At 40.1% G+C, this 258,381-nt stretch overlaps 1 protein-coding gene across 9 annotated transcripts; it reads right to left on the bottom strand.

Moving 5' to 3' along the window:
• Positions 1-33,550: 33,550 nt before the first annotated feature.
• Positions 33,551-253,878, bottom strand: HECW2 (HECT, C2 and WW domain containing E3 ubiquitin protein ligase 2). 9 transcript variants are annotated; one of them, XM_089519531.1, is made up of 29 exons: positions 253,682-253,874; positions 178,967-179,300; positions 137,641-137,748; positions 128,404-128,498; positions 125,448-125,520; positions 120,339-120,508; positions 115,919-116,061; positions 111,367-111,467; positions 108,637-109,998; positions 107,068-107,163; positions 105,796-105,949; positions 104,042-104,145; positions 100,928-101,052; positions 98,548-98,733; positions 85,447-85,581; positions 81,415-81,517; positions 78,268-78,364; positions 75,421-75,504; positions 73,742-73,851; positions 67,051-67,171; positions 65,985-66,098; positions 52,199-52,351; positions 49,221-49,319; positions 47,196-47,325; positions 45,022-45,168; positions 43,760-43,874; positions 41,604-41,689; positions 40,360-40,472; positions 33,551-33,979 (listed from the first exon to the last, which is right to left on the bottom strand). In XM_089519531.1, the coding sequence occupies exons 2-29, from the start codon at positions 179,256-179,258 to the stop codon at positions 33,868-33,870; spliced, it is 4,728 nt and encodes a 1,575-aa protein (XP_089375657.1). In that variant the 5' UTR covers positions 179,259-179,300; positions 253,682-253,874; the 3' UTR covers positions 33,551-33,867. The 9 variants fall into 9 exon arrangements, with proteins under 9 accessions (XP_089375657.1, XP_089375658.1, XP_089375660.1 ...); XM_089519532.1 differs by lacking the exon at positions 253,682-253,874 and adding an exon at positions 215,128-215,180; XM_089519534.1 differs by lacking the exon at positions 253,682-253,874 and adding an exon at positions 187,460-187,474.
• Positions 253,879-258,381: the final 4,503 nt, after the last annotated feature.

Raw genomic sequence — 258,381 nt, 5'->3', positions numbered from 1 at the left:
GAAAATGGTTGTGAGGGAAAAAGAAATGTTTCTGTCAGGAAGGGCAGAGCTTAGAAAAGTTACTTTTTAGGACCACAGTGCCAGAGGCAGGAGGGGCTTGTACCTTTTCAGTCCCCCTTTGGGAGTTGTAGTCCAAAAAAGTAACTTTTCTAAGGTTTACATAAGAGAAACAGTCCCATTTCTCTCACAGCCCCCTTCCACCATCCTTTATTTGTGTCAGGGTGACTAATAAGGTTGCATCCACGCTGGAGAAATAATCCGGTTTGGCACCGCTTTAACTCTTATCTGGCTCAACAAACTCCAACTCCCAGAATTCCATAGCCTTGAGCCAAATTTAAAGCGGTGCCAAACCGGGTTATTTCTCCAGTGTGGATGCAGCAGCCTCACTCGCTCATCCAAAATATGGGCAGGTGCAAAGTCCACACAACAACACAACACGACAGTATGAAGCACCTTGCAAGGGAGAGGCCACAGGTTTAAATAAAAGGCCTCTTTAATACCACAGGACAGTTTTGTTTTGGTCGTAATAAACCTGTTGTTGGGCGCCTTCAAGTCTTTCCTCAATTATGGCGACCCTAAGGGGCCTTCTTGTCCAAATTTGCTCAAAGGAGGTTTGGCATTGCCTAAGTCTTCCCCTGAGGAGGCTGAGAGAGTGTGACTCTCACCCAGTGGGTTTCCACCAGGACCTTATTAGTCTGCCATATACACGGCCTAAGAGTTACTCAAAGGAGGTGGCTGGCCTGACAGGAAAGTTGACACAATTATTCCACCCATCCAGGACTTGATGGAATAAAACCCAAGAGCCAGGACAGTGTCATCATGGGTTTGAGTATTGGATTATGGTCCTAAACACACTACAGAAATAATCCGGTTTGACACCACTTTAACTGGCCTGGCTCAATGATAGGGAATCCTGGGAAGTGTAGTTTTGGGAGCCATGTCAGAGATAGCTCTGGTGCCACAAGGAACTACAATTCCCATGACTCCCTAGCAGGGCAGTTAAAACGGTCTCGAACTGGGTTATTTCTGCAATGTGTTTGGGACCTCTGGCTCTGGAGACCAGGGTTCAGTTCCTAGGTCAGCCATAGAAACCCACTGGGTGATCTTGGTCAAGTCACACTCTCTCAGCCTCAGGGGAAGGAAATGGCAAACCCCTCTGAAGAAACTTACCAAGAAAACCCCATGATAGCATCACCTTAGGGTCATCATAAGTCAAAAACCACTTCAAGGCAGGGTAACTAGAGGTTCTCCTGTTCCAGGCCCTGTTTTCCATTTCAACTTTCAGCCCAGGAGGAATTCCAAAATGTCCTTCATTCTGAGCAGGACTAAAGAAGTGTGAATTCATATCAATGTCTTTAGGTCACCCAGTGGGTTTCATCATAACCTTGTTAGCACACCATGCACATGTGGAGTCGAAGGCTTTCATGGCTGGCATCCATAGTTTTATGTGGGTTTTTGGGGCTATGTGGCCATGTTCTAGAAGAGTTTCTTCCTGACGTTTCACCAGCATCTGTGGCTGGCATCTTCAGAGAATGCTTGCCTGGAAAGGAGTTGGCTATGTTAGTTTTAAGTTTAATTGTATTATTTTTATTGATGTAGTTTATATGTATTTTATTATTGATGTATGGGTTTTTTTAACAGACTGTAATCCCGCCTCGATCCATGTGGGAGAGGCGGGAAAATATATTATTATTATTATTATTATTATTATTATTATTATTATTATTCTGTGTGACCCTGGGAAGGCAGGAGTGATTTGCATGTTTCTTGTTTTGTTGCTAATGGCAGGCCACAGGGTGGGAGGGTCTGCAAAAGAGGATGAGTGTCTGCTTGAATTAGTGCTCATTGTCTGCTGGGAGATTTCTCATTTGTATTTGTTGAGTCTTTATCTTGCTCTCTTTCAGGACTAGTAGTCAAACCTTGTTTACTTTAAGGGTTTCTTCTTTCCGGCTGAAATTGTCCAGGTGTTTGTGGATTTCAGTGGCTTCCCTATGCATCCTGACATGGTAGCGGTTGACATGGTCCAGAACTTTGGTGTTTTCAAACAGTATTTTATGCCCAGGATGGTCTGTGGCATGTTCTGCTGATGATGATTTTTCTGGCTGGCCCAGTCTCCAGTGTCTCTCGTGTTCCTTGATTCTTGTCTGCACGCTGCGTTTGGTGGTCCCTATGGAGACTTGTCCGCAGCTGCATGGTATGCGCTAAGCTCTTCCTGTGGCTGTGAGAGGGTCTCTCTGGTCTTTGGCTGAGCGAAGCATTTGCTGGATTTTCTTTGTCGGTTTGTAAATCATTTGAAGGTTGGCAGTGTTCCTTCCTTTTCTCTTTCCATAGTGAATTGGATGTTGGGGTGCATGTTGTTCAGATGGTTCAGGAATACAACTAGGTCTTCTTCTCCATGGCTCCAAATGGTGAAAGTGTCATCCACGTATAGGAACCAAGCTGTGGGCTTTTTCCATGCTGTTTCCAGGGCTTGCTTTTCAAAGTGTTCCATGTAAAAGTTGGAACAGGGCTGTGATGTCTTCTGGAAAAATTTGTCGGATGAGTGTCATGGCATCCATTATGGACAGGGGGAGGGTGACCAGTGGCCCTCCTTTTCCAGGACATGACCTACATTTCAACCTTCTGTCCAGGAGGAATTCCAAAACATCCTCCATTTTGAACATGATGAATTATATATTTACATTTATATGATTGTTTTTAGCTTTTATTTAGTCATATCCCACTTTTTTTTCTTGAATGTCCTTCATTTTGCAGTGCCAGGTCATCCTTCGTGGTCAGGACATCTGGTCACCCTGGTCAGAGGAGGCAGCCACCTCACAGGAAAATTGACATGATTATTCCACTAGTTAAGGACTTGGTAAAATAAAACCCAAGGGCCAGGCATGGTGTCATGATTTGAGTGTTAGACTATGACTGGAGACCAAGGTCTGAGGCCCTGCTCAGCCACAAAACCCACTGGGTGACCTTGGGCAAGTCACACTCTCTCATCCTCAGGAGAAGGCAATGGCAAAGGCACGCTGAACAAATTCTGCCAAGAAAACCCCGTAATAGGTTTGCCTTAGGGTTGCCATAAGTCAGAAGCACACAGCAACAACAGAACAGCTGATACATTGTGTGGAGCTAAGAGATGCATGCTCTTGCTTAGTATTTGTGGCTGTCATTGTGACTTCCCATTTTTTCTTTGGTCAAAGTCCCTTTCCCTCCCTGTATGAGCACTGAACCCATATCCTAGGAAAGATGGAGTCTACAATGCAAATTCATTCGGAACCCCTTTTTGGGTATGGGGTGTTTTATCTTAGGTCTATTCACATCGGTTATTCAAAACTTTGCATATCTTTTAAAACACTCAGTGAGAAACCCGATATCAATTATCCCGGATTAAGTGAGTTTTTGGCAGAACCTCACCCCAAACTTAATCAGATGTATTTGGGATGTATGTGAACAATTGAGATTTAACCTGGATTCATTCTGGATTATTTTAGTGTGAATAACCACTAAGTCTTTCGAGCTGTCGTTGGTTGAATCCATGGATGCTGACTGTAGGTACTTTTGAAGGATGGAGGGAGAAGAGGGAGTGGTAGTTCCAGGGCTCATTCTTCCGATTCTCTTCCTACCTCTATTGGGAGAGAATTAGGACACTGCAGTGACTGGGCTCATATGCTTCCTGTTGCTCCCTAGAAAATTGTAGAGTACCAGGAGTTTTTAAGGGGTGTGGCTGTGTGCCTGCCATTCTTCAGAATATCTGTACACAACTGATGCATCTGGGTGTGACCTGTGAAGCGACAAAGCAAAAGTGTGCTTATGTGCTTGGCCAGCAGTGGCAATCTTCCAAAAAGTAGGGCAGCTTAGGTCTGGGTGGAGATGAGTGCCTTCCTTGAGACTGAGTGGAGAAAACACTTCCCTACTTTTGGAGATGCAGGTGGTAGAAAGTTGGTAACAGCAACAACAGAGACATAGCAATAGCAAGTATATTTCTATACTGCTCTTCAGTGCACTTCAGCACTTCATAAGCGGTTTAAAATGTGTTGCCCCCAACAAATTGGGTACTCATTTTAGTGACCTCAGAAGAATGCCAGGCTGAGTCGACCCTGAGCCCCTAGCTGAGATTGAACTCACAACTTTGTAGTTGGTGAGTGAATGGCTGCAGTACAGGTATTTAACCATTGCACCACCAGGGCTTTCTAGAGATGATATTATAATCACAGGTGACAAAGGTGCTCATTGGCACAAGGGCATCTTTTTAAATCTCATCTGGGAGAGAAATTTTCTCTATTTAAGCCCGCACACATCTCCTTAGACATCCCAACCTGCCACAGCGGCTGACTCCAGGATCCAAAGCCAACCCATTATTGCCCATCCAAATGAAAAGGGGGCAGAGCACCCCTAACCCTGTTACCACCGCTGCTCAATTGCTCCTTGGCCACCACATACTAAAACAACCCATTGCCACTGTCTGGCCAGGTTGCAACGCAGCCTAGCCCAAGATGGATGCAGCAGTATATCTATCATACTCTTCATTTGGCAGGGACAGTCCCAGTGAGTCATCTGTTATGTACCATTTATACCATATACTTTGTATACCATACAAATCTCACTTTTTCAGCTGTTTTTAAAATGTCCCACTTTTTCTCTCCTCCTTCCTCTTTCTCCCTTTATGCTCAGCTTACTTTTGTTGCTGCAAAGAGATTTTAAGTTGAAAAGTAGTAGTATCAGTGGGGAAAGGAGAGGAAGGGATGCAGTCTTACCATCCCTGTAGGCTCAGGCAAAGCAAACTGTGGCCACCTCTCCAAGGCTGCATCTGCACTGCAGAAGTTATCTGGTTTGACACCACTTTAACTGTCATGGCTCAATGCTATGGAATTCTGGGAACTGTAGTTTGTTGTGTCAACTTGTAGTTTGTTGTGGCAAACAACAAACAATAGGCTTGAGCATTTGCTGTATCTCCCTTACGTGGGGAGGGGGGGGGGTCTGGAACGGATTCCCTGCGTAAGGGAAGGGCCCACTGTACTACTACTTGAAGCCACCTTAAATTGGGACAGATTACCTCCTAGCATCTTGTTTGTTTGTTGTTTGCAATAGTGTAAGTGAGACCAGATCTGAAGAGCCCTCCCTTCCGTTTTGGCTTCCCATACACATTCATAAATATATATTTGTCTAAAATAGTCTATAAATGTATATTTGGTGACAGAAATAAAGTGGAACAAGGAAGAACGTCTCCCTCCAAATCACTGCTTAGAAAATGTAAATTCCATCTGCCAATAAATCAATAACCTAACTGACAGGCACTGCCTTCCCTGACACACTTGTGCCTTGTGGTGTCTGTGTGTAATCCATGGTATCTCAAGGGGCTGTAGTTCTGACCCTCTGTTCAGTTGCTCTTTCCTACTTTTCTTTAAGTAAACGTGGAGAGAAAAATCAATAGCTAAGCCACATTTTTAAAATCAATATCTTTGTACAATGATGATCTGTCAACTTTATGGGCTAGTTAACTTAAAATATCCCTTGTTTAAATGTTTAATATTAATTGTGACTATGGCCCCATACAGACTGCCAAAATAAAGCTGCTTTGGGTCACTTTGGACTTGGTATGCTGTTTAAATGATGCATGCATCCTAAGAGTCCAGAAGCTGCACCAAAGCTGTGCTCCAGTCCTTAGGGCTGGATCTTGGCTTTGGCGCAGCTTCCGGACTCTTGGGACGCACGCATCATTGAAACAGCATACCAAGTCCAAAGTGACCCGAAGCAGCTTTATTTTGGCCTGTCTGTATGGGGCCCTATATGTGCAGTTTATTCCTGTTACGATGCATTAATTTTCATTTCAAAGTACAGAAACAGCTATCTAGTTCCACCTTGCTTTTGATAACATATAAATATTCTTTTTACCATTCCTATGTATAAATGGTATATTTTCTATGCCTTCTTCTAACTAACCTGCTGTTTAATATTAAGCTAGCCTAAATACCCTAAAGGTACCAGATCCCAAGTGATCTTGAAAGCTAGGTATAATCAGCCCTGGTTAGTACTTGGATGGGAGACCACCAATGAATACCAACCAAGTGTTGTAGGCTATATTTCAGAGGGAAGAACTGGCAGAAAACCCAACAAAACCCTCTGGGCTTTCCTTGCTTTGCCTACCATTTTGAATTTTCCTGTGTGCTCAAGGAACTTCTGGGAACTGTGAAATGGTGGTTGGGTGTCAAATCCATGTGAGAGGAGAGCAGAGCTTGGAAGTAATACATCACAGTTAACAACATTAATTGTATAAATTTTGGAGAGACCCATGGTATAACATTGAGGGCAGGATGACCAGATGTCCTTCTTTTCCAGGACCTGTCCTACATTTCAGCATTCTGACCGGGAGGAATTCCACAATGCCCCCCATTTTGAGCATATCTAAGAAGCATGAATTTATATTTATATGAGAGTCTTTAGCTTTTGTTCTGTAATGAGTGTCCTTGAGTGCCCTACATTTTGTGGTGCCTTGACCTCCTTTGCGGTTAGGACATCTGGCCACCCTGACTGAGGGGGTGTTGTTGTTTTTGCAAAATGACTTAATGCCTTTTCTGAATACCAAATAATATTTATTCATTACTTCCCACATATTAGCAGGGAGGTCCTCTGGGGAGATTTTTGTTATTTTTAATATTTTAATATTTTAAAAAATATATAACCAAGAAGTAAAATGTTACTATGTCACCAGTTACAAAGGAGCAATGAGTTCCTTTTTAAGTCAACAAGAACAGCAACATTTCAAGTTTCAGCTAAGGATCAAAGTCAGATACTTGTCCCAAGTGTTATTGACATCTCCATAAGGGCGGATAGGACTGGGCTGCCAAATTAGGCTGACAAGACTTTCATGTGCTTGGCCTAGCATTGTAAAATACAGAAGCAACCAAATTACCCAGGATACCAGTACACAGACTAATGTTGAACTTTAATATGTAAAAAGTGTAAAATAAATGAGCCATTATCACTGTCGGAGACTACTGTTTCTGCAATGACATTACTGCTGGGAAAGTCATACGTGAAGATTTATTCTGTCCAAATATAACATTAATAGGGCTGCTACTCCGATTAAACCAATTGTGAAGCCAGTGACTGTATATGCTTGGTTGTTTTGTTTGCAGTTGTCTTTGGCCTAAGCAATAAACGATTATGTTATCTTATGTATACGCCTTGTTGTTTTAAACAAGATAATCATCTGTATGACAGTTCAAAAGTAAAAGCTGTCCTTGTTCTATGAGTCCTACAGTACTTCCAGATTCATAGGATGTTTTAATGAAATCCGGATACATTTAAATATTAAAAAATAACTATTGATGATCCTGCAATACACGCCAACTTGTCTCTGTGAAACGTATGAAAGTTACCTCCTCATGGTTTATATAATTATTTAGGCCAAAATCCACCTGTTAATTCCAACTTTAGACCCACTGATTAAATGGGGATTTGGTGAGTCATGTAAATTCTGTTGATTCAGTAAGTCTACTCTAGCTGGGAGTAACTATTGGATTTAGGATTTACACAGTACATTGGCTAGTCCAAATGACTGGGAGCACAGCTTAATCACATAAAGATTTTTTAAAATGTATTAATCTACTTGGTTACTAGTTTAAAATTTACAGTCCTAATTGGACAGTGATACCATTGAAAATTGGAAAGAGGAACATCAACACTTTAAGCTATGCAGACGACACCATACAATTAGCAGGAAACAGCAAGGACTTGGAACAATTACTGAAGAAAGTCAAGGAAGAGCAGCAAAGGACAGTCTTCAGCCGAACATTAAGCAAACAAAAATAATGACCACAGATGACCTGCATAACTTTAAAGCAGATGATGAAGGCACTGAAATAGTTCAATATTTTCCACACCGTGGTTCAATCATTAATGAGAATGGAGACTGCAGACCAGGAATCAGAAGAAAATTAAGACTTGCCAGGGTACCTATGAAAGAAGATACTGAAGTGTAAGGATATATCATTGAACACTAAAGTTAGGATTGCCCATGCACTTATATTTCCCTTTTCTATGTACGGACAGTGAAGAAAGCAGATAGGAACAAAATCAAATCATTTCAGATGTGGTGCTGGAAAAGATACCACAGATACCATGGAGTGCTAAAACGACAAACAAATGGGTCCTTGAGCAAATCAAGCCTGAAACCTCCCTAGAAGTCAAGATAACTAAACTGACACTGTCATTCTTTGGTCACATCAACAGAAAACACTAGAAAAGACAGTAGTGCTTGGTATGGTAGAAGGCAGTAGGAGAAGAGGGAGACCATATTCCAGATGGAGAGATTCAATCCAAGAAAGCCATGGTTCTGTGTCTGCAAGACCTGAAAAGGGCTGTTGAGGATAGGGTGACTTGGAGGTCTCTCGTTCATAGGGTCACCATAGGTTGAAGTCGGCTGTACTTAACAACAACAACACAACCTTGTTACAGTTATTCAACCTCTGGGTAACAGGTGGGTGGATCATTATTTGGATTACTGGAACATGTTATACATAGGGCTGGCTTTGAAAACAGTCTTTCAAGTTCAGCTAGCCCAAAATAGGGCATCGAGACTACCAACTGAGCTTGGTTGTTCTGATCATATTACACCAGTAATTGTCATCTGTCCTGGATGCCAGTATGTTTACAGCATAGCTCCGAATGTCATTCTAAAGTGCCAATGCATTACAGATACTTTATAGAAAGGGGACACATTACCCATTAATTTACAATTATTTTATTTTTATATATAATTTATCTTAAAAAAAAACAATAACTGAAGAACAAGATAGAATTGCCCCAAAAGAATTGCCCAAAACCCCACAAAATAAACCCTCAAAAACTATACTTTGAGAATAATAAGTTACTCCTACCCATTAGTCCTCCCCTGTCGCATTATCTTTATCAAGTGAGAAGAAAGTGTTATTGCTCACACTCAAAAGTAACATGTCATAAGTAATGTGGTTACTTCTAGCACATTATGTCCAAGTTCTGGTTTCTGAATTCAGAGTTCTGTTTTTGATATTCCAAGGGGCCATTCAGACTACCTTTTACCCCGGTTCAGAAACCGGATTAAAAGGAGGAAGTTCATATTGGCGCTGGTTCTTTTATGCTCGAATATGAGCTTTGTACACCCGTTCAGGGGCAAATCCCCCTTGGCATGAGTCTTTTCAAAGCGGAGTTTTTCCTGTCTCTTTTGAGAAAAACCAGGTGCCGGCAAATGTCAACTCAAGATAGAATGCTTGTGCTCCATTTCCCTTTCGTTTGCTTGCTGCCAGCAGGGCAGGTCACTTTGCAAGTGGCATTTTTCAAAAATTATTTTGTGTGTGTATGTGTGTGTGTGTGTGACAGAATATGTGAATGCTTGTGTTTCCTTTTTAATTTGGTGAATTGATACAATGTATGAATGCTTTTGCTACATATGTGTATGTGTATGTAAGGCATTCTGGGGTGGCAATCGGAGGGAAAGCAAAGAAAGAGGATGCAGAGATGGCATTCTGAGGTGAGGGACGAGGTTCCAAAGAGGAGGAAATGCTGGGCTGGAAGCAAAGGGGAAGCTAGAGGCTGGTATTCAGAGGGAAGGCTGTGGAAACCCATGACTTTGGGGGAGTCACACTCTCTCTGCCTCAGGGGAAAGGCAATGGCAAATCTCCTCGGAACCAATCTTGCCAAGAAAACTTCAGGATGGGGTCGTTTTTAGGGTTGCCATAATCTGTAATGACCGAAATACACACAACACACACACACTTGGAGATTTTTAAATTTGACAAGTTGACAGAATATGTGCACACTGCCGCCAGTTTTTTTTAAAAGGCGGGGGGAAAGCACCCATTCGGTTGGCCAGTGGCTGTAGGATATGTCACCTTTGACGAAAGCGGAAGTGAATTTGACTGACAACAAAGGAGGCTCCATTTTAAAATGGTACTGCAAATGTGGACTTGAGAGGGGCAAATTGCCCCGATCGAGGTCAAGGGTAGTGGGCACTTGTAACGGCTGATTCGATATGGGGGCAACCGGATCTACCTAGTTCCATCTAGAGCAAATGGGCAAGTGAGAATGGGGCCCTAGTCTTAAATGGTTTGGGTCCAGGTTATCTGGACCCACTTCCTCCCATACTTAACTATGTCAATCCTAAAGTTATGAGTTATATTGGCTCTTCTCAGGGTGCCCCCACCAAGTGACATATGGTGGGTGGCTGCCACAAAAGGACATCTTCTACCAGTGCCACCTTGTATGAAATAACCACTTTAAATAGGCTCACCTGAATTACCTTGTGGAATTGTTGGCATCAGATGAAAACGTTATTCTCCCAGACTTGCTTAGATCACTTAAAGCGCTTCAAGGTTTTTAGTTTTGCTGTGTTAACACTGCCCTGCTCTATAAAGGTTGCCAGTTTGGTTTTATGGATTTTGCATGTATTTTGGTTTTATTATGTGTTGATTGTTTTATGTTATTTGGTTTTTTAAAAAATGTTCATTTGTTAACTACCTAAAGGGCATTGTTAACTGAGAGGTGTATAAATGAGGGGAAAAGATCCTCAGGATAAAAGATGCAGGACTACATTTTGTCTTATGCAACACATACAACTAGGAATAAAAGAGACTTTTATTTCAGTTTACTTTTGTTAAGAATTTACCAGAATGTACACATTTCTTCGTATTCCGGATTTTAAAAAAACACCCTCAGATTTTATTTTTTAAAAACCTGAACATGAGAGAAATCAAAAACTGGTTTGTACATCCAAAACTAGGGCTTGGAACGCTTCAGTTTGCAATCCATGAATTAGAGTTGCCACCTTTTTTTCCTAAGGCTCCTCAGCTATATGGCAGGGAAGTACAACATAGGTCTCTCCATGCTGGAAATAGTTGTACTGATTTAGCTGGTCAGGTGCCAAATGAAGGAGAATTTTGTTTCAGTACAATATTTATATTTGAGCAGGACTCGATATTTTAAAAATCCAAAGCAAGAAAAAGCAAAACTGCCATCCCGCCTCCCATCCTTCTCTAGAGCTCTATGGCAAGAGATTCACCTCCCAAAATATTGTCCCCTTTCTGTTGCCTTCATACGGTTACAGCCACTCTCCAGTTTCATACAACTGTCCCCCTTAACTGTATGATGGCAAACCGTGTGTGCTTTTCACTATCACTGTCTAGGATCTGTAGCAGAGATTCCTGTCAAAAGAGAGCTCAGGCACCTGTTTTATTATAACCCCATGTCACTCTGCCAAACAAAACAGAAGCACGCTATGTTGGAGCCTCACTGGCTTAAGACTCAGAGCCCATCCAGCATGGTATGAAGGGGAAGGGGGGGAAGCACAGCATTCCTAGCATACCAGATATTAGCCAGGATGAAAATTAAAAGATGGCTGCAATTAAGATGCTTTGCATGGTTCTGAGACACTGTGCCAACACACAGACTGACAGCACTTGTGTGTCTCCTCAGCTTATTATGTCTCCTCGCAGATCCTTTTTGGAGCCAGAAGCGCTTCACTCTGTAGTGATTGGAAAGACGTATAAACAAACACACTTAAGAAGTGGAGAGCCCTGGGAATATTATTGGAATATTTATTATTTATGCAGTACTTTTTGGCACGCATCATGCTTTATAGGAGAATTTAGCTGACAGAACACAGCCCCTGAGGACCTCAGAATTTAAATGATATGGAAAAAGAGAGCCAGAGAAGTCAGAGGCTGGATGTAATGCTGTGAGAAGAAGGTAAGGGTTATAGCAATAGAAGATTATGAAGTCCAATATTATTAGGTTTGCCATATTGCAGCCTCTCAAATCTGACATTTAGTTTATTATAATTATGCATCATATTAATTAGCGTTCTAGTTGCGCAAATTCAGCACATTAATAGTTGGTTTTTTTCTATCACTACACACCCTTCTGAATGGATGAGTACAGAGTAATGTTTGAAGCGTTGGAACTGGAACACAGAAACCCAAGTTTAAATCTCTACTTAGTCCTAGAATTGGGGCTTTTCAGCAAATCTAAATTACAGGGTTGTTGGGATTAATAGCAAGACTAGAACCATGTCAAGTGGCTGTGTACATTGGTAGTTTGGTGATGATGACAACCACTATATTTTGTCATGCCCAGGCACTTTAATCACTATTTTCATCAGATAGTATAGTATAGTATAGTACTATAGCAGAAGAAAGTAAGAGCAAACCACACAACTTTCCCTTGCAATTTGCCTTCTCTTCTGCCTACTTCTCTTGCTCCTTGAACCCTTCCCACATCTCATCCACTCTCCCTTTTTCCCTCTGTCTTGCTTTACCTTGTGTTATCACAATGTGTTCCTTTGCAGCTGCACATCTCTCCCTCAGTTTACCCCATTTCTTGCTTCTTGTACAACTTTTACCCCCCTCTCCCTCCATCATCTCATCTTGTGCCAGCACTCTGCTTTCTCTTGTACTTTCTATCATCTTAGGCCTACTTACCCCTTGGACCCTGCCACTTTCTACCCTCTCTTCCCTTCCCTTCTCCTACTTTGCACCTTCACCATGACTGCCTCCCTTACTTCTTGCACCCACTACTTGCATGTCCTACCTTTCCTTCTCTTCTTCACTTCTCTTTCATTTTACCTCATGCTGCCACACTTCCCTTCTGTACCTTTCACTCACCTGCTGCATCAACTATCCCCTTCCCTTACTCCAGCTTTATGGGGGATGGTTCCCTTCTTCTCACATCACACAGTTGGAAAACTCTAACTACCCTTCACAAAACTGAACTTGATTTTTTCCTGAATATTTAATAGAAATTTATAATTTTCCTGTATCAAGATAGTCATGAGCAACAACAGACTCCATGGATTCTTAAGCAAATTATGGTATTGCAGATTTGACCCTGTTTTGTTGTATCCCTCACCATTCACTCCAAGGTCTCTGTTGCTTTCTGTGCAATCTTTGCAAGGAGCTCTACTAAACAGACTTCATTCAGGCTTTCCTCCAAAAGCTAGTCTTTCCTGCAGAACTGATACATTGATCCAAAGAACTGGAAACTGGAACTGAGAGAAGATGGGTTACAAATGTCAGTGACAGAGGTGAGACTTCATTCATTGGCTGAACAAACTCAAAGTCAGGAGCAACCTTATTTCTCACAAAATAATTGGACAGAATAACGACTGCAGATTCCCCCTATTACTCTTAATCCTACAAGGTTTGGAGACTTGCTTTTGGGTTAATTTGCTTGGAATCTGGGCTTGGGTTGACTTGCTTGGACATCCAGGTCAAATGATAGGTCCAAACACACTGTGGAAACTGAGTAAAATCTGCCCAACTGGATAACATGAGAACCCCAAATATCACAGTCTAGAAAAGGTTTTGCTGCCTGAGGTGATGAACAAGATGGTATCACCTTCCCTATCCATAAGCAAAGGCTGACTGGAGCCATGATTTAAATACTTCTTACTTGAATTCTGAGAGGTGCATAGTGTCCTGTACTACATCTGAAGCAGCAGACTAACTTTGGACCCCTGGGCAGGTCATGTGCCATGCACAGCTATGACTTCCTGAAGCAGCAAAGAGTTGGAGAATTAAAGCCAGGAGGTTTCCATGACTGCCATCCCCCAGCTTTTGCTGTCTGAAGCAATCACTTCACTCTGATAAAGGATAGGGTTGGTCATAACAAAATCCATAATTTTGGCCACAAAATCTGCCCTTGACTTATACATGGTGTCAGTTTATAGACGAGTATATACGCTATGTTGTTGTTGTTTTTAAACTTGCCCTAAACCACAGTGTGAGATAGCAAAAAGAGATTATGCACTGATGCAGGAAATGCTCAGATTAGTATTATAAACTAAACAGACAATGAGAAGATGGCAGGTTGCACATGCTGACCAGGTGCTAAAACACCATGTCTTATATAACCCAGTAATACTATCTAGAAACAAAGTCGGATACCAGAGGATGACCAAATCACATATACATCCAGTTCTCCCATCATTAATCTAGTTTGCTTGGTCTGTCACACCATGTCATCAAGTAATTTAGCAGAGGCAGATGTCTCATGCTCATAATTAGGCAATCTACGTCAGAGGAACTATGTTAGATCAAACCAAAGGCCCGTTCAGTCCAACATTTTGTTCCCATAGTGGCCAACTGGAGGCCTATGAGAAACCCACAAGAAGGATGTGAGCACAGTAACACCCTTCTGAACATTTTTGATGTAATCAGGACATGTCCTTACCATTAGTAGACAAAAAGACAATTGTCTCAGGTGACAAACACTGGGAGTAGGAGTGGCAGTCTCCTGATTCTTCCTCTTCTAATGGAAGGAGGGATAATGTATTGTATGATCAGATGAAAATGTATGATGAAATGTTATGTGGCAGGTGTAGTGATAGAAAATTTGATATGCATGTTTTTTTAAAAAGATAATGTATCTGATAATGTGTTTGATAATGCTGGTAATACTGTTCATGATGTTTGATGTAACGTATTGATAATATTTTATTTATATCCTGCCTCTCCGGTTGGATCAAGGCAGCTTACAGCATAGGTAAAAATACAATGCAGAATAAAATCCATTATTCCTCCCTCCCACACAACACTTAAAATTCCTAAATTGTAATATTTTAATATTAAATACATTTTAATATTAAATAAAGGGATATATTTTAAAAACATAAAATGCTATACTTTCATCAGTACTAAAGTAAGACGCAACTGGCTTTCCAATCACCTTCTCTGTGTGGAATGGGGGAAGGTGCCATCTTGTTGGCTTTGAATTTATTTATCTTATTGCTACCATTCTTTAATTATTTTAAAAGATATATATCCCAGCAAACATGGCAGTCAAGCAATCAATATAATTTGAGACTCATCCTATATTTTAGCTCCTTCACACAGTCAAATCACACTGGGGAAAATAAAACATTTTAGCACTTGTTGCCATTGATTTCTTCAATACCAACTTCAGGAGTGACTGCTATTTTTAACCACTGTATCAAACCTTCCTTCTTCTTTTTTACTTTTAATTCCCCCCCTCCACTCTTTTTTAAAGTTTCAAAAAGATTGCCATAAAGCCAAGAGCCAGTATGAAAGAAACAACTGCAAGATAACAGAAAAGTACATTCCCAAGAAATTATTATCCCAAAGCCACAACAATGATTTCATACACAACAGCACAAGGGCCATTCTGTTCATTTCAATGGGAGTTGGACCAGCAGGGCTGACAAAAGTGGGTTTTGCTGTTGCTGTACTGATCTGGCCAAATTAAAATGGGTCCCAAACACACTGCAGAAGTAATCCAGTTTGAGACTACTTTAACTGCTCTGGCTCAATGCTAGGGAATTCTGGGAACTGTAGTTTTGTAAGACATTTAGCCTTCTTTGTCAAAGAGCTCTGGTGCCACAAGAAACCACAGTTCCCAGGATTCTCTAGCACTGGTCCAAGGCAGTTAAAGTGATCTCAAACTGAGTTATTTCTGAAGTGTGTTTCTGGACATGGTTGCCCCCACTTCATTCTCAGTGTCATATTTTACACGAAGTAGTACAATGGCAGCACAATAAATGCCTAAGGGAGCAACCCTGTGATCCCAGAAGGCTGCTGGTTCCTGTTTTGATTTGTTTTGTAAGATCTGAATATTTATTTTCATCTTTAATACCAGTCATTTCTAAAAATCCTCATCTGTTCATCCCTGCCAGTGCCCCCCTTAGACAGTGAAGAAGACCAGGAGGCTGGTTAATGGTATCCCTTGGAAAATGGGCAATATTGCCAGCCACAACTTTCAGCAGAGTGAGGCAATTCTATCTGGCACTTCAGATAGTTGCACAGTTTTTGCTTCTGTTTCATAAGATGACATGTCTGGGTCTAGATTTACTTAGGAAAAACAATTTTATGGTAAGGTATGGCATACGTCGACAGGAAACTTGAAGGCGCAGACATAGATACACAGAGACACTGTTTTTAAATCAAGCCATAAAGTGAAATAAATCGTATGCAGTAAATTACGTTTCATTTCAACACAATTTGAATATGTTGCTTGGGAGGTTAGAAAGCCTTGGAGCAGCCAGCAATTTTAATACATTTCTTGGCCACGGGGCAAAAGGCAACGTCACTCACAGAATTCAATCTTCACATTTCATTATCTGCTCCATCTGCCTTGGAGAAAACCAACTCTTATGCAATGCAGCATTATGAGGCGACAACATCATACATCATCATTGTGCTTGAAACACTTTCTTGCCTCTCCTTCCAGTTTGTATTGTTTTTAATGGGATAAAATCAGCGATGAAAGACAAATTAGTGCTTCTGGAGAGAAGGCAAAAGTTATTGGGCAGCAATGCCATCTTCTTTCCTTTATGAATGTTCTCTGATAAGAAAGAAAGACGGAATAAGTAATGGAGAAACGTGGGTTACTAATGAAAAACAATGTCTTCTGGGTCACCTATAGAATTCAAGATTACCTAAATGAGATGGGATGACCAATATATGAAGGAACCCAATAAATCAAGATGAAATACAGGACAAATTAATGGCATCTAAAGGGAGTTAGGCAGGTTCATGACAGGATTATAAACAAAACTATCGGTCATGATAGTGTAATATACCACAGAAAGGCATTATTCATCTTATTATCCTAGTGATCCTCTACAATAATAATAATAATAAAATAATTTTTTTATTTGTATCCCACCCCTCTGAGAATAATCGGAGCGGCTAACAAAGTTAAAACACAGGCTACATTAGAATTTTTTTGTCTTACCTGGTGTTGAATGTTTCCCTAATGAAGACAACTACAATGGGAATTGCCTATTAATAATTTCTTGCAGTTGGATGTAGCAATTTCTTCTTTAAATAACAACAAGCACAAGAGAGGAACCAGGTGGGAAATACCTGTTAACCTCTCTTTCCACCCTCCCCTACTTGCTATTCATAACTCCCACTGATGCCAATACGAACCATCCTTGCATTGCAAATAACAGGTACAGGAGGCGCCGATTCTATCTGGGAATGCAGTCCGCACCAGGACCACCACCCAGCCACACTGTGAGCCTAGATTTCCCCCCACGTGATGTCCCAAACTTGCTTTTAGATAAGAAAATGAGAAATACAACTATGTTAGGTCAAATGGCATGACAAAGACTATGTACAGTTTGGCATTTGTTTGCCTTGCACTGTGTATCCATTCTGTTCTGGTCCTTTCCTTTCTTTGGTCTTTACTACATGAGTAGAGGCCTCTGAATGTTGAAAGACTCTCATAAAATTAACAATAATATTGTTCTCACTATTTAAAAAAATCCAGTGAGTCTCTTGTTGCCCTGTTTAGGTTAACAAGATAACAGTCTGGATAAGAGAGAGTCAGAGATCAATGTTCCTCGGCACAGAGTCAGGAGAGTCATGGAGTGGCAGTGCCTGCCTACTCCACCTGCTTCAGAACAGAGAGAATTGTGAGATAGTGAAACTGACTATATCATTTCAGAAGTAAGGTTACGGATCTATGGGGGATTGGTCCCGCATTATAACACAAAGCCAAAGAAAAAGAGGAAACCACAATCTAGCAAACATACTAAAAACGAACACCTCAAAATTTCTGACTTAGTTCTTGCTATAATAATTGTTTTCTTTTGTGTTGTTCATGGCTGGCCCTTAGGCTGTGTAAAGCAGCTACCTCAGGCAGCAGACTCTGAGTGTCATGAAAGAACAGCAAATTGGCAGTGATCTGTCATTATTCTGTATTTATTGCTGGTGCTAGGGAGATGTTCTTTATCTATGTTTTTGTGATATTATTCCTAATCTAAGTTTTGTGGTTTATGCATCTGTGGTCGAGACCATGCCCTACTGTATTTGCTTGTGGTACAATATCTGAGCCCACAAATGGTCAGTGCTTCACATTTTATCCAAATACATTCACTAGAATTTTTCGCTACATTAGGTCTTCAACACAAGGACTAACCGCTACAGTTGTTATGATTTGGATTTTTCTACCAACATGTCCTTGAGTTAGAGAACAGCCAGACCATTGTGCCAAGTTGGAGAAAATAGTAATAGAAAAAGAGGCAAAAGACAATGGACAGTCAGAATAATTCAAAATAATGTTAAATAACAAAATCTAGATATGGGAACAGAACAGACCGTGACCACTATGGACACAAGTACGTAGTCCCGGTCATATCATTCTTTCTCTGTCTGCCTTGTGACACAGCTAGCCAAATACAGGCTACCAGCCACATTAAGTTTATCCAGTCCCTGGAAGGTCACAATGTGTGGCTCATGGGCAGCTACATTGGGATTGTTGAGTCACAAACTGCACTGGCCTTTTTTTAGCTGATCCCTACACAAGCAAATCCCTCAGAATGCTTTGCTTTGCATTTTAGCATCTAGAACCATTTTGGCAGAACATCAGACTAATGGGTTTTTTATTCCTTAAGTAGAAAGTAATCAGAATTTGTCACCTATTACAAACCAGTTTGGAACCCAAACACTATCAAATAATTAGACATGACTGTAGCTACAGATATTCACACAATTGCCTTGGCCAGGGTATGACTAATGGCAAAGACATCTTATACACAAATCAGCCTACATAACTACAACTGTTACTGGGACAGGAATAGACAGTACCTGATCTAATGGTGCCATCATTGGCTCTTTCCAGATATGGCGTACTTAAGGCTTCCTTGAAATCAATGGGATTTCCTCAATAACCTCCGGGCCTCTATGAGATTTTCAGTTAGGCTGATCACCTACACATTGCTCAAAATGAGGTGACATGTAATAAAAAAAACTCGAGATATGTGCATAAATTTTACATATGCTCATTTTTATGTCTTAAATCACCAATTAAGAAATAATTGCTATTATTTAAGCAGAAATACAGTGCATCTGTAGACATAACTTTGACCAGGGATATCTGTTTGGTTCCCACTTGAATTTAAATTTGCCAGATTTTGGAGACAGCATGTACCAACTGGTATTCAGCTATCTTTCAAAACGGTTACTTCTCTGAACTTTGCAGTGGAGTTCTTGGGCAAGAATAAAAATAAAAATAGCCCATTTTTCAAAACCAAAATTGGCCTTCCAGCTGTTTCTGGGGCTTTGTTGTTGTTTGGGGTTTTTTTTGTCAGTTTGCATAGTCCCCGAAAGATCCTTGCCCACCCCAGACACAAATGATCCATTGTTCAATTATATGTGAATTCCAATCCAACCTGTATGTATATAATGGGAACAGAACTACAGCTATCTGAATAAGGTGGATTAAGAAGTATGGGTGAATTTTGTTAATAATAATAATAATAATATAAATTATTTGTATCCCGCCCAATCACGGAGAATCCGGGCGGCTGTTAGTGGAGTCATATTTTTAAATCCTCAAATATAAGTTGCCATCTGAAAATATGGACTTAAATGCATTAGTGAAATAATTATTTTGTCAAGAAGCACCTCCAGGAAATAAGTGAAACTCTAAATACAGATGAAGTAGCAGATTAAAATATAAACTCTTTTCTCTCCTTACTTATAAGTCTCTCATATGAGAAAGAGGGTGGGCAAACAAAAGTACTCCCAAATTTTGGCATCTCAGTTTCTATCAAAGTCTAAGCCATGAAAAGTTTTAGCACATCTTGGTGAATGTTCTTAATGAACCTTAGATAACAAAATGGAGCCTCCGTGTTCATCAGTAACATACCTCTGAACAGCCTATTATTATTATTATTATTATTATTATTATTATTAGTGTATATCCCACATTTTTCCCAATTCAGGTCTCAAGGCAGCTTATAACAGTTAAACACAGGTAAAAAATTAACAGAATACAGCAGATCTTGTGAAAACAACAGGACAAGATCTAAAAGTTTGTGGAGAAAACAGGCAGCTTAGAATCTTGGGAGCAGGCAATGGGAGTGAAGCTAGAATAGATGGGGGCTGCTCCCAGGAGCGGGTATAAACAGAGAGGCAGAGCTGTGTGTTAGAGGATTGTGTCAAGCCTGCGGAAGCAGGGGTTGTTTTTAAGACTGCCAGAAGGTGCAGCTGGGGGGAAAAGGGGTTCAATCTGGATGAGATTCAGACTCTCAGAACAGGGAACTGAGTATAAAAGGGACACAGAAGTTCAGTGTTAAGGAATGTGTCATAGAACTCTGAGCGGGTTGGCAGCCAAAGGAGACTGCTGTGAGGTGCACTTAGAAGGGGTTTAGTTACCCAAGTTAGGGACTAAGGGAGTCCGGAATTAAAGTGTATATGTTAATATCACTAGGAGGTGGTGGAGATTATTATTATATAAAGAACATATGAAATAAAATCTTTGGAAACTGAGGAAGTTCATTCATAGTGGTCCTCAAACTGTGTTCTTTGGACTTCAGCTCCCAGAAGCCTCAACCATGTTGGCCAATAGTCTGGGATTCATGGAGCTGAAGTCCAACATCCCTTGAAGAGCGCAATTTTGGTACCATTAACCAGAAGGGGTAAGAAATACAGAGGCTAGATAGAAGTTCTGTGGAAACTGAGATTAGAAGGAAACGTTCATGAAGTGAAGAAACTATTAAACCTTGTAACTACTAAAGCCTTTTATACACCATATAAGCTTGAATAACATCCTACAAGAAAGATGCTGTGTTCAACATTGCTTGTAAATAAAACTTGTTTCAACAAGTAGTTGTCTGAAGTGGTTAAAGAAACATATTCAAAACACTACCAAAAGAGAGAAGACCTTTATTAACTGGGACATATCAGAAAGTGGATATATAGTTATCGATTAACAATTGGTGTCAGGCTGTAGTGGGATTTTGAAGACCCAGAGGGCTGGCATCTGAAGAGAATTCTAGTGTAAAAGACACTGGGGGAGAGGTCTGAGTTCAAGTGTCCCCGTCACATAATTGGTGGCAGCGGTGGGATATAAAAGACCCATTGTGCTGCCATCTGAGAAAAGTAGTTGGGTGGGTGAGACTCACCATGCCAATGACATTACTTTTTGAGTAAGAATTCCAGGTTTTTTGAGTTGCGATGACTTGTTCTCATTAATTTTATTTGATTATGTTTTTAAAAATATGTTATTCCTAATTGACTGGTTTGATTCTAATGTGTTACCACCAACACTAACATTTCCAAAGTTCTGGATGAGCAAGATTATTTTTATGGTCTTATGTTGAATTTAAATATTTGCTTCAAATATTCACTTCTCAGCCTTTCGGCTAAAATCGAGTGTAGTATATTTGCTTGAAAGGAGCTATTTTAAAATCTTCTGTCAGAGTGCATACCTTGATTGAATGATGGTATAAAACAGACTTCCTAATATACAATTTGAGTAATTTAATTGCGCCTCCTGCTCTCTTCCTCTGAAGTCATGTTTCAGCTGACTACTTTGCTTGAGGGGTATCACCACATGGCTCAGACCATATTCCCACGGCATTTTTTCACAGCATGGATCTACCGTGAGTCTTCAAGCAGTAGCCATTCAACAGCTCCATTTATTCTCCTGGACCAGCAGATTTCTTCAGTTAGGTCACGAACCTTGACATTGGCTGGTAATGCAAGCAGAAAGCTGGCTGAGCCAAACCAGTCAATCAAGTGACACTTTCCAAGCGACACCAGCCAGAGGAGGAGTTGGAGATTACAGGACAGTCCTTCTCTACCTCACACTGGAAATCATATAGGATCATTGTGCAAAGAAGTTTAATCGCTGAGTAACAGAGTGCTACCAAGCAATTAAAATTCCAAAGCAGGAAATGGAGACAAGGAGGAATGCAAGAATCCCAACCGGTCCTACAGGATGGGAAAGAAGTTACTCTCAAAGTATTACAAGGACACACTGATCTCTCTCTCTCTCTTTCTGAGGAGGAGCAAATAGTTTAGTTCAGACTGGAAAGTCATGATTTCTCCCCTTTCCCTTTTGCCACTGATAAAGATAAAGAAGAAAAGGTCAGCTACCTTGAACAGACTATAATTTGGTCAACCTTTGTCTGATTAATATGTTTTTTTCTTGGTTTTTTGGGCTATGTGGCCATGTTCTAGAATAGTTTATTCCTGACGTTTCGCCAGCATCTTTTCTGAAGATGCCAGCCACAGATGCTGGCGAAATGTCAGGAATAAACTTTTCTAGAACATGGCCACATAGCCCAAAAACCCACAAAAAACTATGGAGGCCGGCCACGGAAGCCTTCGACTTCACAATATATGTTTGTTTATCAAATCAGCTTTCCAGTTGCATTAAGTCCCTCCCGTCATGCAAATGCAAACACATAGATTAACAAAATGTTTACGATAAGTATGACATTCTTCAGATGTAGCCTTTCCCAGCTTTGGGTGCCCAGATGTGTATCATTTATTTATTTTAAACATTTGTTTGTTGCCCTTGAAGGCTAGACAGCCCGGCCAAGGCCGCTTGGAGGCTAATGCAATTCACAATAAAATCGTATCAACACAATCATAAAAACAATACAAAATTGATATAAGTAATCACCAAAATATATATCGTATTTTTGAAAACCAACAGTGAGACAATAAAAGCAGCCACAGTTTGAAACGTTTGACATCAAACGCCTGAGCCCATTTCAAATTAAATTGGTAAAAGTGAATGTGAACCCTTTTGAAACACAAAGAAACAGACAGTAAAGAAGCCAGACCAGTTTCCCATGGTAGAGAATCTCACAGTGTTGCATCCATTGCTGCAGATAAAAGAAAGATTGATGGGACTTGCCAGTGTGTCCTAAAACAGGGCCTCAGAAGCTTATCTGAATGGTCAGGAATATTCCGATGGCACAGGCTGTCTTTTTAAAAACATGGTCCCAACCGAGCAGCTTAGGTGTTTAAAAAGAAAACGCCCAGTACATTGACCAATGTGCCAATCTTGGCACACTGATAATTGTCAGGCTTTTGCCTTCTGTTGGGTCCAGCCCTAATGGATAATTTCTTGACTGCTAAGCAGAAAGAAGCAGACCAGTGTGTGCCCGATACTTGTTACTCCACTTCAGCTATTGTCTCACAGCCTGCCTTGCGCTTATTTCATTTACCAGTAGTAACTTTTTCAGATGTAAAGTAAGACCATTGTTTATTGTTTAGACCTGGTCAGTGTTTCCATACAAGTAATTTCAAAAGCATCCCTTAAAGCTTCCACTCCTACTTTAATAATGAGCAAAACACCATTCATTTTTAACATTTAGTTTAAATCGATGATAACATGAATCATGATCAGTTTCCTAAAAGAATGTTTATATTGCTTAGTACTCAACGGGAGGAAACCCAAGGCCTGTCGTTTCCAGAAATTCAACATGCGCACGGCACATGAGGATACTCCCAGTACAGAATAAGGAGCCTTTTAAAAATCTACTGCAACACTTCACATATTTGGAAAACATCTGCGATCAATAATCCACAGCTTTACCAACAGCTGCACTTAACACTTCAATGTCAAAGCGTAAGCAAGCAGACCCAACTCGCAATGCTGAAAACTCAAGCTTTTTTTGGGTTTCTGGAAGCGTCGAAAACCACAAAACTTTCTTCATTCCCGCAACTTTAAAAAGGTCTACAAAATGCCAACCCATGGTTCTCTGCCAATTTTTTTTTATCCTGCCAATGACTTTCTTTCAGAAGCTTTGCCAGGCAGCTACTGCCTGGATTTCCAACTTCCTTTGAAGATTATATGTTGTGTGTGTTCACGATATATCCAGTGAACTGGGAGAGACAACTTTATCACGGAGCTTATTTTCCTGCACAGGCTGGACTTTTGATCAGGGTTCAATTTCACCTTAGATGGCCTCTGAAATCTAATTCAGAGTGATATGATTGTTCATTTCAGGCTTCTGATTTGTGAGTAATAGAATTAATTCGTTCCACACGATGGAGGATTTTTTAAAAATCACGTGAACGATGTGAAGCATCCAAAAACAGGGAGGGAGAAACATACTGTTTTACTGAACAAATGTTGTATCGCTATAAAATTTGTAACAGCTTGTAAATACACATTTTATATAGGATTCTTCCAGAAGAGAATTATCTGGCAGTCACTCATCCTCATTGACAGTATCACATGGGGCTGAGATAATATCATCGTCCGCTAGTATCCTCATCATGTTTTCCTACCACTTCTTCCATCTCTTCTCTTTCCACAAAAAAATTGTCAAGGAGAAAAAGATGGAACAGCTAAAGAAAGCAGGGTGTTTTTTAAAAACCGGTAGCACTAAGAGCCCTCTGCTTGGAAGCATCTGTCTACACATTTATTTGCAAACTAGAAAGAAAAAGATGTCTCTGAAGTTGCTTGGCTCCAGCACCAACATCTTAGATGTGAAGCTACATTATGCCTATAACTTCTGTAGATGGGAGAGTAAAGTATGAAATTATTTTACAAGTCATTCTAAAACATTCAAACCAGGGTTGAAGCCAAATGGCATCACTATAATAATGGATACAGCTAATGGCCATGTCTCTTCAAAGAAAGACTCATACAGCTCTGCCTCCTGGCTAGTTCTACCCATCAAATACTCATAGTTCACTCAGTGACACAGATACATTCCTAATGGACAGAGATACTGTTGTGGGGTCAAAAAGAAAGGAAATCAAGGCAACCTACAGGCCTTTGCTTTACTGTATTAAGGATTGGGGAGTATGATGGATACCTCTACATTTTAGATGCTGCCACTTCACAGAAGAAAACCTGCAACTTTGTAGTACTCATATATCCCTCCCATTGAATCTGGTAGTCTTATCTCCAGAGGGATTTAAAGCAAGCCAGCATAGTGTAATGGTTTAGGTGGTAGACCAGGACACTGGAGACTGGGGTTCAAATCCTTGTTCAGCCATGGAAACCCACTAGGATGTGGCGGTCAGGAGCGCTTGTTATCAGCTTCGGCTGATACGCCAGCTGCGCCCCTACCTGGACCGGAGGAACCTTGAAACCGTAGTACATGCTCTGGTAACCTCTTGACTGGATTTCTGCAATGCGCTCTACATGGGGCAACCCTTGTACCAAACCCGGAAGCTACAGCTAGTGCAAAATATGGCAGTGAGATTCCAGGTCAGACCACATAACACCTATTTTGAAATACCTTCATTGGCTGCCTATTTGCTTCCAGGCTCAATACAAGGTGTTGGTTATCACCTATAAAGCCCTAAATGGCTTGGGCCCAGGGTACTTGGAGGCCCGCCTCTCCCCATATAATCCGCCCCGCACTCTCAGGTCAGCAGGGAAGAATCTGCTAGAGGTCCCAAATGCACGTTATGCAAGGACCTCACTACAGGCCTTTTCCATCTCGGCCCCAAGACTATGGAATAATCTTCCAGATGAGCTCCGCTCCACCACATCTTTAGATACTTTTAAAAAGAACCTGAAGACCTTTTTCTTTTCTCAAGCCTTCCCCCCATGAGATGTTAGTTTAAGTTCCACCCCCTCGGTTTGACGACCTTGTGATGTCTATGGATTTCCACATTCAGCTGAACCTGTTGTTTTTATTGTTACTGTGATTGTTTTTAGATACTGTTTTAATTGTTTTTATCTTGATGTATTTTTTACAATCAAAAATTGGAAAAGCGGGATATAAATAAACTATTTATTATTATTATTAGGTGACCCTGGGCAAGTCATACTCTCTCAGCTTCAGAGACAGGCAATGGCAAAATCCAATCTGGCTGAGAAAACCCTGTGATAGGATTGCCTTAGGGTTGCTGTAAGTCAAAAACAATGTGAAGTCACAGAAAAATAATACCGTACTTGATGATCCGAGTAATCCAAAATGTCTCTCCCTTCCCCGCAAATGTTTGTCTATTGCAGGGAATTTACTCAACTATAATCTTTCCTTTCATATTTGTGGCATTCATTACAGTTCAAAGGGGTGAGGAGAGTGACTATGTAAATGTTGCAGACACCAGTCAGCTGGTACTTTGATAGAAAGGAACATTATTCTTCCCATGCTTTTAAAAATTATTTCCTAGATTGCAATTTCAGTAACTCAATTCTAGCCCGCTTCCCTTCTAGACCCAGCTTAACAATTAAAATGATTTTATTTTATGCCATTGCTATTTGGACAAGTTCCGAGAAACCTGCCTTCACATACTACACAACTGGAACAAGGTATGAACAAGCAAAGCAATAAGTTTCTGGGTAATAAGAAACTTGGAATGATTGTTATGTAGCCTGAACCCTTCTCAAGATTGTGATAAAGCTACCAGATTAAATGTGAGGGATATATGAGCATTGCAGAGACACAGATTTTCTTCTGTAGAGTGGCAGCATCCAAAGAGAGGTATCCATCATATTGTACAGCAGTGGTTCTCAAATTTTGGTCCTCCAGACGTTTGAATCTTCAGCTCACAAAATTCCTGAATATTGGTCATGGGAGGTGAAGTGCAAAACATCCAGACAACCATTGTTCTGAGGAAGTCCGGCCAGAGAGAGGAGAAGGAGAGGAGCTGCTTGGCAGCCATTTTGAGACCGTGTGCTTGAGACCGTGTGCTCGTTGCTGAAGGGGAGGAGCTTCTGTGAGTCACATCTGTGAGTCACAAGGGGGCGGAGCTAGCAGACTAGCTTTATATACCAACTTCCAGAATTTTAGTTTTCTTAACTCAACAACTCTGCTCAAGTGGCATCAGGTTAGAATCGGATATTGAAACAGAACCTTCCCTTTAAGTGTAAGATAGCAGCCAGTACATTCCTTTAAAGAAGTATTCCCAGTAGATTGACTGTTATATTTATTACTAAAGACTTTGCAGTATGGACAACGAGGGATCTGCTGCAGTCACCTGCAACTCTTGTGGGATGTTTCTCTTCTTGCCTACAGAAGTGGAGAACTTCACATGCACCAAGTGCAAGTTGGTAGCACTCTTGGAGGACAAAGTGCAGCAGCTGGAGTCCAGAGTAGCTACACTTCAGCATATTAGGGAACAAGAGGATTTCCTGGACACAATAGAACTAACCATCTTAGATGAGTACCACACAGAGGAAGATGCTAGGGTGGAAGAGGTCACTTGCCAAACAGAGGAGGCAGACAGCTGGAGGAATGTCACAAAGAGAAGTAAGCCAAGAAGGAATTGTTCGGGGAGCTTGCAGCTAGAGAATCGATTCGAAGCTCTTTCCCTTATCAAGGAGGATGAAGAAGAGCAGAATGGACAGACTTCAGGGACGGAGCAGGGGAGCCTGAAAGTCCCACCCGAGGGAACAGTCGCTGCTAAGCCTCGGAGGAGGCGTGTGGTCGTAGTAGGGGACTCCTTGCTGAGGGGTACAGAAGCAGTGATTTGTAGGCCTGACAAGATGTCTCGAGAGGTGTGTTGTCTTCCAGGTGCAAAGATCTGTGATGTGACAGAGAGGCTGACTAGACTGGTCAAGCCTACTGACCAATACCCCTTCCTTTTGGTCCACGTGGGAACTAATGATACTGCAAGACACAGCATTCAGAACATCAAAAGGGATTACGAGGCACTTGGTAGGAAGCTGAAAGGAATGGATGTACAGGTTGTCATCTCGTCTCTTCTGCCAGTTGAAGGGCATGGTCCAGGAAGGGAGAGGAAAATAGCAGATGTGAACAACTGGCTTCTCAGATGGTGCCGCCGAGAAGGATTTGGATTCTTCGATCATGGGCTGCGGTTCCATGAGGAGGGACTTCTTGCAACAGACGGGTTGCATCTCACGCCAGTTGGAAGAAATGTTTTTGCCAACAGTCTCAAGAACTTGATCAGGAGAGCTTTAAACTGAGTTCCGAGGGGAAGGGAGACAATATTAAGGAAGGCGAAAGGGATGGCGAAAATAGTCAAACTGACACAGAGGAAACAAGGCAAACAGTGCAAGGACCCAACAGTGGGAGGCAAAAAAACTTGCACAGGCAGCAAGTAAAAGGGAACCATGGTCTGCGATGTCTCTACACTAATGCACAGAGCATGGGAAATAAGCAGGATGAACTCGAACTCCTAGTACAACAAAGCAAATATGATATAATAGGCATCACTGAAACCTGGTGGGATGAGTCTCATGATTGGAATGTGGAAATAGAGGGGTATAACCTTTTTAAGAGAAATAGGCCAAACAAGAAAGGAGGAGGAATAGCACTATATGTCAGAGATATTTACACCAGTGAAGAGATCCTGGACATCAATCATGGAAGCCAGGTGGAGAGCATCTGGATAAGAATCAAAGGGGAGGGAAACAACAAGGATGTTACGGTGGGAGTCTACTACAGACCCCCAAGTCAGACTGAGGAATTGGATGATGCCTTTGTAGAACAGATGACCACACACTCAGAAAGGAGAGATGTAGTGATGGGCGACTTCAACTACCCTGATATTTGCTGGAAGTCAAACTCAGCAAAATCCTCAAGGTCTAGCAAATTCCTCACTTGCCTGGAAGACAATTTCATGGTCCAAAAGGTGGAAGAGGCAACAAGGGGGTCAGCTATTTTAGATCTGATCCTAACCAACAAGGATGACTTGGTTAATGGGGTGCAAGTGGTGGGATCATTAGGTGGAAGTGACCATGTTCTCCTGGAGTTTGTAATACAGTGGAAAGGAGAAGCCAGGCATAGTCAGACACGCATCCTAGACTTTAGGAGAGCGAATTTCAGTAAACTTAGAGAAGTATTGAGGGCAATTCCATGGTCAGAAATACTAAAAGATAAAGGAGTTCAGGATGGATGGGAGTTTCTCAAAAGAGAGATACTGAAGGTACAATTTCAAACAGTTCCAGTGAGAAAGAAAAACGGGAGGTGTCTCAAGAAACCAGGATGGATGACTAAGGAACTTTCAACTGAGCTAAGTTTGAAACGGAACATGTATAAGAAATGGAAAAAGGGGGAAATCACAAAAAAGGAATTCAAAGAAATAGCAGGCATGTGTAGGGGTAAAGTCAGAAAAGCTAAAGCGCAGAATGAACTCAGGCTTGCTAGAGAGGTTAAGAACAATAAAAAGGGCTTTTTTGGATATGTCCGCAGCAAAAGGAAGAAGAAGGAAACGGTAGGGTCACTGCGTGGAGAAGATGGCAAAATGCTAACAGAAGACAGAGAAAAGGCAGAATTACTCAACACCTTCTTTGCCTCAGTCTTCTCAGAAAAGGCAAAGGGTGCTCAACCTGAAGATAATGGAGCAGAGGACAGAATAGGGGAATTTCAGCACAGAATAAGTAAAGAGATAGTAGAGGAACACCTTATTAATCTAAATGAATTTAAGTCTCCGGGACCAGATGAACTCCATCCAAGGGTATTAAAAGAACTGGCAAAAGTAATATCGGAGCCATTGGCAATAATCTTTGAAAACTCCTGGAGAACAGGAGAGATCCCAGCTGACTGGAGGAGGGCAAACGTTGTCCCCATCTTCAAAAAGGGGAAAAAAGAGGATCCCAACAATTATCGTCCAGTTAGTCTGACATCAGTTCTAGGAAAGATTCTGGAGCAGATCATTAAACAGAGAGTCTGTGAACATCTAGAAGGCAATGCCATAATCACAAAAAGTCAACATGGGTTTCAGAGAAACAAGTCATGCCAGACAAATCTAATCTCTTTCTTTGACAAAATTACCAGCTTGGTAGATGAAGGGAATGCTGTGGATATAGTATATCTTGATTTCAGTAAGGCCTTTGACAAGGTTTCCCATGACATTCTTGCAAACAAGCTTGTAAAATGTGGGCTAGACAAAGGAACTGTTAAATGGATCTGTAATTGGTTGACCGGCCGAAGCCAAAGGGTGCTCAACAATGGCTCCTTTTCATCCTGGAGAGAAGTGACCAGTGGGGTCCCACAGGGCTCTGTCCTGGGCCCAGTGCTATTCAACATCTTTATCAATGACCTGGATGACAGAATTGGGAGCATACTTATCAAATTTGCAGATGACACCAAATTAGGGGGAATAGCTAATACCCCAGAGGACAGGATCAAGATTCAAAATGACCTGAATAGACTAGAAAGCTGGGCCAAAGCTAACAAAATGAAATTCAACACAGAGAAATGTAAGGTATTGCACTTAGGGCGGAAAAATAAAATGCACAGATATAGGATGGGTGACACCTGGCTGAATGAAACTACGTGTGAAAGGGATCTAGGAGTCCAAGTAGACCACAAGTTGAACATGAGTGAACAGTGTGATGCGGCAGCTAAAAAGGCCAATGCTATTTTAGGCTGCATCAATAGAAGTATAGTGTCTAGATCAAGAGAAGTAATAGTGCCACTGTATTCTGCTTTGGTCAGGCCCCACCTAGAATATTGTGTCCAGTTCTGGGCGCCACAATTTAAAAAGGACATTGAGAAACTGGAGCGTGTCCAAAGGAGGGCGACAAAAATGGTGAAGGGTCTGGAAACCATGCCCTATGAGGAACGACTTAGGGAGCTGGGGATGTTTAGCCTGGAGAAAAGAAGGTTAAGAGGTGATATGATAGCCCTGTTTAAATATTTGAAAGGATGTCATATTGAGGAGGGAGCAAGCTTGTTTTCTGCTGCTCCAGAGAACAGGACCCGGAACAATGGATGCAAGCTACAGGAAAAGAGATTCCACCTGAACATTAGGAGGAACTTCCTGACAGTAAGGGCTGTTCGACAGTGGAATGCACTCCCTCGGAGGGTGATAGAGTCTCCTTCCTTGGAGGTTTTTAAACAGCGGCTGGATGGCCATCTGTCAGGGATGCTTTGAATTGGATTTCCTGCATGGCAGGGGGTTGGACTGGATGGCCCTAGTGGTCTCTTCCAACTCTATGATTCTATGATTCTATGATTCTATGAATTGTAGTCTGCTAGAAGTATAGCACTTTAAATAAGCGTTATTTCAGCCCGAACAGACAGGCCAAAATAAAGCTGCTTCAGGTCACCTTGGAGGTATGCTGTTTAAATGCTGCATGCGTTCTAAGAGGCCGGAAGCCACATTCCAATCCTAAAGACTGGAACGCAGCTTTGGCGCAGCTTTGGGCCTCTGAAGATGTGTGTGTCATTTAAACAGCATACCTCTAAAGTGACCCGAAGCAGCTTTATTTTGGCCTGTCTGTTCAGGGCCATTTATCAACAGCATCCTTTGAGTCCTTTCATACTATACAATTATATCACTGTAACTCCACTTTAAGTGCCATGGCTCCATCCTATGGAATCCTATGGAGGTCTGGGGGGGGCATTTAGGATCCTCAGCCAGAGAGCTCTTCTGATGCCTATGATCCAATAATAAATTCCAAGGTTCTTTAGTCATGGAAATTAAAATGGAATCATAGAACTATAACTGTGCTAAGCCCAAGATGACAGAACATAACAGTGGATTTCTAAGAATTCTATTTAGGATCCACTAAAATTAGAAGTTTCCTCCCATTTTAAACCTGTGTTAAATCTGTTGATTTTCAGGTCAAACCTGAAAAGTGAAACTGTGAGCAAAACCCGAATAGCTGAAATACCATCTGAGGATAGTGTAATCTCCTAGTTCAAGCACAGGGCTATCCTGCTTGTTTTCCAGATTATACCATAATTTCCATTCTAAATTTTCTTTAGTACCAACATGATATAACAATGTTATAAAAACCGAAGTCCACATTCCTTTTTCAAGCAATGTTAGCATCTCATCCCAAATAATTTAAAAAAATGATCTCATTGAACACGACCTACTCTGAGGACAGGTATTCTGTTCATCCCCAGTTCTCTGATAAGATGCAGTCAATTTAAATTTTTTAAAGATCTGGACTAGTTCAACAAATATATTTGTTCAGCAAATACAGAAGAAAAAGTAAAAGGAGAAGAATTCTATTTGTGAAAGAAGATGTTACTTGATTGTGGTTTAAAGCTGACCTCTGTTTCTCCATCCACTGCCTCCACCCCAATAGAATGTAATTCTAACTAGGGAAGGTGTAAACTATCTACATTTTAGGCCATGACTATAGTTGACCCAAGCTTCACAGGCGAGTGACAAGATGTTCTCACAGTAATGGCTGGTTTGAAGAACATGTATACAATACCCGTCAAAATCTCCTGAAGGGTGAAAGCTCCCCATTTCTCCCTAACTCTTTCAGTCCCTGGGCCTGTAATGGCATAGGTGATGCCAGGATACAATCTAGGTGGGCAACCGTGAGACTCCAAATGTTTTGGGATTGCAGTTCCTGTAATTCCATATTATTGGTTATGCTGTCTTGAGCTAACAAAAGGTATAGGGCAAAAAATAAATCTGGAGGAATACAGTTGCTCACCCCTCATCTTAGTAGTGTGTTTGGGCTGGATGTGTCAATTCTCAACAGATCATAGGAATAAAAAACACAAGACTCCATGTTCACTCACCCCTGCAACACATGAAACGGCCTTCAGCATGGGAGATCTTGCAAAGATTTTCAACCCTTTAATGTTTCCAAAATTAAAAGCTTATATGACATGGTGGATTCATGCTTTCAGATATACAATAGAAAAAGTACTTCATTTTTTAATAAACATTGATAAGAAAACTATTTAGTGAAAACACAGGCTTTAAAAAGACACTACAAACAGTTTGCATCTTGGAGATGGTTCACTGCTGAATATGGGAGTGGTGAAGTTATTTTTCAGGTGAAGGCTCATCCTCCTGGGTGGTAGCCATCTTGCTTTTTTGTAGTGCTTTTAACAGTGCTGTACACATACACACACAATGTTGCAGGGAAAATATGAAATATCTGTATTCAGCTCTATACCATAAAGTCAGTCGAGGGATGAAAAAACAAAGTAAATATATTTGAAACAAATGCATTACACATTATGACATGTTGTGAGCCTTAGAAAATTATTACTTAAGTGTGCACAGTCCTGATATGATCTACAGACTATTTCTACTTCCTACAGATTTGTACAAGTGATGCAGTTTTCTGCCAGTCAGATAATAATGTCCTTTTGACTTTGGTAGATTCAGTGCAAAAAATAGTTTCAGGAATATCTTACCTTTATAAAAATAAAAGGCATATATATATATATAGATATGTGTGTGTGTGTATGTGTGTGTGTGTATATATATATTTATATACACACACATACACACACACATTTTTCCCTTGAGAGTGTTTAAAGAATCAAACACAATAATTAAGCATGGAAAGGTGAAAAGAACAAAGAAGGTACTTTGTCATCTAGTTTCATATTTACACTCTTAACAAACGCAATATAATGAAACTATAAAAATAAACAAAAATCACCGTGTAAGAGTTCTGTTCCTGATGTGCTGTGATAAAGTCTAGTTGTTGTTTTTTTTAAAAAAACACTCTTTACATGCAATATAAAGCATAAAATCAATAATTATCCTCTTATATTAGCTCATCTTATGCCAAATACACTATCTGCATATTACATTTGTACAAGCCACCTAATTGCAAGTCGCGGTCAGGCCATATGTTGTTGCCTTATTTTTCTTCATGTTCTTGTTAAGCCCAAGAAGACTGATGTTTATACTGTATCTTTGAAACGCAATTGATGTCATGCAGGCACTCATATTCTTAGGTATAGCATGTATAGCATATTCTAGTATTGTACTGTATATGGGATATAGTTGGGAAGTAACATCTAACAGGCTTTTTAAAAAAACAAATAATAATAAGTGTTTTCACCTGACCGCCTACAATTGCCAGTGGAGTAATAGGCATCCTGTTTTCACCTCGAACTCCCAGTATTTGGGCAAAATCCATTTTTGAGATGTGAAAGTAGTAGTCATGATATTGCCAATCACTTGTTACATCTCTTTATTTTGAAATCAAATATTTAAAATATTTAATACCAAATATTAAATTTGTGGCCAGAAGGAGGAAATAGTCAACAGTGGGTTGTTGGTGTTCCCTAGAGACCACATTGCTTGCTCTGGAGTAACTGTGTAGCTAAATTGAAGCTTGTTAGGGCTCCCCAAACTAGTTTTGCTCATTCACGAAGTCCTTTTATTCAAATTGAATTGAAAAACATCTCAGTAACACAATAGCTGCATTGCTGTATCCTTTCGAGGGATGGTCCACAGAAGGTCCAAGAGGCTGGGCACTATGGTTTGTGTTTCACTCAAGTCCAAATGTGCTTGTCTCTTCAACCGCTGTCAGCAGTTTCTCATACAGCATGGAGAATGATGGGTAAGGAGGAAGATCAAGGCGGTTGAAACAAGTGTGAGCTCTAGAAGAAAAGATGTTGGAGAACTCAGAGTGACTTTAGAAATTTAGATAAGCAGAGCAAACAGCAAGATCACATCCTGGTTTCAAAGTGAGTTTATCCCTAAGTTAAAACATGAACTTTGCAGTAAATTTATTTTTCTTTCTCTGCCTCTATTGCCAAACTCTGAGGTCCTTGATTTCTATTTCCTCACCTTTGAGAATTGAATGATGACATACTGCAGTCATTTCTGAAGATGCAATATTAAAATCTCTACCATTACTCTGTCTCAAAACTGCTGGGGGAAATAAGACTTTTAAAGGGGTTAAAAGTTCACTTCTTAGGTAAGAGTTCACCAAGAAAATGTTTCTTGGGAGAGATACCTTTCTTTTTAAAAGATCATCTAACAAATTTAACCATGCCTTCAAAAGGTGGGGGAAGATGGGCAACCTGAAAGCCACTTTTCTTCTTTCCACTTGGTGCAGATCCAAGAAATTCTAAGGGCTGCTTTTAACAATATCTTCTTAGAGAGAAAACTTGTAAGATCAGGCCTATAATCCAGGGTGGCTCCGCTCCCTACCCTTAGGCTACTATCTGTCTAGCAGCAAATAAACTCAGAGGCAGAGTGACCACCATTTCAAGCACTTTCTGTCTCCAGCCTTCTGAAGGGGAGATAATTGATGCAGTAAGGAAGCAAAAAGAGCAGAACCTAGGCAACAGAGTACTGCTAGCTAATAAAACTAGATACCTCTTGAAATACACTAAGGAGATTATCACATATGGGGAAATTGGGGGGGGGGGGAGAGATCAGGGGTTTAAACTGTCATTATCCCAGAAAAGTTGAGCAATCGAGGGAAGATTTTCACACACATCGCAACTAAAGAGGCCTTATACCAGCAATAACCCAGGTAAGTTCACGGGATTTCCCCATGAATGATTTGCTGCTGGTTATTACTGGTTATTGCCAGGATAAGTCCTCTTTAATTGCAACGTCGTGTGAAAATCTTCAGTGTGATTGAGCAACTTTCACGGGATAATGACAGTTTAAACCCCTGCTTTTCCCCATGTGATAAAGTCCTAAAATATCTTAACTAGACATCAAAGAGGAGACAAATGTAGACTTACAAGGCATTTTGTTTAATAAAAATAATAGCAGTACCAAAATGGTATCATTTAAAAAAAAAATCAAAAAGTGAAAACAACCTTGTTCAATAGAATTCATGTCCAACTATTTTACTTATTCTATAAAACAACACTAAATCTTCTTGACAATATTAGCTCTCCATCCACTCTGGTGTTATGGGCTTAGGTGTTACGGAGAGATTGTATTTAAGGCAACAATACTTTCCTAGAGCACATCATGTTTATATGTGACTTTCATTTTCCTAGTAATGGCAACATATTACCTTAGCTAATCGAGACTGCAAGACCAGTGCTACTCAAAGTGGTGTTTCATGGACCAGTGTCAGTTCCTGAGCCATTGGTTGTCATGAGAGTTTCCTGGAGAGTTTCCAGGAAGGAAAGAGACAACCAAAGACAACCATAGCTAATCAGAACAAATATGGTATCAACAAATATCAGTTCTCCACATCAGATAGCTTGGGAAGCACTGCGCTTAGGGTTGCCATAATGGAGGACCTCCAAACCGGGACAAATGTAGGACAAGGTTTGAAAATGTAGGACATTTTTTAAAAAAATTTCCTGGCTAGGAAATTAAAAAAAAAAAGTCCTAGATTTTTAAACCTTGTCCTCCTCCTCTTCCTCCCCGGCTTAGGAGGAAGCCTGGGCCTGGCTCCCAGGCCAGGAAGGAGGCGGGGGCCGCCCCTCATCGCAGCGATTGCCGCGAGGGGAAGTGGCCTCCTCCTCCTCCCGGCCTGGGAAGAAGCCTCGGTCGGCTCCCAGGCCGGGAAGGAGGCAGGGGCCGCCCCTCATCGCGGCGATTGCCGCGGTGGGAAGCGGCCTCCTCCTCCTCCCGGCCTGGGAAGAAGCCTCGGTCGGCTCCCAGGCCGGGAAGGAGGCGGGGGCCGCCCCTCATTGCAGCGATTGCCACGGTGGGAAGCGGCCTCCTCCTCCTCCCTGGCCTCGCGCAGGCCTTGGAGGACCCTGCGGCCAGAGCTCCAACCGCGGAGCCGCCTCGAAGGCCTCGCTGGGGCCCGGGAGGGAGCGTCTCCACGGCTGGAGCTCCAACCAGGGAGAGCCTTCCCAGGCCTCAGCAAGGCCTTGGAGCCGCCGCGGGGGCTGAGGTGGCCGCGGTGGGCGGGCCCGTCCCGGTTTGGGCGCCAAACCGGACCGGGACCGGGTTGGCACCGCCCAAACCGGGATTGTCCCGCCCCCCGGCAGGATATGGCAACCCTAACTGCACTAGACTTTATACACTTTCCTTTTCAGCAGCATTCATGCATAATTCCAGCGTGCCAGCTATAGCAATAACATTTACATTTCTATACCACTTAATAGAGAATTCAGCTCTCCCTAAATGATTTACAATCTGTAAGCCAATTGCCCCCAACAAGCTTGGTACCCATTTTAACAACGTATGAAAGATGGAAGACTGAGTTAACCTTGGAGACCTGGGATCGAACTCACAATATTATGGCTCCAGTACCGGCATTTAACCACTGTGCCATCAGGGCTCCTTTAGCTAGGCTATTCCAAAACCAAGGTACTCAAGACACTGAACAAAAACCAAACCAGAAATGACAAGACACCCACATTTCTTGGTCTTATGCCCCTGGAAGAGATGTAGACATCTACTTTTACAACCAAAGGTGTATGTGGATGAAGGAAGCTCAATCTCTATTTATTATTATTATTATTAAGCTTTATTTATATAGCGCTGTAAATTTACACAGCACTGTACATATAATCTTTTGATTAGACGGTTCTCTGCCCTCAGGCTTACAATCTAAGAAGACAAAACATAAAAGGAGAAGGGAATGGTTGTGGGGAAGGGGATCAGGTTCTGGAGATCATCTTTCCCTCTGAGGCCTGGACCAAGGCAGATGGACTGGAGGGAAGGCTCTATATCTTAAGGATAGGCCCGATGGCGTTGGGCCTGCCATTTCACTCCCTCCAGGCGGGATAGCTTCACCTTCCCCATCTTTGGATGATGGTGGATGAAGGGGTGGGATCCTCTTTCAGGGAAGGCCGGATGGAGCTGGATTCCCCTTCCCCCTCTGGATGATGGTGGATGGAGGGGTGGGATCCTCTTTCAGGGAAGGCCCAATGGAACTGGATTCCCCTTCTCCCTCTCTGGATGATGGTGGATGGAGGGGTGGGATCCTCTTTCAGGGAAGGCTGATGGAGCTGGCTTCCCCTGCCCCTGCCCCCTACAGTTTTACTGCAGTCAGTACTGCGACACTGGGCTGGGGAGAAATGTGACTGAAGTGTTAGAATACAGGGAGGTAAAAAAGCTCTGCATTGAGGAGCCAGGGAACTTATGGGGAAATGCTTTCTTTCTGCTTACTACTGTGGTAGAAATATTCACTTGATCCCTGGGGATCAAAGGAAAATTTCTTTAAAGTTTTGTGGTGGAAGGAAGGGTTGTCACCCCATGCTTTCTTTAAACAAAGCCTTATATACTCTCAAGTACCTCAAAATCACACCAAGGTTCTGACTTAGAATGACCAAAGAGAAAATGAAGAATAAAATAACTAATTTACCTTTAGGAAACCTCTCATGACCTCGGGAGGGGGATGCTAAATCAACTTAGCCACACTGCACATACTGTAGGTATGGTTCTGTTTTCTCATGCATTCTCACAGCAAGCATGTGATCTCCTTAGTTCTCATTTTACTGACAGAAAGCTCAGTTTGAGTCATAATGCAATAATTTCAAACTGGTTCTTTTCAAACAAAGCATACTGATCACAGTGTGTTGGTTCAGACAACACATCAAGCTGTGGTTAAGCAAAAATGGGAGTGAAAGGGCTTTTGTTTTGTTTTTTGCAATGATGTGAGTATGGATGGGATGAGGAGCATATGTGCCACAGGCTTTGTGCCACTTGTTTTCATCATGCTGAAATTTGTTCTACATACTACAGGGAAAGGCAATACTCATCCTATGTACAGCCCCCCACCTGCATCCATTTATGGGCCACCACAACCCAGGTTCTTGCTATCACAGTAGTCACTGCTACAAAAATCAGTGATTCCACTGGAAAACACGATAGTGACTCAGTGCATACCTTGTTTTCCAGAAGATGCAAATCCCCAGTGGGCTGGTAGGAACAGAATTGTACTTGGATACACAGTATGCATTCCCTATACACCATGTTTCCAAATCGATCATGGTTATTTCATTAGTGGTGATATCTTCCAACAAAAGCCGCAATGTGGCCCCCATTGGATTCTTGAAAGGAAACACACCCCACCAATCCAGAGAAGTTGTCAAGCTGTTTTTAATGTGATGTTCAAACATGAAGAATTGTTTACTTGTGGCTGCCTGTTGTCAATATACTGAGGACATTGATAGCACATCACATTATGAGAAATGGGCTCACTGCCCCTTTCCACTCATGCACACATTAGTGTGCAGCAGAAATTAGAAGACTCTGTGAGCCATACCCAGTACATCCTGGCCAAACCATTTTTTTCTAGTCCATTAAGACTTCTAACATTGGCTCAAAGATTCCATTTGAAACTTTGCTTGACTATTTAGGAAAACAACATGAATCTGGTTTCTAACTCAATGCAAAAGAAGCCAAAAACAAGAAAGAGAGGGAAAGTTAACAACAGATTGCTATACTAACCATAGCTGTACTGTTTCAACACTTAATAACTTAAATGGAAAAGAGATTTACAACAGTGCATCAAAAAAGCAAACCATGCTGGGATTTCTGACTCACTTTTGCAAGATCTCCACAGCCTTGGAATAAATCAAACAAGCATATACAGTGATGAATCAGCACTGCTATTAACTGATTAAAGTGGTGTAATTTCTAGCGATATCCAATGACACTGCTTTTTAAAAAAATCTCTTCCCATTAGCAAAATGTAAAACAAGTTTTTTTTCTTCAAAAGAGAAACAACCCACTCTCTGACAAACAAGAAAAACATTCTTTCAAAAAATAATAATAATGTAAACTTATATTCAAAAGAATGGCTGCTCTGAATATAATTAAATATTATACATTATTCAGCATGAGCTTCAATTTGCCAATTTCCACAGTTCATGATAGGACCATCTCCAATGTAAATGATTATGTTCCATGAGCAAAGTAGAACTGTAGCTAAGCTGAATTTTTGCCCATTTTAATATCTGTATTGCTTTCAAAGTAATCATTTTAAACATGCTTATATTAGTGGAATCAGTGTGTATGTAATGAATGTAGACAGCTGCTGAATGAGGGACTTACTTTTTGAGACTTAAAAAAGAACAGCTAGTACAGCTCTAAGCAAAATTAAAGACAAAAAATTCAGAAAGTTTATATTCAGTGTGTTAATAAAAGGCAACAAGGTGCAATCAGGTTCTCCCATTGACAGAACTGCTTCTGCTATTGAAGCAGGAAGAAGGAAATTCCCCTTCACCACAGAAACTCTCAAATATGTTCTGCTGTGGTGGAGGGACGCAGAAGAAGAAGAACAAGTCCTGCTTCACAAACTGATTTCCAAAAACATGGTATTATATTTTACCCTTCTTTCTCCTAAAACTTCATCAAGGAAATCACTGAGCATAGTATTTGCTCAGACAAGCTTATGTTCTTCAGTGTTCACTGGATTTATATTAAAGACATTGGCTGGCATCCTGGTAATGATATAACAGATGAAAGCATAAGTTTCATCTGTACAAGTAGAATGTTTTTTTGTTTTTGTGGACAATGTACAATGGTTGTATCCAGTTGACTGAGGTGTAGAGTTGTGCATGTGGTAACATGTATATTATAGTATACATAATAGTGTGGAAAGACAAATTGCTTCTATGTATTGACTTGGGCATTGCACATTGCATTGCATGTTGTAATTGCCAGCCATGCGCATTGATCATTGATCCATGTATACTGCAATATGTTGGTACAGTTTGAGTCTCCCTTATCCAGAATTCCAAAATCTGAAATACTCCTAAATCAGTCACAAGAGTGGCTGAGATAGTGATACCTTTGCTTTCTGATAGTTCAATGTACACAAACTTTCTTTCGTGCAAAATTAAAATACTGTGCATAAAACTACTTTCAGGCTATGGTGTAAGGTGTATATTATATGAAATGCATTTTATGTTAAAATGTTGGTCTCATTTCCAAGATATCTCATTGTGTGTATGCAAATATTCCAAAATCCAAAAAACCCTCCAAAATTCAAAACATTTTGTGTAATTGGTACGGGGCTGCATAACATAACTTTGTCAGCACATGTTTATACAATGCTGAAGCTATGTATCTCAGCCAAGGCTAATGAGTATTACTTTACCTAGGCAGAGCAGTGATCTTCCCCCATTTTTCCACACAGAATCTTCTTGGTCCATTGCTACCTCTTAGAGAAGCAAAACCTTCATAAGGTATACTTGAGGTGCCTGTCACAAACTGCAAAATTGAAAGCAAAACACCAAAAAAGAGCATTACAGAAAAGAGGTGTATATTTGGGGCTGCTCATCATGCTACATTTTTAAAAAACACCCTGTTAGTACCTATGTATGATTTACAACAGAATCTGAAGAAAGGTAAATTCTGCACTGATTGATGCACTAGCATTCATCTCAGTGAAGATAGTGCCCACACCAGATATCAGGTAAATTGTAACCCTTGGGTAGGTACTGTTACATGGATGCCCTGGGCTGGACTCTAATGCACTACTTCTAAATATAGGGCTATCACTTCTACTTCTAAATATAGGGCTATCAGATTCTTTGGAAGCATCCCTTCTGGAAATGGTCTGGCATAAAAAGCATTTTGACTAAAAGGGGACATTTTGCTTTTTCCGATGGAGGTCAGCATCCAGACAATCTCACAATCAGTTCTAGCCAGCAGTGGCAAAGCTCAGTGGCTCAGAAGCAAGTAGTAGAAATGGGGCCCCACTGCTGTCAGCACACTGTTCCATTCCAGTAGGGTCATCTCTTTTTCTAAAAGAAGCTGGTGGCATAAACACCTTATAAGTGAGCACATATTAATTCACACACACTTCTATACTCTCATCATTATGGAAAGAAGAGGAAGTAAAGACAGTGGTGGCACCAGTGTTTTCTCTTAGCATGCAAAGACTCTAGAGCTGTTATTTTCCTTGTTCCTTCCTCCTTCCACCGCAGGGATGGGAGGGGAGCAGTGCAGGTTGCTTCTGACAGCCCTGAATGGCTGGTGACTGAGGAGTTTGGCCTTCCTCAGTACAATCTAACTAGGTGCCCAGTTCAAAGACATACAATACTTACTAAAACTCTGTGGGGCAAGGCATGCTGGAGGGATAGAGACTGAAACTTCTTCCGCTTTCCTTAACTAAGCAAAAAGAGTCTGCCTTTGAGAGCTCTGAGGAGAAAATGCAACAATACACACGCCGCCAATGTGCTTCAAAATATCATTTTCATTTATAATGGCAAGTGTCTAGCATTAGTCTTCAAGACATTCATCTGTTTTTGAAACTCTACATTTTCTTAATTTTGCCAGTCTAAATTGGACAGTTCAAAATAAGAGAAAATGTTTTACACATATCAACTGATCACTCACCTGCAATAGTCTTAGTCGCTGTTCATTGTTGAACCTTTCTACAGCAGCCCAAAACCATCGGATTACGATATGATTGTCGTGGTACCCTGTTTGGTCACAATTAAAACCATGTTATTTGGGAGTATTCTGCCACAAAAAGGATATAGGAATGTGAAATAAAATCATCAGGATTTATCCATCTCAATAAAAGTGATTACAGGTTTTTTCCCCCTTTCTCTTTCTTAATGTCTTCACAACACTGGTCGATATTAGTGTTTTTAAGAACTGCTTGAAAAAAGGCTTTCCTGCTGTTTATTTAGTGAGATTGCAGCCACTGTACACTCAAAATCCTGATCACTGTAGCGCAGGGACAGTTTCTCTATTCCTGTGTACTCTTATATAGATTTTTTTTAAAAGACATGCCACTGTGATCACGACCAAAGGGCATGCTTTTGTAAAATGAGATGGAATGTTTGAAATGTGTGACAATGGGAAATGGAAAATAATTTCTAAACCATTTAAAGGAGACACTTTCCAAAATTTCATATACATATCCTTCAGGTAAGAGTCATGCCCATTTTGCATTTGAACATGTGCACAGGAGTACAAAACATAAAGTACAGATAGATTCCTGATGGATACGTTGGGGCATCTGGACAATAAAAGGTTAGGAAAAGACGGATAGAGAAAGCAGGGATAAGAAATGTGATCATAGTCCTCTATGGAGTTGCAAGAGAGGAAACTTAGCACAAGAGGAAGCAGAAAGTAAATTCCTGATACAGTATAGGAAAGACACATTAGAAAGGTGTTATAATGCCAGAAAAGACTGGCAGAACAGGAGGCATAACAAGAGTGGGAAACAAGGAAATTTGAAATGTGCAACTGTTCTTATCCTATGGCATTAAAAAGAACAAATATTTTTCCTGCTGAAACTCAAGCTACAATGGGTTAGGGTTTATTCATTGATTCCAGTGTGTGTATCAAATAAAGGCCTGGCAGAAATGTTTCTGAACATGGATTAGAATTAGCTGACTAATTTTACTGAGAGGTTTTGCCATTTCTATGTTGACTGAAAGATCAGGTTAAATGAGTGATATATTGAACTGCAGAGAATGACCAAAAAAAGAAGGAGAAATATAGGGCCCAACAGCAGTGTGAGTGTGTGAGAGGGAATAATAAATTATTTTCAGACAGAAAAGGCCATGTAAATGTCTGACAGGATGGGCATTTTGTACCATGGTTAGTATCAAATAATTCTTTTTATAAACTTTACAAGTCGTTCTTTTTCTAAGAGCTGGCTTGAGAGGGTAATACCTTTTAAGAGTGGAATAGGCAATGAGACATGGACGCTATTATTACAATCATAAATACCTATGTTACAATTTAAATCTACAAACAGTCCACATACAATCTAAACATCTATGTTATCATTAAATGTGTTATGATAGGATTCCAAGTACTGTACTGTATGCCCAAAGTGATTCTGGACTTTTGCTTTCTGGACAGCCTTGGAATGAACACGCACACACACTACTGCCTTTTACAAATAAATGTCTCTATGTTTCAGTATCTTTATTTCCTTTTGTCTTCTATAAATCAGTGCACAAGTGTTCAGTTGTGTACCCTGATGTTTCAAATGAATCTTAGCAAGGGCCTGATCCGATCGGTTCATTTAACATATTATGAAATATTTCTAAAACATCTAAAAATGAATTCCAAATGTCAATTAGTTTAAAGATAACTGTCATAGAAAAATCTCTGAGGATGGAGGCTTCTCATCTTTCACTGGAGAACCTAACCTCTTCCATCTCTAGCCATCTTTACCATCTGCTACAAATTAAGCCTGAGTGTACCTTTATATCTCAGATTAACCTACTTGGTCTCACATATTACTAGCTGTGCTGTTTTAGATTTTAGCCCTTTTATCAAATGAAATGCTCACCCCATTCCAAAAGCTAAGTGAAAATGTCCAAGCCTTCTGGAATAGAGCTTAAAACGTGAGCACAGGCTTTCTAAAATTACATTGCAAGAGATTAATTTCTAAAATTAGAATAGTTTACTAGATTTCTCTAAAAATCAGAAAAAAACACTCCCCTTTCTTCTTGTTTAATTCAAACTGTCACCACCACAACTAGCTGTGACCAAAATGTATGTATGTATAGTTTTGAAAATGTCACCTCCTCTGTATTCAGTATTGTTTCTCCAGTCACTTAAGTCAATTTCTGCAGTGCCAGCAATAACCAACTCCAGTTCTCTTGCATCAAATACAGATACCAGCCTTGCATCAACAACCTAGGAAGGAAAAAAGATATATATACATACTGTTTTATCTAGATGATTTTAATTGTTCTAAATGTTTTATTGTACAGTCTTTAAAAATGTTTTTATCTTGTGATCTGCCTTGGGTCCCTTTCTGGGAGAAAGGTGGCACAGAAATGAAATGAAATAAATAATAAATAAAAATAATAAATAAATAAACAGACATATCCAACATATATGATCTGCAGTTTCTTTTTTAAATCTGCCAATTACTAAATAGTATATATTGGTTGGAGATTCTTTATATAATATACTAGCAATAATAAGAGGATCACCTAACAAATAATAATAAAATATATCTAGCATAAGGAATATATCAGCTTATAGTGCTAGATGTTCCAGCAAGATTTGCTCTACAGATATTAAGCCAGCACCCAGGAATTATTGTTGATAGTATGACAATATAAGTGGTGCTTCCATTTAACTCATGCTGCATATATTTTTTTTAAAAAATCATTATTAGCACAGATTTCACAGAGTGGCAAGTCAATAGAGACTGGGGAAATGCTTCAGTTTTGGTCTCCAAGAAAGGCTACTGTTAGCACTATGCCAAATGTAATTCTAATCCCAACAGACGTAGGGCCATTGAATGAACTGCTAAATGGTAGATTAACACTAATATAAATTCCACTGATTCAGTGAATCTAACCCAACTGGTATTGACAATAATGCCGGAGAGGTGCTACTGCTCCTTTTTGTAGCAATAACCATCTTGTAAAACTGGCGTCACCTACCAGAGATCAGGCACCTCTTCCCAATCTCTGACTCAAGAAGATACTGAGCAAACAGTTTGAGAGCAAACAGAGAAAGTCTTAACTAATTGTAACAGGGTGGGAGGCAATAGTAAATTGAACAGCATCAAAATGTTGCCCTCAGACTGGCCATAAGCATTACATTTTCAACCTTGGGACCTGACTCAGTGATGTTATTTATGAATTCCACACACAACGGTATCAAAGACAACACAATATTTCTCAGTAAAATTTAGCTGGTTTGCAGGACAAGAATTAATTGTAGATCATAAATGTGTTAAATGGCATAAGTGTGGGGATATTAAATATATTGTAATATGTTTGGAACAAACTAAGAGTGCTATTGTTTGGGGTTTGTTTTTTTTTACCTCATAGAAGCCTCGTACTAGACTCTCTGTTTGCTGCACAACACCTCTCTCAATTCGCCATTTCACCATTCTCTCTATATATTCCTTCTTGTTCTTCTCTGTGACTGGGATGTTGGCACCCCCAGGCTTTAGTTCTCGTTCAGTAATCTTAAAGGCAAACAACCACCAAAATGTCACATGAAGATCTATTGCAAACATAACTTTTTATATATAAAGCAGTCTGTGATAATTCCCTCAAATGTCTGATTAAAGTGCTTCTGCTGGATCTTGGGCCGCTCAAAAGGATAGTGAGCCAACACTATCAAGGGCAAGGCAAGAAATTTCTAAGGTGGGAGATACAAAGAAGCCTTTAAATTCTGCATAACAAGATTCTGCAGATTTTAAATGAAGCTTCCTAACATACACCATTGCAACAAGAATTCACACACAAGGACACAAAGGAATTTTGAACCAGGGCTCCTCTTATCTCAAACTTGCAATGGTTGGCAAGTTCCTTCAGAGGGGGGTCGCCATTGCCATCCTCTGAGGTTAAGAAAGTGTGACTTGCTCAAGGGCACCCAGTGAGTTTTTATGCTTGAGATGCATTTATCCAGAGTTGCAGTCCAATAGTCAAACCACTACATCACACTGGCTCCCATCTGTTAGGAACAGTGGCTCAATTCACACCTCCTTGTGTCAGCTTAATAATAATAATAATAATAATAATAATAAAATGTGCTGTTATGTGAAGCCTCGACTAGTAATGTTCCTTTTAGGCAGCAAAACTGCAAGTAGTTTCATATGAATCAGGCTGGCTGCAAAAAGGCAGCTTTCTTTTCCAGCTTCAAAAGTAAGAAAGTTTGCCCACTTCCTACTAAGCAAAGGGATCTTGTTGCACATTTGACACTGAGCAAGAAAAGTTGTAGCATAAGCTTTCATCGACTTGGGAGATTATTACACACAGCTTTTAACCCATGATTACAGTGGGGGGAAAGCAGCTTTGGAGATACTTATTGCGCATCGCCACCTCCGACCCATAGCTGCTCTGTTCCCGAAGCATGGTTAGGGCATTCTTTTTCATTGATAGGGGAAACCCATCAATAAGCTCCCAACTGTACTAGTCCTCAGGTGTGAAACGATGGTGCCATGGCAGCTGCAATGTTTGCAGTCATGTGGTGTCCATGTCTCTTCGGCTCCTACCTCCCTCTCGCTGAATCTCCAAGCAGGCTGAGAGCCTTTTTTTTAACTCTCTACTTCTTTTTTTTTCTTAAAAAAACTTAAGCCACAATAGCAAAGCTCTGTAATTGTGTGAAAAAGTGAAAGGCATATGGCAGGGGGGCGAGATTAAGGGGAGGGGGTCTGGAAGAGAGTGAAATGGCAGAAGCAGCCCCAACTGCTTCTGTGTTGTTTTAACTGGTACAATTGCAGTAAGAACAGGGTATGTGCAGTAATATCCTTGGTCTACTTTCTCAGATACAGACCAGATCTATGAAAGCTTATGCTACAACTTCTTTCGCTCAGTTAGTCTCAATGGTACTATAAAATATTACAGACTTCACTTTGATATTCCAGACTAACATGGCTATGTCTGAATTCCACTTCTTGCTAAATGAGTGAAGTACTGTCCCCACAATGGAGTGGTTCAGACACAGTGAAGCAAAGGAACCAGGGATCCCATAGTCCATGTTAAAACCCCTGGATAGAAACACATAGTTGTGCACCTAGCCTCATAGATTTCAATGGGCAATAGGTCACACAAGTGTTTCTATATTGCACCTGCTAATTTCAATGCTAAACAACCCTCATCAATTTGGATAAAGAACAGGCAACCTTGATAACTTTCAGGAGATTTTGGAGCTGTGAATCTGGCAAATTCCTACTCTGGTGTTTGCATAACTTTTAGAAAAATTTTCACAAAGGACCAATTAGATAGGATTTTCAAGTTGCTTGTAACAGTGTGCATATTGTCAAAGGCAGTTTTGCAGACAAGAAGGTTAGGATGGACAGGTAAGAGAATATTCCATACTTTTAAACATCTATGTGAATAACTGTCTTATTGAAAGAAGAAATCTGCAGAAAGAATAACATCACAACATTTCAGCAAAGATATAGTAACCTTTAAGAAAGGCAAGAAAGGATAAGTGCCACAAGACCTCCTCTATTAAAATATTTGGAAAAAAAATACTGTTTCACACCTGTCCAAAGACTTCTTCATTTACAGTGAATGTGAGATCTAGGATATCATGTATATCGTTGTCTTTCATCCACTGCAAACTCTGGTGGAACTCCTCATCAAGGTATTCCAAGTCACTCAGGTCACACAGTCTAACATAAACAAGAAGAAATTAGAAGAAAGGAAATGATAGCAGGGGCAGTGATAATGGCTGTATGGGCTGATGAAGAGAAGTTAGACAGGACATTTGTACAATGCTAGGAAGGAAAAGAGAAGAACCTAAAGAACTATTACCACTAGACTCTTTTGAACGAATTAGTCTTTCCAAATGATAGTTATTTATCTAATGTGCAAGGCTTCTTTTTCAAAGACATATCCCAAAATTCTAAATAACTCTACTAAACAAATAATAAAACGTTAATTTGGAACACACACACAGACATTTTTTGTTGCAGCTTCTAGTACCAATGCTAAGTTAAGGGCCCAAACAGACAGGCCAAAATAAAGCTGCTTCGGGTCACTTTGGAGGTATGCTGTTTAAATTATGCATGTGTCTTAAGAGTCCAAAAGCCGTGCCAAAGCTATGCTCCAGTCCTAAGAGCTAGAGTGCACCTTTGGTGCAGCTTCTGGCTTCTTAAGATGCATGTGGCATTTAAATAGCATACCTCCAAAGTGACTCGAAACAGCTTTATTTTGGCCTGTCTGTTCAGGTCCTTAAGGGAACAAATCCATGTTCACAAGAACTGTAACTTCATCTTAGAAAACATTAAAAAGGTACAGAAATCTCTATGATTATAGAGATCCTGATGCTCAACTTTTTCATAACCCAAAGGTGGCTGGTGCATCTGCTGATGTGGGGGTGATGAATCTGCTCTGCATTTTACTGCTGTGACTTCTGCAGCAGCTCTCAGTTGAATGGGATATTTGCTTGTGCTTCACTGTGGTCAAGATCTCTTGTTCATCTCACAAGCAGCTGCAGGAGGACAGGTGATGAAATCCAGGATAGATTCACTGCCCCATGGTGGCAGTGGTTGCCCCTGACATAACTACTCTGTTCAAACTTAGTGTTTGTTTGTTAAATCTTCACAAAGTAAATTGTTGCACCGACTGGTAACATTCCTACTTTTATTCAACTCCTCCACACATCATCATCTTCAAAACTTTGGGACTACTTTGAAGACTAAATTAATTTGCTGTTCACATCCCATTAAATCATTCATATAAAAAGAATATCAGACAGCTCTATTAATATGCAGAAAGGCACAGCCAACTTGTCCAGTGAGAAAAATCTTTTATTTCTGCCTTCCAATTTTCTTGTCTGCTCTATGTGGCCATTGCAAATTCATCCTGTCAAACCACCACCACCCAAAAAAACCCCACAGACACAAATCTAAGGTTTTGTGGAAGAATAAAAGAATACAATAATTTATGGCAGGCATGAATTTGGATCAAGTGATCTCTTGTGTGAGCACTTCTACTTGTACAAAGCAGCCCTACTGTATTTGCATTTTCCCTGCCCTGATACACTTCCCTGTGCCCTCCCTCACACAGCATTTTGGAGGATGCCCGAATCCCTAGAAATTGCTGAGTGGGGGGAAGTGTCCCGAAATGAGTGTAGGAGTTTGGTGTTCCACTTATCAGTCACTGGGATCAACCAAGTTAAGCTTCCTTCTTGACTATAAACAATTGCTACAATCTAATTAGTCACTAATATCCTAATTAGATTTTCATTTACCTTAAACTTAGGGCCCAAACAGACAGGCCAAAATAAAGCTGCTTCGGGTCACTTTGGAGGTATGCTGTTTAAATCACACACACATCCTTATGACTGGAGCATGGCTTTGGCGTGGCTTCCAGCCTCTTAAGATGCATGCATCATTTAAACAGCATACCCCCAATGTGACCCGAAGCACCTTTATTTTGGGTTGTCTGTTTGGGCCCTTAGACTATTATTTTATACAGTCACCTATTTGGTAAGCAAGACATTTTCAGCCTGTCTATCCACATTCTCCTGTTTGTATGGGATCTGAAACATTCTTCTACTTACATTCTGAGGAGGGCTTTATAAAATGGTCGTGTGAAGAAGGCATCTAACAAATACTGATGTATTAGAGCAAGACCAAGGATTCGACCACTAAACCTGAACCTGAAATGAACAAGAAATGAAAAAATCAGGTTAGGTTTACTGTGGATTCAGCAACCATCCTTTACAACATCAGCCACAAAAATTCCTTAAACAAAATCATTTTAGGAGAAACATGGAGTTCATATTCATGACAAAACCAGTATTTTCCATCACTTTCCCATGTGATCATTTTTAAGAAACTGCTCCATGACCACTATACTGTATAGGGGTGCATTGTACAGGGGTGAAGCTACAAAGAGGGGATGAGGGCATTGCTTTCCCAAATAGCCACTGTGCCCCCACAAATGTAATTTTCCTTCAAACACCAATGTGTAGCATTTCAGAGAGTGAGATATGGAAGACTTTTCAGATTTAGAACTCTTATATTTCCTGGGTCACTTGGCCTGCTCCTTTACTTTGGATGCCTAAACTCTATTTCTAAATGCTCACCTTAAGTTTTAAGCGCCTGCAATGCCAGACATTTGGAGACTGAAGGAAAATTTCAGGGAGGGGGGAATTATTTTATTGGTGGAGCAATGTCCTCATGTCCGCCTCCAGTAGCTGTACCCTGGCCTTCTACAACCCAAAGTGCCTTTTTGCTCACACAAGGAATCTCTGGATCCAGGTTTATGTCTGCAAAAAAAAAAACTATTGCAATATTTCCCCTCCTTCTGCACACACTAAGCTTTATATTTTTTCAATGACAGGATCAATTTGCACTGCCCATGCTGACTGGGGAACCTATAGTGCAAAATGGTATCTTTCCCAAGCTTGTGTTTAGATCTGACACATACTCTTCTGAATTAAGTTATTAGGTTCAACAGCATGCGCCCACACTCCTGATCAGAGGAAATTACAGGAGGGACGAAATCAATAACTTTTTATTCTCTATGTCTTTGGCATCTGAATGACAGCAAGAAACAAACAAACCCAGACCTTTACAAAGCTGGAGATGTATGTGTGAAAAATGCTTCAGTTGGATTTATGCCTGCTATGCAGCTTCTTGTTAGAGGAACAGGAATGGGGAGGGAGGACTTGAAAAAGAATGAGAGGCCTTGTACAGTGCTAGCAATCAGACAGGTAATATGGATACTGAAAAAGCCTACAGGAAACAGTTACAGGATCACATTTGTGAAAAGCTCACTAGCAGTACATGTTGTTGATATGAAATAGCAGGTACAACCTTCAAACTACTACAAAATTATGTTTACAGACATAGGCCCGTTACATACAGGCTTAAAAGTACGTGCAGAGCACGTACTAAGGTTAAGGCGGGGTGGTGCTTCCGCACCGCCCTAACCCTAGTGTGCGCTGTGCGCGCACAAAATGGCAGCGGCCATTCCACACAGCCGCCGTCATCGATATGTGACGACCGCGCCGCCTCCAAACGAGGCGGCGCGGTTGTGACGTATTGGGGTTGCGGCAGGGCGCCTAGGGCGCCCTTTCCACAACCCCGGAAGGAGCTCTGTTTCGGAGCTCCTTCCTCGTTTGGTCCGCTGGGCGCAGCCTTCACATAGCTGCGCCCAGCGGAGCAAAGGAGAAAGGGGCCAAACGGCCCCTTTCTCCTTCTGCCTGCCGCCGTGGGGTGTCCTTGGGGCTTCAAGTCCCAAGGACACCCCTTTCCAGGCTGCGGGAAAGGGGCCTTTTGCCGCTTCCCCGCAGCCCAGAAAGCGGCGGATCGGGGCCTCAGCGGCTGCCGCTCTGGCCACTGATGCCCCGATCCGGCGGGGAAAGGTGCGCCTACAGGCCGCCCCAAAGGGGCGGTCTGTAACGCGCCTAAGATTTGTTTGTTTGCTTACTTCTATTACAAGCATAGCTGATCAGGATTGTATTTACACTATATTGTTATGCAGATTGATACCAGTTTGACTGCCACTGCTCCCTCCTATGGGATCCTAAGATTTGTAGTTTGGTGAAATAAGAATTCTCTGTAGAAAACTCTAGTGCACTACATTTCCTAAAAATCTAAGTATCACACCAATCTACGAACCCCAGGGTTCGGCAAGAGACAGGCTGAACCATGATAGCTAAGGTGGTATCAAACTGCTATAACGGTGTAATGTATGTAATGGTGTAAATAAGAAAATTCTCCAAGTCACCTACTAAGAGATGGCACAGACTGAATTGTAAACAACTCCTGCTCTGCTTTAGAGACAGTTCGTGATAGCTGGACTGTTTTTCCCCCCGGTAAGAAAATGGGTCACAGTTTCCACCCCCATCCCTTAATCTGTATTCATGGAAAGGGCTCAGACTAAAAAGCAATGAACACTGATTGAAATCTCCTTTTTCCAGTTGACTTGACTCTTTAATGTTATTTTGCATTTCATGCTCCAAGAATGGACAGAGTAGGTGACTGTTTGCTTTCTAGTAGAAATGTGGATTCCCATAGAGCTGGTAAAAACCAGCCAGTCATCCACAAAACCACAGCTTTTTTGACAGTGTGAGAAACAAGAGAAGGATTAAGCACATGAGAAACAAAAAAATATAGCTGCAAATTTTACAACTGATTTACAAGAAATAGATTTTAGAACTGTTTCATAGCCTGAAGAGAAGCTGGTAAAGAAAAACAACAACAACCCTAGACTGGCTAAAGTTCAGGTTTGCTTTTATATTTTGATGAATCGTATTTGAAAAGATGAAATTTAGGAGATCTAGGAATCTACAGAAGTTTACTCTTGCCAGACATGAGTGCTTGTTGCTTAGAGGTGACTGGCTAATACCACAAAACACTCATTAAAAAAAAAACTAAATTCTTACCATCCTTTCCAATTCTGGAAAAGGAAAATAAGCACACCTATTTCACCTTATAGTTCATGGATATTTAATTGTAGAATTAGTGTGTCTCATGCTTCATAAAAACAACAGAAAATAACAGTACTATGATGACTCTGCCAACTTACCATTCATGGTGATTATCCACAAAAGCAGACATGGGACTAATTTGTACAGTGTATGTGTCATTGGCCGAATATTCAAATAATCCATAATATGGGTTAAAGAGTTCTCTTGATACCAGGAAAAAAAATTCCCTTGAAGGCCCACTGTAGTCCAATCTTGAAAAAGAGAAAATAAAAATATTGTACATCACTGAACACGAAAAATAAATTACAGAAACTGTTGCACAAGATTCTTCTTCTTCTTTTTTTAAAAAAGAAAAAACTATTTTAGGTAAAGGACAAATTCCTCCTTCCCCATCATCTTCATAAAAGATCCTTATCCTCTGATGTACTGTGTGCACTTTCACAAATGAATATTTAATTCAATAGCATCTATTATAGTTTTTTTGTGGGTTTTTTGGGCTATGTGGCCATGTTCTAGAAGAGTTTATTCCTGACATTTCACCAGCATCTGCGGTTGGCATCTTCAGACAATTCTCTGAAGATGCCAGCCATAGCTGTTGGCGAAACGTCAGGAATAAACTCTTCTAGAACATGGCCACATAGTCTGAAAAACCCACAAAAACTATGGAATCCGGCCACGAAAGCCTTCGACTTCAGCATTTATATTGTTTTGATTTCTGCTCTGGAATATGCTGAATTATTGCACTCAGAGTAGCATAATGGTTTGTCTCCTATTTAAACATACAATTATGCAATTTGTACCTTTTAAGTTTCCTGTTTAATTGGCTCTCCATATTTTATTTACTTATTTATATCTTGCCTTTCTCCCAAAATGGGATTCAAGGTGGCTATATACAAGCCTGGTGCTACTTTATTGTTTATTTACTGCCTTCAAGATAGTGAGCACACTTCTACATGGATTTTATCCTCATAACAATGTAGTAAGTTAGGCAAAGAGAGAGTAAATGGCTCAAAGTCACCCAGTAACCTTCACGGGATTTGCCTGCTTCTCTGAGTCCTGCTGTGACACATTCTAAGCACCACACTGGCTCTTGTCTGCATTCCCTGTTCAGATAAGGATGGACATTTTGTTTCTTGAATCCATTTTGGACCATTCCAGTTCTTTGAAAAGCTGTGAGTTAGTGTTCCATATTTCCCCCCGTGTCTTGAGGGCTAGGGAGTAAATGGTCCCTACTGTACATTTCTTTGTACAGAGCTCTTAATGAAGAACTGTGACTTCTCCAAACCAAGCTTCAGAGAGGACTTAAGATATGGAATCTCACCACTGCCTTGCTGAAGGTAACTCAGCAGGCTGTTCAATCATAGTGGTACACTATATGATTATTGCACAGTGAATGGTTACCAAATGGTGCATCTTGTGAAATGCTACAGTCAACAAGGCATGAGTGAGAGGTCTGCATAGCAAACTATACCTGCTTTAGTCTCCCCATATAACAAAAACATTATTTGTGGGGAAATGCTTGGTTAGGGTTTTTTGTTTTTGTTTTCTGCTTCCTAAAACAACTTTTGTTTGCAGTATCAGTTTTCGCCCCTTAGGAGACATGAAGGGGAGATTTAGAATATCCTTAGTCAAAACAACTCATTCAAAAAACAAGAATAAAAAAGCATATCCCAATAAATACCATGAAATTTTCAGGTTAAAAAAAATCATAACTGGAAATGAGAAATCACTGTGTCACCCTGGCAAATCATCAAACCTTTGCAACCAACGTTTTCCATTAGGAGGAATTCTGACATTACTCTGATGCTACCATTTTTCTTAGTTTATATTTTTCTTCCTATTTATTTACTTTGAGGAAGCTACAACTCAATCTGGTGTTTTTGTTTATCTGGGCCAGCCATTATAAAGTTGCAGAAAATGGAGGAAATTCACTTCTCAAATAACAGTTTAAGTGGACACACACTGAAAAGATCATCTGCTGTTACTTAAACAACAGTGAACTAAAGTCACTGCCTTGACAATTTTCATGGGCGTATAAACAAAAAGGATTAATGAAGATTCAGTTCATATTCAGCAGCCAGCAACATCCGGTAGATAGTTTGTTTCCCAACTTTATTTTTATTGCAACCAAAGATGACGTTTTATCCATCTGTATAAACATGCTTTTATTAAAAATATTAAATATGTTACACATTTTAATTACGCTTTGCTGGTGCTCATCAACCAAAACACAAAGAAGCCTGAAGCAGATGAGTATTGAACTTTCCAGTGACCAAAACACCACCCAGCAAACTGGACATTCTGGACTATCTGACTGTTGGATAACTTGGAGGCGTGGCTGGGGGCCTTTCCGCACCCCCAGACACGCCCCCCCCAAAAGAAAAGGCCCCTGTGGATGAGACCTTTCCAAGACCCCTGTTCTCTACCTCTTTCGTCAGGTACTGCATGCTCATGCCTGTGGCCTCGCAGATTGAGTCCAGCCATCTGGCTTGCACCCTTCTTCTCTTTCTCAACAGTATTCTCAGCACACTTCTCTAACACCACATCTCAAATGAGGTGATTTTCTTTATTTCTGCTTTCTTTATGTCCAGCTCTCACATCCATACATAGTCATGGGGAATACAAAGATTTGAACAATCCTCACTTTAGTATTCAGTGTTACGTCTTTGCACTTTAGCATCTTGTCTAGTACTTTCATAGCTGCCCTTCCCAGTCCTAGTCTTCTGATTTCTTGACTGCAATCTCCATTCTGATCAATGTTTGATCCTAGGATACAGGAAGTCTTTAACTATTTCTACTTTATTGTTATCTAAGATGAAATTATGTACTTCTGTGGTCATTATTTTTGTTTTCTTAATATTTAGCCTTAAGCCTACCTTAGCACTTTCTTTTTTAACTTTCTTTAGTAATAGTTTTTCTGTGGCTTTTTCGGACTGTGTGGCCATATTCTAGAAGAGTTTATTCCTGACGTTTAGTCACTATCTGTGGCTGGCATCCTAATAACAATGTTGACTTACTATGCAAGCTTCTTTTCCTACAGTAGCTAGATATGGATTTAAGGCGTAAACCCATAAAAATGGATATTGCACAAGTTTAATTTCAGAGAGATGACAGGTATGATAATGAGGAGGATGACTAGTAACTGTCTATCACTATTAACAAATGACAGTACTATCACCTCATATAACCATTTGGATAACAAAACAGAAATCATTGCACCACACCTACCATTTTAGCAAGTATTTGTAACACAAGTTTTATTTGACCTGCAAACATATGAGTTCCAAGCAGTTTTAATCCAGAGCTGGACATCTGCTAAACAAAGAACAAGGCACTTGTTTTGCCAAAGATAGAAGAAGCAGTCTTGAATTTAAAAAATGAGTAGACTCATGTCTGACAGAGGTTTGGCTTTTGCTAGGATTGCTTTTAAAGGAGATTTCTTTACTGCAGAAATGCCCGATCAGACATTTCAGTCAAATGATCTCAGAATTTCTGCATACTCATACTTTTAGAAATTGTTGATCCAGTATCGTATTGTCCTATATATGACTTATACCTACTTTCTTTCCTCTCTTTTCCAATTGCACAGTTTGTCCCACAATTCAATGACATATTCTATCAGTTCTCTCACACATTCTATCATGCTGCATTTTTTTCTCCAACTGCACATTTTTGTGTTTACGTGCACACTAAAAACCACTGGCTCTTCCCACTTCCCACTTCTAACATGGAGGCAGGGTTGGATAAGAGCTGAACAAGTGCCCAGTTATGTATTTGCTTGATAACTCTGTATCCTGTACTTAAACATAATATTTTGAAAATCAGGCATAACATACAGTGCCTTACAGGCTTCCACGTTTTGTAGTGTTAACAATCTGGAATTGAAATGGATTCTGTTGTTACCACATGATGTAAACAAGATAGTCAACATTCTGAAGGGGAAAATATTTTTATAGTGGTAAAAGATTAAACGAACAAACAAACAAAAACCAGGCACTTGCTGATTGCCTAAGCATTCAGCCAAAACAACATGTGGCAGAAATGCCTTGGAGAGAAATTACAGCTGAGAGTCTTTTGGGGTCAATCTCTTTTCAGTTTGCACGTCTGGATCTAGCATTTTTTGCCCATTCCTTTTGGAAAAATTGCTCTACCTGTCAGGTTGGACCGGGATCATTATTTAACAGCCACTTTCAAAAGTGGTCACAGATTTTCCATTAGACTGAGGTCTGTGCTTTCACTGGATCATAAAGACAAAGAGATTCTTATATCTAAGTTACTCCAATGTTGCTTTGGCCATGTGCTTAGAGTCCCTATCCTGCCAGAAGGTGAATCTTTACCTCAGTCTCAGACTACCTTGCAGTTTGAAACATGTTTTCCTTTAGAACTGCCCTGCATTTGGCTCCATCCATCCAATCAGTTAATCCTGACTAGTTTCTCAATGCTTGTCAAGGAAAAGCACCCCCACAGCATTATGCTGCCATTGCTATGCTTCACCATGAGAATGGTGCTCTCAGGGAAATGAATGCTGGGTGGTTTTATAAAGAGTTTTGTAGGAAGGCTAGAACATTCTATCTTTTCCCACATGTTTTCCATGTCTCCCACGTTCCTCTTTGTAAACTGCAACTGAAGTTTGATATCAGCTTATTTCAGCAATGGCTTTCTTCCAAAAGCCCAGCTTGTAAATGTCCAAGTGACAGTTGTTCCATAGACATTTTCTCCAAACTCTGTTGAGAATTCTCCAGTTCCTTCAGAGTTACTATTGGCTTCTTGGTCATTTCACTGATTAATGCCCTCTTTTAGTAGTCACTGTGTTTTCACTGATGGCCCTTCCTAGGCACAGTTGAGACATATTCATTTCATTTAATTGTGCTCCAGAGGATATACATAGTTTGGGATTTTTAAAAAAATAAACAGCACAGAATGGTGGTTTTGCACAATTTTTCACCAGCTTTGGTCTCATAGCTCCTTCATCTGTATGATGATGTTTATTTAGGTATGCTCACCAACCCGTTTTTGGATGAGAGGTGTATCAAAGCATAGCATGTGTAAATTATTTATGCAATCAGAAAAGTTTATTTTTTCCTGTTTACTTAACTTTTGTGACACAATAAAAATATTTTTCACCTTCAAAGTGTTGTGTATCTTATGTACATCAAATAGTTTGTTGCTGTTGTTAACTGCCTTCCAGTTCACTTCAGCTCATGGCAACCCCATCAGTCCAAGCTGACTGGAGAGCAGTGAACAAGAACAACAAGCTACTACACAGCATACTCAACACTCTGAAAAATACCAGATACTAGCAATGCCAATTCAATCCATTTCTATTATAGGCTGTAACACAATAAAATATGGAAAAGTCAAAGGGAGGATGAATACTTCTGCATGACACTATACAGAACAAAAACAGAAGGGGAGAAAACAGCAGCAGAAAAACCTAACAGTACCAAAGGTTTAAAAAGTCTGGGAAAATAGAAAGTTCTTTGCCTGGCATAAAAGGTGACACTTCCCCAGAGGAAGGTAATTTTATAAATGTGGTTTCACAACTGAAAGGTCCTTTCTTAGTCACCATCTGCCTCATTTAGAGCACTGGGAGCAGCCACAGACAGAAAATTACTTAGATGGCATGTAAAGATATAGGGAACCTTGGCTCTCTATATATCTAAACTCTTAGGGAAAAATAAATTCAGGTGCAGATAAACATGTTCTATGCGATTTCTGTCCTTTAGGCAATTATTTCCCAGAAGACTAGGTAGTTTGCTACCCCTACTATACTTCATGCTCACACAATGATCCATTAAGCAGAGTCGCCGTCGGTTCCAACCGTATACCCCTCTAGGGCTTCTTGGAACCTTTTGGGTTCCATCAGCCTTCGAGGGTGGACCATTTTAATAGGTCTGCCACCCCCGGGGAGGATCTGGGTAGAAGCCTTGATTTTTGCCTCCACCAGGAAATGATCTGTCCATGACAAGGGGGAAATATTCGATATTTCCGCCCATGGAATTTCCATGTCCGTACAAAAGACCAAATCGAGTGTATTACCCGCAGAATGCGTAGGCCCTGAGACCAGTTGTGACAGGCCCATGGCTGTCATGGTCTCCATGAATTCCCGAGCCGCACCGGATGGAACATAGTTGGCCGCGAAGGAGATGTTGAAGTCTCCCAGGACTAAAAGCCTGGGGGACTCCAGCATCAGCTCCGAGACCAACTGTGTCAGCTCGTTAAGGGAGTCTGTTAGCGCACGGGGTGGCCGATAGACCAACAGAATCCCTAGACTGTCTCTGGCCTTCAGGGTCAGGTAAATACACTCAATATAGGACGTTTGATGCACATGGTTCCTGGTTAGAGACAAGGTGTTCTTATGCACCAAGGCAACACCCCCTCCCCGCCCACCTAACCTGGTCTGGTCCTTCACTGAGAACCCGGCAGGTAGGGCCTGAGCCCATACAGCTTCTCCCTCAGGCCCAAGCCAGGTCTCAGTAATGCAAGCCAGGTCACAGTTGTTATCCTCAAGCAGGTCATATATTATATGGGTTTTGTTTTTAATAGACCTGGCATTGCACAGGAGCAGAGACAGGGTTTGTGGTACGGTTGGAGTGACCCTCAGGTCTCTTTGGTTAGGGGAGGGACAGGAAGGCAGGATAGATATTAAGCATCGATCTCGCCTTCCCCTGTAACGCTGGTCCACTCTCCTACCGCCATACCTCCCCTTGCCCCACACTACCTCAATAGGAACCCCGTCCAAACATGAAGAGTTACCCTCTACCTCCCCAGCCAAAACATTCCCCGAGTCCATATCCCCCCCTCTCCCTGTAGCACCATGGAAAGGGCAGAGAGAAGACACTTCAGTCATTCTCTGCCCCATTCGGCACAGGAACACCTCCCTTGCCCTCACTTCCCTTCAATATGAACTGGTTAAATATATTGATATCACCTTTAATAATACTGGACAGGATTTCCATGGGAGACACAATAGAATTAAGAAGGGGATACTCACTCCCTACTACAGCCCCCAGTGAGCCCCTGAATTAGATTTAGAGGGCTACAAAACCCTCTCCAGCTGGTTTCTGGTAGGACAGAAGTCGGGGGGAGGAGGGGAGGTAGCTCAGTGTTGGAATGTGAGGTTAATGCATTCTTGTCTAACACTCACAAAAGCTCTGGCTGTTTCAGTGTTAAACTACCTATTAAAATAAGGTCACAGGGGATTATTCTGGGACAGATGGATGATGATATGGTAAGCAGAGTGAATGCAGTCTGATTTTCTGACACCTAGTAAACTTAATCCATCACCCAGGAGCACAAGATGCAAAATATATTGAGTGAGAGAGACAGGCAAAGAAACAAGAATACCCAGTATTCTCATAATCTCAAACTGTCTCTCAAATACACTTCCTGTCCCCTGAAAACACAAAGCTTCTTCCATTTATGGTCCAATTCATAGTACTACCAAATTCCTGGAGAGTTTGGCAACATAATCTGGGGAATCAAACTCCCCCCCCCCCCTTTTCCCTCTCAAAGTTGGGAAATGCCATGTGACATACCTCGGATATATTCTTTGCTGTTGATACCCACTAATAAGCAATCTGTCATAATTTCTAGCTGGTTCAATTCCAGGCACAATTCAAAGTGATGGTTTTGATCTATATGGCTTGGGTCCAGTGTTTGAAGGGCCGTATCTCCCTGAATGAGCTTATTCAAGTTTGGAGAGGCCCTCCTCTCTGTCTCAGTACCTTCTCGGTTTTGTTTAAAGGGAATGACAGAGGGGGCCTTCTCAGTGACTGCTCCCAGGCTTTGAAACTCCCTCCCCAGAGAGGCCAGAATATATCCTTGCTGTACTTCTGGCAGCAAGTTAAAACATTTTTGTCCTTCCAGACCTTTACAAACAGTTGAGGTTGGGTTTGTAATGCTCTGTAGTGCTGGATTTGAAGGTTTTTAAAGTACTGTATATAGTTTTAGTTTTATACAGTTTTCTTAACTGTTTTAATATGACTATTAGTAAGTGTTTTTATCTTTTTAATTGCATTTTATTCTTTTAATGAGTGATGTGTTTTAATACTGTACTAGTTTAATTCTATTTTAATGTCCACTTTTGTATGCTTTTAATTGTATTGTTCTTTTAATTTGTAAACCACTTTGTGTCCCAGTCTTGGGGGGGGGGGGAAGTGGGATGACAACGATGATGATATGCCGATCTGCAATATCATTTGTCTATGTAATCAGTCACTTCCAACCAAATGTAAGTGAACAACTGAATTGACTAAATGAAGACAAATAACAAGCTATGGATTTTGATATGAATTTGCAGTAAGTTCCAGTTGAGCTACTTGACATTACAACCATATTTACTATGGATAGTGAGCCCTAGTGAATTGAATGGAGCTTACTTTTGATTAGATGAGTAAGTTAGTTGACAAGCAGGAGACAAATATATCCTCTACTATGATTTCAGGAGCAGACAGGTTGGTCTGATTCACAGTGATTCATCCCACAGTTTTGATAGTGAATAAAGATAGTCTGGGCTACAAATCCGTAAGTTAACATGTTTGAATTGAAATAATTTCTCTTGTACTCCCATTGACAAATACTGTATTATTACTATTATTATTTTTGTGTGTGAAGGAGGACATTAATCAGCAGAAGCACACTGATGTCATTAAAACTTTTTCTGTGTTTGCGCAAGATGAGAAAGGATAAAACCCAGCCTGGAAACTTCTCCTGTGTGAGCTTGCAGTGGGGCATGTCAAAAGGTGTGGCTACTGCAGAAACCATATAGTCACTGCAGATTGCAGTGAGTGGCATAACTAACCTCTTGTTGGTTGCCATAAACAAATTTCCCTTCATGAATGCATGCCTTGCCTGTTTCAGAGTCTGAAACTGTTTTTACAGTTTGAACATCTCCATGATGGGTTTTTCTGCACTGGACAGGTTGTCCATAATTAACAGCACCTGTTCATTGAACGCAGCATAAAAAGCCAGATGTTACATGGGCATACCTCCCTGTCTTCAGTTTTCTACATCTGATTCAACAAAAGCTATGAATTAAAAAGAAACCTTTTGAAAAAGAAAGGCTCCAAAGGACAGAACTGTATGCTAAGTGCACTTATTTTGCAGTTCTATACAAACATCAAAAGCCGCATCGCATACTGTGGAGGTGACAGAGTTCAGCATCCTAAGAATATCAGAGTGTGTGTGTGTGTGTGTGTGTGTGTGTGTGTGTGTGTGTGTGTGTTTAAAGTAAGTTACTTATGACTCCCCAAAATATCAAAGTGGCTTTTTCAGTGGCTTTTAAAAGCCAAATGGGCATACCTGGATATCCTACTGTCACCATGGCCTGTAGTTCTTCATTTGTCCTCTTATCAGAAGCAAGTATTTATTGTGTAAAACAAGTAAATTTAACCTTCTAAACTGCACCTCCCAAACTGAGATTTTCACTAGCTACCTTTATTGGTTATGGAGTTTGCCCTAGAGCTTGGAAAGCTACTTTTGCAAAGTGTAATTAACCATAGTCATAGGCCAAAGGCTCCTGAATTAGTTAGCATTATAAGTACAATGTTTAAAAAGGAATTATCTGTGTTCCTGTTTCTCAGAAGCAATTAAAATAGTAACTAAAATAGTTACCTTTGAATAACTGGGTTCAAACGAGCATCACAATGCAGTGCCACAAGCCAGCACATGCACCACATGATATTTTCTGTCATGTTTAGTGAAGCTACATCCCACAACTATAAGGTGACTATGGAACCCCTTCCATCCATGTTTGTCTTTCAGGAACTAATTAAAGACATATCTGTAGCCCTGGTAAGGCATTCAAAGAAACAAAGGAAAAAGGGGGAACTGTTCTGAATGCACGAGGAAAGACACACGTCAGCACCACTCTTTCCCTATTGCTTTTCATTATGTGTAAAGAACAACAATGGGTGTAGCCATAGTGCAGAATTAAATCAATTTAACTTTAATTGCCATGACTCTTATTCTTCAAAATCCAGGGATATGTGTTTGGGGAGGTATTGGTTTATCAAAGAGCTTTGCTGCCTCGCCAAACTACAAATCCTAGGATTCTGCAGGCTAGAGGCATGACCTTTAAAGTGGTGTCACTTTGATTTAATTCTGCAGTGTGGCTGCACCCAATGTAAAATGGAGGATCTCTGATGATGGTCAGTGACCTTTTAAAACAAAATCAGGATTTGCAGTCACATGGAAAGGCTCCATAGAATCTTCTTCAGATTGTTGGGTCTTTATACATAGACAGCAACAATGGGGCAGAGAAGGACTCACATATTTCCTTCCCCACCCATACATTCAGCAACCCTTCTTTTGGAATGCCTGGGTGGGGCTTGTGTCACTTGTGTCTAAAAACCTTTGGGGAATAAGCCAGTGTTTACTTTATCTTTGCTATTTCTTGAACTGATTTTTTTAAATTACACTTCAGTGGACTTTTGTAATGTTTGGCTTTAGATATTTCTAATTTTTATTATTTTAGATAATAGCAGGGTATTCCTTGCTTTTAAAAACACTACATAATTCATGAGGTCGCCCTAAATCGACAGGTGACTTGAAGGTACACACACACATGCATGCACACGTGCATAGAGTTTGTGGGATTTTAACTATATGTATGAATCAAACAAATGAGTATGATTAAATGACAGTGACAGAACATTACATATATGTCACAAAAGGAAAGATGCTATTCCTTCCTGCATACAGAGATTATACCCTAGCTAGTGAGGAAAGGAACTGATTACAAACAACTAGCTATTTGTGATGAGACACTACTGCCAAGTTCTGGCTTGCTCCTCCATCCTGAATAGCATTATAATCTCAAGATTGTAGCCTCCCAGAAGAAGCCTTTCAGAGCATATTTCTCAGAGGAAGCTGTAAAAACTATATTTTGAGGAAGATTTGGGATAATGATAGTGGGCTGCTGCTAAAGTTTTAGCCTATGTTTAATAGGCCTTATGGATATGCTTCACTGTTGTTAGCAGCCTTGAGGTATATAACAATATGTGAAAACACTATAAATATATTTTTAAACTACTTGGAGAAGAATTTGGTTTGCCTTAGCACAGAATTTTGATTTTTTTCTAACATAACATCATGTTATCTCACTATGAAACTCATGAACTTTCTGTTTCTGGAAGTGCCTAAGGTAGAATACCAGGGGGGGGGGGGGAATCTGAATCAGCTGCTGCCATAAGAGGTTATGTATACAACAACTGATCTCTCTCTCCCCTTCCATCCTGACATACATACACAAAGAGACAGAGTTAGAATTAATTTAGCTTGCTCCTAAGATATGTAAACATCCTAAATTTCACCTCTTTACCCAGCTACTTTCAGCTAATCATTTAATATGACTCCTGTTGCACTGTTCATTCACTACAACCACAATCTGACAATCAGATTTCTTGGACAATGAAAGCTTGGCACAAGATTCAAAAAAGGCCAACAGAGTCAACATTTGCTCACAAAAAACTGCAGGAGAAGTTGTTTTGTTGTTTCAGCATGGAATTATTATAGGTTGTGGCTTACTCTTGGAACACACAGAAGGCTCTTCACATTTTGCTGTTGTGTGATGGATGGCATACAATTTATCAGTTATCTCATGTACAGAAATTTCTATACGATTTTAATTACAGACTACTTCTACAGGTTCAGCCATTGGGATACCCATAACATCTATTCACTTCATATATGCATTGAAGTGCAATAGAACTTTTATAATAAGAAGCTGTGATTACTTCATATGGTCTTTTCAAAGTGAATGTTTATTTTTAGATAACATCAGTTTTCTGTCATATGAAAAGGCTCAAAGATGAGAGAGTTCATTTGATAATTTGGGGATAGTGAGTAAAAATTTAAGGATCCTTCATCTATCTGGTACTGTTTTTTAGAGAAAAAAAATCACGTTTAAAACAGATTCATGATGCTCTAATTATTTTATGGGGAACATTCCATACTTGTTTTGCCATATTCACTGGGGATTCTTTGTTCATTATTATAGCATTTAGCACTGACACTGAAGTGGTTTCAAGCCATTCCCAGATGATTAAACAAACATGATTTTTCTTAATATGATACTCTCACTAGACCTTATCCAGTTCAAATAAAATTATATCCTGCCTCCGTGTCATGGAAGGGGAAAGGAGATTTTTTTTTAAGAACAAAAAAGTGAGATGGCCATTTTAGCTAGAGAATTTGCAGCCCTCATAGAAATCATACAAAAATAAATAGCAAGGGGGATAAATAAATGACAAGGGATTGCTTTGGGGAAAGGGACAACCTAGCTGTAATTTGCTTGCTTTTTGTGGAATTAAAGGACTAGAAAGTATTTTCCTCACTGCTGCAATTGTGCAGGACAATAATTGGTCTCTATAGAAGTTACATTTAAAAAAAAAAAAAGGACAGGTTAAAATTCAGCTTCTTTAGACTTCAAAAGGTGGTTCAGACAGAATGAGGAAAGGTAAAGAGAGACACAGATATCACACTGGATTCCTTAATAAGTCCTGGTGGCACCAACAGAACCACTACCACCACCATCAACACTAGTATTATGAAGTATTGTTAGGAGGGGGCAGCAGCAGGGCAAAATAATAAAGTATTATTCATGTACGTTAGAGAAACACACTTTCCCTGAATAGATCATCACTTAGGCCATTTGTTGCAATCTGAAAGAAAAAAAGTGTGAATGGCTGTTAGTGAAATCATACTGATATCACGGGGCTCTTCTTTCCTAATAACTTAGAATATTTAGAATGGAAGTAGCATAGTGTGTAAACAATCAACCAAAAGGAAAGAAAGGCATCAAAGCCTGGAGAAGATAAGGTTAAGAGAAGGTTAAGAGGCGTTATGATAGTCCTGTTTAAATATTTGAACTAATGTCATACTAAAGATGGAGCAAGCTTGTTTTCTGCTGCTCCAGAGACTAGGACAATGGATACACACTACAGGAAGGGAGATTCCATTTCAACAATAGGAAGAACTTCCTGACAATAAGAGCTGTTTGGCAGTGGAACACACTCACTTGGGAGTGTGGTGGAGTCCCCTTCTTTGGAGGTTTTTAAACAGAAGCTGGATAGCCATCTGTCAGGGGTGCTTTGATTGTATATTCCTACATGGGGTTGAACTGAATGGTCCTGGAAGTCTCTTCCAACTCTATGATTATATGCATCAATGCCAACATGGTAACAGCGTACATAAAAAGGTGGGTAACACTCTAAGAGACCATAAATTACCTTGGCATTTATATTCAATTGTCCACAGTCATGCAAGGGGGAAAGCACCATGTTCACAGCTCCCTCTCTGTTGCCCCCTCCATATCATCTCCCATGCACTGGGAGAGAGAAAAGTCCAAAGTAGAAAATTTGTTCTACATATGTACACTGTCTGCATGAATCAGGACCACCTCAGGATTCTAAACCATGACCCTACACATGTCAAGCAGTTTTCCCATATCAGACTTCACCCTACAGGCTTAATTTGCAATGTCGACCTACCCCCATCCAGTGCCTAAGCATTTGCTGGAAAGGCTTTGAGGGGGAAATAACTACAGAAATTGAACAGGGAGAACTGGGAATGCACAACAGCTGATGAGCTCTATCTACTGAATGAGAGATCTACTGAGCCCTACCTACTGAATCAGTTTTAGAAAGAGTTCAACATGTGCACACAAAAACTGATGCTTTGCAAAGGAGGAGTACACATGTCACAAAGAGAAACTATTTATGTACAGCTGTTGGTTCTAGGCTTATATGAAGTATTTCCTGGCTGTAATCCTTCCTCTTTTCATTCTAGACCACAAAGAGCACAATTAAATATCTGAACACAGCTGCAAAACATGGTATAAAGTACACACTGTATTGGTGGCCACTTCCCTTTTCTACTCACCCTTCTTCTCCGACAAACGTGACATACAATTTATTTCTTTGCAAGTCCTTTCTTGAATAACCCATAATTTGATTGAAGGCATCTTCCAACAAATGGTCTCTCCTGATAATTAATCTGCACAGTGAGAAAAATTGAATCACAGCAGTTCACAAGCTGGAGTTACAATGTTTATTTTTCATGGTTATATTTAGACAGCCTGGATAAATTACCACTCCGTATCATACCCAACCTAATCTTTGATCAGGGTCAGTAGTTTAATCTTTCTTTAGACTTATTCACACTGGATTTTTCTGGACTTCCACCAACATCCTGTGTTAGAATATTCCAGATAAGGATGGTTATTGTTCCATTTAAGAAAAATGGGTGCTCTCCCAGGGAAAGCAGCTGTGTGGGCAACTCAGGCAATGCTAGTGTCTTTCATCTATGCAAGTCATATAGGATTGCATATAGACAGCATCATCCTGGGGGTCCAGAATATGGAACACTATATTTCCATCTGAGTGGTACTGGGTTTAGTATGGCTGTTCTATGCACCATTATCATACTAGGCAGCAAGGAGGGAGAGAGCAGAGGTCTCCAAATGCTGGAATGCAAGGCAAGCTCAAGACATTACGCTGCCTGAGGCAAAGGACCAAATGGCACCTGCTCCCCCATTCTATATACAGAAGCTAAGTGGATCTTACTTTAATATTGGTGATAGGCCAGCCTCTTCTATCACATCTGAAGCCAGCAGTGCAATTTAGGAGACCAAGATGGGCCATTTGGCATCTAAGGCGACCATTCATCTCTATCATTTAACAGAAGCAAAGCCCAGGAGAAACAGCCAAATGACACTGTCCCACCAACTTCTGTCATCTGAGGCAATTGCCTCATTCTTTCTCATCCAGAACCAGCCGTGGTGAAGCAATCACTATCTGGAGCAAAATATTTGTCAAAACAGTCCACCAAATCCTCTGTTTTACAATTCAAACTTCAGTTATTCCTCAATACTAGAAAAAAATTGACCAATGTCAGTACTTTTGATACCTCTGAAACACACTCAGCTTTTTATAACATTTCTACATACTTCAGTTTCCCAGGGCCTTGACCATATCCTTTTGTCTCCAGTTTCCTGTAGAAATTCCTCAGCTTGGCTTCAAAATCTCTTTTATAAGGTGCTGGAGCTCGAGCATTAGCACGCTGAGTACCTGCAAAAACATGAGAAATAGAGAGGTTATCACTGACCTTTCTGTTAGAAACATTCAAGGCTAGATGAACGACAACTGTGCGATGCTTTCATAGGTTCCACTAATTACAATGGACTCTTGCCTTACGCATTCTGCATATGCTTGAGCCCCATTTATTTGAATGGGATGCACTGCCCCGCGCGCCCCACAGCTTGAGCGCATACGCTCAAGTCCGTGTATATCACGCCTGCGTATAACGTGGGTGCACTGTACTGGGAGGAAATGCTGACAATCTTAGCATGGGGGTAGTCAGCGGAAATGCATACTACCCATCAATTATAGGTCGGCCAGCAATTGCTGTGATAATTCTTCTTTCTTTTCTTTTTTTAAAATGCATTTTTGCTAAGATGGCCTATGCAGATCTTGGGTCTGATTCAATATGATAGTCTTTAAACATAGGTGCTTAAATTCCTTAACACAGATCAGTTATGCCTTAGCTATTGTGACCCTAAGTATGTGCTCTTGTTCTGTAGCTTTAATAACAATGGACTAAAGGGACTCAAATTAATAACAAGAGAAACCACAGAAGACTGAAGTCAGTCCAATACTACTGCACTGAGCGAGTAGTCTCAAACTTTTATTGATTAGTAAAAGAACCTAAGATTGGTACAGAACAGGAAAAGAGAACTTTTGCTTTGTACAAGCATACCATGTGAAATGTGTTAATGTAGCTAAAGGAAAAACAACTGTAAATTCTTTCTTGCTCATAAGAAAGAAAAAATGAAAGACATGAGTTCATAAATCAGGCTTGAATTTCACAAGTAATGCTTTTGTTTACTCAAAGAACACATTTGAATACACATTTCTGAATGAAACAGAGCACATACAATTAACAATATATCTGCAACTTAAATACACACACACTCCTCCTTAATGGATTTTCTGTAATAAGGGGAAATTGCAAAAGAAGTGGGAAAGTACAATTCCATTTTAAACAGGATGCTACTTTTCCAGCAATATAATCCTATGCATGCCTAGTCAGATGTAAACGCTACTGGACTGCTATCACAGATACACAAAGCTATTCTAAAATGCTTCAGGGGTAATCCACTACACACTTTTAATGGGCATTTAAAGTCCCATTCAGTTAAACTTATTGAGGAATAGATATATTCAAGATTGCACTGCTAGAAAAGTAGCATTCTTTTTAAGATTTGCATCTGAGTTGATTTAGTATGCTTTTAGTCAATGGTGGAAATGTTAAAAATTACAAATAATGTAATTGTCACTTGTGCTCTCAGAAATGCACTTTCTGCTTCTAGTATAAAATGACACATAACGAAACTCATGCTTAGCTTTAACAGCTAATTTCAAGACTTAATGTCTCTCAAAGCAGACCTGTGTGTGACAAATCACCCACATCCACTGGTTAATGCAATCTTGCAAGCAAAACAGGTAAATGAACCACAAGGACTATCATCTTTACAGGAAATTGTATTTTAACCCTATCTCACTGTAAAGATTAGACAGAAAGAAGCCTTCAATACATTCTAACATGGGTGCTCAGAGAGGGTACATTTTAAACTTTTATAATACTGTCCTGGATGTCTCAATTTCAATTCATTTGTATAAATGTCCTGTTGTATGGATGTCTAATGTTTAAAACTTCTAAAATGTAATCAAATGTAAAATGTTAACAGCTACATAGCAAAATGATACTTAATTTCTTAATGAATGGCTTGCATATATTAATAGCATGATGCACATCCAAAGTAGAAACCTCAAGAAAAATTCTATGTGAGAGAACAAGCGAAATCAAAATTATAAAGCACTGACTTTGTGGCAATTAATTTTCTAGTCTTATCTATCTCTAGTATAGATAAAAAGAAATGACACCCTGCGAAATGGAACGAGTGGATAGCTGAATGGATTAAGAGGAGGGTGCAAGAGAGGAAATGATGACGGAAAAGAAGACTAGTCTCTTCATCTTGGCAATGAGAGTGGGGACAGAGTAGCAAGGACAAAAACCTAGGGTGGTTAAATCCAACTTCTAGTTCAAACTATAATAAACTCATTGCATTATGACAAGACAATGCTTATACAACTCCCACTGATTTATTGTCTCCCCTAGTTGGGACTAACAATTGGATTTAAGCCCTCCTCCCGACCGCCATCTTGAGGGGGAGAGAAGCAGGCCAGCGACAACAGGCCTAAGCCTGCAAAGAAGACAAGCCCTCCTCCCGACCGCCATCTTGAGGGGGAGAGAAGCAGGCCAGCGACAACAGGCCTAAGCCTGCAAAGAAGACAAGCCCTCCTCCCGACCGCCATCTTGAGGGGGAGAGAAGCAGGCCAGCGACAACAGGCCTCCGCCCGCAAAGAAGACAAGCCCTCCTCCCGACCGCCTTCTTGCTTGTCTTTATTGCATGTTGTTCGGTTTTTATTGGTTTTATGAGGTTGTTTTTATGATGTGTAAGTTTTTAAATGATTCTGTGAACTGCTTTGATCACCTCGGAAAAGCGGTATAAAAATAAAACATATTATTATTATTATTATTATTATTATTATTATTAACCTACAATTATTATTTACGCAGGGCTGGCTCATGCATATAAGTGAATTAGGCAGCTGCCTAGGGCAGCAAAATTTAGGGGCAGTGTGGCAGCTTTTTTCTATATATATTTTTTGCGTGATTTAACAATATTAAAGTGAAAACTCATTACAGCAAGTGACATAAAAGCAAGCTTTTACGTATGATGGTTTCTTTGTACAATGACCAAAACATAAATGTGTGCCCCACTGTGTCCGTGGTACGGTCACATGGTACATCATCCGCCTTCTGCATGCACCTTGAATGTAACCTCTAGGTCAACAGCCCCCTCTCCTCTCGCCGCCCACCTGCCTTACCCTTGCTGCCACGCGAGTCGCCAGTCATCTTGAGTTTACTGTTTACAACAAACAAATCAGTCTGTTTTTGTGTTTTGCATTTTTGGTAGTTATCATGCATAGTGTTGCAGTGTTTGTGTTTGATTTTGAATGTTTGCCTAGAACGTTTCATACTGTGTTACATTCTTACAACAAGTATTAAACTAAGTAAAGAGGAAGTTTTAGTTAGTTTAGGTGAGTATTCTATTTATTATTACATTATCTTAAGGGATGGGGGGGGTGCACAACCACCCTGTATTCTATGCCTTTTATCATTACGTATTCAGAAATCATTTATTGAAACGCCGTTCCAAATGTCACAGCATTAAAAACGTCTTTAACCTGTAATTGGCTAATTGGCTTTTTGACTAATTCTCAATACTATGATGAGAGCTTGGAACCTAAGTTTTATGTCAAGTTTAACTTTAACAAACGAAACAGCGGAAATCAAGGGGTGAAAATAATTATGGGGGGCGACAGGGGTGCCAAAATATTTCTCGCCTACGGTGGCCAAACATGTAGAGTCGGCCTTATATAAACATAAACACATTCACGTATTAATATTTTCCTCTTCAGATATAATGTGCCTGACATGTTGGGGTTTACTCTAAGCCACGTGATGCAGTCTTCTGTGATAAAATAGCATATAAATAAACTAGCTAACTTGAAAAAAGGAAAAAACTGAAACAGATTCAGGGTGTATTGTGATGCACACTTATCAGGAAGGAAGTCCCATTGAAATCAAGGGGACTAACTTCTGAATAAGCATGCCTAGGATTGCATTGTATGGCTAAATGTAGACAATGGTTTTTGAGAGCGCTGAAAGTAGTTTGGCAGGGAGTTCATTCTTCTCAAACCACTTGTTTGTATATCACATACTACTTTTTTCTGACTGATAAAGTAGGGTTTGGAGAATTTTCTGCCTTTTAAATGATTTTAATGTAATGGATTTTAATTGATTTAAAAATATAGTTTAATAATTTTTTTTTTGAGCCACCTTGGTTACCACTCCAGGAGAAAGGTGGCATATAAATGAATACACACACACACACATACACACACACACACAGGCAGGGATAAACTGCACACCATGAGCAAGGGATACATGGAGCCTTAAAATGACAGGGCAGACTATATAACAGGCATTATAGGGCAAAAGTACAACTGAGGTATGATGTTGCTAAGAATAACAACATAGTGTGTCCGACTCTCAGCATCATGTCGATACTGTCAAGACTAAAGGTACACCCCACCTTTTGCCAGAAGAGTGGCGATGAAGGGTGCATTTGCATTGCAGAAATAATGCAGCTTGACACCACTTCAACTACCATGGCTCCATCCTAAGGAATTCTGGGATTTGTAGTTTTGGGAGGCACAAGCATGCTTTAGCAGACATAGCTAAAAACCTTGCAAAACTACAGATCTCTGGATTCCACAGAGTGGAGCTACAGTGGTGTCAAACTGCATTATATCTACAGTGTAGATGCACCCCAAGGTAGCTATCATACACCAGTGTATATATATGCAATCTCTTTTTTCCTACTACTGACATCATTTAACATTTGGTTTGATTGCATCTCCCAGAAGCACTGTTAGCCTTTCTAACTAAGTCACAGCTGCCACATGAGGCTTGTTTTCAGGCTTCTTGGAGTGTCATTAGCCTGGGAAGGAAGGTGTGCCTGCAGCAAACCCCTTGCTTTGATGTCAGGAGGGAAAGGGTAACTTTTTGCAGCTTCAGCAAATCTAGCAGTGATGGTGTCAGATTCTGAAAGGTGATATTTAACCCTGCAGCTGCAAAAGTTGCCTCAATATACAAAGCAACGATATACCCAAATATAGGGCTGCAGAAGTTGCACACGCCTGATACAGAGCAAGTACATTACAACATTGTAATTTTTGATATCTCATATTTTATTTTATTGTTATTAAAGCACAAAGAACAGACAGCCACAAGAGCACAGATTTTATGTTTAAGAGATATTCTCCCCAACATTTTTAGAAGATCTATAGCTGGAGATTGTTGCCACAGATGAATCCTCTACATACTTCAACTAGTTCTTACTTGTATTGCTGTTATTCAGACCTGGTTAACAACTTAATATGACAACTGGCATTTGAATACATTTCCTCCCATTTCATAAAATACCCCTAAATTATCCCCTCAACACATGGCAGGTCTTTATTACAGATCAGCTGTCACTGTCAAAAAATCTCTGGGGCAATTAGAGCAAATTATTCCTTCCTTAAGAATAACAAAAGAACGGAAAGATATTTTTACAAAAGCTCTATACACACGATACCTCTAGCTGTCTATATGTATGCATTTTAGAGATAACTAAAGAGTAATTTTATGGTATTGATGTTATCCAAATGGGAGTGTAAAGCAGCCTGATGGAGCAAATTGTTCTGTGGTCAACATTTAACATCCGGGATATGATCCCTGACAGACAGACAGGTAAAGTTGTTCAGACAGAAACCAGAGTTCATGATTCCAATGATTTATGAATCATTCATATTTAAACCTATAAATTAATCCTAATTATGTAAGAAATCAGAGAACTAATAGAAGACTCCTCATTCTGTTGGGGGGGGGGGGAATGCTAGGGAAGCATAAGGCCGTGGGCCTAGAGAAATTATTACCTATTTTCAAAACAAAACAAAACACCCCTCAATACTTTATCATTCCCTTCTCAAAATTATGTTAGATGTAAAATCTTCACAATTCACTTTGTAGTTATTTTTAAAGAAAAAGTAGATAAAATGGAGAAAAAAGGAAGAGAAAATATTCCTGTTCATATTGTACTGCTAACACAGCTAATCTAACACCAAGAGCACAACAGGTCCTTACTGTTCCCCTGTTTAAAGCAGTGAAACAATTTGTAAATTACACCCACCACCCCAAGACCATATTAAAGGAGATGTCAGAACCCACAGTATAATGTTATGTTGATAAATTAATAATAATAATAATAATAATAATAATAATAATTTGTTTTATTTATATACCGCTATTCCAAAGGTCATAGCGGTGAACAGCAAGTAAGCTAATTAGCAAGTAAGCTAATTTGCCCCCAACAGTCTGGGTACTCATTTTAGCTCCCTCCTCGGAAGGATGCAAGCCTGAGTCGAGCTTGGGCCCTTTTGCTGGTCTTGAACTCGCAACCTTGTGGTTTTGAGTGAATGGCTGCAGTACAGGCATTTAACCACTGCGCCATCAGGGTTAAATTAATTGGTGTCCTTATAAATATATTCTAATCCTGGGCCATCATCCTCCACTAATGTAGAAAAGATACCATGGCCCACATTTTTTGCAGTTCTACAGTGTAAGGAATATGTGAGAACACTACCATGTCCTCCTTCCATTTTTTAGTCTTTCCAGTACTACTTGGCAGAAAACTATAGCATTTGTAAAATTATTCAATAAAGTGAGACACTCTGAATATGTTTAAAACTCTTCTACTTGGGAATATTTTTACCGCTATGAAGGGTGTCAAACTGCTTTTGAGAAAGGCTATTGAGAAGTCTATGATATCAAACACAGAATTAGCATGGACTTAACAATGAAAGCATTCTCTTTCTACTTATTCTCAGAAGGGATCCTGTGAAAATAGGATGATCCTAGCCAGTTTATTTTCTAAAATCTTTGCAGGCCATTGCAACAAGGCTTACCTGGAGAGTTTTGAGGAGAGGATACTGGGGAGCCTCGTGGTGACTGGCAATAACTGGGGTGAAGTAAGGCATGTGGTGGTACATATGACATTATTTCCTCTTCAAATAAGCTAGGAGAGAAATTGGCAAAAATAAGATACATTTGCTGATTTCTTTGAAGCCACACCATTCATGCTTTCGTTAAAATCAATGTCCTGCATTTCCAAACCACTACAAATATAAATCATTCCATTATAAACACAATAGGAGTGGCTCCTTTAATTGGTCTTCTGTATTTCCAATGGACACAATAGCAGAAGGAATCCTAATGCCAGAAACTTCATATCGTTTAAAAAGAAGGTAACGCATACCTGCACATTATAAGTCATTGTAAATACTTCCCCCCCCAAAAGATGGAAAAAGCAACACTTTTAAAAAACAAACCAAGAATTGTTTTATAATCTTTCACAAAGGAGGGAGCTTGACTAAACCCTATACAACTATGCTCTTGCGTATCCACTTTTTAAGCAATCCTGTGTTATTATACCCATGAACATTATTTAGTTGGTGATTTAGTATATTTATATACCATCTTTACCCCCAAAATTTGTTGCTATCATTATTGTTACTGGCTTGCTCTATAGAACACAGGAGGCCAGGTCCTTGCCCTGCAGAACTTACAATCCAGCAGTAAATAAAAAGAAAACAAGAGAAAGGGAATGAAGAAGTTGAAGGATACACAGGTCTTCATACAAGGAAAGTGCACAACATATCCTTGGGGTCATAGCTGCACTCCATTTCCTAGAGTCTATCAAACCATGTTCCCCTTCCAAGGGAAAACGTAGCTTTGCATTCTGGATCCTCGTAACCAATATCCTATTCCTTCTTTTGCAATATAGCATCTTTCTCTCCCCTCATGTTTTTGTGGCTACCCACCTTTCAACCTAACAGACTTAACTGAAATAGCTAATGTCACTATTTTAAAAAATACCATATACACTTTGCAGTTTTCTCTTAAATCAGTGTCTAGTCAGTTCCCAGTGTATGCTCCAACTCTTTCCTTGCACTGCAAACATTTCTGGGTTTTGATCAGTATCCAATATAGCATTTTCAATTAAAAAGAAAACACACAAAAATCACACTCGTAACTCTGGAAAAGGGGAGAGAGAAAATCTATGTCATGGAGAAAGAAACTACATGTAGACAAAGAAGGATGAAGGGGGAAGGGTAACAATACAAAAAGAATGCTGAGGTAAACACCAGCTTAGTATGTGAATACATTGTGTTTTTTCTACTATATATATGTATATATATTTATGTATGTATGTGGTCTATCTGCACATACACAGAGAGAGGCTATCATATTATGTTATATTATACATATAGTATATATTATGTATGCATGCATATATGTGGGTGTAACATTAGACAAATTATCATGTGGTTATTCAGGGCCAATTTAAGACTCTCTGGGTTGACCCATTATTACTATTTTTCAAAGAAAACCTTGAATGTAAGTAAGCTCAAAATTTAGCATGGATAATTCCATCATCTACATTCCCTGCTGCAGCTCCCCTAGCTGTATTTCAAAGAATGATGGCTGAGATTACAAAGGTCACTGTATTAGGTCACATGTATATGCCAGTGCAATAAAAGGTAAAGATTACATACCCAATTCATTGCAGAACGGCAGGACTTACCTTAGTAACATGACAAGGTCTGCATCACTGGATAAGCGCACCAGCCCTGGGGTCCCTTCAGTCCGAATAAACTGGATCTTCTCCCTATTGATGCAGATAAACTGTTCTACTAATGTATACCAGGGTAGCAAGGAAAAACACTGGATATATCAAGCAGAACTCTACACAATCTCTCTGTATTTGAGACACCATTTTCCAACATTCTACTCAGTATCTGAATGAATGAAAGAATCTTGCAATCAATCCCATCTGAACACTAATGCATTTACACCCCCTAACTAACTAATACATTCAGAAGAATTTTTTTCCTCCTCTCTTGCCTTCAAGTGCTCAGATGCTCAAGCTGCTTCAGGTAGCTGACCAATGAAAATCAATCTTTCGAGTTAATGCTAGCTGTGGCCCTGAATTTCAAGAAGTACCAGCACAAGCCCTGGAGAAGGAGGTTGCTATTCCTAAAGAGAATCATTTAAATACATACACCTGCTCTCTCCCTACTTGCATAGACCAAATGTCAAGGGAATCCTGTGAATTTCTATATAGAAATATATTTAATCGTTTCTTAGTTCTTCAAGGCTAAAACTTGCCACAAATCTCTGTCTCATTTAAACAATTTCTTGTTGTAATTAATATTTAAACAACCCTTAGTCCTTTAAATCTATAAATTGAACCAAAGGCTTTGTCTTATTTACACCATTTGTTATTGTTTCTCTTTCTGTCTGCATTCATTATCTCCAAGTTCCAATATTTCATGTTGGTTCAGCCAGTAGCTACCTAGTTCAGCTCATACCTACCTAGGGATGGAAACAATCTTCATTTCTATTGTTCTGTTTCTAGTGGCATATGCTACACAAATAAACTTAATTACTCTTGTTTCTCAGCTGAGTAAGGACTTTTCTGATTGTTAGGAAACTCCACTATGAAGAATGCAGGAAGCTGTGAGGCTACTGAATGTCTTTGAACTTTGGGAAGTATTCATCTGTGCAAAATCCATTAATACTTCTGCACAGAAACTGTATTTCTGCAAAGAAAAACAACATATACTTCTGTGCAGAAAACATGTTGTTTCTACACAGAATAATACTTTCTAAAATACAAAGTGCACAGAAATCTTCATGTTCTCATCCAGCAGGGAGAATTATTCATTCATGCCTGAGAGGATGAAGAACATTAAGATATACAATTTGCCCTCTGCATCCACAGATTTTTTTTTTTATCTGTGGATTGAATCAACCATGGCTTGGAAAGATTAATATATACAAGTACAGTGGGCCCTTGTTATTCATTAGGGTTTGTTTCCAGAAACATGGATACCTAAATCTGTGGATGCTCAAATCCCATTAAATACAATGGCACAGTAAAATGGTGTCTGTTATATAAAATGGCAAAATGAAGGTTTGCTTTTTAGCAATGAACCCCAGTGAATAACAAGGGCCCACTGTACATGTACATCCCTAGTCCCTCTACCAATGCAGACTGCAATAGTTCTACACTGTTTCAGCAGTCAAAGGTCTTGTGACGAAATCTTTATGTAATGGTTTGGCTGGTCCTTGGACAGCAGACATCCAGGCTGTCACTAAGGCCATACCTGTTAGAGAATGTGTCCTTTACGCACAGCCTCTGAGAACTCAAGCACCACCATTTCGCAATGAAATGGCAGAGGTTGCTGTCACAGTGCAGCAATAAAGCAATTTGACACTGCTTTAACTGTGATGGCTCCATCCTATGTAACCCTGGAATTTGTAGTTTGTTGTGCCACTAGAGCTCTCTGACAGAGAAGGCTAAATAGCTCACAAAACTGCAAATCCCAGAATATCATAGTATCAAGCCATGGCAGTTAAAATAGTGTCAAATTCACCAGAGTTGGTTTTTGTGGAGGTGTTACCCTCATTAGCAGTATTTCAATTTATTTCAGAATCTGATATACTCCCTTCTAACATGTCTTTTAATAGACATTTATACTGCTTCTGTCTTATAAAGGAGTCTTATAAAGTATAAAGGAGTTATTCCATTATGCTTTTGTTTTTAAAAAAAAGATTAAGTCACAATTTTTATAATTTAGGCTTCATGCAAATATATGCCTTCTTGTTTTATTTCTCATCTTTGTTAGCTGTGGTGTTATTGTTCATCACACTCAAATACTTCTAAAAAATTCATACTGCTGAAAGAGAATTGTGTAGCTATTGTTGGTTTCACTGTTCCTTCCCCGTCATCACAGATCAGTAACAGTTCCTGCTGCCAAATGCAGGCTCGATGGGAACAGCATGAACATTCATTCACACATGCCCCTCCTGGGCACACTTTAGTTGCCACTGCTGAATGGGTTGTTGGTTGTTGAAGGGACTGCGGTTGATCCCTGCCCAGATATCGCTCCAGTCTACATTTCCACAGTTGTCTTATACTTTCCACAGTTAGATTACCAGTTAGCATGTACAACTACTCAGTAAGAGGTATACAGATGGGGCTCCTTGTTCACTGCATTAAGTACAATTTAACATTATGTTCAAACCTGGACAAACCACATTTAGTCTTCACTATGGTTTGCCAAAATAACCCCAGTTTAAATATTGGTTTGTGAAACTCACTTGGCTCAACCAATGTGAAGATAAACTGAAGTTCAGATGTAGCATTAAACTGAACTTAACTGAGAACAAAAGCAAAAGCTTGCTGTCCTTGCAGCCACATCAGAGGAAAGGAGGGGGAGGAGTACACTGAACTGAAGCATAAGCAGCTAACAATAAACTTAATGATTGTTGCTACATCTGAATGGAGTCTATATTTTGTTTAACACTGAAACTGCACTAATTAAGAACTTCAGTGATGGAGAGGAAAGGCCAATACTGTGCTCACCTGAGTGAATGATTTCTGGTAAGATCTGGCTGTCGTTCCTGTAGAATTTCGAAGATATTGGGTTGTCGCAGAAATGCAACAATTTTATCATTGTAAGCTGAAAATAGAACAAAGAGTGTCTTGGTGAAAATGTAAAACTACTGATCATTTCCTTCAGGAGTTTCAGGTTCAAATCCTGAGTGCCTTACAGAGATGCTTTTTCTGAAGTAGTCCCTTTTTTCATGGAGACAATTTTACTAGGTTTTGTGATTTGTTGTTGCCAGTCCAGGTGAAGCTTGAGCACTACACACATCCTCAAAAGCAAGGAACTGTTGCTTAACTTGGGAAGTAGGTGGAGGAACATATGATACACTTGGCAATGTTATTGCTGAGCACCATCCAACTGATGCCTATGACATCATCCTTAGTGGCTCATCCTCATAGTAAAATACTTGCAACAGTGGTGTTTGTTGTGGAAAGAACCACAGTCAAACAAGGGATTCTGAACAGATTTGTTTGTTTTTACTGAGTGCTAATCTCACGAATGCATGTTCAACATCTCTAAAAAGAAAACCCAGTTAAACTATGCTGTAAGAAAGATAAGCACACAAACACGAAGAATCACATTATGAGTCCCAAGGTATACCTCAATGAAAAAGCATAGTAGCCACCCCATAGTAGGATTTTCAGTAGTGTAGCCTTTTCAAAGAACTCCTGTAAGCAGTGCTGAAGAAATGGGCAGCAACAGAAGTTTAAATCAGAAGTGCCTGTCAAGAAACAGTCCTGCTGAACAAACATCTAGACACTCCATCAGGTTAATGGGCTGTGGGTGTCTTCCCCACAATGTGACAGCTGCTGAACTCAGTGAATAAACTTCTGTTCTTGAAAGCCACGAATCACCATGACTGAAGCAAATGGGTTTTGTCATGTGTAAGAATCAAGTGCATAAGCAGTTTCCAAGACAACTTAACTCATTAAAAGGCAACACTGATACTGGAGTGAATGGTATTATATGGAAACCAACCAACCAACCAGTTCTTATACTTCTATCTGACACAATCAAGCACTTTGCACAGAAACAACGTGCAAATGTTATATTAAACTGTTAAACTTCCGTTTTTATAAACTATTCCTGCACACAAAAGTAGACCAATGAGGATTATTAAACAATGGACCATCTGATTTGCATTTAAGCACTGAAGGATGGTTGTATTTTTTCTGGCTTTTCTTTTCCCATTCCTATCCCCTTTTGTGTTGTGTGTTTTTAAGTAGTGGGGCAATGTCTAGGGGATGCATTGCTACCTCCAAAGCCAACAGCCATGACACCCTTCCTGTTGAACCATGAAAACTGAATGACATGGTGGTGGAGCAAAAAAACTCAACTTTTAAGTAGGATCTTCCACTTGAAAACAAGGCACATGGGGAATGCCTGCCATGCTTTGAAACTGATCCACATTCCCTCTAAAGTGGCTTACCTAGCACTTGGTACAAATGCAGAAGACACACTGCAGTTGTCAGTCCTTCACCCTCCACTCCTTCCAGTACCTTTTAAAACAATGTGTTCTCCTGTACCTTTTTTTTTTTAACTGCTATGTTAAACTGAGGTTTTACCATCCAACCTACTAGAAGGCTTCCTTCATGAAACATGGCTTTAACTTTAAAAAGTGAACTACATTCCCAGCTGTGTGTTCGCCCTCCCAGTGGTTGGGAGGGCGAACAAATTGAAGCTTAATCCAGACAAGACAGAAGTGCTCCTGATTAGTCGAAAGACAGATCCAGGAATAGCCTGTGTTAGATGGGGTTACATTTTCCCTGAAAACTCAGGTTCATAATTTGGTGGTACTTCTGGATTTAGCGCCGAGTCAGGAAGCCCCGGTATCACTGCACCCATTCCTGGAGAAGTCAGATCTGGCCACAGTGGTACATGCCTTGGTTACATCCCATTTGGATTACTGTAATGCGCTCTACGTGGGGCTGCCTTTGAAAAGTGCTCAGAAACTCCAGCTAATCCAAAGAGCTGCAGCCAGGCTGTTAACTGGAGCTGGCTACAGGGAGCTTACAACTCCTTTGTTGCAACAGCTGCCAATCCATTTCCAGACACAATTCAAAGTGCTGGTTTTGACTTATAAAACTCTATTTGGCTTCAGTCCAGATTATTTGAAGGACTGTATCTCCCTGTATGAGTCCACTAGAGTGTTGAGATCATCTGGAGAAAACCTTCTCTCTGTCCCACCACCCTCTCAGGTGTGTTTGGTGGGAACAAGAGAGAGAGCTTTCTCAGTGGCTGCTCCCAAGCTCTGGAACTCTCTCTCTAGAAAGGCCAGGATAGTTCCATCTTTGCTTTCTTTTCAATGGCAGATGAAAACATTTTCATGCCGCCAGCATATTGACATGGGTATTGCTTTTTGTTTTAAAGAGTTTTAAATTTTAATAATGTAATGTTTTAATCATTTGAATTGTTTAATTGCTTTTTAAACTTTGTATTTTTAATGTTTCATACTGTTTTAACTTGACTCCCTGTCTTGGGAAGAAGGCAGGATATAAATAAATATAATAATAATAATAATAATAATAATAATAATAAATAATAATAATTGGGAGGTGATATAACTCCCACAATCCTTGTAGACATTTCAGCTTTATCCCGTTATCCCATTCTGTTTTCTCTCAACTCCTGTGGAAAGGTCACCAAGTGGCCCTCACCACAGGAACTCTTACATCTTACAGGGTGCTCTGCAACTCTATGGTATGCAAGCTGAATTCCCATGACAAAAAGGATCACCAAGCGCAAAATCAAAGAACTACTTCACTCATAGGCAACACTGAAAGCATATTTAGTAACCTCATTACCAACCCAAGGGGAGAGGTCAAAGTCATTATTTCTATGTGCTAACTTTTAATGCCTAGAGTTCATGCCAGGTAGACATGAACCACCTTTTGAGCTTCACAACATATATTTCACCCCAAATTGGCCATGTGACAACTTCAAATTGTGCTACCCCATTTGATTGTTCTTATTTTTATTTCCGAATCAGCTAATATTTTGGTACATATTTTATCCAGGAAAAAGGTAATGAGCAGAATACACTGTGGTGTAAAATACAACCCTTACATGCAAAACACAAGCAAAGCATGCTACTCTGAAGAGACCATACAGCACAGACATACCCACAGGAACCATGTCCTGGTACTGAGCCCTGCTGACTGTATTGAATGTGCTTGATGGCCGTGGCAAAACAGGGGGTCCTGAATGGCGAGAATCTTCCCCTACCTGAAAAAGAAAGTAATAATTAATTTGGTATCCAAAACTTGTCCCCTAGAATGAGATTCCACCTCATCTATGGCCCTTCTAAAAAATCTTATTGGCTTTTTTTATCTGAGAATTTTTATCCTTTATTTTTCATGTCATATAGCAGGCAGGTTTTTTTTAAATCACAAAATCAAGAAGAAACTCTATCTCTTATAATACACCATAAAAATTGAGATAGTCTCAGAAGATTAAAAATGCTAAGTTAATTGGCAACACTATCCATTTACGTGCATTTACAGGTGCAAATATTAGCAGACCTCCCCATCCAGGCATTCTCCAGAGCTACTGGACTACAATGCCCATCAACCACAGCCAGCATAGCCAGTGGCCATGCTGGCTGGTGATGGTGGTGAAGTCCTAGTCCAATACATCCAGAGGGACCAGGTTAGGAAAGGTTGCATGGGAATGTAACACTCTTCTACTTCCCAGATATGTTCTGTACCTTTTGTCTCTAAGTTTCAAATACATTTATTTCATTATGTGTCTTACTAATTAAAAATCTTCACAGAGGAGTTATAACTCTCACTACAAACTGGTACAAGCTCGAAGTTCTCACCAAAGCTTGGAAAAAAAACAGCATGTGATAGGCACAAGGATAAACAGCCAATAAAGTCACATACCCTCAGCTGTTCTAAACTTTATTAAACTTTGCAGAAGTTGTAATAAAAACATTTACTGCTGTATATAACTTGAGTCTCATAGGGAATTCGTACAACTGTCCCAAAGTGGGTGCAGCCTACTTTTCAAGAACAACCTTTACTTCTGCAATTTTCTGGCTCCAGTGGGTCTTTGTTCATTTGTGGCACAAACTACAGCTTTTTAGCATATCCTTTTAATATGCTCACTGCACTCTATTTCCTCTCAGTGAGAGAATCATGCATACCAGGAAATCTTTACCCAAGCAACAGACTATACCCCTACAAATTCCAACTTCTTTGAAATAGATCAAACTCAGATTGAACCAGCTTTAAAGAACCGCAAAGAAGCAAAAAATACTGGGAGACACCCAAAGCTAGATTTGTACATTCTTGAGCAGTGGAGAAGTTTCTTTTTTGGGGAAAAAAAAGGAAAGAACATCTCCTTCTGGAATTTGTGCCAGGAAATGGAAATGCAAGTACTGCTAGCTTCACGTCCTTCACATGTTTTCTCCCATTTATGGAAAGTAGCCCTCCTTCAGGCTTTGAAACCAAGAACACTAATTAGGATGTAAGGCCCAGTGAAATCAACAGGACTTACAGCTGAACAAATGGGTACATCCAATACTGCATGCAAAGGATTTCAACTCAGACTATAGGATTTTTTTCTCTTCTACCCTCCTCTTGTCCCCATCCCCAGAGTTTCTCACACAGCTCTGGAAAGTCACTCAATTCTCCGTTAGACTACGTTAGACTAGAGGGGCATAAGCAAATGGGCTTACAAGGGGAGGTGCATCTATTCTGCATGTGGATGTCTTTCATTTAGCAGATCACCCCACTGGATACAAACCAATGTGTGTGTGATAACAGAGTAAATGTCTTGGCCAAGAAAGAGCAGTGTGCGTGTATGTGCCTTCAAGTCACGTGTCAACTTCTGGCGACCCCAAGAATTTTACAGGGCTTTCTTAGGCAAGGAATACTCAGAGGTGGTTTTGCCAGTTCCTTCTCTGAAATATAGCATGCAGCACCTGGTATTCGTTGGCAGTTTCCAACCTGAATGCTAACCAGAGCTGACTCTGCTGAGCTTCCTAGATCAAATGGGATCTGGTGTCTTTAGGCTATTTAGCTCTACCCTTTGTTTAAAGAAATGGACACCCTGCAAATATTTGTTAATTACTAATAATCTGCTTTATGTTAGAAGTTTCATTTCAGCCTGACTCCTTTCTGATAGCAAAAGTTTTCTAAACTTTTAACCAGTTCTCTGGCATTGTGACATTTAATATATTTAGCTGTAGCAGGAGAGTGTATGTGGATCAGCTTAACTAAGTCAAGAAGTATGCTTTCAGCCCCTAAAAGATTAAAAACCAATAAATATATACGTATCAAATAAATACACTTGCCAACAGTATTAAGTAAATTCTGACACTGCAGTGATGAGCACAGATCTGATCTCCTCACCAGAATTAAACATGAACTCCTTCACACCCAACACCCATCAACCTTTTGACTGGCAGTACACCCTTTGCTAAGGCTTGAAACAGATAGGCATCTCAAAAGGCGGGGTGTGAAAAGCAGGCTGCTGTTTATGTTGCTATTGTTCTGTGAGTCTATCTGCATGCAAGGGCCCTCCAGTGGTATAAAGGGAAGCTGACAAGGGCATTTTACAAAAGATAAAATTGTTAGTTCAAAGGTCAGGCTGCTTTTGCAAAGCTGGTACAACCTGAATCCAGCTGACTCTTAGGCCACCACCTAACACACACTGCTTTATGACCAGGTGCAACTGAGGCCTCCTGCAATTTGTCACCTTGGATATGTGTGATAGGTAATCACTGCAGTTCAAATGTTTACGTATTTAGTTTTCCATGCCAGGCTCAGTCAACTTCACAGGCAACATCTACCTTTGCTAAAATCGCTAGGAAGGTAGAAGGCAACTATAACACACTTCTTGAGATTAGAGCCTTCTGACCTCAAGATAAGAGATACCAAGATGCATTGTCAGCTCTTGGAAAGAGCTGTAGTTCAATGGTAGAGTACATGCTTTACATCCAAAGGTCTCAGGTTCAATTACACAGATGTGGAGGGGAAAGACTCCATGCTTTAAAACCTGGAAGCCTCTGTCAACCACACAGCACTAAGCTAGATGGACCAATGATTTGACTCATGGAAGGTAGTATCCTAGTGTCAGTACATGTATCCACCTGAGGACACCTGCAACCCTTCAGCTAGCACTCCTATGGGCTGCTATGTCTGAATAGCTTCCCAGCATCTTACAGCATAGGTTGCAATCTTAGGCCACATCTACACTGCAGAATTAATGCAGTTTCATACCACTTTAACTGCTGTGAGTAAATGCTATAGAAATCTGGGATTTGTAGTTTTGTGAGATGTTTAACCTTTTCTGTCAGAGTGCTCTGATGCCACAACAAACTACAGATCTCGGGATTCCATAGGAAGCAGCCTTAACCATTAAAGAGGTGTCAAACTGCATTAATTCTGCAGTATGGCATCAGCTTTAATCAATTCAATAGGAAATGGATTATTACCTTTTAAAAAGCACTGAGCAAAGTTGCTTTCAGAGTACAACTCCCACAATCCCCATTGACTGTGCTGGCCACTGGATTCCAGGAGTTGTAATCTAGACAGTAACTTCCCGAAGTTTGGTTTCAAAAACTGGTCCAATGAAAGAAATGATTTACTGACTTTCTGAGCTAATATTATGTAATCACCAGGGCAAAGATGGGAAAACGTCATCCCTGAGACCCAGTTTTGTAGCTTTGAAGCCCATCCCTACTCAGAGATCCCTGAAGCTCCCCCTCATATTTACACAATTTTGGCTGATTTTTCAACAAAAAAGATGGCATTTTGGGAGGGAGGGGGGCCAGGTACCAGAACCAGAAGTGACTTTACATCACATTTCCTAGTCTACTTCACCATTGCTCTCCTAGGCTAAAAATGTGGCTTGCATAGGAAAGGAGGCCCAGGTTCAAATCCCCATTCAGGGATATGTTGATTTTGTTTATCTCCTAACTCAGTGATTCCTAAACTCTTCCAGGTGTTTTGGATATTAGCTCCCAGAATCCCAGATTATCGGTTAAGATGACAAAGGCTTCTGGGAGCTGAAAGAAGCAATATGAATCAGGCAAAATAATGGAAGTGACAATCATGACTATAAAAGAGAACTATGAAAAACTCATCAGCCTGTAATCTTGACTGGCTAATGCACACATGCAAACATAGAGGCCGGTGCAGGCTTACCTCACCAGCACTGTGGCTACGCTGCCTCGTCAAATGTTGCCGGTGGACCAACACGTTGGTTGGCCTGCTGCTCTGCAAAGGAAGCCGTGGGTCGATGAACGTAGTAGTGCGGGAATTGTGGTCAACAAAAAAAGCCTAGTAAAGCAGGGTAAGACAAGAAAAGAAAGCACACTGTATTACTTCTCTTTTCTCACTGTTATTGTGGGTATTTCTCACAGCATGTCTTCCTGCACAACCTATATTTGTGAGAAGCAAAGCATCGGGTGGTTAAATATGCAGGAAGTCCCAGGTCTAACAACTGCTGCACTCTGAGCTTTACCAGACAACGGGGGAACTCTTGGGTTTCATGTATTTTTGGGTTTGGCAATACAGGATTAACACTAGGAAGTGCTTTAAAATACAATTAAGATTCTCACAGGCATGATGCTTCTCCAGAGTCACGTACAGGAACAATAAATGTGTCTAAAAGGAGAGGGCTTGAACAAGTGACCAAAGGCCATTGAGTGCCTTCACAAATGGTGAGTGTGGGATGGAGATTGAGAGCAGGCAAGAAAAAAGTTGCACAAAGCCTACTGAAAAAGATAAGGCTCTTTTCTTAGCAGTGGGGAAGATGAGGAAAGCAAAATGTCACACATTCATTCAAAACAGGTAGTCAAATCCTCACCTATAGGTCTTTGGTTTCACTTATATCTGGGAAGGATAACACAAGTGATTCTCATTAAAAAAACATTTTTAAAACTGACATACATTTTAAAAGAAGACACACAACCCCAACTGCTTGCTATATAATTACAACCACAAATGGGCGAGTATACATGTGAAACATCTGATTAAGTTCCACGGCACAATATGATTACAGGTTGAAGCATGCCTGGTGAAATCTGCGTAGGGCTATTCTAGGTAGACCAACTAAAGAAACAACTTCTTTCTTTAAACACACACACACACACACACACACACACACACACACACACACACACAATATGGGTAACCAAAAAAGATGTGGAATCCAAAAGCAGATTTAAAAATGCAAGAGTGCCAAGAGGAGCAGCTGCACACTTGACTAAACCAGAAAATCTTTACATACAGAAAGGACATGATGAAATGATCTTCTGCCAGTGAAGCAGCAGCCATTCACAAGCCTGTTTACTTGTAGGTGCACACTTTGATTCTGTTTCCAGGTTAAGAACGCTTCGGAATTTGACTTAACAACTTGATCTACTTTAGAAACTTGCATTATGTGATTAAAAACAGGTAAAACTATTTCAAGAAACTGACACTTCACCCTTGAGGATTCAGAAACATTTAGTCTAAGAAAGCCTCTGACATAATTAATGTGTTAGTTTGTAAGCTGCCATGAGCCTCTCCATTGTTTTAGGTCATTTACTCATCCAGTCACTCAGCTAACCCTTTTAGTGTGCGCACAGATCTCATCATGGAGGCCCATAGACAAAAAGTAGGTCCCTGTCTTCAAAGAGCTTATGTCCTACAATGAGGGATGAACAAAAGAGAGTGTGGGAGGAGAGAGAGAGAGAGAGAAAGAAAAGAAAGAGAAAGAAAGAAAGAAAGAAAGAAAGAAAGAAAGAAAGAAATTAACGTACTAAGGCAGGGGTAGGCAACCTGCGGCCCGTGGGCCGGATGCGGCCCGGCGAGGCCTTGGGACCGGCCCCAGCCCAGTCCTGCCGCCGATTGCCGCCGGGGCGTTTGGGGGGCAATTGTCTATAGAAGCCTCAGAAACATGCATTTATATTAACATTTTTAAAAAAATCAGCAAATTTTTTCGCATGTCCTCCATTTTTTTAAAAAAGTGTCTTCCATTTGAAAATTTTGTCCTACATTTGTCCTGGTTTATTTATATATTTAATTTTTTAAAATTATTTAATTATTTATTTTTTGGCTTCAGCCCCCCAGTTGTCTGAGGGACAGCAACCCGGCCCCTGGCTCAAAAAGGTTGCCTACCCCTGTACTAAGGTATGTCAGTCTTCCGTTACAGTGGTGAATGAGAAGTAAAGAAGTTGTCAAAACCACAAAGAAAATCTGGTTTTTAAAGAGATAACTGAAAGAGATGCACAAAATAGCACTGTAACCTTGCTTGGAGAACATATTCAGAGGTGGCCAGAAGGAGGAGGGGCCCACCTGCATGAATATATTTCCATACCATCTTAACAGAGGATAGCAACCACAACATCTTGACAAATACAGGACTAGGGCTATTAAAATATATCATTTCTTTCTTTCTTTCATCTGTATCATTTTTAACACCTTTGCCTGATGAAGAAGCCAGTGGAGCTTTGAAAGCTTGCAACATGTATAATGTGCATTTTGGTTGGCCCAATAAAGGCATCACTGTTTTGTAGGTTTTGGATGATACTGTACTTTGCTTAGAGAAGTATGGGTCTCAGACCTGATTGGGACCCATTTGTTGGCTGCAGAATGAGCAGGGGCAGGATTGGCCGCCATTTACTTTCTGGTGATGAAATTTCTTCTCTGAAAGCCTTTGTGTTAACCCCAACCTCCCAGCATCTCCTTCCCAGCAGCCAGCCAATGAGGGCAGGCTATCTCTGCAGTGGATGCCAGAGGGGAAACCTTCCTCCAATCTAGCCATGCAGGATAAAAGTGGGGATTGGTCTCAGTGCCAGCCAGTGTTTCAGGGGCGGCTTCCACCACCCATCCTCCCATCTTCTCCAGCTGGCATCACTTTATAGTTCATAATGGTTTGTATATTCTGAAATCCACTGTCTGGTAGACTCCAGGTCTTCAGGAGTTATTATGTGCTGTTTTTATTTAATTAATGTTTGGATATATTTGTGTGTTTCCTCCACCGTCTGCTTCCAGGATGTGAAATCCAATCATTTTTGTCCATAGATGTAAAGACTTCAGCCAATGAAAACCGTTCTCCTCCTTCTGGCAGAGCTATACGCTCACAGGAAATAGGAAGATGCCAACACTGAATGAGACCATTGGTTTAGCTCAGTATTGTCAGCTCTGAGCGGATGAAATGCCGCTCAGACAGGATTCTTTCCTCACCCAACCTGAAGATTCCCGAGATTCCTTAGTGGTCTCCCATTCAAGTACTAAGCAGCCTGACCCGACTTAGGTTTTGAAATCTGATAAAACTCAATGTGTTCAGGTGGTTCAGTATTATTCTGGAGCCCACCACCTGGGACAGAAGCCTCGCACAGGGAGGGAGGGAGGGAGGAAGGAAGGAAGGAAGACTTGTCCCATTGTCCCCAATGACAGTGAGGCTGCATGCACATGCCACCATTGAGGTCAGTGGGACTTGAATATTTGCGAATTTTGATATCCATGAGGGGGTCCGGAACAGATCCTCCATGGATACCAAGGGACAACTGTACTGGGTTATAGATCTGACTCAGAACAGGACAGTTCCTGTGTTTCACACAAATGTTTTCTGGAGGCTTGGAGAACACCCTAGAGCAGATTCTTTGGGCATGTGCATAGGATAGAAAGGAGGGGAGTTCATGCTTCTAGAAGAAATCTGCTTACACAACATCGAACAAAGCATGGCCTCCAAAGTCAGGTCATATGGATAACAGGGATGTTTACTAAACATGAAAGTGACTTTTAAAAGCATTTCTCTATTTGTTTATAGTAGTATTTCTGATCTGCACAAGCAAATACATTCCTCGTGAAACAAAGAAACAAATGAGGATGATATTAAAAGCTCTTTTGGACATTAAAGTCAATTTTTATAAACCTATCAAGAAAAAAAATCCTACAGCTGTAGAATGTACATGTTCTACATTCATTTGAGATGTGGTGCTGGAGAAGAGTGCTGTGGACAGCCAAAAAAGACAAATAAATGGCTCCTAGAACAGATCAAGCCATAAATCTCCCTGGAAGCCAAGATGACTAAACGGAAACTGTCGTAATTTGGTCACATCATGAGAAGCCATGACTCACTAGAAAAAACAATGCTAGGAAAGGTGGAGGGAAGTAGAAAGAGAGGAAGGCTGCATGCTAGATGGATGGACTCTATTAAGGAGGTCATAAGTGTGAAGTTACAGGAACAAAGCAGAGCAGTGGAGGACAGGGAGTCTTGGAGAGGTCTCATCCATGGGGTTGCCATGGGTTGAGATCAACTTAAAGGTAGTTAACAACAACAACAGTAACAACATTTGTGAACAAAATAGCAAGCTATGATAAAATGCTGCATGCAACAATGCACGGATGGGAAAAGAGTAGTGTCTCCACACCACAGCAACAGGCCAGACATGGAGTGACAAGAACTGTAGAGTACTGCAAAACCAGTCTCAGCCACGAGTGTAGCTGTGTATAGCACATGTTAAACAAATGGACAGACTTTCCTCATTTTCACACGTACTATATTTGTCATCTGTGTTTACCTATTAATTTGGACCATGAGACATGTGAAAACTTGCTATTGTTATCATGCTTTTATTCTGGCATACTGAGTAGACGCCTGATATTTTAATGAAACCCCATAGCACTTACAATCTTGCAAGCAACAGAAAAATGCACGAAGTACTTAGAACTGCATCCTTCCATGACAATATCAATTAGATCTTGACTGTAGCGAGTAAGCATTGTATGTGTCTGTGACCAGAGGAGAATCAACAGGTGAACTTGAAATGTGAAAATCACAAGAAAATTAGTTTAGTTAAAATCTTGGGAGCTGAAACAGCTGTTTTGGGGAGCCTGTTTCGAGTGAGGTTAGATCCAGCCATTTGTGTCATTCACCCAATTATACCAGAGTCTTTATATTCAGATCCTGTTCAGTCCAGTTTACTTCAAGCGGTCTTGCTTAACTGGTTTATGAATCTGCTTGGTATCTCTTCTATGTAATTCAAATTAGTGCATTTAGAGCAGAGCACAGGCCTCCCAAAGGCTAAAATTTTAATCATATGAACTCTAAATCAAGCATATAACTTCAAAGATAAATTCAGTGCAAGTTTGACTGGCGGGGAAACAAATGTTTCCATCTGAACAATGCTGTATATGCACAATTCGTATTCTTACGCTGCAATTTAGCAAAGCGTGTAACACTCGTTTATGCCATACACTTAAACAGGAAAGATGCTTAACGATTACACTAAATGAATGCAATCATATCTTGTTAAGCACAAGTGCTTTGAGGCCAGCCGGTAGCAGTCTACCACATAATGAAACCCAGAATTGCCGCTTTGAAGCTTCATTAGAGAAAAGGAAAGTCACTGGAGCTTCAAAGCTTTGAGCTAATCTGGACAATGGCACCACAGCTGGAAATGGAGTTGAAGCATGATTTTTTTTTTTTTAAATGGCCTAATTTTATATCTACCAGTGGCCACAGGACAAGGGTGTAGCCATCTGGGAAAAGGAACAGGGTATTTTGGTTTGGACAAGTTTCACATTTTACTGAGATGGGCAATGTAACTATTCAAACACAAATGCTTGTATTGAGCAAATCTATGAACACAGTATGCACAGATGCATCCACATGTGCGCACTATTTGCAGCACCTGCTAAGACAATGAACAAGCATAAGTGGGCCAAAATGTAGATACCTGGTTCCCTAGAATTCTTCCCTAGATCTAAATGACAAACACAAAAGAAGACCCAGCCACTTGTGTAGTGCCTCTGTAAAACTGCAAGACACTGCTGTCTTTCCTTTCATCAGTGGTCTATACATTGTGCATTTAGGAGTGTACAATGTGTTATCTGCATGTAGCCCCCAAGGGGTTCTGTGCAGCCCTCCATGATCTGCCATTACTGAAATAACCTCCAATGTTGCAATTGGAAAAAATGTTGAAATTACAACATGGGCTGGGCAGTCTGCACAAGACATAACCCCCTTTCCCTTCTAATTAGTGTCACTTCCAGGGGGATATGGGAGGATGTGGTTTATTTTACAGCCTCCCTATGAGAAGGGAAGTCTGGTGGCCTATCAGGTGAGGACTCCATGACCCAATGAATGTTCCTGTAAGTCTCCTTCTATTTTCAAACAGTTAACTTGGAAAGACTGTGGATAGCTGAGGTGCAGGAAAATAACAATCAATATTATAAATGTATTTGACAAATTGTTAGAATAAACAAAGCTGAAATTAAATAAATAAAAAAGAAATTAAAGTGGAAATTTGGTGGATATAATAATAAATAAAAAATAAAAGTTTTATTTTTATACCGCCCTTCTTCAATCAGGGCGGTGTACAACAAGGTCAACAATACAATACAATAAGCATCCAAACAGTACAATATATTAAAAAACCCTATCACAACAAAATCTAACATATTAAAAGTATTACAACCTCGTGCCGGTCTGATACTGGCAGAGGGAAGGGGGGGGGGGGGAAGGAGAGTACATATTCAGGAGGAGGTATTCAGGGGTAGGCTTGTTTGAATAAATAAGTTTTCAACCCCTTCTTAAATTGGGGTAGGGAGGTGGCTGTGCGGAGCTCCATTGGCAGCGAGTTCCAGAGGCTGGGGGCCGAGATCGTAAAGGCTCTCCTAGAAGTAGAAGCTAATCTGGCCTCCGGAACTCTTAGAAGTTGCTGCCCCGATGATCTGAGGGTGCGGGGCGGATTGTATGGGGAGAGGCGGTCCATCAGATACCCTGGGCCCAAGCCATTTAGGGCTTTATAGGTAACGAGCAACACCTTGTATTGCGCCCGGAAGCGAATAGGCAGCCAGTGCAGGTCTTTAAGCACTGGGGTTATATGACTGGCCCTAGATGTATTAGTGACCAGTCAAGCTGCCATATTCTGCACTAATTGCAGCTTCCGGGTATGATACAAGGGTTGCCCCATGTAGAGCGCATTGCAGAAATCCAAGCGAGAGGTTACCAGAGCATGTACAACAGTTTCAAGGTCCTTCCGGCCCAGGTAGGGACGCAGCTGGCGTATCCGCCGAAGCTGATAACAGGTGCTCCTGACTGTCGCATCCACCTGAGATGTGAGGTGGAGCGACGAGTCAAGGAGCACCCCCAGACTGCGTACCAAGTCCTTCACGGGGAGCGTGACCCCGTTCAGGACAGGTGGAATTACCGCCGTCCCTGGACCAGGAGAGCCTATCACAAGTACTTCCGTTTTCTCTGGATTCAGGCTGAGTCTGTTTTCCCTCATCCAGCCCATTACCGACTCCAAGCAGGCCACAAGAGGAGAGATGCCATCCCCGGTCACTGCATCAGTCGGAGGCATAGAGAAGACTATTTGGGTGTCATCAGCGTACTGATAACCCCGCGCCCCATGTCTCCGGATGATCTCTCCCAGCGGTTTCATGTAAATGTTAAATAGCATAGGGGACAGAATGGCTCCTTGAGGGACCCCAGATGTAAGGGCCCTCTTATTGGAGCACACGTCCCCCAGCTGCACCATCTGGAACCTCCCAGAGAGGTAGGACCGGAACCACTGAAGCACAGTGCCCCCGATTCCCACCTCTACCAGGCGCTCCAGAAGGATACCATGGTCTATGGTATCGAAAGCCGCTGAGATGTCCAAGAGCACTAACAGGGACACGCTTCCCCTGTCCATGCCCAGACGGAGATCATCGACCAAGGCGACCATGGCAGTCTCAACCCCGTAGCCCGCCCGAAAGCCGGTTTGAAATGGGTCTAGATAATCCGTTTCATCCAGGATCGATTGAAGCTGGAGAGCAACCGCCCTCTCGATCACCTTCCCCAGAAATGGCAATAGCGAAACTGGCCGATAATTGTTATGCAACAGGGGGTCAAGGGAGGGCTTTTTTAACAAAGGTTTTACTATGGCCAATTTCAATTTAGATGGAAATTGCCCATCCCTCAAAGATGTATTAATAACCCGGTGTAACAGTGAGGTCACAACCGGTCCCCCCTGTGCCGCTAGCCATGAGGGACAGGGATCGAGAGAGCAAGTCGTCTTCCTAACACTTTGAAGGATCCTGTCCACATCCTCGGTACTAACCGACTCAAACTGATCCAGTATAACTGAGTCCACGGAAGCTCTGGATACCTCTGCTCTAGGTTCTGCTCTAATGCTGGCTTCAAGACCTTCGCTTATCCGAGAGGTTTTATCCGCGAAGAAGTTGTTAAATTGGTCACAACAGGCCTTAGAAGGTTCAAGGATCTGGTTCGGGGCAGGAGGGAGCTGAGTTAGCTCCCTGACTACCCTGAACAACTCTGCCGGACGCGACTCTGCGGACGCGATACGAGCACCATAGAACGAATTCATAGCTGCCCGTATCGCCTCTCCGTAGTCCTCCAAAAGGCTGTCTAGGAGAGCCTTGTCGGCTAAGCGTAGGTGTTTCCGCCAGCGATGCTCTAGCCGTCACAGAACCCGCTTCCGCGCCCGGAGGTCTTCCGTATACCAGGGCTTACATTTGGAAGCAGGCCTAAGAGGGCGCTTGGGAGCGATACTGTGTATAGCCCTAGAAAGACCGGTATCCCAGATACCAGTCAGGGCATCAACAGAGTCGCCGTCATTTCCAACCATATACCCCTCTAGGGCTTCTTGGAACCTTTTGGGTTCCATCAGCCTTCGAGGGTGGACCATTCGAATAGGTCCGCCACCCCCGGGAGGGATCTGGGTAGAAGCCTTGATCTTTGCCTCCACCAGGAAATGATCCGTCCATGACAAGGGGGAAATGTTAGATATTTCCACCCATGGATTTTCCATGTCCGTACAAAAAACCATATCGAGTGTATTACCCGCAGAATGCGTCGGACCCGAGACCAGTTGAGACAGGCCCATGGAAGTCATGGTATCCATGAATTCCCGAGCTGCACCGGGTGGAACATAGTTGGCCGCGAAGGGGATGTTGAAATCACCCAGGACAAGTAGCCTGGGTTTTTCCAGCATCAGCTCCGAGACCAGCTGTGTCAGCTCGTTAAGGGAGTCTGTTAGCGCACGAGGTGGCCGGTACACCAACAAAATCCCTAGACTGTCCCTGGCCTTCAGGGTCAAGTAGATACACTCGATGAAGGAAGTTTGACGAACAAGGTTCCTGGAAAGAGACAAGGTGTTCTTATGGATCAAAGCGACACCCCCCCCCCCCCACCTAACCTGGACTGGTCCTTCACTGAGTACCCGGCTGGCAGGGCCTGAGCCCACACAACTTCCCCTTCAGGCCCAAGCCAGGTCTCAGTAATGCAAGCCAGGTCATAGTCGTTATCCTCCAACATGTCATGAACAATGTGGGACTTGTTCTTAATGGACCTGGCATTGCACAGGAGCAGAGACAGGGTTTGTGGTACGGTTGGAATGACCCTCAGGTCCTTTTGGTTAGGAGAGGGACAGGAAGGAGAGATAGATATTAAACATGGATCTGTGTGTCTGGCAAGCTTCCCTACTGCATATGCAACCCTGTAGCCAAGATGCAGGCCTAAAAGGTTGTGCATCCCTGTGGTAGAGAGTCTCTTTGGGAAGATGCTGGATTCAGCTCTTCCCCACAAACTGCCTACCTAGGGAATCTCATTGTTTATAGTGACCTACCCTTCTTGGATGGCAACCTCTGAGGACTTGGGTTAAGGGCAGGGGCTCCCCATGGTTGTCTCTAACCTGAACTTTAGCAGTAACTTTATAAAATCATCCCTCAACAAATTTAATTTCACTACTATCTAAAGCAGGGATTGATTGCTTATGTATTTCTGCTTCGTTTTCCAAGCAGCAGTCTTGAAATTAATTTTCTTTTCATAGAAAAAAAATGTACACATGCACACCCTTACATTTAAAAAGCTGCTGTTGCTGTTATTGCTGTTCTTCTTATTATTATTCCATTTTTTCCCCTTGTGTTACACTGCCCAGTTGCAGGGACCAAGAGCATTTTGACACTGGCCATGGGCAGGTTTACTCTTATCTATTTTATTGTTTGTATGTACAGCGCTGTGCAAATCTACAATGCTATATAAATGAAGCATCATAATAATAATAATAATAATAATAATAATAATAATAATGGCCAACCCTGTTCTGCCACACTTGTGCTGACCAGTGGGGCCTGTGACAAAATGTTGTAGGGTGGAGTGTTGCTGTTTAGATCAACCATCTCATCCGTCCTTCCCAACACACCCTCCCCAGCTCACCCCAAAATCAGCACTCCTAAACCATTAAGCTTGCTAAGTCCTCATTTGCCTTTATTGAGAGAACTCCTCTTCTCCCTTAGGCTTTAAATAAGGAAAAGGTTTTCTGTTGTGGCAAACTCTGGACTTCCTCCAAGGCCAACAATAGTTTCCTGCTGGTATGTGAATAACACTGCTTTGGCTGTATAAGCAACAGCACTGAGAGGCTGAACTCTGGAAATAAAGGAATAACAAAAAACTGAAAACTTTCAAAGTCTGAATATTTTCAACATAAGCAAAACAATTCAGCTGCTGACATTAAGGACATATGAATTTTAATAAAGACAGGAAGGTTATATAAGAGCACAATCTATGAAACCATTTTTGTGACATCACGAACACATGCCACTGTTATGGCTACAATTAACTATGGGAAAACATGCTCCTATTGGGCTAACATGCCATCTGTTGGCCTGTATACACAGAGGTGTGGGGTTTTCTTTGGAGGAGGAGCATTTGTATGAAGTCCTACACAGTAGCCAATACAGAACCCACACTACATTCAGAATGTTAAGTCCACTGCTGCCTCCCAGCCTTGGATAGGAGGTCAAAACTCATTTAACAAGAGAACTTTTGTGCCATGAAAGGCAGGAGGAAATGGGGAAATGAAACTGACAGAGCTGCTTCCTCTCTCAACCTCCCTTCACATTCCAAAGATATGTGCTACTGCTGCTCTGGAGAGAAGGAATGTACAATGTTCAAAAAGTTACAATTTTAAACTAAAAAAAGCACATGCTAGTGCTTATCTAGCTTTTAAAATGAGCACTACCTATCTCTCTGCAGCAGTACCCCAGTTAGTTTGTAAAAACTCTTTTGTTTTACATTTCTTTCTATTTTATCTTATCTGGTACCATGAACTCTAAGTAACACCTAGCCTTCCCATGTAGCACTGCACATTTATCGGGTTTTTTTTTTAATGAAAAGTCACTTGCACAAGGTCATTCAGTGGCCAGCTTCCAGCTAAATATTTTTCAGTCACATGTGAACACTATACATTGGTTCTCTCTTATAACCAAAATGTGGAGCAATTCGTGATTTCCTGAACTTACAAAATCAATAACAGCATTCAATGAGATTCTTGTCTAGTCACACTGGTGTTCTTGCTCCTGATAAACTCTTCTAGTCTGACTCATCACTGGCAGATGGCCAAGGAAATTAACTTATCTATGTGTTCCTTTACATACACTCCAGCTGTTCGCTACACTTGCAAGAGGAAAGTAGATTTCATAAGACCTCTGTGCAAGAGGTTCCTCTGGTTTTTTTTTTTTTTTTTTTTTTGGGGGGGGGGGGGGGAGGTTGTCTATCTCATACCTAAATGAAGATGAAGATGACCACAAAACATGTGATTGCTGCACAGCTCCTAGTTTAAGGTACAAGCAATGGAGGGTCAAAAGGAAAGGATTAGGTAGCAAATCCCTGTTGCAAAGTAGTCCTTGCAATTACAATCTTTAAGCTGTAACATGGTCACAGCCTGGCAGGTTACCTATGAGAACCCGCTGCAGAATTTAAATAGAATTACATCAATTTTGAAATATGTTAGACCTAGATGAGGAATAGGTTTTCCCTTCATAAGGTCATTTGCTTGGAAGTCAAAGAGGTCCCTAAGTGGGGAGATCCCACTTCAATCTCAGACTGTATGAGAAGGTGCTGAAATGTTTGCACCCTGGCCCACTTCCCTTAATTTTGTCACTATAGCTTGAAAGATTGTTCTTTTGTTTTGTATAATTCCAATTTGCAGGATCGTAGCTCTAATTTCTGATTTTTTTTCCAGATCATTGATAGATCATGTCAACAAGTGCTGAACTCTGAGCTGTCATGAAGTTCCTGTTCCTGCAGAAGAAAATGCCCAAGGAAATCCATGAGTGTATGATGCAAAAATTGAGTGACAAGTGCCTGACATACTCAACTGTGAAGAAGTGGTGTACCAAATTTCAGTGTTGAGATTTTGAGACCAAAGATGCTGGAAGGTCTTCAACAGTGTCAACTCCTAAAACTGTTGAGCGTATTCATGACCTGATTTTGGCAGATTGGCACATCCCAACTAAAACAATTGCTGAGACACTACAGATAACCTGGGAATGCATTGAGCAAAAGCTATCAGCCAAGCGGGTGATAAAACATGTGAGTGCTGTCCAGAAATGAAATCATGTAGATACCTCCAAGTTGATTTTGAAGCATCTTGAGTGATTTAGTGATAATCTTTTCAGAACAACGCACCACTGTTGATGAAACATGGCTACATCCTTATGACCTGGAGACCACACAACAGTCTTTGCAGTGGTGGCACCCAGGTTAATACTGATCAAAGAAATTCAAGACTTAAAAGTCAACAGGAAAAACCATGGCCAGAGGTTTTGGGGATAAGGAAGGCATTTTGATGACTGACTATCTTCAGATGGGCCAAACAGTTAATGCAGAATACTATTTGGAGGCACTGAAGGAAAAACAGTGAGGAAAGCTGTTGACAGAGGTTATTTTTTTTTTCAGGACAATGGAACTACTCACAGGGCTGGCAAGGAGATGGATGTTATGAAGAATTTGGAGTTTGAGTGCATAGACTCAATGAGTTTATAGCATATGTCAGTTCTAGAGCAGGTGAAGACACTGTAGCAGCTGAATTCTGCTCTCTTTTTGCATTCAGATCTGAAATGCTGCCCCATTGAATCAGAGGTTTCTAGTCAAGTGTTTCAAAGAGCAAATCCTGTCTACTGAAAGTTTTGTCCCACTAGTAATGATCAAAGTAGAACCTATCAGATAATAATCACTCAACTGAACAATTAACCACTCTCTTCAGTTCTGTCTGATCATATATAAAGACTTTGTACTTTTCTTTCTAAGGAGAAAAAACTTTCCCCTTTTTTTTGGCCACTGTCAGGGTGCTGTACCATTCGAAGCTAGACTTAGTGAAAAAAATGAATGGAGATAATTATCCTGTTTTAGTGGAAGGGAAAGGGTTGGCACATCTGTTCCTTCCAAAGCATCATTCTGAATTCCATCAGTATCTGGACTGAGATAAGGTTAAGCCATCTTATAAATTGGTTTTTCTTTGTTACCTTGCCCTGATGGTCATGCTTCATTTCCCAGCCCCTCGGCAATTCCAGCTGTTTGTTGGCAAACATATTCAAGAAGCCCACTAAATCTCGATTGTGCTGGTAGCGTTCAAAATGGTGGGTATCCCTTCGGACTTTGGTGATCATGTGCTTCAGACACGTATTGTTTGTAAACATGCGGTAGGCACTCTGGTGAAGAGAGAAGAAATAAAATTAAAAAACAAGTTTCAGAAATTATCTGGTTTGGAATGCCTACGTTGTTTTTCAGAAAGAGGATAACAAGGATTCTGAATTTGCCATTTGCATAGAAGCTGACAATTTTGACTGGACTATGGATCAAATGTTGGGGCCAGCAGCTGCCACTGCCTGAACCAGGCCCAGAAATGCAAAAAATAAAATAAAATAAGTTAACCAAAATTGAGAGTTGGAAAAAAAAGAAAAGCAGAAGTAACCAGACCACCACTTCCATTTTTTAAATTTAATTTTATTTTATTTCATTCAAGAAAGTCATATATATTACAATTGAAATTAAATCAATGATATTATTAAAACACCAAATAATATCTTAAAAACATACTAATATCTAAAAGTAGTACAATATTAAGAAGTCCAGCCTGTTCATTTTAGAACCTCACACTGTAACAGGCATAAAACTGCTGAAGGCCTGCTTGAAAAGAAAAGTCTTTGCTTACCCTTGGCAGGAGAATGGGGGAAGAAACTAACCTATCGTCCTTTCGAAGGGAATTCCATAATCTATGAACAGCCAGGGAGAAGGCCCTCTCCCACTGTCTGCACTTCTGGTGGGACTGGAGATCTCAAAGCCCAAGCAAGTTTATATGGGAGAATACTTTTTCTTTTTAGACAGCCTGGACCCAAGTAATATAGGGCTTTATTGGACATAATCAGCACCTTGAACTGTGCCTTTTCAGTAAAACAGTAGCCAAAGGAGCTATTGGATTTAATGACAATTTAATGATGGGAGGAGGACACTTTCCTCTTCCGTGTGATAATCTTCTATGTCCCACCTCCTTCACAGGTACATTTGGGGGGAACATGGGAGAGGGCTTCTCAGTGGCTGCCCTCAGACTCTGGAACTCCCTTCCCAGAGATGTAAGACTGGCTTTTCTGTTTTGATGATTGACAATATATGGCCTGTTCCACCAAATAATGTGCTGGACATTGCTAACTGTTGTGCTGGTTTGCGTACGTATGTTAATGATATATGGTTTAATTTGGTTTTAATCTTTTCATTGTTTAATATAATTTTAACTTTTCTGTCTTGTGGATTTTTAACTATATGTTTTTTAATTTGTTGTAAGCCACTTGAAGTCCCAAACTAGAGAAAAGGTCGGATAAAAAATAACAATAAAAACAACAGCAATAACAGATATATGAATTTCTAAAAGTGCTGTGTTGATCCACAGAAAAGGACTCAGGCAGACTCAGGGACTCTGTCCTATTAATGCACAGGTTCTTAATGTTCGCAGAAAAAATGTAGAGGGGAAAAACCGACCAAAATACCACACTCCTCTACCCAAACAGTCCAATAAGGACTGAGTATGCTCAATGGACACAAAATTATGCAGTGCTGAAGTGAAGCCATCGATAAGGACCATTTTATTACTCACAGGGGAACTGCTTCCATTAGGTATATTTGCATGACATGACAACACTGATCAATGAGGGGTGAGCATGCTGAGTTACCATAGAAGACTATCTGTCTGTTGTTGGGGAGAGGCTAATTAGTCTAATTTCAACTCAGCTGGACTTTAGAAGAAATGCAAAAATATGTTTATTCTGCTTGAACATCAATGGATTTTAATTAAACATGAAAGGGTTTAACCCCACTTTTCTAGGTTTTAATATCTGCTTCCATATTGTTATGCCACAGGTGGCATTTTGCTTTGTTAGATTGAAAGACAGTACAGTTATTTTTTAAAAAAGATGATACAGTTGCACAAACACAGACACTTTATAACAAGTCGCATTGGTCATAATATTAAAGGGCACTGTCAGAATCACCCCTCATAGCTCCTTCTTAGCCATGCTGTAGCCATGCTGGGAGTATGAGGAAGGGGAGAGTAGCTGTGGGAGGGAAGATTTTTGTGTGTAAACAACGTTCATATAGTTGCTTGGCACTCCCTGGGAATGTGGAAGGCAGATGAATCTGAAGGAGATATAATAGTGAAATTTAGCTTCTCAGTTCAGATCTGGCAAAGGATGTGCTACTGTGCTGATCTTTCCAATAAATTCTTTCTGGTTTCATCTATGAAGTATGTTCACTGAGTTAAACAGAGACAGGGCATTACAGGCACTATTAAAAATGCAAATAAACCATATTGTCCAGTATTTCTTCATAATTTTACATGCATACTGTACTCACAGGGTTAGAATGCAGCACTGTGAAGAACTCTGGACTGATAAGGAATTTCACAGGGGGAGACTGTAGCAGTAACGTAAGCCTGGACCTAGAGGTAGAATGAGGCAGCACGTTCTCCCTTCGGAAATCTACAACCAACACAGATTGTCACTAATCAGTACAACAGATTCAGTGCCAGTTTCAGAGATGTAAAAAAATGTTTTTTACATTTGCTGTAGGTTCCCCCTCCACCACCCCACCCATTAGTATTAAACAGTATGGAGGGTAACTTTAAGCTGTTTTTGAAATTAAATACATTATAAAAGTGAAAAGTGTACCAGTTACACAATCATTTCAGATAAATGCCAGTCGATCCATAACAAACAGGAAACTTGAAATACTTATGTTTTTTTCCAGTAAGTAACAAATCTGCTTTTAACATATATGAGAACATTTTATATGTAGAATTATTGCCCCTTGTTATTGCAAGATCCAGCCTTGGGCAACTGGATGGAACATTATTAGTTTTAAAATGAAGAGAGAAAGAATCCTAGCTGGCAGAAACACAAAGAAAGTGGCAAGACTTAAAGGAAAAGAAAGAGTAAGCAATAAAACATTGACCAGGTTCTTGTTTCTGCCTCTGATTCAATACAGGCTAGAAATGGAGAACCATTGGTCTGCAAAGTATTTTGCACTACAACTTCCATAATATTTTATCAAGGACCATACCAGCTGAAGCTTTCAGGAGCAGAAATTGAAACTATCTGGGAAGCCCCAGACTTCCTACTCCTGCTAGAAAACATTACAAAACTGGAGAAGACTTAACTAGCAGTGGCTCACACTTTGAAACATTTAAATGAGAGGTTTAGGGCTTGTCCACACTGGTGAAAATGTCATAATCACCAAAAAGCTGGTGCTGGCAGTCCTGACAATGTATGGCTACTTCAGAGAAGGGGGGGTTGCTCTTAACCTGACAATATATGGCTACTTCAGGAGATGATCTGTGGTTTTTTGCCCCTAACCCAACTTTGCTTCAAATTAAGCAAAGTTGGGGGAAATCTTGGTGGTTCCCAGAAATCCTGGAGTAACACCAGGTTCTTTTGGCATCTGGAGAGCTGGACCAAGTCCGATTTGGCCTGATCCAGTTGTCCAAGCACCAAGACCACACCATCTCCCTTCCTCACACTGAGCAGTACAGGAAAATGGAATAGCCTGTTTTCAGAGCCACCACACTCACTTCCTGTCGGGCAAGCCACTGCTTCTGCTGAGTTCAGAAATGGCTGCCTGTATTCTTTGGTGATTGCATGTCCGGGCAGCTGTTTCTGACCTCAGCAGAAGTGACAACAGAGTTCTTGTTCATGATGAAGCAGCGGTGGCAGCTATGAAAATAAGGGACAGTCTAGTAGCCCGATCCAGTGTTGGCGCAGCTTGCCCATGTGCACAATGACATGGCATTGCACTGGATTCAACCCAGCCATTATAGTCAGTCCAGGGCTGGTCTGGGGCATAATGCTCTGGACTGGCCTTGGATTAAGCAGCCTGCGTAGATATTCCCTTAAAGCAGGCCTGCAAAACGTATGGCCCGTGGGCTGCATGTGGCCCGCCAAAGGGTTTCGGGTGACTCACAAAGATGTGAAACAACTTCAAGCCTCCTCTGCTGCTCAGCCTTCTCCTGAGGAGAAGGCCAGTCAGCAGAGGAGGAGGATAGGCAAATGCTTGCCAAGCAAGGCTCCTCAGGCTTTCTCCTGAGAAGTAGGCTGGGTGGTGGCAGAGGAGGAGGGCAGGCAAATACTTGCCCTACAACACTACTCCACTGTTTGGTTTTCTCCTGAGGAGAAGGCCAGGTGGGGGATGAGGATGGGTGAACACTTGCAATGCTCTTCCGCTGCTCGGATGTCTCTTGAGGAAAGGGCCAGGCAGAGGCGGAGGAGGATGGAATTAATATTTATAAAATTAATTAATTTCTAATTAAAATCTATCTGCCTGAAGAAGTTAACTAATTTTAATTTTGGCCCCTTCCTATTGCCAAGTTGTGCAGGTCTGCCTTAAAGGGAACCACACAGACACCACTACAAGTTGAGGTGAATGGATCCATGATAAGAAAAAGCCAATGTTTTTCTTCTATTTTTTTTAAAGGGGATGATGGGAATCCATTATAAATAGTATGAGTTGTCATTCACAAAGACACATGCTCATCTCTACGTATCTCTTCTTGGATCAAGATCCAAGATCTAAACTGGGTGCACCTTCATTATGGATCTTTAAATGAGCCCATCTTTTCATCCTTTTCACCCTTTGCAGCTAGACAAGATAGCAACTTAAACAGGTGAGTCTATTTAGAATTTAACATTTCTTGCTGGGCAGTGAGGAACTTAAAATTAATTTAGTATTATGGGAGCACATGACATGAATGACCAATTTTATCTTAAAGCCATATGAGACATTTTCCATCACCACAATGAAATGAGGTCCACCAATGAGCAGCAGATGATACCCACAAAGAAGACAGAAGTGGTTGATGGCTTCCATGCCAATGGCTCAGAGACTCTGGGTTTTAGTATGAATGAGCTTTCCACGGTGCTGAACACAACCTGCTAAATAAGTTCAGCACCTTAGGTAGCTGCTCTGGACTAAAACATAAAGTAGACTGACCACCACCACCCTGACATGGAAACTCCCATCCACCACTAACAAACAGCCTACAGACAGTGATACTGAAGAAGAAAAGTGAGTGCTGAGTATAGAGGTCTACATTCAATGTCAGGTGTGTGGGCACTTGTTATGTATGGGAGAGGCTCCTTTCTGCCCCTGCAGCACCCCCTCCTGTTCTCCTCTGGAAAATCCTGTTATATTTGGTAGGTTTGATGGGAGAAAGGGCCAAATAAACACCAGGAATCTCTTCTGTCAATATGTGTCTGTTCTACCAGAAGTCAGACTCCACTGGATCAAGTCCACGGAGTTCATTTATAATCTTGCAATATTTAGGAAAAAATCAAAGCTGCTTGGAATTGTTGAGTGAACAATGTCCTGCAACAGGAAAGCACACTTTTAAATGTGCCACTCTGAATCTGAAGGAATATGAAGGAAAGCACAGAGTGTACTTTAAAGAACAAAAGGGGGCAAGAAGGAAGTTTTTACCTGCACCAGGATGGTGGAAGTCAGGATCCTCTCCAGCCCCATCCATAGCATTTGGGTGCTCCTCTGGTCTGTCATTAGTCATTGTTCGGCGAATACTTTGATACCTGAAATTCCAAGATTACCTTTATGTACAGAATAAATTAACTATATCATAGGTTTTTCCTCTAGCACACCCAAAATGCTGGCATGTGACTGTAACAAAATGTTAAATGTTAGTTAACAAGCAATTGAAGAACAGAAGAAAAGAAAGGCAGGACAACTAAATACTAGTCACATTTACCTCTTCTCCTTGATCTGTTTCTGTTCCAGATGGTCATCATAAGAACTTCGTAATTTAGGACTAGTTAGTGCCCAAGTTTGCTTTTTTGCTCTTCCCACACACACTTTTTAGATTGTAAATGTGAGATTAGACTAGCTTATCACTGATCTCTATAAGGAACTCTGCCAGACTTTTTCAGCTAAGAGGAAAGCGAAAATGCTTTAAATTTAAAAAAATATTATGGAAATTGTGCCTTTCCCAATGAAATCCAGTGTTTAAAAATCTGTAGCAGAACTAGTATAGTCTTACGAGGCCATCATTTACTTGTTATGTTATTAACCACTTACCACCTCTATAAATTTATGAAGTGATCAGTTGATCAGCTGTAAAGCTGATTATCCTTTTAAATTGTCCTTTTTACTTATGGAGACAAGACAGCAGAACAGATGATAGTAAGCACAATATGAGCTGATCTCAAAGCCATCAACTCATTTTGTGCTAACTGTTCTGCTGCCTTGTCTCCATAAGTAAAATTTTAAAAGACAGTCAGCTTTACAGCAGATTAACCAATCACTTCATAAATTTAGAGGTGTGAATGGTTAATAATATAGTCAGTAAATTATGGTCTCATAAGACTATACTAATCCTGCTACAGATTTTTGAACACTTGATTTCATTGTGAAAGCTACAGTTTTTAAAGGTGAGAAATATAGACTATCACATAATACCATTTCAGACAATACACAACTATTTATTCTGTTATACTTTTTTTTTTTACACCTGTTCACCAGTATTCTTCCCAATCTGCTATCACCCTGTTTTTTTGTCTTGGTGTCATGAAGTAAAAGAAGACTTAAAGAGACTTCTTTTTGTCATGATCCTAGGAAATCAGTGATTATGTAATGAACAGGATGGCACCCAACAGGTAATTCTGAGTTAGGTAAATAACACAATCAGTGAAGTCAAATATAGCTGCATTGCACATACACTTCTTTTCTTCAGTCGTAGTGCTGTATACTGAGGCACATAAATGCAAATGCTTTACAATAATTCTGGAGATTTCTGTTAAGATTTTTATACATAAAGACGTAACCATGCCTCCTCCATCACGTCTGAAAAGAGAGGATACATTTCAGTGGCCACAAAAAATATTTATCAAACTCCCCTTTGCTCCTTGGGTTTGTCTCAACAGTAAGTCAAAAACATATCACATCTTCCCTGTTGATTCACAGAATGAGAAACATCCCTCGAGGTCATTTTTCTGGACTAATGCCAAGCTTTAGCTATGTTGGAAGTTATTAAGATTAAGATAAATATTTCTACATCAGCTTAGTTCAAGGAAGTTACATGGTTTGCAATAATGAAGCCTGACTGTTGTTAGGAAAAAAGAAAGAAAAGAAAAGAAAAGAAAAGAAAAGAAAAGAAAAAAGAGGGATATTACACTGTGCTGCTTTTGTTCTGAAGCAGTAACAATAACAATCTGAATAATTCTCACCGGCGGTTCAGCTGTTCCATTTGTTGTATGGAGTTGGAACGCTGAAGAATTTGTTGTTGGGCTGGGGGAGCTGTGGGCCGCTGCCACGTTGTTGTTCTGTTTACATGATCCACATAGAATATCCTCCCATGGCTGTCAATACGTGCTTCCCAATCTGATATGAAGAAACATTGGAAAGCATAAGGAACTGGATATTTCAGGAGGGCAATGTTTCCCACACACACTGATGGATCAGTGAGATTTTTGCTATATGTCATCTCTGCCGAAAGGTTTAATTTAATTTAGTGTCCAAAAGGCAAAATTGGCAACCTTGTCCGCATCATATTTAATGCAAAGATGCAGATGAATTACTTTCACACAGCAGAGAATGACTTAGAGGTAAGGCCAACACTGTGTACTGAGATGCATTAGTGTGTCGTAAGAGAAACTGCTGCCTGCTCTGAGACCAATTTATTAAATAACTGAAGGCTTCAGAGAGGTATTTTACTCTTGGAGCAGTGTGCTTTCTGGTGGCTGTTCCCATAATAATTGCCTCTGTGTCTGTATGTTCAACTCCACATACCTCAACCTTGTCAATAGCAGCACCATTGTCAGGCTGCAGCCCAACCCAAAATGTGAAGCACAAAGCTGCCTCACACAGATCTAACTACACCCCTAGTGCCAGGCATTTAAAGCAGCGGTTGTTATACGTAGAGATGGTAGGTGGACAGGGAGTGAGGTATGTGTGGGGAGACAGTGCTAGAGGTGCTCCTGAGGCAGGAAGGTAGAATTCACCACCTTTGGTGCTCCACCACCTCAGGTGCTTCCTCTCCTCACCACTCCCACTAATGGATAGGACAAACCAGCTACCTTACAAGAAGTGACCACAGCTCAGTAGGACATACCCCAGAGATGGAAAAAGATTTTGTTGGATTTGACAGTCAATTAAAATAGTGTTTTCACACTTCTCAAAGTGCATTTTCCACTTTCTGAGACAGCTATGTTCCCAGCAGCCAATGGACTAAGTGACTTCCTCTGTCCCTTTGATACTATTCCATCCTTTCTGGGAGAACTTTGCAGCAGTAGGATATCCAGGGACAGAGAAACAAATGGATTAAACACACTGTTTGGTTTTTGAGACTGGAGAAAAAGAAGGTTGTATTAGAACCAAAAAGCATTTATTTAGTCTCTTCCAGAGACAGAGCTCTATGTGATGTTTTAGTAATGCTTTCTACTCCCTCATGTGGTGCATTAATTATACCTCCTTGGAATTAGTACATAAAAGTTCCTCACTTGGTGGCAGGGCCTCATCCACTCTCTGATAGCGACTAACATCCTGACGAACAGAGGGAAGTGTTCTCAGAGGTTGATGACCATTGGCTTGGGAACCTAAAAACCAATTACCAAAAACCAAAGAATCCATTTAGATAAAACGAACATTAAAACATGGAGTACCAGTGTTAAAACTATGTCTAGCCTTAAATCTTCCAAAGGAAGAAATTCTAACTCAAAATCTAACTCATATGACAAGCTAAACATAAAAACCATGAATATGAACGCCATTATTTTTCCCTCTCTCAATCAATCACACACCAACACATACACATCTAGTTTGTGTAACCAAGGGATGGCAATTTGAATAATTACTTAAACTGATTCCAGTGTTTAAGGAGATGTATTTTCTTTTAAGCAAACAAGGATGTTATGCTGGGATGGCTTGGGGGGAAACTCTGTTATAGACTCCAATTCTTTCTTCATGACTGCCTGAAAGCACATACCTGCACTAAGAGGCAGAGACAGAAGAAGGAGGGAGACAGAAGGAGACTGACTACAGAGAGGGAGTGGGAGATGCCTCCTTGTGCAAGTTGATCAAGGTATATAGTATGAACCCTGTATCCATGGGGAATATGTTTTCAGACTTACTGTGGAAATGCGAAACTGTAACAGTTCACATTGAACTATTGAAATTAATTATTTGTTGACCATAGTGCTGCACTGGAGGATCTAAAGATTCCTAGTGAGAACACCTCTCTAGGCATTTCTAGAGCCTCCAGTGTTACTATAAGGTCAACCTCCACAGGAAGCATACCATAACATCATGCTAGAAGATGCCTAGAGAGACATGGGTAAGTGAAACCTGAGGTACTGATCTTGTAGATATGGTGGTTGTACTGTTATGTATCCACCAGTGGCTAGATAATTTTGTGCAGATATATGAAAACTGAACATCTCTTCAACTAAGTGTTTTGCCAAGGCTATTATTAGACGCATTGGCCAAGATCCTGCATTGGGAGATGTATGTGTATCATACAGCTGCTCCTCCATAGCCACGTCTTGTGATAACACCCTCCCAAAATCCACCTTGCAAGCAGCACAGCCTCTGCCTGATCCCCCACCCCCCCAACATGACCATTTCCACATTGTCAGAAAGTACAGTGATCAACAGCAATGTATCCAGCTATTTTCTGTAGGTGGATGGACCATGACAAGCACCTCCAAGGGTCTTTGTGAGGCCCCTGCAGTTGACATCCTTGCAGCATATCCAGCTACAGCAAATTAGCTGAACACATCCCTGGTGATCCCCCTGCTCTCTGACAATGTGAAATGGCTATATTATGCTGTGCTGCTTAGAAGGTAGATTTTGTTCACTGAACAGTCAGAACAGAATGATTGCCTACAACACTGTCATTCACCAACAGGATGTCAACCAATACATTGTATCTGACACAGATATTTATGTCCTCAAGATCAGTGACTAATTTTTGAGAGTTAGTGGATTCCATCGGTAACTGAACTTGGGCACAATTCAGCTCAAGAGGTTTCACCATGGACAACAAGAGTGCCCTTTTTTGCAGTCATTACCTCCACTAGCTCCATCCACCTGGGAAGCAGCCCCCTCACAAGCTGCCTGGGCCCCTTCAAACTCTTCCTCTTGAGACTGATTATTATGTGCAGCCGCAGCCTGCAGACTTTGCCTTGGCTGCCAGATTTCTTCACTCTCATCTCCATCCTGCAGCCCACCTGATTCAGGCAACTGCCCTTCCTCTGAAGCAGTTGGTATGTTCACTGCAGGCAAAAATGCCTGCGTGCATACAATTTCCTGGATTTCTGCGGGAGGCTCACTACGAGTGGCCTCCACTGTATAAGTTCCTTCTTCCTCCTCCTGAGAAGAAAAGGCTGGTGTCTCAGGAAAGCGGGCACTTTCAAAGGAAGAGCACCCAGTGTCAACAGATGAGAGTCGGGGAGCTGTGCTTTCATGGCATGAGCCATCAGCCCCTTCCACATCACTCTCTCCTTCTGGCCTAGTGCTTGATTCACTAACACTTTCTGTACGAGCAGGGTCACTTGGCTCCGTTTCTGAAGAAATCTGAGAAGGTTCTGATCCCTGATCAACAGATTCAGTTTCCATAATTCTGCTTCTGTCTTCAGGTGCAGATTCAGAAACTCCAGCATTTGAGAGAGCTTCTGGCAGCTCTGCCTCCTGAGATGGCGAAGTTTCAGTAGGAGCCAGATCAACTGGCACATTGTCCTGAGACACCTGAGGGGTTCCAGCTTCTTCTCCTCCCAGCTCCAATTCTACAGGCCCTTCAAGAGTTTCCTGCTGACAATCAGAGGGTTGTGAGGAATCCTCTGTCTCTGGTGCTTGCTCATTTTCTTCAGGGCCCTGGCTGGGTATCTGACTTGATGAACAAGTTAAGAAACTAGCTTCAGCTTTCCTGGTAGCACCATTCACCATTACCAAACCACCACCATCATCATCCAGTGATGCCTGGAACCCTAAAGCCTGGTGGTATTCATGTTCCTCCTCATCAGAGTCAATGTGAAGCATAGCATTAAGTCTAGTGTCAGTAGGGAAGCTACTTCTTAATTTTGGAGATGCACCAATAGTGCGTTCATTGCAAGTGGAAGTCCCAGATCTAGAATGATTGCTTTGTTCTATTGCATCTAGGTAGTCATTCAGGGAGTCCTGGCGGCCTCTGGGTGCTAATGACTGTGAAGCTGCAGAGGTCAAATCCTCTGGGTCTGTTTCCAGAGTTGTACTAGTCCTCAGAGAATGCCGTTGGATAGCCTCTACAGAAGATTCCTCAGGGATGGGGCCATTTGAACAAACTGGAGGTGAATCATGATGTCCTGTAGGCATATCTTCGTCATCAGAAGGGCTACCCAAGTCCCCATTGACAGAGTTCACGCCAAGTAGGGTTCCTACTGTTTCTGGTGAAGCATCTACAGAGAGAGAACGAGAGAAAGAGGAAGAAAGAGCTCAAAGGCTGGGTTGGGAAACATCTCAACTGCCAACTTTAATTCCTCTCAGAGACAATCATTATTGTACAAATCTGGGTGTTTAGTAGAAACATTTTACTCTGAAAGACATTTCAGAGGCTTGAATTTAGCAGAATTCACAGAATTGCTGTGCTATCCCATTTGTCTGAGGATTTCACAGCCTTTCTTAACACATCCTGAAGGTTCATAATTAATCCTAATTATGTAGTTTGTGAACTTTCTTCTCCTCAGTTGAATGGGGGGAGGAGGAAATAAAATGAAAATATGATTGGGGAGATTAACCCAGAGAACACACAAATCCTTTGAAGCCTTCTTTCAAAAGACTATTATAAGGTCACAACTACTCTTATGAAATTCACCTGTAACATAAATTCCTGCTGTCAGGTCTTTCTAGCACATATATCATGAGCAAGGAAGACAGCTATCTACTTTTCTAAAGCTGCCCTCTTGCATGTGAAGTTCGACTTAGCGCATAACCACACAGTAATGCAGCAATGAGGCGGAGCTTTTACAACATGCAGACAAAAACAATGCCTGAGAAAAGCAAGAAAGCCACATACTCTGGGTACATGTTGTACTGCATTAACCAATAAAAGAGAACAAAGTCTCCATATCAGCTAGAGCTGAGTTTTCATTACAAACAGAGCTATTATGTACATAGAACTAGTAAATGGCAGATGGCAACTGAGTACAGTTTGAGAACATGTTCATTTATACCAAGAGAAAGCATATTTGTATTATTAATTGACAATTAGAATAATTTAGATTAATTAAGAAATCCTTTCTGCTTCTGTCTTTTTCTTCTTTTTTGCTTCCCTGTGCTTGGTTTAAGGATTGTGATAAATTTCTCTTATGTAGTGTGGCCGTTGCTAAACTCATTGAACTTGTCTGTTTGTTTGTTTAATTTATATCTCACCTTTCTCTCAATATGGATCCAATGTATCTCATAATTTGAGTTAAAATAAAATACAGTGTGCCTGTGTCATACGCGGGCGCACTTTACGCTTTACGTGGCTTTCAGCATATGCTGAAAGCCACGTGGGAAGAAGGGGAGGCGCATCCCATAGGGATGAATGGGGTGCATGCCCATGGTGCATGTGCGCCACCACTGCCGCACCACCACATGCATGAGCCCCATTCATTTAAATGGGGCTCGAGCACAGGCGGTATTTGTTTTACGCGGGGGAGTCCAGAACGGAACCCCCGCGTAAAGAAAGGGCGAACTATAGTTAAAATACGGTTATGGTCAACTATATATCAAAAACACATCCCCGGTTAAATACTTAGAATCCAAACATGAAAACAACTCACCTTCATGAATAGAAGATGTAATCTCTACTTTAAACTGAAGACAGCCACTAACATGGTCAGCTGGAAGCCTTCTACCAAGATTATAGCTGAGAATTTGGTCTCTGCAAAGGGGAACAAAGATATGAGCTCTCTTGTCTGCTTTTTAAGCTCTCAGAACATATTAATTATAGCTAAGCAAACACATGGAAAACTGTTTCACAAATAGCTTCAGACACCACCAAAGTTACTAGCACTGGCTTTTTGCTATGATTCCTGCAACAGAAAGCCTTATTGGATGAGAAATGAAAGCTGAAATGGAGTATGCCATCTTACCACTCTGTATATGCCATCATACCACTTCTGTTCTCTTTTAAAAATATGCGTTTTGTCATGCTGGAAAAAACCATTTGGCAAAAGGTATGCCTTTACGACCATCTCCCTTTGGAAGGAGATGACAGTTTGTGGAGAGACATGGAGAAAGCAGCTACTTCCTCACTCCGTTTCAGCTTTCTTTTCTCATGTGATAAGGCCCAGAGAGTACAAAGCTGTTTGCAGGAGAGAACATAACAGCCCAAGGGAAGTAATGGATCAGCGCTCCTTGTCACATTGTAAAGTTATGCTATCCACGAATGTTTGGGATCACACAGCCAGCACAGAGAGTTTTATAAGAAAAGGTGTTGAAGAAGAAGCCAAGAGTGGTAACAAGCCAAAGTAAACAAACAAGGGGGAAAAGTTAAGATTATAGAGAAGAGTTTGGAATTCCATGAATAATTCAGATCCAAAAGCTAATTTTGTGCCAGAACTGTTCACCCCTGAAAATTTGGAATAGCACCTCAGTTTCAAAATCTCAAGTTCTTAGCAATATAGGAAACTTGTCATAAAACAAGAGTAAGCAGCCATGATTTCTAGATAACACAGGTCAAGATGAATGCATTTACCACATTCTATAACTGTCCATTATTATTTAAGAGGGAAAAAGGTTGGGGAGACCTATTTCAGGATTACAAAAATGCCACCCCAATCTTTTTTCTTCTTCTTTTCTTTCTTTCTGAATCTGAATTTCAAGATTACAAAATCTTGCTTTGTGAAAACAATCTGCCCTCTAGTGGTTCTAACAAAGGTATTTATTGTTTTTCCTCACCTGAACACAACATTATTTTATTTTGGAATCTGAATTCAACAATTTTGAATGTGTATTTATTATATAGCTTCTATCACAGATATGAACACAAATTAGTTTTATTTGCAGGGAAGCATATAGGATACTTTGTTTTATTCAAGCTTCAGGGGGCATTCCTGACACTTAGCCATTTAAGAACACTTTTTGATCCTAATGGTCTCTCAGATTATGTCATATGGAAACTGTCCTAAGGATGCAAAATGTAATCCCTCCAAAACATAGCAATTCTGTGTACAAAATGTGTGAAAACTATAATTGACTAACCTAGGAATTTTCTTTGATGGGTTGTTTAAGAACTCCTTTTCCCACTAATGTCTTACGGGAATCTTTGGGTTAGAATAATAGTTGTAAAATAAATGTTGTTTGTTTGTTTGTTTACAAAATCCCACCACATAGACTGCTCTTAATCACCCCAGGAGACTCTTGATGTTTTACTGTGTGGATAAGGCCATTTTCCCTGTGTAACTGTAAATCCTTCTTCCCAGGTGTGCAGAACTTGGAAAAGTTACTAATTTGGACAGCATCCTAAACATGCTGTCTGAGGGCTTCTGAGATGTACAGTTCAAAGGAATAATTTTTCACGGTGTTTGTGGTACTTTCAGGATGAAAATAATATTGCTCAGAAAACAGTGTTTCCTGTGTGGAAAATAAAATAATATGTTAAAAGAAAATGTTGTTTTCTGTGCAGGAAACTTTTCTAGGCTAGGAATATGTCCTGAATGACTTTCTGGAAGTGAATAAATAATGAATATTATAAAATTTGCATCCATGTCACCCAATGTGACACAAAGAATTTAAAATGACCTCCAGATGGCAGCCATGAACTGTAAACTAGCTCTGATTGAATACCTGAAGAAAACATAATCTAAGAATCCCTTCCCATCAAAGAATACAGCAGCCTAAAGGTGAAATTTGGCCTGCTATTATTAACCAGTATTCGACGGCGTTAAAGAGTTATGCTAAGGAAAATCATTCAGAGCAGTTGTGGGGCTGTATGTTAGCCAATGCACAAGAATAAGAGAGGGTGATGATTATGGTATTCTAGTTCTTTAAAAGTATGTGAACAATTAGACAACATGCCAAAACTTGGTTATAGTGATAATGATGATACTCTAGCATCCAGCAGTGTGCAAATTTATTAAAAACTCTAGTAGATTAGTATACCACAGGGCTTGAATTTCAGGGTTTTTTACTGGAGCTAAAAGAAACATGATACTCACAAGTTGGAGTATTAATGCTTTATAATAAAAAAAAACAACCCGAGCGCATATCTTAGGGAGCCCTTACCCATTTTCTGAGAGTAAGCTTGCATGTTCTAGAACACTTTAAAAGAACTAATCACCCCAATGGGACTCTCCTTTTGTGGGCCAAGCAGAATCAAAATTAGCCTGGCCAAATCTGCAATGTATTTTGCTTACCTGCATCAATACCACCTTGGAAAAAGCTGACAAGTATTTTCAAACTGAATTTGTCTTTCTCCTTTTATGCAACGTGTTATTTTGGTGTGGAAATCTGTGAAAAAGGAGGCCATTTGTTTACAAGCTGTGTTGATTCTTGATAGCCATGCAACAGCATGACAACACTGAACTAGAAATTTCACAGAACTTTTTTTAAAAAATCTGTATTATCAACCTGACTGGATGCTTGTTATAGTCAAGTATTAATTGTCTCATGGACTTCAGAATGCTCTGATTCAATGTGTGAAATAAAGTATCTCAAGCAGAAATGACTGGCAGCCAGATGAAGTCAAAATGAAAAGCCCTTTGGGTTTCAACAGTTCTGGATTGGACAACTATTTTGCCCCAGCCACTAAGAATTTCTCCTGCAAAGGTCTGAATGGAAGCTGCTCTTGCACAAACCATCAAGTAACATTCCTTGTGTAATCAGTCTCCTAGACACAGTCCAGTAAATCGCTTATGAAACACTGGGGATCATTTTAAGACACAACTGTACTGAGTCTCGGAAGTGTACCCAGATGGGAAAATGTGCACTAAGCATGCTGAGACAGCACCTATGCTATCCACATGCCATACCATGCTGATCTCTCCCAACAGAGACTATTCATCCTCACAACAAAAGCAGAGGCAGCAAGAATAGCACACGGTGTTGCAGCACCAAAACACCTCACTAAGATAAGCATCTTTGTGAGATACTGTCTATGGACCATCTAAGGAAGACCTTCAGTGGGACCTGAGGAGGCCCACTGGACTATCTATGGAAGTACTCAGTGGACCTATGCAGTTCCTGATACTATTCATGAAAATATTTTTCATAATAGTTATAGTGACTGTATTTAATATTCTGTATTGCAAGGCCTCGGTTAAATACTGTGATGGGCTTCTCTCTTAATGTTTACATTTTTTATTTCCAGCAAGGTAATATAATAAAATAACAGTTAGAGCTTGGAAAAATTACTTTTTGGAACTGTTGTTCCCAGAGTCTCATGGCCAGCAAGGACATGTTGATCTCAACAAATAATTATTCCACAGCCTGACATAAAACATTTTTAGCATATCTTCACCATGTGAGCACTTTGAATCATCAGACCCCTTGACTATAAAGTCAATTAGTCTCTTATTCTACATTTTAAAAATTGATATCAGCTAAGATATTACTGTATTAGTGAGAGCCAGAGTGGGGTAACAGTTTGAGTGTTGGACTAGGACTCTGGAGACCAGGGTTTGAATCTCTACTCTGTCATGGAAACCCATTAGTGACCTTGGCCAAATCACGCACTCTCAGCCCCAGAAAAACCTGGGATAGGTTTGGCTTAAGGTAGACATTAGACTTGAAAGCACACAACAACATCAAAGATAAATTAACACACAACCCTTCACTGATGGTTATGTAAGAACCAAATGAGCTTTATATATTTAATAAACTGAAGAATAGATAATATTATGTTAAGGTGGAAAAAGTTCATAAATATATAGTCAGCCTGGGAGTCCATTGGTGTATTAGTGCTGTCCTGACCTTCACTGAAATTAGATGCATCTTTTTTTATGAATAAAATAATATTTGGAAATTTTTGAGCTATATAAGAAACAAGATCAAACATGTTCCAAATAAATTTGCACACTACTGTATGAACCTTATGATTCAATATTTTGATTTTGATTCAAAGAAAAACCATTCCAAGTTGTAAACCATGCTACATGGTGTTTTTGAAAAAAAGAACAAGACAATGTATACAATGGGGTAGTTACTTTAAGACAAAATAAATTCAAACCAGATTGTAAGAATGCAAAAGGGCTTAACTTTTCAGTAAAACAATCAATTATCAGGATTGCTGAATTAAGTTTTATTACAGAATGAATTAAGTTTTGTTAGGGAAAGATAATCTTTCTTCTTTCTAACCAATGTAAAATAAACAATGAAATCATATTTGTTTACCCTATTGCGTGCCTTTCCAGCAGTCTCTGGACTGGTATAGTGAGCTTCCCAAGAAAGCGCTTGATGATAGGCCGACTCTTGGCAAATTTATCTTTGATTTCAATTTCTAAGACATCAGTTAGAAGTGCTACAAAAGAATACTTCTGCAAGGAGAAAAAAATACATTTCATAACACAAGCAATAAGAATAAATAAATATAGCACATCTGATTTAGTTGGGAACATCTTAAAGATATTTTTAATCAGCAACTTAAAGATGTATGGTTACAGTTCAACAGTCCGTGTATGCTGCATGGAGATCTATCCACCAGTACCTGGTAGTATATATGAGTAACTGTGCAATATTGTTCCAGAAAACTTTAAAAAATACTAAGCTTCCATAAGCATAAACAAACTGTACATGAAACATTCTCTATCTTAATAAACTTCATTTCCCCCCACAAACAGCTTCTTCAGATTTTTACCAATGAAGATGAAAAATATACATTCCCACACACTGCTATATCCTGTCACTGAAGAAGTTGTTTTTAGTTTGACATCACCAGCCAGAAAAAGGCTGGCAATTTTAAGTTGACATGGTATCTCACCCGACCTAATTATGCCCTCTTACAGAGGCAACTGATGTGTCATGGAAAGCTTAGAGGGCACAACAGTCAGAAATGTCACTGTTTCATCTCCACCCAGAAGAAAATAACCACAAGAAATTCCTCACGCCAGTTGGAGGCCACCTTCACCTACAATACAATGTCAGCATGAGGCTGAGGCTGACAAGATGGAGACAAGCAAGTGCTATTTCTATAATGTAAAAAATGGAAGGGGCAAGGGGAGGAGGAGATGGGACCAGAGGTAGCTGGTGGCTCTTATGCCAGTGGGGTGGTCAATCCAGATTTTATACTAAACATTGAAGGAGCTATCCAAAGTGCTGGGGCTTTTACCACTTTCTCTGCCAAAATCTAAATAAATAAAGCTTGTCAGCTGTTAAGGTGTCATTAGACTCTCTGTTTTTTTTCCAAGACCTAATACATTTTAATGGTAAAGCTTGTGTGTCCGAGTTGGAAACATTACTTTTTGGGACCACAACTCCTAGAATCACCCAGACAAAATAGCCAGTGATCATGTTGGTGGGAGGATGCTGAAAGAAGAAGCCTTGAAAAGTAATGTGTCTATAGTCTGCTGCTGAGAAATCTTCAGATACTGATAACAGGCAGATCCTGTCTCTGGATTCAAACTAGAAGCCTTCTCTCAAGAGATTATTTTAATAGAGCTTGCTTCAAACATCTGCCACTGTCTTTTTGGATAGAAGCTTTCCAGAAGTAACTTCTCTAATCGATTTCCTAGGCTCCTGACCACCTCCATTCCTATTTTTTAAAATCACTTTTTCCCAGTTAAGACCTTTCATGTTCAGGATTATTATCATGGATCATGCCCAGAAGACTAAAGCTGCCAGAAAATTCTAAACAGAACTTGCAAGATAGCTTTCTGAGGCCTTATAAATACTTGGTCTTCCATGTTACAGAAATATCTGTGGTTCTTTGTTTTGATATCAAACTAGAACAATCTAAATTAAATTTCAGCCTCTCCTACTACCAAATTCTTTTAGAGGTATTTAAAAACCAAACATATTACCTAAAATATGACTCCTTTCCCCACAATTTAACTCATTGCAACAATTTAATTCTGCAATGCAAGACATGAGGGTTAAGTTTCACTACAGATGCAAAACAAAAACAAAAACAAAAACAAAAAAAAACCCAACCCTTCACCATATTAGCTGAGAAATGATTCCAGTAATGAGATTAAGATCAACACAATGATGAAAAAACTAGTTGAATCCCTTTGTATCATATTTATTTTCAGGGTGAAGCTGGGCCGTTCTTTAACACACATTTGCAATGCAACCAGTTCATTTTGGGATTTGCAGACTTCCAAAAAGAAACCAGCAGTGGAGAAAAAATAATACATTTCAGGCATACATAAACATAAACAGGTTTTTGTTACAAAGAAATTCCTAGTGCATGGGGAAATAGCATGTGTTCCATTTAGATGAATAATGATTTAAGAAATAAGTCACTGGAAGATGCCGTAGGACAATGGAAGAAGAGTGTGTTTCCTTCTAAGAAAAGATAATCCAATTAGCCTACTTTCCACATGAATTGGAAGGCAGTATCTATACTGTTAGCTAAATTAGAATAATGAGCATAAGTATATGATACCCTTTGTATTTACAGCATTTCTAAAAACACATTATTTTGTTATATCAGTAAAAGTTTAGCTGTCATTCTTAGGGTTTCTCACTTCCCAAGGTTCTAACCTTTGTAGATAGATACAAACAAATTTAAGAATGCACTGTCAGATTAGAAAAAGATTCCAAGGACAGAAGAGTTGTTTAAAAAAACAGCAACGATTGGAATATATTTTGAAATATAGGTACATGTTGCCTAACTAACTTTAGACCCAAGGGTGTGAATATCATATTAATTAAATGTGATCAATATGTAAACTCTATGTCTCGTGATGATGTGGCCCTTTGTAGAAAAGATTGTTGTGTTTATTTAAGGTAAAATATAGTTATTAATGTTAGATATAGTATATGTAATAAGGATCTGTTGGGAGGGGATGACAGTATGGATTTTTGGGTGTGACTGTTGGCATGTTTTTGTGTAGCTGGAAGGGTTTTTTTTAGTTGCATTGGCATTGATATTGGGAGGACTGGAGAAACACAGACTTTCCATGTTGGATTGCAGTGTGTCTGTGGTAAACAATGCAATATAGCTTGAGCTGGGACAGAGAAGGATTCTGCTCCAGCCAATCCTATAGCTGAGCACCTGCCTATGACAGGCAAACTAAAAAGCAGCTGCTTTTAGAATCCATTACTGAGCATGTGTGGACAACAAAATAGAGAGAAGAGGGGAAGCATATAAGCTTGCCTCACGAGCTGCCTCAAGCATGTTAAAAAAATTATGACAATATATATCTATATATTTGGGCACCAAAATAGAAATCCGGGGGGGGGGGGGGGTGAGGTTGTTTCCTTTCACATGTGTACATTGTTAGTTTTGAACAGAGTTGTCACCGGGGGTGGGGGTGCAGAGCACACCAGTGACACCCTAAAAGGGGGGGGGGGGTAACACCACTGCTTCACAAACATCTACCTTTTGGAAGAAAAGGGCTGTGGTGTTTGTCTGCATTCCTTTAAAATGCTGGAGAGATGATATGAGTGGGATGAAACACAGTGGGAGGAGAAAGGAAAGACTCCAGAATTTTTTAAAAATTAATTTTAATGTTTTTTTTAAAAATCACTTTTAAAATTCTTTTTAAATTTTCTTTAAAAACATCACATCTTACCAAATTTTCACTTTAATGACATGAAACTGTACAAGTAAATATATTTGGGCTGTGCAAATGATATTGTTATTTAAAGGTATCATTTCAGTTTTGCTAGTTGTTTATGTCACAACTATTACCATTAAATTCGGGGACATCTGGCAATCACAATTTATGAGTAACATTAGTACAAAAAACATTATTAAGGATTCTGGATGGGGTGGGATGGAGGAGGTCAATGGCAGAGATGACACCATGAGTTATCGCTCCGGGTGATGCCAACTCTAGTGATGCCCTTAATTTTAGTTAAAAAAAAGTTTGCAGAAATGTATTGAACTGCTCTTCTTTTTTATGGCATAGGAACCTGTGCTTATTTCTTCAATGTTATTTCTGCCTCTGGTGCCAATTTGACCGTTAAATAAGTGATGCTCAGCAAGACATCTCCTTCACTATCTGAGGTACATCTATAGTCCAGCATATTCTTAAAACAGGGGTGTGCAAATTGTTTCTGTCCTAAATGCTAAGCAATAACTTCCACTATTAGACAGCATCCTACAAAGACCAGAAGCCACAGAATAGGGAATTGCATGTAGTCACAGAGAAGATCAAGCAGTTTCCCACACTTGCTTTTTTATGCTCAAAATGTTTCTATGATCAAAATGCTTTTATGCTCAAAACGATCCCTTTCTTAAGTGCCTTTTCCCAAAGAAAAGTTGGCCAGTGCATGTGTGTGCGCAGAATCACTGGAACATAAGTTATTTGTGTTTGTATATAATGTCTAGTTAAACCCCTAAAATGGCTTGTAATCTTGTGAAAATAGCTGCCTGTTAAAATTTGTTCCTGGCATTTCCAGGAATCCATGAAACATTCATCATGCCAGGAGGAAAAGCTGAATGGCTGACAGTAGCATGGCTCAGATAAATAAGCAGAAGCCTAGAAGATAAATATTCTCACTTGCAATTCCCATGTCAATTCCAATAACCAAGTAATATTTTGGCATAGTAGCATGCAGCAAGACCCAAGGTCCCAAAACACTAAACCAGCTCACTAGCACAACCTCCGCAACTGAAAACATTATTTAGAAAGCTATCCCTTACCTCTCTGTGCCAAACAGGGTTGGTTGTGTTACTGATGATAGTAGACCGCCTCTCCTGGCCGTGGTGGGCAAATGTAGGAAACGTACTTTTTTTCCCAGGCTGAATGGACATCTTTAAGTAAGGGTCAGGATTGAAGAACATTCCTTTTTTAAGTCCAACTGCTCTAATATCTTTAAAAGACAGAAAAAGAAAAAGAGAAAAGGAAAACAGAAAACACTCCCTCTTTTCAACTGCCTTCACTTTATTCAGGTTACCATTAAGGATTCTTGCTTCTTGAATGCTGCCTATCAGGCAATACTTATAAAATCTGTCTATAAAGTTGCACAATCTATTATGGACTCACTACTTACCCAAATCAGTACCCCTCAATTTAGTTCAGGCTACAGCCTCCATCAGTCACAGCCATCATGGGAGCAAGGCTTGCTGTGAATGACGAAAGTTGTAGCCCATTTCACCTGGAGGACACTTCATTGGAGAAGGAATGAGACTCTATATTTATGTCAAACAAACTAAAAATGATCATCCACTGACAAACTCTTACTAGAACAAACTCTAAATTGGGTTGTGGCCACAAATAATTTGAGGTGACACACCATTTTTGATAAAAAAAAAAAAAAAAATTTCAGAACAATTTGACTGATCACAATGAGTTTGATGAAAGCTTCCTGGCCAACATAAAAAAGGACATTAACAGAAGGATAAATGCTATTATTTGAAGATAAACTCTATTTTCTCCCAAAATCACACATTTCAGATCATTCTTCATGAGTTATGTGCTTGGATTATGGGTAAAATCTAGGTAGATCCTAGAAGCTGGCTGGATCTCATAAAGAGGACTGGAGAAGATGGGTGAGAAACCTAGAATGTGCATAACCAATTCATTATGTTAGGATTAAAAACTCAACGTAGACTAAAATAGGAGCAGAAGTAATGAATTAACCAGTAAAAGTCTGCTCAAATTACATGAGAGAATATGTAGAAGCTACTGCAAATGAACACCTCTCTTATCTGAAGCCCTGAGGCACTCTCTTTCAACATGTGATAGTGCAGCCTTCTCTGTTAAGAGAGAGGCTTCCATATGACTTAGTAAATTATCATGCCAAAGATACATAAATCAGACAGAGACCTCATTACTGAAAGGCAATTCTAATGTCTCTCTTCAACTGTGTACACTGTTGATTTAATTTTGCATTACTCTGGAGCAAGAAAGAAATTATGATACAGAACCTCTGAGAGCCAGTGGCAGACTGATTACTTTATCAAGCAATGCCATTTTACAAAAGACTTCTTATTAAAGTATTCAGAGCGTTTCTGTTAATGGCCTATAACAGAATATGGGTCCAGTCAACTGTCTCAGGAGATAGGTACATGGCATTTTCATCCTTGGCTCATATTTATTTATTTATTGTTTCATTTCGTTTCATTTAAATGTCACCTTTCTCCCAGAGTGGAACTCAAGGTGGCTTCTAGAAACAGTAAATTAAAATGTTTACAATAAAATGGAAAAACAATTAAAATCACCTCATAAAACATATTAAAGTATTTTTAAAAATAGTCAAAAGTTTAAAAAATAAATAAAACATCCCAAGCAATTTTAAAAAATGCTTGCGATCATGCATCGATCAGAGCAGAGACTGCAGTCAAGAAATCAGATGACTTGGACTTGGAAGGGCAGCTATGAAGGAACCAGACAAGATTCTGAAGTACAAAGATATATCATTAAATACTAAAGATAGGATTGTCCACGCCATTGTATTTCCAATTTCTATATATGGTTGTGAAAGCTAGTCAGTGAAGAAAAGTGATGTGGAGTGGGAATCAACTCATTTGAGATGTGCTGCTGAAGAAGAGTTCATGTTCAGTTCTGTTATTCTGTTTTTAAAACATTGGCGATGTTTCCCTTAAAATGTCAGTTCCCTCATGTGAATACATTTCTTTCACACTGCTGCTTTTGTAGTCTACCCAATATTGAATCAGGCCCTTGGTCACTTGTAAGCAGCTCTTCAAAATTTCAAGCAGGAAGTCTGCCCCCATCTACCCTGGAGATGCTGGGCACTGGACTGGCAAACTTTTGGGTGCAAAACATGTACTCTATCACAATTGTGTTCCCACCCTTTGTGTCGCCAAGTGGTGATGGGGCTGCCAGGGAGGCGGTGGCAGCCACAAGGGCACACTCAGTCTTCTTTTTTTGTAGTGGCAACAGCAGTCTTCTGATGAGGAAGCCTCTGCCGCCGTGGCAAATCTGGGAGAGAGGTGCAGCAAGAGGAAGGCCTGACTGGGTGTCACCCCTCTTCTAGGGTGTCACCCAGTGCAGTCCGCACCCCCATACCCCCCTAACGGTGCCACTGCTCTATCACTGAGCTATGAGCCGCCTACTCTTTTTATTTTCACATGTTTGAAGTGCTGTATAAACCATCTATTTGTTTGCATTAGGGGTAAGTGAAAGAAAACAGTCAGATTACTGAATGGCATCATCATACTACCTTCCAGGTTTGAAGGGAAAGAATTACATATCTGGACTCAGGCTGCCTTAACATACCTGCTTCTGATGAGGTTTCCAAGCCTTGACTATTTGATTTTATTATTATTATTTTTAAATTAAGAATGGTGCCACATTAGCAGAAGAAATGTACATTTCTAATCAGAGCAAAAGTTGCACCTATGTATCTATATTATAAATTTTATACATTTCATGGAAGAGCTAGGCATTCTAGAAACTTGTAAAAAAATCTAGGAAAAAGTATATGTGTGAGTCCTTCAACAGCTAGCTAATTATAGAGTAACACAATGATAAATGCATATATGGTTTATGTACAAGTGTGTGTGTGTGTGTGTGTGTGTGTGTGTGCGCGCGCGCACACGCACATTTCATCTATCTGGGAGGCAGAATTTCCCTAATACAACTTTCTACAAATCACCAACTTGTCCCTAAATATGTGGCCATATTAGAAAACTAAACATATGGCAATAAACAGATTTCAGAATTCAGCTAATGTGCCTTAATTAAACGTATCTTTAGTTTAGTGCAGGTGTAGTGGTTTGAGCACTGGACTATGACTCTGGAGTTCAGGGTTCAAATCCCGGCTCAGTCATGTAAACCAACTAGGTGACCTTGAGCAAGTCATATTCTCTCAGCCTCAGAGAATGGCAATGGCAAACTTCCTCTGAAGAAACTTGCCAAGAATGCCATAAGTGGGAAATGACCTGAAGGCACACAAAAACAAGTTTAATAATGCCTCAGAAGATGCTATGATTTCAACACTAAACACACAAAATAAAATTAGTACATTAGATGAATTAATTTTGCTGACTGTTTTTTTCCTGTGCCATATTCATTCTGTGCTATTTACTAACGTACCCAAAACTTTTATTTCGTGTCATCTTTACACTGAACAATAATATACTCCAACAGAACTATTTTCCGAAAAGGAGGTCATCCGTCCAGCTGCTAGAAAAGCGTGTGCAGCATCAGTGCAGCTGAACATTCTAGGTCACCATCTTAGAACACATGCTGAATGTTTTCCCCTCTAAAACAGAATCATTCCACCTGTCAGTTTATGTATAATATCAAATAGATTTGGTGCAAGATAGCTGACCTTGCAGAATATGATCACTGTTAGAAGGAACTGAGGCGAAAAAGCAAGCAAGCGAACATTAACCAAGACTGGAGGACAAATCATCATGCAGAAACAATTAGGTTCTGTGACAACTTTGGAGTGAGCAGGGACAGTTTAGAGAATATCTTGCTGTCCCATTTCATATTAACATGCACTCAGTCATGGTTAAGTTGGAGAGCAGGAAAAGTTGCCACCATTTCCAACCCCATCACCTTTTGCCCTTCTTCTCCAGCCGTTGCAGCCTCCCCCCCCCCCCATTACTACTGACTTGAAGGGGGAGAGAAAGCACAAAACTGCTTCACATCTCCATCATGCTTCCCACAGATTTCTCTAGGAAAGAGCATATTATTAAGCAATCAACTACCCTCCTCCACCTCCCAGCCTCGTCATACTTTATAGCAGGTCTTTCAAATTAACTTGATTCAGATTACCTTTCCATTAAGCTTCTCTCATCAGCATGAACTTTGATTTATGATTTCTTTGATGTCTTGTTGAATATTGAAATATTGCTAATGCTTCCAATCGAAGCTTCATCACATTCCTTTTTTCCACACAAGAATGTAATATGGGCCATACCTCACTTTCATACTAACTTTCACTTTTATTTTTCAAGTCTGAGCTCATGTCTGCAGCAGAAGATAGATGCCTTCTATCTTTGACAGCAAAAAGACAGTTTTATCATTTACTTTCAAAGTAAATACTTTCAGGCAGCCAAATAAAATGACTTTTTTGCAATCAGAGTCTGCAACATACAGCACTTTTTGAAAAACCACGTTCATGTCTTTGGTATTAGCTAGGCATAAGGCAAAAGATATGATGGCAGGGTCAGAATCAGGTTTCCAACATGAGTTTTAGAGTTGAAAAAAATACTGTTTTGATAAGGAAGTTGTACTTAATTACATTTCTTGCTCCTATATCTTGCCCACTTTGTGGGAGTTCAGTGTGATGTATTTTGAATCATTCATTTGTCACATTTAGTTTGGGCCTTGATTTGGAGACTATTATTAATTATCAGGGAGGTGTTTTGTTTTGTTTTGATTCTGAGAAAATACTAGTTTACTTATAGTTGAATCACAAGTGCATAAACACTGAGTTAGATCCAGACTTCACTTTCCATGGAGAGATTTCAGTGAAGATTTTTTTTTAAAGGAAGTAGGTAAGGCAGTGATTTCTGCCAATTCCCCTTTCTCCCTGCAGCCTGTGGTGCCACCTTCAGTATTTTTCTAGCTGGGTCAGCTTTTTAAGGGACAACAGTATAGCTGGAAAGAAGGAATCAGGAAAGTACCCTTCTCCAACACAGGAGAATATAGCTTGAGTGTGAGTCTGGAATCCAACCCATTGCTCCCAGCAGATGATGGGTAGATAATGGTTATACATGTATATATGTATATTCCAATTTACATATCACATTTGGTCATGTTCTTGTGTTCCTTTAACAAAATTCCCTAATTTAAAGCAATAAAAGACACACACAGACACAAAACATTCTTACCTGAGAGTGTAAAGCTAACTAATTTTCGACAGTGTTGACCTGCAGAAACACCTTCAGTACCTTCAGCCCCCATCTAAAAAGACATATTTTTATTTTGTAGTGATCTTTGCATATGACAACAGTATGTAAATTTTAAAAATAACCTACAAACAAATGAAAATGAGTATGGCACACATTCTTTAAACTTAAGATATATGAATAAACTGTCATCTGTTATGGCCCTTAAGTCACTGGAATTTCTAGAAAACAAAGCATTGCACATTTCAGTGTGTCCATACGTGTGTACGATAGTGAAAGGAGTGTGATCGATTGTCCCAAGATTTCTAACAGCCACATGATAAGAATTAACGTGTGGGCCTCTTTGAAGCTACCCTTGGAACATATAGTGAAAAAGAAGGATAACTATAAATAAGTTTACCATGGTTATCTGCTGGGGTTTGGTTCCAGGGCCCCTTGTGAACACCAAAATCTGTGGATGCTCAAGTCCCATTAAATACAATGCCATAGTAAAATGGTGTCCCTAATATTAAATGGCAAAATCAAGGTTTGCTATTTGGAATGTATACTTTTTTGAATATTTTAAAGCTGTGGATGCTTGAATCTGTGGATAAAGAATCTGTGGCTATGGTGGGTCAACTGTAATTCTTACCTCTTTCTGTTACATTAGAAAATGAAGAGGTTACCTAAATTCAAAGGCATCAGAATACACTTTGCTCTTTCTTGAGTGACAGTGCTCTTACGTTCCATCCACCCATCCAAATGGATGTCTCCATCAAATAATGTGCCTTCCACACAGCCTTAAGCCATGGAATTTCCATTTTTAGGATCAAGTTGTATCAGGCACTTTAAACGTTTAACCTGTGAAGTGTGTACATTCTCAATCAAATAAATCCCCAACATGATTTGTACTTAAGGTGAAAGAATATGACTAGGGAATGCATTGAGTGCTTTTAAGATTCTTGATAGGAAATCAGTAACATAAGTACACAAAAGCTTTGCACAATTAGGCCAGCAGACTTCCATTAGGTCACAGTTGGTTTGAGAGAATACTACTGACAAAGCAGGCAGAATGTGTCAAAGGTCAATGAAAGCCCCTTTACTAATTTCCTGTTATATATTTCAACATTCAATTTAGAATAATAAATCACAGAGTTGGAAAAGACCACAAGGGCCATCCAGTCCAACCCCCCTGCCGTGCAGGAAGTCACAATCAAAGAATCCCCAAAGGAGACTCCACTACACTCCGAGGGAGTGTGTTCTACTGTCGAACAGTCCTTACTGTCAGGAAGTTCCTCCTAATGCTGAGATGGAATCTCTTTTCCTGGAGCTTGCATCCATTGTTCCTGGTCCTGTTCTCTGGAGCAGCAGAAAACAAGCTTGCTCCCTCCTGAATATGACATCCCTTTAAGTATTTAAACAGGGCTATCACATCACCCTCTTAACCTTCTCTTCTCCAGACTAAACATACCCAGCTCCCTAAGTAATTCCTCATAGGACAAGGTTTACGGACCCTTGCTCTTCTTTGGACACGCTCCAGTTTCTCAACATCTTTTTTGAACTGTGGTGCCTAGAACTGGACACAGTATTCCAGGTGGGGCCTGACCAAAGCAGAATAGAATAGCACTATTACTTTCCTTGATCTAGACACTATAATTTTATTGATACAGCCTAAAATTGCATTGGCCTTTTTAGCTGCCGCATCGCACTGTTGACTCATGTTCAATTTGTGATCAACTTGGATTCCTAGATCCCTTTCACATGTAGTTTCATTCAGCCAGGTGTCACCCATCCTATATCTGTGCATTTCATTTTTCCACCCAAAGTGCAGTACCTTACATTTCTCCATGTTGAATTTCATTTTGTTAGCTTTGGCCCAGCTTTCTAGTCTATTTTGAATTTTGATCCTGTCCTCTGGGGTATTAGCTACTCCTCCTAATTTGGTGTCATCTGCAAATTTGATAAGTATGCCCTCAATTCTGTCATCCAAGTAATTGATAAAGATGTTGAATAGCACTGGCCCCAGGACAGAGCCCTGTGGGACCCCACTGGTGACTTCTCTCCAGGATGAAAAGGAGCCATTGTTGAGCACCCTTTGCGTTCGGCCGGTCAACCAGTTACAAATCCATGTAACAGTTACCTTGTCTAGCTCACATTTTACAAGCTTGTTTACAAGAATGTCATGGGGAACCTTGTCAAAGGCCTTACTGAAATCAAGATATACTATATCCACAGCATTCCCTTCATCTACCAAGCTGGTAATTTTATCCAAAAAAAGATCAGCTTTGTCTGGCATGACTTGTTTCTCTGAAATCCATGTTGACTGTGTTTTTATTTCCTTCAATGGTAATTATCTTCCTCTTCCCTTTCACTTTCCATCAGCTGATCTGATTTTATTCTTCCCTCTTGGATCTCTTCATATATCTCTCTTCTATCCCCTGCTCCTCCAGTCTCTCAACCCCTCTACCTTTTGTTCTCATTCTCCAATCTCTCAAATTTCATCCAACATAATACCACATATTCATTATAATTATAACCATCAATGTTTCATCTTATAAATATTATAACCAAAACAGATATATGATGTTATGTAATGAAAATCAATTATATTTTTATTTGCTAGTTGTTAGTTTAAGTTAAATCTATTTCTTATTAGATTTAAGGTTTTTTTTAAAAAAAAAAACAGGTTGTGTTTTGATTTTGTTGTTGTTGCTTCAGATCATAATGTATGGGATTAAAAAATCCCTAAAACACTGTAAACTGGAGGCATATTCCACAATCACTCATAAACAGAAGACTCATAATGGAAGGATTTCACTTATCACATCTTCACCTTGAAAAACTTCATTAGATCAGGTCATTTACTGGGAAATACTAGCTGCCATCTTAAATTAGCAGTTTTAATGTTAGTGTTAAAGAGAAACTTGGCCTTGAGTCAAAAATGAATAAATATACTTACCATCACAGCAGGGTTTTTCACAGTGATACATGGAGTTGTTGCACGCAGGGCTCCACTTATGCCATGGTAGTATTTAAAACAAATCTTTATTTCAGCTGGGGGGAAAAGAATACAGAAAATGAAGGTAGTTCTTGCAAGATTCATGCTGAATGGGGACTGTTCAGCAATGGAACAGCTACTTTAGAAGTGAGATCACAGTTCATTGAAATTTATATTACTTTAAACATACCAATTTCTCCTAATTATCTGGAGAGGGTCATGGCAACATGCTTACCATGAAATTGCTTAAACCCTTAAACTCTTGCTTAATTCTAGCAAATGGTTTTCCTTGGATGAAAGCCAAAACCCTACAAACTTAATAACCTTACTGGTTATTAATTAATATCTTTTAACAAATCAAAACTGAGAAATACAGAAATTGAAAAATGTATTTGGGTTTTTGGTTCTCCAAGATCTTGGCCCAAGTTAGCCACAGACACTTCTTCCTTTCAAAGACACATGATTTTCTTTCATGTCAACTCTTCTACAATGTCCACATAATTTGGCCAGAAGAATATAATATTCAGGAATAATGTACAGGTAGCTGTAATAATAATAATAATAATAATAATAATAATAATAATAATTTTGGATGTGTGAATACCAAGTGAACTGCACAAAATTCTCAGTTCTCTGTTATCTTTCCTAACTGAGTTTCTCAAATGCTATGAAGCCCATTTTTGTCCAGGAAACAAATTGTGATGAATACTTTTTTTCATCCAGGCTCCAGTTTACACACTGATGCACTTCCTCAGTTGTTGCAAGACTGACAAAACTGGTAGCAACTTGTAGTGCATTCAAGAAAATGCTAAGGCCCTGATAGAAGCCAATGTCACTGCTATGTCATATTTTCTATATTATCATTGGTGGAGGGAAGACCAATGAAAGATTTCCAACTCACTTTTATTCAACCAGTGTAATTTTTTTATATGATGGCAACTGAAAATGCTTGGTGATTCATTATTAAGAAGCTAGTGAGATACATATTAAAAGGAAAATAATATTAAACGAATATCAGAAACATTTTGATAATTAATTCTAGAATTAAAAACTAAGATAAAACCTATTCTGCAAAGAAGTTCTGGGAAAACAGCCCTACAGTTAACCTTTAGATACATGCTAGACCAGGAAGCTTGCAACATATGCCAAGGTAAAATGTATTTAACCAAATTTATTAGGTGCAGAACAAACACATGTTGGTGACCTTGATATAGATTAAAATACATAGGAAAAAAGTCTTAGAACAAGCTCAAAACATGTAGACAACACAAAGTGATAAAAAAGCAGCAAAACCATCATATAATGCCAGATAAGTGGACATCTGCCAAAAACAAGGTACAAAACCAGGAACCTGCAGATCGTGGTTCAAAGGAACATCTGGGCTGTGCGTATCCAAACCTTACATTAAATGATACAAAGGACCAATACCAGTAATAATAATTTCAGAAGTGGACACAATGCGAAGAGCAATACCAGTAATAATAATTTCAGAAGGGACACAAAGCGAAGACAGAAAAGTCTTGTAGCAGATAAAATTTTTGACAAAATTCTATAAAGAAGCTTCAAAAAGAGACAAAGGGTCTGAGCAGATGGCCAGGAAACCACAGACCTAATGTTGACCCAGTTCCGTCCCTGGACCAGCATAGAAATGTCCTGCTATATATTCATCTACCCTCCACCATGCCATGGAGCAGATGCTGCCCCATGACCCTTGACGGCCTCCAATGTCATGTCTTCCAGTAACAGTGGAAACATGTTACACCCATGTGGCACTCCAATCTGACATCACAGGCTGCAACAGGGGCCTTCAGTGAAGACAGGATGACAGTGGCAGATAAGGGGCACATGGATCTGTGTGGTGTACCAGCTCTGGTTTTCAAAAGCCCCCAAGGCAAGCAGCCCATCTTTGGCGCAATGCTAAGGCCTCTTTGAGGCGGGATTGGATCAGAGCCACCAGATCAGCGTACAGACTGACCGATCCTGGTTTGGGGCTACTGGCCTATGTCATCCATATAGGAAAATGTGAGGCAAGGGGGAACACAAGCCTTTTGGCCCATGCACACAGGCTCAAAATCAGAGCTCCTGCAACTGGAAAGCTCTGAAGGGACTATGCTATAAGATCTGCTAAAAACAATTGTTAGATTTACACAAAAATATATAATTTTTTAAAATGTTGCTTATTGTTGTTGTGCTATGACTATGAATCTCTAGTCTCCAAGCCTCTGAACAGGGTAGTGCTGTTTACTTTATAATAAAGAGCATAGTGAAATGGTATCAAGGCTGATCTCAATTTAAAAATAATTAACTCTAAGCCTATAGTAAGATCATAGAACATAGCATCTGTCCAGAAATTGAAAATTCATGATGGGAGATTCTGACATGCTAAATTAACAATTCAGGTGAGGATTGGCCAATTACAGAAGCCATGTTTTGAGGAGAATCTTCACTAAGACATAATTTATTAAACACCATTGTTGTGACCACAGCTGATGCCAACACTATTGCTTTTATCTATTTGATTTTATTGTTCTTTTGTTGTTGTTACCCACCTTGATCCAATACAGGGAGAGGCAGGATACAAATTTATTATTATTATTATTATTATTATTATTATTAGTGAAGTGCTAGGATTATTTAGATGATCAAATCAGTGAGCACAAGCATGTGGAATGGGCGGTCAACAGAAATCATCCTATTGAAAGTCCACTGACTTGTAAGATTCAAGCCACCTTGAATCCCATTTTGGGAGAAAGGTGAAATATAAACCCAATAAATAAATAAATGAGTATTGTTGGTGCAGAGGTTGCCCTGATCTTCCCATAATTAGGAGCAAAACACTAGTCCATGCGCATATAAAGGACAATACATACTTGAAGATGCATTACAATCTGGGCTCTATGTGACAATCACTTTAGAGGTTCAGGCAGGAAGTCAATTACCAGTCATGACTAAAAAAATTTTTTACATCTTCAGTGTGTTTTTTTAGCAATTTACAAATATGACTAAACTATATATAGGCCAAAGGTAAGTGGAAATGTATGACTGTCCAGGTGCTATTTTTAAGATAACAGTTGGAGCCTACCCTCATTTTATTTCAAATATAGTCCTTAACAAAGATCTGTTTTTTGGAAGCAACAGAAAAAATATGCATAGCTTCTCTACCAACTATTCATTTCCAGCAGACGTTCATGATTAAATAAATCAAATGAGGAAAGAAATAATGGAAAATGACATAAAGAGTCTCTGCGTGGAGCAATTAATGGACATTGATCATGTAACAGTATGAGAGCTCTGGATGTACAAATTTATCATATTAATTAACTTTTTAAAAGATATCACCAAAATTTATCAATCTGCAATGTCTTCTGTATTGAATGAAAATGCCCCACATTGTATTTTTATCTCTAACATGCCATTGATCAGCAGAATCTCTTCAGGGATTGGGAAAGCAATTAATGTTTAGAGTCAATTTCACTTTGAGTCTAGCAGGAGTTGTAGCTAATCCTATAGACACCACAATCAATCAGTTGTTCTTACTGTTCATTTAAAAAAAAGTTCTGGGAATTAAAAAGCTAGGTTAGTAGTAACACATTCATTATATTTACTGCTTGTACAGTAAATATAGAGAGCCAGCATGGCTTCGTGGTTTGAGCATTGGACTACGACTCTGGAAACCATAGTTCAAATCCTTGCTCAGGCCTGGAAGTCCACTGGGTAACTTTGGGCAAGTCACACTCTCTCAGCCTCAGATAGCAAATCTTGCAATAAAAACCCCGTGACAGTGTTGCCTTAGGATCACCAAAAGTTAAAAATTACCTGAAGGCACACAACAGCAACATTAGTACTGTAAATGTAACACTCCTGGACTGACCATCTAGTTTAGAGGAAAGCTGAGATCAGTATTATCTTGAACCTGGTATTCATATTATGTAGATGTAGATTTGACAAATGAATACCAATTGTCACTGCTATTTTATTTTTAAAAATAAACAATCTTGTGGCTTTCACTACAAAAGACAGTCAAAACATCAGCTTAATAGGTCATTCAAAATCCAAATGTAGGTCAATATAGACCTTGAGTAATGCTTGCGGGGGCTGTCGGTAGAAGTTCCAACATTTGGAGGGCCACAGGTTCCCCCATCCCACTCTAAACAGGTTTACAGTGGCTCATCTTTTCAATATTCATACTGGTGGGGGGGGAGCAATTCCTTAAATACTGCTGCTCAAGTAAATAGCTCTGTTTAAATTGAGCTCTTTAAAAGATACATACATACAGTCTAGGCAAAATGGGATTCAAGAGAAACAGTTCAAGTATGACATGTCATCATTAGGAATGGCTGATTTCTATGACACACTGCAGATTTCTATTTTGAAATCTAATCCACAAATCATTTTTCTTAAGGCACAAATTTCACACTGGGAATGAGATTCAATTAATCCTGTTTGGTTGACTGTTCTAATTTCTTTTTTTAAAAAAAACAACAACACTGCTTGCAGAAGATTTTAATTCTCTTTGAAATTAAAGATGAATGTCCAGAGACAAGTAAGCAGAACTCAGATTTATCTACTGCAGCCTCCTTTGAAAACAGATTCTAAAGTATGCATTTATAACATAGATTTAAATGAATGTTTCCATGTGAAAGTAAAAATGGGATTGAATCAATTTGGAAATCAGTATATGTCAAAGTGGCATAGACCAGAAGTAGACATACCCATCTATCACTACATGTGAGCATGTGTGTGTGAACATTTTCAGCCAAAAACAAGGTGTGGGTTTGTTAACTGAAAGTCTTGCTGCTTCAGCACCATTTCTTCCTCAAATAGCACTTATTCTTGTCTTCACTCCGAATTAGCTTCATTTGCTCCCAGTAAATGAGGATAAATCTGATTGGCTACATCACAATCTCAATCTTAGCAGAACAAAGTGCTGAAAAACAAAACAAATCAGCTACTCGGGTGTGTGGCAGATAAACTGTGGATCACCGGAACCATGTATTGGAATGCAGCGTGCAGTGGATCATCATGAAGACTTGGCCCTCTCCCCATGCACACATACACACAAAGGCTGGAAAGGGAGAAAAAAACTTTTCACAGAAGGAAGAACTTACTAATGAAAAGCAGCCCTTGTTTGAATACCTATTCTATGTCATTCTACATCACTGAAAATAAACCAAGCTCCCCATATTAAATGTGTTAACACTGGGACAAACTGGCCAAGCACATCCATACTGCAGTAGTCTGAGCAGGAAGAATACCTACACCATAGTTTTGCACAGTCCAGTTTTGCCCAATACAGTGGGCCCTCCACATTCACTGGAGTTAGGGGTGCAAGTCCCCCCCATGAATGTGGGAAAACTACAAATGAAAAAAAAACAAACCTTTTTTTTTAACCTGAGAGGATACCTCTTTAGGAATCTCCAGCTCCAGTACAATTATATGGTCAGTTTCCTCCAGAGGGTGACCACAGGATCATGCTGGAGGACCTACAAATGCCTAGAGAAGAGTTGTTAATCAAATCCATGAATGGTCAAATCCTCAAAAGCAAAGCCGTAAACATGGAGGGCCAACTGTACTTAACTTTAATTCATCATCCTGTTGTAAGGAGTGGACAGGATGTATTCTCTGCAGACCAGAGATGTGGCAAAAAAAAGGAATTACAATCTCTTCAGAAGTGACATGTTCCCAGTATAGATCAAGATTTTCATGTGTACATAAGTCTCTTCTTTCCTAAAGCTCCAAAATCAAGAGGAGTGTGGCATTTCAGGCAGATATTACTTTTCACACCCTACGCCCAGGAAGAGTGACATTGCCTGACACTTCTGATGGCATTAGCACTGTCTTTTTAGCAGTTGAGAGCCTAAGGGCGCCTTCTCATTGCAATGGTAAACAAAACACCGTATTTGGCAATTTTATTTCTTTTCCTTTATCTTCACATTGTTTCCTGAGTAAAAGAAACAAAGTCTGTATGTGCACTACATTCACTCTTTGTGATGTTGTTGTTGTCGTCATTATATTTATTTGTATCCAGCTTTTTGGAATGTAGTGGTTTGAGTGTTGGACTATGACTCTAGAAACCAGGGTTCACTTCCCAGCTTGGCCATGAAATCCACTGGGTGACTTTGGGTACACCACACTCTCTTAGCCTCAGGGGAAGGCAATGACAAGCCTCTTCTCAATTAATTTTGCTAAGAAAACTCCATGATAGCTTTGCTTTAGGGTCACTGTAAGTTGGAAGAGACCTGAAGGCACACAACAACAAAAATAAAAATATGAAGGAGTAGATGAAGAAACTAAACTTAAGGTTTGAGGGGTCAGTGAAAAAGGTCCTTGTACAGTAAGACCTGAAAGGCAGTACACTAAAGTACATCTGTAGCTCTTTAAACCCAGGGCTAATTTTAACCCTAGTCCACTGGAGAAGGTATCTGGTGTGCAGACCTCATTCTATACCATATCCAAGACAGTGGACTTTAATGCTCCAAATTTAAGGGTGTCTCTAACCATTTCACTGCCAATGTAATTTGCAGCAATTGTCCAGTCTGACCACCTATGCCTTCATGATTTTGGTAGTGACAGCTCACATTCACCATGTTAGGCAAGTCTAAAAGTATCTTTTGGCAGCCCACAGCCTAAAATTACAACCTCATTTTGTGGAAGGAAAGCACTACTTTAAACAAGCGCAACTACATTTATCCACACCGTTTACCTCCCAGCACTCCTCCTAAGTGTTCACTACTAAATGCTTAGAACATCAGGGTAAGTGATGACAAAGATCTTGTGAGTGAAGGATAAGTACTGTACTTCTGAACAAAAAGAGTGGGGTGCAATTGGATACGCACAACTTTGCTTAACATATGTATGACACGACACATGATCTTAACTGCTTATTTCTGCCATTGCATATTTATTTTTTCCATAAATGGCCACCACAGACCCACTCAGATCAGGGCCCTAGCATGGGAGGAAGAATCTTTAAACCTTCCCTTTGTACTCTGGCCCTGATTCAGATAGGGGTAGTAGCTTCAAGTTGTATTGCAAAATAATTCCCCTCCCTCCTTTTTTTCAATACAAATGACAGGCATAGAGGTCCTAGTATATATCAGGACCTCAGACTAGGAGGAAGGGTTCCCCACCTTGCACAACGGAGGGAATCAGAGTCCACACCAGAAATTTGTGAGGGAGGGAGTTTGCATCAGAACAATGTAAATATTATACATACCTCAGTTATAATGTTTCTGTAATCATATGTCCCATTTGTTTCACTAATTAGTAGCAGTAGTAGCTTAGAGGCAGGTTGGAAGCCGCATGTAGTTTGACCCTGGGAAACTACACGCTTGGCTTTGTGAGTGGTGATACCAACTTCTACATCTGGATCACATTTTCCCCACTTCCTGCTGCTACACTCCCATGATTTAACAACACAAGTAGCTTCTGTATGTTTAAAAGCTTCTCATGTGCTATCAGATATGACAGAACAATACTACCCCCACAGCAACATTCATTACTTGAAAAGAAATTAATTTCTAAAGCAAGCCTTGAAGTTTTTGAAATCTTTGATGTGGCATGCTGTTTGGTTTTCATTATTAATTTGATGTCTATATCAGAGTTTCTCTGTCTCCCATGTACAGAGTTTCAGCTAAATTGTTTTGTTCCCCACCCCTATGATCAAACATAAACTGAAGCAACACAGACAAACAAAACACCAGAAGAAACAACAAAAAAGAGTTTTAAAGCTAGTGCAGCCAATAGTATATCAACTTTGGCTTTCAACTTTTGTGTTTCAAGTTCAAAATACAGCTTTCTTTTATACTCCTATGAAGTTCACAAGTGCCTAGAGTCACCTCACATTTTAGGGCCTTTTGATTTCCCAAACCAGAAGTTAGAATTCTGCATTTATTTATTTATTTATTTATTTATTATTTGCAGAGCTTTCACCCAGATGATCATAGATTATTTGAGCTGATTACTGCAGGAGAAATAAGGCAAAAAGAAAGGAACTTTAGGACTACTGGGCATTCGATTTGCTTCTTCTTCAAGACATGCATCTAACTTTTGAAAAGTTAAGAGACGAATGTGTGTCTGGAATGTTGACATATAAACATAGCATAAATCAAAAAGGGAAAGACATCTATTAGGGAGGTTTCAAACTCAACATATCCTAACATGATGGACTGCTGACCATAGAAAGTTGTTGTTCCATTGCTTAAAAAGCATACAACTAACTTCTATTGGCCTAACTCTTCCTTTAGGGGTGGGGGAAGGCACTCCATTTGTATTTGAACAATGATCTTTAGGTAGTATGTACACCCAGATAAATGCATATTATAACATTTATTCATTAAAACTATGTTTTATAGTTGTAATATTAAAAGATAACACACAGCCCAATCTAAGACTAAGTTAGACTACCAATAGCATCATGATGAGACACAATCATTGAACCACAAGTATGTAGTTCAGTTCCCTGTAGTGTAAGATTCAGCACTTAAACAGGCACCAAAAAGCAAAACCAAAAAACAGAGCACTTTACAACAAAGGGCCAGATTTTGTGTCAGAGGAGTCCCCAAATGCAGGAAGGGCTGACTTAGCACATTTTGAAGAGAATCCAGGAATATATCTAAAGGAAGAAAGAGCAGGGGCCTGAAATAATCAGGCCCAGAATCTAAAAATTGCCCAAATACATTATTGGTGTAACTTATGACTAATACCACAACTGCAGATGATAATGATGACAATGATTATGATGCTTTGTTGAGAACATGTCTTTTGCTCTGATTTTCCTCTTGCTTCCTTGGTCATTTTTCAAAAACAGTTAATACAGCAAAACGTGTTACATTTTTTAAAAGACAATCTCCAGGCATTTTTCAAGCATCTTTAATTCAAACTTTCACCCTTCTCTCAACAAACTAGGATATACTCTTAACACACTACATTCTGCTCATCTTATGCTTCAAAATCCACCTAAAATAAATTATTCTGGCTGGAGAATGAGCAAATTTATTTTGTTAAGGGAAAAGTAATTGCCTACTGAGGAATAATTCTTAGGTATTACAACTTCCAGCAATCCCAGTAAGATTCTCAGTGTGTTTTTTACCCTTTACTGTAATAAAAATCTATAACTGAGCATACCAAAGTGCTTCTGAAACTGTCACTTCAAGCACAGAAAGACTTCTTCCACATATTATTAATTAGATTACTCACGTTCCATAAAATAGGGGCCTGGTTCAATTCGCCATACAATTTGCCCTTTCTGTGTTCCGGTCACACCACGGTTCTTGGAATCCCAGAAGTTTGCTGGTGAGTTTTCATCTAAAAGAGAAAGATTATGGGTTGTTTTTTTTTTTTTTTTTTTTTTTTTGCTTTCTTTAAAATTTTGATAGATAATAATACACCCAGCCAAGTCAGTTCCAGGTTGTGAAAAATAAAACCACTTTTCTTTTCAAATGCAACTTCATATCATGTTATCTCCTTGATAAACATTTCTAAAAGCTATTTTAAGTAATGAAGGCATACTTCTATAATAAGGTAGGTAAGGTACCAGACTACTGCCATAAAGCAAATGTGGTATTAAAGCACATCACAGCCTTTTCCCCCCACTTGCCAGTGCATATAAAAGCCTAAAATCAAAGTTACATTATCATTTATCAAGTGCTAAATAGTGCTAGGCCTAACAAAGTATAAAAGTAAAAACAATAAATTTTAAAAATGCCAGAACACAACACTGAGGTACAGTGCACAAAAGCTGTAAACAGACAGTGTGTGTGTTACAAAATGGTACTGTACTGTAAAATGGAAAAACACTGTATTAGCAAAGCACTCTAAAGCAAAGTACACCTGTAAATATTTCCACTTGTATGTGGGTATATGCATGCATATGTGTGCGAATGCAAATATGCATATATTTGTATTGTTTTAGACAGACAAACATGAGGTAATTGTAAAAGCTTTTGTCTTTTAAAGACTGAGGGAGTGTATTCTCTTAAAATAAAATAAGCACACGACTAACATTACAACTCATTCTTTCACATACAGTCAATCAACTCTATGAGCAGATATAAAATTGTCCTGACGTTTGAACTTTGGGAAAACTATTTTCTGTTACTTTCCCCCAAAGAGGCAAAGTAAGGTGAAACATTGCTAAGCAAATGGGACTGGGAGGCTATGCAGCAGACAGTGCAGTTTTGTAACCCAGTACAATGTCCTGTTGGCTTTTCTTTCTGCAGTTTTATTGAGTTTTAGCCAAACAAAATTCAGCACGACTTTTCCAATTGCCAACAGGCAGCAGTGTTCAGCAACATAAGCAGAAGACAGAATGGAGTATACAAACATCCCATAAACAGATTTTTATGCAAACATTCAAGAACTCTTACATATTATTTTGATATAAAGTTGTTAAAATACATTAACTGTACATTCAAACACTTGAACAAGGTGGAGCATATTCAAAGCAAAGCATTTTAAAAATTTGTTTATTCATGTAATTTTAAGACCATGACCTTTTGTCTAAAATCATAAGTTCCTGTCATCTTATCTGTCCTCTGTTTATTCCTTATGAGATCCTGTTAAGAACTATATGAGAGAGGAACACAACTCCAAGAAAAAAATTTTTGGAGCAGAACCAATGATATTATCTGCCAGATTGCCAGGGGAACTGACCAAATGTTTTTGCACTATCGAGCGAATGAAATTATAAGGAGGCTTTCAGGTTTTATTATTGCTTATGGCAGATTTACATAAGGAAGTGGAGAGAATGAAAATAATCAGGCAAAGCTGCCTATATATTTTTTCCCTTTGATGAGTTCCTTCATGCTAACTCTTTAAATGGTATCTGACTACATTGATTGTTTGCATTTTTAACCAAAAACTGACTTTTGCATTTCAGCTCAGACGGTCTTTTCTTAAAATTCAGTTGTTTGTAGTCAAAGTAAGCCCCACATAGTTCAGTGGAGTTAACTCCCAGGTAATTATGCATATAATACCAATAATTCACCATGTAAGGTTTTATTACTGGCTTGTGTATTTTTTATGTCTGTGTTTATGATGGCATTGTTACCAAGAGTGTAATAATGGAAAAGCACCATATATACACTCGCTCTTGCTCTCTCTTTTCCTCCTAGGCTGTGTTGGGTATGGATTTTCCTTGGATGCATGCCAATGGGGGTTCTCATGCTCACATCTTTAATTCAACATACACCACAACTACACTAGGTCCAGTTATTGGAAATCTCCCATCAGCTTTGACATGTCTTGATCAGTAACAGAGAAAAGTGGCTGGGGAGAAGGCTAACTGGCGATCATCTGGATTCTCATATCCCTTTGTATTCTGGCCCATGTAGACCCAGCCATAGTTCCAGTGGTGGATGTAAGTGTGAGAAAAACATCTAAGGCAAGGTTTGGAGGGGACCGCAGTAAACTGCAAGGAATTTTAGTGCCCACATATATACGCACAGAGTGCTTGAAACACACAAGTCTACTGCCATGACTTAACTACTTGAACCTAAATGGGAAATGTAGGCTGGGAGAGAAGTTTTTAATTTGGCCTAAGACAAACAACATTTTCTGATATAATTTTGGGAGCTGGTTAGAAAAACTTTCAAGATTTTAAGTTAATACTAGCTACCTATATGATTCTACTTGTTATCTACCTGCCCAGTCTAAATATATGCAAATAAAATAGTATGCTATTATTAGAACATACCCTCATCCAAATGAAAGCCAGTTCTATCAAAGCTGTCTTGGAACTTTGCACCTTTCTATGCAAAAGGAAACAATGGGCCCATACAGACAGGCCAAAATAAAGCTGCTTCGGGTCACTTTGGAGGTATGCTGTTTAAATGACACATGCATCTTAAGAGGCCAGAAGCTGCACCAAAGCTGCACTCCAGCTCTTAGGACTGGAGCATGGCTTTGGCACGGCTTTTGGACTCTTAGGACACATGCATCATTTAAACAGCATACCTCCAAAGTGACCCGAAGCAGCTTTATTTTGGCCTGTCAGTACGGGCTCAAAGAACCCTATATAAATATGACCCTCATCTGAGACAGCTGAAGTTGTATTCTGAAGTAAGAATCAGGATTAGTGTTAAAGATTCATCAAAACTTCCTTCAGTTTGTTCAGAATTACCTGCCAGAAAATGCATTTAGACACTGTACTACATGAAAGATCAATAGCTTGCTTTCTGATGTTCTCTGGACACTAATAACCCAAAAGCAGAGTAAGGCTGGTATAATCAAACCTACTGTAGAAATAATCGTCATAATAACATTATAGCAACAAAGGAGTTGTTTAAAGCTTTAGCCACTAATCCATTGGTCAGAATCTTTACAGATTCAGCAGGCTTTGAATTTGTCATCAAACCCAAATGATGTCTAAGGGCCTTCAAATAATTCTTTTCCCCAATAACAAATTATAGTTCTAAATTAAGAAAGAATAACATCATCTCTTCTATGGTGCAAATGTAACTTTCAGTTATGTTTATAATTTTTCAAGGTGTGAAGTGGACTTTTGGTTTTTATATGTAAAACCATGAATCTGCTTAATAAACTGGTGAGAGAACTTTCAATGAACACAAACACATACACGCACACATACACACTGTGATCAGGTTCCTTTATCATGATTACTGGAACCAACACAAGAAACAAAAGGATCTTGTGGCACCTTTCAGACTAATTGAGAAAAAGAAATTTGTAGCCTATGCTTACAAGATCTTGCATCTGAGGAAACAGACAAAGTCTACAAAAGCTTATGCTACAAACTTCTTTCAGTCTCAAAGGTGCTACATAATCTTTTTATATACTGATATGGACTACCACGGTCATTTCTTTGAATATAACATAAGAGAGTTAATTGTTTTTGGCCACACATCCAGGAACCATCACCCTCTATTTAAAAGAACTGGAAGAAATTGTGCCTACGTTCAATCTGTGGCCAAATAATAATAATAATAATCATCATCATCATCATCTATTTTAATTAAGCTGCAGGCTCATCTCTTCATGAAGTGGGAAGCCTCCTTCAAGTACAAACTGCCTGCCGCCTCATCATTTCATCAAAGCCTGCAAGCTTCAGCTGACACAGTTCTCTCCTTTTTCCTCTAACCAGCTGAAATTGTAAACTGGGATCTGAACTCTAAGCTTGTGTCAGCAGCTATATATATATACACCCAAACAGTTAAGGGGTCAAATACTGCCAAAGGTTACTAGTTTAGTAAGCAGTGTTCTTGCCTCAGAGTCACAAAACCAAGTGCACTGACAGGAACCCTTTGGATGCTTTCCATTCATTAGCAGTAACTCATGGGGGACGCAGCTTGGAGTCAATTTTTTGAACTCTTCACTTCATGCTCATTTTAGTGCTATCAACAAGCAAAGATGTTTCCTGAAGCAAGACCAATTTGAAAGCTAAGCAATGACAACATAAGTGCAACAAATCTATATGACAACAACTGAGGGGGGGGGGGGGAAGAATACTCCTCAAATCCCATTTGCCTGAGGCTAAGTGACCAAAATATGCTAAAGGCACTAGACCTTGTCTGTTCTTGGACACTAAGTAGAGTCAGCCCTGGTTAGTACTTGGGTGAGAAACCACCAACAAATACCAGGTGCTGTAGGCTGTATTTCACATAAAGGAACTAGCAAAACCACCTCTTAAGTATTATCATGGGATTGCCATGCATCAACAGGCACTTGAAGGCCCACATATAAACTACCTAAGTTAGTATGGTATAGTGGTTTGAATACTGGACTAGAACTTCTGGTAGCCAGGGTACAATTCCCCATTCAGCCATGGAAACCCACTGGGTGACCTTGGGCAAGTCCCATTCCCTCAGCCTTAGAGATAGGCAACAACAAACCTCTTCTGAATAAATCTGCCAAGGGGAAAAATAACTATGGTAGGCTCACCATTAGTTGGAGTCAAATTCGAGGCACACAGCAGCAGCAACCACAACAACCTAACTATCTAATCCAACCTGGTCAAGAGGAGCAGCTCAACAGGGTACATAAGCTGTCATGGACTGGGGTTCACTTAATCTGACACATGAAATGTTTTGCTGAGCTACAGGTTATGCTGTACACAGAAGTGGAATGGGAGGTGGTCAGGTGGAAATGAAGCGCAGGAAAGAGAAACAGCAATAATTATCTTATCAATAGTTGACAGAGTATGAACTTGAAGTTTAAAGAGGGGAATCACATAGCTCTCCAGGTGCTGTTGTACTGCAACTGCCAACATCCTAGGTCAAAATCAACACTTTGAATTGTGTCTGGAAATGGCAAAGATAAAGGTAAAAGTAGTTTCTTGACATGAATGTCTAATCGTAACCGACTGTAGGAGGTGGTGCTCATCTGTTACTAAGCCAAAGAGCGAATGTTGTCCTAGGACTGCTCTGGTGGTCATGAGGTGAGCATGACTGCACTGAATGCTATAGCCTTCCCACCAAAGTAGTACCTATTTATCTATTTGCATTTGCATCTTTTTGAACTGCTAGGTTGGCAGAAGCTGAGACTAGTGACAGGAACTCACCCCATCATGCAGCACCTGGGAATCAAATTGCCAACCTTCTGATCTCCCAATCATCAGAATTGGAATCTTAACTATTAAGCCACCGTACCCCTCTGGAAACGTACTGGCTGCCAATGGAGATGTTGCAACAAGGGAGTTGTATGGTCCCTGTAGCCAGCCCCAGTTTACAACTTGCTTCCAGCTCTCTGGGCCAGCTGACATTTCTGAGCACTTGTCAAAGGCAGCCCCATGTAGAGCACATTACAGTAATCCAAATTATTGGACCTAACATAGGATTTTCTTAGCAAGTCAAAGGCTTTCATGGCCGGCATCCATAGTTTTTTGTGGGTTTTTCAGGCTATGTGGCCATGTTCTAGAACATGGCCACATAGCCCGAAAAACCCACAAAAAAATATTTCTAACCAAGATTTGTTCTTTCAGGCTGAGAGAGTGCAAATTGCACAACGTCTCCCAGTGGGTTTCCATAGCCAAGCCAGGATTCAAACCTTGGACTCCAGAGTCATAGTCCAGTGCTCAAACCACTACGCCATGCTAGCTCTCCTCTCATAGAAAGAGAGGAAGAATGCAGGGGAAATGGCTAGACTCAATTAGGGAGGTCACAGACATGAATTTGCAGGACCTAAGCAGAGCAATGGAAGACAGGTGGTCTTGGAGATGTCTCATCCACAGGGTCGCCATGAGTCGAGATCAACTTGAGGGCAGTTAACAACAACAACAACAACAACAACAAGTCCTTCCAGTCACTTCCAATAACCATGTTGTTAAAATGGCAGTGGTCTGGAAGATTTTCTGAAACAATTTTTAAAATGTAATGTTAATATATTATAGTATTAAAATTATACCTTTGGACTGTTATAGTGTAACATCTGTCTTTCATTTTATACACATACATATATACATATTGAAAAGTCTATTGGCATTGTGGACGGGGAGGGTCATACAATGGCATATATCACCAGTGAATTTATATGCGTAAAAAAACTCTGATACTCCTGATACAGTGGAAACTTTTGTGTAATTTGTAGCTTTCAACAAAATCAAAGTGGTTGGTTAGATGTGGGAGCCACAGCTGTCTGAAGCTGTTTGGTCAGCCATGTATCTTCCTAGCAACATGTTTTCTTAGCGATACCCTGAAGCTGTCTCAAGTTGAAAATTTCTTCCCAGCATCCAGATTCTCCCCCTTCTTTGCCTCTATTACAAATAATTACACCAGACATATGATGAAAGTGGCAGCAGATTCACTGTCTTGGGGAGTGTTTTTAAATTATTTTTCAAAACGTAACTACTTCCACAAGCCATACCTTTAGGCTTGTATTTCCTACCCTACAACCTCCTTCTGTTACCAAGGAAACATATTCCCTTATCATTCTGGGTATCATTCTAGCACTGTAATTTCAGAAATCTTCATTCTACTTGGAAATACAACCTAGCAACAGACTGGTCACAAAGGCCAAAAAAGCAGTAAATATATGCTAGTGCTCCTCTGTTCCCAAGGATAAAGAAAAATTATTCCCACCTTTTATGAGCAAGAGTGTTTTAAAGAAAACAAACAACACCTTCTCACCAATCTAATTAAAGCATCATTATCCACCTACTGACAGTCTTCTAACGGGAAATGTGCTACTCACAAAAAGCTATGCCCACTGAAGTAAAACTAGTCAGCTAAACCTCTTTACTATCATGTTAATCACACTGAAGGCAATGGTCTTTCTTTCATTTGGTCAGGGTCAGCTCCTTTATTTTGTGTGGACTATCCTTTTATCCAAAGCTGCATCTACACTGCAGAATTAATGCTGTTTGACACCGCTTGTACCTCTGATTGAACTGAGAGACTGGAAAACGTTAGACATCTTATGCTCCATTCCAAAGACTTTGTCCAGCCTCTCTATTTCTGAACTGAGAACTTTGGTTTGACACTGCTTTAATTACCATGGATCTATCATTTATATATTTATTTATTTCCTGCTTTTCTCCTAAAACTGGGAAACAAAGAAGCTTACAATTTTTTTAAAAATGCATTCAAAAACATACAAACATGAGGTATGGAATTTTGAGATTTGTAGTTTTGTGAGCTATTTAGCCTTCTCTGTCAGAAGGCTCCGGTGCCACAACAAACTACAAACCCCTGGATTTCACAGAATGGAGCCATGACAGTTAAACTGGTATCAAACGGTGGCAGCAGCCCAAATTGAGCATTGTCTGAATATAGCAGCTTCTTCTTTCTCGTTACCCAGCCAGCATTCCTGATTCTAATACTTTCCCCTCCAAATCTCTTGTTCCCCTGGGCTTGCCAGTTTCCCAAGCTTGTGAGCTTCTGGCTGATATTTGCCTTACATACTGGTATCACAGCCACTTCTATGGCTTACAGCAAAAATGCTAGGGATAGAGCTTGACAAATAACATGCAAACTTAACCAGGGTATCTAACAAAGCCACAGCTTGTATTGGTTACAGTTGTATAGGCTTGGGATACACGGGATTGGATCCAGGCATCAGATGAGCCATCTGTTGACTGGTGATCATTGAAAACCCAATACACTTTCTTTCTTTCTTTGAGTATTTCTATCCCACCCTTCAGTCAAAAAGGTTCCCAGAGCAGCTTATAAATTGTTATATGCATCTCCTTCTGATGGTGTCTAGATGTCAAAGGCTCAGCAATTTTAACTTATGGTAAATGACCAAGATAAACCATGTCACTTTTCATTGGCAAGAACCAGCCAAATTTAAATATGTTCAATTCCAGATTATTTAATTGTTAGAAAATTGCACATATGTTAAACACTGAAATTTAAATCAATGGCACTTCAGAAAATTGATCATTGTCCAATTGAGATGTGATTTTACTACACTGCTTTGGAAAACTTGATCCCACTTATTTATGGAATGCTTCACAATGGACTCCAAAAGCCACAGCAGCACTCTGAGCCAACAAGACTCACATTTAAGTTTTTTTTAAAAAATCACAAAAATGCCATGTAAACTACTCTGCAAAATTTCAGCATACCCGATATGGCTCATTAGGGTCTTCAAAGATGGATTTCGTTTCACCAAAAATATGTATGAGTTGTTCTGTAACAGTTTTTGCCTTCTGCAAACATCAGTACAATGAAACTGGCAAACACAGTTTTGTCTATATGGTTTACAATTAGAGAACAAAAGCTCTTTGCATTTATAAATGTACACAATATTTTTAAAATGCTTTTTAAAGGAGCAACAACACATTTCCATATTTAATGACTTCATGTATCCGTATTTTTTTGGAACAACTTGACCAATGTCCATGTGTTTAACTACAAAAACTTCCCCTGTATTAAAAAGCAAGGAACAGGGAGGATGGCACACAGTCATCTATCAATGTAAAGTTTAGTCCAGTCAATGTAAAGCTAAGTGGAGATGATTAAAACTACTCATTGGAATTTGGCTATTAAAACCTGGAACTTGGCATACACTTTCTGGCTAAAAAATAGTTCCATTACTGTTATTTTATTAATTCTACACATCAAGCCTAGTGACGTTACACCTTCTAATGGAATTCAGCCATATCAACAAAGAAGACTACAATTCTCTGCCTACCTATTTATGAATAAATCCCATTGACTCAAAGGGAATTCAAAGGACTGACCTGTACACTTGCCTTTCCAATACCACACTCTGCTGCTGCTTTCTCATCTTACCTGACTTCTGCAGAACAGGATATTCGGTGCCAACACCTCTGCTCAATTTCTCATCAGTTTAATAACCTGGAACTATTCTAACAACGGAGGCTCTTCTGGAAGGTTTCTGTTATCCATACGCCTGTTCTTCTCTCCATTTTAAATAAAGCCGTCTTCCTGAAAGAAGGAGCTCCTGGAAAGGGTGCTGCAACATCACTGGCACCATTGTGAATTCACTTAAGAAGTAATTCTGCATTTTCCATCTTCTCTTTGTTGCCAGATTAGGTAGCTTTAAAGAAAGCCCTTGGTATACTAAAGAGTTCTGTTGCCTTTGTTAGCTACTTCAGCCAGAGAGATAAGAACTGCCTCTTGTGCTTTAAAGCAAGCGCTTATCTGGGCTCAAACATATACAAAGTGGTTCATCCTTCAGATTATTTGTAGCCACTCCCCTTGAAGGGCACAGGACACGAAGTCTCCATTCTCCCTTAGCTTCCTTCCTTTACTGTTTTCCATGGAAGAACTCTGAACAACTAATCCCACCCCAGTACAGAGTCATGCAGACCAAGATAAACAAGGACATTTTTTTTTAAACTTAGAGATGACAAGTGCATTAGTCATAGAAGCAAACATATGAACCACCAATCTATTGTGGGCTTTTTCCTTAACCATTGCTTTGACATCAATTAAATACTATAACGAACTTGACGTTCTGACATTTGTTAACTGCAAAATTTCAACACAGTTAGTATCAACAAATATGATATTTTTGCTGCACCAAAGCTGTATATGTTTTCTTGTTCACACAGAAGTCTAGAGCAGAGCTTGATATTAGATGACCTGCCAAACTGCTTTGTCTTAAATTTTGGAACTAATAAAATAAGCTGGTATAAATTATTTCAAAGGGTACATTGAGCCACTCAGCTCTTTTCCTATCCATGCATTGGATGCATGCTTAGCTTGATGATTTGGGTATGCTGGGAGGCTATTAACATCCTTAAAACACTCTGAGAGTGTTGGCAATATCATTCTTGTATGGTGGTCTACTGAGGCTCAAAGCAAGGAGCTAGAACTGTGTATTCACACAATGCAAGCAACCACACAACATCAAAAATTTCTTTATAACCCAAGGAAGACAGAATAGTTGAAGGCCACCCAACAATACGAGGTGGAAAGCAACAATCCATGAGTTTGTGCTTCTACTACTACTACTACTACTACTAGCCAGCTCCCAATACATATTTGGGGCTTTGGCAGTCAGCACTCATGCTATACTACATAAAAACTCAACTCTCACACATCCTGCAGAGTGTGACTGCTATCTAGGTACCATCCCAGTTCTCTTTCCGATACCTTCTCCTCACCTGCCATCTGTCACATTCTGACCCAGAATTGGACATCAAGCTTTGCCTAGCACCCAACAGGCTCTCAAGTCAGTCAAAAACAGAAGTGGCCTGATTTTTCCCCCATTCAGTATCAGGCCAACTAACTTCTGATGCTATATCTAGTTTCTCCAAACTACCCAAGAAACTTTGTATTTTGCATGAATAAAATGGACTGCATATAAAAGCCACTGAGGAAGGCCAGAGGTTATAATACATCCAGAAATTATTTATTTCATTTTCATGCCGCCTTACTCCCAGAAAGGGACCCAAGGTGGCACACAAGATAAAATCATTTTTTAAACTTTACTACAGAAATGCCTCATTTAAATTTAAGTCTAACTTTGAATTCTTCCAGAGAAGGCTTTCATTGTGCCCAAGCTTATTCAAAGATGTTAAGGAGAAATCTAGGTAATATTATTGCAGTCTTCCTAGGTATCTTCCCCCAGGGCTTTCCCCACTTATTTAAACCACACACACACTAAGAAAGGAAAATTTGAAATAGCTGCATAATATATTTTGACTGGTAATGTGAGCAGCTGTTCAGTTGGAAGCATCATACATGTTTCAAGGAACAGCTGAATAGGTGGCAAAGTGGAGGAAGTGCTCAGTTATGCCACATCTAAACTGCGCTCATCCTTGAAACTGTGCCCCTGTGCCCATACCATACCAAGTTAGGGTTGGCATTAATTATTTCCAACACATGGAAACTAACAGGATCTCCTTCAAAATAAACTCCCTGGGTCCCAATCCATCTGCTGGAGCCACACCTATCCTGGAAGAACTGAGGTTTGGAAGGATACAGCATAGTGTTACCTGGCCTAATTGTGGCTCAGCTGGATCATGACCCACTTGCTCAGTTAAAATTACATTTAGTATGGCACAGCTATTTCTAAATCTTTCTGACTACTAGAGTTCTGTATTTCTATTGTTTTCATGTGAAATTCTATAACAATAGCTAAATATAAGCACACGCCATATGAAACAAAGGAATGCTTTCTCTGGAAAAACTGGATGCATCACTAGCAAAAATAAACAGGGACACCACTCCTCAACAAGCAAATCATATCCTCTGTATTCAAGGTTTTCAATGAGAAAATTAAGAGGAATTCATCACCGGTTCCTTACTCAGTGTATGAAAACAGGAAGAAAATTACCACATAAAGATGTCATTTCCTGAACATTCATTTTTTTAAAGCACCAATCACAATCAACTACATTTGTAATCAATCAATTTACACATTATGGCAATCCCATAGGGAAAATATTCTGAAATATAGCAAAGACTACATACAAATAAAGGCCAGAAATATTTTGTACACATCAGTGGGATCTCTTCAATGAATCAAAATCCAGCATCAAAGAGAAATACTTCCATTCCTTTGAATTGGGATGAAATGTAAGCAAATCTTTAGGTGAAGAGTGACCTTCCTCGCCCCACCCTCAGCCATTTTCCTCCGCAACTGAATGGAAGATTATTTTATTCATTTCAGTGGGGAAAAGAGGGAACCCATCTGATCAAAAATACCTGGTGGGGAAGAGATCTCACATCCATTAAGGATTCTTGGAGCAAGAAGTTCACTGGCATGGAATAATCTTTCCCCTGCATGCCATTTCTTAAAAAATTGGGCTCATTCCGTAGTGTGTTCAGGTGCAGGGGAGACTGAAGCAGAGCAAACATTTCTGGACAAAATAAAAATCAGTTAAGAAAAATATTGTGAAGTCGAAGGCTTTCATGGCCGGCATCCATAGTTTTTTGTGGGTTTTTCAGGAAACGTCAGAAAGAAACTCTGCTAGAACATGGCCACATAGCCCGAAAAAACCCCAAAAAACTAAGAAAAATATTGTTTATAACAATGGGGTGTTACACTAAGCTGCAAAACCCTAACTAAAGCAATACTGACGTATATTTGCTGTGGAATCTATTTATCAGCATAGTGCTCAGTGTATCCCCCCCCCCCCCCCCCCGATTTTATACCTTGTGTTCAGTTTGATGTGAAAGCCACTTATGCAACCTCTGTGGATGTGTTTGTGTTTGTTTTTAGGTATGTTTAAAAACAAGTAATAAAACATATTTTAAAGCCAATGACCTGTATTCTGGAGTACCACGCAGATGTCATAACATAGTGCCAGATAATACATCCTGTCTGTTCGCATTATGTCTAGACTGTGGAAGATGAAGGAGAAAATGCCCTTGCACTGCAGGTGTACAGGGCTTAGAGTGTGGTGACAATGAAACCTAAACGTTACTAAAGAATTATAACAAACTAGAGCTGATTTAAAGGAGGGTTTTTTAAAGCTTTTTTAATGTGGCTGTTACCAAAAAGGAAGGAGATTGAGTGAGTATAATAAAAATGTAATGCCCAATGGGTCTATCATTATGACTTAATTGTTGTTAAGTGGATTTGTATCTTAGTTTAGGAATGTAGTTCCCAAAGCTTGTGCAAATGTCCACACACCAAAAAGCCAAATCAAACCAGCTCAGGTGAAGCAGAAATGCTTGGTGTTGTCTTCATCTTTCTTTCTTTCTTTCTTTCTTTCTCTCCCCCCCTCCCCATTCTGGATTCCCCTATGACCCTCTTCGTAAGGGGGAGCAGGTGGTTTAGGCCAAAGGTGATAAGCCAGAGACCATGTGCTGCTCAGCTTGAAACCATCTTAATTCAGAGGCTCACAAGCCACCTTCTTATGTATAAAATATTAGACCCATCCATCATTTCCCCCCTTCCTTTCCTTACATATAGAGATGCCTAATACCTCATAAATAAGTTATTCTTCAACAAGCCACATCTTCCAACAAGACAAAGGAGAGTCTCATAGCAGAGACTCATCATCGCTCATCTGCCGAATGGCAAATCAATCCAAGGGACTAAGGCGCCTGCAGCGTCTTTGTCCACTGTCTCATCTGATTCCACTAATTAGCCCAGATTTCCAGCTTTCACATGAAGGATAGTAGGTCTGTAGCCTAAAAAATCCAGAATTTTAATTTAGCCACGATTGGGCAATAACATGTCTAGTCCAAAAACAGTAGGTAAAAAGCAACAATGGTCGGAGTTCTTTCTAGCTCAGTTCTTATTTCATACTCTCTCTTTCTCTTTCAAAAATAATGAAAAATCATGCTTATAGAAATATTTATGTTTTTATTTGTATTAAAATATTCATATTGCATTATTTTACATTTAGCATTTTAAAAATGTTATTTAATAACATTAATGTTCTGCTTTTTTCTGTAGAAGCTGAAGTTCTCCCCATTCCTGACTGACAATGAATGAGATATGATAGGTTGAGGGGTACTGATTGGCCAAGGTACAGGTTGAGCCTCTCTTATCAAGAATTCTAAAATACTCCAAAATCCAAAATTGTCCACACAGATGCCTGAGATAGTGCTCCAAAACACACTGCAGAAATAATCCAATTTGACACCCTTTAACTGCCCTAGCTCAATGCTAGGGAATCCTGGGAACTGTCGTTTGTTGTGGCACCAGAACTCTCTTACAGTGAAGGCTAATTGTCTCATAAAACTACAGTGCCCAGGATTCCCTAACATTGAGCCAGAGCAGTTAAAGTGGTCTCAAACTAGATTATTTCTGCAGTGTGTTTTGGACTAGTGACATCTTTGCTTTTTGGTAGTTCAATGTACACAAAATTTGTTGCATGCTCAAAACTGTTTAAAATGTTGTGTCTAAAGTTACCTTCAGGCTATGTCTATAAGGTGTATAGCAAACATAAATGAATTTCATTATTAGACTTGGGTTCCATCTCCAAGGTATCTTATAATGTACATACAAATATTCCAACATTCAAAAAAACCTGTAATCCAGAATGCTTCTGGTTCTAGACTTTTCAGATAAGGGAGGCTTAACTTCTAAGAAATGAGGGGTGACCCTTCTACGCCAGCAAAATCTACAACCATCCTTATTTGTGTGTCTGTCTGTGTCTCATACGTGTGGTTTTATGTCTTTTGTGCCTGCACTGTACGTTCTAAAAAGAAGTAGTAACCAATCATGTTTGCATTTGCCTGTTCTCCAATGGATGAAATACTTTAAATCTTTTCCATGAGTTATTAAGACTACCATGAATATAAGTATGTGCATGTGTGTGCGTGCACATGCATGTATGTATACAAATATCGCATGTCAGTTTGAAACTGGAGACAGAGTAGGAGGTTCCCATTATACACTGCTGGTGCTGGTTCAGTTAGGCCCCAGGCATGTCTCAAATTAAAATGGAATTTTTGTGAGCTATTTTTAAACCACTTGCTTATAATCTTGTTTAACTGCAACATGTTTCAAAATATACATCTGGCATTTAGATTTTTTATTTAAGCACCAAGAGCTAGTCTTTTAAAGACAGATTTCCCCCCCTCCTCCTCAAGGCTATGTGACTGAAACGGTTTTACATTTCCTTAAGCTTTGTATCAGTGTCACATTACATTTTAAAATACCCTAACATAAACTGGTTTTAAATTTCCCTACATTTTATATCCCTATTACATTAAATTTTAGAATGCACTGGCATTAAAAAAAAACCCCTCTCTATGAAACGTCACAAAAATGTTTTAGGTGGGAATGCCTTGGTGTAACCATGCCACTCAGCCTGCTTAACTCTTAGGGTTTGTATTTCATAACATCTCCTAGCTGCCTGGGAGGCAAGGCCAAGATTTCTATATCCAGCTCTGTTTCCTGTCTCTGTAGTTATCAGTCTGCAGTTTGGCAGAAGAGTGTTGCCTAGTCTCCTTCCTTCCCCCTTCGTGTCTGCCTCCTCCAGTCTCTCCTTGAATGACTACCTGTTGCTGTTCAAGGAACATCAGAACAATGGAGAGCAGAGGCAGCTCAAGAAGGCAAACCACAAATTTCTCCCTCCTTTACGCTAGCTAGCAGAAAATAGCTGATTAAAATAGCTTTGAATTAAATTAACTGGCTCCTTTTGGATTAATTTAATCCACTTTTATGGTTGCTAGGTACTGTATATTTTAAAACAGAATATGTCAGAATACTCCAGTGGCACAGACAATAATTTTAGTGCCTGGTTTCAGAGAGACCATTTGTTACAGCAAAGATTTTTCCCATATATCAAACAAGAAATGATGTTCAAGCTGGGTTCACGAAAGGAAGAGGCACTGTGGAGGGTATTGCAAACATATGCTGGATAACGGAGTGCACCAATGAATTCCAAAAGAAAACCAGCCTGTGCTTTCCAGATTATAGTAAGCTTTTGATTATATCCTTCTAACCCACAGGGGTTCAGTTCCTCCCCACCTCCATCCCCGCATATGGGGGTAAAATACAGACAGTCAGCCTCTATATTCTTCAATGGATGGCAACATGCATGTGTCCACAACAGTATGTCCGCATCACCGTGTCCACATGCATGTACTGTCATTGAATAATATGGGGGCATAGTGAGTTGTGGACTCTACACTCCTTTGATGCAGCGGGCCCACTGTACAGATCATGAAAAAATATGGATCACTCTTAAATAAATGGGTTTCCCATGACATTTAATAGTCCTCATGTATCTGTACTCAGGACAAGAAGCTACAGAGAGAAAAAATGTTTTTCTTTTTTTATTATTTCATAATTAACCAACATACAATCCAATATTTATATCTGTACAATATTAAAAGAAAGATTTCATATATAGGTATCCGAACTCTTCATTTCAACTTTCTTAATGATCATAATTTTGCACTTCCAAAGTTGTCGCATTAGAACCAAACTTAACCAAAAGAAAAATAATTATTTACTAGCTCTTACTTATTTTCCTATATATAATCCATAGGTGAGTGATGTGATAATTCTCTTATTTTCTTAGAATTTGTTATTTCATTAGATCTGATATCTCCAAACTTTCTTTCATCATACATATCAATCTTACAGTGAATATTAATCCTCTATATTCATATATGTTTATTCATCTAAACTATTATATCTGTCATACCACTTAATTATAGTTTTTACTAAATTTTCCATCTACCCCAACAAAAAAAATGTTTTCAATTGGCAAGGAGATGAGACAAGGCTGCATCTTGTCATATTTTACTTGTATGCTAGAAAACATTATAAAGCAGAACTAGAATTGGAGGAAGGAGCAATGACAAATGCAAGAAGGAACATCAACAATTTAACCTGTGTAAATGACACCATACTACAGTATTAGTAGAAAATAGTACTTGGAACAACCACTGAAGAAAGTTTTAAAAAATGCAAAGGGGGGGGGGGGGTTACAGTTGAACATTAAGAAAACAAAACAAAAGACCAGAAAGCTATGACTTACAAAACTTTAAAGGAGATGATGGAGACAGTGAAATAGTTGAAGATTTTCCATCCTTTGGCTTAGTCATTAATCAGAATGGAGACTCAAGTTAAGAAATCAGAAGGCTAGGACTTGGAAGAGAAGCTATGAAGGAAGTAAACAAGAACCTGAAATGTAAGGCTATGTCATTGAATGCTAAAGTTAGGATTGTCCATGCCATTATATTTCCTGTTTTTATGTAAGGTTGTGAAAACTGGACAGTGCTGAAAGCTGATGGGAAGAACATCAACTAATTTTAAATGTGGTGCTGGAGAAGAGCTCTACATTCTAAAAAGATAAATAAATAGGTCCTAGAGCAAATCAAGTCTTACCTCTCCCTAGAGGACAAGATGACTAAACTGAGACTGTCATAGTATGGACATATGGACTATCATGAGAAGACATGACTCACTAGAAAAGACAGCAATACTTGGTAAAGTAGAGGAAGCCACAGCCCTGAGTGCAAGACCAGAGCAAAGCTGTTGGTAACAGAGTGACTTGAAAGCAGTTAGCAATAACAAGGTATGCTACTATACCTTGTTAAGGGGAAGATACAGGGTGTAGCTATGGGGCAGGAGGGCCTAAAGGCACTATCCTTCAAAATAAGAGTTCTCCCCCCCCCCCCTGCATTTTTCTTTCACTCCTCAAATTTCTACCATTGCAGAGGGGCATAAATATATAAGAATACAGTTTCTTCACTGGATAGATGAGGCACAGCCACAGGCTAACCAAATTGATCCATTCACTTTTTCACCGCCTCTCCTGATGCTCTCTTGGAATAATTTAACCTGTGTCAATCCTTAGTTACAAAATTTGTAACTGAGTACACTGTACTGGGGATATTGTATTGTATCTTGATGTTTATGTGTAATTTTAGCAGAAGGAGGGAGGGTTAAGGGGAATTAGGAAAATTTTATTTCTGTCTGTATATCTGTTTTATTGGACTGTTGTTACCCGCCTAGATCCCAGAAGGGAGAGACGGGATACAATTATTATTATTATTAACATAATTTGGTCTTAGCACTTTAGTGCATTGTCCTAAAATTTCAAATAGATTCTGCAAGTAAACAGTTAAATAACTTCTACACTGTTAGCCAGATTATGTGCAAGTTCCTGAAGGTTTCCATGAAAACCTTATAGTACATCACAAATTAATTTGCACGAAAGGCAACAGTAACACACATAAACACACACTAGGAGGGAAGGAGGAGAATCTCCTTAAAGCAGTAGGCAAAATCCTTCTAAAATCCAGTAGATAACCCATTGAGATCTGGTGGATAATGATATCAAATATTTCTGCAACATCCAGAAGAATTAGTTCAACTGCATCATGGCCACCATCTCACCTGAAGACAATTAAAGTGAATCAAAATTAAAACCCTGAAATGGAGCCTCTGTTATTAAACATAAATAAGATTAAATATCCTCAGTCATCTGGACCCAGTAAGAGCTTCCTGAAAAGAGGATAACAGGGTTCACAAACAGCTTGCTTTCTTTTGCCTCGGTCCAAACATTCTGTCTTCATCAACAGATCTGCAACAACCATTTCAAAACTGTTCTGCTCAGTGGGAAAATTCCACATCTGGTTGGCACTTACACTCCATGTAAAATTATTTACTGCTGTTTAGATATGTTTGAATGAGTGGTTCTCAAACTGTAGGATGGGACCCCCATGGGGACACAAGAGTTGCTCAAGGGGAGCATGAGACTTGGAGGCCCTGATCCTCCCTCCCTCCCTCCCTCCCTCCCGCTCCCCCTCTTCCTCTGTGTTACTACATCAAACGGTGGGGGGTGCAATGTCCACATGTAGATGTACAGAGAGTCACAAGGACAAAAAGCAGGCTGCCAAGCCGGTCTCCAACCGGCTGCTGGCAAAGAGTGGACTTTCCTTGCTCTTTCTGCCCAAGGCCACCTCAGGTGGCCTCAGAGCAGCTTCTGGCTGTTCCAGGGCCATGCATAATCTGCATGGCCCACCCTCAAAGTGGCCATAAACTGCTTTATTTGGCCCATCTGCTTCAGGCCTAATGTTAAATTATTGCAATGCTAGAAATCTGCATAAGTAAAACTTCACAGTGGAGGCAGAATTCTTATGTGGGAAATGCCCTCATTCCTCTCCTTTTTCCACAGCTATGCGTCTAACAGAAACAAATTAAAATGGAAGCCATCTGACACAGGATTACCTCACCAAACACTGCAGACAAGCCCATGACATGCAAAATTCTGTTCTTGAAACTGAAGACAGCTTGCATTCAGTTTTATGACTAGACCAAATCCACATAGATAGGATCAAACTTTTTTTCCTCCCAAATTGAATAAAACCAAAAAGTACAAAATCCCCCTACAAAGTAACAGTCAGATCCATTGTTTCTGCATGTGGGCAAATCACAACATTCAATCAACCATCACTGCAGCTGCTGCTATCTGAATTTCCTCAATTCCACTCCTTCAAAACCATTATTTGGTCATTAGTTCATAAATACAGAGCATTAAGCACATAATATATGAACAAAACTGAGGAATCAAGTTCTTTATGCAAGGTTTGCTGAAATCTGTCCCAGTTCAGTTGGTTCTTCTTGTATAGTGTAAAGTCTTTTGCAATGTGTACAGAAACACACATTCTTTCCACAATTGAGTTATGTTGCTGCTGTTGGATACATTTCTTACACAATACTTTGGCCAATCATTTTCTTTAAAAAATCACTTTGTACAGCACTTTTTAAATCCCAAATGTGGGCTATTTTGTCCTTTCCATTCTTCTAAACTCCCTAAATAGGGATAGAAAACAGATCTTATTAGATTCAACCATCCCTCATTTCTTTTTTTCTTTTGTATTAATTAAAATACATATCATTCCAGTCAGCAAACTCAAAGAACATAAAACATACATTCAAGTTACATAAGTACAATATATGAGGTGGAGAGCATCAAATAAAACCTATTATTATTATTACAAGAGGTGGAGAATATCAAATGTCTCTCAACCACCATCCCTCATTCCTAACTGTGCTGGTCAGGGATGGAGGAAACTGTAGTCAAACAACATTTGGAAGGCTGCATATTCCTCACTCCTGTCCTAAAATAAAAGGGCTGACTTGTCTGGCAGTCTGCTGCTACTATTCTGTTGCTCTGTGATTTAACAGATTCTGTCACTCTGCAATTAAACAACTTAATATGGCCCCATAGTGAAGTCAGATGTGAATTCCCATAAAAATATGGAAAAAATGGGAGAGGGGGTCCTCTGGTTATTTTTTTTCCAACCTTAACTATTCCAGAAAAATTTGGGAGAAATAGATCATGGGATATTTTCTTGTAGAATGATGATAAAAATATTTAAGATATTATATGACAGGTAGACTTTTATGTAAGATCACATACATCTGTGGTCCATAGTCCAGAGCCAGTGCTCAAGCCACTGGTAGCCAATTTACCATGAATCGCCAGAAAAGAAAGAACCAATTACAGCCAATGGACACAAATATGATATAGGTCTCTGACACCAAAGAGGAAATGCCAGTTGCTTCAGAGTCTCAGAAAGGTCATCCATTAACAGCACAACGTAGAGGTTAACACTGGAGATTCCTTTAAGAATGAATTTCACCTTTGCACAGCAGTGCTCCAGCAATTTCTAAAGTATCAGGATGTTCACTTCCATGAGGTCAGCCAAAGAGTATGTGGTTCTTGAATACCTAAAGCCTGCCAAGTGATTTATTTCAAGAAACTTACTCACTTCCTTAGTTATCTGTTGTGGGTTTAAAAAAAAACTTGAAGTAATCAAGGAAACAAGCCAACATATCCTGGAAGAAAACCATTGAAATCTCACGCAGGACAGTTTGTCTCCAACTCTTCTGAAAATGCAAAAAACTCCCCCAAAGAGGGAGAGGGAGGGAATCACAACGACTGAAACGCTGTTTGCATTTCATAGAATCATAGAATCGTAAAGTTGGAAGAGACCACAAGGGCCATCCAGTCCAACCCCCTGCCATGCAGGAAATCCCAATCAAAGCATCCCCGACAGATGTCCATCCAGCCTCTGTTTAAAGACCTCTAAGGAAGGAGACTCCACTACACTCCGAGGGAGTTTGTTCCTCTGTTGAACAGCCCTCACTATCAGGAAGTTCCTCCTAATGTTGAGGTGGAATCTCTTTTCCTGGAGCTTGCATCCATTGTTCCATGTTCTAGTCTCTGGAGCAGCAAAAAACAAGCTTGCTCCCCCCTCAACATGACATCCCTTCAAATTTAATTGCAACATCTTAAGCAATTTATAGATATATTAAAATCATGCCCTTTATTAAGCAGAGATTGATAAATATGTGGTTTGGGGTGAGGAACATGTGTAGCACTCCATACATTTTGTACTGTGCCACTCATCCAACTTAGCCAGTATAGTCAACAGTGAGGGATGATGGGAGTTGCAGTCTATTATCATCTGAAAGGCACAGACTCTCCTCTTCCCTATGACATGATGTCACTGGCTGTAGTCTTCCCTCCATTTTCTCAGCATGACCCAGTGGGGAGGCTGGGTAACACACTTCTGATACCAGGCATATTTGGGGAAATAGGATCCCTTTCAGAACAGCAACCTCTGCCCCTGTGGAATTGTATCAACCAAACATTACCTGTGTCTATCCAAAATCCCTTGTCTTGCATCTTCTTTCCTGCTGTCCCTGCCCTATACAAACAAGTATTATATTTGAGCCCTTATAATCGCCCATAATGTGAAAATATGAAGAAGCTCTGGAAAGAACAACACACATCATAGAATCATAGAATCGTAGAGCTGGAAGAGACTACAAGGGCTATCCAGTCCAACCCCCTGCTGTAGAAGTATAGCACATTTTCATTTTGTTTCTTAATGAGAATTCGTCACCACACTCTCTTCCTGCAAACCAACAGAGGTTTAGGCAAAATGGATTTAAAAAGTACTTATAGGGGTCTTGTTTGAAGAGATATGAATGGAATATCCAACAAGATGGTACTAGATGAAAGGCGATGAGATTGAACTAGATGGCCCTTGTGGTCTCTTCCAGTTTTATGATTCTGGTAAGAAAATGACACTCCCATTTTAGTATGTTATTTTAATGGCTTTGTAGATTTCATACTTGCAGATTTTGTGATAATTAACAATTAAAAAAACTTTCTTAAAAAGCCAAGCGCACAGTGGATCCTTTGACAGCAAAATGTTCTGCACAGATATTGACTGTAAGGCACACCTTTCCTATTATTATTATTAACCTTTATTTATAAAGCGCTGTAATAGAGATGTAATCATTATGTAAATGTTTCCAGCAAAAAAGCAAAACATGTAACAAACACAAATCCGACCTCCAACAGTTTACAGACAAATCTGAATTAAACAAAAACACAATAATGTAATCTGGTGAAATACATCAGCAATTCAAAGTACATTCCTAGGAATGGCTGCTAGGGACAGAAAGACAGACAGATCCATCTCTAAGCCTGGGGACATGGGGCACAAATCCATATAGTTTGGTAATATCATTAAAATCAACTCAAATGCCTCATGACTATGCCAGGCTTTGAGTACTCCACAACTTTGCATCAGGCTAAGTGGTATTAGGGGGAAAAAGGTGAAGAAAAAACTGGGAAATCCTAAAATTTGGCCAGATGTTGTAGATGCGAGGTCAGTACTGTAGTTAGATTCAGTCCAAAAATGTAGATTGTATGAGTCAGTGATGTGAGTACAGGCATTGGATTGTGTCTAACAAGATGGAGTGGTGCATCTTCATTTCTGAAAACACATGCCTGGCTGCAACTCAAAGTCCTGTCTCTTGTCATGGGTGAAACACACAGGTTCCACACAGAGAAGTACAGAGAAATACAACAACCTTTTTTCATGGTGACTAGAGATAATGCCTTTACTTTCAGATGGTCCAATGTACGTAGTATTTGTTTCATGCACAAAATTCTTTAAAATATTGCATAAAATTACCTTCAGACTATGTCTATAAGGCTATATGAAACATAAATGAATTTCATGATTACACTTGAGTCCCATCTCCAAGTACATACATCTCATAATGTATATACAGATATTCCAAATTCAAAGAAAAATCCAAAATCCAAAATGCCTCTGGATAAAGGAGACTCAACCAGTATTAGTAAAGCCAGAGAGTAATTTTAGTGGTTGTTGTTGTTGTTGTTGACTGACCTCAACGCTGACACATGGTGACCCTGTGGCTGAGACATCTCCAAGACCCCCTATCCTCCACTGCTCTGCTTAGGTTCTGCAGATTCAGGCCCATGACCTTGATTGAGTCCAGCGATCTGGTATGCAATCTTCCTTTCTTTTTACTATCTTCTAGCTTTCCAAGCATTGTTGTCTTTTCTAATGAGTTATGCCTTCTCACAATGTGGCCAAAGTACTACAGCCTGTTTTTTCACTCTTGACTTCCAGGGAAAGTTCAGGCTTGATCTCTTCTAGGAACCATGTTTGTCCTTTTGGTTGCCTATGGTATCCTCAGCACTCTTCACCACCACCACATCTCAAATGCGTTGATTTTCTTCTTATGTCCTTTCTTCACTGTCTGGCTCTTGCATCCATACATCGTGATGAGGAATACAATGGCTTGGATGATTCTAAGTTTAGTGCTCAGTTTTGTATCTTTACCCTTTAGGATCTTATCTACTTCTCTCTTTTTTACTATTACACAGAGTTATCTAGGGTCTGGAAGGAAAAGAAATTTCAGTGCAAAGTCCCTCTTACAGAGCTAGAAAAGGGTCCTACATAGCCTATAATTTCAAAACACATTGCTACAACCAAATTTTCTGAAACATAGCTTGACCACAGAAAAGTAAATCCTGTCCATCACTCGGTTACTTGCTGTTTCTTTTAATATAGCAAAGAGTAAATCAAAGATTATAGAAGAGCATAGAAATCAACTACCAGGACTTTCTAGGATTTTGTCCAGACAATGCCTATAAGTGGAAATCCGTGTTTACTAAATGCCATGGAGAGAGACAATAGATGTTTCAGCAGGTTAGGGGAAACTATTCTTTTTTTAAAACACACACACACATACCATGTGAAAACCAAATTACTCGTTTGAGCCAAGGAGGAACCCTCAAATAAATAAGGCCAGGTACAGCATAAATATTTCAGCACTGTCTTGAGTAGGCTGAAAAACAAATCATGCAAACAAAAGCAAAACTAGCCTGTTTCCTTGTTACAGGGTTGCTTACAGCAATGTTTTTCAAATTCTGAAATTGTCTTGGAAGCTGAATCCATTTGGAATGTTGTTAGCTGCTTCTTAAGGGAAAATTGGGGGGTTGTGTATATTTATAGTGTTATGTTTGATTGTCTTTGTCTCTGACTGTATATGTTTGATGTTTCGCACTTTGGTGAAATGGCACTATAAATAAATGTTGTTGTTGTGAAAAATCAGCACTAGCCAACAAGTAAGCTGACCTAAGCTAATCTTCTACCACAATATACAGATGTATGCTATATAAGACAGGGGGAACCAAAGGTTCCTCACAGCAAAGGAGCACAAGGCACCGCAAAATATAGAACATTAAAAAAAAATGCAGGACGTGACAAAATAAAAGCTAAAAAGGAATATAAATATAAATCCATGCTGCTTAGTGATGCTCAAAATGGAGGACATTTTGAAAAAAACCCTGGACATGAAGTTGAAATGTAGGACATGCCCTAGAAATGGAGGACATTTGGTCATCCTGAATATAAGAGGGTAAGAATTGTGCGGCCCTCCCAATTTTGTTGAACTGTGAATCTCAATATTAATTGTCTATGCTGACTACGGCTGCTGAAAGTTGCAATTCAACAACATCTATAAGCCCACTGCTATAACTGTTTATTCTATGATGTCTAAACTCACATAGTAATAATAAGACCTATCAGGTATGGCCAGTACATTAAAACAGACTATGTATGCACATTTCTAAGAATATTCTGCCAACAAAGAATGGCTCCTCAACAGAAAAGTGAGCATGGAAAGTATTGATGAAGAATTGCTTCTTTGGCAGAAAATTTGGTACCAGAAACAGAAACGACCTGGAAAGAAAAGGGATAAGTTTCTACACCATAAAAAAAGGAACTGTTTCTAAGCATCCCCAGAAATGGCGCCCTCTGGGACGGAATGGGAACGCAACTGGAACGCCCGGCAGCAAAGGTGGCGTTCCAGAGTGCGATAAAATGGGGTTCTGGGCCCCATCCTGTTCCGTGGGCGCGCACGCGCACACACATTTAGAACACACTGGGCCCATTTTAGGACCAGTGTGATAAACTTCATTATCTCACACAAGACTACAAATCTCAGAATCCCATAACATTGAACTACAGCACTTAAAGTGTTATCAAACTGTATTATTTCTGCAGTGAAAAATAGACTTGACTTTCAGATTTTTGTTATAAGATTGGTGTGAAAGGAGGAGGTGGGCAGGACTGGTTGGAGTCAGGGAAAGTTGAGGAAGGAGAAAGGATACAAAATGGAGAGTTCTCCCTGACAGAAAGCGGACAGGGGAGGATGACCAAGGGGCTTTATAGACTATGTGAATAATCTCACTCACACATTCTGTTTTTGTTGTTCACGCTCTTTTTTTTTTATCGGAACCACATCTCTATCCATCTCTGCAAGTTCTGCTGCTCACACAGGTCAGCACTGCAAATAAAGGTGGAGTCGATGCTAAAGATGCATTTGAAACATTCAAAATCATCTTGCCATTTCTTCCAACCAATGTTAAAAAATGTCAGGAAGCTCAGGAAGTTAGTTAATTGTTTTATTTTCATGTTTTATGTTTTTGATGTTGGGCTCCCTTTTCTTTCTCTTTTTTTTTTTTGCTTCCTTTTTTCTCTTTCTTTTCTGTTTTTGTTTTAGTTATTTGCTTGTTTTGATGTGAGTTGTATGAGTTAGGGTGTTGTAGTTTTGTTCAATTATGTATGTGATGTGGATTGTATATTATATATTGTGTATTAGTTTTAAATCAATAACAATTTATTATTTTAAAAAAAGAAAAAGAAAGAAACACATTCAAGGCATGCAGAATTTTATCCTGGTTTATCCCAGGTCTATTTGCATTGGTTATTCACACAGCCAACAATGTAATCTTTTTAAGGAAAACTCGGGGGGGGGGGGGCAGGATCAGTTATTCTGGGTTAAGTGAGGAGTTTGGCAACCCCCCACAAAAAATGTAGGCAGGATACAGACCGCCCAAAAAGGGCAGTCTGCCGGCGTCTCCTTTTTGTGCCAGCGGGAAGCCATAGCTGATAAACCATGCAGTTTCCCGCCGGCAAAAAAAGAACCTGCAAAAAGTGCATTCTTTTTGTGGCGCACTTCTGACGGCCAAGTGTGCCAATGGCGCACTCGTGACGTCACAAGTGTGCCATAACATGCAGACACTAAGTGTCCGTCACATCAAAATGGCGGTACCCGTGTGTACAGGATGCCGCCATTTTGATGTATGGAATATGTACTAGGGTTAGGGAGCGTCTACATGGTGCGCACTCCCTAACCCTATTACCACCGCCACCATGCCACATTTTGCCCGTCTGTAACAGGCCTTACTCAGGTGCATTCAAAATGCATGTGAACAACAAAGATTCAACCCAGATTCTATCATGATTATTTTCACTGTCTGAATAACCCGTAGAGACTGGGGATTAGGTTGTAAAAGGTTATAGGGAAAGTCTGTAATAGAGCCTCAAAACCCCATTTAGTTCTTCCCTCTGACTGACTGCTCTATGATTAAATAGTTCAGGGGTGAATGTGTGATCTAATTTTACATAAATACATTTCTATTTGTTTATTTATTTATTTTTACAACTATGTCTGGCTGATAATTTTTGAAAAAAAATCTGGTCACACTTAGCACAGTGAAACCATAGAACAACACATTCGTTGGTCCATATAGGGATCACTTTAAGGCCCAAGTGCTTGATCTACAGAGGGAACTTAAGGGGAAAGGGGGTCAAGATGATTGAGAGGAGTGTGGGGCCAGCTTGGAGAAGGATCCACTACCATTGGTTTCAAGTATTGTATGCACTGATCTAGCCTTATGATTTGTATTGTACAAACTTCACTTATATTAAGATAGTATTTTTACCCTATTTGATATCCTTGAGATTAAAGGTAGTACTGCAGCCATTCACTCAAAACCACAAGGTTGCGAGTTCAAGACCAGCAAAAGGGCCCAAGCTTGACTCAGGCTTGCATCCTTCCGAGGAGGTCGCTAAAATGAGTACCCAGACTGTTGGGGGCAAATTAGCTTACTTGCTGTTCACCGCTATGATCTTTGGAATAGCGGTATATAAATAAAACAAATTATTATTATTAGTAGTAGTAAGTGATTAAGTGTATTTACTTTCTCTAGACTGCATCTTACACAAAGAGCTTGGTACCTACATTTTTTATTTTTATTTAATTAAAAAATTGATTGTAACCTACTACAAAACTTCTTGAGATTCCCATTTGTATTTTATTTTCCATAAATATTCCACAGCTTGATAACATCTTATACACTAATGATTACAATGCCAATTAAGTACTAATTCTATAGCCAAAGTACTTTTTCATTTGCAATTTACCATGAGGTACAAATACACAAATATATGTCATAACATCTGTATCTCTCATCATAGTTGATTTCTATATATTCTATATGTTCTATAGGTCCACTGAAATACAATGAGCAAAGAAGAAGAAGAAGAAGAGATAAACATGTTTAATTTAGTTTTCAACTAGACTGCTGCCACTGTGGTCATGCTCAAGTGTGTGGCTATGCAAGATTAAGCCAGAATGGCTGCAATTCAGTGTGAACCTCAATCATCGTAGAGTGAGCTGTGACGAGTTTGTCTAATAAAATATTTTGCTCCAGTTGGTTTTTGGCGCATGAATGGTTCCCACTAACTCAGATTTCCTCTGTTAAAAAAAAACAAATTGAAATTAAGGTTTTAAAAAAAATTAGAAGCAGAACATTCATTATGGTATTAAAATCCATATTACAATAATTCCCAGCCTTCAGTAAAGGGTGTTCTTTAAAGGTCTCTTAGATTATTTATACCTAGTTAACTATATGTTAAAGACAAATTCATTTCATTTCAAATAGTATGATTATGAAGTGTTCAATATAATATTCATATCATATTAGGAGTTCTTCAAAACTCAAACAAGATCACAATTATTTTTTCTAATTTTTCTCACACAAGTTTTGCTTCTCCAAGGCTGGTCTTTGGTTATTTTGACTCAGTTATTGGGTACTTGAGGTTTCAAAAGAAGGTATTTCATTTCATTACCAGCATTAAACACCGTAACACTATAAAACAACAACCAAGTTTTTTGTAATATTTTATAGAACAGAAGCACTCGGAAAGAAATAGCTGAACTGTAAGTTGGAACAAACTCTTTAAAAGAAATAAAAAATGGGATTGCATTGTTTTGTACAAAAGGGATCAATGTAAAAGCAAAAGGGCCTTCCGAAATCGATACTGCAGATTTAGGACCAAAGCAGACCGCTTTAACTGCCCTGGTTCAGTGCTAGGGAATCCTGGGAATTGTACTTTGTTGTGGCACCAGAGCTCTATGACAGAGGTGCCTAAATGTCTCGCAAAAATACAGTTCCCAGAATTCCTTAGCATTGACCCTGGGCAGTTAAAGTGGTCTCAAACTGGATTATTTCTGCAGTGTGTTTTGGACCCTCTTCACCAGTCCTGTGACAGGTCAACAACAGGGCAATAATGAAACACATTCACATATCTACTTCATATAAACTGGAGGAAAGGAAGGGCATAGTGAGGATAATGCCAAAATAGTTCCAAATTTTCAGGCTGAACCTTCTGTAGAATTGCAGGCTAGAGCTGGGCTACTGAAAATGGTGGTCCCTGGACCAGTGCTGCTCCCTGAGCTTTTGGTTGCCAGTCCTTGACATGTTTCCCGGAAAGAAATAATTAAAGCCAATGGGCATGAATATGGTGCAGGTCCCTGATGCATCAGAAAAAATAACTGTCAATCACCCACGTCAGATAGCCTGAGAAGCACTGCCCCACAGTCACCTAAAAATACAAATAAAAACCCTCCAACAAGGCATCTTCATACACTTGGAAATCCAAGGAATTGTGGAATTGTGGAAAGACGGTGAAAGACGAGAGTGAAACCATGGAGAAAATGTGCATATGTGCACAAGAAATGCAGGGACTGGTAGTAGCAGATCACACAGGGTGCACAAATCATTGCCACACTAATGACAAGTCCCAATCTAAATTCAAATACACAAGCCATCTGTTCTAGAAAACAGCCTGAGCTGGCAAATCTCTGTTCAGAATGTGGCATTTTCATCTCCAGAAAATCCCACAAGATCGGGACAACAGCTATACAGATACAGGGAAACAAGTTTCTGTAAATATACTAAAATATGAACAATTTAGTCTTATTTTCTCCCTTGCAATAATAGAATTGCAGCCTGGTTCTCTGGCCAATGTTAAAGTGTACCCTTTCCCCCTACCTATGTGTGGCTGTGGGTACTATCAATGTGCTTTAAGCTCATCTAATATTTCAAAATAATCTCCATCTGGAAAAGCTACCGAAAGCATCATAAAGGCAGGAAGGAATGGAATATTGGTTTCTGCCTGAAAGATCATAAATCCCAGCAATTTTCCAGCAGTCTTCACAATAGAAATATTCTGACATAGTAAGCCCCTGCAAGCCAGCAGGCCTTTACACATCGCTGTCATTGCAAAAACAACACTCCCCAGATTTGGGAGGGAGGAACCAGATATCTAAAGCAATACAATTTTAAAAAATAGCATACATACTTTTGTGTCCTTAAAAATTTCTTCTCTCAATTTTGCCATTAACTTTCACCATCAACATCTTAAAATAATTTGGGCTTCTACAAATTGAGATATTTTCACTTGGGTGTCTCTTGTCACTCATTAAAAGAAATAAGGCTTTTCCTAGGACACAAACTGAATTTATTTTTAAAGCAGTGATTTCATCTTGTGTAACATACTTGGTCTGTAAAGCGCCTTTGTCACATTTCTAAATGTACTTTCTCTCAATGATTACATTTTAAAATTAATTTTCCTTTCTAAGCCAAGAATAGTGACGGCCTTCAGGAAAAGAGCACCAATTGTATTAACACCTTGATTTCCTTCATCCAGTGGACATACACTGCTTGCAATTTTGTTTTGGGAGAAGCTTCTCAGGAAGTGGACTAGCTGTAGAAGTTAGTGCTTTCTTAACTAGATAGACCATTCAAATACTATTTCAGGGCTCATGCAGTGATTTGTGCCACATGGTACCACTTGCTACTTCTTGTCACTTCCTCTTCCAAACACTTTCTTCAACTTTTTTTAAAAAGCCTGACTTTGTAGATGTGGTATTCTTTGCAGTCCTCTCCATTTTGCCTCCAGATGTGTTTCCAAATGTTTAGCATTCTTCACATGGTTTCTCTTTCCTCTTCATTCTTTACATTTTTTATTATTTTTATTTTTTGATCTCTCTAGAACTTCAGTGTTATGGCTACAAGCTACTATGGTGATACTGCTGTCTCTTTCAAAGGAAGACAAAGGAAAAACACATAGATAGTAATTACTGGGAAACACAATAGGACAAGAAAAAAATTGTTTGGATTTGGAAAATAAAAGTAGTAAGAATAGCAATGAAAACCACCAGAACCCAGCACAATTGGTCTGTCTGGATGAACTCTACAGAGCCACCCAACCCCTCTTCAATTTTTCTGAACCAAATCTGATTTTTTTGCTCCTGGGGCAATCTGGGAGTGGCAGCATTTACATAAACCATACTGGGAGGAAACCCAAACCTCATAAACAAAGGTGGAAGTGGATGCACTCCATGCAATTCCAGTTTTCAAATATTATTTTATTATTTTACATGTTTGAGCCTGATGTGGAATGTGTTGGTGCTGGGGTGAAAACACGGCTCCCAAGCTTGCCAGAGCTGCCCATAGCTATTTAACAGCCACTTGGAATAGTCAGAAATTTGTGTTGCATATAGATGCAATCCAACTCCCCTTCCCCTTACATATTTTATAGCCATGAATACAGATTGAGTCTCCCTTATCCAAAATGCTTGGGACCAGAAGTATTTTGGATTTTAGATTATGGAATACCTATTATCTCCATATACACCCATAATGGGATATCATGGAGATGGGACCCAAGTCTAAACACAAAATTCATGTACATTTCATATACTTCTCATACACATAGCCTGAAGGTAATAATATTGTGTACACTGGACCATCAGAAAGCAAAAGTGTCATTCTCTCAGCCACCCATGAAAAAAGCTTTGAATTTGGTGGTATTTCAGATTTTGGAATTCTGAATAAGTGAAACCCAACCTGTAGCAACCTGCATAAACAAACTGTCTCTGCAGTGTAGTGGCTGGATGGTTAGACTGCAACTAAGGAGATGCAGGAGAAAACCTTCAATCAGTTGTTCTGTTCTGATACCTCACCAGCAAGGATAATGTAGCAGAGTAGTGAGGTCAGTCTTACACGTTACGACGTGAATGTGGATTGTTGGAAGCTGTCGCAAATGTTCCTGAAATGACGCGGTAAGCACCCAAATTACCCGTCTAATATACCTATTAGTCAAGCAATCAATCCAAACAACAGCCCAAAATACAAATCCAAAATCTTAGTCTGCAAACAGAGCAAGATCTGCAACACGAAGCAGGAACACAAGCCAGAAGGTTGCAGCCACCAGGAAAGGTTGCTTATGAGGTGCTGGAATTTATGGTTGGTTGACAGCACAAGGCTGTTCCCTAATGACTGAGCATCTGCCATTTAATGTTCCAACCTACCCTGGGCCTCTCTCTCTCTCCATTGGACTGTCATAGGTACTATGAGTTCTGTGTCTTGTTCTTGAGAAACTACCAGGCTTTCTTGGCTTTCTGTCACAGTGGCAGGGCCCTCTGTCTCATTCCCCAGCCTCTTTGCCTCATCTTGTCCCTATGTCTCACTGTCTGAATCTGAGTGCTGGGCACATGGCACATCTGCTATGAAGCTCACTGAGTGTCCCTGGGCCAATCAATACCTCTTAGCCAGATCTACCTGACAGTACGCCATAGGCAGGCTTTCTCTTATATATTTATTGTTTCATGTACAGCGCTGTGCAAATCTACAGCGCTATATAAATAAAGCTTAATAATAATAATAATAATAATAATAATAATAATTGTTGCAAAGAGTAATACTGGGGAGGATTATGCATTCTAGCTTGTAGTTTCTTGGATGAAAGGTGTTATATAAATATATAAAATGTAAATATGTACATTCATACATAGCATGTGATATAGCATGAGAGGATTTATTGTTCACAGGAGCAGGCAGATGTATAAAATCCACCTGGAGGCACTCAAGCTCTAGAGAACTCCTTAAAGAGGTTCTTTGGACTTTAATGAGGTTGGTTTTTCAACAGCCACAACAATTTTAAAAAACCCCAAATATACACAAATTATGGTACATGAAAAAACAAAACAAAACCTAATATAGAATACTGTTGAATGTATATGTTGTTAAAAGTAAGAATACCAGTGACAGATAACCAGCTTTAATTTAATACATGAACATTTTCAGTTCAGAAGCAGAGAGGCTGGACAAAGTCTTCATTATAGAACATAAGATGCCTAACTTTTCCCAATCTCTCAGTTCAATCAGAGCTACAAGCGTAAGTGCATTAAAAAAAGAGCTTATGTGAAAGCTTTTTTTTCTTTTTAATCTTGTCTGACCTGAAATGGAAATCCTCTAAAACTCCCCATCCACAGCAGGTTTTAGTATAAGCTTCAATTCTATTGAAATTGTCAAATATAGTCCTTATAATGGTAAATGTGCTATTGCAAAGCTGCTTTGTATTTATTTGAGAGAGAGAAAAGACAGCCAGATTAAGAAACAATGATAGAAACATAGAAGTCTTAAACATTTATCATCACAATTGTCATGATCCAGATTTCAGTTTGTTTTGAGTAAATACATTGTCTCCCAAAGGTCTGCACAAAAATAGGGTACAATGTGAGCATGGAAGACAATCCCTTTAAACCAGACTCTGAACTTATTTTGATTCCTAACTGTGTATAGTTTTTATTCAAAATCAGATAGGTATTCTTAAGTAACCACAGGAAGATAGACTTTGATTTTTAACAACAGTTGCAACTGTCAACTCCCCAGGCCAAATTTACATCAACACCACACAAATGCTCTAGCTTATCTGCCTGGGTTTCATCAGCAGAATGTTTTGTAAAACAAGGGGACATTCCAATGCAAAACTTAATCATCCATAATAATTTCAAGGGCCTGAAGCACATTTAACTCTATATTAGATCCTAGTTCAAAATTCAGCAAGATGATACTCTGATACTTCATCCCAGTCCAGCCTGCCATTGGTTCCTTATCCAGAAACTTACACCAGCATACATATATTTAAAAATTATGCAGGGGAAGGAGAAAAACTGAGTCACTTAGGAGATTATCACACAAGCCTAAAGAACGGAATTTAAACAAAATAAAAGTGTTTTTAGCTTTGTACTTATTATAACATCATGTTTGTCCTGCCGCTGCCTTATATTAAATTTCTTACTGTTGTGAACCTTTCCATAGGCAAAACCTATCAATAGTTTCTCTATGTCTGTGCTACTCCATGACTGCCTTGGTGTGATAGCTCTGCTTCCTAGGCAGTCATGTGGCATGAGTGGGTGATGATTCTGCTTCTCTGTTCCTCTATCTTCTCACCCTCACAGCAATCCCAGCTGCCACCAACTTCCCCAAGCCAGCTGCTGTTTGCTGTTTAGAAGGTGTTGGCAGCTGGTATAGCTTATCCTCTTGCTTCCTCTCCTCCCAACCCCCCTATGCCTGATCTTGCTTCCCCTACCTCCACTACCAATCTCTCTTCCCTCTGCCCCCCCAAGCCCTAATCTCGATTCACCGCAACCCATCCTACCGCCTGATTTCACTTTCCCCTGCCCTCACTGCCAATCTCACTTCCTCTCACCTGCTTATGCCTGATTTCTCTTCCTCAGCCCCCACCCTGATCTGACTCTCCCGTTCCCACCTGATCTTGTTTCCCCATCCCCACCACTGATCTTGTTCCTCCCCACCTCTGCCACTTGATATTGCTTTCCCTGCTCCCTCACCAATTGATCTCTATTCTTCACCTGATGATCTGCAGGGGCTATAACAGGAAGGAAGTGGAAGTGGGGCAGTGCTGATGTCAGTGCACTATCCAGTGCAGCACCATACCAGTGGTGAAGTGGAGCTATGATAAAGATTGCTTCAATACCTGTATGGAGTTTATCACACTAGCGAGAGCCTGTGGGAAAATGGGAGTTAAAGGCAATTTAAAGCCCAAAAAAAAAAAAAAAACAATGCAGAAGTGCCAGAAGTTTATCACACGAAGTTGCTTTTAACATGAAATAATGCAAAATTAAAGCTGAGAAAACCGGCAGCTTTTTACCTTGGGAACATCCTGAAAGTAAAAAGCTGCCACTTTTCTCTCTTTAACTGCGGTTTAACTTCACGTTATTTTGTTTCAGAAACAATTCTGTGTGATAAACTCCCCAAATTTGCAAGTTTTGTTTAAATTCAAATGTACTTTAAATCACATTTAACTCTCATTTTCCTGCGGGATCTCGCTAGTGTGATAAACTCCTATGTTTCTGTGTGCTTTAAAAACGTTATTGCTGTCCTGTAGAAGGGAAGCCCAGGGAAGCCCAGTCTAGTGAGATCAGTGGTCAATCTGAACCTCTGGAAGAGGAGGGCAGAAGGACATTTGGGGTGACTGGAACTCCAATGAACCCCATCTCCTGTGACATCAGGATTAAGTATAACTTCACATTAGAAGGTGTGAATTAAAACATGCATATAGCAAAAATTGGTGTAGCACAGTGGCCAGTAGCACTAATCCTAAATATAGTGAGACTTAAACTAAGCATTAGCGGGAATGCATATTCGCTTTAATTAGCAAATGTCTTCTTTTATAACAGGATTTCCTCAGAGATGTATACCTCAACCTGACCTGCAAATTAAGCCCGTGTTTACCTTTTAACGGCAAACATAGCAAGATAAAAATACTTGCTATGATCTATAGAATAATTCAGGGGAGAACTACTTTTAAATATATGCTAAGCATATAATCAAATTTGGACCCAATCTGTAACAACAACACACAAGCATCGACAACAAGGATTCCTCAGCAAACTCAGAGGTCGTCCTTACAGCATTCAGAAGCATTGTACAATTATCCTGTATATGGACCACAGTAGCACAAATTATGCTACTCAAATAAAAAACACCACCAGAAATGAGGTGCTTTTCAAAACAGTGTGCTAACTCTAAGATCCCTCAGCCTCACTCTGTGGATGGGATATGAGGCTGCATACCCTAAATCTGGGGTCCAGGTCTGGAGATCCAGGAACCCTAATGGCAAACCAGGGTCTAAGATGAGCCACTTCTGGGGGCAGGTTGGCCCACAGATGAAACAATCTCCCCCATTGAAAACAATTCACTGGATATAGACCATGTCAAAGAGAAGAGTAGAATCTTATCCCTGGAGGAAGCCCCAGAATAAAATGTTTGCCGTAGGAAGAACTGGGAAATTAACAAGAAAAGAGTGATTTATCTTCAGACAACTATGTAACATGGTTGGGTGATTTAACAATAAATCTGTTGACACAAAGAGATCAATGGCTTCAGTGTAATCCAAGAACAGTATGGGATGAGCTGAAGAACATGGCAAGCTGCACACAACTGGTCAAGAACCTGTAAAAGTCTTTCCCCTGCTTTTGGGGTACAGCTCCAAGGCCACGGTGGCTATGGTATTCTGGATGCTGTAGTCCAAAGGAGGAACTTTTCCAAGCTCTGCAGCTTGTACAACTGTGGGAACAGAGACAATAAGGATTCACCTCATAAAATGAGACTGGCTGACTGAAGAGCTCCCAAGTCTAGTAGAACATTTGGTATTCCTTGGGATGGAGCAACGAACACACCACACACATAAGTTTAAGAATATCTTCAGAACAAAGCAGGCAAAAAGGAGTGAAAACACAGCAGAGTATATTTGTTGTATATATTAATTAACATTCTGGAAAGCACGGCACTGATTATATGTATACTGGTTGTCTAAAATCAATCCTCAAGTAAACACAGGTCAAAGAAATCACTGCCCCCAACCACTCCAATCTGCCATTTCTTGCAGTCCTGTATGCGCCTCTCAAAACCAGTTCTGGGAGAGTGGTGGCCCAGGTACAGCAAAGGAAAGAGAAAATCATCCTTTCCCCCAGCCATTCCCCCAGTGGGAAAACTGAATCAAACTATACTGTGAAAATGCATTTGCTGGTGGGGGGAAAAGCTGGATCCAGTCCATAGGCTATATCTCACACCTATCAATGTCAAGTTATATATAGAAATTACTTGGTTTAATCAGAGAAAGGTTAGCACTTCTAGAAGGGCATCTCTCTGCCTTCCATGGTCCCAACGGTACAGAACTTGGGCTGCTTCCCAACAGTTTTACATTAAAACCTTAGCCCTCATAGCTGCTGTGTCTGAAATTCTGAGAGTTTTGGTTGACTGCTGAGAAGACATACTGCTAAACCTAGAGCTATTTCCTTATTATATTCCACTAAAAAAGACAGAATTGACTACCAGTAATTTATAGGGAAACCTGATAAATTTGTCAAAGACACAAAATTATACTACCATCTCCTGAAAATCATAGAATCATAGAATCGTAGAGTTGGAAGAGACCGCAAGGGCCATCCAGTCCAACCCCCTGCCATGCAGGAAATCCAAATCAAAGCATCCCCGACAGATGGCCATCCAGCCTCCGTTTGAAGACCTCCAAGAAGGGAGACTCCACTACACTCCGAGGGAGTGTTCCACCGTTGGACAGCCCTTACTGTCAGGAAGTTCCTCCTAATGTTTAGGTGGAATCTCTTTTCCTGCAGCTTGCATCCATTGTTCTGGGTCCTAGTCTCTGGAGCAGCAGAAAACAAGCTTGCTCCCTCCTCAATATGACATCCCTTCAAATATTTAAACAGAGCTATCATATCACCTCTTAACCTTCTTTTCTCCAGGGTAAACATCCCCAGCTCCCTGAATCGTTCCTCATAGGGCATGGTTTCCAGACCCTTCACCATTTTAGTCGCCCTCCTTTGGACACGCTCCAGTTTCTCAATGTCCTTTTTGAATTGTGGCGCCCAGAACTGGACACAATATTCCAGGTGGGGCCTGACCAGAGCAGAATATAGTGGCACTATTACTTCCCTTGATCTAGACACTATACTTCTATTGATGCAGCCTAAAATCGCATTGGCCTTGTTAGCTGCCGCATCGCACTGTTGACTCATGTTCAACTTGTGGTCTACTTGGACTCCTAGATCCCTTTCACATGTTGTCTCCTTAAGCCAGGTGTCCCCCATCCTATATCTGTGCATTTCATTTTTTCGCCCTAAGTGCAGTACCTTACATTTCTCCCTGTTGAAGTTCATTTTGTTAGCTGTGGCCCAGCTTTCTAGTCTATTCAGGTCATTTTGAATTTTGATCCTGTCCTCTGGAGTATTAGCTATTCCTCCTAATTTGCCCCTTCCAGCCTGAAATAGCTCTAAGTTCAAAGGAAGATTCAAATTTTGTTTTAAATTTTTCAAAATAAAATACACTGAGTGCGTGCTGTAATGGGTATTGTAAGGGACACAAATGACAATATCGCATCTTCTTCACAAATGAAAAAACTTTACAAGCACTTCTTAAACATTGTTTGAATGAGTTTTCTTGTTTAAAATCCTGTGTGGTTGTTCACTACTTTACATTATCATTGGTTTTAGGTCAAGTTAAGCTAAGTCCAACTTCCAGTCCTAACGAGATTCAATTGACTGATTACTGGATGTTTTACACTGAAAAAAATCCTGTTGACTCAATGAAATTTGGTTGGAACTACCAACTGCATGCAAGCTTGTCTTTGTTTCTGGTTTGTTTGTTTTTCAAATGTGGGTATGAATTGGGGGTTAAATTCTGAACCACCAGTGCTTAGTTTTCACTGATTTGGGCAGATCAATTCTGTAATGCTTCCTATTGTTTTAAGCGATACTTCATTTATTAAGCTATTGTGATTGGCTTTCCAATGGCTTACCATGGATATAAATACATAAATAAACTATAGAGTACAGAATACAAAAATATATAACAATGTGCACATGGAGAAATTAACTCCAGATGACAAAACTAGGTGAATCAAACCCCGATGGAGAACACACATTGGAATAAACTTGTGCCTATTTATCTGTATGTATCCATCCTTTTCCCAAATCAACATTTCCTTTCTTTTAGTTGCTTTTGATTGAGAATGTACCATGTAAATAGGGATGGCTCAATCACTTTAGTGTAAAATACATGAATTTTAAAAAAGAGTGTCAACTATTAACTTTACACCTTAATAATGATGTGTTGTTTTTCAAATTATAATCAAAATGCAGAACATGTCTGCCTGTTAGCAGCTTTCTACACTATGTGCCAACACAAATTACAACACATAGGCAATTAGTAGCAACTTTTAATTAACATGCTCATTTTACCAATAAAAACACTGTGAAAGATCTCAAGCTGAGGTGAGTTGCTCACGAAAAGGAAATAAGCTCAGTTCAGTCATGTTCACAATATACAACAGATACTTTAACCAAACAGCAAGTCATAATGGCTGAAATAAAATCTATCTCTGTTAACTGAGTAAATATGAGATGGATAATACAGCACTCTTTTTCATATTGTTACTGGAAAGGCTGAACTATTAGCTTTCTACACACAGGAGAACAACCTGGTTTTGTTTGTTTGTTTGTGCCTATTTCTGTCAAATCAAAGAATGCTTCTCTTTGGTGAAGAGACTGAAGAGTTAGAAGCATATTATACTCTGCATCAAACCCTACCAACCAAGTTAAAAACCTGCAAAAAGTCAGAAAATGAAATGAAAGAGCTAAATATGCATCACGATCTTTTAAAATACAATCCAACAATGTCACTAGAATCTGTGAGGAATCTACCTATGGCAGACACTTATAGCTTTGCATTCCTTCGCTCTCCCCAAGACATACCATTTTATCACCAAATATGTGATGATGGATAATTACACTTATCTTGAGGGTAAGGAAACAATTGATTTTCCTTTCCACCACAAGAGTAAAAAAAAACCAATGTTTTTTAAAAAGACTGATACACAGACTTTCGTAATTCTCTCCCCTCCCTTCCTATTTTTGTATGCTAGGAAGTAAACATTTTTCCTTTGCCTAATGGCATCACTGTCAAGCAGCTCTCTGCTGTTTGGAGAGTAAAATTACATCTGAACTGCAGCATTACACTGGCATCAAGCCAGAAACCTTTCTTCTGTGCAACTTGGCAAGATGTATGTAATATATGCCACACATAGAAATCAAAAAACAGAACAAAACAAGGATGCCAATGGCATCAACTGACTTCAAGTTAAATTGATTCTTTGATAATGGAAGGACAGCACATGATTCCATGAGGTAGCAAGCCCACATTTCCCTTCAAATGTTTTAAATAACACATTTTACTAACTTTAGGTAATACACTTCACCTTTTATCTATCTATGACTTGGAGGTAGTGGGAAATGAAGTCTAAAACATCTGGAGTTCATCACACTGGGGAAGGTACAGATATGTAGAGGGTTTAAGTCCAATCCACACAAGCAATAAAACCTACTGCAAGATATCTGAAAAATATCTCACATTTTAAGTGTAAGAGCTCCTTAAGGGTGTATGCGTGACCATTTATGCAAAGTATTTCACATATTGAGAATACTTCATATTGTTCACATTGTAATCATATTTACAAGTCCTAAAAGGTAATTCAAAAGTCAGATGAAGGGACTGTTGATTGTATAATACCATGTACCATGTCTGAAGTAAAATTTGCACTTCTTATCTTACCCACTCACCCATTATACTAGCACAAACAATGCCACACAAAACAGAAGTTGTATCAGTGGTTCCATTAACTGCAGCCTGTATTTTCATCTTCATACACACAAAACAATCACATCCAGTTTTCAATAGCCTCCTAAGAAAGCCAATCTGAAGAGGAGCAAGATTATAAGGATAATGTTTAATTAGTGGACAATTGCACATTGATTGTGCTAAAAACTCTTCAGGGAATGTTGTACGGACGGCTTTAAGTGCATAAAATTAAACAGTACAACTAGTACACATGCTGCTGCATCATCAGGTATACCCTCCAACAGATTAGAACTGTGACATGTGTGTCCAAGCGACATCAGAGTGTAGTCAAGATGTCAAGCATTATTAAAGAGGCAGAACACATAAGCCAGGAGAGGCTGCAGTAGTTTGCTTTTGCCTGAACAAGACTCTACCCCTCCTTTCCTCTCCCCACTACTGAGTCAAATGAGTTTTCAGCAACTGAAGTTAAACTAAGGACACAGGAGGAAGAGAAAAGGAGGGAGAAAATGGGACATTTTAAAAGCTGCTGAAAAAGTGGGACAAAAGAGGATTAATCAGGACTGTCCCTACCAAACAAGAACAGTTGGAAATTTTGCAACAAGCGGGAAAATTAGATGCATGGCTTCTTGGCATGGCATTCACAAGCAGCACAGACAATACAATATGGGTTAATGAGTGTCAGCACCAGCCACTGCCATGAGATGTAACAGAGCACTGTTCGTGGCATCACCACAATCTGATAAACATTGTCAAATTAGATGGATAGATGGTACAAAACAAGAATTTGTTTATTCTAAAGACCCAGTGTGGTGTAGTGGTTTGAGTGCTGGACTACAACTCTAGAAACTGATGTTTCAATACCCCATCCAGCCATGGAAACACACTGGGTGACATTGGGCAAGTCACACTCTCTCCTCTCCACCTCAGAAGAAGGCAAATCTTGAACAAATCCTGCCAAGAAAAACCATAACAGGGTCGCCGTACGTCAAAAACGACTTGAAGGCACACAACAACAACAGAGGTTGGCCGCACTGAACACTCTATTAGCATAATCCTGTTTACTCAAACTAAGGTAGTAAACAAGTATTATAAATGCATTCTAAAATCCTCTCACCCCACTCAGAAGGGCACTGCAACCTTTCATCACTGCAAGACCCTTTATGTACTGTTACAGTCAGAGTGTAATGGGGCAGGAGTTAAGTAAGCTTAAATAAATTATTGCAGTGAGCTTTTAAAACACTACATTCTTCTACAATATTATGCCCTTATCACATTACAGTTTTGTAAAGCGAAAATTCCCAGAAAATGGAGATGCATAATATAAACAAATGTGAGCTCTGATATTAGACGAACCTACCATGTGGCCAGAGTTCCAGAAACAGCAAAAAATATCCCTGTCATTTGTCACTGGCCCACTTCCACAAATGTGCCAAATTAAAAAGCAAGAAAGCTTACACATCTCAGTTTCTATAACATGAAAATGAGTCACCTCTTTGAGTCTCTAACCACCAATATTTAAGAACAGAAAGAATCTGAATACCGTCTGTAATCAAAAAGACTCAATAGGTATCAGATAAAGACAGATCCAAGTCTTTCTAAGTGGGCAGTTGTGTTTTCATGTATGAAGCATTTGGTAGAATGATCCTTGGAAATCTTGAGCTGCCTGTTCCTATTTGTTAACAACAAGTAGAAAAAAGCGGAGGAAATAACTACTAGCTCAAGAGCTTTGCTTACCAATGTGATAAAGCCCTATCCAGTCCGTAGGGTCCACTTCTTCTTTAATATCCCAGAAAATGATGAGGTTCTGAGACTGTCCTAGGGTGTATTCATACATGCTCGCAGTCAAACTAGAGCGACTGTCAGAGGTCACCAGGTCAGTGTCACTGTTGGCACGTTGCAAGTTCATGTTCTCAGGCACAGTGCCCTGGGAAGCCAAGCTCTGGAGGTTCTCTGGGCTCAAAGTGTAACGTAGCTGAGGATTGCGCCGTCGCACAAAAAGGAGATGCTCCCGGGCTGAACTTGTCATCTTGGTCTTGTTTATGTAGGAGACACTTCACTCAAAAGATCTCTAAAGAACAAAAAGCAAGCAATATATTACAAACCTTCCTTCACATTTGCAGAGATAGTTAGGAGACCTAAACAATTTTTGGCATAAAGGCCTTGGAGTGAGGGTGTCATCTTAAGATACGAAAAGCTTCCCACATTGACAGCAAAATGTAATTATTTCAAATAAATACTGAAATAAATAAATATGTCTGGAACTACCCAACTTACGCACTCACCTTAGGTGTTAAACATTCAAAAGGGACCTCTGCATTGTTCCTAAAAACTGTTAAGATGCCAATTTTAAGAAGAGCACAGAGCCCAATGGTTTGTACTAGCGGAATGAAAGTCATTCCAATAGGGTTCATGGGAACCTTGTGATCTGCTCTACAGCATGCCAGCAAAGAGTGCCCAATTGCTAAAGCTAGGGAGTAGTGTAGTATGAAACCAAGGCTTTCAGGACTGAGGCTCCAAGGGGCCTCTTTCACCCTACACAATTACCATGCTATGATTCCACTTTAGCTGTCATGGCTGCATTCTACGAAATCCTCCTAGGATTGTCAGTTTGGTTAGAGGCCCCAGAAGATAATTCTCTGGCTGAGGATTCTCATAAAAGCCCCACCATCTAAATTACGAATTCCAGAATTCCATAGGATATAGCCATGGCATTTAAAGTGGAATAATAGTGCTATATCTAGGTAGTGTGATATTCCTTGGGACATTTTGATTCCCAAGGGTGATGGTGTCATCCACCATGATGTTGAGCTTCCCTGCGATCTCTAGTTGAGCTGTTCAAATTTCACAGCAGCTGGACAGAAAATGCATCTTCCCAGCAACAATGTATTGTCATAAAATATTGTAATCCAAAGCACAGTACAGTATATGGGAATGGCTCTTAAAACAGGCAAGTAAGTTTCATTAGCTTTACAAGTGAAGATGAAAGTTTCTAGAATTCATTTATTAACATAACCACCTGCATTTTTGCCTCTCCTTGGTTGAATTACAATGATGAAAATCTGCAATTTAAAATCTAACACTGCTCCACTGCTAGGCAGAAATATAGAAAAATTAGTCTTTAAGTATTATAATGAAGAGGTACTTTCTAAACATGAGAAGAGATGTTGGCTCTTTAAATAATTCAGAAATCCCTATTTTAACCACTTGAGCAAAGCATCTGATCTTCCACAGAATTTATATCTTATTCAGCTTTCTCCAGAGAAGCTACTTTTGCCATTCCTTTACTATTGCCAAGAGAAATCTATGCTACGCTCTTCCCCAAAAGGTCTTATCTAGTTGGCTGACTGAACAATAAAGGGACAGATAAGACTGTATCACTCTGGCAGGCAGGCTACTTGCACATTTTATGTATACACTGCACATAAAAAAGGAAATGTGTTGCCAAAAAGAAACAGACAGAGACAGTCGAAGGCTTTTATGGCCAGCAACCATAATTTTTGTGGATTTTTTGAACTATGTGGCTATGTTCTAGAAGTTTATTACTTATGTTTCACTAGCATCTGTGGCTGGCAGCTACACAGAGAATGCCAGCCACAGATGCTGGAGAAACATCAGGAATAAACTCTTCTAGAACATTGCCACATAGCCTGAAAAACCCACAAAAAACTAGAGACAGAGATACCTGGCAGGAGTGGGGGAACAGACAAGGAAACAGGTTTGCATAAAATATAGAAATACTACTGTAAATTTAGAGATGCAGCTTTAGAAATGATTAGTAGAAAAAATATAAAACATCTCCCCTTGAGTAGGAAAGACTGTGCCCATTCTGTCTGGTGTCCAGGTATTGATGGGCAACCTCACACCTCCCATTCATATCTTTAAATACAGAGCTTCAAGTCAAGGAAACTTTCAAAAAGGGGAATGTCCTTTGTAAGGTAAAACCAAGAGCCACATTATGTTGGAGGAGATCACCATATTTCTGTAACTCCTCTGGTTCTGAGAACTCATTGAAAAAAGAAAACCAAGACAGGGAACAAATCAGGTTGATGGTAGGATCTTTACACCACACACATATGCTAACTGCCTATTGCCAAGGGAAGGGTGGTGGTGGCTTGCATTACATCCTTAAACATAATTCTTCACTGTGATATACTGCCATGTTGCTCAGACTCCCATTTCCCACATACCCCTCTCCTCATCTTCCATGGTCAAGAGAAGGTGGTGAGAAGGTCTCATTCGTATTTTTGATAAAATGCATCTCACTGTTTTGATTGAACTTTAAAACTTTTCATTAGTCTTAACTATAGTTTGTGTACAGCAAGCTGATTTCAGTTCCCAGTTAATGGAACTGGCTTGTTCCAACAATCCATAATTAAAATTAACCAAAATTCAGAGTTCAGAAGCAACGCTCCACCACTTTTAATCAAAAAGGAAGAAAAATCGTCCAACCTTCTCATAGCTACACCAGAAAGAGAAGCACATGAGACCACAGGGCTAACTGCAGTTCATTCCCATCATGACAAACCATGGTTTTTCATTATGCTTGAACCAGTCTGGAGTATCAGATGATCCATGAACAAAAATCAAAGCCAGCTTCCCTGTACAGCAGCATTTTCCTTCCAGCTTAGTTAATGCGTGCCTATTTCATGCAGAAAAGTAGGCCAAGCTTTACCTAAAAGAAAGAAATGCTTATAAATCAGGCACGAATCCATAACTCTCATATTCAGCAGACCAAAACAAACACTTTAAAAAAAAAATCCTTTCCAGTTCCTCAAGTTGCGATCAAAACATATCAAGATAAAATTATGTACTGAAACCCGAAGTGCAACAAAACCTGTTTTACTCCCACCATCCTCAATGATATCTTGTATTCTAGATCTACAATACAACTAATGTTTTATTATCCCAGTTAGCAAAACTGTATTCTCTTCGGCAACTAGTGCTGGAGTCTAAAAACCCCACTTTGAGATTCTGCTGTTGCTCCACCATGACTCTCCCACAGCATGGTTGACTTCTCTTGTGCCTTTCATTTACTGTAGCATTTTTCTCCACACAATTATTTATTTATTATATTTATCTCTTACCTTTCCTCTAATGAGTTCAAGGCCATACACATGACTCTCCTCCTCACATTCTCACAACAATCATGTGAAATTATTTAAGCTGATAGAGAATGAGTGGCCTAAAATGGATCCACAGCCAGTTTTTTGGTTCATTAGATAGGAACTAGAAATTGGTTTTCTGAATTCCAGTCCAAATCGCTAACCACTACACATAGTGATTTATTACAACTACTTCAATTTTTCAAACAGATAAGAGCTATTATCTCAAAGCAAAAGCAGACTATCATTATTTAGAGCATGACCTTTGTTTTACACCTGTAATATATTAAAACGTGCTGTACTAAAACCAGCAGATTGACACTAGCTCTATTTGTTACATAACCTTAAAACAAGTAATCTAACAATGTGTAGCAAATTTTCTTTAAAAGAAAATAATGCACACACCAACTGTTATAAAGGGCAAAATATAGCAGCTGTCACTCTGTTCATAACTGGTAAGTAGCCCAAGAGAGTAGATGCACAGTAACATCTGCACTGAAGAATGGATTAGAATGCATGTCAGCATCCATTCCCTGTGGTACTTTACATTTCTGTATGGACTTCTGACTGCTGAGGCAGTTCAAAATAAAGTAGCAAAACAGGTATGGTCCACAGTATCACCAAACTTCAGCGGTCCTTCCACATTTGCTGGGGTTAGGGGCACAGGACCCCCATGAAAGTGGAAAAACTGAAAATAAAAAACCACTATTTTTTTAACCTGAGAGAACACCTTTCTATGAATCTCCAGATCATCCAGCACAACTCTATGGTCAACACCTGTCTGAAGATGAGCAAAGAATAGCACAGGAGGGCTTACAAATGCCTGGAGATGTGTTCTCTCTAGGAATCTCTAGGTCCTCCAGCACAAATTCTGATGGCCATTGACCACAGAGCCATGCAGGAGGAACTAGATTCCCAGAGAGAACATGTAAATCCAATCTATGAATAATCAAATCTGTAAAAGTCAAAGCTTCAAATGTGGAGGGCTGACTGAACTACAAATTACCACCAACAAAAATAACAATTATTAGCCATCAAAAAGAGGCAATTTGAAATAGCGATGGGTGAATCAAGCTATCAGCAGTGTATCACATTTGCAGGTGTTCCTTCTTGTTTCTGTGGTTATCTATGAGCTGTGTACAGAAATAAAGCTATACAAACATTCAAATAAATGTCTAAATGCATGTTTTAAATATGTATTTTCCCCTTCTCGATATACAGATTTTAAAATACATTTTTGAACTAAGAACTGTGTTAGAAAGTTCGGAAAGTGTATAAACTGATGGATAACCTAGTTTATAATCTGTACATCAGTGTCTATCAAGTCACTGGGGTTGCCAGATCTCAGACGCCGGCTCTGAGACTCCAGTTTCCATGGGTATCTCTAATCAGGAGATGGGGGTACAAATTCTCCAGCTTTGGGGGGCTCAGCTCCAAGCAAGAGGAAAGGGCTGTGTGCAAATTTCTAGTTAACCTAGTACAGCAGCAGCTTGCTACGATATGAAAAGTTTAATCAATGTGTTGCTATAACGTGCAAAGACATACCAGGGAAGTCTTTGTATTTATTTAATTAGATTCCTCCTTCTTTCCCAGTAACTGTAGCATCAGGCTCACCCTGCACTCTGCTTTGTATATATCTTTTGGCTAGAAGCAAGCAGTGGCATCACTAGGGTTGGTGTCACCCAGTGCAGTAACTGATGGTGTCACCCCCCATTGACCTCCTCCTATACCACAACATGCAGAATCCATAGTAATGTTTTTATACTAATGTTACTCATAAATGGTGATTCCCATATATCACTGAATGTGATGGTAATGGTTATGGCATAAACAACTAGCACAATTAAAGTTATAATTTTAAATTACAATGTCATACGCACAGCCTAAACATATTTACATATATATAGTGTCATGTGCTTAAAGTGACAATTTGGTAAAATGTGGTTTTCAAAGAAAATTTAAATAATAAAGTTTTTAAATTAATAATTATTTTTTTGAAATTTGATTTGTTTTTTTATTGTTTGCCTTTTCTTTCTTCTCCTGCTGAGCTGCACCCCACTCACACCATCTCTTCAGCATTTTAATTGGGCACAGACGAACACCACAGCTTGTTTTTGCCAGAAGGCTGATGTTTGAGGAGCAGTAGTGTCACCCCCTCTTAGGGAGTCACCTAGTGTGGTGTGCACCCCTCACACCCCCAGTGTCATCACTGGAAGCAAGTAGACTACATTAAATATTCCTTATCCTGTCTGCAAAAATGAGAAGGAATAATCTCTTCATTTTACCCTGATCTGAGAATGGTCCCTTTCACTAAAATTTCTGTCTTAATGTTCAAATAGGAAATTATGTCCTCCCTTCAGTGTGTGTGTGTGTGTGTGTGTGTGTGTGTGTGTGTAAAGCTGTGACACACTGTGGTTCGTACTTGATGCATAATGTTCAGTTACATAACCAGGGGGTTGTTTCTAGATCTCAGGTTTTAGCCTGGAAACCTCAGAGCTCGGGACAATTCTGAACTGACAATCCTCAGGGAAAGGCAATGGCAAACCCCTTCTGAACGAATCTCGGCAGGAAAATCCCATGAAAGGTTTGCTTTAGGTCACCATAAATTGGAAACTACTTGAAAACACACAACAACAACAACAACCCTAGTTCTAGATACTACAGCCTTCAAAAATTCTTAATCCCACTGCAGATGTGCATCCAATCTTCAAAGGAAATACACATAGAGAAGACAGTTTTCTGCAGGCTGTGGTTAAACTGGGCTGTGTGGGTTCTTCTAACAATATTTATGCACTATTCTAAATATTTTATTGGTCTGGTCCTGAACGTGCTTATGTTATATAAATCCCACTGATCTAAATTCAGATTTAAACATATATGTATACATAGAGTTATGATCTAGATTCAGACTCTTCCATTTATGAGAAGATGTTATTTTAGCAGTTCTATGTTAAACTGAAACTATACTTGCAAAGGTTAAGAGAAATTGAGGTATCACAGAGCTCTACAGATTCTAATCATCAATGGAAGAGCCTGATGTGATTCCACAAAGAACCTGCCCCACTTTTTTCAATCAATCTGTTTTAACCAAAAGATCACAACTTAGAAAAGATGTACATTAAAATCTTATCCTCCAGTAGTGAAATTAAATCACATCTGACAAAAAGCTGGCAACAAAAGACTACTGAACACTAGCAGCTTTGGCGTGCTGAAGAAAGCACATTTAGGAGTGGAAAGAGTACCTGACAATGCTACAGAAGCTCCGGAGCATTTCATCTGAGTTTGTGTGCAGATCCAAGACCCCATATGTGTGAAGCATAGAGATGAAGAACTAGAAGTGTGCTGCAGTTTTTTAAAGTATCACAACAAAATACTGTATCATCCTACGTACAATGGAAGAAAATATAAGCCTGTGTGGAAGTTAAAGTTTCTGCTAACTAACATCTGCAGTATCTTTGCAGGCAATTCTACCAACATCTTTTTACAAGTAGCTGTCCCCAACTGGGAAGCCTCCAGATGTGCTGGGAATACAATCTCCAACATTCCTAGCTAATATGATCATTGGCCATATTGGTTAGGCATTATGGGTGTTATAATGTCTCGGTTGGGGAAGGCTGCTCAAGAAGCACTTCTACAAATTAATCCATGCTTTAACCTTCAAATTACAAGCAATAGCTGCAAATGGAATGGAGTCTATCAAACACCAAGGGCCTGAACAGACATGCCAAAATAAAGGTGCTTTAGGTCACTTTGAAGGTATGCTGTTTAAATGACACATTCATCTTAAGAGGCCAGAAGCTGCGCCAAAGCAGCAATCCAGTCCTTAGCATTGGAGCATGGCTTTGGTACAGCTTCTGGCCTCTTAGGACGCATGCTTCATTTAAACAGCATACCTCCAAAGTGACCCAAAGCAGCCTTATTTTGGTAAGTATGTTTGGGCCCCAAGTACTGTGGGTTTTTTCCTAACAGAGATTACAACTGTTATTCAGAAATCAGTCACAAAGGTTCTGAGCAAAGAATTACATAAAACTGTTTAAATTCTAGTGAGCACTCAAAACATTCACTGTGGCGTCTGTGGCTTTCCATCTGCATCAGTCTCTTTATTCCACTCCATTTACTAGATCAAGTGGAGATTTTTTTTAAAAAAATCAGCCCAGTGATTTTCATGTTTAGAAAGACAGTATGTTGAGCCATAGAGAGCCAGTGTGATGTAGTGATTTGAGTGCTAGACTAGAACACTAGGAGACCAGATTTCGAATGTCAGCTCGGCCATGGAAACCCTTTGGCAAGTCACACACTCTCAGCCTCAGAAGAAGGCAAAGAAAATCCCCTTCTGAACAAATTCTGCCAAGAAAACTCCATGATAGGTTCACCTTAAAGTTGCTATGTCAGACATGATGTGAAGGCACACAAAAGCAACAACAGTGAGCCAGTTTTTGAAACATAGAAGTGGAAATCTGGCTGAAATTTAGTTATCAACTTAAGACTAGCTAATGAGTTCATGAACATCGATTTGAACCTAGTGAGCAATAGGTTTCTAGACCAGTGCAAAATAAAAATATTTTTTATTTCAATGCAAAACATTATCATTTTCAAACATTGGGAAACATCTCATGTTTTATGTTAACTCCCATCCCTCAAATTGGTTTCACATGTAACAAAATGCCCATGTTCCGATGATCTACTAACTACAGTTTTCAGTTTTGTCTGTACTGGGAAACTAAGGAGCTGCAGAACAAACTGTCATTTCAAATCACCATGCCTTCATACCTTGACTTGTTATGAAGCCATGAAGCAGAGTTTCATAGGTTTGCCAATTCAGCAAGCTATATTTAATGGGAGGCATCCTGGTTTGCATTCTGGTCTATAACCAAAATAAGCCGATTGATTTATTAATCCTGGTTTGTTACCTGCCTTGTGACTGCATCATAATCAAATTATCTGTTCAGATCCCATTTTATTAAGCCAAAATATGACTATTCAAACACAGCCATGACTTCAAGTCTCATGTTGTTTACTTGTTTAATAGCTTTTAAGGCATAAAATCCCCTCAAGGCAGCTCACAAGATTAAAAAAAAGTTAACATTAAGAAAGCCTGTGGCACTATTAAAATATAGATCCCAACCACCACAAATATAGTGCCCGCCTTCAAATTACCTCTGACTCAAGGCAAACCAATTACAGGATTTTCTTAGCAAGATTGTCTTCCTCTGAGACTCTGACCTGCCCAAAGTCACCCAGTGGGTTTCCAGGGCTGTGCAGGCATTTGTACCCTGAGTCTTAGTCTAACAAACTAAGTGTAGTCAAAACTATCAGCAGAACAAAACACACACACACACACACACACACACACACACACACACACCTCATGAGAAGGCCACGGTAAACAAATGAGAATGAGAATGTACTTGTGTCATGTAGAGATGCTGTTCATGAAGCAAGCCCTTGTGGAAATGGAACTAAATACACACTAGCATCACAGACCAATGTCGGCACAATCAACTTAAGCTGTGTATGGGAAATCACCCCTAGAAAAGTTTGTGGTACTTTAAAATCCAAGATGTTCTAGCCCACACCTCACACATCCAGCTGCTATAAATGGGAAATATGGACACATTTCAAATTTCCTAATCTCACTGTACTGCAGCTGGCACAATATGAGGAAAAACTACTCAGATTAGCTGCTATGTGCCTAAGAAAATGAACTGCATGATGTTTCTACTTGAGACTTAAGAGAAATAAATTCTTAATAAGATCCAAGTTTGTCTGGTTCCAGCAATTACCCCAATACAGGTTGAGACTCTCTTATCTGAAATGCTTGGGACCACATGTGTTTTGGGTTTTTCAGATTTTGGAATATTTGAATATATACATTAAATATCTTGAAGCTGAGACCAAAGTCTAAATATCAAATTCATTTATGTTTCATATACACCTTATACACATAGCTTGAAAACAATTTTATACATAATATTTTAAATAATTTTTGTGCTCAAAACAAAGTTTGTGTACACTGAACCATCAGAAAGCAAAGATATCACTATCTCAGCCACCCTTGTGGACGATTTTGGAGGATTTCAGATTTTGAAATTTCTGATAAGGGATACTCCACCTGTACTAAACATTTTGTCTGTGCTGCAAATTCCCCTTCTTTCCTCAAAAGAGCAGTGCTCAGACTGGAATATTTACCTGAGCATTTGGTTTTTAGGGCCACATTTTTGTTGCAGTCGGCTGACAGCAGTTACAAAGAAAAGGACTCAGGAAAGCCTAATAAACAGGATCTGAGTATCTGTTGTGTGATTATATTCTTTCCCCTATCTAATCAGTCCTGCTCAGGCACTGCCCTGAACACAGTAGGGCAAAAAGTGGGCAAAGGAATGGGATCAAGAGTGCAGGCTGACTACACCTACTATGTTCCCACTGACTGGCCACCTTCAATCCCTGACCTATTTATACTGTGAAGGAAGATCTGAAGGTGTGTTTTGTCCTTGATGACTTCGAGAACACTCCATGCAGCTGAGGGAACCAGAGTCCCTAATCTTGTGATGTTTTCTAGAAGCATAACATCTCTTCAGAGTATCCTGTTCAACATCGAGAGGTCAAGACAGCCATTGGGACATCTACGGTGGGCTCAGCCATGTGTGGCTGATAGGTTTCTTACTCTCAGGCTTTCAGGCAAATGCCTGAACAGGGTGTGGAATATGGGTAGATAACAGATTCAATATAAGGTGCTTAGACTACACTGAATAGATTTAATGGTTCCTGTTTTTTCAGTGTGTTTCAATTTCCTACTATTAAGCCAAGTTCACATTAACATTTAGGGTTGTTTTATTTGTTTTTATTTGTTGTGAAACTTTTTAAAACAATTTTAACATTGGAACCATTCCTAGGAATCTTTCTCTTAACTTGCTATGCACAGCAATCTAATGTAAGAACAGGGCCAGCAAATTAAATAATCGAAAAATAGTATGTAACAATTGGCTGGCCAAGAATATTGGTTGACATGATTTTTTCAAAAGATGGGATGGGTGCAATAAAAGCAAGCTGAAGAAAACTTTTCAATTCTTGTTATTATGTCGTATTTAAGATACATGAGTGTTACCTATTAACTGCAAGCACTCTCTTTTAAATACATTTACTATAAATCTATCTTAAGTTTCCCAGCAAAATGTAATTGGTCTGTTCTAATATGATTTACCGTCTGTCTTCTAAACTCCCTGGCAATTCATGAAAGACTGTAAAAATAGCTGGAATTTTACCCATAATACAGTGCAATACAGTACCAGATGAGTTAATTTTATTTAGGTAGAATATCACAGCACATTAAAATAGAAAGTTTTGCATTTAAAGAAGGCTGGTAATAAAAGGGATTTGTTCTCCAATTCTTATTTTGCAAAATCTTTCCTGTGCATCTGAGCAATCGGATGAAGTTCATCATGTCTCATTTTGTCACTTAGAACTTTATCACACCAGCACGCTGTCCTGTCACAATTATGGTAGTTTAAGAATAGAAGCATACCAGTTTATCATCATGTATTATCACCTTTTTCTCTCCAATAGCACTTTGGCGAGCCTTGATCACACAATCTCTCTTCTGCATGCCCTCCGTAACCCTGCCTTCCTGCCCTATGCCCTACCTAGCATACTTTTTTTGTTTTTGTTATTTTTATCTTTACCACAATTGGTAATGTGATGAAATAAAAGGAAATGAAATGAAAATAAAAGGGAAATAGCCTGCTTGGAAATAGTGAAAGGGAGGAGATAGAGGAGGAGAGGAGCAGAATCACATGCACTTGTGACTGTCTGAGAAATAGAACTGCAGCAGAAAGAACCTATCGCAAGGCAATCCATAGTGGAAAAGCAGCACAATGGGGAGTCGTTGTTGTTATTGGGTGCTTTCAAGTCATTTTTTAATTATGGTGACCCTATCACAGAGCTTTCTTGGCAAGTTTTGTTCAGAGGAGGTTTGCCATTGCCTTCCTCTGAGGCTGAGAGTGTGTGACTTGCCCAGGGTCAACCAGTGGGTTTAATGGCTGAGCGGGGATTTGCAGTCCAACCCTCAAACCACTACGCCACGCTGGCTCTACACACTGGCTAGAAGTCATTGATGGGTTTTACCTGTCAATGAAAACAAACACTCCAAGAACTAATGGAATGTAAAACAGCAACAGGACAGACACAATGTTATGTGATAAGTACAGAAGGCCCTCTTTATAGGCGGGCTTGCCTTCCACAGCTTTGAGCTTATGCAGAAGGCAAGCCCCATCAGAAATAATAGGGTGCGTACTCGCGCCTTGCACCCCATGCGCCGCCGCAAGCACTCACCCCATTATTTTCTATGGGGCTTGAGCATACATTCTTTTCCCCATACACATAGGGTCCAGAATGGATCCCCTGCATATGGGGAGGGCGGACTGTATTAGCAAAATACTGTACACTTTTATCCTGATGAAATTCCACTTTTTAGCCTTGTGTGATAAAGTCCTTAGTCAAAAGTAAGAATATCCTATTGCTTGATCATTAACTTTATCTGTGTGGCTGCCATCCAGAACAACAGAATAAGAGATTAATCTGTTAGTGAAAAGTTTACCGTCAAATCCATGTTCACCTAGATCAGGGGTAGGCAATCTTTTTGAGCCGGGGGCCGGGTTGCTGTCCCTCAGACAACTGGGGGGCCAAAGCCAAAAAATAAATAATTAAATAATTTTTTAAAAAAATTTAAATATATAAATAAACCAGGACAAATGTAGGACAAAATTTTCAAATGGAAGACACTTTTAAAAAAAAAAAAATGGAGGACACGTGAAAAAAAATTCTGATTTTTAAAAAAAATGTTAATATAAATGCATGTTTCTGAGGCTTCTATAGACAATTGCCCCCCAAAGGCCCCGGTGGCAACTGGCGGCAGGACCAGGCTGGGGCCGGTCCCAAGGCCTCGCCAGGCCTCATCCAGCCCGCGGGCCACAGGTTGCCTACCCCTGACCTAGATGTAGTTGAGAAAATAATCTTGTACCAGCCCTGGTGACGCAATGGGTAAATGCCAGTATGGCATCCACAAGGTTGTGAATTCAATCCTAGGCAGGGCTCCAAGGTCCACCCAGCCTGCCATCCTTTCATAGGTCACTAAAATGAGTCCCCAACTTGTTAGGAGCAATTAGCTTACCGATTGTAAACCGCTAAGAGAGTATAGTTCACTGATAAGCAGCATAGAAATAGCTATCGCTATTGCTGATAATTGGCAGCCTAGGCAAGGAGCAAAAAGGTTCATACCCAGTGGCCCTGTACCCATAACTATCCAACATGGATGCATTCTCCTTCACAGAGCTCCGTGAACAAACTACATAGAACTAAAACTTGTACCACTCTAAAAATATACATTATTGATAATACAATCTTGGTCAAACCAGCTTTTTGTTCTATAGGGGATATTGGTATTCTTGGATGAGATTTGATGGTCTAGCAAGTTCTTCATTGTTGTAGTTAATTTTTGGTAAGAAACACTATTATACATAATAGTTTCTACACATGAATAGATGTGTGTAATTCTATGTTCCCTATATATGGAGAGGATATTAGAATTGTCATTTGGATAGAGTTTATGGGGCCAAGTGACTACTTTTGACAGAGTGTGGTGTAATGGCTAGAGCTTAAGATCAGCAATAGGAAACCCAGTTTTAAATCCTTGTTCAGCTACGATATTCACTGCATAACTCTAGGTCAGTCACTAAGGCCCATTACAGACGGGCTCTTGAGGTGCCCCCATCACGTGCAAGGGGTTGGCCGGGGACCTAGCGTCCACACCGGCCTCACCCCAGCACGTGACGGGGGCGTAATAATGGCGGCGCCCTATACACACAGGCGCTGCCATTATTACGTGTCAGATGCATAGCGTCCGCACATCGCACGGCGCTTATGACATCGCAAGTGCGCCATTGGCGCCTCACGGCATCATAACCGCACCACAGGAAGAAGCACCATTTGGGGGCTTCTTTTTTGCTCCACGCGGTTTGGCTGCTACAGCTCCCTCACGGAGCAACCAGCAGCACCGGCAGACCGCCGCTTTTAGGCTGTCTGTAACGCGCCTAAGAGTTGCAGTAAGGATAAAATAGTGTTCATGGGGGAGGAAAATATAGGGGTTTTTTTCCAGCTCTTGCGGGATAACACAGGTCAGCACAGCTTGCTCTCCTTATCAGCGGACTTGCCATCTGCGGATTTAACATCTGGTTAAAGCGGATGGCAAGTCCCCATTTTGCTTAATGGCGGCGCGTGTAACACTACCATTAATTTTAATAGGACTTGAACATGCACAGATTTTGGTATCTGCCGGGGGAGGGCTGGAACAGATCCCCTGCAGATATGGAGGTTCGACTGTATAATAAATGATAATGTTTTACATGGCAAAACTACCAATTCATCTATGAACTAACTCAATTGACCAAGGAAAATTTTGTTTCATCTTGTATCTCCCCTCAACACAAAGGGATTGTTATAAGGATTAATACAAAATTATGAAGTTCTGTGTACTGAAAATTAAGTACAAGTAACTAAATGGCAACAAACGTTTCCCCATGAATGAAGTGCAGCATTATTCTACCTTCAGAAGTCAAATATGTTTAAAAGAAAATTTAGCCATCTGTGAAGAAAATAAGTTCTCTTCAAACATGGCCTTGTCTTACTCATATTTGGGTCAGTGAATCATTCCTTGTTTATGCAGGGATCTCTCTTTGTAGTCGAAGGCTGCTTCTTGCCAACCCCATCTCTTCTCACAGTAGTGACTGTAAATAGATCACTGGATGGGATGGGCCCTACCTATGAGCATAATCTAGAGTGTGGGCATAATGTTGATCTTAAACCCCAAGACTCATGAACAGAGCTACTGTGGAGGAATACACACTTCCTAAGGCAAAAGGAATGGGTAAAACAAATAATTCAAATAACTATATGAATTAGGGTTAACAGGGAGGAGGAATGGTACAGGGGTGATTCTCTGTTTCGCACCTTCTTGGCACCCAAAAGCAATTGCTCTCAATTGCCAACCTCAAAATGCCCCCGTTTATTAGAATATGATTTTTCCAAGAAGTGATGAATCAGGAATGCATCCCCATGTTTATATTACAACACACTGAGAGAAGAGTGTCTGAAAGCTCTTTAAATTGATACTGTGAGGCTCTGGGGATCATGTTGCATGTGCTCAAAGAAAGGTGAACATATGGTACAAATGACTTGGCTGAAGGCAACCTAGGCTGCATCTGCACTGCAGAATTAATGCAGTTTGGCACCGCTTCAAATGTCCTGGCTCAATGCTATGGAGTCCTGGGATTTGCAGTTTGGTGTGGCACAGGTGGTTAGATATTTTAGAAAACTACACATCCCAGAGTTCCATAGTCATGGCAGTTAAACCAGTGTCAAACTGCATTAATTCTGCAGTGCAGATGAAGACCTTGGTAGGAACAATGTATGCACTTCAATTTCAGCCAACAGGGCTGTCTCTGCCATTTTTGAATGACAGTGAAAAAGCTGCCTCAGACAGCATGTTGTCATGAGAGGAGGAACATAACTGTTCACTTATTTTGGTCTGAATCCAATTATGGCATTGCATAAGTCCAAGTTGCACTGTGCTAATGCAAATAAATATCAGGGATTCATACAGTTTTTCACTAAGAAAACTAGTTGCACAGTGTAGGTTGCCTGTTCTGTGTTGTACCTTATGTTATTGTTGTTCTTGGTGTTGTGTGCCTTCAAGTCATTTTTCCAACTTATGGTGACCCTATGGCAAAACTATCATGGGGGTTTCTTGGCAAGCTTCTTCAGAGAAGGTTTGCCCTTGCCATTCTGAGGCTGAGAGAGTGTGACTTGCCCAAGATCACCCAGTGGGTTTTTACATGGCCAAGCTGGGATTCGAAGCATGGTTTCCCCCTTACTAGTTAGCTCTCCTTACATTGCCTTACTGCTTGTGCAATGGAAAATGCAAAAAATTCTGCTAGTGTCATATTTTACTGCCAGGAATTGGGCTGAGGAGCACATAGGGAATTTTCTTCTGTGGGTACAAATAAAATTCACTTTGACCATAAGAGTGGAAGAGGGCACCATTTGCTGACCTGCCGCAGGAGGCAAAATGCCTTGTCAGCCAGGCATTTAACCCTGTGCTGTACAAAAAAATTCCAAGGGACAGAAATTTGTGGAGCCAAACATACTGTAATAAAAAGGTTGGCAAATTACCAAGGAAGCCATGACTGAAGAGCGGGAATTTTGAATGATGTTTCCAAAAGATATCTGCCTTGGTTCAGCACCCATCAATATGAGGAAAGTAAAATGTTCTTCAGAAACAGCAAGAGAAAGGGTGTGAGATTTGTACTTCTTTCACTTATATTTGTGACTCTCATCAATAATTTATCCCCGTGTCCAAGTAGCATGCTTTTCTCATGAGGAATAATTTTGTTCATTTGTTGGATCATAGAATCATAAAATCCTAAGAGTTGGAAGAGACCACAAGGGCCATCAAGTCCAACCCCCTGCCATGCAGGAAATCACAATCAAAGCATGCCCAACAGTATGCAAAGTAATCTTGTAGCACCTTGAGACCAACTAAAAGGAAGAGATTGGCAGCATGAACCTTCATGGCCTTGAGCCCAATTCATCATATGCATGATAGACCTTGTCACAATAGGCCTACCAAGCCAGGGAGCAGTTGAATGGCAAGCCCATCAGCAGGCATTCTTATTTAAAATGTAACTATCTAAACAAGGTAAGAGGTAATGGTGTTGTTCTTTGTGGCAGATGTATGTGTGTGCGTACAGGTTGAGTTTCACTTATGCAAAATGCTTGGAACCAGAAGTATTTCTGATTTTGGATGTTTTCAGATTTTGGAATATTTGCATATATATAATGAGATATCTTGGAGATGGGGCCCAAGTCTAAACAAGGAATTCATTTGTGTTTCATATACACTTTATACACATAGCCTGAAGGTAATTTTACACATGGTATTTTTAAGTAATGTTTTGCATGAAACAAAGTTTGTGTACATCAAACCATCAGCAAGCAAATATGTCACTATCTCAGCCATTTATGTAGACAGCTTTGGATTTTGGAACTCAGAATTCCATATAAGGGATACTCAACCAGTATATGTCTTCAAGTCACTTGTTGACTTATAGTGAATCCATGAATTTGACAGGGTTTTCTTAGACAAGGAGTACTCAGATGTGGTTTTGCCAGTTTCTTCCACTGAAATATAACCTACAGAATCTGGTATTCATTGACAGTTTCCCATGAAAATACTAACCAGGGCTGACCTTGCTTAGATTCCAAGATCAGATGGGATCTGGTGCCTTTAGGCCAGTGGTTCCCAACCTGTGGGTCGGGACCCCTTTGGGGGTCGAATGACCCTTTAATGGGGGTCTCCTAAGACCATTGGAAAACGTCTATTTAATTACAGTTATGAAGTAGCAATGAAAATAATTTCATGGGTTTGGGTCACCACAACATGAGGAACTGTATTAAGGGGTCGCGGCATTAGGAAGGTTGGGAACCACTGCTTTAGGGCATTTAGGCCTCCCAGCTGTATCCCAAAATGAGACTCAAAGCAGCAAAAGCAATATTAAATAAAAACAAGATCAAAACAAGGTAAACCTAGATGTAGACAAAATCAAGTCAAAGATACAATTGAAAGCAATTAAAGCATAATTTAAGAACACTTCATCAAGAAAAATAAAGCTCCCAACTGAAATAAATCCTTTTCTTATCAAGCACTCACTCACAAAAAGCCACTTTTAAAAAATGCACATTTTAAAAAATGTATGCTTAAGGGGAAACGTACTAAAAATGTGCACATTTAGAGAAATTGGCTGCAAAAAAAGAGTATATTTGGGGGAAATTAATACAAATATCCATGAGAACGAAAACACACTCAAATACATGAAGATTTTCATTGGATTTCAGAATGGCCACATATACATCAGGAATCCAGCATGCACCTATTGTTTCTGTCTCACTCTTCACTTCATAAATGCCAGTAAACAAACCAGGAAGAGGAAAGCATTGGACTCTATCCAAAGATAGATTTATGGATAGCTGCATCAAACAACCCATGATGTATAAATGTATGTACAAATATAGTTTAAATCTGGCTTCTTTTAAAGCTGCAGTTCACTCTAATCCTGGGCTTCCCTTTCTGGTTTGTTTACCCACCTTGCGTAAAGCAAGAAATATAGCAAGACAAAATGGGTTTCATGCACTATCATTGAGTTCAGTCACATCATACTATATAAAGCCAGCATTCCTGAATGATCATTATGTGAAACATGCACATTTCCAGGATTATAAATCCTTTATTTAAAAAAAAATTAACTATGGAAGAAGCTCATAAAAATTCTGAGGAAATAGCCTCCTTAGGGAATGAAATGTTCATGGACAATTTTATAGTATTTAATTACATCAAAGGAACATGCAGTTACTAGAGCTGATGGTACTAGTTATTTATATAGTTCATATTACATTGTTTCATTAATGTAAAATTAATATAAAATAGCAGAAGTACAGCTGTCCTGAATACTTTTATAAGGAACAAGAGGGGGAAAAAGCATACTCCTAGTCCTAGTAAGGAATATTTGAAATTAAAGATAAATACTGCCATAGCATTTTCTGGACAATGACCTCCTGTTCTCTTATTTCCCTGCTCAGGTCCTGCAGATCCAGGCTCATGATCTTTCTGACTTGAGTCTATCCATCTGACATCCTAGCATTATTGCATTTTCTAATGAGTTGTGCCTTCTCACGATGTGGCCAAAATATGACAACCTCAGTGTAGTCATCTTTGCTTCCAGGAGGAGATAGAAAGATAGGTAGGCAGACAGACAGACAGACAGATAGACAGACAGACATGTTTTATGTGGGGGTCATTAATAATATGTAATTAATGAATAAATGTAATAGCATGTTGTTTGACGGATTAAGAATTGATCACTTTTTTGTTACAAATCATTTTTTATTCCAGTGCAGAGCATACAACACATACTACACAACACAAAATAGTATTGTGAGAGGATATATTACTGATAGTTTGTGTGCACAGGTATACAATTTTCAGTTTTTTTAATCTACCTTCCAAACAGGCCAAGCGGCAACCACCTTTAGGCTGGAGCAAAGTTAATGCACTAACTTGCACCAGCTAAGCACAGTACGGGTTTATGCCATATCTTGCACAACGAAATGACTACCAGGGCTATTTCAGAAGATCGGGCAGCCTTTCCCAGCTTCTCCAAGTGTACTCTTGTTAAAAATTCAGAGAATGAAGATGGAGAAGTTAAGAAAGGGAAAGGGAAATGGAAAGGGAGGGAGAGGGAAGGAGGAAAAGCATTAAGTTTAATTTAAACATTTATATTAATTTGTTTAGTTGTTAAACTACAGTGCCTACATGTCCCTTATTCACTGTGAATAATCTGATTCTTTTATTGTAAAATATAATGAATGATATTTCAGCATCACAATATTTTCTTATTGGGAAATAAGCCCCACTGATATTGGTGAGTCTTCCAGCTGCTTCCAGAAATCAATAAATCATAAAATGCAATGCATATCAATAAAATTTTGATGTTAGAATGACACAATAAAGTCTACATCAAGGATCTTGCAGCACATATAATCTCAAGTAATCTGATGCCATTTAGTCATGATATCTTGATTCAAATTTGCTTCATTTCTGCCTATTATTTTGTTACTAATGCTAGCACCAAAGGCTTGTGGAATACCCATGCCTTCCTAGCTTACTGTCTGTGCTGATAAGCAGCCACGAATCAAGGCTGCAGAGATCAGTGTAATAAAAAGCTCACCTAGCAGTTTTCTCTTACAAAACCCCCAAAGGAGCTACAATAGAAGATTATCTCTTTCTTTATCGGAGACTGTACCTTAAGGAGCATGAATGAATGGAAACAGCAATCTTTCTTGAAGGCTTCAGTCTCTCTCTCTCTCTCTCTCTGTCTCCAAATTCATCAGAGTGACAGTACAGACAATGGGGGGACAGCAAAAAGATGTCCAAGCAAAATCTTTCGCCAAATGGCTCCAATACATCAGTTAAAAAAAAACAGGCCAAGTTATACTTCACATTATCTCCATTAAGCAAAACTATAACAATTAGTCCAATTGGGCCTATCTTGTTGCACAAGCTGCTTGTATGGCAAAATCATTCTATTCCCCATTCCCCTCTATAAAGACTGCCAGAAGGTGAGGTATGTGTGATTCTATGCCAGCAAGTTCTCCAACCAGCCATAGGACACTTGGATAATATACTAATAATAACATATTTATTTATATCCCACCTCTTCCGTTTGGGGATCGAGGCGGGTAATAACAGAATTTATGCAGTACACAATACAAAAACAATAAAACCCACAAAACCCTGACCCAACCCTCCCTCCCTTCATGGGTGGTGCATTTTTAGGAGCTGGTCACTGCCAGCCCTGCTCCATTACTGGATGTTTTCTGAATTTCAAGGTATCACATTATAGCCACAACAGGGAATCCCAAAGAGAGAGCCAGTGAACTGGGACCTTATTATCTGAGATTTCTATCTCCAACAATGGTAAAACTTTTCCCCCCTAAAATTGGGACTGCATTGGCATGCTTTACCTCAATACAACTTAGTTTTCCTGACGCAAAAGCATGAAGGCTTCTTTAGAATTTCAGTATCCTCTGCCTAAGAAAGGGGCCTGTGGCCTCACAAGGAAGGAGACATACTGGATTGCAAAGGAAATATCTTTTTCTGTTGCAAATACACGTTAAATTTCCTTAATCTCCCATGTATCTCCATGGCCAGGAAGAGGAGGTGCCAGCCTGCAAGAAATACCCCTCCATACCATCTGAACTGAGAACAAAAACAACAAAATGAAGGCCTATGGCTAACATCTTCAAATAAAAATTCTGTATGGTTTTTAACACCTTGCCTGATGAAGAAGCTGGTGGAACTTCAAAAGCTTGCAACGTGTCTATTGTGCATTTTGGTTGTCCCAATAAAGATATCACTGTTTGGTAGTTTTTTTATGTTATTGGATTTGCTATATGGTCAACATGGCTGTCCCTGGATTTTTCAACTCTGCTTAGCACTTGGTTCCTTTCTCCTTTAATTCTTAATCATATTTTTCTCTTTCTTGTCTTATTTTCTTTTTCTTCCACAACTCCTGGTTAAAGTCGTCCCATTCTCCTCTCTCTCTCTCTCTCTCTCTCTCTCTCTCTCTCTCTAATGCTCTTCTCCTTCTTCTCCTCCCCGCAGTTCCTGTCTACATGAATCTTCTCCTTGGTATCCTAGTCCCATTCTCAATTTCTCATCCCAGTGAACTGCAGGCTAAACATATTTTTCCTGCTTGTTCCTCTCCATATATTTTCTCTTTTCAACTTTTTTTTCTCTGTTCAGTCCATCAACAACTCCTGGCAAAACATCTTCCTATTTGTCTCTTTCCTCTTCTCCCCTCCCCATATCTCTCTTTCTCCTTTTACTCCTTTTTTCAGCTACATTCATCTCCCCTCCTTCCTGCTCAGGGGCATCACTGGGGGGGGGGGGGTGAGGAGGTACAGATCACACCAGGTGAAAGCTCAGAGGGTGAGTGAACACCTTGTGGGGCAGTCAGTTGTTGTCCATCACACACACACACACACACACACACACACACACACACAGAGCCATTCAGGATGCTTCTGTAAAAGAGAGGAGGCAGGAGACCCCCTCCCCATTGTAAAGTATTGCCTCGCCCTCCCTTTCCTCCAGGGAAGACAAAAGCAGGGAAGGGAGAGAAGGGAGTCCGCTAGCTCACCCACCCACCTGCCTGCCCAGGTCTTTCTGAGTCTGACACCCGCCCCCCCCCCCCCAACAAAACCTTGAAAGCATGACTAGGATATGTTCATCTGGATTTTAAAGATATAAGTCCCACTAAAATCAGGTGCACTTCATCCTGAGAAAACATGCATAAGTAGGATTGCCTTGCTATTGTCTATTTCTCTATTGGTCTATTGATGATCATAAAAGTTATGACTGAGGATGATGGTATTTATCTCTTACCCACCTCTCCCCATGGATTGAGGCATGGAACCACAGATTAAAAAAAACAGCAACAGACAGACACATAGTGCAGTTAAAAAACACAAACACTAATTAAAAATACATAATCAGTTAAAAGAGTGTTAACATCAGTTTAAAAAGCATGCATATTAAAAGCAATCAATTCATAATTTAAAAGCCCACAATCTAAAAACCATCTATCATCATTATCTTCACCTCTATCGCCCAACAAGTTTGGTGATTATTAGTAGCAGTATGATTATTTGGGGCTAACAGAGGACGCCATAAACTGATGGTTAAAAAGGAGAAAGAAAGAAAGAAAGAAAGAAAGAAAGAAAGAAAGAGTATTTTATAATTTGTTACATTATCTGAAGGCCATGCTCTGAATATCAGAGTATAAATGAATCACCTGGGGCTACTTCCTCTGCCATCAGCAGCAGCCAGGTCTCAGGTTTGTACCCTGAAATGTCAGGCGCTAGAGTGCTCCTGATCTGGCAAACCATATGGGGGCCAATCAATGGAAGTAGGTCTCGTAAAATGGAACTAGTAGTTCCCCATCATGCTGAAGTAATGCATCTCTGCATAGACAATGTGAGAAAGTTCATGTTTAACAAACTATCATTTGGTTATAAACCAAGAATGCAAAAAGAAATAAAAAATCTCACTCCAGTGTTATAGCAGGATCATTTTTCCATTATTGCATCACCTCAAGAGTCAGTATATCATTACTGTAAGTGATACTTCCCCTCATTTTCAATAGCTTTTATACAATAATCCACCCTTCCTGAATTTTGACACCACCACCCCAGCCACCTTGAAAATAAGAGCTCTGCTTAATATCCATTTGAGAAAATGAAATGGGAGACCATTTGAATTGCCCATTACCATCGCAAAAATGTTAGTCAAGAATGCAGGCCAGCTGGCAATATCCAAGTAGACCAAGCTGGCTGGCTCTGTAGCAGCAATTTAAACACCACCTTTGGAAAAGAGGAGGCACGGGAGGGGGGGGGGGGGAGAAAGCTGAAGAACCACACTGCATAGTTTGGCACCAAGACAGAAAACCATACAACAGAGCTGGCATCCCCTGCAAAAGGAGCACCTGCCAACTCAGCAGAGGTCAAAACACTGGCAGTCTCAAATAGTAGGAAGGTTATGCGAAAGACAAATTAATTAACAATTAGAAACATGGTTAACAACACCTTCTTGGTGACAAGAAAGATCATTATGCAAAAGAAACTGTATGCCAGTTTAAAGCAGAAAACCATCCACTGGGGCAATGGACACCAAGTAAATTAAAGATTACTTAATCAAAGAGGCAATGGCAATATTAGTTCCCTTGTTAAGTCTCCAATCTAGCAGTCTAATCACCACAGTAACCCAGATCAGACAATTTCATTTAAATGGCTCTGCCAAACACAGAAAAGTATGCATCTCTCCTGAAGCATTTCCAGCACAAAGGCTCCCATTCTAAAACAATAAAGGATGTGAAGTGAGGTCATGGGCAAAAAAAAAATAAAAAAATACAAACCGGGAATAATGGTTGCCCTGACTATAGTGTGTGTCACTGGCAATCACTACACCACTAAGTCAGCAACAGAGGAGGCAGCAAATACAGTAATTCGCAAATAATTACATCTACAAATGCTTAACCTGTAAATGGGGAGGGATAACTGTTGTACTAGAAGACTACAAGATGAAAGGAAATGAGAGGGGGAAAGGAATTAGATTCCTTTCTTGTAGAGGGCATGCATACCTTAGAAAGGGCCAGCTTGACCAACATATCTATGTGGCCTCCCTCCTGTCTCCCTGTCAGCTACAATTATATTGTGACAAGGCACTGATGGAAGGGCCACGGTAAACTTCCTGCAACATCACCAACAAGAATGAATACCAAAATGCTTCTCTTGTGTAGTCTCCTATTCAGTTGCTCCTACAACTGCTACCAATCTAAGGGCCAGGCCAAGTATAGAGAGAGATGCATCCTTCCCACACTAATAAGTAAAAGATAAGTTTTCTGTGGGTTTTTCAGGCTGTATGGCTGTGTTCTGAAAGAATTTATTCCTGATGTTTCACCTGAAACTGTGGCTGGCATCTTCAGAGGGTGGTGGCATGGAAGTGTGTGGAGTATATACCTGTGTGGGACCCTTGTTTGGGAGGAAGAGGTTTTTTACATGTTAATGGTGGATTCCTGGTTTGACTACCAGTCCTGAAAAACACTAAAATCAAGACTCAAAACAAGCAAATGAATACCACCAGGCTCAAGGGGGTCCCCTGCAAACAATAAGTGCCAGCCACAGTTGCAGGTGAACTGTCAGGAATAAATTCTTCCAGAACATGGCCACACAGCCCGAAAAAAACACAGAAAACTATGGAGGCCAGCTGTGAAAGCCTTCACAAAATATAAGTTTATTGATTTTACACAAGAATTTACAACTGATCCATCAAGATGTATTTCACAGGAAGACAGTAAGATGTCTTTATATATCTCAAAGAGGCAACAACTTCAGTGATAAGAATGACTCCTTACTCAAGCCTCCCATCTAGAAATTTTATTACGATAGTAAATTCAGTAATGTGTACACTGAAGGGCAGGAACTCTCTGGCGTTTTAACCAGCACTCTGTCTCAGGCTTGCTTGAAGATGCCAAGACCTGAAATTTCTGCTTATCATGTGTAGTCTCAGCCCTAGGGTTGCCAGTACAGGATCATCCCATACTGAGATTTCAAAGCCAAACCTGAGATTTAGAGACAGTTCCTAGTGATGTCATTAACTCTTATGCATTAAGTACCAATTACAGTTGCTCACAGCCTGTCATTCAAATACATAAACACATGCACACATATATTTTCCTGTTTGAAAATTAGGGCAGAGATCTTAGTCAAAAGCATTGTTCCTTATCAAGGTGAAATGAGGGGAGATAACATGAAGAACATTTAATCTCACCCTTGCTTCTATCCAGGAACTTGTTTCTACCCAGAAAGTGGATGCACAGCAGAGCAGGGGGAGTGTCACAATGACTAGGAAGGAATCTGTACCAAGTAAGTACAGGTTGAATCTCCTTTGTCCAAAATGCTTGGGACCAGAAGTGTTTTGGATTTCAGAGTTTTTAGGATTTTGAAATATTTGCATCTACATAATGAGATATCTTGGAGATGGGACCCAAGTCTAAACATGAAACCCATTTATGTTTCCTAGACACTTTATACACATAGCCTCAAGGTAATTTTAGACATATTTTTTTAATAATTTTGTACATAAAACAAAATTTCTGTAAATGTCACTATCTCAGCCATTCATGTGAACAATTTTGGAGTATTTTGGAATTCCTGATGGGGGGGACTGAGACTGTAGATACATAGACCCACTGGACAGTCTTTTAAGCCTTGGGAATCATAGCATGCTGCTGCTGTACTAGTTCAGCTGGAGATTTGTACAATAGTAAAGACATTTATAAATGGGTTTGATTAAATCAGAATACTTTTGGTTAAAAACAGAACAGAACCTATGAAAGCTCAATGTGAGAAACTATTACCATCAGAAGAAAGAGCTGGAATATTAAATATAACAAATTCATTAATATAATGATATGCAAAATTCATCCGTAAATGAACTGTGAAGGAATGATACTCTGAGATGCAGACACAAAGTTTTCCCTAACACAATTTAATAAATCACAAAAATTACATCATTTCCATAATTTCAAATCTCACTCAGTGAATAAGAGAATCCCTTTAGCAAGATGCAGGTTGAATATCCCTTACCCAAAATGTTTTGGACCAGAAGTGTTTTGAATCTTGGATATATTTTTTAATACCTGCATTTGCATACACACACACACACACACACACACACACAAATAATGAAATATCTTGGAGATGGGACTCATCTCAAGTCTAAACACAAAATTCAAGATATGGCCTTGTTAGTCTGTAGAATCAGTATGTAGAGATCTTGTAGCACCTTTGAGATTAACTGAAAGAAAATTGGCAGCATGACCTTTCAAAGACTTAAGTTTACTTCCTCAGGTGCATTTAGTGGAGGAAATGGACATAGATCAGACGTTAGGAATGGGAATGCATAAAAAACGGTATCAGAACATCAGTTTCTCTTCCTGGGCATTCCATCTCAGATTTCAGAACAGGAGTCCTTGAACAAACAAACTACAAACATAGCTTGGAAAGAGAAATAGCAGAACTGGAATTCATCCATAAGCTACAGTCCTTCAGCAATGGATTGAACAGAGATAATGGGTTCCCGGCTCACTACACACATTTCAATACTATCTGACCCCATCCTCAGGGGGGCGTCCTACACTCATCTATTTCCCCACCTACAGGCTAGTTTTCAATGCCAAACTGGTCTTGCCTCGTCTTTTTCATACACATTGGCCAGTTCCTAATGTCTTTGTTCACTAATGACAATCATTAAAACTGGACTTGATACTTCATTTCCATATACAAATGATTTTGATTTTGAACTGACATTTTCACATACCAATGGCATATATATGACTGTCCCTGGTTTCCACTCCATTAAATGCATCTGAGGTGAGGAAGTAGACTGAAGTCTATGAAAGCTCATGCTGAAAATTCATTTATATTTCCTACACATTTTATACACATTTTAATTTTAAAAATTAAATTACCTGAAGGTAAATTTTATATAGTATTTTTAATAATTTTGTGCATGAAACAAAATTTATGTACAATGAACCATCAAAAAGTAAAGATGTCACTAACTCAGCCATCCATGAAAAAATATTTGGTTTTTGGAGTGCCTTGAATTTTGAAATTCCAGATAAAGGAGACTCAACCTGTATATATTTTACATAGAAAGCTGTTTCAGACCTACTGTACTAGTCTCTATTCAGATACAAATTCTCATATTCCATATGCAGATAGCCACAGGCAAATTAAATTAATAGATTAACTGTTTTTCTTTATAATTTAGATTTGAAAGAAACACAGCCTTCTTTTGGCAACACAATGTACCAATAAGCCTTCAGTTTAAACAAAAAATAAGTGTGGATGCCAATATGTTAAGGTTGCACAAAAAACCCCAAAAACAAGGTAGGTGTCATAAAAGCTTCCTCTCGCTTCCTTTTTGTTCTCTGTTTTTATGTGTAGAATGAATTGTTTTTAAAAAACTCTCCACCTTGTGGGGGAGCAAGGGCAGCCAAAAATGTGCATTTGCCCTTCTCTTTTGCTGTAATGTTAGCCTCCTTCCTGAGAGGAAGCTGCCGCCATGACAAAATCTGGAGGGGTGCATTTGCCTTTCTCCTTTGCCAGAGTGGTGGCCTTCTGAGAAGGGAGCCACCATGGCAAATACAGGAGAGGCACACTCACCTCACCTACAGCAGCAGAGCCCTATCAGGTGTCACCCCTCTTCTGAGGTATCACCTGGTGCAGTTCACACCCACCGCACCACCCCAGTGACCCCACTGTCTGCACAGTTTACAGATGTATGCATAGATCCATTAGAAAATTCCATATGAGTATGTATACCATGGATTGCCAACAGTGCATCCTTTACATACACAACGCTCTAAACAGAGCTACACACTGAAAGCAAAGAAAACTCCATCTAAAATAGATTTTGTATAACAGACAGACCATAGTGTCTCTGTGAACATCTCAAAGTAACAGCAATGGAGTAAATATATAGAAAGCCAAATGTAGTGTTTTGTAAGTGTTTTGTAAGTGAGCAACAAGCAGGAGACTTTGAAATATGCAAGTTGATATAAGACATGAAAGAGCCACTATCAATCCTACATACGTATGTTATCAAAATTTTACCTCCATACAATAGGTTTTTAAAAAATATTATATTAATTAATGATGAAACTAACACTATTGTTTTGGTCAGTCTCAATTAAATGTTCCATACCAACAGACTGTTGGCCTACTAAGACTTTGACTAAATACATAACTCACAATTTATAAACACGTTTTTGTCATTTTCAAGCCTATCCACTTAATCTTATCAATCTTTATTACTCCCATTTATCTTCTTTTGTAAGCATTTTATCTGCAACAGTCACTCCGATTGATTAATGTTCACCAACAGTTCCAAAATCCATCTGAAGTTTCTGAACATGCACAATTACTTTTTCCAAATGTAATGCTAAACTATATTTAGCACCACATGAATATACTCTTGATTTATGTCTCTTCCCTTTCTTTTTCTACTGTGGCTATAATGAGGACACCAGAAGATTTTGTATCCATCTTTAAGTAGGCATGATTTAAAGTTATGTCTGAACATGGACAAACTGTGTATACTATAAATTGTAGTTTAAGGAAACAAGTTATCTTCAAATCATGATTTAGAACAATGCTGACTTGTTTCCTAGATTTTCTAGAATGAAACAGTCATACCATATTTTGCAGTTATTATATTCCCTGCCTTTCAGTCTATTCCCAGAGGCCTGTGGGGGTATGATTCATTGTTTTCCAACCCATTACATTAGCCAATTACTTTACATCAGCTGACAATGCAGGTAATATCTTGGGTCACTAGATCTTTTTCAAAAACAAAAGCCCAGTGACTGCAAGCACTCTTCAGATCTTAGTACCAAGTCATATATTTACTCAGAAATATGCCATGCTCAGTGGTTCATCCACACTGAATGTGGTTAGGACTACAGCCTCAGCCCCAACCCAGAGAAAGACAGCAAGAAACCCATGTTGTAGTACATCTAATACATCTGTGTCAGCTTTGGTTTGTCTGCTTAATTTGTGGTAACACAGTTTTCCCAGCATACTTCTTTGTCTATATCACAACCACATGTACTTACGACGCCTCCACATCCTTTTCAATAAGAAATCTTCTCTCAAAGTAGTATGTAAAATGCCTTTTGAGAGCATGGAAATTTTACTTTTTTGGATTACAACTTTCATAATCCCACACGAATTGTGAATTTGGGGGACTTTTTCAAGCCCTGACTTTTTCCCTGATCATTCACACAAAGTAGAGGATGAGAGGAAAACCAGGTGGCATAGTGGTTTGAGTGCTGGACTAGGATTGCGGAGACCAGGGTTTGATTCCCTGCGCGGCCATGAAACCCACTGGGTGATCTGGGGCAAATCACATGCTCCTCAGAGGAAGGCAATGGTAAACCTCCTCTGAAGAAACCTTGCCAAGAAAACCCTGTGATGAGCCCTCCTTAGGGTCATCATTAATCAGAAATAACTTGAAGTCACACAACAAGAGAAAGAGCAGAAACTTTAATCTACAGTTCATATTCAAGAATTATGGGGCGGTCACCAAGCCATTTGACCTATCCTCTATTCCAAGTGTTCCTCTTCCATGCAATATTGCTATGTAAACCCAAGATGCTTATTAACATTCCACAACAGTGAGCAGATTCACACAGTGATACATACTTCACATACTCTCAAATACTCCCAGTACAGTATCTACTACCAGATTTTTCTTTTATATTATATAAACGCATATTAAGTCACCTTTAATATTCACATCTGTTTTGTGAACTTTTCTTCCTTTACACAACAAGTTGCTATGGCTTGTTCTTCCATTTTCTAACTGATATGATACTTTATGTGGCAGAAGTGTCTGGTATGGTCCTATCTTGCCGCATTCCACCCCTCTTTTTTCTAAACACTTACAAAATTGTCTCATGTTGTCATAGCATCTTGCAAAAACAGAGCAAAGGCTACTTATCAACATAACTTATCAACTTTTTATCATATTGTCAGCCACTCCTTAGGCATTAGGCAGAATGCCAGTTATTCTCTCTGACCCAGTACCAGAATAACAAATTATAGATACCATAGAGCACAATGACAGCAAACAGTAGCAAAGAGATGGAATTTGTGTTGCTCTCTTTAAGATATGCTATTTGTTGTATAGACAGCCTCATTTATTTAGCACTAAATAATGCATTAATTAAAGAGTCAGTATGGTGTACTGACCTAAGATTTCAGAAGACTGAATCCTTTTTCAGCTATGGAAACCAACTGGGTGATCTTGGACAAGTCACTCAGTCTAAGAGCAAGGCAAAGGGAAACCTCCTCTGAAGAAATCTTGCCAAGAAAACCCTGGAACAGGGTTGCCATGCACTGAAGTTGACTTGAAGACACATAACAGTAACAGCAAAGTGCATTAATAAACTGCATCACAATTCTTATCGGAACACAAAATATTTTTTGTGTGTTTGCTTTATGATGCGATGTACTATATACGTAGATTGTATAATTAGTTGTGAATTCATCTTTTTATCTTTTAATTATGTCTTAAACATATTTTGATTTGTTTTAACTACTGTATGTGCTATTTAAATAAAATTGTTTTATCGTGTGTTTTTTTAATTCTAAATAACATTTTAGCTAGACTTAGGGCCCAAACAGACAGGCCAAAATAAAGCTAATTTGAGTCACTTTGGAGGTATGCTGTTTAAATGATGCATGTGTCCTAAGAGGCCAGAAGGTGCGCCAAAGCTACACTCCAGTCCTTAGGAAACCACTTCTGAGTATTCCTTGCCTACGAAAACCTTATGAAATTCCTGGGGTCAAGATTTTAAGGCGCGCACACACACACACACACACGTGCCATTTCCCCCATTTCAATCTGCACAGTATTTCTTTTTTGGAGTCAATGGGTGTTATCCAAAGGTAGCCTAGGACTGGGGTAATGGATAACAGATCCAGCACACATTTGGGGGGGGGGGATTCTCCTCCCCACTGCAGCTCTCTAGCAGACCTTCAAAATGGTCTCTATAGGACTGGGAATTTCACCTCGAACCAATTTTCAGGTGGCCCAAAGCATTGGAGCACAGAGGAGAAGAGAGGAGTACTGCTGTGAGTGCCACCAAAGTGACAAATTTAGCCCATAACTCTGTGAAGCGCAAATGTTTTCACTTCTACTTACATTTTGGGATGTATGACACACAATTAAATTGTGTTTGCTACCAGCTATGGGAACCTGTAAAGCAGTCTTCAATTCTACATGCATTTCTTTTTAGAAGGAAAACCCATTTGAAATGAACTTACTCCAAGAAACACACTTAAAAGATTTTACCATACATTTAAACACAACGTGATTTCAAGTTTTCTCCTTCTGGGGTTATTGTGAATAGTTAATAAACTGTCCCATAGAACTGTTTGCTAACAAAACTCTAAACAAAAAGTAAAACTAAATTAGTCTTAATATAGCGTGTTCTTCTACCCATCCATTTCACATTTCTTTTCCCATTGTCACAGCTCACTGTAACTCTCATTACAGAACAAAAAAATGACATCAGCTCCTACAAGATAAAGATTCATGAATATCAAAGCTCAGTTTCCCTCCTGGGAAAAATTCAGAGAAACTGCCTTCCCAATTAATTGAAATAAAAGAAGCATCTAGCAGCACTCTCCCCACTCAAGAAAAGTGATATAAAATGGCCCCATCAAATTCACCATTGAAAGAGGATTGTGAAACTAGAATATCGGTCTTAGTATTATATTCACTTGTGTCCACTCCTTATCCTACCTCTTTGTCAATTTAACTGCATGACCTCCACATACTGCACTCTGCTGACCCAACTCCTATTTACATGTACCAAGACATAAGCTCATATTCTTACTCCATTAATAAATTACTGGATATATTTTGCCACTACTAGCAAAAGATGGTGGTAAGGGAGTGAACTCACATGGGCAGGCAAAGAGCGGGAGACACCACCACACAAATGATCAATGAGGCTCTGTGGTAGTTTTCTGGGGACCCTGAAAAGAAGTTTAATTGAATGCCCATCCCTACCATCGTACTAAAGACTGCTGGTTCCCCTTGTCTTTCCTGCACACCAATATTTTGACTGAAGACCCCCCTGCTCCCCCTTTTCCCCTCACCATCCCACTACTGCCCCCTTTCTACCTCACCACCCACCTGAATCCTTCCAGGAGGGGGGGCATACCACCTACTTTTGGAATCACTGGTATATGTATAGAGACTGAGACAGAGATATACATGTGTTCTATAATATTCCTCTTCCATACAACAGTCTCTTTGCTCTCACTTATTCCTAAAGGGAAATACCTGTGTGATAGAATAACTACCGTATATCCTGCCTTGGTCAATCAAGATAGCAGGCCTGATATTTAATATCTTTTGGATTTGCTGTTTGAATTAGTACATTTACACATTGATTTCCTGAACAGAGAAAAATATTCATTCCCGTTATTAAATGATTTTGAGTACTAGCTGTCTACTGCCCATTGTGGACTGAAATCCTTACCCTGCTTTGTTCTTAAATTATGCAGCTTTCTCCTACTGTAGCTAGTAAATCATTCATAAGTCCGCATTAGTGAGTAAGAAATAAATTATTAGCAACTGTGTGTTCAGAGGCCTCAGCACAGTGAATGTGAAACATTTTCCCAAGCAGTGATGTAGCTGTATATGTTTTCTACTTAAATAATAGATAAACAGGGAGTGGTATGGAACAGATTTACCTTGAACCAAAGAAAGGAATTTGCATAAGTAATTCATTTATTCTTCCAGCTCAAAGTTTCTGGGTTAAAAATTAAACAAATGCATGCATATGCACTCATGAATACACAAATTAATATCCAGATGTTTAATCTGTTTCTAAAAGGATTAACAGACAGACAGACAGACAGACAGACAGGCAAGCACCTGGTTCAGATGTGACATTAAATCAGAATTTCATACTACACACAGAGGAGACATGTAGACTTCTGACTTTCATTCCCCTGTTCTGCTCAAGCTTTCAGCTCCTTTTTTTACATCGATCAAAGTTTCTTGTTACATTTAAAGTTTGGTTGGGAGAAACTCTGATGAATTTGAGCAAAGGTCGGAGATCAAGAGTTCATAATAAATTTCAGTTTAGTCCTGGCTTACTTCAATACTCCCTTCAATTTTTGGAAAGTCAAAATTTAAAACTGAATGCCTAATTCCTTTTCACAGTTGTAGAAGGGAAAGAGGGGGCTTTGGAGTTTATCTCCAAAGTTACGATCAGACACAAATAAGTAGCCAGACACAGACTGTGGCGTTATTTGCTGATGACTCTCAACACAAAGCTGTTATATTGATTTCCCTGCCTCCATACACACACTCCCCATAACAAACTTTTATCTAGATTGAAAACTCCATAGAATTATCTGAGTTGCAGCGATTCTTATACAAGCACATTCACATCAACTGTAAGATTAAAGCTTCTATTAGGCCTTCTTTTAACAAAAGAATTGTATGGTCATTTGTTAAAAGATACATCTCTGAAGAAGAGACTTCAGCAGTGTGTAGCTGAGTTTTTGTGTGTTAGGCACTGTTTGCCATGAAAATATACTTCCCTTCCCTTCTCTTCTCAAGACTCAGGGCCTTTGTACACACAAATGATAAAATGAGATTTTATTCTGAAACCTGCCTATTTAAAGTGTGCGGATTGCATGCTGGTATGGATACAGAAGAAGGAGCCAGCACCATTTGTGTTGTTGTTATGTGCCTCCAAGTCATTTTTTACTTATGGCAACCGTAAATCAAACCTAGCATAAGGTTTTCTTGGCAAGTATCTTCTGGGGTGGAGGGGGGTTGCCATTGCCATCCTCTGAAGCTGAGAGAGTGTAACTTATTCAAGATCACCCAGTGAGTTTTTATGCTTGAGCAGGGAATTGAACCCTGGTCTCCAGAGTCATAGTCCAACATTCAAACCACTACATAGCTGCCCATAATTTTTTGTCACCTGTCTGCAAATCGATCACACATGCATACAAGTGGTTAGTTACACCACTGACCCATCACATACCCCATGAAGTGAAAGGGAGCCCTGGTGGTGCAGTGGTTAAATGCCTGTACTGCAGCCATTCACTCGAAACCACAAGCTTGCGAGTTCAAGACCAGCAAAAGGGCCCAAGCTCGACTCAGGCTTGCATCCTTCCGAGGTCGCTAAAATGAGTACCCAGACTGTTGGGGGCAAATTAGCTTACTTGCTAATTAGCTTACTTGCTGTTCACCGCTATGATCTTTGGAATAGCGGTATATAAATAAAACAAATTATTAATTATTATTATTAAATGATGACCAGCAACAATACCATCGATTTAATCATAACATTAACAAACTAGCTTGTCCAATAGGGACCATGGTGGAAGAGGGGTAAGGAAGCATGTACTGGGGCCTCTATGATCGTGCTGTGTCAATGTGTCACTTGGCATACTGATGTGGTCGCTCACATGTGAGATCTGGTTGTGCTGAATGGACTAGCAGGTGGGTAGTATGAGGAAGGTGATGGGTGGCTGTTGGTGGTGCATCTATATGCATGTGCACATATGTTAAATTACTTTAAATGTAGTTACTGCTCACTTAGTTCTTAATATTTTGACATTTGCTAACAGTGTTTTTGTATTATAATATTACAACAAGGTTGTTGTATGTTTGTAACCGTGCTAGAGAAGATACTTCCCTCTTTTAACTTTTTAAATAAAAAAATAACAATTCACAGAGATACTCTGCAACTATATTTATCAGAGAAAGACCATGCCTGTCCCTTATAAAACACTTTTTAAAATTTTATCCCTACTTCTTACTTTTATGAAGATGTAAGGGATGCCACTTATAAAAATTATCATGTATGTATTTATTTTAAATAAATGAATAACATTTTGAAGGTATCCAGGGCACTGTATAATAATAAAATGCAGCAGGAAAAAAGTAATAAAACACAACATATTGAACGATAAAAATGGAAGACAGCAAGACCATGGCTGGGCAAAGAAGAATGCCTTGACCTGGAAATGAAAACACTATATAGTCAGCACCCTTTGACCTTCTTATGGGAATGTCTTCTAAAGCTGGGGATGCTACCACAGAAATAGATCTCTTCGTTGTACATAACACTACATATCTTAGCAAGTAACAGTACCAAATGCATCTGAGGAAGTGGGCTCAAGTCTATGAAAGCTCATGCTACCAACTTTTTAGTGAGTCTGGGTACCAAATACTTTGAAGGGGGAGAGTAAATGATCCCATGAATTCTAGCATTTGAAGACTTCCCTTATCAGCCTGAGGATGTGACAAGTTCTTAATGACAGCTGCCTGGAATGTTAACATCTTCACTGTGGTGAAAGATGTGGGTTAGTTGGCACTTGGTAATATCCCTTTAACCTTTATACTTACTTTCCAAATTTGGCCTATGGAAAGTACTGAAATTAAACCTTAAGAATGGAAGAGGATTACCACTATATATGGGATGGCTACTATGAGAAGCTCTGACACTAGGCATTAATGTTAAATTATCATGTTCCTATTCCCACCTGTAAAATGCTGAAGGATAAATTAAGCTTTCTTCATGTCTGAAAGATTAGATGCATGGCCATAAAGTCAAGCTTGGTTTTCATTGTGCTGCATGTCTGGTCTGATTTACTGAATTTGGAATCCATTTAGTTCCATTTTTATTTTAGTGATGGTAAGTTATTATAAAATGCTTTCAGAACCTCCTTAAGGTGGTCACTCACACATTGCCAGAAAAAAGGAAATGCATCCCCCCGCCAGAAGAACAACAGCCCAAAAACAAAGGAATAAATGAACGCATATAGTTCCTCTAGACACCATATATTTAATGTTGATGGTAGGTTTCCATTACAGATCCCCTATAGAGACATACACTGTATAATTTTTTTTTTCTTTTTGATCACCCTTCTATTTACTCTATTATTTTACTTAAGCTACATTTCTACCATTCAATTCCCCCACCTTTTAAAAGCTCAAAGCCTCTACTTGTATCTTTTACCACAGTGGCTACTGCAGAATGGCAATTATGAAGTAAAACTTGTGGTTGTCTGCTCCCACCCCCAGAAGGTCAACTTTCTTCACAAGAGAGCCTCTTCTGGCCACAAAGGCTCTCTGCACAATTTAGAAGACACTATTGCAAATAAAATGAAACATGTCATCAATTTTCTCAAAGCTCTGATATTCAATACTTATTGATCATTGTCATACAATATTAATGCATCACCTTTTCTTTCTACTTACCAGAGTTGAACAATGCAATATACAAAATATGATTCATAAAGCGGACCCATTTTTCATTTCAGAGCCCTGTTTTTTCTTGATTACTTACTCCAGTATCAGTTCAATTTAAACTAAGAACTATAAATAATGATGAAAGCAGTCTTAAAAATTAGGTTTGTCTTGTATATGTAAAATGTTGCCTATTTTATTTATGGGCTTTTTATAAAGAATCAGAATCCCAAGCTTCTGTGCTAAGACTCTTGTGAATGAACTGTTGCTTTCTGAAATATGCTCCCTTTTTATATCAAAGTACAGGATTAACCAAAGTCTAATCCCTAAACAAATGATCCTGAGATCTTTTCACATGGAGGTATAACACACCTAGACATCTTAAAAGAAAAATGATCAGAGACCAGACAGAGTGTATGACAGGAGAGGTTAGAGAGTAAACGTTTTTTGTTTTGTTCTTTAATTCCCCTTTTTAAAGGTTCTCTGAATTGGCCAAAAAAGTTTCCTCCAACGTTTTCCAGATTAAAACCAGGATACCTATGGCCAAGAAATATCAGTGTAAAGAACACACAAGCTAGGTGACGCTGAAATGGTTTGCTTTTCCCTGATCCTACTGGGAAGGAAAATATTCATCTTCTCCCTCTCTTGTCTCCTCCACACCTCTGCTTAACTAAATGCAAACTACTATTTATTATTTTTACTGTGAACTCAGTTTGCAGCAATTGAAGTAAGCTACAGACAAAAGGGGAAAGTGGGAGAGAGAATCTTACATTTTAAAAGCAGCTGAAATAAACCGGGATTAGATAATTAATCAAGACTGTTCCTGACAAATCTGGACAGTTGGACGGTGTGCAAATGTTTAGGGAAGGTCAGGATCATTCTTTCTATACAGCATGCCAGGAACAAATCTGCGAAGGAGAAAACCAAAGATTTTTCCAAGCTTTCTTAAGATAATCAGTCAATCTTAGTATACCAAATGAGCTGGGATCAATGTAGTTGCAAATGGGAAGCTGTACCCTCAGACCTAATCATTTGCATTTAAACTTCTCAAATATGCTCACACAATTATATTTAATTATAAGGGAAGATCTCTACCACCTCCATTTGCAGGGAAGTCCCTATACATGTATAAAGGTGTGAATACAGGGTTGCTTTAAACATATGAGTGACCAAGAGCCTATAGCAGCGATGGCAAACCTATGGCACATGTGCCAGAGGTGGCACTCAGAGCCCTCTCTGTGGGCACTTGTGCCATCGCCCCAACACAGAGTTTGCTAGAGTTTGTTACTAAAAAGCCAGAGGGACATGGCACTTGGCAGTAAATAAGTGGGGTTTGGGTTGCAGTTTGGGCACTCGGCCTCTAAATGGTTCACCACCACTGGCCTACAACTACAACACTGCCTCTCTCCTTATACGCATTCATTGAGTGAACATCCAACAAGGAGTGTGGTTATCACAGCTCCATTGCTCAACTGTACACCATCAAAGTCTGACTGTACACAGGAAGATGTCTTCTTGTAACAGGTTAGAGCACTGGCCCACACAATTCAGTCCATCATCAGAAGGCCAGAATCAGGAAATGCTGGCCTACATTGATAGGCAGACTCCTACAGAGTTTCGGGTAAGAGTCTTTCCCATTCTTACCTAGAAACACCAGGCACTTAACCTGGAGCTTCCTACATCAGGGGTGGGTAAGGGGTCACCTTCCAGTTGTTGTCTAGCTGCAATTGTTAGCAGCCCTTGTCGGACAATGGTGAAAAATAGTGAGTCACAGTCCAACAACATATGGAGGGGCACACTTTTCTTGCCTACTCTCTACATGAATACAAGCCATGTGCTGTATCAATAAGCTATAGCCCTTCCTGACATTAATATCAGTAAGAGATAATACCTAATTAAATGTGAACAAAGCCTCAGTAACATCATCCCTTAAACAACTAGCAAGAATATTAAGAAAGAGCCTGAGGTAAAAGCATTTTTGAACCAGTCACAGCATACTCTTTAATGATAAGACTATACCACGTACCCACCTCGATCCTCAATTTGAACTGGAAGTCAAGTGCTCTATTGCTTTTAAATTTAATATACACTCTCCTACAGCTGTACTGACTATGGCATTAGTAAAGAAAATCTATTGATAATATTTAGGTATGATATGCCAAAAATAGGAACAAAAATGACAGACAGACATTGTCCTAGAAAAAGCAGTTTGCATAGAACAAGACATTTCACTGCAAAATTAATTATTTCTTTTGAGATGATACTCATTTGATTTAGATAAACAGTCAAAAGTTATGTTCCATGTTAACTCCTCTTCTCATAACCCAAGAACATCCCAAGCAGTCAGATCAGATATCTAAATCTATTGAAGAAGGACCAAATGCAGCAGGATCTTGAGAAGCAGAGTACTGAAAAAACATCAAGATGCTTCAAGACATAAGGCAAACAGGTGGATATCCCTCCCTGCAAGCACATATAACACAATCCTGTAGGATCTGTCTCACAAGGTACAGGCACCCAGTTGAGAATATCTCTCTCCTTATGATCATTTCCTGCCCCATTAAAATATTTACTGTGTGCACTCAGACACACAACAGCAATCCCGCCAGTATCCCACAAAAAAGCACCAAACCACACGCTTCTTCTTCTTCAGCACACCTCATCAAATAATTGAGGGCTATCTTACTTCAGGGAGCATACAAAAACTGAATCTTGAAAGAAATCATACATTTTTCTATCAGCCATTTTCATGCCTGTTTAATTAATTAGCCTGTTAACTTGCCATGCAATGAAGCAGACATTAAACATTTAAATAGCTTTGGGCAGAACTAGATACTATATTCATCTCTTTGCCCCACCAGTATAAAATTGGTCTGTGTCTGCTGGGGTGGACAAACAGATGTAAGAATGCCCAGACATCATGAATAGAAATGGATAGGGGACCATATTTTTGGCAGCAGTAGCCATGTCATACATAATGTTCTCAGTCCTGCATAATGTAAATATCTGCATGTAGATCTATGCTACTCTGAGCCATGTACTCTCCCCCTGACTTACTGTAAAGCTCCTGTATCTACCCTGCACAGCCATTTCATGCTTTGTGGCAAGGAGGCAGGTCTGGCTGTGTCCCCAAAGGCATGCATGCAATGATTGCAGCAGCAGCAGTGAGAGCAGATCTCAACACTAATGTCATCAGGTACCCTGGTGGCGCAGCGGTTAAATGCCTGTACTGCAGCCACTCACTCACAAACCACAAGGTTGCGAGTTCAATACCAGCAAAAGGGCTCAAGCTCAACTCAGGCTTGCATCCTTCCAAGGTTGCTAAAATAATTACCCAGATTGTTGGGGGCAATTAGCTTACACTTTGTAAGCCACTTAGGGAGTGCTTATGTGCACTGATAAGTGGTATAGAAATGTACTTGCTATTGCTATCGTTTTGCATCTGGATATGGTGATGCAGCCAAATACTTCCCTTATTCTGCTTGCTTGATGTGAAACATAGAATGGGTGTGTGGAGTAACTTCAGGGGCTTTATAGTGAGAGAGAGCTTTGGGTATGGGGGGGGAGGAAAACTAACCTCCAAAGCACCTGAAAAAGGACATCCACACCTTGTTGCATGCATAAAGAACACTTACCTGTTAAGATGTCCCTAACTGAATTCCTAAACAGTTTCTAGTTCTGCCCTTAGAATTTCTTCATAACAATTTGTATTGGAAAGTACTAAATATACAGAATTATTATAGATACATACTAATTTATCATCATCATTTGTACCTCACCTTTTTCCTAAAACCAAGACTGAAACCACCTTCCAAATCAAAATAAATACTTTAATTCATCACCCATAAAACATTGACATTAAAATGGAATTAAAGAACTGGCATACCACAATCTGAAAAATGTAAGAAGTAATTAAAAGCAGTTTTTAAAAATACACTTCAAACAGTAGAGCATCCTCATAAAAATATTTTCCCTTTAAAAAGCTTGCTCTCAAAAGCCTATATGACTAAAAAAAAAGTCTTTGCCTGCCAATGGAAGAACAATAAAGGAAGGAACCATTCCAGCCTCCAGAAGAAGTTCCAGCATTTAGGGGGAGGTACATAGAAGGCCCTGTTTTGCATTACCACCAGCTATATCTGCAAAAATGTTGGGGCTGCAAGAAGGGCCTCTCCTAAGGATCTCAAGGCTTAGGCAAGCTCTGGTGGAGAGAAAGGGTCCATCAAATAGCCTGGACTTAAGCCATGTAAGGTTTAAAGGTCATAACTTGGCAGCCAGTGGATCTACTACTGAAGTAGGGAGTTGTGTGCTCCCTGTATCCAACCCCAGTTAACACCTTAGATGCAGCCCCACATAGTGTGTGTAAACCAAATAGGATGTAACTATAGCATGTGTCACCATGGTCAAATCACACATCTCCAGAAACAGGCTCAATTGGTGCATTAGCTTTAAGTGTACAAAAGCAGCGTTGGACACCACATAAACCTAATCCTCCAAATTCAAGGCTGGGTCCAAGAATATACCCAAACTGCAAAACTGTGTCTTTGTGTTAACAACTATCCAGCACAGGCTGAATCCCTATTCCCTGATCTGACCAGGAGTACCTCTGTCTTGTCTGCAGTTAGCTTCAAGTTGTTCACCCGCATCCAGTCCATTACTTTTGCCAGAAAGTGGTTTAAAGACAAAACAGATTCCTTAGATTTTGGTGGAAAGGAAAAATAGGATTGGGGATCATCAGCATACTGCTGGCAGCATACCCTAAACCACTGGATAATTTCTCCAGCAGTTTCCTGGGAGACTTGGGGGCTGTACAGACCACCCCTTTTAGCGCCAGATCAGGGCTAGTACACACCACAGCCCTGATCTCTTCTTTCTGCACAGCGGAAAGGGCACCATAGCCACTGGCACTGCGGCTTTTCTGAGCTCCTTTAGTGCTGTGTCATCTAAATGCAGTACCAGAGGAGCACCATGACGCCACTCACCATATGGTGTGGCATGCAGCATCATGCTGGCTTGGGGGCGGAGTCGGGGAATGTGTCATATGGACACCACACCTCGCCTCCGTCTCCAGGCCGGCCTTAATGGCCAATCTGTACAGCCTCTTGGTGGACAAAACAAAGCCCCAGGGCCTCCACAGGACAGCAGCCAGGCGACAAACAGGAATCTCCCAGCACCACTCTCTCGTCTGACCCCACTAGGAAGGAATGGATTGACAGCAAAACTGTGCCCTCATGTCCCATCCCAGCAAGACACCTAAGAGGGATACTTCTCGACAGCCTCCTATTAGGTGCTGTGGTCCCCCCTCTCCTATGAAAGGGCTGAATCCTCATAAGAATCCTAGTGTTATAGTCCAGACAGGCAAGGCAGCTGAGCTGGATGGAAGTAATTGCTCAGTCAGGACCTTAGCCCTGCAAAGAGCAGGCCGTCCCAGTGGTCAAGCTGAGGCCGAAGAGAACAGACTGCATCTTCTTCCTCCCTTAAGCCTCCTAACAACTAGCATGGTCCTCCCTCTCTTCTCAAATTAGTGTATCTTAACTGTGTGTCATAACTATATCAGAAGTATATATTTATATCACAACATATGACAAATATATATTTACATATAGCAAGATTCACATCTATATATCTATAGTAAATAAAGTATGCATACAGTTAGATATTAGAACCATTGAGTTACTCATTAAACTGAACTATGTAAACCAAGTAAAGCATTGAGGAAAGCATCATTTTTGAGCCAGTGTGGTGTAGTAATTGAGCGTGGGACTAGGACTCTGGGAGACCAAATTTCAAATCCCTGCTTGGCCATGGAAAACTACTGGGTGACCTTGGGCAAGCCACACTCACTCATATATACACACATTGAATTACTTAAATTCTGCCTTTATGTCTATGGATAAACATCTGAAAACTGTAAAAGTGGGAAATAGTAATGATCCAAAAGCTAAGCATTTGTGGAATCAGGTTTACAAATGCACTGGGAAGAATAAAAATATAAACTGTAATGTCCCTATCATATGTGTTACAGATTTATCCAGGGTTGGGGAGCATATCCATAGTGCTAAACTTTAATCATGTTAAAGACTGAAAGTGAAAATGCAGTTGGCAACAAAAGTATGGCTGAAAATGGTCTTGTCAGTTTAAATTTATCAAGCAACATTAATGCTTACCAGACTGCAAACATCCATACACAAGTAAATGTAAATACAGGTCTTTTAAGGACTCATTTCTGGATAATATCCAAGGGTTAATATTCCACTTCCTGGTAAAACAAAGTGTTTTCAAGGTCACTCAGGAAACCAGAGCCAACTGTTCTTATCTTAGTCACCATCACCAACCTAAATTGCACTGAAGACATTATATTTTTAATTTGGCACCATAGCACTGTACAAACCATGCAACGGAAACAACTTAAAGGGATACACCCAACCATTTTTGGGACTGGGTGGCAACAAAGGTATTGCACATGCATTTAATAAGTTGAGAGAGTAGGCACACACATATCAAACTGAAAATAAAAGATAGAGGGTCAGAGGAAGTTTTCAACTTAAAGAGAAAAGGGTTGTGATGACATGAACTTTAATCTTCCCTACAATGAAACTGTCTAGTTTGTGAATTAATTCACAAAACATGACAATCAAAACTAGCATCTGCAATAAGCACTGGAGTTTATCACACGTGAGAAATTTCTCTTAATTTAGAATGAAAAGAAAGTGGGGCCAGAACGCATTTACGTGAATTCGCTAGTTCAGCTAATTTACATGAATGTGAATTGCATTCGAACTGGCTTCCCATTGCCCGAAAATAGCATGCCATTGCCCGAATTTGCGTGTGATCACCTCTCACGCAATAACGTGAAACCCCATTATTGCACTTGGACTGACTTCCCATTGCCCGAATCTGCGTGTGGTAGTCAATAACATTAAATCCCATGATTTCGTTCGGATTGTCATTGGATTATACTTCCAATTTTCCCTGTCTGATAACATCCCTCGCTTAAAGCCCTATTTTAGTTTAATCAAATCTGTCATTCTGTGGACAGAAAATGCCTTGATGTTGTATTTCCCTCCTTCAAAACATATACCCACAATGCTCTGGAAGACAGTCTAGAATAGCTTTTGCCAATGGGATGGTCTCCAGTGTTTTGTACTCCTATTAGCCTGAGCCAAAATGCCACAGGCCAATAATAATAATAATAATAATAATAATAATAATAAAACTTTATTTATATACTGCCCTTCTTGAAATCAGGGCGGTGTACAACAAAACCATACAATAATACAAGAAAAACAATAATACAAAAACCCATTAAAAACAATGCAATAAAAACATTAAAACTCATGCCAGGTTCACAATGCTGGCCGACGAGGGGGGGGGGGAGGAGAGGAGAGCATTCTGGGGGCAAAAGAGTCAGGGGTAGGCCTGCTCGAAAAAGTAGGTTTTCAACCCCTTCTTAAATTGAGCTAGGGAGGTGGCTGAGCAGAGCTCAGCGGGCAGCGAGTTCCAGAGGTTGGGGGCCGAGGTGGTAAAGGCCCTCCTAGAGGTGGAGACTAATCTGGCTTCTGGAACTCTTAGAAGTTGCTGCCCGGAAGATCTGAGTGCGCGGGGCGGATTATATGGAGAGAGGCGGTTCTCCAGATAATAATAATAATAATAATAATAATAATAATAATTTGTTTTATTTATATACCGCTATTCCAAAGATCATAGCGGTGAACAGCAAGTAAGCTAATTAGCAAGTAAGCTAATTTGCCCCCAACAGTCTGGGTACTCATTTTAGCGACCTCGGAAGGATGCAAGCCTGAGTCGAGCTTGGGCCCTTTTGCTGGTCTTGAACTCGCAACCTTGTGGTTTCGAGTGAATGGCTGCAGTACAGGCATTTAACCACTGCGCCACCAGATACCCTGGGCCCAAGCCATTTAGGGCTTTATAGGTAATAACCAACACCTTGTATTGCGCCCGGAAGCAAATAGGCAGCCAGTGAAGATCTTTAAGCACTGGTGTTATATGACTGGCCCTCGATATACCAGTGACCAGTCGGGCTGCCATATTCTGCACTAATTGCAACTTCCGAGTATGCTACAAGGGTTGCCCCATGTAGAGCGCGTTGCAGAAATCCAATCAAGAGGTTACCAGAGCATGTACTACCGTTTCAAGGTCTCTCCGGCCCAGGTAAGGACGCAGCTGGCGTATCAGCCGAAGCTGATAGCAGGTGCTCCTGACCGTCGCATCCACCTGAGATGTAAGGTACTGAGTCCTTCACAGGAAGCGTGATCCCGTTCAGGACAGGTGGAACCACCGCCATCCCCGGGCCAGGAGAACCTATCAAGAGTACTTCCGTTTTCTCTGGATTCAGGCTGAGTCTGGGAGGTGTAGTCCAATGCATTCACGGAATACCAAATTGGTCTAGAACAGTGTTTGTCAATTCTGGTTCCCATAATGTTATTGGAGTACAGATATGGTTCCAGTAACCCCTGTGAATACCAAAATCCATGGATGTTCAAGTCCCATTAATACAGTGGAGTCTCTTATATAAAATAACAAAATCAGGATTTGCTCTTTGGAATTTATATATCTTTAAAATATTTTCAAGCCCTGCATCCTTGAATCTGTGAATAAAGAACCTGTGGATACAGAGGGCGAACTGTAGAGTTCCCAAAAATCCTGCCTGTTGGCCAGGTGACTGGGATGTCAGCAAGTTAGAAGCCCAACAAGAATCGGGAGAAGGGGGAATAGGTTAAGAAAAAGTGGTCTTGAACACACTAAATGACAGAAACCTGGTGGGGACTGTGCAGGGTTCAGGTGCGTAAATTTTGAAAGGCAGAAGCTTTCTGGCGGAGCAAAGTCACACGGCTGAGCCCTGATTTGGGATGGCTTAGGTCCAGGCAATGGCATGGGGCCACCTTGAGGACAGTGCAGCATGCGATAAAATGCGTTTTCACTCGGCCACGCACATCCCCTGCCTGTGCACAGATTGGGGGCAAAAGTGTGCGATAAGGTCCCTATTGTGTGGCATATTTCCATCCACATGGCCATGTCTGCTCCAGAGTTTCCAAGCAAATGCAGAGTAAGAGGTGGTATTGTTTTCTCCAGAGTTTTAGAAAAAAGCCCCATGTTCCCTGTGAATCCTCAGGGACTTCATGTGCTTGAAGAGTAGCAGCTGCAGGGTGATTATGGGTTATCCTGCCTGTCTAGACAAGCCCAAAGACACCACTTTAAAGAGGTAACCAGCAGCTATGAGGCTTTCCCCTCTTTTACTTTAGAATAAATACAGCCACCTCTTTTACGAATGGAATCCTACCTTGGGCAATAGGGAGGCTCTAACCCTTTTTCCAGTCTGTTATAGACAAATCTGGATTTGTCCTACCATATTTGCAATTTATTTTTCAAAATATTTATTCATTAGTTTATCAGGGCACTATTTTGCAATAAAAATTGCAGGCACATTAGCACCTATATAGATGGAAAACAGTGGAATCACTAAAGGAGTGCTGACACCCTAAGGTGGGGTGACACTCTTGCTCCTCAAACATCGGCCTTTGGGCAGAAACAGACTGTGGTGTTCACCTGTGTCCCATTAAAATGCTGAAGAAATTGTTTGAATGAGGTGAGGTTCAGTGGGAGGGGAAAGGAGAGGCCCCAGATTTTAATATTTTTACCAAAAAAATTTAATTTTTAAAAAATATTTTAAAACATCACTTTTACTAAATTTTCATTTCAACCATGCGAAACAATGTACAGCGGACCCTTGCCTTACGCAGGGATCCATTCCGGACCCACCCACCCACCCCCCCGCATAAGGTGAATTCTGCCTATGCTCGAGCCCCATTTATTTGAATGGGGCTTGTGCGCGTGGTGGCACGTGCCCCATTCTTTTGAATGGGATGCACCACCCCGCGCCACCCCCCGCACCCGCGGCTTGCGCGCGTATGCTAAAGTCCGCGTATAGCACACCTGCGTATACCACTGGCGCACTGTATTTGTAATGCATTTAGACTGTGCATATATTGTAATTTAAAGGTATAATTTTAATTTTGCTAGTTGTTTATATAACAACTTTTGCAATTATATTCAGTAATATACAGGAATTATGATTAATGAGTCACATGAGTACAAAAAAAATTACCAAGGATTTTGTATGGTGTAGTATGGGAGGAGATCAATTGGGGGGAGGATGACACAGTGAGTTACCCCACTGGGTAATGCCAAACCTAGTGACACCACTGATAAGGAATAGAGGTATAGGCATGAAGGGGGGATGAGAATACTGTCCCCAAATAGGAATTCTGTCCACCCATAAGTGAAATTTTCCATTCTCCAAATTTGTAACACCGCAAAGATTAAGATACTGAAAATCTTTCACACCTAGAACTCTTATGTCATATTCTCATTCCCTTGCTAGCTTTGTCTTAGTCTTTTCTTTGGATTTCTACACTGTATTTCTAAACACTCAACTTAAATTTTAAGTTACTGTAATACTAGAAATGTGAGGACTGAGGGAAAATTTAATGGGGGGCGTACTTTTTACTTGGGGGGCATTACCCTTATTTCCAACCCAGTAACTATACCCATAATTGGGTTAATGGAAAAGGGATAAAGCTCCCTATCCACACATAAATATTCTGACGCAAATGGACCCTGGTCCTTATTCTAGTAAATCAGGAAAACATTAAAGTAGTAACTGCTTTGGCTTCTCATGGGACTGGGGCTTCAAACTATCCTATGTGTGCCAAGTGTACTTCCAAGTTGGGACATCGGAATATGTTAAAACCTCCTTGCAACTGAAAAAAAAAGCACACCAAGGAGATATTTTTCTAAGCCTGGGTGCTTCTGGTATGCAAGTTTTCTACATGTAGGGAGGTAATTTGTAGGTCCAAGTCACATTCCAGCCCCCAATCCTAATTTATTTATCTTCAAGGATATCAAGGAATTTTAAGACATAAAAAGTATGACATTGTAATCCAGGCAAAAAACACCAAGTTGAATGAAGGAAAGTGAAAGCCCCACCTCCCTGAAAAAACTCCAAGACCAAGTTTCAAATCTGGTCTGGGGGCCCAACATTGCTAATTTCTTTTTAAAATAAAACATTAATGCAGTTGGTAATTGTATGAATAGTAACCCAATTAATGTGGCCCTAAAATCCTACGATACCTACAGTACCTCTTTCTTCTCTTTTTGTTCCAGAGAGACTCTTCCATTATGCGACATCAACAGATCAGCTGATAAGCCCACGCTTAACCATTTTCAGGGCACAAAGTAAACACAGTATTTCATAAAAGCTTTCCTGTACTCACAAGAGACAAAAGGGCAATCCCATAACCCTTATTTGTGCATAGAGGACACAAAGAATGAGGAGAACTAAGTGTGGGAAGAAAGGAGCAACCAACATTACTAAACCAAGCCACTACAGCAATGTAACCCATGTAGGAAATTGCTAGAAATGCAAATACAAAATGTTCTTTTAATTCCCAAATATAAATATTGGAAATTCAAGCAGTCAGTATTATGGGTTGTGAATTAAAACTGTACTTCTTACAACATGATTGCATTCCCTGACATTCTGCAGAAAAAAGTATAAAATACAAAACTCAACCCAGCAGAAGTCACAGAAACAGGAGACATAGTGCTCTTTGCCAGGATATTAGATAGCCAGAAACAAACCAACAAAAATGTGGGGAAAGGAGGTGGAGCAAGAGGAAAAGTTGCTTACAAGTTGTTAAAGCTCAGGCCCCAAGGAATTTCTTTCACATGCCTTTTCTTTTTGCTTCTACACGCTGACCATTCCAACTGTCTTCGTTCACACTGTGCAATAGAAGAAGAGTATTTTCCAAACAGAGAACTCTTATAGCTATCAATCAAAAAAACACTGCATTGCTTTTCTCTCTTCCTCTTTAATTTATTTTTTTTTTGGGGGGGATGGGTACTAAATACCATAAAGGCACCAGATTCTTTCTGATCTTGGAAGCTAAGCAGGATCAACCCGAGTTGGTACTTTGAGGAGAATACCAGGAGCTGTAGACTGCATTTCAGAGGAAGGAACTGGAAAAACCACCTCTGAGTATTAGCAATAGCAAGTACATTTCTATACCACTTATCACTGCACTTAAGCACTCCCTAAGCGGTTTACAAAGTGTAAGCTAATTGCCCCCAACAATGTGGGTACTCATTTTAGTGACCTCCTCGGAAGGATGCAAGTCTGAGTCAAGCTTGAGCCCTTTCACTGGTATTGAACTGGCAACCTTTTGTTTTGAGTGAGTGGCTGCAGTACAGGCATTTAACCACTGCGCCACTAGGGCTCTTTGTGGAAGAAAACCCTACAAAATTAATGGGATCGCCACAAGTCAACAGGCGACTTGAAGGCACATACACACAGATAGGAAGAAAAAGATAGGTGTGGGGAACTGTGTGTATTACAAACTGAAGATGACAATGTCTGGATACCATGGAGGGGAAAAAATCCTTTTAAAAAATATGGCAGATCACTCTCCAAGTTGGATCTGCAGTTCCAACTTTTCTCCTATCACTCACCTGGTCCTTTTTCTCTTAAGATCCCTCCCTGGATCTGGTACTTGGGCCTAAAAACAACCATTGTCCTGGACAAATGGATGAGCTGATCAGTTGGTTCTGTGCCCCTCATTAATTGAATGAAAATATATCCAGACAGAGACACAGAAAATAATAGTAAAAATGTATTGTGTAACAAGTAAGGACCTTATCGCATGGGGTTAAAATCCCAGCATACCATTCCCAAATTCAATCCTAATTCAGGCAAAAGTTGGGTGTTATCACAAAGAAATCGCTGCCCAAATCCATGCCGGGTGCAGCCCAGGTCCTGTAAGCAACTTCAGCAGCCATTTTTAGAAGTCAACTTCTAAAAATAGCTGCTGAAGCAGCTTACAGGACCCGGGATGGACCCAGGTGGAAATTTGGTGGCAATTTCTTTGCAATAACACCCAGCTTCCTTCCAAATTAGGATTGCATTTGGGAAAGGTTTTAACCCCATGCAATAGGGTCCTAAATTAAACATCTAGTACTCTATACACAGTACAGTGTAACACCCTTAAAGCAAAGTAACACTTCCCCCTGCACTCTCAGTTCCATCAAACCAAAATTCATTCCTTCTCTCACTATAACTATCTATTACCATCCTTTAGTGTTTCTGTATTCTCTAGTCATTTGACAGGCAAGCCTGTAGTTTTATATTCTTTCTCTCACAGCCCCATTCCTCATAACATTCCCTGAGCTGTGATTTCCTGGCTCTACTCAGGCTTGCTTCTCTCTTCACAAAAGGAAAGATCTTATATTAAACAACTAATAAATGGAGTCATGTGCTCTTTATCCTCACCTTTCCAACTCTGCAGAGTCAGGATGCCTAGAGATAGTCATATTTAAATCATGTCCTCCATCAAAAGCAGTTAAAGTCAATTGATCACATCCCTCCAAAAATGACTATGGGGTTTTGGAGGTTTAGTGGAGATGTCTGTGCAGTGAATGCAATTAATAAAGACAACCCATTTTTCAATAAATTTGCCTTGAGGTTCAGTTGCCAGTATTGCATGTGACTTCTGACCTAAGCTTTCAGTTAACAATTCAGTCCAAACCCTTTTAAACCAGGTGTGGTTGTTCAGGTTTGTTGAATTAATCTGCAAGAGCCTGCAGCTTCTGCCTAGCTGCCAAGAGCATGAATGCTGTAATATGTATATGTTGTTAATCTTTACTTTTTCCCAAGCAACAGTGATAAGAGAAGTAATGAGCCACTGCTTGTAATGTTCTGATTGGTTAAGTGAGAAATCTCTTGTACAAATTGAGACGAAAAACAGTGTATAAATGGGCACTCAAATCAAATGTGAAGATAACAGCCTATAGAACTACAAACACTCTAGCAAATTGGAAATATATTACGTAGAACTTATTTTGGTAACTTTGACTGGGGTGAAATGTCATCTTCACATTGATTTAGAGTCATCTCTTTCATGGAGGCAGATTTGATCTTCAGTGTCGGAGAAACCTGTAGTTTAGACCAGGGGTGTCACTATGGCGTTCTGAGGTGTGTGGACTGCATCAGGTGACACCCTAAGGGGGTGACACCATTGCTTTCCAAACATCTGCCTTTTGGCAAAAATGGGCTGTACAATTCGCTTGCGTCCCTTTAAAATGCCTATGGGCATGTGAGTGGGGTGAGACTCAGTGGGAAAAGAAAGGAGAGTACATGAAAAATGTACATGTAAATATATTTAGGCTGTGCATATGATATTGTAATTTAAAGGTATAATTTTAATTTTGCTAGTTGTTTATGTCACAATTATTGCCATTACATTCAATGATATAGGGGAATTACAATTTATGAGTAGCATTAGTACAAAAAACATTACTAAGGATTCGGTATGGTATGGTATGGTATGGTATGGTATGGTATGGTATGGTATGGTATGGTATGGTATGGTATGAGGTCAATGTGGGGGTGACACAATGAATTACCACACTGGCAGTAGCATTACTAGGGGGTACAGACTGCACTGGGTGATACCCCAGAACAGGAGTGAGACCCTGCCAAGCATTGCACCTCTCTGCCACGCACTGGCTTACTTATGAGTAAACCAACACACAGCAGGGAGGGAGAGTGCCAGAGAAACCTCCTTGACTGCCACATGCCATTTTATTCCAGAGTAAACCAGCACATGGCAAGGAGGGAGAGTGCTCTGGGCATCCTTTCTGCCTGCTGTTCACCATTTCGCTCCAGAGTAACCTGGTGCATGGCAGGGAGGGAGGATGCTTTGGGCACCCTCTCTGACTGCTGCATGCCAGTTCACTTGGGAATAAAGTGGTGCACTGCAGCAAGGTGCCATTTTGGCACCACCCCCCAAAAGCCCCATCCCACGCACCAGGTGACACCCGGTGCAGGAACGCCACTACACACTAGGGAGTTTATCATACTAGCGAGATCCCACGGGAAACTGGGATTTAAACAAGAGTTAAATTAGAGAAAACCTAGAAATGCCCAAAGTTTATCGCATGACATCGCTGTTAACGTGAAATAACGTGAAGTTAAACTGGAGAAAAACGGCAGCTTTTTACTTTCAGGAAATTCAGAAAGTAAAAAGGTGGCATTTTTCTCCACTTCAACTTTGGTTTAACTTCATGTCATTTCACTTTAGCAGCAATTTGATGTGATAAACTTCCCAAATTTGTGGGTTCTGTTTAAATTCAAATTTAATTTCACTCTCGTTTAAGTCCCGTTTTCCCACGGGATCTCGCTAGTGTGATAAAACACTAGGTGACATCAACCTTACTAATGCTACTGGTTTAGACCACTCAGAGGTGTGGTACAGACTGCCCAAATGCGGCATAGTCCCGGCGATATTAGGGTTAGGGAGTACAGTATTTGCACTGACCTGTGAATAAGTCAGCCCAAGTCTTTACGGTCAATTTTTTGACTAAAATTTCTAGATTTATACATGAATATATACAGTAATATTTATAATTAAACATTGTGTTGTAAAAGGTATCAATAAACCAGGAATACAGCATACTAAAAAAACCACCAATATAATATACTTGTCTTTTAATGATGTACTTTAGTCTATGGCTTGCAGTTCAAAAATTGTGAGAGATCTGAGTGTCTCCCCCAAGTTTTGCTGCAAATGCTGTAACATAGTTTTAGCATAATTATAACACCATCACTAGAGAGCAACTCACAGAAAAATTGGGTATTTGCAGATAAGACAGGCTTAACTTGAAGCCTATTGTATCTGGCAGTACCCAGTTTTTCTATGAATTGCTCTCTAATGATGGGAACTTTCCATCTAATGATGGAAACTATAAATAGGTCTCGTACTGTAAATACACTTGGTCAAGCCAGTGGGATTATTAACGTAATCCATTTTTCCCATAGTTTTAGAGAGTTTCTAAGAAAGAGTTAATCATTTCCTCTAGCTTTCTTGGGTATAAGGAAGAAAAAGTTAAGCTCACATCTAAGAGTACTGGGTCTAGTTTTCATGTCTATCCAACAGATGGGTGACTCATTTCTAAGTATTCAAAGTGTTTTAATTGTGGGAATTGGAAATCATAATAACAACAATAATGACATCCAGCAATGGCTAATCATCCTTTAACAGATCTGGGAAATCTGTGAAGGTTTTTTTTTTTAAAGTGTGTGTGTATGTGTGAAATCTTTTAATTTTTCAGTGTTTAGTCAAACTGATATGGGTTGAAAAAAGAAATGTATAAACAATTTCAAGATGACAATTTTTTGTAGCAGAGAGTGGTTTGGTCTAGACCATGAATTCTAGGAGAATCCACTGGAAAATCCTGAGTTAAGAAGAGTAATAAAAACACAATAAAAGCCTAATCATGAAGCACATCTAGAATACAGGTCTAAAAGTTTCAAAGTACAGTGAGCCCTTTATATCCACTGGGGTTTGGTTCCAAGAATCCCTGTGGATACCAAAATCTGTGGATGCTCAAGTCTAGTTAAATACAGTGGGATAGTAAATGTGATGTCCCTTATATAAAATACCAAAATTGAGCTTTGCTGTTTGGAGAAGAGAGAAAGGAAGAGAGAGAATATTTTCAAGATATGCTTGGCTGAATCCATAGCTAAAAAATCTGTGGATACTGAGGGCCGACTGTAATAATCCATAGAGATGATGGTCTCCCCATGCCACTGACTACTACCAGCTGTTTGTTCTGTACTGAACATTACTGTCCCTGAAATGATTTCTTCCCAACTTCTTTTACTGGTTTGCTAGGAAGAAATGAACTAAAAACAAGAACTAACTGTTCACTAACAGATGGCTTGGGGTGAAGTGCACAACTCACTCACTGAAGGGAATGCAACAAACCAAAAAGCTTCACTGGCTGCACCACATTTTGCACCAACGTGTTATTTGCTACTCCAGGGAATGACTTGGAAGCACTCAATGAATTGCTGGAAGGTAAGATGGTCTGGGTCACACCATTCAGTAAAAGATCACATGGAGCCCCATATAGTTAGGGATGCCATATCCCAGCGGCCCCCGGGACAAACCCGCTTTTGGGGGGGCCCTGCCCGCCCAGGCCCGGTTCCCCCCAATTGGGGCCTTTGTCCCGGGCCCAGCCTCCGGGCCAGGCACGCTCATGCGGCCATTACCGCGGCCGCTAACGCAGCTGGCCGGCCACCCACCTCCTCCTCCTCCATGGCTGCACCGCGCCGCCCTCCGCCTCCACTGCTCCTCCTCCACCTACCCCCCCCAGCACAGCTGCTGTGCAGCCCATGGCGCTTGCCTGGGCCATGGCCGGCAACAGCGCGCGCTTGCTCCTTTTGCGCACGGGGCTTAAAGGGCAGCACTCACCTCCTAAGCCTTCTGGCCAATGGCAGACGAGCAGAGGCTGGCCTAGTTTCCAGCCCCAGTCTGCCATTGGCCAGTGTCAGGAGCCGTGGAGGAGGAGGAAGAGGAGGCAAAGGAGGAGGATAGGCCTCTGGGGCAGGGGGAGGGAATTTTTTTAATATATATATATATACAACCCAGCCTTGGTTTTATTTTATTTTATTTTATTTTATTTTTAAATACACAGCCCAGCCTTGGTTGTTTTTTTTAAATATATTCAACCCAGCCTTGGTTATTTTATTTATTTTATTTACTTGTGTTATTAAATAACAAAGTGTCCTCCATTTTGACCATGTCTAAGAAACATGCATTTATACTAACATTTTAAAAAATTATTATTTTTTTGGAGTGTCCTCCATTTTTATAACAATGTGTCCTACATTTGTAAATCTTGTCCTACATTTGTCCCGGTTTGGAGCTCCTGACTTATGGCAACCCTACATATAGTTCTATGTGGGTGTAACCAATAAACACTGATCTTCTCAAGGAAAGGTGGAACAATATATGGGAAGTATCAAGTACCAGTATATGATCCAACAAGCAAAAGCTAGTCTTCGTTCCTTCTGAAAAATTTTAGCAGAGGGAAGCCTTCAAGATATTTATCAGTAGAGAGGTAAATTTTCTCTTACTCACATGCAAGAATTAAGAATTTCAAAGGTTGTCTGCCCAGTAATACTACAATATTGTTTATGCATTATTCAATCATTGCTTACATTTTAGTACTTTTTTGTCCAAGAGAGGAGGAGGAGGAGGATTTAGGGCAGAAAACTGTGGTGTGGTTTTTTTTTTGCAGAAAATACATTTATTTTCTGTGCAAACCCCCCCCCCCCTCATTTTTGCACAAATCAACTTTTCACTTTAATAAGCCACAAAATGCAAACATTTAGTGGAAGGCAGGCATTTTTTTCTCATCCAGGAAAAGAAAAGAACATGTGTAAGTATTCTTTATATTCGCATTCACTCGAAGAGCACAGGCTAGAAAGTCTGTCCGTGTATCAGGGAGGGAGCATAGTCAGCCATAACCAACTCCTTAACTGGAGTGTCTGTTCTTTACCATAGACTCCACAAATTCATTTGCTGAAGCTAAAGGAGCAGCAGATGTTCTCATGGAAACTAAGCAAAGGCATGAGAGCCAAACTCCTCCTTCTGGGACCGTCTGTTCTCTTTTGCATGTCTGTCTGAAGAGGTCTCTGAAGGCTTCACAGATAGTGAAATGACTAGGGTTGGTATCACCTGGTGCAAGTTTCTCAAGAAGGCTGCTGGGGAGACGGCAGCAGACTCCCTCTTCTTCCTTTCCTCCCTCTCCTCACTACTTCACTCATCTGCCCCTCAACCACCATATGACCAGTACCAGAAAAGGTTGCTGGGGGTGGGAAGGAGTATTGTCCACACACCCTGAACCCTCTTAGTGACACTCTTGTTCACAGATACTATCTGGGCTAGCAGAGTCTTTATTTTATTTTATTTATAATCTGTCTTTTCCCCAACCATTATAGGAACCAAGGAGGCTTACGGTATAGAATTCAAGCAACACACATTTAAAACAGAGAGCCAGCGCGGTGCAATGGTTTGAGCACTGGACTATGGTTCTCGAGACATGGGTCCAAAACATACCACAGAAATAATCCAATTTGAGACTGGTTTAACTGCTCTAGGCTCAGTGCTAGGGCATCCTGGGAATTGCAGCTTTTTGTGGCATCAGAGCTCTCTGACAGAGAAGGCTGAATGTCTCACAGAACTACAGTTCCCAGAATTCCCTAGCATTGAGCCAGGGCAATTAATGCAGTCTCAAACTGGATTATTTCTCCAGTGTGTTTTGGAACCAAGATTCAAATCCCCGCTAAGCCATGGAAACCCTTGGACAAGTTGCATTCTCTCAACCTCAGGGGAAGGCAAAAGCAAACCTCAAAGTTTATCACACCGAGATGGATTAGGAATGGAACGAAAGGGGCAAGGAATGAATCTGGAACGAGTGGGGGACGCATTTTACTGCACACAAAAGTCCCCATTCCGTTCCCCATCCATCCCACAGGAAGCAATTTTTGAGAACGGTTACTGAACAGTTCTCAAAAATCACCTCCTCTGGGATGGATGGAGAATCGAACAAAACAGAATGGGGACTTTTGTGTGCGGTAAAATGCGTCCCCCACTCTTTCCGGCCCCATCCCGGCCCCTTTTGTAACGCACAAGTCTGGTTCCAGGGGCCTGTGCAATAAACTCCCTCATCTGAACAAATCTTGCCAAGAAAACCCTGTGATAGTTTTTTTCCTTAGGGTCACCATATGTCAGAAATGACTTAAAGACACAGAACAACTTTTAAAACAAGTGTTAGAAAGTTTTTTTAAAAAAATTAAATAGACAATCAAAACATTTAAACAGTTTAAAATACATACAAAACATAAGATAAAGGTACAGCACATCTCATAAAAAGATGTTTCTGCCCCACCAAGTTATAGACCAAGTGCTTGTTTAAATAAAAAGGTCTTTGCCAGCCAGAGAAAAGAGGTCAAAGAGGGTGTCAACTCAGTTTCCCATGAGAGGATATTCCACAGTGTGAGAGCAGTCTCCAAGGCGGCTCTCTCCCATGCCTTCATCAGCCTGTCACTAGATTAGACCCCAGAATCTTCAAGTAGCATTAGGACAAGGTTTCTCTGTTCTTATATCAAGTATTAATTTGAACTTTCTGCACAAGTACTCTGGTTCCAGTCCTATATTTCCAACACCATCCATCTACACTTTATATACACTCCATCTTTTTCTCAAACGGGGACTCAAACTGCTTGCAAAACAGAAAGTTACTATATCAAACCTCTGGCTGAACTCATCAGATCAAATCCAAATATAACAGGTTCAGACATTAACAAGACCCAACACAAAAGAATGCTATATACAGATGACATTTTACTAGTGGTACAACACCCTGAAAAATCTTTCCCTGAAATAGAGGGCACAATAGACACCTTTGGAAAATAGTCTGGCCTTAAGATCAACTGCCTAAAATCTAAACTGATGTACTTAAACATCTCAGATGCAGACCAAACCACGCTAGCAAATACCATTAGTTTACAATTATACCCCTCAGTATTTCCATATCTAGGTATTCTTATAACAAAGATCCTACCTCAGCTGATACCCAGGAACTACAATCTTGTTAGTAAATGGATGAAGGCTAAACTAAAGGAATTGAATCATTCTTTGTTGGGGAGCATTGCTATCATAAAAATGTTTATCCCCCCAACTCTATTTTTTCTATTTCAGTCCATCTCTATCTCACCAGCCTCTTCCAAATTTAAACTGTGGCAAAAAATGATTACAGATTTTATATTTAATAAAAACACCCTAGGTTCCCCAAATCCGTTAGGCATACCAACTCAAGAGCAGAGGGTCTAGCAATCATGGACATAAAATTGTATTATCATGCATTCCAGCTAAGCCAACTCTCCCAATTAATTATGGAAGCAGACTCTGCTCACTGAGTACCTATGGAGATGGATCTTGACAGTAAGGCCAAACTGAAATTGCTTTTCTCTCTTAAGACATACAGTATTTTAAAAGAAGTTTTTAAAAATTCTTTATCTCTCCTTATTTGGAAACAATAGATCCATATATTGGCCCCGAGACCATTCCCTATCTGATCAATTTTATTACAACCTCATTTTTATGACATAGATGGAAAAAGTGTGGTATTTATAGATTTGCTGATTTATTTACACATGGGGGAAAATGCAGAAACCTTGACAAACAATCTGGGACAGATCAGCCACAGTTCTCTGCAAATATCACAAGTACTGTCTTTTGCAAGACATACAATGTCAAATGAGAACTACCCTCGCCCCCTGACCTTTTATGAAACACATTGCATGGAAAAGGGGTGTAGTCACAAAGGAGAAACAGCTGTCATTTACAAAAATTTAATACAATCCATTTATGGCAGCAATCAATCGACTACAATAATATGGCAAATGAACTTGAATTTAGATATCTCTGAAGCCATATGGGAACGCATTTGGACCTCGCCTACATATAAATCAAGATCAGCATTATCAAAAGAGGCAACTCTAAAATATTACATAACTCCTGTAAGATTATCTCAGATAATAATGAATGCCTCACCAAAATGCTGGAGAGGCTGTGACACTGTTGGCACATGTGGCTGAACTGTCCTAAAATCAAAAACGTTTGGAATGTTATACTAGCTCAAATTTCTTCTATTGTAAAACAAAACGTAACTTTTTGTCCAGGCCTTTTGTTGTCCATCTACTGGAAAGAAAACAATCAGTTAAAACATCTCAAGCTCATCACCTTTCTTATTGCAGCGGCTAGGAATGTAATCACGAGAAACTGGAAAACAGGGAATGTAGAAATAGCTGACTAGTGGACAAAGATTTGGGACACTTGGTTAATGGAAAAACTTTCCAACGCCTTCAGACTCTGTAATGGGCAAAGGAAACGATATATCTTTTTGAAGACTGGTCAGTTCTTATTGACCACATTAACAACAACTCCCCTGACATCAGACCTCCTGCCCAACAGATTATCCTTTGGAAGGACACTCTAACTCTGAACCTACCGACCAGCAAAGCTTGAGTGACAACAATTTTAGAATCTTGGTTACTGATACTGTACTACCTCTACTAAGATTGTTATTCTGCACAGCTTTTATATGACTCTTCAAGGCTTTTTGTTATTTTTTGTATTGTTTGTTTATATTATTGTTATAAAACAGATAAAATATTCAATTACAACAAAAACATGTATGGTTAAAAACATACCAAAATGCAAACTACCATCTCTAATAGCTTCTGCCCTGGCTTTTTAAGAGCCCTCAGACCAGGTCATAACAATATGGAGAACATGAAATAGGGAAGAAGCAAAAGCAAAAACTGCCCTGCCTTATTGGCCATACATTTGAATAAATACAATTATTTAACTCAGAAAATTGTCTTGTATGTTGGGAAACATTGGAAAACTGCCAGTCTGAAACTTTATAAGCAAAAGATTGATCACACAAATGCCCCTGTGAGCCAGAGGAGAATTATTCTGGCAAGCCATACTCAGGCCCCATTCAAATTTGGGGGGGGGGGGGGGGGGGGAGGACACTGGAAATGCACTTGTTCCCTCAAGATACCTTAAGATATTGTAGAGTGGCAAGAGGCTTTTATTTTACCCTTGTGTATTTTTCTAATATTTATTTGGACCCTGTGTATTTTTTCTAATATTTATATTGCTCTTGTGTATTTTTTTTCTAATATTTATTTGGACCCTGTGTATTTTTCTAATATTTATTTGAACCCTGTGTATTTTTTCTAATATTTATATTGCTCTTGTGTATTTTTTTTCTAATATTTATTTGGACCCTGTGTATTTTTCTAATATTTATTTGGACCCTGTGTATTTTTTCTAATATTTATATTGCTCTTGTGTATTTTTTTTCTAATATTTATTTGGACCCTGTGTATTTTTCTAATATTTATTTGAACCCTGTGTATTTTTCTAATATTTATTTGGACCCTGTGTATTTTTCTAATATTTATTTGAACCCTGTGTATTTTTCTAATATTTATTTGAACCCTGTGTATTTTTCTAATATTTATTTTTCCCAAGTCTATTTTTTGTGTATTTTTTCTGCTTTTAATGCTAACAAGTTTGCTTTCTTTTAACATTGTTAGTGATGATGGTGGTGGTGGTGGTGATATTGATATCAGTCAGCTTCATAGGCCTGTGCCCACTGTTTTTGAAGCCGAGACAGTGTGACTTTCCAAAGTGCCTTTTCTGTGTGTTTTTTTTCTCCTTTTAAAGCTGATTATGATGAAACCTCTGAGGCATGGCCAATGTAATTTGCTCTGATTGTTACATACTCATGCGCAGTGAAGAAAAACCAAAGTACCTTGACCAAGTACACACTTCTAAGAAGTATAGTTGGTGCAAGACACCAGGGGGTTGGACTGGATGGCCCTTGCGATCTCTTCCAACTCTATGATTCTATGATTCTATGAAACCGAGGGCAAATCCACTTTTTGTTTAACCACCTTGACATGTTCAATATGCATAGCCATGTTAACCCATGTTCAGTGTTACACCCAAAGGTTTTGGTTACGGAATAAGCCTCTGAAATATGCAAGAGGGCATGTTAAGTAAAGCCGTGTGAAATGCCCAAATGTGCTGTTGTGTGTTTTGGAATGAGGAGGGGGGTAGTTTGGCCAGAAAGGGAAGTCCATTTCTGCCATCTGTCTAGGAATAATACCAAAATGTCCTCCATTTTGAACATGCCTAAGAAACATGCATTTATATTAATGTATTTTAAAAATCATCAAATTTTTTCGTGTGTCCTCCATTTTTAAAAATATGCCCTACATTTGAAAATGTTGCCCTACATTTGTCCCAGTTTGGAGGTCCTGACTTATGGCAACCCTACCCCCACCTCATTAACTTTCTTTTTCCACATTACAGATACCTGCTCCTCTACTAATGGCCTCTTTTGATTGTCTGTTTTTCTTTCCATCTTGTTCCCATTCTTCTCAGGAATAAGGGACACATTCAGTCCACCAAACCGTATATCACATAAATCCAGTGCTCTTAACTTGCTATGTTCAACAAAGTCACAGTAAAAAAGCCTTGGTGTATATCTCACCAAGCACAGATACAAACACATGCCTACAACTGCCTGTACTTAAAGAACTTAACTACTCTGTGTGTTTTATTACCTCTTTAACACTCATGGCTCCCTTGTAAACTTCTCCAAAAGAAAACACTTTGGTGTGGGAAGATCTGTACTCACCCTAGGTTTCTACCCTTACTATGCAGTGATAGCAGATGAGGGACAACATTAAAGCTAAGAAGCATATGGCAGTCCAAATATTTCTACTTTTTTTAATATCATGTCTCTTAACACTTTTCAATCAAACTACAACACAAAAAAGGAAATGGTGCAAAGCTTGATGGTTTTGCTGGATTTGGGGGCTGGGTGCAGTGAAATAAAAACCATTTTAAAACAATTCAATACAGGTATATCTCTGTTAATAATGTAGATGTGTTCCTGGGCATTCCTTCTTTACAAGAAGCTCTAGTGCCAGTGTCAAAACAATATGGAAACAGTAGGGACAGGTCCTATGTCACAGAAAGAAGAGTGCCTCAACATGTTTCGGTAAGCATTTTATCCAAAACAAACATGCACATGTGAAATGAAACAACCAGCTCTGGTAAGACTACCATAAGTGAACAAAAACCACTTGAAACCATCTCTCAAAATACATCCAGGGACATTTTTTTTCTTTCACCACTCTCCACCTTTCTTATGATTTCTGTGACCAAACATATAGATCTATGCTCTTTTTCTTTAACGTACTGGGGGGGGGGGGGGGCAGCACTGGTAAGGCAAGGTTATCTGTTCTTCCCCTTTCCATTCCATGCATGCTCAGTAAAGGATTCTCAAGGAAACTGATGTTTAACTTTCCTGTACATACACACCTACAACTGGAGTAAAAATATCACTTTTCCCCACTGCATTGCATTGTTTACTGCAGACAAGCTTCTGCCACCTGAAACTGAAAACCTGTGCCTCTCCAGGTCTCCTTCACCATGCTCCAGATGGCAATGTGCTTAAAGCCTTCCAGCTACACAGAGGAAGAAGAAAAGGGGCATCCATTAAAAGAGTTTGTAAAATGAATCTTCTTTGTCAGAGGCTTTGTTAACTGAGGTGTGCCTGTACTTTCCCTTCTGCTGCCCTTCCTCCTCCTTTCCAACTACTGTTTCTATGAGTCTCTTCCAGCTCACAATCAATTCCTGAAAAAACAGCCTTTTTATCTTCGTGTTCCTCATTTTCAGCCATGTTAATTAGGCTTTACCTGGTGGGATTAATTAGCTTGGCTTCTGACATGATACACACTCCAGCTTTACATATGCTCACGTGGAATCCAATGAAATACAGTAAACAATATAAAGCTGATAATAAGGACAGGGCTGCAACAGAAGCACTGAAGTAACACAATGCTTGTCACAACGATGGCCCTCCACAACCTAAGCTGTAGTATCTTTTTGAACTGCTTTTAAAATCATCTTAACAGTATGTTGTAAATATTTTTAAATGCTGTTTATAACGTACAGGTATATCTCACTTAACAAAGTGTGACTTGCCCAAGGTCACCCACTGGGTTTACATGGCCAAGCCAGGATTCAAACCTGCCTCCAGAGTCATAGCTTGACACTTAAACCACTGCACCACACTGTCTTTCTGAATGAGGAAGACTAGGGAGGACGAGGAAGGAGGAAATGGTCCTCATGATCTGGATTGATCCAGTAGTGCATTCTCACTACCAAAGATCCAGATCATTGTGGGGCCCAAAAAAAAAGAAGAAGCAGTAAGGGACCTGGTGCCAAATGCACCGGGTAAAATGGGTATTTTTATGCTCATGCCCCCCCCCCCCCCGCAAACTCCACCGAGTAGAGTCGGGGCCAATATGAACTCCAGCGAAATAAACTGGGTTCCACACCATTCATAGTGTGAATGGGCCCTTGAGCAGCTGTTGTTTACTGTGCCTTTGCAGGAATACACAAACAGCTGCAGCAGTGTTGACTAGAGTAGGATCCCATTCTTTCCCAGCTAAAGTTTTATTTCATTGTTTACTGCAGACACAGTGCTGAAACCACACAGTGAAACAATGTGTTTTAGTCCTTCAAGTGTTGATGCTACTAAAAAAAATCCGCATAAACAGAAGTCAAAGAGGAAGGGGGGAGTTAGAGCAGGAACGGGCTCTAAAAGCCAGCTTCCCGGTGGCTTGGGGCCATGGCGTTTATACACTGCATGCCCCCAAGACATCTTGAAACTGGCTGGCTACCCACATAGGGGCCAGCTTCAAGACGCTCCAGTGGCACGGCGTTCATACACCGCAAGCCGCCAGAGTGCCTTAAAGCTGGCTTCTGGCTGTGCTGCCAGTGGAAAGCCAGCCACCCCAAAAAGGAGAGGCTCTTTGCCACTCCTTTTTCAGGCAGCTTGAAGGCAGCTTGGGCTGTGGTGTGCAGTTGCCGAGGCCCCAATCCGCTTAAAGCCGCCCCTTCTAGGCCATCTGTTTTGCCCCTTAGGCAGGTATAAAAACCCTTTGTAAAAAGGAGCTTCTTTGTCAAAGGCTTTGTTAACTGAGGTATAAGAAAGCCAAATGTAATTCCACCTATCTTCCTGTAGAGTAGGAAACCTGTGCCCCTCTACAACTATAACATGAAGTACAGGCATTTGAGTATCCCAAAGGCAGTGTGGTTCTATATCTCTGACCAAAGTACCCAGCATAACAAGCTGAATTGGAAGAGGGCACTGGGGCCAACTGCCCAAGATCTCACCTATGGAAAGGGCCAAATTAACATGAAACGACAAGAATTGCCCCATTGTTGCTAATGCCTCACCATGCCACTTAACATGAGCTTCATAAATCTAATGGGGGGGATCACCTAACAAAACCCCACTATGCTTGGTTAAGGTTTTTTTGCTATGAATTAACTGAATTAAAACACACTTAATGTACACAAATTGTAGATGGTGGCTCTTATATGACCAATAGATTGTTCGTGTTTTAGAAGCAGAATCAGCTACTGATCTCTCAATGAAAGCAGCAACTGATTTTTCTCTCCCTCTCTTTCTGCTTTCACAGAGAATTTTAGCAGCCAGGCCAAACAGATCATTTTGAGAAAGATAATTCCAAATCAACGCAGGCATCAATTCCTCCTGACTGGCTTTAGCCTTCTGCATCTGTCTGTGAATTTAGCTTCAGATTGGCTAAAGGGAAGCAATAAAGAGATTGCAAATGTATCAAGACTGATGAGAGGTTGGGAAGGAACTGATTTTTGTAGTACTGTAGTCCAAGCAGAGCAGACACAAACCATTTTTAGTGCCCTACCCACCTCCTGCATCAATCTCCACCCTAAGGCACAAAAAATAGACAGCTTGCTGTTAGCAGCACAGCTGCAGCTTTAAGTGCCCAGGCTCCCTCATTCTCAGCTCTTCCAGTTACCCTTTGCCTCCAGAGTCCATTCTGTGACTGCTCTAAAGCTATGTGCATGCTCCGTTCCCTTTTGCTTCAGCAGGGCAAGGCAGGTGCAGCTGAGATAATGGCAAGTAGTAATAAGGCACCAGGCAGGTCATTTTCAAAAACCGGGCTCTCTGTCTGGTTGGCATATATATGCAGTAAGCTTGCCCCAGCCCCACATAATCACACTGTGCAGGGGAGGGCAAACCATGCACTTCTATGAATACCAAGAGTCCATCATTGCACAATATTTTAAAATACTTTTTTTTTTTTGGCAGTTATGAACTGTAGAGCAGCCATCTGGGTGGTAGCCATATTCTCTTCCTCTTAGAAAGTACATTTTATTTTGTCCAGGTTTTGACAGTGTGTGTATGTGGGAGGTCATTTCTTCATTAAATTTATCTTTTGTTTCTATATGGGCAGGAAATCTTTAAATTTAGTTTTTAAAATGTGCTCAGGACTGCATGCACTCAAAATATATTCTTTTCATGTAAAAAAAATGCTGGTGGCTACTTGGGCTGGCTATATATTGCACAGTGTAAATATGGATTTGGTGGTCTGGCCCAGTTTTGGTTATTTGTTGGTTTTAGCCCACACCCAAATATCTGGGCCAAATTGATTTTTTTAACTTTGCTCTTCAGGTTTTCTGTGTTCAAACCTTGATTTTTGGTTTTTGCCAATTTTATTTTATTTATTTATATATTAAAAGATTTGTTTGTGCTTTGGAACAAATTTATTTTTACAGATCCTTGTTTTCTTGGTTTAGTCAATTTAAAAAAAACTGCTCATGGTTTTGGCACGGTTTTTAAAGTTCTGCTTCCTAGCTTGGTCTTTCAAAGTTTCAATTAGTTAACATTGGCGGGATACAGACCGCCGCTTTGCGACGGTCTCCCGCCGGCGCCATTTGCTCCGCGCGGGAGCTGCAGCAGCCAAACCGCGCGGCTCCCGTGCGGAGCAAAAAAGAAGCTCCATTTCGGAGCTTCTTTCCGCGGTGCACAGATGACGTCGCGAAGCGCCAAGGGCGCATTCATGACGTCATTAGCGCCGCGACACGTCTGGACGCTATGCGTAAAGATGGCCAATACGTAAAGATGGCAGCGCCCATGTGGAAAGGGCGCCGCCATCTTGTACGTATTCTATACGTACTAGAGTTAGGGGGTGCAGAAGCACCGCCCCTTCCTAACCCTAGTACGTATAGAATACGTACTATATGGCGGTTTGTATCCCGCCTTTAAAAGCTTTTAAAATTTCAATTAGTTGCTTAAGTCAAATTATTTTTTTAAAGGTCTTTCCCTCTCATTTGGGCCAAATTTATCCTTTGTAAAGTCCCAAACTCCAGTTTGTGGCATTTAAAAAAATATTCCTGAGTTATGGATGATTAGGTTTTCTGGCCATAACAGCTGGGTATGGTAACAACTATTGTTCCATATATATGGAGGTCATCAGGACAACAATTTCTTTCCAACCAACAAAGAGTAAATGGCAGAATAAATACAGACTTGATCAAACAATATTAAGTTCTCTTCAGATGAAATGTGAACCAGTATTTTATCTTTCTTCAGCATAATCCCAAACTCACTGCCCCAAGCTGTCAAAAGCCATTAGTACAGAACTTCCAAACCAAACTGCTTTCTGATCAATGTTACAGATCCCTGTTATGTCTAGAAACCATTATCCACTATCCTTTTTTTAATTAAAATGAAATCTATGTAGATCGGTGGCATTTGGGGCAGAACCATGGAGAGCTACATCTTGAAATTAAATAATGATGTAAGCCCAACATCATTATTTAAATTCCTACCTTTGGTGGGAGGCTAAACAATTGTAGTTTTCAAAGAGACATCTGCTCAGTCTCCTCACTCCAAGGTTCCCTACACGCATACAGTTCTCACAACACCTTCAACAATGTAGGGGCTACTACAACATAATTTCCTCCTGAGCCTCTGGCACCATTTACCCCACACTTTCTTCTCTGGCAGTATTGCTCCTGCTCCCAAGACAGATCAGACTGGCAGTGGAAATAACTGCAGTCTGGCTTTCTCTGAACAGATCAGGCCTGAACTCTTACTGGAAGCCAAGATGACCAAATGAGAGTGTCTTACTTCAGACACGTCATGAAAAGGAATGACTCATTAGAAACGTCAATAAGGTTAGGGAAAGCGGAGGAAAAGAGAAGAAGACTACCACACTAGATGGATTGACTCAATCAAGGAAGCCACAACCCTGAGCCTGTAGGACCTGAGCAGAGCAGTTGAAGACTGGGGGTATTGGAGATGGTTCACTCATGGAGTTGTCATGACTCAGTCAAAGTCAGCTTGAGGGCAGTTGACAACAACAGTGTGACTAAGGAATTTGGTTATATAGAAAGTGCCACAGTGCAGCAGCTTCAACACCACTGTAGTTCATGTGAGCAAGATCTTTAATGTAGCACATTTTGCCCCAAGTATGTTTGTCATTACAGCTACAGTATATCACATTCTCCACAAGTAGTTAATGTCATACATTTTGTACCTGTTGAGAAAATGTAATGGATTTCACAGACACAGTCATGGCATTTGCAGTTTCACTGTAAATTACTGTCCACTGAGTTGTACGGTTTGTACAGTTGTTTGTTTGGGTACAATAGTGATAGAGAACCAATTCTGGACAGAGGGCCCCATTCCTTTCCAGGGATCATCAGTGGAGATGGCTGTACTGCATGCCAGAGGCAATAAGGCCCTTTCCCTAAGCCACACATACACATGCATGCATTCATGCACATTCACACATTTTGCATGTGCTCACACACAGAGAGAGACTACAGTTAGGCTTTTTCCACACTGAAAATGTATTACAGTACAAACTATGCTTCATATCATCCACAAGGAAATAAATAAGTGAGCAAACAGAGTGAGTCCAGCCCACTGGAATCAATACTAATTTCCCCTATTCTGGGAAATAAGGCCATTGGGATATTTTGGGTGGCCAGGCCTCCATATTCTCTCCCCCACTGCTACAAGCCTGTAGTCAAAGCCAACAAGTGGTCAAATCCAACATGAAACCCATCCTCCAAATGAGAGGAAAGCAACCTGAACAAGTTCAAGTGAATGAAGTGTTCCTATCCCTCATAACCCTGAAATTTCTGACTTAGCCAGTAAAGACCACAGGGGTACAAAACTCTATGGACAAGATGGGCAAAGCATCTTATTCATTCTCCCATGCATCCAGAGTGCTGGTGCCGAGAAGGCTCCCAAACATTAGCCATATATCTGTGTCTTCAAATGGATTTAGAGATAACTTCTGGACATCCTTTCTGTCTAGCACATTTGAGAATAAGTTCCAGTGAAACAAACAGAGTGTATTCTCAAATAAATACATTGAGGAATTAGAGCTGCTGTACAGTACAAAAGTAAGGACAAAGCACGCTACAAAAGCCACAAGTGCAACAATCTAGTGCTTCAAAGGCCAGAATTGTTGCTCATAATATGTTAGCTTTCCAATTACACTGTTATGCAAGGTTGTCTATGATGGTGAGATGCCCAAAAGAGTTTATCTACCTATTCAGCCATGAAGCGAACTGAGTGATTTTGTGCCAATTGCTTTTCTCTTTTTGCTTAAACTAATCCCACAGAATCATTGTGCATGTGGGCAAAATGACAGGCCCCTGATCTTGGATGAAATAGCAAGACAGGAATGCATACATGTCTATATACCACATTTAAGAAAGGACTTAATTCTTTGCTTAGCTTTCAAACAAGTGGACGGGAAAAGAAAAATGTCCAAGAAAGTTCAATAAAGTTCCCTCACATATGTTTGTGTTTGTATGTTGTTTTGTTTTTTGCATGTTTGAAGGTAATTTCATTAAAAGGAATAGATGCATAGTCTTTCAAAAAACATGCACAATACTTTCGAACCAATCCCTTAGAGATTTAGTACCGGTAATTAGGCAAGTCATGCTCTCTCAGCCTCAGAAGGAGGCAAAGACAAGCTCCCTTTGAACAAATCTTTCCAAGAAAACCCTGTAACAGCCTTAGGGTCATCATAAATTGGAAACAATTTGAAGGCACACAACAGCGGCAACAGCAACAACAATAACAACAAACATGCATAGGATGATACTTCTTGTTGCCTAACCTCTGGATTCAGAGAGCATCACCAGTTGGACCCACGAATTTTATTTTATTAATAAACATATTTATATTGTCATGGTTTTATTATGTTATTTTTAGTCAATATTTGTGACTTTATGGATGTTATAAAGAATCACAACATCCAATATAGTTGATTATAATCTGTTATGTGATGGTCCTGCTTTTCAAATACAGTACCTGTCCCTTTAAACTCTACAGCTCCCTTGGCTGAGATAGCTGGTATCCATATGGCCCACCCAAACTGCATCACATCAGAAGTATTTAGTCTATTAGGGCTCTCCAGAGCCATCTCCTTTTTAATTAACACCTTTCTAGCCTGTCTCCTAGAAGCAAAAGGTGAGAAGAGCATCTTCCTGGCTACATGCTGGTCTCTGGATTGGGTCTACCTGGGAGGCCTGTCTTCCTGGCCAACTACCATAAAAAGAAATAATGTGCCCTATGCTCCTTTTCCAGCCACCATACTTCTTTCCATCCAGTAATGCTTTGCATCAATTTTATCTAGACAATTATAGTGTAATAGCATTCTCACATCCCAAGAACTAAGCATAATATTTGTTTTAATTCTTTTTTCAAAATATCTGTCTGTTTCTCCTCGTCCCCTTATTTCTTTCTTGAAATAAAACTCTTTTCCCATGAAGTTCGGGCCTGAGCTTGGAGGAGTCTCTGACAAAAATCAAAGGAGAACAACACTTCTCATCACCCCAATCTGCTTGCAGTTACTTTACCTATATTTGTCAGAAGGGGGAGGTGAGGGTAAGACCAAGACAAAATTTTCTTGATTCTAGGGCAAAAGACAAGACGGTACCCTCTATTCCATATACAGAGGCACCTGAACAACCAACTGAATCCTACATGAGCACTTACTTCTAAAGATCTTTCACCATGTTTGAGGCTAGCTTAAGAAGGGCCAGCACTTCTGTCCTCCAAGGAAAAGGAATAGCTAGGAAACTCAGGAAGAAGAGTGGGCAAAAGGAATTGCTGTTTCCCAACTTCGACCACCTGAGAGCTACCTCACTTTGCCAAATGGAACGTCTGGCCCTGGAGCCCTTACTCTTGGTTCTAGCTGATCCCAACGTGTATACTGCCTTTCCTCCCTAGCCACACCTAGAGCAAAAAGAGAGGTGATAACATAAACCTCCTTAATGACACATAAGTGTGCTCAGCTGGCCTACCTCACAAAGCGGTTATGCCATGGTTTTGCCACAAAAGAACATTGGTTTACTGTCTTTGTTTTAATCACTATCAACATTTAAATCTCACTAAACAAGTACCATGTACTTCAGAATGTCTGGCAAGGGATCTTACTGCCTGGCAGGCAGCCATTGTCAGTAGTCAATAGGTTCCTTAAAAGGCATCATGGGCATGGCTGGTTTTCCTTTGGCTGATGTGTGCGTGTGTCAGGAGGAGTTCTTTAGTTCAGATCCTTTATCAAGACAAAACTAGCAGAAGATGGATAACATCTTGGGCTGCATCCACACTGCAGAAATAATCCAGTTTGACACCACTTTAACTGCCATGGCTCAATGCTATGGAATTCTGGGAATTGTAGTTTATTGTGGCACCAAAGCTGTCTGACAGAGAAGGCTAAACATTGCACAAAACTACAACTCCCAGAATCCCATAGCATTGAGACATAGCAATTAAAGTGGTGTCAAACTGGATTATTTCTACACTGTGGACAGCCCCTGACACATAGAAGAGCAAATGTATTTGTCATAGCCAAGTCCATTCAAAGGGCAGGATTGTTCATACTTAAATTCAGCTTAGAGAAATTATCAGTTCAGTTAGACAGCCATGTTAAACCGAGATAAACATTATTTTTAGACAATATTTGTGACTTTTTGCCTAGGCTGGTCAAGGTTAGAGGGGCCTTACCGGATTACATGTCCACATACAATATCTCTGTTTGTGTCTCTGTCTGTCAGAGGGGGGAAGCGCCACCTCAGAGTTTTCCAGCTGCACTTATCAATAATTTCACCACACATTAACTGCTTCTAATCCTTTGTTGATCAAGTTCTTGGAACACTCAAGATAGCTTGAAGTAATGGTCACTGAGAAAACCCTTAAACCCTGGAAAAGCCCTTTTTCCAGGGACACCTTCTGAATTCCATATGACTGCTAACATTATGCAGCTAATTCCATCTAAATGTTAATTCTGATTCATTCGTTAACCTTAGTTTAAAAATGTATCATTGCTATGGACCTCAAAGACAGGAACAGTTAACTAGAATGACTTAATTTAATACATGATAAACACACTGTATCCACATACTGACTTGGCCTACTAGCAAGACTTCATTCATGCTGACTGATAACCCTTTCCCATTCCTGCATATTCCTAAGTCCTCTAGCCCATGTCTTGGGAAAGAGGCAAGGATTTATTTCACATGCTGGGGATGGAAGAAGAGAGAAAGACTGCTGCTGTTTCCCACCTTCAACAAATTGTAATGAAAGTGAGGTGAACAAAGATGAATGAACAAATGAAGCTGTGCTGCATCAGACCAAAGCACTGGGCCACTTATTCATGCACTGTCTACCCAGCCAGGCAGTTCGGCTGTTAACTGGAGCAGGATCCAGGGGTTAAATCTTCTAACTGCAGAGCATGTGCTCTGTCTGCATTATGGCTTCTCCTCACTCCATTTTCAGCAGCATTTTTGTTCTGGGAAAGCTAATGATACTCACCCTCTGTTCTGCTATCATGTGGATTAGTGTATGCCTCTTTAAACACAGGATCTGAGGTTTTGTTAGAGCCAGCAGTGGACCTCTGGTCCTGCAAATGTTGCTGAGTTAATCATCGCTAATTCAGGCTGATGCTGACAGTAACTGGAATCCCACGATATCTGGAGGGCCACAGATTCGTCATTTTGGCCTTAGACCTAGAGGAATCATGTGGCAATCTACATAGCATTTTATCTTAACTGTTGACAGCAGGGCTTTTTACAATAGCAAAACAAGATTCTATCTAGGATGAACTTTGAGCAATTTTATCAAGGATTATTTTTCTCTAAAATGGATGTTTTAAGGAGGATTGTTTATTTAAGGTATGATAGCCAACGTGGAATCACGGTTGAGTGCTGGACTAGGACTCTGGAAAGTTAGGAATCAAATCCCCATTCAACCATGGGAACCCACTGAGTGACCTTGGCCCAGTCACATTCTCTCAGCCTCAAAGGAAGGCAATGGCAAGTTTTCTTGACTAAATCTTGCTTATAAAAAACAACGCTATGATCACGTCACCATAAGTCAGAGTCTACAACAACAACAACAATAAAAGATTTAAATTAAGATACCTGCTTAACTCAGAGTTAGGTTGATTCAATTCAGCAGGACTTACATCCATACAGGCACAGGATAGTACCCAAAGGCTTTGAAATGACTTACAAATAAACATAATGGCAATTAGATGTAGCATGTTGTCAACACTGCACATTGAGAGCATAACATTGGAAGGGCATTTCCCACCTAGCTCTGACAATCCCAAATGGAGATATTTCATGGACAAGACTCAGGGAATTGAAGTCAATGCAAAGTCAAGGTCCAGCTGAATGTCATGCTGGGGAAGGAGCTTAAGTCTATGCTAGCCAGCTATGCCTCTGTCTCTGCCTCTTTCATTGGCACCCCTCCCTCCCTCAGTTCAATGCAGGACTATCTGGTTGTTCACTTGGGATGCAAGCAAGTCTTGAAAAAAAACCTGACATACAAATTGGCTGACTCAACATTTTGTGTGCTATTTCACAAAAGCATCAAGCAAGAACATCAATTTAAATAGGAATAGGAGTTAATTATTTCTGACAGGCATATCTATGGGTCCTGGAAATGTATTGAACTAGGTGTTGATTCAGAAAAGTATGGTCTAAGTAATGTGATTGGAACAAATTTCCACCACTCGATATCTGAGCAGGGGTAACACAGCAGTGATGAAAGCAACTAGGAACTGACAGGTGTAACACAAAAACTCAGGTCCTTTCACACTACACAACTGTAGTGCAATGATTCCACTTTAGCTGCCATGGCAACATCCTGAAGAATCTTGGGTTTTGTAGTTCAGGGAGAGGCATTTAGGATTCTCATGCAGAGTTCCTCATGTGCCTCTAACCAAACTACTGACTCCACAGGATGCTTCAATGGCAGATAAAGTGGATTCAAAGTGTTATAACTGTGCTGTGTGAATAGGTGTGATGGTTGTGTGTAAAGGACCCTGGAGTTCCATATCAATATATTCCATCCACATTTATCACCATATAGGACACAGATAGGAAACAGATGACTCTCCAAATGTCATTGCATTACAGTTCCAACGTTCCTCACCACTGGCTGTCCTAACTAAGGACAGAATCCTGGGCACAATGTATCTGTTGTGCCACCATATATCCTTTTCCAGCCATTTCAGGAGGAGATATCTAGTACCTCCTCCTTACACATTGACTATCCAACACAATGCCAGCCTGAAGGCATAGAGCTCACCTTCTTCCCAAAAGCCAGTCTGTGTCTGGGGTACAGGGAGCTCACAGGCACTTTCTGGCTGCAGTCAACCAGCCTGAAAAGGGGGAATAAGCATCACACTCTTTGGCCTCTCTTGGTACCTTTGCATGCCCTGGGACTTTCTTAGAGGGATTGGGCAGCCAGTGTCAGTGGACACCCAACTAAGGCACTTGGGTGTAGAATTCCATCCCATCAACACTTTAAAAGGCCTAGGTCTGATGGGAGTTGTCCAACAATATCCAAGAGGGCACATAATTCCTACCCCTGATACAGTAGCATCAGTTGATCTAAGAGGGGAGGGGGAATGATTAAAATCCATATAATCCACTTTGATGAGAGTCAATGTGATGTACTGTAATGCTTTGAGTACTGGTCTATGTCTTTTGAAATCAGGGCTCGAATCCCTGCTCAGCCATGGACCATGGACAAGTCACACTTTCTCAGCCTCAAAGGAAGTCAAAGGTGAGCCTCTTCTGAACAAATCTTGCCAAGAAAACCCCATGGTTGGTTCATCTTAGGGTCAACATAAACAACTTGAAAATACACAACAACAACATCTCCTTTGGTACCTCCTTTAATATATACATCACATTACAGTGATACCAAGGTAGGAACAGTGATGGCTGTTGATCCCGTGTCATTGGAGCAGTGACTCTATTCCAGGTTTTAGTTAGCTTCAAGGGACTTGTCCAAGGTTCTGGATCTATTTAAGAATAGGTTTTAGTACCATGGACAGCTCTTTTTAAGCCTGGATTAAAACATAGCATGGATTTATCACCACATTGACAGGGCATTAGGCATTAGGTGCTACTGAGCAAAACAAAACAAATAGCTTCATTTATATACCGCTTCATACTGAACTAACAGTGTAAGTGGTTTACAACTGTATGCAAATTTTCCCCAACAAGCTGGGTACTCATTTTAGTGCGCTCGGAAGGATGCAAGCCTGAGTCAAGCCAGAACCCTTTCGCAGATATTGAACTCGCAATCTTATGGTTTTGAGCAAGAGAAGCTTTTCCAATGAATAATGCAAACAGGGCAACTCTAAGGGTCCCTGTACACTGTAGAAATGGTGCAGTTTGACACCACTTTAAGTGCTGCATCCTATAGAATCCTGGGATTTGCAGTTTTGTAAGATCTTTAGCCTTCTCTGCCAAAGGGTGCTGGCGCCTCACAAAACTACAGATCTCAGGATTCAGTAGGATGAAGCCAAGGCAGTTAAAGTGTTGTCAAACTGCATTATTTCTACAGTGCACATGTACTGTAAGGGACAAAATAATATGGATGGGAGGGAAAGTGCATCTGAATTAATCCAAAAAGAAGCAGTTAGGCTGCAAGTTAATTACAAAAAAATAAGAGTGAAAATGATGAACAGATATTTTCCCAACTAGAGAAACTCCATCATAGGTTCCGCTTTACAGTTAGGTCAGTGGTTTCCTAAAATATGAAATAGGGGAATAATCTCTGATTTTGGCAGGTTGTTCTCTCTCTCTTTCTGCTGCTAAAGAAGTAATTTGCTAAATGGATGAATCAAGAGATCATCTTAGAGGTCAACAAGAAAACCCTTATCAATTTCTGTCACATTAACATTTTGCTTCTCAGATTTAAGGGAGTACCTCTTCACCCCTAAAAGCAATCAATGAATGCACTTGTTAAATGTTTGTGTAAGCATTTGGTGCCACTTGACATCAGGGAAATTTTGCCATCATTATTTTAGGATAGTTTTCCTTCTTCCTCTTCCTTTTCCTTTAAAAACACTTTTATAACATTTATTGAAATTAGTATAATGTTTGTTACTACCACTGGCAGGCTAACAATAAACGGGGGGGGGGGGGGGGAGATATCTCCAAACCAGTAACTTCATATATGGATTTAAGTAAAGCCAAGTTAATAGGGCCCATTCTTTTTATATTTTGTAGAGAAGAAAATTATGCATTGATAGTTTAATAGGAATGTTTGCTGGCACAAAAGTCTGGTTTCTTATAACTGTCTACAAGGGGGAAGAAATCTACTTTTCAATACAGAAACAAACCGTATACCTCTAAGTAGTCACACACAGTCTATTGATAGCACCCAGTTACATAACTACTACCATCCTATCCAAAATGAAGGGTTAGCAACACCATTCACCTTCCTGGGGAAAAATCCTTTCTTGATGTTGTTGCTGACGCTTCATGCTTTTCAGAACATTTTCCCCCCAGAAGAGGCCAAAGAAAATCAGTCCCACCAAGAGAACAACATCTTCAGGAAAAGTGAATTAAAATCAATCCACAAGACTCAAAATAACTAACTAAAAATGTTAGCACCCTGTTCGTATCATTCCACGGGCAGCTTGCATTAAGCTGTATAATACGTGGTCCGACCCAGACATCTAGCTGTTTGTATTCTAACGCCCAGCAATGCAACAAAGACCATTGATCTAAACAAAAAGGATAAGCTGCTGAAGGATTGCCTGCCACTGGTGTGTATGTGCAACAGAAGATGCCGAAGTACTATAAACAAAGCCATTGACATCATGCACCCTTGAACTGCCTCTCTTTTCCTGTAGATTTCTTCTGAATCTGACTGCCCACCACAGGAAGCCTGGAACGCCAAATGTTTCCATCGATTTGGTCAGAGATGATTTGAAGTGCCAGCCTGGAGAACAATTTTATTAGTCGGTTGCAGTGTCCACAGCATAATGACGGGTTCCAGGGAAGCTAACAAGACTTGTCTCCAAGGAGGAAACCTTTGTGCAACCAACCCCAGTGTGTGTGTATATATGTGTGCGTATGCGCATGGGTGCATGGGTGCACACACACGCACACACACACATACACACAATGAATCTTGTAAAGCCAGGGTGGGTTCTGACACCTCTGCCATTCCACCTCCCATAGGAAACACTGAAAGGCTGCAGTCTGCAGGGGGGTCTCCATGCCCCTGATAGGCAGTGCATCCCTGCCACAACATTTTTCCCACTCTTCCAAAGAAAGGATGCTGCTAAGACTTACGGAAATGACCTAAGAAGGCCACCCTAGATTTCCTCTCCCCCACATCAAATATATATATGTGTGACTCATTTCAGCCTTGGAGATAATGTGTGTTTTTCTTCGGCTGCTGTATGTAGGGAAGAAAGGAAAAGGGCGGCGGTGCTCCTCACAACCCCCATCTGCCAGCAGCCACCCAGCCACCCACACCACAAGCCAAGCAGCTGTTTCTTTACCTCCTTCTCTCCTTCCCTCCTTCCCTCCATCCCTTCCCTTGTTGTCAGGAGCAGAGAGGCCAGGCAAAATCCACAACCACCTCCACCACCTCCACCTGGGCATCCCCTGCCCAACTAAGACCCTTTTAACTTACCCCCAGAGGTGCCTTCTTGAAGAACCAGCCCTGTGTGGCAGGAAGGAGGGGGGCAAAGGGAAATGTCAGAGCAGCTGAGGCTGGCAGAGGGAGGGATTTTCCAGCTCCTGGTTGGAGAGGGGACTCCTGCCTGCCTTGCCCTCCTTCCTCCATGCACCAACAACAGATCTCTGGTCCAAGGATGCTGAGGAGGAGGAGGAGGAGGAGGAGGAGGAGGAGGAGGAGGAAGGAAGAGGGAGGGGACCTGAGAGGACCAGGGACCCTCCCTCCTCTTCCTCTTCTTGGACCTGAGAGGGAGGCTCCCCTCTTCTTCTTCTTCCTCTTCTTCTTGCTCTGAATCAGCCTCCCAGCAGCACCAGCCTCAGTTGTTCCCTCTCTGCCTCCTCCTTCTGCTCCTGCTTCTCCTCCTCCTTTTCTGGCTGCTGCTGGGAGCTGGCATCTTTCTCTTTACACAAGCCAAGCCCTTCCAGAGGAAAGAGAGAGAGAGCAGGGATGCAGGAAGAGAGGGAGGGTGCCTTGTGTGTGGGGTGTGTGGGTGTCCCTTCTTCAAAGGGTGACCCCCACAGAGGTCCTCCTTTCCCAGGGCCTGTCCAACAAAGAGGGGGGCAAGGGTGTCCTCTCCTTGCTAAGGGAGGACCAGGCACCACAAAATGGAGGGGACAAAAAGGGAGAGGACACGACCAAAGGAAAAGCTGAGAAAGACTCCCAGCAATATTGAGTCCAAGCTTCTCAGTCAGGCTGGGGAAAATGGAGGACACGACCAAAGCAAAAGCTTAGGAACACTGCTGTAAATGTAAATCCATGCTTTTCAGTCAGGCTCCAAAGGGAGGATATGCAAGGAAAATGGAGGACCACGACCAAAATGTAAAGCTTATTTAGAAACACTGCCAAAAATGTAAATGCATGCTTCTTAGTCAGGCTCAAAAGAGAGGATATTCAGGAAAAATGGAGGACACATTCAAATAAAAGCTTTAAAACATGCATATAAATATAAACCCCTGCTTCTGAGTCCTGCTCCAAATAGAGGACGTTTTGGAAATTCCTCCTGGAAGGAAGGAGGCTGGAATGGAGGAAAGGTCCTGGAAAAGGTACTGGAGCAGGTGCATGGTTCCCTCTGTGTCCTCCATTTCAGCCACCTGCTGTCCAGGAGGGTTGTCAAAACGTCCTCCATTTGGAGCAGGACAAAGAAAGATGGGGTTACAGGAGGGTTTTGAGCTTTTGTTTTGGAATGCCCTTCACTTTTTCTTGACTGTCCTCCATTTTACAGGTGCTTTGTCCTCCTTTGCAGTGAGGACATCTAGTCACCTCAGGCTGATTCCAGCTGAGCTTCTTCCCTGGGTTGGGGGTCCCTCTCACACACAGAGAGAGACTCTCACTGTCAAATCTCACAACAATTGAGCAGGAAGGACCTGCCTTCCCTGCTGCCACACAAACACACACATAATGCTGAAGCCCAGTTAGGAAACCCATTTGAACACCGCCTCTGCAGCATCTGGAGAATATTGCAGGAGAGAGCAAGGGTGCCAAATCTGCATGACAACCAGGAACACCACCCTCTTGGTGCCCCCAAAGCCCCTCCATAGGGCAGACCCCACATGTCATAGTGGAGCATCTCTCAGGAGTGACAACCTGGACAGAACATGACCCCTAGCACAAATTCTCTTTGCAAACCCCTCTGAGGAGGTTATTGCACAGGGGCAAACTGCAAAAATCCCATACAGAAACGGGATTTAAAAACCAGGGGAAAAACCCCACAAAAGTGAATAGTTTTTCACACACAACAGGGTTAAACCATTGGCTTCGTTCCCACTTACACTTAAATCAGTTTCTGATCCGAATCGATGAATCGATTCGAAATCGGATCATGGTTCCTACCACATTTGCTCTGATCGCATTTTCTGTCATGGAATCGAATCAAAATAACCCACTTATGGTTCACATTCAAAATGAATTGGTTCTATTTAAACTGGTTCCTGAGGCAGATAACCCATTTGCACTGGAATCAATTCATTTTAAACCAAATTGTGAAATCAAATTCAATTCGGTTCTGGTTCCCACTTGCGATAAATCAATTTTGTGAAAAGGAAGCGGGGAAAACCAGCGTCTTTTTGACGTGAGTTAAATGGGTCTAGAGCATGGCCCCCCCCTTTCGGAATTGCTTCAGCGATTCAAGGCACCACAAGATGTAGGAGACTCAAGAAAAAATGAAGGGCATTACCATAAAACACTCATGTAAATATACATTTATGCTTCTTAGTCATGCCGAAAATATAGGACCTTTTGGAATTCCTCTTAGAAAAGCAGGGCCTCTGGTCACCTTGCTCTCCAAGGGTATGACAACCTCAACAGAACATGATCCCAAGCACAAACTCTCTTTGCAACCCCCTCTGCAGGGTGTCTAGATGTCCTAACTGCAAAGGAGGCCAAGTCATCACAAAATGTAGGACATTCAAGAAAAATAGAGGGCATGACCAAATTAAAGCTAAGAAGACTCATATAAATGTAAAATCATTCCATGTGGTTTATCTAATATACAGTTGGCTCTCCATATTTGTGGCTTTGATTTTCGCAGATCTGATTATTTGCAGTTTTGATTAACATGTTGGTCCTCCAAGTAGGACCCATCTAGAACAGGTGTGGGCAAAGTGCAGCTCCCATGGCTGTTTTTGTGGCCCCCATAGAACAAAATATGCAATACACACACGTATACACATACATACACTCCTAAATGCCCCTCTGGGGATGTGGAGGCCATTTCCACCATATTTGGAGGCCTGAAATCGTCCAGGAAAACCAAACAAATTGTGAAAATGCTTCACAGAGGGTGTTTGGGGGCAATAAATATTTATTTATTTATTTATTTAGTGGGCAGTGCAGCCCTTCCATAGTTGTGAAGCAGTGTTTCATCCCAATCTGACCAATTTCAATTTCTGAAAGGGGAATTTGGGACACTTTAACAAATCAGCACCTTAAATAATGCCTTTAAAATTATTCTGCAATTGATTAACTGCTCTTCTGATATGGAAACCACAGGCCACTACTTTCCTCACTGTTGGTTGTGTTGGCTAAAGTTGATCGGAGTGTGGTTCAACAACATCTTTGGGTGCCTTTATGTCATTTCCAACTTATGGCAACCCTAGGGCAAACCTATAATGGGTTTTTCTTGGCAATATTTGTTCAGAGGAGGTTTGCCATTGCCTTCCTCCGAGGCTGAGAGAATGTGACTTGCCCAAGGTCACCCAGCGGGGTTTCATGGCCAAATGGGGGCTTGAACTTTAATCTCCAGAATCAAAGTCCAACTCAAATTGCCCACCTCTAGTTTAGGACATCAGATATTAACTCCACTCAAGCATCAATTAAGGCTGCAACATAGAACCAATTGGAAAAATATTTATTTCATTAATTAGTTCCTTTCCATTTTCCCACGTGTTCAATATGAATGCAAATATTTTTAATATTAAAGTTATGTATCAGACGGAAGTCAGTTCACTCCTGACCCTCTTCATGGGATTATTGTGTGATGCTGCTTATTGACATATATACATCTTTCAAAACAAACAAACAAGCTTCATTTATATACTGCTTCATACAGCCTAAGCGGTGTCTAAACAGTTTACAACTGTAAGCTAATTTGCCCCCATCAATCTGGGTACTCATTTTAGTGACCTCAGAAGGATGCAAGCCTGAGTCAAGTTTGAGCTCTTTTGCTGGTCTAGAACTCGCAACCTTGTGGTTTTGAGTGAGTGGCTGCAGTACAGGCATTTAACCACTGCGCCACCAGGGCTCCTTTCCCAAAGAACACAAGAAAAACACAAAGAGAAAGTATTAAATAACTATTCATTCTTACTCAAAGTCTTTATGTACCTGTTCAAAAGTCAGGGACTTCAAGGACTTGTGTCCAGGTAAAATGGACTGCAACCACCCCTCATGCAAGGAGATCAGATTAAGGAGGATAATCTCACAATAGCCCTATGAGTAGAGTCAGAAGAGACCTGACTTCAGTTGACATGGGGCCCTTCCACACTATACAGTTGCAATACTTTGATTCCACTTGAACTGCCATGACTACGTCCTCTTGAATCCTGGGGTTGGCAATTTGGTCAGAGGCACTAGAGGACCTCTCTGGCTGAGGATACTAAATGGCCCACCCTCGACTGCCAATCCCAGGATTCAGCCATGGCAATCAAAATGGAATCATACTGTTATACAGTAATTGTCTAGTGTGAAAGGACCCCAAGTCACTTTTTTAATCCCAACAATTCACTGATGTGTCTTGAAATGACAAGATTACAAACCTGTAGCACTTACCTGAAAACAAGCCACATTGACCAGAGGGTGCATCTACATTAGAAATATTGCAGTTAGACATCACTTTAACTTCCAAGGGCCCATCCTCCAGAATTCTGAGATTTATAGTTTTGTGAGGCACTCTTTGGCACAGAAGGCTAAAGACCTTGTAAAACTTCAAATCCCAGGATTCCACTGGACGGAGATACAGCACTTAAAGTGGTGTCTAATTGCATTATTTCCACAGTATTGAAGCACCCTTGGTGAGATTACTACTAAGTGGACATGTAAAAGATTGAACTGCAAAATAGATTCTGTGTTTCTTAATAGAAAGGTCATAACTGATCTACAGTATGTTAAGTGATCGTAACTAGGTACACTAATTTAAGGGTATTTGAAGTGCTTCACTATCA

This window comes from Sceloporus occidentalis, unplaced genomic scaffold (assembly GCF_023333645.1).
Source record: "Sceloporus occidentalis isolate IW3139 unplaced genomic scaffold, rSceOcc1.0.p SCAF_4, whole genome shotgun sequence".
Classification (NCBI taxonomy): domain Eukaryota; kingdom Metazoa; phylum Chordata; class Lepidosauria; order Squamata; family Phrynosomatidae; genus Sceloporus; species Sceloporus occidentalis.
The sequence above is the reverse complement of the archived record's forward strand: the minus strand, read 5'-3'. Positions and strand labels throughout refer to the sequence as shown.

Coding starts and splice junctions, on each gene's coding strand:
- HECW2 (XM_089519531.1), bottom strand. CDS start 179,258: ATGACAAGTTCAGCCCGGGAGCATCTCCTTTTTGTGCGACGGCGCAAT. Junction 105,950..107,067: donor GGATGAGGCCCTGCCACCAA/GTGAGGAACTTT, acceptor TCTTCATATCAG/ATTGGGAAGCACGTATTGAC. Junction 75,505..78,267: donor ACCAGAAATCATTCACTCAG/GTGAGCACAGTA, acceptor CTGCATCAATAG/GGAGAAGATCCAGTTTATTC.